The sequence below is a fragment of the Urocitellus parryii genome, chromosome 10 (assembly GCF_045843805.1).
Source record: "Urocitellus parryii isolate mUroPar1 chromosome 10, mUroPar1.hap1, whole genome shotgun sequence".
NCBI classification, from domain to species: Eukaryota; Metazoa; Chordata; class Mammalia; order Rodentia; family Sciuridae; genus Urocitellus; species Urocitellus parryii.
In genome coordinates, this window is record NC_135540.1 from 54347029 (window position 1) to 54635386 (window position 288358).

At 38.7% G+C, this 288358-nt stretch overlaps 1 protein-coding gene and 1 non-coding gene across 2 annotated transcripts; both read right to left on the minus strand.

Annotated features, from left to right (window-relative positions):
* Positions 1-59038: 59038 nt before the first annotated feature.
* On the minus strand, positions 59039-169196 carry Papss1 (3'-phosphoadenosine 5'-phosphosulfate synthase 1). Its single transcript, XM_026403185.2, has 12 exons — positions 169039-169196; positions 137123-137237; positions 133666-133901; positions 129212-129350; positions 125344-125462; positions 105811-105924; positions 103295-103406; positions 100898-101103; positions 99567-99702; positions 87096-87364; positions 72463-72692; positions 59039-59706 (listed from the first exon to the last, which is right to left on the minus strand). Exons 1-12 carry the CDS (start codon positions 169096-169098, stop codon positions 59568-59570), a joined length of 1875 nt encoding a protein of 624 aa, XP_026258970.1. The 5' UTR covers positions 169099-169196; the 3' UTR covers positions 59039-59567.
* A 112360-nt stretch (positions 169197-281556) lies between these two features.
* Positions 281557-281660, minus strand: LOC113192930 (small nucleolar RNA U13). The gene has a single exon (XR_003302083.1). It is a non-coding gene; the product is annotated as a small nucleolar RNA U13 (small nucleolar RNA).
* Between the last annotated feature and the right edge of the window lie 6698 nt (positions 281661-288358).

A 288358-nucleotide genomic window follows, 5' to 3' on the forward strand; every position in this document is an offset into this window, starting at 1 on the left:
ATAGGATAGAGGAAAACAAGCTGACTTTTTAAATTGCATGTTAACAAATGTAAATACCTATATGTTAAGATGTTTTTACCATCACCATTAGATATCTCCATCTATCATTTCTTCCAAGGGTCCAGTATTTCTATTTTCATAGTATTCTAGGCTAAACTAACCACCAAAACATACATCCTCTATTTTGAAATAGGGGATTCAGGTAAAATAAATCACATTTTACCCTCCATCTGGGGCTAAGATACAGCCCCTAATCATTAGTGAATTACCTACATATACAAACACAAAAAGAACCTTTTTAGATCTTCACGGATATTTTTTTTCTCTTAGAGATTTACCTTTTCACCTCTCAAAGCAACGCTTCCCTGTGCTGACTGCAAGAGAAGATGCAGCAGAAGAAGTTTGAAAGGAGGATCTAGTTGGCTTTTTGTTTAGGAGAACCAAAAGGAAAGAAAAAGGATTTGAGGTTAGAGGGTTAAACAGGTAGGTTTCTAGGATGTGCAGAAGGAAGAGGAAGTTATGGAAATAGTGAATGGACCCCCAAGGGCACAGACACAGAAAGCAGGGCTCACCAGAAACGCAGAGTCAGCCTCTAGGCTCAGTGTGAATGGGTACTGAATGTGACCTTGGTTCTGCCACAACATTCTCATTCATTCCTGTCTCATAGTTAGAGCCCTTCTGTTGGTGATGGCTATAATATTAGTATTTTATTCCTTCTGCTTAGTTTACATGGTCAGCCTTTCCAGATTTTATCTAAGTGACTCAGTTTCTCAAAGAACCAGATTTTAGTTTTGATGATCTCTGTTGGTATTTATTTGTTTAATTCCTTGCTTTATTCCAATCTTTATTATGCCCTTTCTTTACTGTATTTGTGTTTCTTCTGTGTTTTTTCCCTAGCTTTCTGAGTTGACTGTTTAATATTTTTATGTTAATTTTTTAAAGAAATGTATGTTAGGTTACAAATCTCCCTCTGAACACACCTATAATAAGTGATAATAAAAATCAACTGTATTTTGCTAATTTATAAATATTTCAAAATTCTAATTTTTATGACCTGCTTAACATTTATTTGGTATTGTTTTGTAAATTCCACATATGCAAGAAATGCTTAAGTATATTTATTATTGATTATAATAATAATATAATAATAAAGTGTATATAATGATACAATCTAAGTTTATTTGGACAGAGTCTATAAGAAATCAATTAGTTGGGAAAATTATATATGTGCTCCATGTTGTCCTTGGGGAAAACTGTGTTCTCTTAATTTTTGAGCTCAGTGGTATCTGAATGTTACCTAAACCAAAATTGCTATCGACATCATTAAAATATTCTATGTGTTTTTTTGCCTTATTGATCCATAATTTTTGCCTCATTGATCCGTAATTTGTTCATATCCTCTGTCCTATATAAAACCAATTTTATTATTTTCTGGTTTCTTTCTCCTATATTTCTTTTCCAAAAGATACATGTTTATAATTTCCCCTTTTCTTACACAAATATATAGATATAGCTACAGATACAAATAAAGATATAGATAGATATGGAATATGTGTGTGTGTGATTTTTTTCATTTAACAATATATCTTTAAAGTTATATGTCAGTTGATACATGTCACACTTAACCATGGTTTCTTGTTTCCTTAAAGTGGTAATGGAGTCTATTCCTTAATATTTTATTAATGATTTTTAAACCAATATACATATTGATATGTTATCACTATCTTTATAAGGTTTAGATATTAATATTTTACTCACTTTATTTAAAGAATTTGGATAGTTTTCCTGATTTTATATATTTCCCATACTGTATAACAATTTGTGTAGCACATTGTATGTACCTATCCCTTATAAAAACATCCAGCTCTAGTGTTTTCTTGAGTGTTGCTTCATCGATAACTCTATTCCTCCTAAGTATATTGATTTACTAAATCTTTCTGTTTCTACTGGAATCATTTTTGATAAATTTAAATTCAATATTTTTTGCATAGAGATGCACAAATTGATCTTTTAGGATATGTAAATTTCCTTGTATTAATAATCAATTTTCACTTGTCATTTCTTTTTTTATTGGTGGTTCAAAACATTACATAGCTCTTGACATATCATATTTCATAATTTAGATTCAAGTGGGTTGTGAACTCCCATTTTTACCCCGTATACAGATTGCAGAATCACATCGGTTACACATCCAACTTTTTACATAATGCCATATTAGTAACTGTTGTATTCTGCTACCTTTCCTATCCTCTACTATCCTCCCTCCTCTCCCCTCCCATCTTCTCTCTCTATCCCATCTGCTGTAATTTAATTCTCTCCCTTTTATTCCCCTTTCCCCTCACAACCTCTTATATGTAATTTTGTATAACAATGAGGGTCTCCTTCCAATTCCATGCAATTTCCCTTTTCTCTCCCACCTCATGTCTCTGTTTAATGTTAATCTTTTCCTCCTGCTCTTCCTCCCTGCTCTGTTCTTAGTTGCTCTCATTATATCAAAGAAGACATTTGGCATTTGTTTTTTAGGGATTGGCTAGCTTCGATTAGCATAATCTGCTCTAATGCCATCCATTTCCCTGCAAATTCCATGATTTTGTCATTTTTTAGTGCTGCATAATATTCCATTGTGTATAAATGCCACATTTTTTTATCCATTCATATATTGAAGGGCATGTGGGTTGGTTCCACAGTCTAGCTATTGTGAATTGTGCTGCTATGAACATCGGTGTGGCAGTATCCCTGTAGTACACTCTTTTAAGGTCTTCAGGGAATAGTCCAAGAAGGGGAATAGCTGGGTCAAATGGTGGTTCCATTCCCAGCTTTCCCAGGAATCTCCATACTGCTTTCCAAATTGGCCTCACCAATTTGCAGTCCCACCAGCAATGTACAAGAGTACCCCTTTCCCCACATCCTCGCCAGCACTTGTTGTTGTTTGACTTCATAATGGCTGCTAATCTTACTGGAGTGAGATGGTATCTTAGGGTGGTTTTGATTTGCATTTCTCTGACTGCTAGAGATGGTGAGCATTTTTTCATGTACTTGTTGATTGATTGTATGTCCTCCTCTGAGAAGTGTCTGTTCAGGTCTTTGGCCCATTTGTTGATTGGGTTATTTGTTATCTTATTGTTTAATTTTTTGAGTTCTTTGTATACTCTGGATATTAGGGCTCTATCTGAAGTGTGAGGAGTAAAGATTTGTTCCCAGGATGTAGGCTCCCTATTTACCTCTCTTATTGTTTCTCTTGCTGAGAAAAAACTTTTTAGTTTGAGTAAGTCCCATTTGTTGATTCTAGTTATTAACTCTTGTGCTATGGGCATCCTATTAAGGAATTTGGAGCCCGACCCCACAATATGTAGATTGGAGCCAACTTTTTCTTCTATCAGGCGCAGAGTCCCTGATTTGATATCAAGCTCTTCGATCCATTTTGAGTTAACTTTTGTGCATGGCGAGAGAAAGAGATTCAGTTTCATTTTGTTGCATATGGATTTCCAGTTTTCCCAGCACCATTTGTTGAAGATGCTATCCTTCCTCCATTGCATGCTTTTAGCCCCTTTATCAAATATAAGAAAGTTGTAGTTTTGTGGATTGGTCTCTGTGTCCTCTATTCTGTACCATTGGTCCACCCGCCTGTTTTGGTACCAGTACCATGCTGTTTTTGTTACTATTGCTCTGTAATATAGTTTGAATCTGGTATCGCTTTCTTATGTTGCATATCTCTACTATTAATCTAGATATCAGGTTTTGTATTTTAATACTTTCTTTGTATTTTAATAATTTTTTTCAATGAATTGACATTTTTATTAATTTAACCAGCTGTTTCTATATTCTATTTCAATAAATTTTTCTTAGAATTTATTATACCCTTCTTTCTGTTTTTTTAAACTTTGTTGTTCTATTATTGTTTCAGGTATTTTTAGGTATAATTTTATTTGTTTATTTTTATTATTTTATTTGTATTGTTGTGTGAGAATATTATTATTTTTCTCTGATCACTACTTTAAATACATCTCACAGATGTGGTTATAAAGTATTTATTACTATCATTTTCCAGAAATTCTATAAATTCTATTTGTATTTACCCTTTCACCCAGATTTGTCTAATAAAAGGTATTTAATAGCCACACAAGAGTCTTCTGGAGTCATTCTTTAAATTCACTTTAAATGTCTAGTTTTACTACATTGTTATTGAATATTATTTATAATATTTCTAGTTTAGGGCTGGGGATGTGGCTCAAGCGGTAGAGCGCTCGCCTAGCATGTGTGTGGCCCGGGTTTGATCCTCAGCACCACATACAAACAGAGATGTTGTGTCCGCCGAGAACTACAAAATAAATATTTAAAAAAAAAAATTCTCTCTCTCTCTCTCTCACTCTCTCTCTCTCACTCTTTCAAAAAAATATTTCTAGTTTATAGAACTTATTGATGTTTTCCCTACCTAAACTATGAATTATTTTTTGAATGTTACATGTAAGCTTGGGGGAAAAAAGTCTTCCTCCTTTTATCTCTTGTGGCTTCTACTTTATAACATCCATGGTTATGCTATTTAATGCATAAGCACTCATAACTATTTTGCCTTAGTTGTAAACAGTGGCTTTTAGTATTATAAAGCATCCTTTGTCTTGATTAATGCCTTTTGGCACCAAATTTGCTTTTTTGATACTGGGTTCATATCCATCTGGTATAAATTTGCTCATCATTTTATTTTTAGCTTTTGTAATTCCCATTGCTTTAGTTATATCCCATAATTAGCACAGAGTCAGAGCACCATGAGCCAATATGAAAGTCTTTTTTTCTTCTTTTCATAGATAAGTCAAGCCTATTAACATTTATTGAAAGAATTGGACTAACCCTTGTCATTGTTTTTTTATATTTACTGCATAATTCATATAATATTTACTGTTTCTTACAATATACAATATGTCTTTGCTGCCTTCTTTTTAATATCTTTTGGTATATAGTAAAATTTATTTTTTGTTTCCTAGTGGTTTCATTTGTACTCATGCTCTAAGGTCCTCTTTTCTAATTTTTGAACTATCCAATTTATCAGTTTTTTAAATGAATGTCACTTGACTTCTCCCTATTACCTGCAGAACAGTCAATAACCTCACTCGCTTTGCCCTTTCTCTCCCCACTCTTCTTCTTTTCACGTGTATTCTTTCTGCTTTGGAAGATCATATAATTTTTACATAATATCCTTCCACACATGTCATCAGCCTCATTCAGTAATTAAATACTCAACATCAATCCTCTGGCTAAAATTATTTGTCATTTCTTATTTAAATGAAGCTCATTTAAACGAAGCTAGATTGCTTAAATATAATTTCTCAAAAAAATAAAGCTAGAGTCTTCAGGAATAGCTTATGAATATAGTATTTCCTGAATTCTTGGGTCAATTAAAGGTTTGGTGTTATTTTTGTTTATTTGCACTGGCACTTGTCATGGGTTGAATTGTGCCCCAGGAAGACATGTTCAAGTCATAACCCATGTACCTGTGAATATGGCACAATTTGGAAACAGAGTCTTTGCAGACGTAATAGATCAAGGATGTCCAGATGAAATCATTCTGAATTTAGTCTAATTATTAGTGTCTTTACCAGAGAAAGAAGAGGGAGATTTGGACACACAAACACAAAGAAAAGATGGCTATGTTGTGGTAGAGCAAAATGGGAACTTTAGCAGTATAAGAGCTGTCAGGCTGTGGTTTTGCACACTGACACAGAGCAGCTGTGCTGACTGATATTTATCCATAGAGGCTTGCAGTGGTTAACAGGTACCTTAAAAGATAACTACAGTAGCAGGAGCAGGAAAGAAAGCAACAGGGACAGAACAATCCCCCTTTAGGCTTAGTGCAGTAAGATTCCCTAAGCTATATGAGCTAAGAGCCCCAAGGTTGTTGACAAGTTTGTACCCATATAAGGAATGTAGAATGCCCAATTCAATGGGGTACATTCTCTTGCTTTGCTGTGCCCCAAACTTGCTTTGTATAAAAGTAAAAACTCTGTTGTGCTCGAGGCTTAGACTTTGGGAGTCTGACTTTTGGGAGTGGCCATGGCACCACTAATGAAGTGTTGCTTCCTTATCTCCTGTCCTGACCCTCATTTCCCACTACAATTGAAGACAAAGGCAGAGATGAAATGATAAAGCTACAAGCCAAGAATTTCCAGGAGTCCCCAGAATATAGGAAGAAGAAAAGAAGCATTCTCAAGATGTAGGCTCTCTGTTCACCTCACAGATTGTTTGTTTTGCTGAGAAGAAACTTTTTAGTTTGATTCCATCCCACTTATTGATTCTTGGTTTTAATTCTTGTGCTATAGGAGCCTTATTAAGGAAGTTGTGACCTAATCCCACATGATGAAGATTAGGGCCTAGACTTCAGATAGAGCACTAATCTCTAGGGTATATAAAGAACTCAAAAAGCTAAGCACCAAAAAAACCAAATAATCCAATTAATAAATGGGCCAAGGACCTGAACAGACACTTCTCAGAAGAGGATATACAATCAATCAACAAATGTATGAAAAAATGTTCAACATCTCTAGCAGTTAGAGAAATGCAAATCAAAAATACTCTAAGATTTCATCTGACTCCAATCAGAATGACAGCTATTATGAAGACAAACAACAATAAGTGTTAGCAAGGATGTGGGGGAAAAGGTACACTTATACACTGCTGGTGGGATTGCAAATTGGTGCAGCCAATATGTAAAGCAGTATGGAGATTCCTTGGAAATCTGGGAATGCAACCACCATTTGAACCAGCTATCCCTCTTCTCGGACTATACCCAAAGGACTTAAAAACAGCATACTACAGGGACACAGCCACATCAATGTTTACAGCAGCACAATTCACAATAGCTAAACTGTGGAGCCAACCTAGATGCCCTTCAATAGATGAATGGATAAAAAAAAATGTGGCATATATGCACAATAGAATTTTACTCAGCAATAAAAGAGAATAAAATCATGGCATTTGCAGGTAAATGGATGACATTGGAGAAGATAAGGCTAAGTGAAGTTAGCCAATTCCAAAAAAACAAATGCCAAATGATTTCTCTGATATAAGGAGGCTGATTCATAGTGGTGTAGAGAAGGGGAGCATGGGAGGAACAGACGAACTCTAGATAGGGCAGAGGGGTGGGAGGGTAAGGGAGGGGGCAGGGTATTAGCAAGGATGGTGGAATGCAATGGACATCATTATACAAAGTACATGTATGAAGACTTGAATTGGATGTCAACATACTTTATATACAACCAGAGATGTGAAAAATTATGCTGTATATGTGTAATAAAATTGTAATGCATTCTGTTGTCATTTATTTAAAAAAAAATCATTTAAAAAAAGAAAAGAAAAGAAGGATTCTCCCCTAGAGAATCAGAGGAAGACAGCGGACACCCCGCCGAGGCAGTCAGCGGCCAGCATCCGGGAAAGCTGAAGGATACACCGCCACTCTCCTTCAGAGTGCGACATCAAAACAGGTCGGTGTCATTCAGCTCACCCCACAGACAGCGGGAATTCGCATAAAATCTCTCCTAGGCTTGCCGGGAGAGGGAGTATCAAGCTGAGCCTCCATACAGGCCAGGGGGAAACCAGAGACACCTGACCTCCAACCCCTCCTCCCAGTAGCAGCCAAAAGGAAACCTGGCTAGCCAGCGCTGGGGGAGGGGCAAGCAGAAAAAATCAAAGTGATAGAGTGCCAGGGATCCCAGCAGCCTGCAGCAGGGCCCGGAGAGCCAGGCCAACTGATTCGCGTGGCCTGCCCTGCGGCTACAGAAGGCGTGGCGCCTCAGTGAAGCCATTAATTGGCAAGCAGGGAGGTTAGGGAAGGCCATTAGGTGGAATCCCACCAGCCAAGCCCACACGGACCCTTGGGCCGAGCTCGGGTTCTCAGAAGGGGAAGGAAGCGGTACAGTCCCATCCCCCACAGCGGACACCCCGCCGAGGCAGTCAGCGGCCAGCATCCGGGAAAGCTGAAGGATACACCGCCACTCTCCTTCAGAGTGCGACATCAAAACAGGTCGGTGTCATTCAGCTCACCCCACAGACAGCGGGAATTCGCATAAAATCTCTCCTAGGCTTGCCAGGAGAGGGAGTATCAAGCTGAACCTCCATACAGGCCAGGGGGAAACCAGAGACACCTGACCTCCAACCCCTCCTCCCAGTGGCAGCCAAAAGGAAACCTGGCTAGCCAGCGCTGGGGGAGGGGCAAGCAGAAAAAATCAAAGTGATAGAGTGCCAGGGATCCCAGCAGCCTGCAGCAGGGCCCGGAGAGCCAGGCCAACTGATTCGCGTGGCCTGCCCTGCGGCTACAGAAGGCGTGGCGCCTCAGTGAAGCCATTAATTGGCAAGCAGGGAGGTTAGGGAAGGCCATTAGGTGGAATCCCACCAGCCAAGCCCACACGGACCCTTGGGCCGAGCTCGGGTTCTCAGAAGGGGAAGGAAGCGGTACAGTCCCATCCCCCACAGCGGACACCCCGCCAAGGCAGTCAGCGGCCAGCATCCGGGAAAGCTGAAGGATACACCGCCACTCTCCTTCAGAGTGCGACATCAAAACAGGTCGGTGTCATTCAGCTCACCCCACAGACAGCGGGAATTCGCATAAAATCTCTCCTAGGCTTGCCGGGAGAGGGAGTATCAAGCTGAACCTCCATACAGTCTAGGGGGAATCCAGAGACACCTGACCTCCAACCCCTCCTCCCAGTAGCAGCCAAAAGGAAACCTGGCTAGCCAGCGCTGGGGGAGGGGCAAGCAGAAAAAATCAAAGTGATAGAGTGCCAGGGATCCCAGCAGCCTGCAGCAGGGCCCGGAGAGCCAGGCCAACTGATTCGCGTGGCCTGCCCTGTGGCTACAGAAGGCGTGGCGCCTCAGTGAAGCCATTAATTGGCAAGCAGGGAGGTTAGGGAAGGCCATTAGGTGGAATCCCACCAGCCAAGCCCACACGGACCCTTGGGCCGAGCACAGGTTCTCAGAAGGGGAAGGAAGCGGTACAGTCCCATCCCCCACAGCGGACACCCCGCCGAGGCAGTCAGCGGCCAGCATCCGGGAAAGCTGAAGGATACACCGCCACTCTCCTTCAGAGTGCGACATCAAAACAGGTCGGTGTCATTCAGCTCACCCCACAGACAGCGGGAATTCGCATAAAATCTCTCCTAGGCTTTCCGGGAGAGGGAGTATCAAGCTGAGCCTCCATACAGGCCAGGGGGAATCCAGAGACACCTGACCTCCAACCCCTCCTCCCAGTAGCAGCCAAAAGGAAACCTGGCTAGCCAGCGCTGGGGGAGGGGCAAGCAGAAAAAATCAAAGTGATAGAGTGCCAGGGATCCCAGCAGCCTGCAGCAGGGCCCGGAGAGCCAGGCCAACTGATTCGCGTGGCCTGCCCTGCGGCTACAGAAGGCGTGGCGCCTCAGTGAAGCCATTAATTGGCAAGCAGGGAGGTTAGGGAAGGCCATTAGGTGGAATCCCACCAGCCAAGCCCACACGGACCCTTGGGCCGAGCACAGGTTCTCAGAAGGGGAAGGAAGCGGTACAGTCCCATCCCCCACAGCGGACACCCCGCCGAGGCAGTCAGCGGCCAGCATCCGGGAAAGCTGAAGGATACACCGCCACTCTCCTTCAGAGTGCGACATCAAAACAGGTCGGTGTCATTCAGCTCACCCCACAGACAGCGGGAATTCGCATAAAATCTCTCCTAGGCTTTCCGGGAGAGGGAGTATCAAGCGGAGCCTCCATACAGGCCAGGGGGAATCCAGAGACACCTGACCTCCAACCCCTCCTCCCAGTAGCAGCCAAAAGGAAACCTGGCTAGCCAGCGCTGGGGGAGGGGCAAGCAGAAAAAATCAAAGTGATAGAGTGCCAGGGATCCCAGCAGCCTGCAGCAGGGCCCGGAGAGCCAGGCCAACTGATTCGCGTGGCCTGCCCTGCGGCTACAGAAGGCGTGGCGCCTCAGTGAAGCCATTAATTGGCAAGCAGGGAGGTTAGGGAAGGCCATTAGGTGGAATCCCACCAGCCAAGCCCACACGGACCCTTGGGCCGAGCTCGGGTTCTCAGAAGGGGAAGGAAGCGGTACAGTCCCATCCCCCACAGCGGACACCCCGCCGAGGCAGTCAGCGGCCAGCATCCGGGAAAGCTGAAGGATACACCGCCACTCTCCTTCAGAGTGCGACATCAAAACAGGTCGGTGTCATTCAGCTCACCCCACAGACAGCGGGAATTCGCATAAAATCTCTCCTAGGCTTGCCGGGAGAGGGAGTATCAAGCTGAACCTCCATACAGTCTAGGGGGAATCCAGAGACACCTGACCTCCAACCCCTCCTCCCAGTAGCAGCCAAAAGGAAACCTGGCTAGCCAGCGCTGGGGGAGGGGCAAGCAGAAAAAATCAAAGTGATAGAGTGCCAGGGATCCCAGCAGCCTGCAGCAGGGCCCGGAGAGCCAGGCCAACTGATTCGCGTGGCCTGCCCTGTGGCTACAGAAGGCGTGGCGCCTCAGTGAAGCCATTAATTGGCAAGCAGGGAGGTTAGGGAAGGCCATTAGGTGGAATCCCACCAGCCAAGCCCACACGGACCCTTGGGCCGAGCACAGGTTCTCAGAAGGGGAAGGAAGCGGTACAGTCCCATCCCCCACAGCGGACACCCCGCCGAGGCAGTCAGCGGCCAGCATCCGGGAAAGCTGAAGGATACACCGCCACTCTCCTTCAGAGTGCGACATCAAAACAGGTCGGTGTCATTCAGCTCACCCCACAGACAGCGGGAATTCGCATAAAATCTCTCCTAGGATTTCCGGGAGAGGGAGTATCAAGCTGAGCCTCCATACAGGCCAGGGGGAATCCAGAGACACCTGACCTCCAACCCCTCCTCCCAGTAGCAGCCAAAAGGAAACCTGGCTAGCCAGCGCTGGGGGAGGGGCAAGCAGAAAAAATCAAAGTGATAGAGTGCCAGGGATCCCAGCAGCCTGCAGCAGGGCCCGGAGAGCCAGGCCAACTGATTCGCGTGGCCTGCCCTGCGGCTACAGAAGGCGTGGCGCCTCAGTGAAGCCATTAATTGGCAAGCAGGGAGGGTAGGGAAGGCCATTAGGTGGAATCCCACCAGCCAAGCCCACACGGACCCTTGGGCCGAGCACGGGTTCTCAGAAGGGGAAGGAAGCGGTACAGTCCCATCCCCCACAGCGGACACTCCACCGAGGCAGTCAGCGGCCAGCATCCGGGAAAGCTGAAGGATACACCGCCACTCTCCTTCAGAGTGCAACATCAAAACAGCGGACACTCCATCCAGGCAGTCAGTGGACACCATCCGGGAAAGCTGAAGAATACACCACCACTCTCCAACAGCTTGCAACATCAAAACAGCCAGCAGCACGACCCCGGAGATCCAGGCCAACTGATTCGCGCGGCCTGCCCTGCAGCTACAGAAGGCGTGGCGCCTCAGAGAAGCCATTAATTAGCAAGCAGGGAGGTTAGGGACTGCCATTAGGTGGAATCCCGCCAGCCAAGCCCACCGCCCACGCCCGGAACAGGCCCAGCGATCTGCCAGCATTGTAGTCACGATACCCCAATTGGAATAGGGACAGAGCAGAGCCGCCTTCCACTCCCGGAACAGGCCCAGAGAGCCGCCAGCGTGGTAGACACGTCACCCCAATTGGAGTAGGGGCACAGCCGCTGCCCGCACCTGCAAGGGAGACTTTTCAAGTATACAAGAGCAACATAAATAAATAGGGGGTAAATTTCAAAACACAACAGTTGCACCAAGCAGAAAGAAACGCGAGCAGTATGAAAAGACAAGGAAAGAAAGGTCCACAAGCAATGCAGGTCAACTCAACTTTAGAAGAGGTAATAGCTGCAACAGATGGAATATCAGATAAAGAGTTCAGGATATATATGCTTCAGATGATCTGGAGTCTCAAGGAAGACATGAGACAGCAAAATCAGACAATGAAAGATCACATTGACAAACAAATCCAGGAAGTAAAAGATCAATTTCACAGGGAGATAGAGGTAATAAAAAACAAACAAATTGAAATTCTAGAAATGCAGGAAACAATAAACCAACTTAAAAACTCAATTGAGAATACTACCAGCAGAGTAGATCACTTAGAAGAGAGAACATCAGACAATGAAGACAAAGTATTTCAACTGGAAAAGAACATAGACAGCTCAGCAAGTCTGCTAAGAAACCATGAGCAGAACATCCAAGAATTATGGGACAATATCAAAAGACCAAATTTAAGAGTCATTGGGATACAGGAAGGCACAGAGCTCCATTCCAAAGGAATAAACAGTCTATTCAGTGAAATAATACGAGAAAACTTCCCAGAATTGAAGATTGAGACAGAATCCCAAATCCTAGAAGCCTACAGGACGCCGAATGTGCAAAATCATAAGAGATCCACACCTAGACACATTATAATGAAGATGTCCAACATACAGAATAAGGAGAGAATTTTAAAAGCTGCAAGAGAAAGAAAGCAGATTACATTTAGGGGTAAACCAATCAGGATAACAGCTGATCTCTCAACACAGACTCTGAAAGCTAGAAGATCCTGGAATAACATATTTCAAACACTGAAAGACAATGGGCTCCAACCAAGAATCGTGTATCCAGCGAAATTAAGCTTCAGGTTAGAAGATGAAATTAAAACCTTCCACAATAAACAAAAGTTAAAAGAATTCGCAGCTAGAAAACCATCTCTTCAAAAAATCCTTGGCAAAACATTACAGGAAGAGGAAATGGAAAACAACATTGAAAACCAACAATGGGAGGTAGGACAGTAAAGGGGGGAAAGTAGTCAAAGAGGATAACAAATCAGGTTTAGTAACATCAATAAACAAATATGGATAGAAGAACAAACCATATCTCAATAATAACCCTAAATGTTAATGGCTTAAACTCACCAATTAAGAGACATAGGCTAGTAGAATGGATCAAAAAACAAGACCCAACAATATGCTGTCTACAGGAGACGCATTTGATAGGAAAAGATATACATAGACTGAAGGTGAAAGGTTGGGAAAAATCATATCACTCATATGGACCGCGGAAACAAGCAGGAGTGTCCATACTCATATCTAATAAAATAGATTTCAAGCCAAAGCTAATCAAAAGGGATATAGAAGGACACTTCATACTGCTCAAGGGAACCATACACCAACAAGACATAACAATCATAAATATATATGCCCCAAATAATGGTGCAGCTGTATTCATCAAGCAAACTCTTCTCAAGTTCAAGAGTCTAATAGACCAACATACAATAATCATGGGAGACTTCAACACACCTCTCTCACCACTGGACAGATCTTCCAAACAAAAGTTAAATAAGGAAACTATAGAACTCAATAACACAATTAACAACCTAGACTTAATTGACATATACAGACTATACCACCCAACATCAAGTAGCTATACTTTTTTCTCAGCAGCACATGGAACCTTCTCAAAAATAGACCATATACTATGTCACAGGGCAACTCTTAGACAATACAAAGGGGTAGAGATAATACCATGCATCTTATCTGATCATAATGGAATGAAACTGAAAATCAATGATAAAAGAAGAAAGGAAAAAGCAAGCATCACCTGGAGAATGAACAATAGGTTGCTGAGTGATCAATGGGTTTTAGAAGACATCAAGGAGGAAATTAAAAAATTCCTAGAGTTAAATGAAAACACAGACACAACATATCGGAATCTATGGGACACATTGAAAGCAGTTCTAAGAGGAAAATTCATTGCTTGGAGTTCATTCCTCAAAAAAAGAAAAAACCAACAAATAAATGATCTCATACTTCATCTCAAAATCCTAGAAAAAGAAGAGCAAAACAACAGCAAAAGAAGTAGAAGGCAAGAAATAATTAAAATCAGAGCTGAAATTAATGAAATTGAAACAAAAGAAACAATTGAAAAAATTGACAAAACTAAAAGCTGGTTCTTTGAAAAAATAAATAAAATTGACAGACCCTTAGCCATGCTAACGAAGAGAAGAAGAGAGAGAACCCAAATTACTAGCATACGGGATGAAAAAGACAATATCACAACAGACACTTCAGAAATACAGAAGATAATCAGAAATTACTTTGAATCCTTATACTCCAATAAAATAGAAGATAGTGAAGGCATAGATAAATTCCTTGAGTCCTATGATCTGCCCAGATTGAGCCAGGAGGATATAGACAACCTAAACAGACCAATAACAATAGAGGAAATAGAAGAAACCATCAAAAGACTACCAACTAAGAAAAGCCCAGGACCGGATGGGTATACAGCAGAGTTTTACAAAACCTTTAAAGAGGAACTAACACCAATACTTTTCAAGCTATTTCAGGAAATAGAAAAAGAGGGAGAACTTCCAAATTCATTCTACGAGGCCAACATCACCCTGATTCCGAAACCAGACAAAGACACATCAAAGAAGGAAAACTACAGACCAATATCTCTAATGAACCTTGACGCAAAAATCCTCAATAAGATTCTGGCGAATCGGATTCAAATACATATCAAAAAAATTATACATCATGATCAAGTAGGATTCATCCCTGGGATGCAAGGCTGGTTTAATATACGGAAATCAATAAATGTTATTCACCACATCAATAGACTTAAAAATAAGAACCATATGATCATCTCAATAGATGCAGAAAAAGCATTTGACAAAGTTCAGCATCCCTTTATGTTCAAAACGCTAGAAAAATTAGGGATAACAGGATCATACCTCAACATTGTAAAAGCAATATATGATAAGCCACAGGCCAGCATCATTCTGAATGGAGAAAAATTGAAGGCATTCCCTCTAAGATCTGGTACAAGACAGGGATGCCCTCTCTCACCACTTCTGTTCAACATAGTCCTCGAAACACTGGCCAGAGCAATTAGACAGTCAAAAGAAATTAAAGGCATAAAAATAGGAAAAGAAGAACTTAAATTATCACTATTTGCAGATGATATGATTCTATACCTAGCAGACCCAAAAGGGTCTACAAAGAAGCTATTAGAGCTAATAAATGAATTCAGCAAAGTGGCAGGATATAAGATCAACACGCATAAATCAAAGGCGTTCCTGTATATGAGCGACAAATCCTCTGAAACGGAAATGAGGACAACTACTCCATTCACAATATCCCCCCAAAAAATAAAATACTTGGGAATCAACCTAACAAAAGAGGTGAAAGATTTATACAATGAAAATTACAGAACCCTAAAGAAAGACATAGAAGAAGACCTTAGAAGATGGAAAAACATACCCTGCTCATGGATAGGCAGAACTAACATCATCAAAATGGCGATATTACCAAAAGTTCTCTATAAGTTCAATGCAATGCCAATCAAAATCCCAACAGCATATCTTGTAGAAATAGATAAAAGAATCATGAAATTCATATGGAATAATAAAAGACCCAGAATAGCAAAAACAATACTAAGCAGGAAGTGTGAATCAGGCGGTATAGCTATACCAGACTTCAAACTATACTACAGAGCAATAGTAACAAAAACAGCATGGTACTGGTACCAAAACAGGCGGGTGGACCAATGGTACAGAATAGAGGACACAGCAACCAATCCACAAAACTACAACTATCTTATTTTTGATAAAGGGGCTAAAAGCATGCAATGGAGGAAGGATAGCATCTTCAACAAATGGTGCTGGGAAAATTGGAAATCCATTTGCACCAAAATGAATCTGAATCCCTATCTCTCGCCTTGCACAAAAGTTAACTCAAAATGGATCAAGGAGCTTGATATTAAATCTGAGACACGGCATCTGATAGAAGAAAAAGTTGGTTATGATCTACACGCTGTGGGATCGGGCTCCAAATTCCTCAATAGGACACCCATAGCGCTAGAGTTAACAATTAGAATCAACAAATGGGACTTACTCAAACTAAAAAGTTTTTTCTCAGCAAAAGAAACAATAAGAGAGATAAATAGGGAGCCTACATCCTGGGAACAAATCTTTACTCCACACACTTCAGATAGAGCCCTAATAACCAGAATATACAAAGAACTCAAAAAATTAGACAATAAGATAACAAATAACCCAATCAATAAATGGGCCAAGGACCTGAACAGACACTTCTCAGAGGAGGACATACAATCAATCAACAAGTACATGAAAAAATGCTCACCATCGCTAGCAGTCAGAGAAATGCAAATCAAAACTACCCTAAGATACCATCTCACTCCAGTAAGACTGGCAGCCTTTAGGAAGTCAAACAACAATAAGTGCTGGAGAGGATGCGGGGAAAAGGGCACTCTTGTTCATTGCTGGTGGGACTGCAAATTGGTGCAGCCAATTTGGAAAGCAGTATGGAGATTTCTCGGAAAGCTGGGAATGGAACCACCATTTGACCCAGCTATTCCCCTTCTCGGTCTATTCCCTAAAGCCCTAACAAGAGCATGCTACAGGGACACTGCTACATCGATGTTCATAGCAGCTCAATTCACGATAGCAAGACTGTGGAACCAGCCTAGATGCCCTTCAATAGATGAATGGATAAAAAAAATGTGGCATTTATACACTATGGAGTATTACTCTGCATTAAAAAATGACAAAATTATAGAATTTGGAGGGAAATGGATGGCATTAGAGCAGATTATGCTAAGTGAAGCTAGTCAATCTTTAAAAAACAAATACCAAATGACTCCTTTGATATAAGTGGTGTAAACAAGGACAGGGTAGGGACGAAGAGCTTGAGAAGAATATTTACAGTAAACAGGGATGAGAGGTGGGAGGGAAAGGGAGTGAGAAGGGAAATTGCATGGAAATGGAAGGCGATCCTCAGGGTTATACAAAATGTCATATAAGAGGTAAGGAGGGGTAAGTCAAGAGAATACAAATGGAAGACATGATTTACAGTAGAAGGGGTAGAGAGAGAAAAGGGGAGGGGAGGGGAGGGGAGGGGAGGGGGGATAGTAGACAATAGGACAGACAGCAGAATACATCAGACACTAAAAAGGCAATATGTCAATCAATGGAAGGGTAACTGATGTGATACAGCAATTTGTATACGGGGTAAAAGCGGGAGTTCATAATCCACTTGAATCAAATCGTGTAATATGATGTATTAAGAACTATGTAATGTTATGAACGACCAATAAAAAAAAAAAAAAAAAAAAAAAAAAAAAATAAAAAAAATAAAAAAAATAAAAAAAAAAAAAAAAAAGAAATATGAGAGATGTAAAAAAAAAAAAAAAAAAAGAATCAGAGGAAGCCTGACCCTTCCACCACCTTAACTGCATATCTGGCCTCTATATTCTGCGAGAAAACAAACCTCCATATTTTAAACTACCAAGTTTATAATAATGTATTAAGGCATCTTTAGGAAATGAGTCTAACACTTAAAATATAATTTGGATGATAATAAAATATTGTCTCTCATTATCTTGAGATTGTTAAAAATATTGCTCAATTATTACTGATGTTAATTTTTTATAAGTATTTGGACCTAAGGAATTTCATTCAACTTTAGAGTCTAGTAATATTTCAAGTCAAATTTCACAGGTTCACCATGGGTCCTTTCAATATTTCAATTTTAGTTTTCTCTCATTTCCAAAGTTTTCTTGGTCTATGGTTTTAAATATTATTTCTGATTCATTGTTGTTTCTTATCCGTTGATCAGTGACTCCAATTATACTTCATTTGGATTTTCATTATCTTTTTAAATCCAATCATCCTTTTGTTTCCTTCCTTATGTTATTTTTATTAGCTCTTTTTTATTTTTAAAAATGCATCTGTATCTATTCCATTGATCATCTTGTTATTTAATCTTCATTTCTAAGAATTTTTCTCTCCAATTTCTTTCCCAGTTTCAATCAACCCTCAATATTTTCCTTACATTTTTTCACCATTTATGTTCTTCTTTGAATTTTTTTATTTGGGCTCATTGTATTTTTTTTCCAATAGCTCCAAAAGTTTGTTTGATGATATTACATTCAGTGTAGAATACTATTCTGCTTATTGATTGATACTATGGTGAAACTTTTCATCAGCGAAAGTATTTTATATTTGTTTTCTATTTCCTTCTCACCGCACCTTCACAGTGAGTTAATCTGATTTTCCTGTGTGAGACCTTAGAATTTCTAGTTCAGGGCTGGAGATGTGGCTCAGCGGTAGCGCGCTCGCCTGGCATGCGTGCGGCCCGGGTTCGATCCTCAGCACCACATACCAACAAAGATGTTGTGTCTGCCGAGAACTAAAAAATAAATATTAAAAATTCTCTCTCTCTCTCTCTCCTCACTCTCTCTAAAAAAAAAAAAAAGAATTTCTAGTTCAAGATTACCTTCTTCTGTCAATATAATAAAGTTCAGTTTCTTTAATTGATGATATTTTTACTTGTTGGGAGGAAGAAAGAACTTGAAGTGTCTTCTTTTTACTTTCATTTCTATATGATTATTAGTTCCTCCTTGTCTTTCCCGCCTTTCCTTTCCTGTTACATCTTCAGGGGAAAATCCTGTTTCTCTATTTGCCTCCTTTCCCCACAGAAGCAATGTCTCATCAAGGATGCTACTACCCCCAGCTTCATTCACATTCAAGTTCCCACTTTGTAGCTGGTGCTATGAAGCAAATCCCACACCTCAGTTAAAAGGGTAGCCCTCTGTATAAGGATTTTATCCAGGATAGTTGTTTTTTTTTCATCTATCCTTCATCTATGTCTTTCCACTTTGGGTACCCATAAACTAGTAGTAGAAATGGGAACCAAAATAGTAAATTTTGGAGTAATGTTCTGTCTCCTGGTAATGAATGGCTCATGTATAGTTCTTTTTTTTTTTTTTTCAATCTGGTACTAGGGATTGAACCCAGAGGGGCTTTACCACTGAGCCACATCCCCAGCCCCTTCCATTTTTTTTTAACTTTGAGACAGGGTCTCCCTAAGTTGCTGAGGTTGGATTGAACTAGTGATCCTCCTGTCTCAGGCTCCCATGTCACTGCAATTACAGGCATGTGCTGCTGTGTCAAGCTTTTGTGTTCCTTTTTGATTTTGTGACTTCAAAGAAGATTTATAGAGAGATCTAGATTTAGGTGGTCATCATTATCCTAGAATCAAACAAAACTCCCCATTAACTCTTTAAATATTTTCCCCCAATTCCTCTCTTATTTTGGAATTCGTATTATGTAGGTATTGAACTCTCACATTCTGCCTTTCATGTCTCTTGTTTCTTTATACTTTATCTCTCACATTTTTTATTTTTATTGTCTCTCCCTTTAATTCTATTATATAATATTGTCAAATAAATCTGGTAATTCATTCTTTCTCTTTTCAACTGTGGCTTGTCTAACATATAACTGTCTCAGCCCACTTTCTGCGGTTATAACCCAATACCACAGACTGGGTAACTTATAAAGGAAAGTTTATTCAAGCTCATGGGTCTGGTCTAAGGTCAAGGGACCATATAGCACCCATATCTTGTTGATAGAGTACCAAGGCGGTGCAGAGTATCACATGGTGAGAGACAGGGAGAGTGTGTGTGTGTGTGTGTGTGTGTGTGTGTGTGTGTGTTTATGTGCTGTGTGCACCCTGCCTGTCTGTTTGTCTCCCTCTTCTTATAAAGCTACCACCAGCATTCAACTCCTGGGGCTCTACCATAATAACCTTATATAATTCTAATCACCTTCCCAGAGGCCCCTCCTCTACACGTCATAGTCGCATTAAATTTTTTCTCTCTTCATACCTGGCAATAGGGATCATAGGCCAACATTAGCTTCAGAGGAAACAAGTCACCTTCATATCATAGCCCTCCTCTTTGGAGAATTTTTTCCCAAGTTATTCTTTCACAATTCCTGGTTTTGTAAGATAATACTACTATGCACTTCACAGGATCCTTGGAAATGTTAAGAGTTTTTAAAGGCTCATGCTTCAAAAAGTTCCTGGTATATAGAAAGTCATTGTCTTAGTCCATTTGTAACAAACAACCGTAGACCAGGTGGCTTATAAACAACAGAAATTTATTTCTCATGGTTCTGGAGGTGGGAAATCCAGCAGGTTTGGTGCCTAATAAGGGTTTGTTTCCTGGTCTGCAGTGTTGCTTTCTCAACGTGTCCCTGTATGGTGGAAGAGGCAACTCAGCTCTCTAGGGCTTCTTTCTATTCATGGAGCTCCGCCCTCAGGACTCCTCAATCCCATTGGCCTCACCTCCTTCCCGTGGGTGACTAGGTTTCACCATATGGATTGGGGTGAGGCACAAAAGTTGGCTATTACTCTTATATATTTGGAAAACTTTACCTCCCATTCCCACAGGGACTTTGACCTAGCTTTTTCTTTCTCTCCAGATGTCAAAGTCAGAGGCCCCCACCATTTAGACCTATATCTACCTTCCATAATTCTATCATCAAATTTCAATCCAGCTCCCACACACCCCTCTAACTTAATGTATTCCTTTTGGACTCTGGCTTGTCTGTATCCAAAAATTCCATTCTTATATTTTATGATAATAGTGGCGATAAATTCTAAAACACTTATAGCACTCTTCCTAGACTCCACTCAAAAAAGCCAAGATAGCTCTTCTTGTCATCTATATCTGATAAGAAATTACCTGCAGCAGTACTCAGGAATTAGCTTCAAAGCTTCCCAGTAGAAGTTAATATCTATGGAACCCCTGAGAATGTGTTTGGCCCCTGTCTTTCCTTTTCTTTCTGGATGATGCCTTTGCAGTGTCCCTGAGAAATCTGAGTTCCAGAGAAGAAAGTGAAAATCTTGAAAGCTAGCTGCATGGGAGGAATGGAGGGACACTCCCACACCCATATGTATGTACAACCAGCTAACGTGCCTTGGGTATAATTGTTTTATGCCATATTTTTCCAACTATGTAAAAATCACTGTTAAGAAGTTCCCACTCAAATTCTGTTTAGAGAATATATTTTGTTATTTCTAAAACCTGAAAACAAATCATCTGAGCCAAAGAATAGGTAAAAACAGACTGGCAGCAAATAGGAGAGAGGGGAAAAAGAGACGGCATAGGAAAAGGAAGAAAAGACACCAATTCAAACATATGATAAAGTCAGCCAAGTTTCCTGATAAAAGAGGAATAATGTGGAGGAGAAGGGGAGATGGGAGAACTGAGAATGGGGCAAAGGATAAGGGTGAAGATGTAGCTGAAGACCAGGGTGCTGAAGGAGACCCTTGGGCTGTAGTAGTCATGATGTTATCAAGCGAGATGCAGAATAATATGAAAACCACCCCCAAAGTGCTTAGAGTTTTATTTTATTCCTTTTTCTTGTAGAAACTAGTGAAAGAATGGAATGTTGCACCAAACCACATGCAAAATTGAAAAGGATACCATGCAGACAGGGAAATTTCTTCATCTGGGTTATGGGAGAATTCAAGTCTCTTGAAAGGTTGTAGAAGGGATTGCATCTCACCATAATAAAAATTTAAACATATGTAGTGGGAGGAAATAAATCTTTTATGCAAGGAAAGGCGGAAAATCTAGAGAAACAACATTACAAAAGTTAGTATTGTTTTTTAACCAGTCTCTTTTCATAGATCCCCAAGTGGCTTCAGCAAGGACATTGGTTCTGAAATATTTTTTATTGGGATTGAAAGTAGTGGTCCCATCTCAATTCCCAGGGCTTCCATCAGTAGGAATAGAATTAATCCTCGCTAATCAGCCCAGCATTGTATTGCCTTAAGCCGTACAGGTGGCCAAATCTAGATGAAATACAGAAATCACACATCCCTTCTATTCCTGTGTGTTCTTGCCTATTAATTGATAATTCTCCTGGCTATAAACTGTTCCTTCCTAGCAACAACATACCATGATTTCATTGGCCATTCTTATTCATTAATACCAGCTGCCTAGCAGTGCCTGAAGGTATCAGAAGAAATGTGTGTAGATTTTTTTGCCATATGGTTTGTTAAAAACTGATGAAGGCCTTTCATGTAGTCTGGGGCTGGCCAGGCACACAGCAAAGTCCAGCCATGTGAAACGAGGATCAAGGCTGCCACAGAAGAAGCGTTCTTTGCTCTTTGTCATCTTTGACTTATGACTGTCTTTGTACCTGGGTACTAAGAGTATCTAAAAATATCTTAGGTCATGTCACCATGGTGAATTTACAAACTGTGTTCCAAAGATCATTTTTTATTGAAAGCACTGAAACTACAGGCAAGAGACTATGATAGCTTTTTTGATTAAAAAAAAAATTCTATTATAAAACTGTTTCATGCCAACAGGTTTTTTGTTTTTTGCATTATTTGAGATTAATGTTCATGTTCAAAAACACATTTTTTTGTTTTGTTTTGTTACTTGGGATTGAACCGCGGGGCACTTAACCACTGAGCCACTTCCCCAGCCCTTTTTTGTATTTTATTTAGAGACAGGGTCTCACCGAGTTGCTCAGGGCCTTACTAAGTTGTTTGAGGCTGGCTTTGAAAGGGTGATCCTTCGCCTCAGCCTCCTGAGCCACCTGGGTTATAGGCATGTGCCACCATGCTCGGCTCATTTTTTGTTTTTTAATTATAGATGGACACAATGCCTTTATCTTGATTATTTATTTTTATGTGGTGCTGAGGATCAAATCCAGTGCCTCAAACATGCTCCGCAAGCACTCTACCACTGAGCTACAATCCCAGCCTGCATTTTTTTGTTTTTATAATTGACAAATTATAAGTATATACATTTTTATGGGGTCCAGTGTAATAATTAATACATGTATACAACATTTAATGATCAAATCAGAATAATTAGCATTGCCATCTCCTTAAGTGTTTAGCATTACTTTGTGGTTGGAACCTTTGAACTCCTCTCTTCTAGTTCTTTAGAAAACACACAGTAAATTGTTGGAAACTATATTTATCTTGCTGTGCTGTAGACCACTAGAACTTACTCCTCCTAACTGTATTTTGGTACCCATTATCCCTTCCTCCCACTTGCCCATGTACTTTCCAGGCACAAGTGACCACGATTCCACTCTATTTCTGTGAGATCAACTTCTTTAGATTCCACATATGAGATCCTACAGTATTTGTCTCTCTGCACCTGACTTATCAACAATAAAGTTTTATCTAACACTCTCATCTTATGTAGAATCTATTCAATGTCTCAGTAAATATTTAGTGCCTATCCTGTCCAGGCACTATATTATATGCTGAGGACATGATGATGAACATGGTGGTTCCCACTATACAGAACAAGTGTGAGTCAGTGCCTAACCTAATCTGTGGAACCAAAGAAGATGGTATCCTGGAGACTGTGATAGTAAACTAAGCCTTAATAGGAACAGAAGAGTCCGAGTTACCTAGAACTGTGGGGAGCAGAGATTCACTTGAAGAAGGAACAAGTAGTCCATGAGCAAGAGACCTGAGTAACAAAGTGGAGGTGACTTCAAGTCCCTTGCAGACATTTAGGATGGCTGGAGAAGAATGCATGTGTGAGGTGAGTCTGGCAAGTAGACGGCGTTCTGATCATGGTGATGACATTTGATTTTATGCTAATGGGAAGGGAAGTAATGGGTGCAGGGCAAAGACTTGATCAGGGACCTATTTCCAAATGATGACCTCTGACAGCAGATGGAGGATATGCTGAAGGGGAAGATGAGTGGACAACTTGCTGAGAGTCTGAACCAGATGCAAGCTGAGAGGATGAAGAGACATTGCAATCCCCTGATAAGCGGGAGCCACAGATTACATTTCGGTTCCTAGACACTGGCATCTCCATTCTGCCAAACATCTACAACCCCCAAACCACACCCATTACTCACCCCATTCTCTCTGTGGTAAAGAGGCCCTCCCAGGTATCAGGAGTCATGGCTGTTGGAAATACAGAGGGCCAGATCCTCAACCACAGCAGCCAGAGCAAACAGAACTGAATAGACCCATTCAAGGCCTAAAGGAACAGGATGTGTAACTTATTGTGGGATCAGAAAGGGGGTGTCAGCAAGGGAGGGGAGAGGAGTCCACAGAACAAAGAATCAGCAGGGCAGGGCACCAGTCACCCCTTAATCTGGCCCGGAACAGTGATGAGAAGAGCACTTCTTTGATCATGGTGCACCAGTGAGCCCTACACAGCCAGATTTCTTTCTGCAAGATGGATCATAAAGCCTTGTTGAATTTGATGACCTACAAACTATTCTTGGCCATGAAGATCTAAGAAACAAAGAAAACTAAATCAAAGCATTACGAAAGGTCCTCTGGGAGGCCATTGGACAGTGGGGCAGCTGGCTGTGGGAGTAATCAGAAAATGAGATTGAAGATCTGAACTTGCTTGCCTAGCATGTATGAGGCACTGGGTTCGATTCTCAGCACCACATATAAATCAATGAATAAAGGTCCATTGATGTCCCTGTGACTCAGAGACCTAGACCCTGACCATCGTGTTATGTCCTATGAACATCATTGATTAACACTAAATGGCAAGACAAAATTACTAACAGCAGCCCTGGAATGTAGTCAGCTTTCAAGGATGGAAGCAATGTCCACCTGAGCATAATTCTCTTGGACAAGACAGGTGAAAGCTGGCTGCCAGCAGGATGTCCATACAGATGCTTGAAAATTGAAGGAAGTTGTTGTTAAACTAAAGAAATAAAACACATACCAAATGAGCAAACTTTTCTCTAGAGAGACATGAAAAAATCCAGAAATATACCAAGCTCTTCACTGATTAGAGAAACTGATAATTTTTTGTGAGCATGGAGTTGTTATTTTTATGAAAAGATCAGTCCCATACTGAATGTAGCTGGATGAAAACATAGTAATTAAAAAAAAAAAACTGTTTAAGGGCTGGGGTTGTGGCTCAGCGGTATAGCACTTGCCTAGCATGTGTGAGGCACTGGGTTCGATTCTCAGCATCACATATAAATCAATGAATAAAATAAAGGTCCATTAATGTCTTTAAAAATATTTAACAAAAACCAGAACAATGTTTTAGTCAGCTTTTTCATTGCTGAGACCCAAAGACCTGACAAGAACAATTTTAAGGAGGAAAGTTTATTCTGGGGCTCATGGTTTCAGAGTCTTAGTCTATAGATGCTGACTCTAATCCTCAGGGCCTGAGGCAAGGCAGAACACCATGGTGGAAGGGTGTGATAGAGGAGAGCAACTGGGGACATAGTCCCAGGAAGCAGAGATAGGCTGTGCTCAAAAAGGGCAAAATATAAACCCCAAAGGTATACCCACAAGGACTCACCTCCTCCGGCCACACCTTACCTGCCTAGAGTTGCCACCAAATTAATCCCTATCAGGGAATTAATGCCCTGATTAGGTTAAACCTCTTATAAGCAAATCCTTTCATCTCTAAACTTTCTTGCATTGTCTTGCATATGAGCTTTTGGGAGATACCTCTAAACCAAAACAAAACCTAACCACTGAAAAGATATTACCTGGGCAAATGGACAACTCTGATATGCATGCAGAGTGGAGAGGACTTGTAGCCACAATCTGGCTTTCCTAATCATTTAAGAAGCAAGAAAAAGACCTCATTCAATGATATTTGATCCTTTCGGGAAGATCAGTGCTACATAAGAGAATTAAGTTTGTCATCACACTGAAGTCCTCAGTTCCGTTTAGATATCATCAAAAGCACCATCAAAAGCACAAAATTCTTTGTTCTTATGACATCTTGGCCTCAAGATGGGCAACTGAGTTTACTCCCTTGATCAGAAGTGGAGGCATTTGCCTTTATGTTTTCCACTGGTAACACTTAAGCTGATATATTATTCTGCAGAAAAGTAACTGTAAAAGAAAAAAAAAAAAACTAAAAACAGCCACAATTTTTTGATCCCTTTCCCATCCAGAGGTAGGGAATAGACCACCTTCTCTTAAATCTGGGCATTATTCTGGCCAACGAGTTACAGAAGTGATGCTGAGCCAGTTTCCTTGATTAAAGAACATGGCAGCTCCTAGTTCCTGCCTCTTCACTTGCTCTGGGGAAAGCCAGACACCATGTAAGAATCTCAGCTTCCTGAGATTTTTCATGCTATGAGAAAACCCAGGATGGTCATAGGAGAGAGTGAGTGCAGGAAATACCTGGCAAGCCCCCAGGTATTGTAACCACACCAGCCAGGACACCTGACACGGAGTGGGAAGTCATCTTAGATGTCCATTCATTTGAGGTATCAGTTGGTAGCAGCCCCATTTGACATCTCACTGCAACCACAAGAGGGTCCCCAGATGAGAATTGCCCAGCTTAGTAGTCAATCTGCTGAGTCCTGAGAAATAATAACCAATTGCTGTTTAAAGCCACTATGTTTGGGATGATTTGTTACAATAATAGAGAGCAGGACTAGTAACATTTTGCCAAAATCTCAGTGATATTTTCAAGAGTTAAACTCTCTGGACCTGAGCTGTGAAATAAAGTGCTCCCCAGTCATGCAACTATTTAAATTTAAATTAATTAAATGTAAAATAGCTGGGCATGTTGGCACATACCTGCGATTCCACCTACTTGGGAGGCTGATGCAGAAGAACCACAAGATCAAGGCCAGCATCAGTAATTTTTGTGAGAACTTGTCCTCAAAATAAAAAGGTCTGGGGATACAGCTCAGTAGTAGAGCACCCCTGGGTCAATCCCCAGTACCACCAAAACAAAAAGTGAAATTATATTGAAAATTCAATTTCTCCATCACACTGGCCACATTTCCAATGCTCAAGAGCCACTGTGGCTAGTGGTCACCATACACAGCTACACAGCAGAGCAGATTATTGGACATTTCAATTATTACAGAAAATTCCATCAGATGGCACTATTACAGACCAACCCAGAGCTCTGCCCAGGCTTCTCTGCTGATGGATGAGGCTAAGCGAGAACATTCTGACAGTGTATTCTGTCTGCTTAAGCAGAAAATGAATTCAAAGCACAGCTCTCAGATCTAACTGAAGTCAGGAAAGAGCTGATAAGCAAGGCTCAAATTTGAAAAAAAAAAAAAAAAAAAGCTGGTAAAACTTGTCCAGGCAGAATTTACCTAGGCATGAGTCACATAAAGAAAGACTTTTTTGTTCATTATGTTCTTCTCCCTGCAGTAACTGGTCTCATTTTGTCACTGAATACGGGAGAGATTTTGAGAGGAAAGGTGGTCTGGAGCTTACCCTTGCAGAGCTGAGGCAAGCCTGCTCCTGTAATTGAACAGGACCATTCTGCAGAATCCAGGAAGGCTTTTTCCTGACAAAGAATCATTAAGATAAATCAACTGGAAAAGAACAAGGATCCGGTGCCTTGGCATGGATCCATAAAAAATGTTGCTTTTCATTATGAGATTCCCTTTGTTCCTTGTGGAAAATTCTGAACGTACATGGGTATACATGTATATGTCTATATGAGAGAGGTCTATATGAGAGACGTACAGAAGAACACAGAGGGCTAGTCATACAAATCAGCTAATCACATACACATACATAGCTATGCCTTTAGAAACATAAGAGGTCCTCTTTTCAAATGCCTTTGGGGCAGCTTGATGTTTTTTTTTTTTTAAAGTAAAGATCAAGCTGCCTAATTTCAGAAGTGATGACTTTCTAATGACGTTTAAGAGGAGAATAAAGTTTAAATCAAGCGTCCGGTAAAGATTCATGACATTGCCGGGCACGATGGCACACATCTGTAATCCCAGCGGCTCAGGAGGATCACGAGTTCAAAGCCAGCCTCACCAAAAGTGAGGCACTAAGCAACTCAGTGAGACCTTGTCTCTAAATAAAATAGAAAATAGGGCTGGGGATGTGGCTCAGTGGTCGAGTACCCCTGAGTTCAATCTCTGGTACTTCCCCCCAAAAGAAGATCCATGATATACAAGAATATAAGATACAGAGTATTTCCTTTTCTCTTGTTTGGACCCCAAAATAACTTCTGCCTGTGCCTTCCTCTCATTCTTTTTGTCCTCAGGAATGCTGTTTATTCCCATATGACAATAAGCCTCGACACCAAAAACCTCAGCATGCTTATTTTTTCATTTCTGGATAAGGCAAGGGGCAATAATTACAGTGACACTTATACATATCCCCAGACCAAAACAGAAATGTGTGTATATATATACAGGATCACTCAAAGACCTGTTTAGCAATATGAATATGAGAAATAAAATCATAGAATCATTTTCAACAAAAATATCTAAAAATTCTAGAATCATCCATATGTTCTGATAAGAAGACACTTTTGATTTCTTACAATAAGATTATTTTTTTTAATGGAACAGGGAATGGTGGAAAAGGACAAGGAAGAGGCCTGAACTTCTATCTCAAGAGCATCAGAGACAGGGAATTATTGCAATTTGTCACAACAACCAGTTAAACATTCATATTTCAATGTCATGGGAATCTAAGCTCTGGGGATCTTTTTATCCTGTTTCCATGCAGAAGACTAGCTCCTGCAATGACTGAGGCATGCCAGATAACAGCGAGCATGCTACAGTTACTTTAGGAAATGAGCTGAATGAAATGATCTTAGGTATAGGCTCCAGAGGCTTTTTATGGTTCTAGTTGAACACACAAATACCATACCTTCCCGTACACTTAAATCTTTCCTTTCCCCCACCCCTGCTCTTGCCTCCATTGAAATTAAAAGAGGTTTATATGATAGCCAAAAGAATTGCCCTGAAACTTTAAAAAAATAATTTTTTAATACCTTTGAGCTTAAACCAGGCATGGAAAATTTCAACCCAAAAGATTAAATTTGGAGAAAGTTACTAGCAGATGAGGACTAGAGTTATAATGGAAACCACATTGTAGACACTATTACATGTAAGTCATTACTAAAAATGTTGCTTTATATATACAGCAAACTTTATATACTATACGCCACAAACTTATTGAAATCAGATATTATCTTGGAGGCATTATCTTGAAAACCAGATATTATTTCCAAGAGGCATTATCTTGGAAATGTCCACTGTTGTTTGCAAAGCATTTTAACCTTGAGAAAAGAAAGATACTGTCCTTCCCCATAGAAGGCATTCAGTACAAATTTGTTGCATTGAGTTAAGTCTGGATTTTTTTCATTTTAGATTTGGGAATAGACTTACCAGTGCTAGAATTGAGGTTGTATTTTCCAATTACAAAGAAAAGCTCTGATTTCCTTAAATAGTGCCAGCAAGATGCTAGATATGAAAGGGATCATATTTAATTTAAAACCACTTTTTTAATTCAATAAGTCTTTTGTGAACAAATACATATCGTGGATAATAAATTACTCTGCCAAAACAAAGTAACCACCTACATTCAGATAATTTAGCCCTCTATATTGTGTGTTTTGAAACTTAAACTCCCCCTCCACCACCTCCACCATCATTTTCAAAAAGGGAAGGCACTGAGGGTATGGAGGAGAGAGTGGACATCAAAGGCTTCTCATTCAGTTGACATTACCCAATCCCAGTCACCAAGAAGAACCCTTGCATCTAATGTAGAGAACCTGTCAGTATAAACCAAACACAGGAAGGAGTCATGATGCTTCCTAGCACTATGCATGACAAATGCAGGGATTTTGTTGCCTCCTCTTCAACTATAGAAGTAACAAGCACATAATTGGTACATTAATACATTAATTGGTACTTAATAAGTATTTGTTGAGTTCTTCCATGAATAACTAAATAATACCAACATTACCATTTCACAAGGTTCCACATTCCATACACACACACACACACACACACACACACACACATTGGTACCAGGGATTGAACCCAGGGGTGCCTAACCACTGAGCCACATCCCCAGCCTGTTTTATTTTTTATTTTGAGACAAGGTCTTACTGAGTTACTTAGGACCTTGATAAGTTGCTGAGACTGGCTTTGAATTCTCAATTCTCCTGCCTCAGCCTCACCAGCCACTGGGATTACATGTGTTCACCACTATGCACAGCCAGGATCCACATTCCAGAAGAAACCTCCTCTAATATCTTCAGGACCTACAGCAAGGGCACTGGCACTGCCCTCTAGCCAATGGGAACACCCCCATAACATGATTTTTGACTCTTTGCAACAAGGGATCATGTCCATCATGGAGGACAGGGGCTTTCTTAAAGAGTGTATTTGAAGACACTTCCAGGATTTGGACTTGTGCTACTGGGTTTTGAAGAGAGTTTAAGGAAGTGGGACTTGGTTCAAGAATTGGGTGCTGTCAGACAGTAGGCATAATTTTAGGCTTGAGCTTCTTAATGATTCTAGTCTAGAAAGTGAGGAAAGGGAAACTAAGTTGTGATAAAGAACTAGCAGTATCTGGTAGCAACTAGAGGAGAGGTGTTTGTTCACAGGTACATTTGGAAAGATTCTTGAACTCTGCACGTGATTCCAGAGTGTTCTGCTTCTGTCCTTCCCCTCATGGTCACAGGGCAGCCCTGCCTACGGGAGGTGTCCTGGGAATCTGCCTGAACTCCACATAAGGAGAACTCAGCTTCAAGCCACCCAAGACTCAGCAGTGAGGAAGTCAGACCCCAGTTGTCTGGGGCTGCTTTTCTATTTCTCAGCTATATATCATTTATCTATGTGCTTAAAAATGAAAAATCCATGTAACTGTTAAGTCAAGTATGTTGTGCCCTCCTATCTTGATAATTACACTTATAACAAGACCAAGAAGTCTGCATGAAGCTATGTTTTTAATATTACGGAAAGTTGGCAAAATATTTTAAAGGACTGAATTTAATTACTATTCTTCATGTCTGAATGTTTGGTTGATGAGTCAGTAATGTTTGTATGACTAATAAGAGAAAGATCTATGTGATTTCACAGATTATTATATATTCATTTCATAAATATGTTTGCCTACCTTTCAGCAAAAATCACTATGTGGTTTTCAGTGAAGATTTTTATATCATTGGAGTCCCACTGACAATAAGGATCTAATAAATTAAAATAAAGGTAATTATATTCAAAGTATATAGAATTGTATATAGTCTCATAAAATAGGAAATTAAAAATTTAAATTAAGATTATATATTTTCGAAACATTTTTTTCTAATGCAACCTTTTGAAATCAAAAGGCAAAAATTATGTAAAGAAGTTAAAATCTAATTTGGTCTTTTAAAAATATTGGTCTTTTTAAATATATTTATTAAAATGAAACTACTTGAGATTTTAATATTTAATATCCATCTAGTTGCCAATAAAAATACTTACCATCACCTTTCAGCAATATTACATCTAGACTTCCATTTACAAAATGTATTAGGAACTGTAATATTGAAAAATATTCCTTAATGATATGCACAAACTGTTGGAAATGCATTACTATTTTCACAGATTGAATGAGAATAGAAGACAACAGTCTGTCGACAGTAATGGGAAATGATATTTCTTTACACAAGAAGCGACTGCACTTAAGCCCTCTGAAAGGAAAGATTTGATGAGTTAATTTACTTGTCTTTTCTCTTATCTAAGTGCTTAGACCATTCAGATCTCCCTGCATGCTGACCTAGTTTTCATCCCTGATGTTGGCAGCAGTACAGCCCACATGGCACACAGACATTGTCTCCCTTGGTTGGGGGACAGAGGATAAGCAATGTGAGAAGCATGTCTCTGAGGGTTGAACAGCGTTAGTCTGAGAGCACATGCTTGCAGCCATGCATCGGGCTGTCATTTCACCAAGCTCCAGAACTCGGAGGACAGAGATGCCCATGTGCTTTTTAATAAGTCGACTTTGTGTGTATCTGTGATAAACGGGGTCCTCTAAAACATGGGGCTCAGGGCAGGGTCCCCACTTGTGCACACCTTCATGATGGATCTTTCTTTTTCTCTTTTTGGCAATCAGCCGAATTTGACCAGAGCAGAGTATCCACCAGCACCTAGGCAAAGCCATCAGAGCTTGCAAAAATCCTGTAATAATGGGAGGAGTTTTCTAAAGGAAAGAAAACATATCGGATTTGGAGGTGGAAGTCAAAGAGATGTGGAGGCATAAAGGGGAGAGAGAGACCACATGAGTTACTCTTCTTTTGAATGACCAAGTCGATAAGGACTTGTGTGAGTGGGGGCTTATAGCCAACAAGTTATAGGCAAGGGTCCCTCCTCCCGGAACTGCTCGTTTTGAGGCACAGCTGAACCTTTGGTCCAATAACGATGTATTTGCCTTATGGATTATTAGATATTTGGTATGGGGAAGTCAAAAGGCAATGTGGGAAAGAAGGGTTATGGCCCCATTCTCAAGATGCTCTGAGAACCACCGTTAGAGAGGAAGGGGTGTTGCCCCCACCCTATTTATTACCAGGCAGAGTTTCCCCTGGAGATCCATAGTAACAGAGAGACCATAGCAATAGAATGAATACCCTGAGGTCCACCCCATCCTCCACCACTGCCATCTTTTAGCTGGGAAACACCAGAGCAGGCAGACACAAAGCAAAATGACACTTTTTAACCTAAGTTGTGCTCAATATTCTACTACAACTTTCACAATTCAGAACCCCAAACTCACCGCATTCCTGCAGAATACTTAAAATTTTATATTCCTATGGACCATGTTTTGAAGAGGCTTTCCCTGGTGAGGTAGCTCCATCTACTGTAGATAGAATGGATACGAGGCTCATCCAACACCAATGGCCTGGTGACTTCTACTCCCCTAGATTTCTATGATCCTCATTTTTTAAAACAATTTTTTTTTGGTTGTAGATGGACACAATATCTTTATTTTGTTTATTTATTTTTTATCTGGTGCCGAGGATTAAAAATCCAGTGCCTCCCACATGCGCTAGGCAAGCGCCCTGTCACTGAGCCACAGCCACAAAACCACCATGATCCTCTTTTATTAGTTTTAAAAATATTATGATCAGCTGCTGAAGTTACAAAGATGAAATGACAGTTTTCAGCCTCATAGGGCTCAGCAGTCTCTCAAAAAAATGCTACTACCTCTACATTAAATTATTTACTCCTAGAAACCACAGTTACTTAAACCTCTGACCTTACAGGAAAAAAAAATTACTGACTATTGTAATACAAGAGAACTTGTATTAAGTGGAAGGAAAAATGATTTTAAATTATCTTGGTGTTTATTTAACAGCTTGTGAATTTGGAAATTTATTCTTGCTTCAAGGTATTTCACATTGTCAAACTACTGAGCGAGTGTTGATACTGGGTGGGGTTTCAAGCCAATGACATGCAGATGTTAACCTTCAATAACTCCAATGTTTGAGCCCTTAGTTTATCATGAGTCCATGTTTTAGGCAGGGTTCTCTAGATAAATAGAACCACTAGGATGTGAGTATAAAAAGGCATTTATTATAACTCATGTTATTAAGGAGGTGCAAGTCCAAATCTTCAATTGGGCTGGCAGGCTAAAAACTCAGGCAGGCCAGTGTCCAGTGTCACGGACAGCAGAGTGGAAACCCAGGAGAACTGATGGTGTGGATGAAGTTCTAAGAAAACCTTCTGGAGAATTCCCTCTTCTTGGGGAAGCCAATCTTTTTTATTCTATTGAGCCTTGGACTGGCTGAGGCCCACTCACACAATGAAGGACAATCTCCTTAAAGTTCACTGATTTAAATGCTAACTTCATTCAAAAACATGATCCAAGTTGACATATAAAATCAGCCATCACAGTCTATTATGGGTTTTTATAGGTTTACTAAATGTAGTTGTGTCAGTCACCATCACCCTTTAAAGGAGGCACACAAACTATTGTAACAGATGAAGAAAATTATTCTTAAAAGGTTCAGAAACTTGCTGAAAGTTACACCATTAGTGTGTGGGGAAGATAAGTCTTGAAACCATGTCTGTTTGGCTACAGGCAGTGCTTTTTACCCCCCAATAAACGATGCTGGGAAATGCCACTTGCTGATTTTCCTATCCTGACATCAGTCAAATAGAGTTTTTCCCAGAAAACCTATGAAAAACACTGTATAGCATCAGTTCCTGGTTCAATTCTTCCTCCTTATAATTGTGCCCAATTGTCTCCAGATACCCACAGTATCAAAATCTCAAGATGCATGATATGGTCTGGGATATGATTTAAGCATGTCCACAAGTGTGTTGGAAGCTTGGTTTTCAATGTGGCAATGTTGGGAGGTAATGGAACATTAAGAGGTAGGGCTTAGTAACAAAGTCATTGGAGCCACTGCGGTTGGAATGGATTAATGCAGATTTTGTGGGACCCGAGTAATTTTCTGAAAGGAAAACTCTGACCTAATTAATGAATTAATCCAGTAATGGATTCATAATTTGATGGCATTATGGGGATATGAGGGATACTATAATAGGTGCAGCCTCACTAGAATAAGTGGGTGACCTTTGTGATGTTGCCTACACTCCTTCCTTGTTATAAAAGGAAAAGACAACTGGCCCTTCTTCTCTCCCTGGCTTCCTGTCTTGCCATGGTATCTCTGTATAGCACATGCTTTCACCATGAAGCTGTCTACTATGATATGATAAATCTAGAGGGACCCTCACCAGAACTGGACCTATGTTGTTTGGACTTCCAGCCTAACAAACTGAGCAAAATAAACCTCTTTTCTTTTAAAACATCCAGTCTCAGGTATTTTGTTACAGCAATAGAAGAAGAGCAAAAACATTTCACTTTTCCTATTTGTGAAAAGGCTAAAGACTCTGAAGATTAGGGAGAACAGAAATAAAGAAGGTACTAACTTCATTATAAAATGGCATCTGCATTTCTGCAAATATAAAATGACTATTTCTATAGACCACCCAATGATTGTAAACACTCCCACACCAGAACTTAATAAATTCATGACTTTGCAATTAAAATAGGGCCTAGCACAGTCATATCTCAGCACATCTCCCTGGCTGATGTTTTATGGTGTAACATCTTCTGTTTTCCATACCCAACCTTCCATAGAATATATGTGTCTTTCAACACAATTTATTTGGGCTGATGTCTACATAAAAAGCATTTATATTTATATCCCTAAATCTCATGAAAAAGTATTAATCAAAAATCATGTGTAGGCAAATTCTGTGATTCCAAATACTGCTGTTAAAATATGAAAGCCTGTGCTAACTTTTTATTTTTTAAGTTGAAGAGTGCTAACAGAACGTGCAATGCACAGACCAAGCAAACCAACCGTCATTAACCACTATGCTTGTAGTTTGATAATCAGGAAGCAATCTTACAAGCTTTCTACAATCTATTAATACACAATTACTGATTTAGTTTAATTAAGGAAATTAAACTGGTGATGAGAGAGTAATATATAATATTTATTATACAATCATCTGCCACATAACATTGCAATCAATGACAGACTGCATGTAAGATGGTGGTCCTATGAGATTTAATTGCTTAGTGACATCAGAGCCATCTTAGTTTAAGTATACTTTATCATGTTTGCATGACAATGAAGTAGCTTAACAAAGTATATCTCATAGACCTTGTCACCCTCATTCTTCAAAGCATGACTGTACCTCCTATTCAAAGTAATGCTAAATGAGCTCCAAGTTCACATTTGTTGCATGGAACATGTAAGTTTCAGAAATGAATTACTGATGTTAAGAAGATTGTTTCAATTTCATTTCAATAACTCTGGTAGCAAGCAGGAAGGATTTAGTGGAAATCATCCTGTCTGAAGAAAATGAAAAATATCCATTTCCTTTCTTATAGCCCGGAAATCTGCAAGTTTTAATGATTTCCTCATCTTGGGACTGATCCCACTGAATTATGAGGACCAAAGAAGCCAAGTTGGGAGATTGCTTAGATGTCCTCAGTGCTGATGAGATGGTCCTTGGGTGGCAACAAGACCTTTGTGATGTGGCCTAAACTCCTATCTTTGGATGCTATAGCAAGGGTTGGCACAGAAGCTGGCCTCCAGCACTCAGGAGACCAGAGTAACAGTGTCCAAATATTTGCCAAGTGCTCACTCTATACTGAGACTGTATTAATTGTTCAAACACAAGTAATAAATAGAAAGTCCTGCTTCCTCTTCCCTTAGAGTCAGACATGGACACACAAACATGAACAAGTACTCCAGCATTTACAACAGGAGGAGGCACCTAAGGTAGAAGCAGCAAGACCCTCTTGATTTCACCAGAAGAGGCATTTTCACCAAGTCATCAAGGAAATATACTAAAAGTTACTGGGATTTGTTGTTTGGAAGATAAGAGAGGCATTTTTTCAAATTCTTTGTATTTTATAAATGTAAATGTCTTATGTTTCTCTGTTTTAAAATCAAATATTTAAAATCTAATGGATTTATTTAATTTTAATTTTTTGTTTTTGGCAGTACCAGGGATTAAACCCAGGACATGGTAGGCAAGCATTTTACTACCGAGCCACTACCCCAGCCCAAGGTCTAATGGATTTATGGATTTTTATCAATAATCTTATCTTACATTAATCTCTGTGGAGGAAGCATCATAATTGATGGTAGAAGTTGGTAATCACAGAAAAGTTGTTTCTACTTGTCTATTATGATTTGGATCTGGGATGCCTTCCAAGGCTCATGGGTGGAAGGTTTGGCCCTCAAGGCAACAATGTTCAAAAGTGGAGCTTTCAGGAAGCAACGGGATCATAAAAACTCTGACCTAATTAGTGAATTAATCCAGTAATGGATTCATAATTATGGGGATATGAGGGATACTATGGTAGGTGCAGCCTAACTGGAAGAAGTGGGTGACCAGAGACTGGCCCAGAATGGGTATATCTGGTCCCCAGCACCTTCCTTGCACTCTCTCTGCTTCCTGGCCACCATGAGGTAAGCAGGTATGCTCCATCATGGCCTCCCACATGATACTCTGCCTCACTTTAGCCCCAGAAAAAAATGGAACCAAATGGCCATGGACTGAAATATCTGCAACACTGACCCAAAATAAATCTTTCCTTCTTTATTTTTTGTTAGAAGTGGTTACCGGGGATTGAACTAAATGGCACTCAACCACTGAGCCACATCCCAACCCTATTTTGTATTTTGTTTAGAGTCAGACTCTCACTGAGTTGCTTAGTTCCCTTGCTTTTGCTGAGGCTGGCTTTGAACTCGTGATCCTCCTGCCTCAGCCTCCCAAGCCACTTGGATTACAGTTGTGTGCCACCACAATTGGCAATCTTTCCTTCTTTAAGGTGATTGTCTCAGGTTTTTTTGTCACAGCATTGGGAAGCTAACACCTTCTCCTTTGGTACCATTAAGGTATCTAAATATAGAAACACACTTTGCACTATAAAAAGGGACTGTCAACCTTTATTCTCTGAAAGAAACTAGCTATGTGTGGTGGTGTATGCCCATAATCCCAGCAACTCAGGAGGCAAGTTCAAGGCTAGTCTAAACAGCTTAGTGAGGCCCCGTGGAACTTAATAAGATCCTGTCTCAAAATAAAAAGGGCTGGGGATGTAGCTCAGTGGTAAATTGCTCTAGGTTTAAATCCCCAGAACCATAAAATAAAAAAGAAAAAAAAAACTTCTCTTTTTTTTCCCTTGGTAAAAAAATAAGTTTTCATAGATATATCATATTTCATTGATATAGAGTGTGCACACACATTATATTTTCAAAATAAAGAGCAAGTATGCAGAACATAGATTATCTTTCATATATTGTATATTATTATTATTTTCCTTATTAATCTCTCCACCATAAAAAGTGAAGCACACACAAAACATATTTGCTTTCTTCTTACACAAACATCAAAATAAGTGAGGTTTAAACTAAAGTAGATACTCAAATAAATTTGTGTTTATTTCTTCTCTTTATAAAGTCCCAAATATAAAAATCCCTTCAGATACTGTAATAAGATGCGGAGGGGGAGGCATCTTATAATTTTCACCCACATTTGGAGACATAATTGCATTAAAAATGAGCAATTTGCCAGCTACATGCAACATGAATGAATGTCAAAAGCATAAAATCAAACATTAGAAGCCAGACAGGCATATTCCATATGACTGCATTTATACAAAGTTTCAAAGGCAAACAAAACCAAACTCTAGCATTTAGGGATGTATGCTTCAATGGTAAAACTATAAATAAAAGCAAATTGTGGTTTTCTTTGCAAGGAAAGAAGGAAATACTGATCAGCAGAATGTACTTCTGGAGCAGGGCAATGTAAGTAGACTGATGTTTGCTTTATAATAAACAAATGAGAAATAAGTTGTGTTTGTGGGGGTGTGAACTTTTCTATTTATGTACCTCATTGCATAATTTAAAAGTAGGTAAAAAATAATTTGTGGGTCCAATTATACACAAGAGTCTTTTTTCTTTAAAAGGAAGCAGGGGTGGGCTGGGGTTGTGGCTCAGTGGTAGAGCACTTGCCTTGTATGCATGAGGTTCTAGGTTCAATCCTCAGCACCACAAATAAATAAATAAATAAATAAATAAATAAATAAATAAATAAATGTATTGTGCCCATCTACAACTAAAACTTTAAAAGAAGAAAGAAAGAAATCAGGGGCTAAGACTCTCTGGTACACAAATTCTATCTTTACAAATCTATCTTATAGGTTACCTTTTTTAAATCCCTAATGATAACCACTGACAAATTATTAATGCTTTGGAAATGGATATTACCAAAAAATCTCACAATAAGAAAATAGCTTCAATAAATTACATTTATAAATTATGTATATAATTATACCTATTTGTTTTTGGTTTTTGTTTTTGGTACCAGGGATTGAACCCAGTGGTCTTAACCAATGAGCTGAATATTCAACCCTTTTATTTATTTATTTATTTATTTATTTATTTATTTAGAAACAGGGTCTCACTTGCTTAGGGCTCCACAAATTGCTGAGCCTGGCTTTGAACTCGAAATCCTCCTGCCTTGGCCTCCAGGGCCTCTGGAATTATAGGCATGTGCCACTGCACTCAACCAATCTTTTAAATTCTATCTATGAAAATAAGATTTGAAAGATGTACAAGAAAATATTAAAAGTAAGTTTGGGTAGTGGGATTACAGTTGAAAATTTATTTTCTCCATGTCTTATCTGATTTCTTCACTTTTCTTTATTTAATGCTATTTGAGAATACAACTTGGAGTTTTGCTATACTTCCTCAAAGCCTCCAATGAAACTTATAAAGATTACTCGCCTCTTGATCAACTGAAGAAATAGGGGCACTGAGAGATTAAGTGACCTCTCCTCAGTCATGCAATCAGGAAGGGGAGGAGCCAAAATCTGAACAATCCTTGCTGATTCTAAATCAGATTCTGAAATATATGTATACACACACACATACAACATATACATATAAAATATATGTACGCATATATAACTATAACATATATACGTACATATATATTACAAAAAAACTTAAATGCAAATAAAAATTACAGCAACTGATCTCTAAAAAATGTAGTAGCAATGTCTGATGGTGAAAGCCTGCATTCCCAGGCTGATACCATGTTAACCAGTGATTCTCAACATTTTGGGAGGATAATACAGATGCTTGTGAGAATCTGTTGCAAACCAGAAAAAAAAAAAAAGGCACATACACACAAATGCAAATATGCACACACAAACACACATGTGCTTTCAGAGGGTCCATTAAATCTATGAAGCTTATCCACATATCTCAGGTTTTTAAGCCCCTGCTGCATGAATATGAATGCCAGAGAGCAGCAGGCTAGTACTGAGTACCTGAATGACTGGAAAAACATTGCTTAATTATTCAGAGAGTAACTAGAACAAATGTTTTTTTCCTCATCAAAAGTCAATAAACCTCTACCATAAAGATGGTAGAAATGAGTCCATTTGTTGATAATTGTGAAGTTTTCAAGGATGGCAGATCTAATGCTTTTCTTTCCACCTAAAAAAAAATGAAAGTCTTACAAACAACCCTTCAAAATCAGTATAGAAATCCATGCCACCCTGCTATTTTTGTGTAATGAAGAAGATGAAGGCTTGCTTTCTGATGACTTCTTCCAGGTTCGTCCAGACCTGACATGCCATAGAAACCTGGAGAGACAGCTCTAGGCACGAGACTCAACCTCCCTCACCCAGATCTTCCCCAGCAAATAGATCTGAGATACTTGAAGGAGAGAACAAAAGAGGCCACCAGCGCCCAACTCGCTCCTCACTGTGCTTGCCAGGAAGCTCCTAACCCACCACCACGCTGGGCCACATCATCATTCATACGTGCTAAGCTACATGCTGTCCCCCCAGCTCCTTATCCCAAAACAGAAACATTGGATTACAGCTATCGACATATTTATGTGGCTCACACCCACCATCCTGTCTTCCCTCACAGGACTGAAAAGCTGGCTTAAACTTGGTGATGTTTCAGGTTATACATATAAATATCTGGAATCCCACGTATTACAGAACAAGCTGACTCCCTTGTGCTGTCGCAGAGTTGAAGGACCAGTCTGCTGGTGTTTGTCTCTCTGCAACCCATGATGTAGATCACTATCACCCACCCTGGTGCCACATCAGAGGGGACACAGGCTCTAACTAGGAGATATAAGAAGATCCCCATAAAACTCTAATAATATTCCTTCCTACGTGCCAGAAACTAGGAGTTAACTGCTTTCAACTATTTTATCTCACCAAGTCCCAAATCCCTCTGAGATCCTCATTTTATAGGTGAAAAGAGAAGTGACCTCCCCAAGAACACATTTGGCCTTGACTCTTGTTGGGGAAATAGAGCATTTGGCTGAGAGTCATATTGAAGTCAGCTTCTACCATAGTCAACCACATGACGGTAATCCAGGGCACTGTCAGTATATGAGCTTAAAATCAAGATCTCCCAGCCACATTTTGTCAGTGGATCCCCTCTAGCCCCACCCTCCATCTGTCTTGGGGATCTAAGCACTGTGACAATTACTTACATGATAGTTATACTTAAGATTTTTGTGCTTCTATTTTAGAAAAAATATGGGAAAGTCACTAACAGATTCATACTTACTACCTAGGTTTATCTCAAGGCCAAAGTAAGTGATGTGGACAAGGTTGTTTCATGGTATTTCCATTTTGGTGCCTTGTTGGACCCAATCACAGGGAAACAGCACATGAGGAAAGGAACAGTGACCTAGGTTGCTTGATAAGTAACAACAGAAGGTCAAGCTCATGAAATCTAAATACTAGTAGAAGGTATCTTTGACATGGATGGGGGTGTAATGAGGCTCAGTGGTAGAACACTTGTCTAGCATGAGCAAGGCTCTGGGTTCCATTCCCAGCCCTGCTAAATAAATAAATAAGTAGATAGATAAATAAAAATAAAGAGGCATCTTTCAGTCTCATTTTCTCATTGTCCTCATTTCTGTACTTACTTATTTTAATCCTTTCTCATGAATTCTCAGAATGTTTCTCAAATGTTTTTGAAGAGCATCAAGAATACTTTTTTAAAGTTGTGACACAGGTTACTAAAGGCTCATTAATCCCTATAACTCTTCCTGAGAATTTACAGATAGTACATTTGCAAGCCTTCCTTGAAGTTAGATTGGACTGACTCTGATCAGTGAAATATAGCTGGTAAGGGATATCAGTCACTTTCGGGCCTGGCCCCCAAACCCCTGCGTGGAACATCCCCCACTCAATTATCTTCCACAGTGATCAAGGGAGCCGTGTATTAACAGGAGCAGTGTCAAAAGATGGAGTTATCTACATTTACCTGTAAATTGTGATAAGTACAAAGAACAAACTGGTTTGGAACAAAACCATTGAGATTTTGAGATCATCACAGTTAGCGCTGTTTATCCTGGTTATGCAGGAAGAAAGTTTATGTTGTTTTATTTTTGAAGGGTGGGAAGCAAGAGACAGGCAACAAAAAAATTCTGTTTTTCAAACTCTAGCAAAAAAGTATGCAAACTTACAGGCTCTTTCACCTCAGGGCATGTTTCAGGTTTGGCAGAATTCCCAATAGTACCTTCCATGACTCATGCCTGGATCCATACATTTGGCTTTTTCTTTTGAAAAGATGCCAACACACTTTTAATATGTTGGGGTTTGTTGAATAATTTTTTCATGACCTAATCCCCAGAACCTGTGAATGTGACCTTTTTTTATAAAAAAGGTTTTGCAGATGTAATTAAAGATCTTGAGATGAGATCATGTTGGATTACCCAAGTGGGCCCTTAAATACAATGAAAAGTATCTTTATAATAGAAAAGAAGATGGTGCAGGCCGTGCAAAGGAGGTAGATGTCAGAGTTAAGCAGTGAGAGCCCGGGAACACCTGGAGCCACCAGCTGTTGAGGGGGCAGGGAAGGAACTCCCCCAGAGCCCTCCAAGGGAGTACAGCTCTGCCAGTGCCTTGGTTTCTGACTTCTGGCCTCCAGAGCTGAGAGAGAATGAATTTCTGAGATGGACATTATTACCCTATATACATGTATGATTACACCACTGGTGAATGAGAAGTTGTGCTCCATTTGCGCACAATGTGTCAAAATGCATTCTACTGTCATGAGTAACTAATTAGAACAATTTTTTAAAAAATTAAAAAAAATTTTAAAAGCCACCAACTTGTGGTAATTTGTTACAATAGCCCCCCGCCAAAAAAAAAAAAAAAAAAAAAAAAAACACCTAATGCAGCGTCCATCTTCTCTAAAGATTAACCAAAGAGTACATAGTGCAGTGTCCCCAGTTTCTTGAAGGAGCAATCTCATGGCCCTTCTGTCCCATAATTTTTACTCTTAATCACTATTGGGAATAAACCAGGGATGACCAAAAATAGTAACTTTGGAGAAATTGTAAAGAAATCTTTAAAAACTTTGTTTCCATTCAGCTTTGGACCCTCTCACATCCCTGATGATAGAGCACCCCAAAGCCTGTGAACTTCTCCATTTCCATTTGTGAGGGTGGAGCCCAACAAGGCCCTACTCTCAGTGATCTTCAACTATTGAGATCATACATTGCATGTATTAGTGATATTTTGAACACACAGCCCCATCCACGTGTAAGTCTGTATCTGTCTTTTTATTGTGTTAAACCAGATGTGACTTAAATTTTACCATTTTGACCATTGTTAAGTTATTTTTATTACAATATAGTGTCTAGGCACATTCACAATGTCGTTTGATTATCATCACTATCCATTGCCAGAACTTTTTCATTATCTCAAACAGAAACTGAAATGTGTGTGTATGTGTGCATGTGCGTGCGTGTGTTGCTGGGTTGAACCCAGGGCCTTGTGCTCTACCACTGAGCTACATCCCCAACCCAAAACACACCTCCTTCTCCCCTCCCTTCAGTTCCTGAAACCATTCTACTTTCTGCCTCTATGCCTTTGCTTACTGTAGGTACCTCATATACACAGAATCACAATATTTCTCCTTCTGTGACTGACTTACTTCACTTAGCACAAGGTTTTCCAAGTTCATCTTTGTTGTAGTATGTGTCATTCCAAGTCTGGATAATATTTCATTGTGTGTGCATACCACACTCCTATTATCCATTCATCTGCGGATGGGCGTTTCCATGTTTCTGCCTATAGGGAATAATGCTGTTATGAACATTGTTATAAATCCAAGTGTCAGTCTGGGTCCCTACTTTCAATTATTTCAGGACATACCTAAAAGTTGAATGCTGGAGCATATAGTAATTCTATGTTTGACTTTTTGAGGAAATACCATACTTTTTTCTATAGCTGCTGATCAATTTTACATTCCTATTAGCAACCCACCATGGTTCCACTTTCTACATCTTCACCAACACTGGTTCTTTTCTTTTTTTTTATAAGAGCCATTCTAACCTGTGAAATTTTTATTTTTATACATGTGTCCTTTGTTCTAATGAAACTTAAAAATAAAAAGTTTGAAGGATATGATAAAGATCACATAATCTATACTTTTAATAAATTCTAATTTTGTTATTTCTCAGAACACTATTTATACCAAAATTTTAATATCTATATTAATGATTTTAGTAAGCACAAAGGGATTAAACATATTTTGTTTTATTTTAAATCTTATTTCACTTCTTTGTGATGTCACTGAGTTTTAATGGCTATCATCGGAAAAAAAAATTCTTATACATATATTTAGATTTCATGCAGGAAAACTATATGATTGATTGCAAATCCTGGAGATTTAGTTCAATTTCAGCCACCAATTTTCAAATTTTTCTGTTAAAATACATTTTGACAACATTTTTGTCTGATATCAGTCTGTTTCCTTATAAAAAATCAGAAATTATCATGTTTTTGTTACAATAAAATAGTTGGGGTCTTTTTTGTTTGTTTGGGTTTTTGTTTGTTTGTTTATTTGGTAATGAGAATTGAACCCAGAGATGTTCTACCATTTAGCCACATCCCCAGCCCTTTTTATTTTTTATTTTGAGACAGGATCTCACTCAGTTGCTTAGGGCCTTGCTAAGTTGCTGATGCTGGCCTCAAACTTGTGATCCTCCTGTCTCAGCCTCCTGAGTCACTGGAGTCACAGGGGGTCACTAATGCTCCCACCTCCCAGTCCTTATTTTGAGACATGGTCTTGCTAATTTGCCCAGGTTGGCCTCAAACTCTTAATCCTTCTGCCTCAGACACCTGAGTATCGGGATTAAATAGTGTACCACTCTGGCTTGAAATAGTTTTAAAACCCCTAAAACTATTTATTTGAGTGACATTTTAAGATGTTGTAGTTTCCAACTTTTTAACAGTTTAGATATGAGAAAAATCTGTATGGGACACATTTGCATTGTTGGAAATAAAATTACATTAACAATGGAAACATTTCCAAACATCCGATTTCAAAATGTTTTGTTCAGAGCAGGAGTTTCTTTTGAAAAGCAATTACTTTCTCATTCATTGTTAAAACATCATTGTGTATACTTGGGGGATGGATTAAGTGTGTTTATGTGTTCAAAAATGTCTGGTGTGTAGCATGCTATTGACAGCCACTTGTCATCACAGGAAAGAACAGCAAATTTGAAGCATTTGTCTTTTTGTTTAAAAAAATGCAAAATACATCTCTAAGTTAAACAATTCTTTAGTACTTTAGGACTTTGCCGTGAGAAATGCAGTGAAACTTATAATAAAAACGATTTACAGTCGCTTCCCATTTTATTGCAAAATCTATGTTGCTTCTGTGAAGCCAAGTGCCTGAGTCCACTCTGCACCATGGAAAGGATGACACATCAGGATAGGATCACAGTAAATGAATGAGTACAGGGGTCACTGTTAAGCCACTGCTTCCTGGAGTTCCCATTTGTAATTAAAAAAAAAAATAGATGACCCCAGAATATCCCCCTCCTTCTCTATTTGCAGTGCATCTTTCACATGACTGCAGTTCCTTCCATCAAAAGATGGAGATTGCTGTCCCTCCCCTTGAATCTCTGGTGGCCTTGTGCCTTGTTTTGGCCAATGGTGTGTGTCCGTGTCTCTACAGAGCACATTACAAGCCTGGGCCACTGGATTCTTTGCATGATTCTGCTCTTGTTTTTGATCAAGCACGGGGTCCTGAAAAATTCAGATTCCCTAGGCTCCTCCAAGGTTTGGAATCACTGGGTCAAGATCTACACTTCTATCAAGCATCAGCAGCAATTTTGATTCAGGAAGTCTTCAGATGACACCTCAGAAAACAGTGAGTATGGATAGTGGAGAGGCCTCAATTTCAAGCATAAAAATAACCAGAAAATACATAGGAACTAGGGTTCTCTCCAAGCAGCTTAAAATGTACAATCTTTGCAAGATCCTGAGAATGACTTTAGCCCTCCCTTTGCCTTTTACTAGCTTTGTGACCTTGAATAATTACACTAACCTCTCTGAGCTTCAGGATTTATTGTTGTTGTGTTTGTTCTTAAGAATTTAACCTTTTTTGTTGTTGTTGTTTTGTTTTGTTTTTATGTGATCCTGAAGATCAAACCCAGTACCTCACATGTGCATGGCAAGCACTCTACCACTGAGCTACAACCCTAGCCCTGTGCTTCTGTTTTCCTATCTATAAAACAGGAATTTTGTCTATCTTATAAATGTGTGGCCAGAAGGAAATGAGATAAAACTTCATGAAGTAGTTAAGGCAGAACTTGGTATACAATAGATGTCCAACTATTTATTATTTATTTCATATGGTGCTGTTTTCTTTAAATACCTACTCCTCTCAAAGAGCCAATTTGCATTTCTGGACATGTCCAAATTCCTTGGTAGAAATCTGCCTCATATTCAAATTTTGGAATCAGCCACATCTTGATTCTTGTCCCCAATTCCACCAATTATTAATGTGTGACCGTGAACAAGTCACTTACCCAAATACCAGTTTTTGCATCTGTGAAACTGGAAAAGATATTAGCTTGTATCGTAAGGTTGTGAATATTAGTAGAGTCAATATGCTCAAAGCCCTTCCTGCTTCAACCTGCGGCACATAGTTAACTATGAACATTATTTCCTCAGGGCTCTTCCTCTTAAGTCCTGAAATCCAAATCAATGAAAGCCATCTATAGTTTTATCAGAAACAACCTAGAAACACAATGGCAAGGTCTCGTCACATATTGCTAGTACCTGTGTGACACTGTTGGTAGAACCTTCGAAGGGAGGGCTCCAGAGAAGAGGAAAAGAGGGGCCCCTAGAGACTCACCTGAGGCACAGACCCTAAAAGTAGACACACGTGGTGTTTGGAATTTTGGAAAAAGGAATGGATTTGGTTTTGTTGGATTTGCCTTGACAGAATCTCACCTGTGAGTGACCATTGAAGTCACAACCCATGTGGCCACGAAAGAACAGGCAGAGCTGTGAGGCCCAGGTTATTATTTAGAATAATGGCAAAGGTGTCCTCCCTTCTCCATTACCGGGTCCACCACCTAATCAGACTCCCCAGGCCCCAGCCTTGGAACACACAGGCCTTTTAACTGGACTCCCAGCATCTTGCTGTTCAGTTCATTGGCTGCACTCAGCACACAGCCTTGTGTACTGATACCACCACTTGCCTCCATCACATGTGAGTAAGCCCTATACAGGCTGCTCCTATGAGTCGGATGTAAATGCTTCATTCATCACCCCATTCCATATCCAGGAAATTCCTCCCCCTGTCATCAGTGATCTCACAACTGTTCGAGGTGTCGTGAGCATTCAGGGAGCCCAAGTCAGAAGGCTTAGACTCAGCAAAATTCTTCAGACCCTCATACCTTATGCCTGATTTTATTGCTTTCTAGCCAGCATGGAGCCTTTAGATTGGTCCAATTTGCATTAATAACAAATCTGCTGCAGCTGAACATTTTTCCATTATTTTTTTTTCACTTGGTATTATTTCATTTTTATTTCTTATGTCATGATTTTCCCTGACATTTTAAAAATCTATTCATTTTTAATTAGGTTCTCAGAACTGAGAGCTCAGGTTCTCCTAAAGAGTCACTTACTTGCTTGGATAGAGTCAAGATCCTTACTTCTAATGTCCCATGGTCACATTCTGTGGCTCACTCCACATTGGAGGGTAGGAATCTTCTACCAGTGACTCCTGGCAACCAAAGAGGTAGTGAGCTGCTCCTAGTGGTAAGGGGATGTCAGTCAGCAATCCATTACCATAAGAAATATCTGTAATAGCTATTCTGGGTCTCTTATTTTTCCAGATGAATTTCATGATTGCTTTTTCTATTTCTATGAGGAATGTCAATAGGATTTTGATCGGAATTGCATTAAATCTGTATAGAGCTTTTGGAAGTATGGTCATTTTGATAATATTAGTTCTGCCTATTCAAGGGAAAGGTAGATTTTTCCATCTTCTAAGGTCTTCTTTCACTTCTTTCTTTAGGGTTCTGTAATGTTCATTATATAGATCTTTCACCTCTTTCATTAAGTTAATTCCCAAACTATACTCCAGAGCAATAGTAACAAAAACAACATGGTATTGGCATCAAAACACACTGGTAGACCAATGGTACAGAATAGAGGACACAGAGACTAACCCACAAAATTACAATTATCTTATGTTAGACAAAGATGCCAAAAATATGCATTGGAGAAAAGATAGCATCTTCAACAAATGTGCTGGGAAAACTGAAAATCCATATGCAACAAAATGAAATTAAACCCCTCTCTCACAATGCACAAAACTCAACTCAAAATGCATCAAAGACTTAGGAATAAAACCAGAGATCCTACATCTAATAGAAGAAAAAGTAGGCCCTAATCTCCATCATGTGGAATTAGGCCCTTAATAAGACTCCTTTGGTGCAAGAATTAAAAACAAGAATCACTAAATGGGATGACCTGAAACTAAAAAGTTTCTTCTCAGCAAAAGGAACAATCTGTGTGGTGAATAGAGAGCCTACATCTTGGGAGCAAATCTTTACCCCTTACATATCAGATAGAGCACTAATCTCAAAGGTATATAAAGAACTCAAAAATTTAAACACCAAAAAACAAATAACCCAGTCAATAAATGGGCCAAAGACCTGAAGAGACATTTCTCAGAAGATGATGTACAATCAATCAACAAATATATGAAAAAGTTCATCATTGCTAGCAATTAGATTTCATCTCGCTCCAGTCAGAATGGCAGCTATTATGAAGACAAACAACAATAAGTGTTAGCAAGGCTGTGGGGAAAAAGGTACACTCATACACTGCTGGTGGGACTGCAAATTGATGCAGTCAATATGAAAAGCAGTTTGGAGATTTCTTGGAAAACTGGGAATGGAACCACCATTTTAGCCAGCTATTCCTCTCTTTGGTCTATACCCAAAGGACTTAAAAATAACATATTATAGGGACACACCTACATCAATGTTTATAGCAGCACAATCCACAATAGCTAAACTGTGGAACCAACATAGATGCCCTTCAATAGATAAATGGATGAAAAAAAATGTGGCATATATACACAATGGAACAACAACAATAAAAGAGAATAAAATAATGGTATTTGCAGGTAAATGGATGGAGTTAGAGAAGATAATGCTAAGTGAAGTTAGTCCCAAAAAACCAAATGCTGAATGTTTTCTTTGATATAAGGAGGCTGATTCATAGTGGGATAGGGAGTGGGAGCATGGGAGGAATAGATGAACTGTAGATAGGGCAGAGGGGTTGAAGGGGAAGGGAGAGGGCATGGGGTTATAAATGATGGTGGAATATGATGGTCATTTTTATCTAAAGTACATGTATGAAGACAGGAATTGGTGTGCATATTCTTTGTATACAACCAAAGATATGAAAAAAATGTGCTCTATATGTGTAAGAAGAATTGTAATGCATTCTGCTGTCATATATAAATAAAAAATAAATTAAAAAGAAGAAACCCATATTTCAGAAAGAATGATATTAGTTGCAAAGGGTTCATGCATAATCTATATTAGCCTTCATATTTCTATATGAAGAGAAAGGTTTTTCAATTAAAATTTGTTTGTGAAATTTTTTAAAAAAGAAATACCTGTAATAATAAACTCAGAGAGAGAAAAGTGCGGGGTTTTTTTTTTTTGTGTGTGTGTGTTTTGGTTTATGTGTGTGTGTGTGTTTAGGAGGTTCTAGGCCATGGTTTCCATTGGTCACATCACTTTTGGGTCTTGGCAAGACAGGTACATCATAGCAGGAGTGAGTAGTGGATCAAAGCTGCCACACTTATGGTAGGGAAGCAAAAAAGAGAAAGAGGAGGGGCTGAGGTCTCAATATCACCTTCAAGGGCTTACCCCAAATGACCAGAAGACCTCCCACTAGGCCTTACTTCCCAGAAGTGCCACACTGGGAATTAATACATGGCTCTTTGGGAGGCATTTGAGATCCAAACTATAGCAGATGCCCAGCCCCCATGAAGTGTGGTGGGGTTAACTTGCTTCCCTCTGAGCATAAAGCAAATTTGAGGGGGAAAAAATGTAAATACTGAAATGCTTGCCTCAAGGCCTCTGCTGCTGAGCATTTTTCTGAGTCTGAAGTGTTCCCTCTTCTCATATTTCATAACTCTTTCATTGTGGTTGGAGAGCCACAAAGAAAGATGGGAATGCTGAGAGAATGGAGCGCTGCTTTGGCCATGGAGAACATGCCTGTGCTGTGATGGGTACTCTGGGCTGAGGGGACATCAGAAACAGAATGACGCCTTGTGAGACTACACGGGCTTCTTCTCTAGTGCTGGAGGGTCTCCTGAGACAGCATCCACTTTAGGGGAATCTGAAGATATTGGTAGGTACCTCATAATGTCTGGTAACTTTTTCTTTTTAAAATTCCACTTAATTGATTATAAGGCTTTCAACTAAGAAGGCTTAAGGAGTTTCTGGAAGAAGTCTTGAAACAAACTGAGAATTTCTAACAATGTAACGAAGACTCCAGAATACCATGTTCTTCTTAGCTGGGTGTGGTGGTGCACGCCTGTAATTCCAGTGGGTCAGGAGGCTGAGGCAGGAGGATTGCAAGTTCAAAGTCAGCCTCAGCAACTGTGAGGCACTAAGCAACTCAGTGAGACCCTTTCTCTAAATAAAATACAAAATAGGGCTGGGGATGTGGCTCAGTGGTTGAGTGCCCCTGAGTTCAATCCCTGGTACCAAAAAAAATGATTATATATGTGTTTAAACACACACACACACACACACACACACACACATACACACACACAAGCACACACACGTATTCTTATTGCTATTGTTAGTGGTAGTCTTATTCTGTTCGTTTAAAACTTTACATGAAGCCTTAGGATTTCAGGAATATCTGAGAATTATTTGTGGGAACACATTTTTGAGCCCTGTTAGCAAAGGAGAAACGATACATCAGAGCCCTAGTCCAAGAACCGCCATCTTTGTTCCACTCCTGGCTTTAGCTGAAAATAAAGTGTTTACTCTTAACTTAAATTTTATTTCTCAAAATGTCCAAAGAATTATCTGGGGATATAGCTAAATTGGAAGAGTGCTTGCCTCACATGCACAAGGCCCTGGGTTCAATCCCAAGCCCCACAAAAAGAAAAGATAAAATAAAAGGAGATCACATATCTTATTTAAAAAAAATGTCCAAAGGACCAGGGCTTTATTTGGTGAGTCTAAGCAATAATGTCTCCATGAACCTTACTTCTGAAGCTAATAGTCAAGTCCAAAGCTTATTAAAGTTTTTAATTACCATATCCAAATCAAAACCATATAACTTTTTAAAAACCCATCTTGGTTTTCATGCCACCAGATCTCACGCTTTAGGATGCATAATGACACAAAACAGCATCTAAAGTGTATATTACTGTCTTCTACCCAGAAATACCCATCCAAGTGACTTTAATAAAAATGAGTCAAGGCCACAATTCAAAAAACATTTTTGTGATCTTTCTCAGATACAACTGAACAGAAATTGCAATATGACATCGGGCATGTCTTGTTACAGAGCTGGCTGAGGAAGCACTGTGCAATCTGCCTACCAGGCAGAAAAAAAGAAGGGAACATATATGGTGAGCTGTGATTTCTCAATGAGGAAAGCAAAGCCTCCACCCCAACAGAGTTCCACATGGGTCTTCTTGGCCTGAACTGGTCCCATGGCCTCAGATAGCCACATGGAGCTAGGAGCAAGGCTGTCACCGTGCAAGTGCTTCCTGACCCATCCTCCAGGGCTTGGCACAACAGCCTCAATAAAATCAGGATGTAAACAGGTCCTGAATATATAGAAGGTGGAAAAGAGAAATACGCAAGTCTTAGTGTATACCTCAAAAGAGGCAGAAGAGCCATATTTGAATATCTACTATGTGGAAAGTTCTGGAACAGGTGTTACACACTATTTTTAAAGTCTCATCTACCATAATACAAACTCACTTGTAAATAGAGCTCTTTGCTGTTGCCATATCACCTCTGCTCTCTCTCTCAGCTATATCATGGTAGAAGTCATAACCTCAGATCATTTTCGAAGGGAGAACCTTTTGAAACTGAGTTTTCAAGTTTGTCTTTAAGCTATAATATACTTTCATTTTCTTTATTGAGGCTCTTTGTTCTCTTTTGGCTGTCTCTGGCAGTAAAAGAAAAACATCATGCAAACTTTGAGTACAATGCACTCAATCCATTAGAAATATAAATAAAAATTGTTCCCTTTCCCCATTGTTCCAAAGTAAAAAATATAAAATTCGGGGTGTCTGTTATCGACTAAAAGGCTCAGGGGTCACTCCAGTTGAACTGGGCTAACTGGGCTGCACAAAATAACCACACAAGAGACACAAATACCTTTTTCTTTGGGATCACTGTGATGGCTCCTCTGACCTTAAGGGTCTGCAAGAAGAGAGAGCGAGAGCACGCGCTGACCCTTTTATTGAGGGGAAGCTATTCAAATAAGGCAAGGGGTCCGGTTTCAGGGGGCTGAGTCTATCTTCATGATGTCCACTGTCAGGAGGTTGACTGACACCTGGGTAGGCCACAACCAAGGGCACAGTAAGAGAAGGGGACACACACAAGACACTTCCATGGAAGATTCTGTCCTAAACAGGGCAAGGGGTTAGATTACAAAGGAACAGATGAGCATAGCTCTACCCATGGGGCTGTAGCAAGACACACCCATGCACAAGACACCGACCCTCGAACCCAAGAAGAGTGGGGAAAGCTTTGCCACATTTCTGTGACTGAGCACCTCAGCACTCAGCCGGGGAGTGTGACTCAGTCATGTGCAAGATTGGTCTCTCACAATAAAAAAGTTAAGACCCCCAGTATAGCTATTATGTGGTATATGTGATTTCCCTGAGAGGTTGGGACATTACATTTTTTTCTTTTGTTCTTTTTTTTTTTTTTAAAGGGAAACTATATGCAAGGAGAAATGTTAATACCATGTACAGGGCACAAATTAAAACACGGAAGCCAGGAAATGCAAAGGTGAATGTTCTCACAGGAACCTCAGCTCATGCACCCTGCTCATGTGCAGGATGACTTAGCAACACTACTCAACTGGTGTTTCTGTGGATAAATCTGACATTTTGGTTATGAACTTTTGTGAACCAAGAGTTGCCTGGACAGTCATAAGTTTAGAATGCTGAAATCATTGCTTTTGTGTGTGTGGAGAGGGTTGTACCAGGAGTTAAATTCAGGAGCACTCGACACTGAGCCACATCCCCAGTCCTATTTTGTATTTTATTTAGAGACAGGGTCTCACTGAGTTGCTTAGTATCTCACTTTCGTGGAGGCTGACTTTGAACCTCAGCCTTGGGAGCCCCTGGGATTACAGGCATGTGTCACTGCTCTCAGTTAGAATCATTGCTTATTAAAATTTATATCTACCTTTATTCTCTCCAACCATATTTATATTAAGGCAATATACATATTATTTCCCATTACTAGAATTGTTGCTGGATCAACATGCTGCTGAAAAATCTGGTCTATTTAGTACACAGTTCAGTTCACATGACCCTAAATTGAGTCAACACTTGATGTCTGACACCTAATTAAATTATTTGGCCATTTGACTGTCATTAACATCTAATCTTGGTCATAGACTAGGAAGCAACCCAACACACACCACACTGATTTGCTTGACCTTGAGGTTAGATGAAGCCTACTGACCAGTCTGGATCTCTTTTCCTGTCATCTCCCACTACTCTCCAATGCTCTTACCAAGTCAGAGAAAGGAATAGAAAGATAAGATATATGGAATGAAAATTGTGTGTATCACTCTCTCACCCAAGTCTTGTTGTGGTGTAGGTGGCTCAGAAAACAAACCAAGTTCCAATTTTGTCCAAGTTGAAGAGTCTTTATTTAGCCGGCCAGCCAGCTACTGCTCCATGCAGGACCCACAACTGTCTCCGCAAGGAACAGCCCCAAGCCTGAGCATTTTAGGATATTTAAATGAAAAAACTACATCTGGGTTGATATAACTGGAAGCAAGCAGGTCAGAAGCTGGATTGTGCTGTTAGCAAGACAAAGCAATGGGCATATTAGTATTTCCCACAGGACTTTCCAGGTTGGCATAGCAGCAAGCAAGCAGAAGGGAAGTGGGTCAAAATGATCCCAATTCTGTACAAGTTAGAGAAAGGTTACTAACGTCTAGATAATCAATCTCTGACAAGGTGCGTCACTCAAGAAAAATGGAAACCAAAGAGAACAATTTTATATTGTATAAGAATTAATATTTTGTGTTGGTGGATAACTATTAATGGGTACAGAAGTGGGGCTTTCCCATTGGAGAAGCATTTTTTTACATGACATGGAGTCTCAGGGTAAAATGGAGTCTGTTTGGTCATTGCCCATATAGCGTGGCCCATAACAGTCTGTCCCCTCTTTTTAGGTAGGAATTCTGAAATGGGGACTCTAGGTTGCAGAAGTAATCCCCAGTCTGGAGAAGGGATTAGCAAACTTTCTCTACAAAGGGCCAGATATTCAATATTTCCAGCTTTTCAGGATATAAGGTCTGTCTCTGTCTCAATTCTGCTGTTCGAGAACAAAAGCAGCAATGGACATTATGTTAACAAAGGGCTATGACTGTTGCAATAAAACTTCATTTACAAAAAAATGGCACTGGACTGATCACTTTGCCATTGCCTGGTCTACAGAAATCTTCTAACTAGTCTATTTTCTCCTTAATATATTAGGAATATATTCAATTTTACCACTCTGTAACTCAACACTTTTTAAAATACAATAACCTAATTCCATTTTATTTCTCACCATAACTATTCTAATTAACTCAATCACTCATTTTTTTCTAAATGTAAAGTTTCTAACTACTATTTCAGATTCCTTTATTTACCTTCACCACACCCAGCTGTGTGAGTCATATTTCTAACGCTGGGACAAAATATGTGAGAAAAACAACTTAGGAGGAAAGATTGATTTGAGGTCATGGTTCCAGAGGTTTCGGTTCATAGTCTGTTGGCTCCAAGGCAGAAACATGGCAGTAGAGTGTGGCCACCACAAAGCAGAGACAGAGGAAGAGCCAAGGGTCAGGGACAAGATTTACCCTTCCAGGACATGCCCCCAGTGACCTACTCCTTACAATGGGATCCACCTCTTATAGTTTTCTCCACTTTCAAATAATAACATCAAATTAGTCCATCAATGGAATTATCTGATGAGGTCAGAGCCCTCAGAATCCCATCTCTTTTCAAGAGCCCTACCTTCAAACACTGCTGCTTGGGGGACCAACCCTTCCATGCATGAGACTTCAGAGGAATTACAGATCTAAGGTATAGCAGCAGCCTTCAAAAAGTGGTGAATTAAAACATACCATGACATATTAGTTGTAATACCTTTATTAATTATTATGGGGAATAAGCACAGGCAACATCCAAATAGGTCACTTTGGCATAAGGATTATTTTGAGGTAAGCCAAACAAGAATCAACAGATGCCGAAAACTTCCCTCATCTGACCAAAAGCAAACTTGTGAGGAATAACTGCAGAGCATCCCCTCTGCTTGATGGCTATGAAGAGGACAAAAGTCAGCACAGAGACAGACATGGAAAGAAACTATACTCCACGAGTTTCCATTACTCCAGTAACCCAGTAATCTCACATCCCAGCAGTCTATTATTGTTCTTTTCTCAAGAGTAAGCCCCAATTCTAATCTCCCTGTCTTAGTCAGAATTCTCTAGAGGAACAGAATCAACAGGAAGTATGATTATAAAAAGGGGATTTATTAGGTTGGCTTATGCAGCCAGAAGCTAGATAACCCACAATGGCCGTCTGCAGGCTGGAGACTTGGAAGAACCAGTAGCTGTGCTGTCCAAGAGGCAGAAGCCCAGAAAAAGAGGGATCAACGGTGCTACCCTGGCCTAGTCTAAGACCAAAGGCTTCTGGAAACTCCCTAGAGAATCACTGGCAAAGTCCGCTTAGGAAGAGTGAAGAAGTGAGAGTCTGATATTCTCAGATGATGGAAAGAGCAACCAAGAACCCGTTCATGAAGAATCAGGCTTGCATCTGCTGCTGTTTCCTTGTTCTTCCAACTTTTATTCCATCCAAGCCATCATCCTATTGGATGGTGCTGTCCATGCTTAGGGGGTGGGGGTCTCCACTTCAGCTGGCTATCCCACAAGCAGTCATTCCTAGACACATCCCTCATTGACACACCCATAAGCCAGTTAATCCTACGCATCTTTTAATCCAATCAAGTTGACAATTCAAATTGGCCACTAAACTCTCCTTTCAGTTATTCATCAGTGCTAGCCCTAATTCTAGGGTATCTTTCTTGGGAATCTAAAGCAGGAAATGAGGATAAGGAGGCTTTACTCTTAAAACATCCCCACTGAACCATAGTCTTCAAGTACATATCTTTAGGGGTGTTATGGTTTGGATGTGAGGTGTCCTCCGAAAGATCACATGTGAGACAATGCAAGAAAGTTTAGAACAGAAATGATTGGGTTATGAGCATCTTAAATCCAATCAGTGAATTAATCCCCTGGTGGGGATTAACTGAGTGGTAACTGAAGGCAGGTAGGGTGTGGCTGGAGAAGGTGGGCATTGGGGGATGTGGCTTTGGGGTATATATTTTGTATCTGGTGAGTGGAGACCTCTCTCTCTGCTTTCTGGTCATCATGTGAGCTGCTTCCCTCTGCCTCCATGGTGTCCCACCTCACTTCGAGCTTGGAGAAATGGAGGCTGCTGTCTAATGGACTGAGACCTCTAAAATCATGAGCCCCTAAATAAACTCTTCCTCCTCCACGATTGTTCTGGTCAGATCCTTTAGTCACAGCAGAGAAAAAGCTGACTACAACAAGTGGGGGTAGAACTAGATTTTACCTCAGTTCAGAAAAATACTAGCTGGAAATTAGATGGGCAATATGGTTTTTGCACAACTCAGACATAATTATATTCAGCACCAGACTATGTGGAATAAGAAATGAAATCCAGCAGAGATATAACCAAAGAGACTTGTAGGCCCCATAAGAAATATATACCACACATAAAAGAGGCCCAATGGGCAAATACCTCCTTACTTTATGAGCCAACCCACTCCTGGATACATATGTGTTAATAAAGATATACCATATGTTGGAAGCATGACTTCCGAATTTTTCCTGATAAAATATTTGAATGTTGACTTCCAAGAGATAGATATAATTGTTCCCCCCTTGGATGGAAATGAAACTCAAATACGTGGTCTTGATTATCATATGGAATAGAGAATTGACAGATTAAAGACATTATATTTCTGCCAAGATGATTGTACTTTCTTCATTTTAAAAAAGTAATTATTTTTCCATTCACTTCTCCAGCTGATGGATAGATAAAAATGGCACTTGGATTTCCAAGACCTCTTGGCAGGAGATGTTTGGTGTAAGAATTCAATGTTTTAGATTGGTTTGTGCTCATTTTTATGAACTAGGAGGAGGAAAAATAAAATTTCCACATATATCAGATTTGTAGACTAAAGAAACACAACCTATGAACACATGGAAAAAACTGGTTATTTTATTTCTTCTTTATGCCTCTGGAACACACAAGTGGGTGGCCAATCCCAAGGGAATGAGGTCTTGGAATCATGATTTCATTGCGTCCTCCTCTGGTTAGCTGGAGTCTGGGGGTACATTGGGGGACTAGACTCAGAAAGGACAATAACCTGATTAAAACACAAGATCACTTTCTATGTCGTATTCCAACCTAGGATTATTTTTATTTCTCTTCTTCATATTAATCTTACAATTACTTTTGTGTGGCTACTGAAAGGAGGCTGTGAAGACTGTCAGAATCAAAATGAAGTCACTTACATCAAACTTTAAGAAAACAAGAGTCAGGTGGGCATGAAGCCTTTGAAGATCCTGACACATATTTGTTTGATACAAGAACCATGACAAAAGACTTCTAAAATCATATTCTTGGACAAAGTCTGCCACAACTTTGCACACACACACAAAAATTACTTCTACAAAGATGCTTACCTAGCAACTGCCCCTTTGACCTTGAACTGACACCCCCTTATTATCAATCATCACAGCCCAAGGACATTGTTTCAAAACAACTTATGTAACCTTATGCTACCTTTAAAAACTCTTTCTTCTTTTGTCTCCTTGACTATACCCATTGTTTACCATGGTACTTGTGTAACAGACTACAATCATTCCTGAAGAATTGTTTTGGAGAGCCAGTCTCTGCCACTCATTTTAGGTAGACATGCTGTTTTCTGACAAGCATTTGTTAAAATGCCTTTTCCCATTGTGTTTAGCTTTTGTAATTTTTAAAAAATATTTGTTTTAGCTATAGGTGTACGCAATAACCTTTATTTTATTTTTATGTGGTGCTGAGGATTAAACCCAGAGACTCACACGTGCCAGGCGAGCGCTTTATCACTGAGCCACAATCCCAGTACCTGTAATGTTTCTGATAAAGAACTTGAAATTTAGTAGTTCTCTTGCCTTCCCGTACCTAGTCTTCAGTTCCTACCAATCCTTTCATGTGAATGGGTCTGTGTAATCTGTCCTGCTCAATGAACTAGCATGTAGAGTGTGCCACTTCTGCCAAAGCACAGAGACTGCGAGTAGTTTATGTAGTTTATTTTTTAAAGCTTTCATACACACACACACATATATTTTTTTTTTTTTTTTTGTACTGGGGATTGAACTTAGGGCACTTGACCACTGAGGCACATCCCCAGCCCTATTTTGTATTTTATTTAGAGACAGGTTCTCACTGAGTGACTTAACTCCTTACTTTTGCCGAGTCTGGCTTTGAACTCACCATTCTCCTGCTTCAGCTTCCCAAGCCACTGGAATGACAGGCATGCACCACCAAGCCCAGCTCTTATATATAGTTTTAATATATATTTTAGTTGTAGATGACCTTTATCTGTTTATTTTTATGTGGTTCTGAGATCAAACCCAGGGCCTCATATGTGCTAGGCAAGCACTCTACCACTGAGCTATAACCTCAGCCCCTAATTTTCTCTTGGATGTAATTCTATTGCATGGGCTGACCTCAAACTCCTAGGCTCAAGAGACCCTCCTGCCTCAGCTTCCTAAGCAGCTGGAACTACAAACTCATACCCCCACACTCAGCTGTAAAACTTCTCATCATCAAAATGGCAGAAAGTGGTAGTACCTTAACCTGAATGATCAAGGTGAGCAGAATTTCTCTACTAACCCGCATGGATCACATGGCATTTAGAAGAAACAAGCCTTCTTTTAAGCCCTTGTGATTTAGAGAGTTTCTATAACATAAACCAGTTTTCTTAACTAAAGCAATAATACCCAAGTGCATTCTAAATCCTCAGTGGACTGTTTGATAGTTGTACAAGAATGTTAAAGACATATTTGGGGAAGCTGGTTGAGGTTCTGTACAGATGAAGAATGATTTAACATGTGTAAATGTCATGTAACATATATAATATTTTCACATAACACAGTGTTAGGAGCTAAGTACTAGATCATAGAAATGAAAGGTGCCTACATCTTCCCTCCTCCATTAGCAACTTTTTCAGTAGGAAAGGGTATATATAAACAAAACAATATAATATAAAAAGTATCCAATAAGAAGCAAAAAAATTAATTTTATTGAATAGAGGGTTTACAATGATCATAAGAATACTTTAGATTATAACAGCTGAAACATCAATAGCTGATTGGAAGTAAGAGAGGAGGCAGTTTAAATTTTCAACATAAAAAAAAAAATTCTAATTGCTACGCTTCTTGTAAAATTCCCAAAACAAGTTCAAGCCATGTGTACTGTTTAGTGATTTTGTTTAAAAGGGATGAAAAGTGAGAATCAATGTGTATACTGGTTACAACTAATATAACAGCTTGAAAAAATCATGAGACAGAGCATAAATATAATATAAAAAGACAAGATTTTAAAATTGTATTATAGGAATCTTAACTATTACAAGTGGAAAAGATACATTAAAACCACCAGTGTGTTACACTAGTTCAAAACAGAACTCGTAAGGCAGACCAAAACTGACTCAAGTTAAGGAAATTGGTCTGTTTTTAGGAAGCACATCCAGACAGATACAACCACAAAGAAATGCCAACAGTGACGACTATGTGGTCCCCTCTGTGAGTTGGTGAAGCATCAACGGTGGAGCAACTGGGTTAACACTTAGGCTTTCTCCAGGGATTTGTAGTATTCCATCAGCACGGTCCAGGCCTTGGGTGCCATGAAGCCTTCAGGAGGCTTCTGGCCTTCTCGGGCAAGTTTGCGCATTCGAGTTCCTGAAATAAATTCAAAGTCTTCATGGCTGAAAGACAGAGTCAAGTGAAAATTATTTCACATTTTTTTAGAGAGCAATTGTAAAAAAAATTTAAAGCATTTATTCTTTCTGTTTATATTAGACTACTAGACAAGGTTAATATGAATCTGATTTCAAATTTGTCATTAAGCAAAATATACTGCACTACTGAATATTATTCAGTTTTAGAACTAGGAAAATTTTAATTGTGATCATTATAGATTCTTATGAAACTGTAAGAATATATCAAAATTCTGTGTTGAGAGACCCAATGTAACTTCTCCCAATAGTAACATCTTGTGATATTACAGCATCAATATCACAACCAGTAGGGAAGCATGGAAGCGAGCTACCTACCACTCTTACTCAGATTTCCTCAGCCTCCCTTGCACTCATTTCCCAGTGTGTGCATTCGGTTCTGTGTAATTTTATCACATGTGCACATTCATGTATCCACCACAGTGAAGTTGCAGAACAGTTCCAAATCACAAGGATCCCATTTTTGATTCAATATAGATTCAATCAATTTTATTGAATGAATACAGAACACTTCACCTCCCTTAATGAGTCATGCTCTTCCTACTGGCAATTAAGAGATCATGATGAAGGGCACATAGAATCCTCTAGTGTGACACTAATCCAGAACCACAGCATTCAGAAACCTATCTCTAATAGCCCTTTAAGGTCTGTCTGCTCTCTGACCTTGTTCACCTTCTCTATAGTCAGGGGAATCTGAAAGTCCCCTTCCTAGACTGGTTCTTTAGTGTATCTATGAGTGCTCAGACTGGCCATTCTCTGGGAATGCACTCCAAGCCAAGAAAGAGGTACCAGGGTTTCCTCTGTGATCCATACTGCGTGTCTGGCTTCTGGTCTGTTCTGCTTTTCTGACTTTTGTTTTCTGTGTACCCAATGACCCACCCCATTTGCTCAGAGGGTTTGGAAGCCTTGGGTGTGATTTTATTACCACCAGTTTATAAGCACCTCTCCCACCTAGCTGGTCCATCTTTATAACTGACCACTACTGTCAGTTCCTAAGATCAATCTGAATCTTGCCTCCAGATGTTCTACCTTAGATTTGTTGCTAGCCTGTTCAATTGCATTGAAGTAGTGAGATATAATGAACACTCCACTCCTCTTTGAATTATATTTAAGAGTTTTATTCTGGAATACTATACAGAGGATATGAATATAAAACAGTGCAACTCATTAAATAAATCACAGGAAATCAATGTCAATGCTTTATAAATCCCATCTCTACCTACTAAGCAGAAAGGCACTACTTCAATTGAGACACAAAACATCTCCCAGTCATCCCATCTGCTCTTCCTATTTCCCTGAACTACCAGAAAGACAGGAAGATAGGTAAGCATGTACATTCAACTTAATATTTTAACAGATTCCCCCACCCAACCCCTGCCACCTCCTTCCTGGATGCCATGGAGTTGAGCAGTACTGCTCTTTCACACGCTTCTACCATGTTCCGTCTCACCTCAGGCCTACAGCTATGGAGCCAGATGACCATGGACTGAACTTCTGAAACCATAGCCCAAATAAACTTCCCTCCTCTATGTTGTTCTTGTCAGGTATTTTGGTCACAAAGAGATAAAGCTGTCTAACAAAGTATCTAAAAATGCTTACTCCAACCTGATGTAAAATTGGTTAGTTAAGCTGAGAACCATCCAACAAAATATTGGTTGAGTGCTTCAGATTCCTCAGGAGATCCACTTATCAGCTCCCTAAACAAACTTCATGGAGGAGAACTACGATTCTGGAGCTTTCTGGACATGCAAACTTGAAACTTCAGTTTCAAAAATGAAAAACTCATGTCATGTGAATCAAGTGCTTGTTCTTGATGGTAGTAATCAAGAAGTAAGAGAGCAGCTTGCTGGATGACTCCGCCTGAACTTTGATTAAAGGAAAAAAGCCAGACCAATTAAAGTCCTTTCTTTCCCCATAATGCCAAACTGTCTGAAATCCAGAACTTTTCTTGCATTCCTTCTGAAATTGCATTTTTTAAACCAAGGTCCCCGGGTACCTCTTTTCCTGAAGCTATTTCACACTCCATCTGCCCTACATGCCACAAGCATTTCTTCATCACATGAAATGGGAGTTCCTGCTTCCACATGGTGGTGGTTCCACTCCACCCTGGCTACGGAAAACACATTTCCCTCTGCCTCAAACTTGTATGTCTATCTCTGTTACATAAGGACTTTATTTTTACTAGAGCCAGGTTCAAGGTCTTAACATGAGTCACTATAAAATTAAATCCTATCTTCACAAGGAGTCCAGACATCATTCTGCAGAAATCTTGCATCAAATAAAAACTGAGGCATTTGGGGAATCATCTAAATATATCTATAAATTTTACCTATAAGTAATCGTGAATCTGCAGAAACACAAAAGACTACCAAATAAAGGACCTGGGCTTTCCCTACAGAGCAATTCTAATTAGGGCCATTTCATTCTACGGAGTTAACCAATTTCCCATGGCACCTGGAAAAAGAAACCCAAATATGTTTGTTTTTTTCCCTTTCCAAAACCACTCAGTTACAGATTCCTATAATCTACAGCAGACAGAGGCTGGGTCTTAACAAAACAAAGGGGAAGGGGCAGAACAGCAGGAAGGAAAATAACACACCAGCAAGCAACCTACACGGGACCCTTAATAACACATACCAGCCACATGTGGCCAGCATCTTGATGAACTCCAAAGTACAATGACTCTTGGCCACTTGCTGACGATTTAAAATCTTTACAACCATCTGCTGTCCCTCAGTCCACATATGTGGCCACCAGAGCCACTGGCACAAGTTATTCACACGGACTGAAGATGGGGTCAGCAGATGGCCCTTCATCTTTTGAAGGTTCACATTCAATTAACCCAGCTTTCTAAGGTTGCTAACTAGACAATAAGTGACTCAGAGAAGGAAAAGGATATTTTTTCTTTGCTAGAACTCAAACTACTGGTGGTAACTTACAAGTGAACCTAATTATTTTGGATCTAATTAACTTTTCATCTAACTTGAAAGCAGTTCATTTATAATACATCAAAACACTAAAAATTCTTGAGACTGAGATTAAAAATGATTGCTTCAAAACCAGATAAATGGCTATTTATAGCTTTGTTTCAGAGACTACAAAGCCCTGGCTGACGTCATACATGACAATTTTAACAATTACTGTTTTTTAATCAAAGACCAACAGAAATGTTTGGAAAACTTAATTATCTATAATCTAATTGAGCAAATTCCTTAATTTTTTATGCTTTTCCTCCAAGCACCTCAGTCATAAAGGCTATAAAATAGCTTCCATCAGATATTCAATCAATAATGAATTCCTAGGGCCATCCTAAAATATATTGTAGAATCAACTCAATTTTCTTGACCATAAAGTGTCATGAAATCTATAACCTACCATAGAATAGATCAGATTTTTAACTGAGTGGCAATAGACAAGTTTTGAAAGCACCCAGAAAAACATTTTGATGTAGAAAATTTGAGGTTTCTGTGCTTCCAACTGGGGCAGGGTGCACTGTTACTTACCTACTTCTAGAGGCTCCTCTATTGACCAAAAGTTAATCCCCAAAGCTCTCAGATGTCCAATTATCCATATAAAAGTAGTTGATTCTGGAATGTCCCCATTGAGGCTTGGTCCTTAGCTGGGCACCAGTGGAAACTTTTAGGAGATAGAGCTAAGTGGGAAGCCTTAGTCATGGGGGTGTGTCCTGGAAATGTCTGTGAGATACTGATCTCTTTCTCTCACTTTATTGTTTCCTGGCCACCACAGATGAGCAGCTTGCTCCACCATACACACCTCAGCATGAAGTACTGTTTCACCACGGTCCCAAAGTAAAGGGACTAAGCAGTCATGGCTCTAAAACTGAGCCAAAATAAGCTCTTCTACTTTTTAAGGTTGATTATCTCAGGTATTTTGTTATAATAATGAAAAGCTATCTAACAAGACACATTTTCAGTTTTAGAAAATGATAGTCCACTGAAACCTCTAGCAGCATGGAAACATGTTCATGAACAGGAAATAAATTAAAAAGCAGGAAACAAAATTCTATTATAGTAAAAACTTGACTATATTCAACTGTTAAATGAATGTATAGAAAAAAAAGCAAAGCACACAAACATTTCGGCAATAGTACAGGTGTTATTTTTCCTCTTTTTAAAGGCTTTAATAATTTTTCAGAAACACACATTTTTAATTGATGGCCTCTTATATTCACCCTCTATTTTCCCAAGAATACATCAAAACCAGGGTACTCCACTCATCCATAAAGATGGATCTTTCTAAGAACAGAGGTTTTTAAGAGTTAGCTCACATGACTGAGGCTGATTTTCTTTCCACTGGGCTGCAGTATCAAGATCACTCTGCACTACAGGGAGAAGTGAACCACTCTGTCCATAACACTAGGGAAAACATCTCTCCAGCACTGCCTCGTTTACCTTCTGCTTTTTCTCTAGCAGTGATGGGTGTGTCAGTTCATCCCTCAAGTGGTCATATCTGAAGACCTGCACAGGACTCTGAGATAGAGAAGAAGCTTGTGTCTGGTTCAGGCTACTTTGGTTTCCTGGCATTAAGAAAACATGCCTTCCGTGGAATCCGTCTTAGCTCTACCAGAGTATCGCTCTATCTCACCCTGCTGGTTACTGCTCAGTCCCAAGCTCCCCCTGCCCCCTATCTTGGACATCAGGACAGAATGAAAGCAACATATGGATATTGCCAGGTTTTAAAGTAATGATACCACAAAAGAGCTACCTAATGAAATCTTATCTAATGCTCCTAATCGTATCAAAGGGGGGGAAATAATTTATTTTCTATTTCTAGGACAGAAAAGCATATCACTGCTCTAGAATGTTTTCAAAAGAAGGGTCTGCGAAAGGACAAAGAACAACGCACATTTACATATCATCTCTGTCTTTGCTAACTGAAGGAAGTTTACCATTAAAAACCAAGGAGAAAAGTTATCATCTATTCGGTAGATAAAAGACTCTTAAAAAGGGAACATAATACACAAAATCTTTTGTTTATGAACTGTCTCATAAATGTAAAATCAGAATCAGATCTGCAATTCCAGAGAAGGAGACTAAACTAAACTGTTTTGCTGCTACTATTTGTTTTGAAATTGGGGGGATGGACAGAATGTCAGATTTATATATTTATTAAGGGAAAAATCAGCCATCATTTAATATAGCAATTATACAACAAATCCTACTGATTGTGCTTCCTAAAAATGTTTTGAGTCAATCCACTTCTTCGATCCCAGTTGTAACCCACCAAAATCATGCTACCCCTCAGTCATCAAGGATACAAAAACAATAATAAATGCTGGTGAGGATATGGAGAAAAAGGAACTTTGACACTGTTGAGTTATAAATGAGTACAACCTCTACAGAAGTCAGTATGCAGATTCCTCAAAAGACCAGGCATAGAACCATCACATGACCCAAATATATCACTCCTCTGTACTTTTCCTGAAGAATTAAAGTCATCATACTATAGCAATACATGCATACCCATGCACAATTCACAGTAGACAAACTACGAAATCATCCCAGGTGTCCATTATGGATAAATAAAGAAAATGTGGAATATATACACAGTGGAGTTTTATACAGCCATAAAGAAAAATGAAATTATGTCACTTGCAGGAAAATAGAACTAGAGACCATTATGTCAACGGAAATAAAAAACTCAGAAGATCAAGGGTCATTTGTCTTTTCTCATTTATGGAAGCTAGAGAGGAAACAGGAAAAGAATGTATGTGTGTGGTGGGGCGGGTCTCACAAAAATCAAAGGGAGATCAGTGGAGGAAAGGGGAAAGTGGTAAAAGGTGGGGTGGGGTGGGAAGAGGGGAAGTGCTGGGAAATTATGTTGGCCAAATTATATTCTTATATTGTGTGCATGTACGAATACCTATCAACAAACCCATCATTATGTACAACTATAATGCATCAATAAAAACTGTGGAAAGAAAAAAACAAAAACCCTGCCTGTACCAATACACGTCTTCACATTGGCCTCCCCCATCTTCCCCTTTTCTAAGCTGCTAGACCATCTTTATATTTTTATGTTCCCTGCAGATAGTTTCAAGCTTATCTTTGGTTTTATAAACATTGTAAGTACCATAATCCACTTCTGCTAATGCTAGTACATGAAGTCTTTACAGGTTTGCCTCTGCTGACTGTGGTTTCTTTTCTTGCTTGAGGCATTCATTGCTTTGTACATTTTGTCATTTTTGACTAAAGTTGTTCATTATGTTTCAAGAATGATTTAATGGAATAAGTCAAGGCCTAGGACTCAAGGTGAGTGCTCCAGCAAGAGCCTATTAAAGTCTGCTTCTGCTGAATGCTTTGAAACATGCCTAGTCAACCCCCTAAAAGTAATTTCATGGCTTCAGGTTCTTGTCTGTTTTGATATCAACCAGGTAACATAAGCTGGCGCTTTTTAGTAGAGCTTTGACTTTTGAGTCCAGAGCCTAATACTCTGCTCATAGTCTACTAGGGAAGGAGAATGGGTTGGGTTCTCATCAGGTCCTGCCCTAGAAAGGGTGGAAGTAAGTCCCAGGTGAATAGACGTGTCTCCTGTTGACTGAACAATTTGATGAAGACCACAGTTGCATTACTGCTCCACCTATATTATAAGGCCCTAAAAATAGGTCTACTAGAGCAAAAGCAGCTTCATTGCTCATTCTAGCATTCACTTAATGGTTCTTATTACCTTGTCAGCTCACAATACTTTTTTTTGTGAAACTGTTATTTTATATAGCCTTTTTAGTTAATTGCTTAGGAAAGTTAACCTATAAATTTAACTTACCTCTTACCAGAAACCTGAACTTCCTCATATCCAACCCACACTGCAACAACATCATCTTTTAAAAAATTTCACATCTATTCCAGTTCCAGTTCAAAGAACTGCCTTACCTGGTCTCTGGCTATCTCGTCATCCCTTGATTATGTTCTACTCCATCCTTGGCCTTTTTTCCAAGCTCTCTAAGGTAATCCCCCAGGATCATGGCACGTGTTGATCATCTGGTCCAGAATGTAATTATTCCATTCTTTACCACAGGAATTCCTAGTCTCTTAGCCCAAAAGTCACTTGCTCCAGGAATCTACACCTACTGCCCCAGACTTGGTCAGGCAAGTGCCAGCAGTTTCCCCACAGTATTCTGCAAAGCTCTTACCACCCTGAACTATGTTGTCAGTGGTTTACTGTCTGTTTCCTTCCCTAGAATTTATATCCCATGAAGGCAATGACAAAATCTGTTATTGCAGGGTGTAGAGGTACACATCTGTAATCCCACTGACTCAGAAGACTGAGGCAAGAGGATTACAAGTTTGAGACCAGTCTAGGCAATGCAGCAAGACCCTGTTTCAAAAAAAAACCCAAAACAAAACAAAAAAAAAAAGGGCTGAGCTATCACTGAAGCTCCATGGCAGAATGCTTTGACTTTTGAGTTCAGAGCCTAATACTCTTGACTTGACTATGTTCAACTGTGTTAAATGAATGTATGGGGGGGGGGAAGCACAGTATACAAACATTTTGGCAATAGCACAGGTATTATTTTTCTCTTTTTAAAGGCTTTAATAATTTTTCATTCTATTTCATTCTATTTCCAGTACCAAAATAAATAAGTGAATAAACAAATATCTGCCTATTTCCAACTATACTACCCACCCCAAGAATGGCATATATATCATAAAGGCTCAGTAAGTAGTTACTAAAGGAATAGTGCATAGCAAAGTCAACGTTTTATACCATTTCAATATAATCTATTGATTCCAAGTAAGACAGGGTAAAAATAAATCATTTGATTTTCAAAAATATACATAGTAATGCTATCCCTAGTTATGATATAAATGTATGCTAAAACATAGAAGATCACAGATTTTAAATCAGGTCTTATCTTTTAATGGTAATTCCCATAATAAAATATGTTCAAAACCTACAAATACAGGATAAAACCTGTAAACTCCTGCAGTAACAATCTTCCACAAAAGAAACAGTACAACTAACAAAACCAAAGTCCTTTATGCATCAACAGAAAACACAGTCCTCTATGCTCTAAAAGACCTGTGTATTACAAAAACTGTGGCAGGAAAGGGAAAGAAAAGGATTCACACAAGAAGTATTTCAATGACTGACACCAGACTTGGAGGTAAAGAGTGAGCTGAAAGGAAAAGTGACTTTACAGTTCTATGTAACAGGAAGAACAATAACTAAAAGAAATTCAGGATTCAGAAATATTATGAGAATAAAGGTAGTATTGGTTCTGAGCATTTTATATAACACCTAGAACTCTATGTTGAAATATCCACTCTTATGATAGGAAAAATTCAAAGATGGCCCAAATGACCTTTGCCCCCAGTGTTTACCATGATCCCTTGCTGCATGGCCAAAATAATATTATTTGGTAGGTCTAACCTTATCACTTAAGACCTTTAAATGGAAAAAAGATAAAGAAAAAGAATTCAGTTAGTAGCAAAACAGAAGCTAGAGAAATCTGAAGCATGAGACAGATTCCACGAATGAGGGAGATTCTACTACTGAGATGGAGGGGTCCACAAGGAAGGACCGAACTTGACCTCTAGACACAGGGAGCAATCCTCAGGCAGCAATCCTCAGGCAACAGCTAGTAAGAGGATAGGGATATCAATCCTAGAGCTATAAAGAATTGAATTCTGCTAAGGACCAACATGGAAATGGATCCTTTTCAGAGCTATCATATAAGAGGCCAGTGCAGCCAGAGAACTCAGGCAAGCTTACCCAGTCATCTGCGCTAAAGAAATGCAAGAGAATAAACTGGTAGTGTCTTAAGCCACTAAGTTAGTGATAATGTGTTACTTTAGCAATAGAAAACTAGTACTATAAGCAACTGGGAAACAGTGACTTATATGTTTAGAGTCATGGCATAGAAAGTCTCCTAGAAAAGTAATAAAAGAAAGGAAGATCTAAAAATGCCCTGAAGGACACACATAAGTAGAGTGTTTTTTAAAATGTCACTAACAGGACATGCATTCAAAATATGAAAGAAATACTCTTTTGAAAACATAAACATACCAGACAATGAACATTCACATCCACTTATCCCTCCCTTTCCACAAGACACTTTCATTCATGGGCACTTAATCATATAAATAAATGTGCACTTATCTATTCAAATAAAAATGTTTACTTTCTCAAAAGAGAAAAAAATACAAATAAGAAAAGTGAATGATTTCTATGTTTGTAATGTCTGCAACAGACTTTAATACTGCAGTCCTAAAACTAAATTTCCTTGAGTGACTATTTTAGCTAATATGAACCTCCTTAACTTTCTAAATATAAACACATGATTTTTATCACAATTCCTATCAATAATATCTTGCCTGAAATCCTCATGATTTTTTTTTCTCCTAAGCCTTGTTTTACACTGGTATTTAATCAAATCAAAAGCTGCAAAATCATTAATTACATAAAAGCTGGCATTGACTAATGACCATTAATCAAACTTAAGGCAACCTCATATGTGCATAATTAATAACTGTGTTTTCTCACTACATCAAAGACTATTGCCTTTCCACAAAATTTTAATCACTTTCCAACATATTCTCATCAACTTAATTATATTTGAACACAAATATAAAAAGTTAGAAAATGAAGGGAGTTTTAAAGCTTCCCAAGTTACAACTTATTAAGATTTAGTAACCAAAAAAAAAAAAATTCCAAGGAAATGAGCCATTCATGCAACTAATATAGAATTCATCTTTGGAAAATCTTATGAGAACTGATGTAATTATTTAGCTTTTTGAATGATTAAAAGAAAGACTTAAAACAATACTACACAGATTTAACCAAACATCAAAGTTATCAAGGGCTTACCAGCACATCAGTCAACCACATACAGATGGATTCTAGGGTCCTGCGTGTGATTAAATTAGCTGACCATGCAAAGGGACCACAGAAATGAAACATATCGGCACAAGAAGTGTGAAAGAAAAGCTCAACTCTTTTTGAGGTTAATTTTGTTTTCTTAGCACAACAAAATAGAAATGCACCTAAGTTTGACATATTTAGCCACTGGCAGTATGATTCTCTTCATTGCTCTCCCTTGCCACTATGTGAGTGAATTAATTCAGTTAATCACAACTCTGAGAACAAGCTGACATTCATAACCGCTTGTACACAGCCTAAACAAATAATCTGTGTGTTGGGTGAGATACCCAAAACACTCTATCCCAGCAGTCCACTTCTGACACTGTGTGTATCATAGACTATAGGAAGGTGCTACTACCCTTCCTCTGGGGGTTAGGTGGGAGCCTTTTAAAAGAATTACCAATGGGTAGACCTCCCCATGGACTAAGTAAATTAGAATGTTTGATTGTGGCCTACATAAAGTTAACCACGAAAGGACAGGACAGGACCTGAAACCTTTTAATCCTCCTTTATAATTTATATTTTAAGGTTTCAATAATCTTATGTGGCAATGCAGTTCAAAGTTTACTATAATTGCTTTCATTTTTCTTGTAATTCTTCCTTTTAAAGCTTCAAAAGAGGCATCCCCTTGGTAGAAAAAGTCAATTTATAACCTTCAGCATACACTTTTAAGGCTAGTATTTTTAGTGAAACTATAGTATGTGTATATAAATATACATGCATACATATATACATTTTTGGGGTGGCAGTACTGGAGCATGAGCTCAGGACCTCATACAGGCTAGGAAGGCACTCTTCTGTAGCAAGCCAGCCATGCTGTGTGTGAGCCACCATGTACCGTAGCCTAGGGAATAGAAACATCTGGTGTCTGGGAACTACCAGTAGACATTTCCTCTGTGTGCGATTGCCCAGAGACATTGTGAATTCCTGTTCCAATCTGTCATGTCCCACACAGCACCTGAGATGGGTGTGACCTGACAAGATGCTAATTAACCTGATAATTGCAAGACATCAGGAAGCAACACTGCCTTAGAAAGCTTATCGCCACCTTTGATATCCTCCCTTAAATGAACTACTGGAGCCATTTTTCTTTTGTCTAGTTCCAGCTCTCATGTGGACTGGATTTATCAGGGCCTCTGCTTTTGAAAATATATTTCAGACTCTGTCATTTGTTCTTCACTAATTATCCTAGACCTTACACCCTCCTCGGCAGGAAGAAAATTCCCCAACAAGAAGCTGGCCGTTACCCATACTCTTCCACTGAGTTATGTTCCCAAGTCCTTTTAAAAATTTTATTTTGAGACAGTCTTTGCAAGTTGCCCAGGTTGGTCTTCAACTTGCAATTCTCCTGCCTCAGCCTCCTCAGTAGCTGGAATTACAGGCTTGCATCATTGTGGCCCGCTACACATATATTTTTAAAGGTTTTTCTAAAAAACCAAAAACCCACATGATGTCAAACTATTTATTCCTAGATGTTTGGAATCTGATTTTGTACAAGGATAAAAATGTTCTGGTTAGCTGCAAATTCTGGTGGTTCAGAACTAAGCTGGAATCTGGGTTACAGTGTTCAGGGAACACATCTAAGAAATGGTTAGGAGTTCTTTAACACTTGCCTGCATCAGTTATGAAAACCTTTTTGGTTCATTCACTCTCAGAAGACTTTCTTTTATTTTTAGCTATAGTTATCACTCAGAAAGCCATCTAAAATGTGGACTGTCTTCAGAATTATTTGTCATTAAATGAGAAATGAACAAATTCTCCAATCTCCAATGGCAACAATAATATTTCTTTATTTGGGTAACTTATTTTACCTCAAAGAAATTAACCAAAAAGAAACGTATATCTATTTTAGAAACCATTCCTTAGGGTTTAAATCTAGAATTCAAGGCAGGAGCTTTTTAGCCTATAGGTTGAGGAGGGCAATGAAAACTGTTGTTTTAATTTTAAAAAGGTTTCTTTTTCTTTCCTGTCACACTGTGACAAAATGGGCCACATCAAGTGAGGACATGTCAGGGTCAGCATCATTCCTGAATATGGGGCCAGTGTAAAGTGCCACAGAAAAAAGACAAGACAGAGTCAATTTTCAGTAGTGCCTGTCAAGAAAGTTGACACTGATCAAAAGTAAACAAATAAATGTATTCTACTTGCTGAATCTGTTTTACTTGCTGAGTGTTAATCATAATTTGTACTATAAAAGCAAGTGTACTGTACATGAGTCTCAAAACAAGTCTTATGTATAAGCACCTACTGAAATATCAAAATAACTAGTTACTCCAAATCATAGAAAAAGCTACAGATTTTGATATAGGGGGAAATTGCCTTGTCCACCGCCATCATTCCAGAGATTAGAAAATAAGGACAAAAAAAAAAAAAAAAAAAAACCCTTAAAACTTAGGACTAATTAGATCGCATAGCAAAGACAGGGCTAGAATGTGTAACTTCTGATTCTACAGCTTCACAGTGCCACTTTAAATGCACAGCTTGCACCACCTATAGAAATTACCTATAGTCAGAAATTACCATAACTTTGTCAGTCAAAGGGAGATACATATGTGCTCAATACCAGCAATAATTTGTACCAACACTTGGTAGCAGACATGGTAGACACAGAACTCTCAATTTTGCCTTTCAACTCAAAATTCCTGAAACCATGAACAATAAAGCAGATTCAATTTTTATTTCTACTTCTAACTTTTAAATGAGAGATGAGTTGCCTTATTCTGAGTGGGTGCAACAAAGCCAGTCATCTGAACAGTTGTAAAGATGAAGTAACACTCGAAAGCTCTGGAAGCAGCTTGGACTGCAAAGGGCTACACAGACTTGTGCAGAGAATGCAAAACTTACTGTTCAGAATCATAGTAGTCCATGCGCTTCTTCTTCTTGTTGTAAGCTGCAACTCGGAAGGGAACTATTTCCAAGGTGATTAGGCCAGGGGCCATTGTCAGCACTTTGGCACCATGGGTTGGCTCATAAAGATCCTTCCCTGTTTCCGGATGAGGCATGCCAGCGGGATCTCGTCCAACAATGTAAAAATTGGCTCCTGCCACCATCCTTGCTCGGCAATGCCACTGCACCTAGAATTAAAGTTTGCATATTAGATATCTATACTTTTATGACCAAGTACTGAAAAGTAGTAAATGGATAATAAATACAGGTACTTGCATTTTTTTAAGCAAAGTTTTAGAAGTGCAGTATATAAGGGCAATCCCTTAACTGAATTCCCATAATTGAATTAGTCATACTGAAGGGTTTCAGCTTTTTTGGGGTAAGCTCCTATTTTCTGTAGTGCTGTGGATGGAACCCAGGGCCTTATAGATGCTAAGCAAAGCAAGTTCTCTACCACTGAGCTGCACCCTCAGCCCTTTGACTTTTTGTGACATCTCTACTGGTACATACTTCTGCTACTTTGTCTAGACTCTGTCACATACTACATAATAGAGACATTATTTTCACATCATTTAGATTTCCTACTACGAAAGATGCTGTTTTGTTCTTATTCTACTCACTTTATTTTCCATTCCATTTACTCCAGTGACATCAATATTTTTGGTAAAATCACTTGTAAAATGGAAATTATAATGGTATTTATCTCATAAAATTTCAGAGGAAAAAAATGAAACTTGAGGGCTTGGAGTCGTACATGGTACACAATAAGAATACAATAAATGCTAGCCATTATCAGCTTTATTATTCCCCTCCTTATACAACTGCTTGCTCTTCCTAGTCAATAATTACCTTGACTTTCTGTCCCTTATTTTTCAGTACTTGTGTTTCTATGTACGGTGCTGCATCCTTCTTTGTGAATACACAGTTATACCACTCCCATCCTCCCTGGCAGTGTGACCATATGGCTGAATTCTGGCCAAAGAACAGAGCCAAAGTCATATGTAGTACCTCTAAATGTGGCCCATAAAGGCCCCGCAGCACTACGGTGGTTCTCTTTCCCCATTTGACAGCTGAACAGAGAGAACCCCAAGCTCCTGTAACTGAATCTTATTTTACTTGAGCACTGGTATGACTTGCATTGAGCTGTGCTAGTTCTGTATGAACAAGATGGTAAACATGATGCTAACAGACTTGGTTTCCACACACAGGTGCATGCTACACCTTCTTCCACCCACGTCATTCCCCTTTGCTCCCACACAGAAGACACACCAATGGCCTCTACTAATTCAGATTCAGAAATTTTACCTAGGGATCAAGCAGACTTTTAGGATCAATTAATTACTCTGCAACTCAATGGAAAATATTTTCTACCTCATGAATATTAGAAGCTGCTTCTACTGAGTTAAATGAACTTGATTTGTTCATTAAATATCTCTCAAACACCAAAATATTGGTAAAATGAGAATGTCTTAATTTTAATGTTAGGAAGTTCAAATCATTTAATCCAAACCCTTTTGTAGTTTTAAAACAAGAGAGGAAACTGGAGAGCTCCCATCCCCCACAAATTAAGCACCTTACTATGGGGTTAGTTATGCTCTATACTGTGGGCAGCAGCTAGTTCTAATTGAATTTTATAAAAATTATCAGAAAAATCAACTCACCTCTTAGACTTTTATAGGTTATATGAATAAATTAAATGTAAGTAGAACAAACAGGGTATCAACATTCTCCTATAGGCGACTAACTTCAATTTACATTTTAGTGAATGGTTTTCCAAGGAGAACTACTTTAAAAATTGTAACCAACATAAATAAATAGAAGGCCTATTGTTGAGTCAACTTATAACCTGAGAAATTAATAACCTTTAACCAAGAGGGTGCAAAGCAAGCGAGCTACAGAGATTTCCAGTTAGGAATGCAGACTTCGGAGTCAGGCTATCCTAGGTGACATGCTGCCTAGAAGAGGGGGCTGAAAACCAGGAAGATGCCTGTTTATCTCCCTGGCAGACTTAGGTCAGGAGGTATTATCTTGTGATGCCCAGAAGTCAGCATGGTGTCTGAAGGAATATAAGGTAATTTCTAAAGGTTTTCTAGAAAGCCCTGTAAGAGTCTGTAAATGGTCAATCAACAACAAACGATTTATTTTCTGCTTCACTTGTATCTATGAGCCAACTAACAAATACTATTATTTTCTGATTACAAAAGTAATTTAAATCATATGTGGCAAACCCTGCTGTTTGTCTCTGCAAGTATCACTCATCATCTCCCTAATCTTCCTATTCCTCAATGGCAGAAGCTTCCTCACTCTGGGAAGGATGAAAATGCCAGGTCTTTGCTCTCACAGCCTTCCTAGCCACTCACCAAGAGCATCTGAGCACATAAAGGAACCCACAAGGGTTCTGCTGAAGGTTTCTGTAAACTTTTTTCTTCCCTAAATCTCATTTATCTGAAAATAGCTTTACTTCACATTTACTTTTTAATGATATTTTTGCTTGAATATAGATTAAAAGGTTTTTTTTACTTCACCCTTTTTTCTTCTTTAAATTTTTCTTTAACCAATTTTGTCCTATTGGAACACACAGAAAAACAAATTGAACTACTATGTATAACCAGAAACTCTAATAAAATAAATATTTTAAAAACAACAACAACAAAAAATTTTGAAACCAGGCACACCTGTGACCCCAGTGATTAAGAAGGTTGAGGCAGGAAGATCACAAGTTGGAGGCCAGCCTCAGCAACTTACCAAGACCCTTTCTCAAAATTTAAAAATTCTAAAAAGACTGGGGTTATAGCTCAGTGGGATAGCACCCCTGGACTCAATCCTAAAAAAAAAAAAAAAAAAAAAAACCACTTAAATTGAGCAATAAATATATTATGGTAACTTTGAATATTTGTGCTGTGTTTGCAGAATTGGAAACTTGAGACTTAATGGGTTAAGATATTACTCCACTTCTTCTGTTTCTTACTGAGAAGTCGGCCGTCATCCTATTGCTCCTATGGATGAAATGTTCCCTCTCCCACCCCTATCTCCTTTTCTCTTTACAAATAATTTTCAGCTGAATAATTATATATGCATATTTTATTGTTTTTCCCTTTGGATTCATCCTGAGATTCACTATGTTTCTTAAATGTGTAGGGTTTTTTTTAACCAATTTCAACCATTATTTTTTCAAAACTTTTTCTGTTCCATAATCTCCTTCTTTCCCTCACTCCCCGCCTTTCAGAATTTCAACCAGACATACATTATACATCTAATGATATTCCCAAATCACTCAGGCTCTGCTCATCTTTTCCCCCCAATTTTTTTCCTTTTGTTAAAATAAGTTTCTGATTTTTGCTCATTGACTTCTTCTGCCAATTCTAGTCTACATTTAAGGGCATCCAGTAAATGCTTTCACTTCAGATACTATTCTCCTGGTAATTCCAACATTACTGCCATCTCATTGTATGTTTTTAGTGACAGCTTTTATTCTAGATCAGAAGTCACAACTGCTTCCTTCCAGTAATTTATTGTTGTATGATGGGCTAGTAAATGATTTAAGGAATCTGAATTGCATTGTTTTCCTCTGGAGTATTCAGAGTCAATTCTAGCAAGCAGGTAACTGAGTGACATCTCTCCTTATCTTTTTGTGGCTTGGCTTTAGACCTTGTTGGGTGGGTCTGGTCTAGTTTTTTCTATCATTTATGAAACAATTCTCTCTCGACTTCAAATTTATCCCTTGGTACCCACTCAGAGATGACAGATTGAATATTTTAAGCATTTCTTCTTTACAGTGAGCATGATGCTAATTTTTATCAGTTGAAGACATTGCAGGAGGAAGGCTGCTTCTCCTCCTGGTCCTGGTAAACTACATTTTACTTTTCTGGCTTCTACTGCATGGTCTGTCAGTCGTGACTGTGTAGGGAACATCTGATGGCACTCTGCGCCAGCAGCTTGCTGCACAATCCTTCTCACAGACCTCAAAGCCCTAGTCTGAACTCAGTGACCAGATTGCTGCAGTCCTCCTCCCATGGACACAGGGCCACTCCAAGCCTTGCCTCAGCAGGGGATCCCTGCCTCCCACTGCACGCTGCCAGCCTGTGCTCACATGTGCCCCAGATGGTTGTTTCTATGTCCAAACCAATATATATTTCACCCACTGTGCATCCAGCACAAGTGTGCTCCTGACACCAACTCACTCCAAGTTCCCGCTCAGCAGCCTGAGCTACGTCTGAGCTCTAGAGTGCTATTTTCTGCTCTCTGGAATCTATGAGCCAATTCTGGTCCAACAATCCAGTGAAATTCTCCACCATACAGTAGGCTGAATCCATACCTTCTTCAAGGAGGTCTAAAGCCCAGTCTTAGGAAAGGTTCTAACTGGACTGGACTGCATCTTCCAATTCTGTGACCTGTAGTGTCTCCACATCTCCCTCAAACTTACTGCAGACACTCTACCAGGCCTTGCAGAGTTGCACAAGCACAGTCCAATGGATGATGGAAAACACTCTCAAAGTCCTGTGCTCTTCTCTGTGTTGCCCTCTCCTCTCGGTAAGCACTCAGCAAGTGAGCTGTTCCACAGCCATGATTCCAGTCTCTGCTTCCCAAGCTCGGCAAGACCACTGTGCTTTACTGGGTTCCAACTGCCTGGAGGAGGTCAGGAGACTGTCTCCAGGCAGAGAACCAGAGGTCACGTAGCAGTGGGGTTTTTTTGGTTGTTGTTGTTTGTGTGTTTTTTTTTAATCTCTCAGGACCATATTCCTATTCTCCTGTTTTCCAATGTTTTGATTGAAAGTTTCACTATTTTACAGCAAAAAATAATACAAAACAGAGAAAAGGTAAAAACATGAATATTTCAACAATGAGAAAATCACAAAGTGCAATATGTTCTCCTAATGAAACACCATGACACATATGTGAAAATGAATGAACTACAGCTATACACACAACCACATGGAAGAATCCTGGTAACATAAAGGTACCTGAAAGTACCATAAGCAATAAAAGCAAGTCCAAAACAACAACATAGCATTATACCTTTCTTTAAAAGTTGTAAAAAAAGTAAAGCTAATAAATAGATCATTTAAGCACATGTACATGTGATAAACTGTGTGTGTATGGGCACACGCAAGGGTGTGTGTATGCACAGACAAGGAAAAATATACAAAATTAAAGACCCTGATTACCCACTGGGGGAAAGGAACGGCAGGAGAGACATGGGACTATTAGAAGCACCTGGTAGATATGTTATATTTCTCAGAGGCAATTCATAGTTCTTCAGTAAATGGTTTTAAAAAATATCAAATAATTGGGCATGGTGGTGCACACCTGAAATTCCATCAACTCCAGAGGTTGAGGCAGAAGGATCACAAATTCAAGTCCACCCTCAAGCAACTTAGCAAGGCCAAAAGAAATTTAGTAAGACCCTGTCTCAAAATAAAAAGGGCTGAGGATAGAGCTTTATGGTAAAGTGCCCCTGGGTTCAACCCCCAATACCAAAACAAAAAATAAAAATGAATATATGATTGAAATCTTAAAAGAGCAATCAATTCATGAACAAATGATTATGATAAAGTACCATGTACCACAGATTATGACCAATCTAATTTGATGTACCTGAGGCCCATGTAAGATCTTTTTAGAAAGCAGTATTAATTTGAATCCTTGCCATGTATTACTTTTTTTTTTCTTTTTTTTTTTTTAAGAGAGAGTGGGAGAGGGGGAGGGAGGGAGGGAGGGAGGGAGGGAGGGAGGGAGAGAGAGAGAGAGAGAGAGAGAGAGAGAGAGAGAGAATTTTTAATATTTATTTTTTAGTTCTTGGTGGACACAACATCTTTGTTGGTATGTGGTGCTGAGGATCGAACCCGGGCCGCACGGATGCCAGGCGAGCGCGCTACCACTTGAGCCACATCCCCAGCCCCTGTATTACTTTTTCAATGTAACAGGAACATGGTAGAAAACTTATTGAGGTTCACATTTCACAACAAAGATTTTGGATGCAAGACTGTGAATCTATTTAATACTACTCAAGAAACTTGTGAATAAAATGAATGAGTTGAAGACAGAATTATCCAAAACCCCAAAGAAGTTTAAAACTATAACTACTATTTGGGAGTGGTATGGCTTATATAGTTAGGCTCAGATCTCAAGAAGTAAAAAGTCCCTGTAGATTGTTGGAGCTTCTGGAAATGTTCACAGGTAAGAACAGGTTTATAGCCTAACAGATACCCTACTTATTGCTCCAGATACTGGTGTAAAACAAGGCATTCACATGGCAATATGTCCCCATTGTCCCTGTTTAAGGGCATCTGCTCATTTACACAGAGTCAGTTTCTACCAAGGAGTCATTTAACAGTGCATGAATAACTTTTGTGATAAAACAAAGTACCACCTCCAACAAATGAGTTTTTTGCCCAAATGTAATTGATAATCCTCATTAAAACTTCATGAGCCTTGGATATAGCTGTTCATTATACATAGCCACATTCCAAATTGTACCTTCCTCTTAGCACTTCCATGTAACAGGTCTTAGAAAGCATCATTTGTTCTTTATAAACACAGATTTAGTATTTAATGAGGTGAGACACAGAATTTCCTATATTGCCACTGAACTCCTCACATGGTTAAAAATGTACACTGATAACACCATTTTAGCATTAAAAAGTTAATTCTACCCCCAATCTTCCTCTCACCCCATTCCTAAAATGGAATTTAGGAATCAAGACATTAAATCTTTATAGACTGGAAAATCAGGAACATCCTGTTGATAATCAAACAGTCTTAACAGCTGCTCATTGTTCTGAAAAGCATCTGTGCTAAGGAAACAAATCTGGTATCAATGCCTTCTAAATGACCTACAGAAAACGATTAAAGGAAGAATCATTGTTTTTATTTTATTATTATTAGTTGGCAAATAAGTGTTACTGGCAGACTTCTTCCTGATGTCACTAGAAAAGCTACAAAAACAAGGGTGTGTGTATGTGTGTATTATTATAAGAAAATGCTTCACTTAAAGGTTTGCAAATGCACCAAATAAGTCAAACACACAAGTGATGGATTAAAGAAAAAGAAATGGAAAATGGATAGCTTTCATAAGCCACTTAAGCTAACAGTTTAAATACTGCCAGGTCATAAGCCTTAAAACATGTAATGGTTTAAAATATGAAGATGTTTACTAGAATTTCCAAAGTTTATAACTTAAAAGTTCAGATGTTAAAACTGCCTTTTGCCCAGGCACCAGATCTGGAGCTTCCTGATGAGAACCACATCTCTTAGTTCATAATTTACATTTTGAGCAGAGGTCTACTGACAAATACAACTTTAGTGTGACTGCGTACTCTTCCTAACAAATAAGGTACTTCTAGGCATTTGGTGGCAATGAAATGAAAGCAAAGGCGGCACCAGCCTGTCAACCAGGTCCACTGCCATCCCAGCTCTGCATCTCTTTGGTCTTAAGGCTGACAAAGACCCTCCTCTTGACTCAACTTTAGTCAGGCTGATGTGGGTACACTAGTCTTGTCCTTCAGTGTCCATCTTTTTGGGGGACTGCATTACCCAGCTATAGCAAAATTCTTGCTAAGCCTGTTCATTGAGAATCCCCCACCTCCATATTGGATGGTCCTCCATGTCTGCTCAAATTCCTCATCCTCCATGCACCCCAGGTGACACGTGTTAGCCTACTTTCACCAAGAATCCTAACTACAACTGTCAATATCTAATGTTTTTTTCCTCATTTTCTGTCCCCCGAGCCTTCCCTGCTCTTTTGCTATAAATCCCCATTTGTCTGCACTGTATTCAGAATTGAGTTTCACTCTATCTATAATGAAGTCTCTCTTCCCCTGTTGCAATAATTCCTGAATAAAATTCGATTTTACTTCTATCCAGCTTGGGGTTTCTTTGATAGAGATTAAGTTACTTTCTCTGAGTTTCAGTAACCTCACCTGTAAAATGGGAAAAAAAATGTGTATTTCACAAGCATAAGTTCAGTATGTGACACATATGCAGGCATTCAAAAATGGCTACTTTCATTTTATATAGTAATAACTTTTTTATTATTAAACACCACACGGCATTTCAATTCAGGCTGTAGATGCAAGCTCTGACACGAAGCCTATGAGAGGTAGGCCATCTCAAGCTTTCTGCTACATTCAAAACTCCAGGTCTTCCAAAAGACTTCCAAAAGACTGTTTATTGAGAATCCCCCACCTCCATATTGCTATATATACGAAGCAGCCTTGAGATAGAGACAGCTCCCTCATGTGGGAACAGAATAGGTTACTGGGAATGTGCAGCACAGTGATTTTTCAGGCACAGTAATTTCAGTGTTTTTTTTTTTTTCCCCTAAAGGCAACCAATAATATTAATTCCATATATGGACATGAGTCAGGCAATGTGGTGATTTACATTTAACCTTTTTACTCCCAGCACCAACAACAAAAAACATGGGCAGGTGTTACTACCAACATGAGGCAAGTATCAAAAGAATACAAGAATAAGAACGCAGACTATACAAAGAATATCAAACCACCACTGTAGGCTGGGATAAATGTTTGACAGTCCCTCTGTCACTGGAGAAAGTCTACCACTGATGAATACTAGCCAGATATATCCTCATTCATTCTTTTGGAACTCCTATATCAATTTACTTTCAGTCTGTTTTCAAAAAATAAAGTATCTACATATTTTTAAAAATATTTTAACATTAAATAATAGTAAAACCTCTGTGAAACTGCACAGCATGGTTCTGGAGTCAGATTACATAGGTTCAAATTCCTATGACTACTACTTCTACTACTATCTGAACTTGAGCAAGTTCCTTATCTGTAAATCACAAACAATTGTAATACCTACTCTCATATTATTGTTATAAAGGATTTTGTTAATATATGTAAAGCACTAAGAATATTGCCTGACAAATACAATAAAGTCAGTAAAACTGCTATTATATTTTATTTCTTTATCATTATCTATTAACTGCAACTCATTTACTACACATCTCCATTTCCTCTTCAGTGAAACTGGTCCAATGAGAAGAATTTTGTGGCTGGTAAAGAAACAGTGAAAGTGTTAGCGTGCTTGGCTAAACAGGACTAAAAGATCTAAATGGCTAACATAAAAGAGGATCAAGTTTGGTGGGGTCACACTGCTGATGGGAGTATAAAACAGTACAGTCACACTGGAAAACAGATTGGAGCATCATCTAATGCTGAACATAAAAAGCACACTCCATGACCCAGCAATCCCACTCCAAGCTACAGCCAGCAGACACGTTCACAAGAAGACATCGCTGGAATCTTCATGCCAGCACCACTGTTCATAGCAAAAACCCAGAAATGGCCCACATGCCCCTGAAAGGAACTGGGTGAAATCCTACAACAGAACACGACCCAGCACTGAGAATGAACAACGTGTGCTTTTCTAACTTGCTTCAATACCAAACTAACTACAACAAGAAGGGTGATTTTTTTCACAAGCATAATGGGAACGTTAGAAAAGCCAGACACAAAGGAGTGTATGGTTTCAGTCACAGAAGTATCATGACAGGATGAACTGAATATAGTTGCACAGGGCTCAAGTTCCCCCAGGTCAGGAAGAGTAGTCCCCAGCTCCTTGGAATGCTGCCAATAGACACCCAGCAGGAACTGCCCTCTTTAGAGAGGACCCTGATGACATGAGCAGCAGTGTCAACATGTGCCCCTCCTTAAGCAGCCAAAGCCTGGTTGGCATGGACTGCAGGGTCTGTGTCTCATGCAACTCAGGATATCTCTGAAGGGCCTTTCCAGAACTTCCCTAGGGGCAAACTGTAGGCCTCCACGGACTGAGCTCGACTTTTCCCTCTGCTCAATCCTGCTCCTTTTCTTTCTTTGTCTTCCTTACACAAGTGTTGATTTTAAGAGTTTTCCCTAATAAATCTTCTGAATCCTATTTTTACCCTCTGAGTCTGCTTCCCAGAGTACACAATCCTCAACAGAAGCAAAATGTGTGTATAACATCAGGTGCAAGGACAGAGACTACTGTGGAGAAGGCACGTACAAATTAAAGGGGGCAGAAAAAAAAAAAAAAAGCTTTTGGCACTGATTGAAGTCTTTTTCTTAAAATCTGGGTGCTGTTGATATGCTTGTGTTCAAATAATAAAATTTATTTCATTGCATGCAATGTGTGCTTTTCTAACTTCCTTCAATACAAAACATGTACGTTTTCATGACTTCCTTCAATATGAAGTTACAGTAAGACAAATTAGAAAATGACTAAGAATAAGACAGAAACTTAGTTTTACTTGTACATCCTTTAAATGACCACTCAAGGTGTACACACCTGGTTCAGAGAAGTCTGAAAAGGACTAGGCTGAAATTACAGCCCAACTGGTAGCAAACCAGGCCAGACCCATGCCTCTACTCCTTGGCAACATTTTTGTGTTATTTTTATTAGACCATGCTTTTGAGGGTGGTGACCAGAAGCCAATGCAGGTGCTGCTACAGCCAGGCATTGATGGAGTTTAGGTCATACTTCCACAAAACATATCACCTAAGCATCTAAGAAAACAGCAGAAGCAGGAAGGCCGCTCTCACCTCTCTCCCTCCTCATCCCTGAATAAAGCCTTAAAACCCAGCTGACTTTACCCTGAAGTAGGTCATAAGACCCTCACATTCCCAGATGTCCTCTCTGTACCCAGAGGAAAGGAAGGTTCCTGAAGACACAGAGATATAGAGAAGAATCTGAGCCAACAGGCCTAGCCAAGTTCCCAGAGGGGTCATCATTCCTTTTTCCAAGATATTCCTACACTACTGACTGTCCACTCTTCATCAAGGACCCTGGAATTAAACCAGAGACCCTTCATCTATTAGAAGAAAAAGTAGGCCCAAATCTCCATCATGTCGGATTAAGCCCCAAATTCCTTCGTAAGACTCCTGCGCAAGAATTAAAATCAAGAATCAATAAATGGGACGAATTCAAACTCAAAAGCTTCTCAGCAAAAGAAAGAACCAGTGAGGTAAATAAAGAGCTCACAGAATTGGAGCAAACTTTTACCACTTGGCACATGAGATAGAGCACTAATCTCTAGGATATATAAAGAACTCAAACTCTTAACACCAAAATCATCATCATCATCATCATCAAATCAATAAATGGGCCAATGAACTGAGCAGACACTTCTCAGAAGATGATATGCAATCAATCAACAGATATATGAAAAAGTGTTCAATATCTGTAGCAATTAGAGAAATGCAAATCAAAACCACTCTAAGATTTCATCTCACTCCAGTCAGAAGGGCAGCTATTAAGAATACAAACAACTATAAATGTTGGCAAGGATGTGGGGGAAAGGGTACACTCTTATATTGCTGGTGGGACTGCAAATTGATGCAACCAATCTGGCAAGCAGTATGCAGATTCCTTAGAAAACATGGAACCACCATTTGATCTAGCCATCCCACTCCTTGGTCTATACCCAAAGGACTTAAAAACAGCATACTACAGTGACAAAGCCACATCAATGTCTATAGCAGCTCAATTCACAATAACTAAACTGTGGACCAACCTAGATGTCCCTCAATAGCTGAATGGATAAAGAAACTATGGTATATATACACAATGGAATAATACTCAGCATTAAAGTGAATAAAATTATGGCACATGGAGGTAAGTGGATGGAGTTGGAGAATATCATACTAAGCAAAGTAAGCCAACCCCCCAAAACCAAAGGCCGTATATTCACTCTGATAAGTGGATGCTGATCCATAATGGGCGGGGGCAGGGAGCATGGGAAAAATGGAGGAACTGTGATTGGGCAAAGCGGAGGAATGGAAGACTTATGGGTAGGGGTAGGAAAGACAGTGGAATGAGAGGGCCATCATTACCCTAAGTACATGTATGAAAACATGGATGGCATGACTCTACTTTGTGTTCAACCAGAGACATGAAAATTGTGCTCTATTTGTGTAATGTGAATTGAACTGCATTCTGCTGTCATATATAACTAATTAGAATAAATAAAATTTTAAAAAAACCTTAACAAAGAATTCACAGGATTCTCTCTTTCTTTGGGTCTTTGTTTCCAAAAGCCCCCGTGTCATGTAAAACTTGTACTAAGTAAAGGTGTCCTTTCCTCTGGTTAATCTATCTTTGTTATAGGTGCCTCAGCCTTGAACCAGAATGGGTGAGGAAAGACATCTCTTACCACTCAGGATCAATGATTCAACTTTGCCCTGCAAGAGGATGATGCTAGGGTAAGCCATGACCTTTAGGTTCCTTCTCAAATACCTGGCTCTGAAGTCAGAAGATATAAACATCTTTCCAATTTAAACAAAGGAGTATATCTGGCCCTATATGGTACTCTCTCAAAGAGGACCTTCTGTTTACTATGATTGTCTGTTTTATTATTTTTCTATTCCTCCATTCTTACTTTTTAAAAAGTAAATTTTAGTTCATTTAATTGAGATAATTTCATATCTCTTCCACTTTTAAATAGGCAATATAAGAAACAGAAAGAGGACAAAACAGGCCCTAAACAGGGGAAGGTAAATTCCTTCATTTTCTCAGATGGCTTTTAATGGGATTATTGATCTTAAGCCCATTCCCAATCCTAAATCCATTTGGGTCATTCCCACAGTAAAAAATAATTCTCCTTTAATTTGGGAGAATATCAGTTAAAATATCTTCCTTCAAAATGATATCAAGGGGCTGGGGCTATAGCTCAGTGGTGGAGCACTTGCTTAGCATATGGGAGGCAATGGATTCGATTCTTAGCACCACAAAAAAATATAAAATAAACAAATAAAGGCATTCTGTCCATGTACAACTACGAAAATTATATATATATATGTTTTTAAATGATACCAAAGATGTCATCAGCACTAAGAGAGGTTGGGAGAACTACCAGAACATGAGATAGAGCACTAATCTCTAGGATATATAAAGAACTCAAACTCAAATTTTGTAAAATTTCCAAAACAAAAGGCTCCTCTTTGAAAAGCAAGAACTAAAGGTCAGGGTAGTATCTAGTGAACATGAAGGGACATCACTGGCCAGTTCTTAAAGAGAGCGGAATGTGGAGCATTACTTGACAAGGGAGTTTCAATGCAATGTTTAGGCTGGCCCTGAAAGAAGAGTCAAATACAACTTCATCTTTTATCCTGTTGTTATTGCTTCTTTTGTCTGTTTTTCTCAGATAAAGAGGTAACAGAGTATACAACCCCATAACTAAACTCCAATAAAAATGTTTAGGCTTGATCCCAAAGAACAGTTAAATGTCTTGGATTCCCTTTGAAATTGTTTCTGGAGGAGGACATCACAGAGTTTATATGACTGAATTACTTAGATCTTTTTAGAAAGGGTTTGCCTCTCAGATAAACTGAAGTGAATTCATCACCCTTCAAGGCAGGGATGAAAAAGAATGCAATAATAATGTGCATTCCATTCTTTATCTTGAAAAATCAACAGGAAGATGACTGAGAATTTCCCACCCACTCTTTTTGAGGTCACTCACTGATTTATTCAGTCATTTAGCAAATATTTTTGAAAGCCTACTTTGCCTTCAAGCTAAAACTTAATCAAGTCCTCTTCTTTACATATGGATATAAAAAAAAAAATCTCAAACATTCCTTTTGACCAAGAAGTAGAATTCCAGAACCCCCTCCCCCCCAATTTCAAGAAGCAATTTTACCTCTCACTCAATTATGCTCCAATCATTCACAAAGAACAGATGGAAAACATTCTGAACCTTTTTCTAAGATACTGAATGCATTTTTTATTAGGGGATGAACATGCTGTAGTTTGGCATGGAATGTCCCCACTAAGGCCCATGTGTTGGAGGTTTGGTTTCCAACTTGTTACATGTGGAAGCTGGTGGAACCTCTTAGAAGTAGGGCTTAATGGGACATCTTCCAGTCACTGGGGTCACATCTTTGAAGGGAATTGTAGGACCTGAGCCCCTTCTCCTTTCTTTCACTCCCTGGCCATGACATGAATGGTTCTGTTCTACCATGCACTTCTGCCATGATATGTAGCCTATACCAGAGGTCCAAAAGCAGCTGAAAATGGATTAAAACCTCTAAAACATTAAGCCAAAAGTCAACCTTTCCTCTTTATAAGTTAATAATCTCAGATATTTGTTATAATGAGAGAAAGCTGACTGAAGATACCATGGTTTTTCTCCCCACTGAAATTCCTTTCACTCTTGCAAATTTAAATAAAACAAAAATAAGATAAAATCTGTCACTTGGAGACAGTGACGAAGGATTTTGTTAAAGGAACAATATCAACATTGCTAGAGCTGTGTCTGTAACATGGCCAGGAGTTACAAGAGGGCCAGTGTCACATCTTCCCAGCCTCACCCAGGCTTCTAACTGCAGGGAATGATCTCACCCTCAGAGCTGGTACCAAGAATCACAAGAAGAGTAAGAGAAATCTCTCCAACCTTCCCTTTCCCAAGGAGGCTGCTTCTTGGGGGCTACAGGTGGGGAACATCCCTGCCAACAGGAGAGTATTTGGGAACACTGAATGTTTGGAATAGACCCTCCCGTAACAGAGAATCAACAGGTGAGCTGGTGACACTACTGTGTCAGTAAGAGTGGCTTCACACTGCTGCAGTGAAAATCTCAAAATCGGCCTACCTCAGTGGGCCCAGCATACATCATGGGCGATGGGAAGATGGCCACCACTGTGCTTTCAGGATTCAGTACTCCTTCCTCCAGCACAGCAGCATGTTGCTTCATACGCCACATCAAAGGAACATCGTCATCCTTTGTCCAGCCACCAAGGGGGTGAAGGAGGAGGACAGGGCGCCGGTAGCCCCTCTCTAGAAGTTGCTTATGAGTGTCCTGCATTAACAGAGCATGTCCATTGTGCACTGGGTTGCGTAATTGAAATGCAAAGACAGCATCTGAAAAGAGAATTTCCAGAGTGAAGAATTTCTAATATGACCTTCCACAGAATGAGAAATTTTTAAAGTTTGATGGTTAGGATTAAGAAAACACATGCAGGGGCTGGGGCTAGGGCTCAGCAGTAGAGCACAAGCCTAGCTCGTGTGAGGTGCTGGGTTCGATCCTCAGCACCACATAAAAAATAAGTGAATAAAATAAAGGTACTGTATCTAACTAAACTAAATATACATATATATATATATATATATTTTTAAATACACATGCATGCTCAGAATCAGAAATTGGTGAAAAATATGTTCTGCTTTGACCATTTGTTCTAAAGCAACAAGATGCACACTTCTAGCTACAATAATAAATAAATCTTACAGGCCTGAGGATATGTAATATACTAGTCATGGATTTATAATAATTACCCTTTCCATTCACTGGAAACTAGAGTAACTGTCAGACTTTCTTTCTGGTCTTAACATCTTACTTAATTACAACAGATATAATTTCTTGGTCTGTGCTTCAATTAACTACCAGATCAACTCCTCATAGAACTGAAGACACTGCCTTATTAAATAAAGACAGAAAGGTAGATACATTTGTAGTTTCAAAATCTTACTATTCAAATATGCTCATTTATGTTTACCACTTTGCTTAACTAGAACCCTACTTTGAACTGTGATCCAGTGTCAGGATTCTGGATTATAGTGCAGCAGCAATAGTTCCCCTTTTTACAAGAGTCACTGCTGTTACTCAGACAATGGAACCAACTATAAGATTAACAGAACTGATTACTGTTTCCTGCTTACAACTCTGGTTTCATTCCTACACAGTGTTTGCTACCTACCATAAGACTGCTCTTAAAAGTTACGGTTCTTTGGGGAATGGAGTAATTTCACAGAACAGAGACAATCCAGTGTAGGATCTCTGTATTTACTGCCCTTACCCCTGGCACAGCATCCTATGATGCTGACCCAAGCCTGACTTAGAGAAATAGCCTCCTTCCACTAATACTCTTTAAACCAAACAACAGACATCTTCCTCAACTTATTTTCAGTTCTGACGCTCTCCTATCACCATGACAAAGGCACAGGAGGAAGACTGTGACAATGCACTTGACTAGGACTTTGTTTGTTCATTGTTTTGCCCCCATTTGTAATAGCCAAGATTTACAGTATTATTATTATTATTATTATTATTATTGGAAGTTCTCCAGTTGCTTTTTATATATGAAGAAGGCTGATTTTCACCAGCTATTTCCTAATAGCTAATATGACATTAGGGACATATCACAGCAAAGTCCATGATACAAACACTTGAGCATTCAAAATTATTTGCTTTAGGATAGAGGAGGGATATGCAGATCTGAAAATTTTTCTATCCTTCTAAATTTACTTCAAATTTTATTTTACATGGACATGAAAGACCCAAAACCATTCAGCAAAACTCCAGGGCTCGCCTAGATTGAGAATCAGTTTATTTCCAAACTCTATCATACCAGTCTTTAAAAAAAGAATGAATAAAGAGTGCATACACTAGTACTAATACTCCTTAACTCAGAGAATGACTATCTGACCTTATTCTGCCACTCTGGTTCCAGCCTAAATAAATCTCATCACTGAATTTAGTTTTATGGCCTTTCTTCCCTCACTTTACCCTGCCTCCTCTGCATGAAGTCTTGAACCCTGAAGTCACACTTACTAAGCATTAATGAGTCCTCCTCATGGGCTAATCTGAGTCACTGAACAGAGTGGGGGGCACAAGTCTACAGCAGCAAGATCAAGGAAGCTGACTGGTACCTGGAGCTAACAGGTCCAAACCTGAGAGGACAACTGGTTTAACTGGAAAACCACATACAAAGAGGTATGACAAATAAGCCACTAAATTGAGGACAATAAGAACAAGAGTTCTTGCAGTGGAAGAAAGGTATTAAAAATACAGAAAGGAAAAAGGCCACAATGTTCTGCCTCACCTCAAACCCTGAGGAATGGAGCCAGCTTTCTATGTACTGAGACCTCTGAAACCCTGAGCCCCCCAATAAACTCTTTCTCTCTAAAATTGTTCTCATCAGGTCTTTCAGTCACAGCAGTGAAAAAGCTGACTAAAGCTACCCGTAAACTACAAAAACATCAAGGTCATGAAAGTCAAGATAAAGACTAAGTGACTGTTCTAGATATAAGGAGATTAAAGGCACATGATCTAGGTTCTGAACAGGAAGGAATGGTGGTAAAAAGAATACCTTGCTGTACTTCACTGGCTTTTCAATAAAGACTCTGTTACAACATGGCATGATACGAATGGAATACATGGATTAGACAGTTTTGCATCAATGCTACTTTGCTGAATATGATAAGCATTATGCAGTTAGGCAGAAGACTGTCATTATTTTTAGGAAACACAGATGAAAATACTGAGGGGTAACAAGGCATCAAGTCTGCAGCTTACTCCCAAGAGAGTGAGAATAAGAATGGAAATGAAGTATGTTAATAATTGTGGAATCCAGGTGAAAATTACACAGGAGTTCCTGGTACTATTCTTGTAATTTCAAGTAACATTAAATTAAAAGTGAAAACTAAGAAGACATATCAAACAATTACAATCTATAGATCTTATTTAGGTCCTGGATTAAACAAACTCTAAAGAAAAAACAAAAAGAGGAAAGGGAGAGAAAGAAGTGGCTATGGAATTACTAGAAATTTGAACACTGACAGGATTTTGAAAATATTAAGAAACTATTATTATTTAGGTGCAATAGTGGCATTGTGGTTGTGCTTTTTAAAGCCTTTGCTTTTAATAGGTACTGAAGTAATCAGATGAGATGGCATGCAGTTTGAGATTTGTTTCAGAATAATATAAGGAGTGAACGGGGTAGAGAGTAAATAAGATTAGCCTAGAGTTGGTAATTACTGAAGTTGGATTATGTTTGAAGTTCCCCATAATAGCAAGTTTTAGGAGAAGAGGCACTACAGGGTATCAGAAGAGGCACTGCTTTGCAATGGGGTATTTATAGACTTGAATTACAGGTCAACCAGTTTCTAGTCATGTCTGTGCCTTTAAGGACTGACTTTCACCTTCTATAACTTTGAATGGGGAGATTCTAAGTGTTATTATTATCAAGAAAATAATATAAAGGGCCTAGCCTGGTGAGATACACATTGTAGTAACTCATAAATCCAAGTTCACTAAGACAATTCATTCTTTAAAAAAGAAAACAACCCCACAGACAGGACACGGAAACTCCAACTCCACTGGTCCACTCCACTACTACCACTGCAGCCAGCTTCCAGAATGAGAGAGCATCTCTGCACTGTGACACACAGGCCTTGTCCTCCCTAACCTGGAACAGGCTCCTGCCTTTGAATATTCATCTCAGGTAGAAGACGATTATGTTCTTAGACTTCAATCAGATCAAGTCTGATTTTGTAAAACTGTCAATTAGCAAGAGCATTTATATGACAGTATGTATGAAAGCAAGCATGAAAAATAAATTCCGCCTCAGATGTAGAAGTTCCAAAGATTCTCATAGTTTAACTACCTGCGCTTTCTTTTCAAAAAGACTTAATGCAGCTTCATATTAGAAATTTAACAGATGAAGTTAAGATATGTGACTTATTAAAACTTCACATCAGTAGCATATAAAAGACTTTGTTGCCAAAATTTCTTCCAGGTAGAATTATTTCCTATCAGTTCCATTCAAAAATCCAATGGTCACTTGATCTGCCCAGTCTTTTATAAGCTTCTGGTCTTCTCAATCCCTTGGAACCATTTATCAATGAATTACACAAATTTTCTTTAACTGCCGGTTGTTCCAGGCTGAATTTTCACCTTTACCAGCTTGTTTATCTACTAGAGATGAAAAAAATGTAATAGAAGTCCCCGATACATTGGAAACTTAACATGTTTAAGACACTGTCACAACAGCACAAGCCAATATGCTTGTCCTCTATCAATTTTCAATAAAGGATAGAAAAAGAATAATAGGTTACTATGGACCTGAACCAATAGGTACTTACAGGAACTTGCATTAACATCTTAGACCTTATTCCCATTTTCTATAGAACAATGACTGTCACCCCATAATCAGTGTAAAACATTTGCCTTTTCACTTACAATTCTTAGTGAGTTACTTTAAAACTGCTTTACCTAAAACAAGGAGATATAAAAGGGCTTAGGGAGCCAGGGAATGATGGCGAGTGAGGACGTCAGGGACAGGACCAGAACAAAGGAGCATGGAGAAGGTCTTCTAATGAGGTCAACTTCCTACGTGACAAAGTACTCATGGACATAAGCAGGAGACCCAATCAGACAAACACTCTGTACTCATGCTCCTAAGGAGGGAATCCAATAAAGAAACTAAAACAGTCACGTGGACAGAATGAGCACTATCATTAATAGGAACGTGTGGACGGGGAGGAGACCATAAAGAGAACAGGCCAAAACTTCACCAGATTCTCAGCTCTAGTGCCCCTTCTCTTTGGAGAAGTCTATCTCTGTAACTTTTGCAATAACCTGCTCTTGCTTGCTATCTCTGTGTCCTGTTCTTTGATTCTTTGCTGAATAGAAAGAATAAACCTAGCCCCCCTACAAGGTAACAAAACCATGACTTCTACTGAGTTTGAAAATGGGAGATGACCTATAAGATGAGTTAAAGTTAATTTTAACATTGTAATTGTCATTTCTTCCTAGCCCTCTGTCCCCATTCCTGAGGAAGGATCAGGAATTCTATAACCCTGATTCCTGGAAAAGCACACTGCAGAGCTGCTGACAGCACACATAAAAGTATGCTTTTTCTGTAGGAACCAGAGTGGGTATTTTAGGCTTTGCAGGCTGGAGGTGTCTGCAACTGCTCAACCCTACCATCAGAGTGCAAAAGCAGCCACCAAGTGAAGCTGTTTTCCAATAAATGTTATTTATAAAAACTGATAGCAGGCCAGATTTAGCCTTCAGGCTTTGGTTTGTTAATCTCTGAAAGACAAATAAAATGTGGTAGGAAGGAGCACAAAGAAAATTCTAACTAAGCTAACTAGTATGAGGAAAAGCACGGAGGCAGAGAAGCAGATTTTGTGTCTGAAAAGCACAAAATCATCCATTTTGTCAAAGATGGAAGACACATGGAGCCCGACATAAATCCTGGCAAAAGACTATGATGTGAGGATTCTGAACGCCCAGTTGGGAAGCATACTGGGTACCAGGCTGTGAAAGAAAGTAAAATAAGCAGTTAACATGCACAGAAAATTAGCCTAATAGGACTGTGCAGGATTGACATGGGGGAGAACAGAGAGTAACCAAGTGGAGTGGAGAGACAAAAAACAAAGCAAAACAATTAGCAGGCTGCTGTACACATTTTCATATAAAATTTCTGCCAATTCTTCCATTTTCTCAACCCACTTAATCAAATATTTGTCCCCCAGGACACTGGTCAGACTTACTTGACAGACTTCAATCTCCACACTGGTGGAATGAGGTCACACTATGACAATGGCAAAGACAGTGGTTGCCTACCCTCTACACCCTCCCCCATCCCTAAGGGCACTGAGCAGAGCTGTGTGTAAACAACCTGCAAATTCTTGTTTTCTAATGCAAGCTCCCCCCAGCTCAGACCATCTCTCAGTCTGCCTCCCTGGTGTATGGGCACCTTAAATTCACTCCTGCTGGCCTCCATCTACACCCCTAGTCCTTCCTGGATGCCCTCTGAGCACAGAACCATTCATTCTACTTTGGACTCCTGAATTCATTCCTATCCTGCATTCTCCACATACAACAGATCCCTTGCACTCCCTGCGTCTCACTCGCAGCTCTACTTTCTTCATACACACATTCTCAGCCATTCACCATCTCTTCCCAAGGTACCCCACTGAGTGCTTCCTCCCCTAGAACAGCCTCCACAGCAGGCAGGCACAGGGAGGAAATCAGCCTCAACAAGACAAAAATTCTGGTTACACAAGCTGCTCTGAGGTAACAGCAGAACTAGTCTTGTTCTCCAGGAGCTTACAGTTCAGTCAGAGGAAGAAAAAGGAAATGTTCATGAGTAAGGGAATAACTACATGTTGGAAGGAATACAGTTCCTTCAATTCCAGCAAGCCATGAATGGGTCTGCTTTCTCAGAAATTAAGGCTGCTAGTCATGTGGAGACAATGCTGAGGAAAAGAACAGGCTTCATCTCTTCACCTCTATATGAACTGCTGGACTGGATTCCCTCATTCAACCAGGTCCTTCCGGCTCTGTCACAGTGAGCAGGAAACCCCTGCCAAATCCAAAAGGCACCTTCCTGCTTTCAGAGGTCCTGGCCTTTCTGTTGCCTGCAACAAAAAGATCTACCTGCCGTCTCCCTAGCCCTGAGACCTGCTAACCACAGCACCAACCTCTCCCTATTCTTATCTGCCTCTTTGCTGCCCTTCTGCCCCTTTGTTTAAAGTTAAACCATGAATCAACTGAAGAAAATTTAAGGGGAAAATCACTCACGATTGGATTATCTCAATACAACTGTCTTTTTTGCAGTTTCCTAATTTTTCTTTTTGTGCACACATTTTATGTAATCATAATCAAATATATGTGATGTTTTACATTCTGCTTGGCCGTTTCGGCCTGACCACGTGTTTCTCACATCTTGCAGTCCTCTTGGAGCAGCGGGGTTCACTGCCGGGCCCTATGGAATTCTTCTTTTACGTACTCATTCACAAACTGACCCTTTCGCCTAGATTTGATTATTGCACATAAACAGATGACTTCTTTTAGCCACATCTCTAAGCCCTAACCTTCCAACTCACCAGTTATAGATTTATCACAAAACACATTTTACTATGTAATATTGCTCATTACCTTCCCACCTCCCCTCAGTTCCTCTACCTTGACTACTACTGTCACATCTCAAGCCAAACTCGGACCCAGTCCCCACACCTCCCGTCCTCTATCACCGAGCATCCACATGAAGGGACCGCCTAGTGCAGTGACACAGGCTCACTTCCTTTGCTCTGATGCTACCTTATCCAGGCCAGGAGGCAACACACCAAGGAAACAAGTGAAGTCTGACCCCTTGTGACAGTGGGAGGAAAGGGCAGCTATCAGCATTCCCTGATGGTGTGAGTCAGGGGGAGCATGGGAGCCCTGGAGAGGTGTGGGATATGCCATGGGAAATGCCTCCTCTAAGCAGCACAGGGAGCAAGGACTGTCATGGCCCAGTGCAAAGAGCAGGCCGACCTTGCTCTTTCCCTGCCGAGAGCCGGAGGGCAAATGTGCTTCACTGAATTAACAAAGGAGGCAATAGGTGGAAAAATGCTCCCAAATCCTAACCAGCCCTCCTCAGATTTCTCAGAACTGTGCTTCACCCCCCAGCCCAGTAGGAACCCCAGGATGCACAGGAATCACTAGACCCAGAATTACAACATCTGCCTGAATCTTTCCATTGTTCTGTGAAAGTGTCCTACATAGCAATAATTAATAATGCTCCCCTTCCTTTCTGACTCAAGATTTATTAACTGCCACTTTATCCGCCCCCAAACTCTAATAGGCATTTCCAATTGTCCCTAAATCAACATAGTACCTAAAAAGTTCTGAATTATTTTCTAGAGTTGCTAGTGAGCCTGTGTGAACATGCCTGTGTGTGTGCGTGTTTTTACACAGGTGTCAATAAATGGGTGGGTGTGGGTGCTTTGTGGAAATTTTGGTTTTGTTTTGTTTTTAAGGGAGCTGGAAGTACGGAGTTGGATCTCCCCTCACCCCTTAGGATTGTCATAAATGATAGATCTTTCTTTCACTTACACTGTTTATGAGGGGGAAGAAAAAAAGGAATCAATAAGTGGTGAAGATAGGCCACCTGAGTAAATATGAGCACATGAATTAGACTTTTCACAAGCTGATATTCTCATTCCCCATAATATGGCAGCAATGGCTATTCTCTGAAGACTGGAAATGCTTTGAAACGAAAGTAGAAAATTATGCTGAACATAAAGCTTTTGCCCACTGCTCTCTGTGCCAATTACTGCCCATGCTCCTCTTTATCCACTGCCGTCTGCGCCAGGCAGGGCGGGGGTTAGGGGGTTCCTTCTAGAGATTACCCTGGGGTGGGGTGCTGTGATCCTGCCTCCACAATGGGAGGCATTAGCAGGCAGCAAAGGATGAAGGGAGAAACCGCTGGGGCAGCTCTGGCCCCTGGAACATCTTGACTCTGTAATCCTGGCTGTGCCACATGTCCCTGCACTGGCTTCTGCCCCAAGTGCCTCCTCACAGCTCCAGCTCCCATCTGGCTCCAGAAACACTCCTTCCTTCCCTCCCCTTCAGGCCTGGTAATGCTACCAATGCCACCTCGGCATTCCCTGTGGGTCCCCTCAGCTCCAACCATGGACGTGCCTTCTGCTTGCTGCTGAGACCCAACACAGAGTCCCTGCCCTTCCACTCTAGGATGCAGCATCTCTAGCTCACTGCCGTTCATGATCCAGGAAGCCCACCATTTCAAAGACAAATCTCCTGTTTTCCCCTCGGCTTTCTCACGCATCGCCTCCACCTTTACCTAAAATAGCCTAACAACTCTATCCAGCATTTAAAATATAGCTCATAATCCAACAATTCCACAAAGCTTTCTCAGATGTGTTCACACTACTCTGCAGCATATTAGCTTGAAAGAAATTAAGCAAGCTTTTCCCTTTGTCATTAGCAGGACACCCATGGTCCCTGTGTAAAAAATACTATCAGGCTCTTCTGTGGCTTAAGTGACACCACTTCTCCCTCTCCAGGATATTGATCACTCATCAGCAATTCAAAGGACCTGCTATCTGGAAATGTACTGCTTGCAATCACTGGTGTGGGTATTAAAAACCCCTTGATCTTTCAGCTTCAGAATGGTCTAGAAACAGTCACACAGACTAAATTAATGTTGCATACAGGACAAGAGTCTGCATGGAGTGATCAAAATACTTTTTCTAAGATGAGGGGAGGAGGAGGAGGAAGAGGTAAGAAAAAGAAAACTCTGGTCAAAAAAAAGTAAATAGCCTCTCCCTTGAACACATCAGTGACTGACTTGTTATTGACTTCCTAAAAGAGCGAACAAGTACTACAAAGTAAACTCCTTGGTCTGTTGCTTATTTGCCTTAGTCTAAAATGGAAAAGTAAATAAAATCACACCACGAATCTTTGTTGTTTGATGTAAGGCTAATAACTGGCTCTTAGCTACTTTAAACAAAGATGCAGTCACTCATTATGCAACAAATTCCCTAAATGACTAAAAATGTTTGGCTCACAAAGAAGAGTGCAAAACAGATGTAATATTAAAGTGTCTAATTATGAACAATAATTCCATGATAAGACCTCTATACTATGCCAAAATTAATTTACTAATATCAATTCCAGATATGAATTCAAACTTTGGCAAAAAATAAAATAAGGTGGTCTCAGCAAGTCCTCCATTAAATGTATTTCTGTTGGCCAAAAAAAAAAAGAGAGAGAGAGAGAAGTCTACATGTAATAAACTCTCCAATGCTTCTGGTTACAAATAACACAAGACTAAAATAGAAGTGTCTGAGGTAATTCAAATATGTATGTTCTTTTTGAGTAAGAAATTTGGGGGCTGGGGGTATAGCTCAGTGGTAGAATGCATGCCTAGCATGTGTGAGGCACTGGGTTTGATCCTCAGCAACACATAAAAATAAACAAACAGAATAAAGGTATTGTGCTCATCTACATTTAAAAAAATAAGAAATAACAAAAGAGAAAGAGAAAGAAAGAAATCTGGAGGTAGGTGACTCCACAGTCAGATCAGAAACTCAAATGATAGAAGAATACAGATTAACATATTTGGGATTCTCTTGAATACAAAATGGCTGCAGGAGCTCCAAATACTGTATCCTCATGTGACAGCATACCAATCAGAAAGAAATCCAATTTCTCATCAGAAAGGAAATCTTTCCTGAAAGCCAAATCTTTCCTAATAGCTCAGTAGCCAAAACTGATATACACAGATCCTTAACATACACTGACAAGAGACCACTAAAGTGCCATTACTGAATTAACTCAATCATTAATCATTCATCAATTGGGCCCAAAATGTGTAACCAGTAAAGAGAAATGAACTGTACACAGGTAACCATCAAGTGTAGCACTCAGAAGTACGTAAGTAGTTTAAGCCAAATATCTGCTTTAAATTCAGAGGGTAGGAGTAACATTTAGAAGGCAGGGAAGCTCCTGCCCTCAAATCCTAAGAGGCCACATAGGAAATGTGAATGAAGGAGGCAGGCTGTGTGGAAAGCACGGAGTTCCAGAGAGTGTGCAACCCCCCCTGAGGCCTCCAGTTCTTAAGCCACTTCAAGTTCCTATCACTTCAAATTTCAGCAAACTATAGCAGGGCTCAGGAATGAACACAGATTCTTTAATCTTCATTCAAAGACAGACTAATTTGGGCTCAGTGAGTTGCTTACTACCTTGCTTTTTGCTGAAGCTGGCTTTGAACTCAGGATCCTCCTGCCTCAGCCTCCAGAGCTGCTGGGATTACAGGCATGCACCACAGTGCCTGGCCATTTCACTTTTTAAAAATAAAATCCTAGGGGGCTGGGGCTGGGACTTAGCAGTAGTGCACTTGCCTGGGTTCCAGTCTCAGCACCACATATAAATACATAAATAAAATAAAGGTCTATCAACAACTAAAAAATTTTTTTAAATAAAAATTTTATCCTACTCTTTGGATTCTATCGGTGTTCTCAAAGGAAAGTAGTTTCCGCCCAGCTGCAGAACTCCTAGGTGGTGAAGAAGGCAAAGGTCTGTGTTTTAGACTCTGATCTGACACTAGAGTTCACAGGAGCTGACCATAAATGACAGAATAAGAGCTACCTTTGCCACATACTCTACAGTCCCTTGGGAACAGGAGCTGTGGTTGTTGGTATGGCTGGGTGGCCAGATATTTCCCTGTCAGCCGCATTCACCTGACCTCTACACAGGAAATAGCAGAGAGCAGCACCAGTGCTTAAGGCCTTCCCCTCTCTGTGGAGGATGAGCATGAATGACAGCATGAGAGCAAGAGGCTTCAAATTCTTCAGATCTTAAAAAAGAGGCTCCCAACGACTACAAGAGATGCTGCTCCCTGGCATAGCACCTTGAACTTGCCAGTGTGGTCAGAGAGGGAGTGCGAAAGCAGGTCATTTCCTTCTGTCTGTGGACAAGACCTAACAGTAGTAAATCTCACATAGAAATCTTGTCCTGGAGAACTTCACAGTGTACAAGACAGTATGGTAATGAATGGCACATTTCATCTAAACCTAGAAGTGATGTGAACTCATTATTGACCTACTCTAAAAATTCTCTGTTACTGTTCAATATCTCGCTCTTTTATACCACAAACCCCTCACATTTATTTATTTGTGGCTCTTTAGCATTTGGCACAATAAATACGATTTCAATAAAAAAGAACACAATAAAAGTTCCATTGTTCTTTATGTGCTGCTGTGATACATTCCACTTTTAAGAAATTCCTAAGTAAGTGCATTTTTCAAATAAATTCTGTTCTGAAGTTCTATTCAGCTTAAACACAAGTTTTATAATAAAGAAACAAACAAAAGGTCAATTTGTTATTAAGATCTGTTTTAGTCAGTTTTTTTGTCGCTGCAACCAAAACACAAGAATAACTTTAGAGGATGAAAAGTTTACTTGGGGCTCACAGTTTCAGAGGTCTCAGTCCACAAATGGTTCACTCCATTGCTGTGTGCCTGGAATGAGGCAGAACATCACCGCAGAAGGACGTGGTGAAAGAAAGCAGCTCAGGACAGGACAATCAGAAGGAGAGCGCGCTCCCCTCACCAGGGACAAAATACAAACCCTAAAGGCAATCTCTCAATGACCCCCTCCTCTAGCCACACCCTATCGGCCTAATGCTACCACACAGTCAGTCACTATCAGTGGATTAATGCACTGATTAGGTTAAGGCTCTCATAACCTAATCATTTCGCCTCTAAACCTTCTTGCATTGTCGAACACATTAGCTTTTGAAGAACACCTCATATCTAAACCATAATAGCATCCATCTTCCAGAGTATACACAAAATGTTAGATCAAATTATATCATTATAACAACACAACACAGGCTGGTTCTGTCTGCCTTTCCTTATATAGTGCAAGGCTACAGATACCTTTAACTTATCATTCTTTTATACATTCAGTTAGCATGAGAAAAAAAATCTTCTAGAAATCTGTCTCCAAGCAGTGCTATATCATGTAATTAGGTCCACGTTTTACCAGCATTCATATCCTTAAACTTCTGCTTGAGCTCAGTAGGAGTAAGACGATACTGATCAAGACCATCATTCCAATAAATTCGGTCCAAAACTTGAAGATCTCCTCCAATCAGCCAATCTCCCTGCTCCATAACCATCTAATGGGATGAAAAAAAAAAGAGCTTATTCAAGCAGAAATAAAAAATTAAGAACATTCCTTTTATGCAAACTAAATACATTCACTGTGAGCTATTCTCCATTGTAAAAGCAACAGCAAATTTGTTGAGCTGATCAACTGAATTGGTGCTATTAGGAGTGCTACAGAATTAGAAAATATATTATTGTGTAATTTCTCAAAAAACTTGTGAAACAACTATTAAATTTACACATGAAAGGCAAGAAACCATAAGAATAATTAACGATTTTTTAAGTAATGAAAGTATTATTTTTGTTGTTGTATGTTAATTAACAAAATTTGTAACCCTGGGTCACCCCACTCTCTGTGTGCTATAATCCTAAACTTCTAAAACATTAACATCATTGACAAATTCAAATTTATACTAATTTGTCAAGATCATTGACAAACTATCTACATTACCTCAAATTTCTTCCAACTTCACTCATCTTTCCCTGCATCTGAAAGGAAGAGACACTACCCCCCAGGACCTGCCTGCTTTCATAATGCAGCTCAAGCCCACCCTTTATCCCCTGTCACCTTGGTTCACATGCCAACAATGCACATAGTTTCTTTTTAAGCTCCAATCTACCTTAAAATACCTAATAAATGACAGAAACTTGACCTCATTGCTAACATTCCATACACAATACATTAAGTAAAAAGGGCACTTTGGAGAAACTAAGTACATTTCATTGCTTTTATACCAGAAAAGATGAAGCTCCCCTGCTGTGGGCTCCTGTAGGCTGCTGTCAGTAATGATTAATACCTGCTCCCACAAAACTCCAAGGTCATAAACATGGTGCCCAGCATGTCCTCAGCACTATATTCCAAGGACCATCACCTAGCTTTGTGCCTGTATATATATACTTGCTGTTTTTAAATACTTGTTATAGGCTCAGGGTGTAGTTAAGTGGCAGAGCAAGTTCTTAGCATGTATGAGGCCTTGGGTTCAATCTCCATCACCAAAAAGTAAAAATAATTATAAGGATTTATTGCATAAATATTTATCTGGACCAAATGACAAGCCCACACTCTCACTACATTAATCGAAGAACCAATCACAATTCTGCAAAATATTAACAATTCCAATGGAGCAGTTAACACACAGGAAGTGCCCACATTCTGGCACAAATGTTATTGGCAAAGAAGGAAACTCAGCAAGGGGTATTAAGGACCTTAATATATGGGTGACTCTTGCATGTTGTGCCCCACTGTCGGGCACAGCGCTCCTCTTTCCTGTGCTCAAAGAACTCTGGATTGCGAAGAATTGCCACACGGCGGCCCTCATACATGAGAGCAAATGCTGTACATCCGTCCAGCCTCTCCTTCTCTTCTTGAGTAGCTGTCAGAACTATAGGCACTGACAAGTTTATGACACCCCCTGCAGGACACAAGAGAACACAAAGCACACAGTGTGGGTTACTCAACAAGCCTAGCTTACAGCCACCTCCCACTTCAGTGGACACTCAAATGAAAAACAGCTATGGGTCTAAATGGCAGTGTTCACTTGGTACCTGGCAAAGAAAATCAGGAGAAGGAACAAACTACAAGGGCAGGGACAACAAGCAAGAATTGCAGTTTAAAAAAAAATTAAAAGAATCAACACTGTGTAGAATAACATTTCCACAACCATTCTTCAACCTGAGAAAAAATTTTTATAAGAATTAAAAAGTAAAAGAAACCATTTAACAAGGCAGCATCAGCTAGTTATGATTAACAGTGCCAAAAATATATCAAGCAGACCTACCATAAAAATGAAACTAAAAACTATGTTTCAGGAACCTTGCAAGAAAAATTTAAATCTTTATTGAAGGCAAAACATAAATAAGTATATTTTAAGTGTCAAGTTAATTAAGCATACTTAAATATTCTTGATTATCACTGCAATAGGAAGACAAAACTGTCCCACAAGCTCTGTGTGAATACACACACACACACACACACACACACATATATATATATATAATATACATATAAAATCAGAATCAAACTAATGTCTACTATCATAGCACAAGGTAGCAATCACTGGCTCCATTTAGATCAAAATGTGCTCTGAGCCAGATCAGAGGAACTGTCTCAGGTTCCAACCTTTCAAGCTGCAAAAGTTTTTCTTCTCAAGACATGGTGTATGGCTTGGAAGAATAAAATGTAAATTCATATTTGGCTGACTTATTGAAGAAACCATACTTTTTGGGAATCAAGGCATGTGTTATTTGGACAAAGATATACCTACCACTACTAGGTACAGTTTAAAATGCAAAGTCACAGCCGTTCATGGTAGTGCACACCTGTAATCCCAGTAGCTTGGGAGACTGAGGCAGGAGGATCTCGAGGTCAAAGCCAGCCTCAGCAACTTAGTGAGGCCCTAAGCAACTGTCTCAAAATAAAATATATTTTTAAAAAGGATTGGGGATTGACTCAGTGGTTTAGTGACCCTGGGTTCAATCCCCAGTACCAATTAATTAATTAATTAATTAATTAATTTAGTGAAGCTAATAGGTAGATCTGCACTAAGCCTAAGACTGAGTCACTATAGATAGTCCAAAAAGACAATCAATAATTTTAAAGAGGAAAATCAAAGTGCAATATTTAATCCTTATGTTCTTGTAATAAAGTTTCTTGAGGAGAATGATAATAATTATAATTTCTAACATCAATTTCACTCCCCTGGTAAAAGAAGTCATGCATATAAGAACTTGGTAGCAATTTTGGGTTCTGTGACATTCAAAAATATTTTGTATAATGAATGCTCAATTACAATGACCAACAGTACATAATATAAAGATAGCTGGATTATGATGATAATACACTGAACATTAATTCCCTTGGCCATTTTTTTTAAGTGTTTTAAGAGAATAGGAAGAACTGTGTGTTTAGCCATCTATTTCAGGATTCCTTAACTTGGACTCCATGATTCCTCTTTTGAAGGTTCTAGCATGGCTACAGTATAGGAAAATTTGGTGTGCAACTGCAAGGTTCCAGAAGGTGCTTTCTACAGCGATCAAGGGGATATGACACAGGAAAACTGTATTTGTTTTTACAACTCATGCTCTGCCTTAATTTCCAGGTCCTCCATCTCCCTCTACAATAAATCACAATCAGAGAAACAAAAACGGAAACAGGTTCTCACATGCGTTAAGGACCAATGTAACAGTCTTCAAAAGTTACCTCAATTAACCCATTTTGCCCCATCAACCCAGATGTGGAACATCTATAAAAATTACAGGATAAACATCATTATATGATACATATTAATAAAAATAACATAATTATAACAAAGTAATAATCATAATATTAGTACTAGTTAGTATAATTTTATATATATATATATACACACACACATACACACACACACACACATATATATATACGCTCATATATGCTCTAGATTATGATTGTCAACCTATTTTAATGTACCCGTGTCAATTCTGTTGAACAATACACAGAATTGAAAACTTGGGACTTAATGGTGTTAATTAGTTACCATTATTTTTTATAAACAGTGACAGATACTTGAAGATATATAATTTCTCTTCCATGCACAATGCAATTTTGAATGTAAAATATCTTACCATCCAGAAGACAATCAAAATGAAGGCACTGTAAGTACTCCCTCTCTCTCATGAAGCCATTCAGTGGTGTTGCCCAACCTTCAGCCAGAACCTGTACCCACTGCATATCCACCTAATAAATCAGTGACAAAGTAAAAATTTCCATTTCACATAACATAAGCAATAGAGGCCTTAACTATTTATTTATTGATTGATTGATTGATTGATTGATTGTGCCAGAGATTGAACCCAGGGGCAACTAACCACTGAGCCACATTCCCAGTCCTTATTATTTCCTGAGACAGGATCTTGCTAAATTGCTTAGGGCCTTGCTAAGTTGCTAAGGCTGGCTTTGAACTCTCAATCCTTCTGCCTTCAGCCTCCTGACTTGCTGGGATTACAGACATGAACCATTGTGCACAGCAGGAATTTAAATTTTGAAAGTAATGAAACAAACATTTTAAGGATGGTTACAGATTTTACAAATCTAACAAAAAACAAGGGCACCAGAAAAATATGCATTTCTCCTAATAAATTTAAATAACATAACCATGTATGGTGACAGACCCCATTATTGAAGCAGGAGGATCAAAACTTCAAGGCTAGCCTGAGCAACTTGGCTAGACCCTGTCTCAAAATAAAACCCCAAAAAGGTTGAGGATATAAAATGGTAGAGGCCCCCTGGGTTCAATCCCCAGCACTAAAAGAAAAATTTTTTTTAAATATATAAATAACATTAGACTTCAAAGTATTTGTAATAAAGACAGCTTCACCTAAACCAGTGCCTCTCAAACTTCAGCAGATACCTCTGGAAGGTTTGTTAAAAGAAAGCTGTTTCACGCTCAAGTTTCTGATTCAGTCAGTTTACTGGTGGGCCCAAGATTTTGTATTATATCATGTTCCTTGGAAATACAACAATGAAAGTCTGGCAAATACACTTTAATGACCTAACCAAACGAAATTTTAAATAAAAATATTTACCAAAAAAAAAAGTCCCTCACCCATGACAGAGTACCATTCATTCTACAAGGACTATTATTTCTTGAATTTTCAGATTGCCAGCATTTCCCATTAGAACACTGAAGAATGGATGGACTGTGTATGTCATTGCTAGACACATTCCTTTTTTAACTGAATATAATAGTGGATCTCAAATGAGAAAAGATGAAACAATTGGCCAAGTGGACTGCAAATGAAATGTATTCTCCTATTTATTCCCAAAACAAGTTGGCCAATGAGTCCTACTGCAAAATCAAATAATGGTAAGGAATTCCCCTGCTTCAATTCACGAAGAAAATGTATTTATAAGTAAAATTTTTTTCACTTTGAAATTTTCCTCTGATTAATTTTTCCTGTAACTTTGAAAGTGACTATTATTTGTCTCTATTTGAATCCAATTCTAGATGTTGTCTGTTAGAGGATAAATGTCTATGCCCTCACCCCAACCCAAATTCCTATTGACGCCTTAGCCCCCGGTGCGACTATATTTGGAAAGGGGGCCTGTGAGGAGGTTCAAAGAATGGCAGTGTGTCCTCCAGGTGCTCTGCTGACTGAATGCATTTGAGAACCACGGTTCTGGAGGAAATTTACATTTAGAAAAAGCACTGTCTTCCTGGGTTTTAGAGTCTGACAGACCTGGATTTATATTCATTCATTCCCATTCTCTTTGTATGTGTGTGTTCATTCTGTGCAAATTCCTCACTGACAAATTCTGGCTCCATTTCCACAGTGAGCTACGGTAGGCCTCCCTCCCTGCCGCTCCCCAGCCTGTCCCTGGATTCTGGTCAGAGACCCAGTCACACAAAGGGTTTCAAGATCATCAGCTCCTATCAGGAATCTGAGTACTATGTGAAGAGTCTCTCTCCAAACTCAGTTTTATTCTTTCTCCTTACTTTCAGATTTGGCACTTTGCTGGGTGGTTTGGATCTGTACTATCTTAGAAGAAAGGCTAGGAAATCCAGCTTTTATTCCATATTCTTATTCCCTAATTTATGTTTTTAAAATACACATAAATGGTATAACTTAAGATTCTCTAAGATTTGTAAATAAGAGTTTCCATTTCATCATGCCTAGTTTAATTAAGTAAGATTTTTCTAGGAAAGACCCTAATGATATCATTAGAGCTAAGATAAACAAATAGAATCATTCTTAATATATGAGAGGGTCAAGTATTGGGCAGGAGATTAGGAAACATGTTTAGAGGAAAAATGTTCATTTTAGTTATTATGGATTAGTATTTCTTAATGTTTTAGAACCCATTCTTTCTCTTAAGCCTAAAAATCTCATACCATCTTTTGTTGTTTGATATTTCAAAATAAATACATATTATGACTAAAGCAAATCAAAGCAATGACAATGCAGGAATACTTTTTCACAAACTAAATATATTCCCCATCCTGGAAAATTATGATATACACCATAACAGCCTCACTCCCAGCCTCCTACCACCCCTGGCCTCAAACACTGCTCAAACATTCACCATCCTAACAAGCACAGAAGGCTGCACCAATCAGTTTGAAAAGCAACACAGAACTTACTTTATTTATTTTCAATGCTGGTAATGTTTCTGCATCTGTTTTTGCCAGATGAAGTTTATTTTCTGGTACATACAGTTCTTTCACTTCATAAGAGGCATCCACAGGTACAATATCCTGTAAAGCAAGAAAACTGTTTGATTCAACAATTTGGATTTCTCAAAAGAGAAAAAGAAAATAAATCATGGATAGATAAGTAAAAAGGCAATGTGACAACATACCATGGAATTAATAAAAATATAAAGAGTAATAAAACAAAACAAAAAACAAATTCAGAGTTCCCCCAAAGAGCATCCTAATGAAGAAAATCAACAATTCCAACTGTTAAAATAAACAACAGTATAAAAAGGGACTTTGAACCAACCCAGATGCCCTTCAGTAGATGGACAGGGAAACTTTGGTATATATACACAATGGAATATTACTCAGCATTAAAAGAGAATAAAATAAGGCATTTGCAGGCAAATGGATGAAACTGAAGAATATATGCTAATCCAATCCCCAAAAACCTAAGGCCAAATGTTTTCTTTGATATGAGGATGCTAACTCACAATGGAGGGGCAGGGGGATGGAGAATCTTTAGATAGGGCAAGGGGTAGGAATGACAGTGGAATGTGTTAGACATCATTACTCAAAGACACAAATGGTATGAAAATACTTTGTGTACAACCAGTGACTTGAAAAATTGTACTCTATATGTATAATATGAAATGAGTTGCATTCTGCCATCATGTATAACAAATTAGAATAAATAAATAATAAAGAAAAAATAAGATTAAAAAAAGTGGGAAGGGGGGCTTTGAATGCTGTGGTCTCTCCATTTAATTTGCCTAATGTTAGTTGAGCTACTCTCAAATAGCATCCCATATGAAAACATGTCCCACAACTTAGTAGGGAAAAAATAAATTCCTAGAATATACTGTATATCAAAAGCAGGCAACTTCAAGTGATCTCAAATACAATGTTAGAAAAGGAATTTAAAAACAAACAAAAGAATCCCTTGAAATGTAACCATTTTGTTCATTTGCAGATACACCTTCATCACTACTATCACTAAAGCCACCTTTCATTCATGCAACACAATTTTCCAGAATATGTCCGTTTTATTCCCACTATCATGTTGTGAGAAACAATACTCTTTTATCCCACAAGAAATTTCCCCTCATACTAGGAATTGAACTCTGGATTGCACAAATGCTAGGCAAGAGCTCTGCCACCAGAGCTACATTCCCAGCCCAGACTGGAACTTTCATCAAAGCTCCAAGAACTCATTTACAGGAAACAGGGACAATGGTTTTTTCCCATTTACCTTATAAGTATACAAATATTTGTGATTACCACAACATAAACCATTTACTCACTGCTCTCACAATACCTGCCTTAGGAGTATCCTAAATGTATTTGATCACTTTAACTTGCCTTTAAAGCTAAATCGGTCAGGTTACCTCTATAAGAACACAAAATGAGGGCTTTTCATAATTATGTTCAAGCAATATTTTGTTATTCAAACTAAGGCAATTCTCAAGGGAATGAGAAAATAAGGCATAGATGGGAAAAAATATTTCTCAAAAGGCATATCTGATAAAATACTATTGTAAAAATGAACAAATATATTATCCTATATTATATCCTATATTATACAAAATATACAAAAAACTCTTAAAGCTCACCAACAAGAAGATATCCCATGCTCATGGGTTGGAAGAATACCATTGTAATGGACATGCTACCCAAAGGGATGTACAGATTTAATGCAATCCTCATCAAAGTACCAACGATATTCATCATAGAAATAGAAAAATCAATACTAAAATTCATATGAAATCACAAAAGACTCACAACAACAAGAGCAATCTTGAGGAAAATAAGGTGGGGGAGGCTTAAGGTATCTGCTAACAGACTACAAAACACATCACCAATGGTACCAGCATAAAAACAGACATGCAGGCCAATGCAACAAAACAGAGATCCCATTAATAAGTCTGCACATTAAAAAATTAACTCATTTTGACAAAGGTTCCAAGAATACACATTGGGAAAAGGACATCATCTTCAACAAATGGTGTTGAGAAAACTGGATATTCATCTGTGGAAGAATGAAAACTAGAACCCTACCTCTCATTATGTACAAAAAACAAGTTGAAGATTTAAATGTCAAGACCCCAAACCATGAAACTACTGGAAGAAAACATAGGAGAAATGTTTCATGGCATTGGTTTGGGCAGTAACTTTTTTGGATATGACCTGCAAAACACAGGAACAAAACCAAAAAATGAACAAAGGGGATTATATCAAACCAAAAGGCTTCCACACAGCAAAGAAAATAATCAATACAATGAAGACAACCTACAGAATGGGAGAAAATATTTACAAAGTAGGTATGCAACAATGGGTTAATATCCAGAATATATAAATAATTCAAGTATTTTAATAGCAAAAAAATCCTTATGGTCAATAGACCTAAAGAGATACTTTTCCAAACAAGACATACAATGTGAGTGTGGTGGTGCTTGCCCATACTCCCAGCTACTCAGGAGACTGAGACAGGAGAATCACAAGTTCAAGGTCAGCCTGGACAAAACAGTGAGACTCTGTCTCAAAATTTAAAAAAAATAAAAAAAATAGACATACAATGGCTAACAGGTATATATATTAAAAAATGCTGAACATCATTAATAATCTGTCAAATCAAAATCATGAGATATCACCTCACTCTAGTAAGAATGACTATTAGTCAAAAAACAAAAGATAACAAGTGCTAGTAAAGATAGGAAGCAAAGGGACTTCTACACTATTGGTGGGGCTGTAAATTAGCATAACAATTATGGAAAACAGTATGGAGGTTGCTCAAGAAACTAGAAACAAAACTACCATATGTTCCAGCAATTCTACTACAAGGTACACAGATAAAGGAAATGAAATTGGTATGCTGAAGAGACACCTGCAGTCCCACATTCATTGCAGCATCATTCACAATAGCCAAGATATGGAATCAACCTAAACGTCCACCAACAGATAAAGAAAAGGTGGTTTGTTTACACAACACAATACTATTCAGCCATAAAGAATGAAATCCTGCCATTTGTAGCAATATGGATAAGCCTGGAGGGCATTATATTAAATGAAACAAGCCATACACAAAAAGATAAATATCATATGAGCTCCCTCATTTATGAATCTAAAACAGTGGATCTCATAGAAGTAGGAAAAAAAAATGATGGTTACCAGAGGCTGGAAAAAGGTGGAGGGAATGGGTGTGTGAATAAAAGTACAAAGTTACAGACAGAGGAACAGGTTCTAGGGTTCTACTGCACGTTGTGGTAACAATAATATATCATATATTTCAAAACAGCTAGAAGCAAGAATTTTGAATGTTCTCAAAACAAAAAAATAATAAATGTTTGAAGTAATAGATATACTAATGACTCAAGCTTGACCATTACATACTGTATACATGTATGGAAACACTACAGAATGCAGCATAGATATGTACAATCATTACATATAAATTAAAAATGGAAAATTAAAATTTTCCAAAAAAAAAATCTTCAAGAAAATGAACAATCCACCAGGCATGGTGGAGCATGTCTGTAATCCCAATGGCTCAGGAGGCTGAGACAGGAGGATTTAAAGTTCAAAGCCAGCCTCAGCAACTTAGTGAGATCCTAAGCAACTCAGGCAGATCCTGCCTCTAAATAAAATTTTAAAAAGAGGTGCAGATTTTAAGTGGTTAAGCACCCCTGTGTATAATTTCCAGTACAGGGTGGGGGGGGAGGAAAGAAAGAAAAGAAACAATACAATTAAAAGATGATCAAAGACCCAAATTGACACCTCACCGAATTAGATACACTGTTGGCAAATAGGCATACAAAAAGATATTCAACAACATACAGCTTAGAGAATTGCAATTAAAACAGTGAGATACCACAAAACACCAAGAGAATGGCCAAAAGCCAAAAGAATGACACCACCAAATGTTGCTGAGGATGCAGAACAACAGGAACTTGCATTCCCAGTTGGTAGGAATGCAAATGGTACAATCCCTTTGATGTTACATAACTAAACACATCAAGCCATAATGCAAATTGTTAAATAAGGGAAGTCAATCTGAAAAGACATATGCTGTGTGACTCCAATATATGACATCAATTTTGTTAAGAACTTAAAACATCTATTAAAAAATAAAGTCTACTTTTAAAAAATACAAAAAATAAAAAAATTAATTTAAAAATGAAATATTAATAGAAGTATCGAATTTTTTAGAACACTCCCTGCTGAGGGCCATTGCCAAGTAGGAATGACGCATCGAAATTTCCTTGCCAGCGTACCCCATGTTAAATGGACTTGCCTTGGAAATCCGCTGTGACATTGCATGTGTGTTTGAGAAAGGTGACCCTGCTCAAGGACCAGGGTGGATCCAGGTTTGGGGAGTATCCTGCAGGTTTTAGGAAGTATCTCGCTCCTTGGGTTTAAGGCATTCCCGGTTTAAGACAATCTGGGTTTAGGGAAGTTCCGGGTTTAAGGTTATTGCTGCTGAGAATAGGGTGTTCCTGCTGCCTGAGTTCCCGTTGAGTTCTCGTGGAATTCAGAAAGTTTTGGGGATGTGAATTGTGCGGGAGAACTCGGATTTCCCCAGAACGTGTGTGTAGAGGCCGGTGTGAGTTCGGGAATAAAGAATTGCTGTTCGAATCTACAAAGCTGTGAGTGGCTCGTGATCTTGTGCCCAGCCAGACTGCGGCACTCCCTACTATTTTCCCTGAGGAAAAGTGTTTGGAACAAACTTCAACTTGTACAGTCATATGTCACATAGTAATGCTCGGTAGATGACACCGTATTTATGTAAACACACTCTAAAATGCTTATATGATGATGAGGACAATCTCCTCAGAACACTTTTCTCAAAATATGCCCCATGTTAGGTCAGTTTTTGTTGCTGTGACCAATGTACTTGCAAGAACAACTTACAGGAGGGAAAGTTAATTTGGGCAGGAGGTTTCGAAGGTTCAGTTCATGGTGAGCCCATGCCACTGCTCTGGGCCTAAGCCGAGACCAAATATCATGGTGGGAGATCATGGTAAAGGGCAAGGCAGAGGAAGGCTGCTCAACAGCTCTGATGGTAGCCAGAAAGGGGGGCGGGGCAGAGGGATAAGACATAATTCCCAAGAACACAAACCCCAATGACCTGCTTCCTCTATCCACACTCCATCAGCTTATAATTGCCACCCAGAACCGCCTTAGTCTTTTCAAATTATCCATCAAGTGGACTAATCCACGATTAGGTTATAGATCCGGTGATCTAATCATTTCACCTCTGAAAATTACTACATTTTCCCTTGAGTTTTTGGGGAGACACCTCATATTCAAACCACAATAGTCCCCATTCTGAGGGACAAAAGCCTAAGAGACACATGACTATATTTTGTCTTATTTAAAATCTTCAGTCAAAAAAACAATGCACAGATGACTGCACAGAAACCTATCTGCCACCACTCAAGTGGCTGCTGTGGGTTCTGAGAATCTAGAATTAGTCTCCTGCTTTTCTCAGACATTCTATCCTTCAAAGATGAAAACCAGAGACACAGTTTGGCACTGCAAAAATCTGTGCCAAGATCAGGCTGCTGCTACTAGTAAAATCAAGGTGTCTAACTTATAATAAATCTAAGAATAAATATGAGGAGCTGGGGTTGTGGCTCAGTGGCAGAGGGCTTGCCTAGCATGTGTGAGGTACTGGGTTTAATTCTCAGCATTACATATAAATAAAATAAACATCCAGACAACTAAAAACTACTTCTTTAAAAAAAAAAGAAGAAATATGAGCAAACATTAAGGAAAAGAAGTAATAAATTTAGAGAAATAAACACTGCAAGTTCCATCAGTGACACAGCTCCTGGAGTGCAGATAGGAATGGTACTTTCTAGAGACCCCTGTGTCCTTGAGTGTCCCATTGCTCACCCAGGAAAGCAAAAACGTGTAAGGTACAAACGCTGTACAACCCAGATTCTTCATGTAGCTTCCAGATCTAAAGTGGAGTTTCCAGCAGGTACCCTTTATTGAAAGCTACTCATCAATGTTTCCTAAGGATAAATAGTATACGAGATCATTAAAAAACAATGGCGAAGGAAGAAAGACAGCTCCACCTGCTGCCTCTATTTTCCTCATAGTTATAAATACTATGCAACCATGTGCTAACAAGGCAAATTAATCCCCAATTAAAGAACCCATGCTAAAGTAGGTATGTCTTAATTTTTGCCAATGGGGTCAAAGAAGTGATAAAGTTGACTGAACTATGTACCTGAAAAGGAAAACCTAATTGTGGATGTGTAACCGACGTGATTCTGCAATCTGCATTTGGGGTAAAATTGGGAGTTCATAACCCACTTCAATCTAATGTATGAAATATGATATGTCAAGAGCTTTGTAATGTTGTGAACAAACAATAAAAATTAAAAAAAAAAAAACAACAAAAAAAAAGGAAAACCACACACGGGGGAAAAAAAGATCCTTCTTTAAGTCTAGCAAGATAAATAGCTTAAGGCTGTTCATTCTGTGCCTTCCAACTCCAGAAATTGTTTTTAGTACATTTATTGAAAATTATAAAAAATTAGGATTGAGGAATGAGGGGAAAAACCACCCTATATCCCTCTACAAGTTCATCAATGTGATTGTTCTACCTTTCCACCCAACTGTTCTCTACCTACAGAGGGACATCACAGAGCAAATGGTAGCAATCTATGCAAACACTATTACACTTCATCAACTAAAAATAAAAATTCAGAATCAACTTTTCCTGGAAGGACAATATGACATTCATTAAGTGAATTACATACATACATCAGACATGTTCAATTAGCTTCTTGAATATGTAAACTCCCAAAGAGGAGGCTTGAGGCATAGATTCTTGGAAGCTGCAAAATGAAGAATTAAAATCCTCTACACCAGGAAATAAATGCTAAAACTCACTGAAACACGAAAAGCAAGCATTCATTAGGATTTTGGTAAGAAAGAGTATGATATGGTTTCACAAGAGATCTGAAATTAAATATTTATATTAATCACAAAACTTTTGGGACACAATATCTCAAAACCAAAAAAGATACATGAAAAGAACAGGGGTCTATCAGTTATTTCTAATGTTCCACCTCTAACAGTGTGAAGTAAGGAAAGAAAACACAGGCTTTTAGTATCTAGGATCTGTGTTTTAAAATTTTAACTGTGAGACCTTGAGCAGGTAACTTAACATGTTACCACCAATCTCCTTTTTTTTTTTTTTTTTTGGTACCGGAGATTGAACTCAGAGGCACTTTACCACTGAGTCACATCCCCAGCCCTATTTTGTATTTTATTTAAAGACACGGTTTCACTGAGTTGCTCAGCACCTCACTTTTGCTGAGACTGGCTTTGAATTTAGGATCCTCCTGCCTCAGCCTCCAGAGCTGCTGGGATTACTGGTGTGCACTACCACGCCCAGCCAATCTCCTCCTCTTATGCTAAAATTTAAAAAAAAAAAAAAAAAAAAAAAAAAAAAAAAAAGACACACATATAGGTTCCAGTGTAGTTCTGACAATTAAACTGTGGGGGTTAACATTAACCAGATACTTACTACAACACCACACATTGTTCTAAGGGCTTCACATGAATTGGTTCACTTAATCTTTGCAAAATCTTCTACCATGAAGGTAGAAGAAACTATTCCCATCCTCCCTCTACAAATGAAGAAACTGAGGCCCAGGGGAGGTTATTAACTTGCCCCTAATCCCTGATACAGTGTCATCCAATGCACTTAACCCACACTAAAAGCTCAATAAATAATAATTATAGTGTGCTTGCTACATGTCAGAACTGTTCTAAACTCTGTACATACAGTATATTAACTCATAGAATCCTCAGTGTAACTCTGAGGCAGATTTTATTATTATTTCCTATTTCACAGATGAGAGCACTAAAACCAGAGAAATAAGGTTATTTTTTTCCAAAGTCATATACTTAGTTAGTGTTACAACTGGGATTCCAACTGAAATCCCAATACTGTTCAACTCCAAAAATACTGTGCACTGTTCTTCCCATAAACATTGAATTATGAAATATTATGTCACAGAAATTGTTCATAATTTACTTTCACAAATAAATTTTATTAGGCATTTATAATGTCCACACTTTCTAGCCAGTATGTGATCTTTCTGTGCTGATAGAGTTCTAGGCAAAAAAGTAAAGCTACTTAACTTTTCCATTAGGCCTGAATAGTTCTATTAAAATTTTCAACCAACTTTTTCAAACCCTGCTGCTGTGAATTAACTGAAAACCAACTTCCATTTCTGCCACTTCAGACCTCTCAGCACTTTGAAAGCCAGAATATGCTATCTGGGAATAAATAACACAGGGACTCCAGGCAAGAGAAGAATTTCATTCTCAACTCCAGTGAGGAGTATGACTTTCCATAAAACTTTCTTTCTGAAGCATCTCTGAAATGTGTATTACTGTAAGGTCAAGATATGTTTCTGTATGTTGTGGGGAGGTCAGATACTCACCTTTCCCCCACACTTACTGCTGATAAGAGTCAACAATCAGAAGAGAAAGCCTCCAGCACACTAATCTTATGATCTTTGTTGGATGCTACAGGGCATTTTTAGCTGGTTCCCTAAGCCAGCATCCCTAGGTACAGCTCACAGATACTGAGGAATATCAGCACTGGGAATGTCTGCTGCAAAGGTCCCGGCACACAACTGGGGCTATGCTTTACCTCCACAGCAGCTGTCTCCTGCAGAGCCACCACAACATGAGAATGTGCATGCAGGTTCCTGACTCTAGTCCCCCTAGAAAGAGAGTCAAAGGAAGAAATACAAAGTAACAAAAGTTTCTGTAGGAAATTTCTACATTTCCTTCCAACCATATAACTAAGATAAGGCATATATGTACAATAATTTGTGAGCAAATTATTGTCTACAAGACAACTAGCCTGAACATGAAACAGGTTAATACTTACACTATGAGCCAAACAAATAATTTTTCAGCCAAACAAAACATTAAAAGTTTGTGCAGAGATTTTGTGTTTTAGTAAGGACACATTTTCAGTCAAGAGTTTTTAATCACCTTTTCAGATGAGGGAAAATTCAATTTTTTTTTCTTTTTTTGGTTACCAGGGACTGAACCCAAGGGCACTTAACCATTGAGGTACATCCCCAGCCCTTTTTATTTTTTATTTAGAAACAGGAGTGTGGATCCTAGAGAATCCTCTATTCTTAATAATTTATTCAGTGAGAGGTAATATAATACATCTAAGAGAAGAGATTCTTGTCAGTTAATCCCCATCCTTCATATGTAGATCTCTGTGACATTCCATTATTTATTTGATCTTTTGTTGCCTAGATTTTTTCATCAATAACTAGGAATAGTTGTATTTTGTTATAAAGCTGTTTTGAATATTAAGCAAGATAATGAAAGAGCAAGCAAAACTATATTTTAAAATATCAACGATAATTAGTAGTGTTCATATCTATAAGTAAAATTCTTTTTCTAGTAAAGCTAAACATGGTTAACTCTGACTTCTGCTCTTTAGGGTCAATTTCTGGATGCTTAGTGAACAGATCAAAGAAAAACCAAATTATGTATTTGTATTCTTTGTGGCAATCTTGTGATTTGAATACAATTTTCTACATATCAAAAAAAAAAAAAAAAAAAAAAAAGAAACAGGGTCTCACCAAGTTTCTGAAGTGAGGCTGGTTTTGAATTTGCAATCCTCCTGCCTCAGCCTCCCGAGCCACTGTGATTATAGGCATGTGCCACCATACCAGCAGAAAATCTTTTTGTATTTAATTTTAGAGTCAATTTTTTCATTATGAGCTTTTCATAAAATTCTTCCCCTTTCAAATTCACTACTGCAATATTTTCAAGTGACTTTTAAAAGCCTCACAATTTGGATATCAAATTCTTCTGATGGCTAAACATTGCCAAATAGAAATCCAAGGGGTTGCTACTGTTTTTCAAAAGATAAAGTGCGTATTTTTGGAATTAATGCAGACATACAGCATGAATCAAAACAAACATGAAACATCTGCTCAGTGGAACTGACTCCTATGTAGACTCTAAGTGTAGAGACAAAAGGAGGGAGTCTCCATCAGGAATACAAAAAGAATCTTAAAAATACAGACGTAGGCAATTTCAAGCACATCCTAGTGACAAATCTCATTTTCAAAAACCACCACTAAACATCCAAAAGGAACAAAACCACCTCAAAGTGAGACAAGATATCTGGACAACAGAATGTGATGTCCCTGCCACATGAGCTATTCATTTTATTTGGGATTCATTAGGATTTCCAGTCACAGTTGCCTATTAGAAACAATGTGTTCTTCTTCAATTTGTACATATAAAAATCTTTATTTCAGCAAATTTCCTTTGAAACAAAAAACAGATCACAAACCAGGCCAGAAAAAGTCCTCACACACCTAGACACCTCCCCTCCCTTCGGCAGAGCTCCAGTCTCCCCACACTTCAGGGTAGAAGGGGCTCAAGGATGCTCCTAGGAGTCCTGTGCAAGGGCCCAGTGAACAATTCACACATGACTATTAATGACGGGTGAGGTCTACAACCTATAAGTCTAGAAACACTTACATGTTATGAATTTTAAATATTAATTTAATTTTAAAATGCAAATTGGATATCCAAACACTTTTATTTTCTTGACTGAATAAATACAACCTAAGTCAATCTAAAATCTAACATATATTATATCCATACCCTTGTCCAGATAGATTATTTGGTTTTACCTGGACACTGGCAGGCAGGACAAACAACACTCATGACACCAAAACAGTAGCTCCTGCCTGCCTTCTCATTTTAACCTTCTGAAAGTATACTATATGTGTGAATATGTTCATAAACAGTGATTCTATTTGTAAGTTTTTCCTTTAAGAATTTTCTGTACTTTTTCCTCTAGAGCCAAATCTGTTTTACAGACTTGAACACTAAGGCTCATTCATTTTTTTATATAACTATTAAACTTCTATTATCTAAACTACATGCATCCAGAGCATGAACACCAAACAACATTCTGGCAACACTTGAAAACTGAGCTGCAAAATTTGGTTTTTATGTGTGGTATAAAATCCATTTAGAGCACTAAATCGCCATTTTGTAAAAAGACAAACCTTTAAATAATTTATAGCACTAGTAAATCTCAAGTTCTTGGTAGATTTTAAAACAGTATTTAAAATATCACTTTAGATTAAAACCAGCAGCAAGAAGCTGACTTCCTTACGCCATAACAAGCCAAGTTAAAGTGCAATACTAGCAGGCCATCTAGTGACCACTGGAGGGTTAGGGAGAAAAATTAAATTAAAAATCCTTATTATTTGTTAGTATCTTCTATATTGTTGAATACTCACCAAATGAAGCATGTTAAGAAAATGAAGATGCTTTGACCAAATGCCAAGTAATGTAGTCTTTATAGCAATGACCATATTACCTATACCAATTACATTATGTATCCTAACTAAAAGAGAGGTAAGAAAATCAATGATCTGTACCTTTACACTCAATTATCCACAGTATTTAAGGTACTCATCATCCTAAAATACCCAATGTACAGCATACTAAAAATACGTTTTGCTTGAACACTGAAATAAATGCTTTATCTTGCTAAAAGACATTAAATAAAAAAGTCCAGATAGAATTCATTTCAGAAGAGTCTCTCCAAAGTAATGCTGAGTATCAAATAAAGAGAACTCCATTTATAATCATTATTCTTACGGAGGCTCCACTTCTCAAACACCACCATTCTCTGGAAAGTCAGACCACATTATCCTCTTCCATAATAAAAAGTCAAGGTACAACAGGAAATGCACAGATAATTTTGTCTTTGTCCCCAGTACCTGGCACACAACTTCTAAAATCCTTGGACTCTCCTCAGTGTCTTACTGAGATGCCTCTTGGTTGATCTTTCCTACACAGCTCCAGGATGGGCACTGGTCTCCACAAAGACCAAGCTCTGATCCGAGGGTTAAAACTTTCAGTCTTACCCACCCCACCTTTGAGGAGGAGAAAAGGGTCAGAGATTGAGTTCAATGACCAAAGACTTAATCTTTCATGCCTATACAAAGCCTTCATTAAAACAAACAAAAAGCCTGAGTTTATCATAAATCAGCAATAGTAAATAAAGAACTTTCCTGAGTTCCATGAGTCAGTCTAACAAATTATCAAATCTGATAGGAGGGGGGATATCACGAATTTGTAATCAGCTGGGCATAAAAGTGGGGCCTCGCACCTCATTCATGGCTGTTTTCTGAAACAGAGGTAGTCCTATGGGACTCAGCACTTAACCTGTGAACTGAACTAACTGCAGATAGGTAAGAAATGAATGGAATTGCTTGGCACCCAGATGACCTCAGAGATCAATGGTCTGGTTGGTGTAAGAAAAAAAAAAAAAAAAGACTTCAAAAGTCTAACAAAACTGAACCTGAAAAGAAGATAAATTTTACTTAGCTCATTTTAGAAATAAAGTGTTCATTTTAAGAGGCATAAGTCACCCATTCACAACTTAGATTCAGGTTTTACAACCAAGTAAATCATAACCTTCTGGTAAAATGTGCCTCAGCCTTCCAAGGTGGGAAAGTTGTCTGAATCAAAATTTGTCAAATTCTAACAAAAAATAAATAAAGCCCAGAGGTCATGAAGGAGGGAATCCCTTGCACATATGTCTGAACAAGAACTATTACAGGTAACTACTACCAGACCACAGTGCATAAAGACTGCAGCAAACTTAAGCACAAAGTACTTCTGTGAGGATAACTGCCCAGCAACTGCCTGCCCAACCTTGGGGCTGCTGCCACTCATGGCATTCATCTTTGTAGCCAATGATAATTGTTCCAAAAGAGTGTATCTAACCCTCTGCACTTCAGTTTTAGAAGGCCCTGTCTGTCCACTTTGCCTCCTTAAATACTCAGTTTACTTTGGCAGCACTATCCTACTAAAATGTTCATTTGGCATAAATTCGTTATCTTCAGCGGATCTCTGCTTTTGTTATTTCAGACTGACAAAGGTAAATTAAGTAACTTACAAGCACTTTCTTATTTCACACTATACAGAACAAACATTTCACTAACCGACTAACAGGTAACAGACATGGTAGTTTATTATTTTTTTTACATGGTTACATTCTTTCCAACCCAAGCAATATTATCTTTGATTTACTCTAAAATAATTCAAAATTATTCTAAAAATACTAATCTTTCTAAGGTCAATAAAATGCCCTCCTCTCCATTTCTTAGACCCAACTACACTTAGGAAACAACTGTCAAGGAATGTGAAAGATTAGAGAAAAGATTCACATTCAAAAATAAACTAGAAAGGGAATAATCTAGCTATTAATAAAAAACCATGTAGTAGAAAGACAAAGAGTATGGACAGCAGACTCAATCACTCCTGACCCAGCTCTCTGGGACAAACAACCTTGTATTATCACCTCTTCTCAGAGTTTAACAAATTCAATCCAACAGTGCTACTGAGATACTGAGAGTGCCCAACCGCACCTGTGGCAGTCTGTCTCAGCATACACAGTACTCTCACACATAGTGCTGGCTAATGCAGGACCTCTACTCTTCATACTGTCATACTATAAACTCACGCTGTCATCACACTACACACTATGAACTATGGAGATGAGGTCATCAGCCTTTGCTTTAAGGCACCAGTACACCTGACATATTCATTCCCCTCACCTCCTAATCTATGTTTAGACTCTACTATGTTCTCCCTCAGAACCCACCTGTAGAAAACCTCACTAATGCCTGTGATAAAAATGAAGTTCAAATGAATTTGCTAACCCTGGATGGACAGAGTTTGCTATGAAAAGCGGACACTCACTACACCAAGTTATTTGCAGTGCGGGTGCAGTGGGCAAATGTACTCCCAAAATCCCACCAGCTAACTGAACTTTGAGCTGAGTGTCAGGTATTCATTTGTTTCTCCATGTGCTCTATGCCCACTACAGGCTCAACTTTATGAGTGAAACAAAGAAGATGTAGTTTTTTTTGTTTTGTTTTGTTTTGTTTTGTTTTTTTTGTGTGTGTGTGTGTGTGTGTGTTTCTTTCAATTGTATTTTGAAATTCTATATCATGTTACAAAAAAAGGAAAATTCTCTACGGTCATTCTAGTCCATACATTATAAACAAAACAGTGGTGGTGAGAATCCAAATTTAAGGTACACAAGACAGGAAATTTTATTGCTTAATTCACTGTCACATCTCCAGTGTTTAAAACAGTGTCAACTACATAAGCCACTAAGTATTTCTTAAATTAATAAGATCAACCAAGAACAACAGAGAAATACTCACATGCTTTCAATGGGAAGTGAGTCACTTACTTAGAAAAGCATGTAACTGAAATCTTTTGACCCAAAGAAGAGTGATACCAAAAGACAGCAATCATACTATGGAAGCATTTGCATTTCTTCGTTTGTTACTACTCAACTTTTAAGATAAAAACAAATAATTTTTCAACTATTTGAAACCTTCTCTGTCCTAAACGAATATAACCAGAATCCCTTTCTATATACATATTTAATTACATTGTATTAAAATGTAATGAGAAGAGTCCTAAAAGTAAAAGTATATGAAAGTGACTCTGCAGTCATCAGGTAGAATCCATGAGCAAGTCTTAACTTCTCTGAAATATAAGTTTACGTAGAAAGTACTCAGCACAAAGATCACTTTGGAAACTACCATAGTAGTTCAGGTGAAAGGTGGTTGGAAGCTAAACTAGGAAAAGAAACCTCTTCCCCAGATTCTGATAAGCAGAAAAAGAAAAAAAAGAAAAAAAAACCACAATGCCCTGCATATATGTACCTTATATATGTACCTTATATATGTACTCAGCAAATATTAATTGATCTATCACTCTTTTTCAAACCTTAAATAAAATTACCCAATCATCATACTAACTAGCAGGCATCATACAGACTAATATCTGTATAAAACGAAAGGCAATTCATATATTCATTAATTAGGCACAAACAAATTAGGAGGAAGGCATTAATTAGGACTACAGAGATTAAGACAAGCAACAGAAAGAGAGAAACAGACACAAAGACACAGAGATACAAAAAATACTACAGTGAAAGACATAGGGTCAGCAAATAAGAAAATACGCAGCTTGGAAGCAAACTATGAAGAACCTGGAACACAAGTCACCCTGATTCTAAAAACAATGGGAAAAATCAGGTAATGTTTTAGAGTGAAAAGGGGAAATAGACTACACGACAGAAAGATGATTCTGCAAATACCAAAAGGCATACAGAACTGGAGGTGTGGTAACATCATACCATGGCACTTACCCTCAATATTTAACTGTTAGAGAAAACAAAAAGAAAAAAAGATGTAAAATCCTGTGCATTACACATACCACAGGAGTCTGCATCATCACTTTACAGAACTATGGTTAAGAATCAATTTAATTCTGAATATGATATCCTGAATTCTGGATAGGAAAGTAAATCAGTGGAAAAATCAGCACAGCTTGTAAAGAATGTATGGGAATTCTCTGTTATTTTTAGACTTACAGAGGAAATGCAACGTTTTCTCAAAGTAAAATGTTTTTTTTTTTTTTTAAGAGAGTGAGAGAGTCAGAGAGGAGGGAGAGGGAGAGGGAGAGGGAGAGGGAGGGAGGGAGGGGGAGAGGGAGAGGGAGGGAGGGAGGGGGAGAGAGAGAGAGAGAGAGAGAGAGAGAGAGAGAGAGAGAGAGAGAGAGAGAGAATATTTTAATATTTATTTTTTAGTTCTCGGCAAACACAACATCTTTATTGGTATGTGGTGCTGAGGATCGAACCCGGGCCTCACGCATGCCAGGCGAGTGTGCTACCGCTTGAGCCACATCCCCAGCCCCAAAGTAAAATGTTTTTAAAATAAAAACAAAACATCTTCCTCCACACAATGAAAAAAAAAAAAGCCTGTATGTAGGTAAAGCATTAAACACAAAGGATGCTACTCTAAGAAGGGCCTTAAAAGTGATTATGAATTGAATAAAAACAGAAAAGAAGAAGAGAGATACCTTCAGTACCTGTCAAAATACTTAAATGTCAGAGTTATCTGAAATCATCTCTAACCATAAAACACCTCAGAGATTCATGAGCCCCATAAAATTATATAAAAAGTTATCTATGCACATTTTTCTGGGATTTTGTAAAACACTTAGGATTCCTTAATTAGATATAAAAATAAACAAACCTAATGAAATTTAAAACTTTATGTGATACTTTATAACTTTGATATAACAACACTCAAGTTAAAAAACTTAAGTTCAATGTACAAAAAAGCAAATAAAACTACAATCAAAAGAAAAAGAAAAAATATGGGAATCACAATGAAAGTTTCAATGAAAAAGACAGAAAATTATAATCCATGTCTAAGCAAGGATTTTATTCCAGTATAAATGAAAACTGTCATTAATACTGCCATAGTGTAGATCACAAATGTCCCTTGAAGGCCCAAGTGTTGGAAGCTTGATCCTCAGCCCTGTGGCTATTGGGAGGTGGGGAACCTTTAAGATGTGAGGCCTAGTGGACAGAAGTCTGGTCATGACCTTGAAAACACTGGGACTCCAGCCCTCCTCTTTCTCTCTGCTTCCTGGCCAACATGAGCTGAGCAGCTTCCTCTGCCACTCATTCCCACCATGATACATTGCCTCATCACAGACTCAAAGCAATAGGGCTAACCAACCATGGACTGAAACCTCTGAAATCACCAGCCAAAATAAACTTCTCTTTTTAAGTTGACTTTCAGGGGGTTTCTTACAGTAATGCAAAGCTAACACAAGTACCAACAGTAACAATAGTGTAAAAATTCACTGAAAATGAGACGTGGAGGTGCCGCAGGAGAACATTACCAACAAGTGAAAGGGCCAGCTAATCTAAAAAAACAAACTTTCTTGAGCCCATCACAGAACTAAGGTCGTAAAACGATGAGCTGAACTGCTACTCTTGAGTGACAGGAGCCACCCAGAAAAGACAAGAAGTGTGAACTGTTTCCCAAAACATGGGAGGAATAAAGGCTGGTAAGAAGAAAACAGCTAAAATATGTTCAAAGTTTTTAAAGGCTGAGAATGGAGTAGTGTGGCAGGTGAGTATAACTGGGATCCCCGGGAACAAAGGTTTCTGTATTCAGTCATAAAAAGACCAAAAACAGGTGCTCAGAAGAAAGCTCAGAAGTCAAGTCTGGAGACTGAGAGTCTTCCTCAGTGGTACAGTCACAGAACTCTGCCCATTTCCCAAACCCTTCCCTCATATACACAAAAACCTTAAGTCAACGGACAAGGGCAGAAGCTCTCCTAGGGTCCACTCCTAGAGTCCATCTAGGGGAATGGTAGAATCAAATAGGTTCTGCTGAAGGGAAGGAGGTGGAGAAACCCTCTTGGGCCCAGGATCCTGCACTGATACAAACCAGGTAAATAGACACAAAACATGCTAGTGATGTGACAAATAGGAAACTTATCCACAGGACATCCCAGGTTCAAAGAAGTTAGCTGCCATGTCAGGATGAGGTAGACACTGAGGAAAACCTGCCTCAAGACTCAAAGGCATTAAGAGGATACTTAGGTCCTACCTAAGACTGAAGCTGAACCATGAGACCTAGAACCATCACTGTGGTTTTCCTACCATGAGCCTAGCACTAAAAAAATAAGCAACAGCAGTTTACTGTTGAAAGAGGAACAGAGTAGGGAAAGAGACCTTCTGTGGAATGGGCACGCAGATGATGCAGAAATCTGGACCAGGTACACTGAGAAAAACCCAAGAACAGTCCAGGCCCCACACCAGTACAAGGTAAAGCAACTCAACCCTGGAAAAATTTGAAACCTGTGGTACAATAAGAGAAACTATAAAATAAGGAGAAAGGCAACTGAATACCGACTGAGTTAATTCAATTCACTATATTAAAAGCACAGCAGAAAAAGAGATGTCCCCATGGAGTAAACATTGTTTATCTCAACCTCTTCTATTCATGTAGATATAATATCCAATTTTCAATAAAGTAAATCACAAGATACCACAAAAAGGCCAAAAAAACAAAAACAATGTCAAGTGATAACACAATCAACAAAGCCATGTCCAGAAACAACCCAGATGTTCAAACCATCATATAGGACTTTGAAATATAATATTATAATTCATGATTGTGTGATCTAGTAGAAAAGTGGACAACATGCATGAAAAGACGGAGAATTTCAACAGAATTTCCCTGTATACTACATGGAAAGGAGAGCCAAATGATGACAAAATTGCTTGTTAATGATTACCAGAGTTTTAAAATTTCTTCCATAAGCATATCACTATTAATAGATACAGGGAAGAATCAGGAACTTAAAAGTAAGTGAATTAAAATTATCAAACTAAATTATTAATAGGAATGAATTTATTAAAAGAGCATCTTAAAACTGTGGAACAATCTTTACCAACCCAAGAAGGTCAGAGAACCCTAAGCTGGAAGAAAAAGACCCAAACATACTAGAAGACCTAGATATATCATACCAAAACTGCTAAGAAACAAGAATTAAGAGAAAATCCTGGTTTGGGGGGGGGGGACGGACAATTATAGCGAACAAAGACATCAAACTCTCCTCAGAAATAATGCAAACAAGGTCTATGGAGCAACATCTTTAAATGCTGAACAGAAAGAAAAAAACAAAACTGTCGCCTCAAAATTTCATACCTAACAGAAGAAGTACCTTTTTAAAATGAGCAGAAGAGAAAGATCTGAAAGCCTTTCCATAGTAATTCCTCTGTGGCTCCAAGATACCACAGACATACTGAAATCATGGTTTCTAACATGATTAATAGGAGTTACATCATCTTTTTTTGTTTCTGTCCCCTACAATGTAAATCCCTCAGGAATGGAAACACAGCTGATTAACCTCTGCACTGTTAGGCTTTTGCTTTTAATCAATGTATGATTGAGCAAAAGGAGAAGGAAAAGAAAAAAAACTTCTAGAAACACAGAACAGAGTCAAGAAACCATGCACCTGTTAGTGGGTTTGAGCACCCTGGATAATATCAGGACTCTTTAAGCTTCAATATGCCCAGTTACAAGAGAAGGGTCCTTATGTTCTGGAACCTTACCCTCCACAGAATCTCTTGATAAAATTCAACCCTAAGGATACCCATCAAATTGTCACAGGGAAAATGCAGGCATTCCCTAAATGTCTAGGGAAAGTTAACAATACTGTGTACCTCAACTTGAACACAATAATACCAAGTTGCGGGGCTGAATAATCATGGCTGGATTTCTGCTATTAGGAATTGATGTGGTAAAATTACTGATAAAAGATTGTTATTCCTAAGTTTTCAGAAGTTTACTTAACCAGAATATTTCATATATTGTACAAATGAAGCATGCCCCACAATACCCAACACAGTGACACAGAGAAACCTGTTGGCCCTTAAAGAATTTAAAATACAAATATTGTTCAATATTAACATTATCATGTTCTTGAAGGGGAAAGGTTACAAGATGGATATAATTCTTCTCTGGTTTTTCTTTTTTCACTGTCTCTTACCCGTTCTTGTAGAAGTTCCACAACTTGCTGGACACAGTCATTTACATCACAGGAGTCTGTTTTCAGCACCAATTCAGGGGCTTCTGGTTTTTCATATTCAGAATCGATTCCAGTGAAACCTTTAAAAGGTATCAGATAATAGAGGAGGTAGAAATTAAAATAGCTGGTTTCTTCAGTACAAGTTTCTACTTGAAATTAATATTTATGCTGTTCCTTCTCAGTTCAGGATTATGGAACTGACACTTCTTTCTTGAGAGAAGAGTTCTAATTAAATTTCCATTTCTTCTATAAACACATAGAATCAATTATCATTATCCAGTCTAATTATGTTCAACAAAGTTGTCACAAATACTAAATAAGTAAATATTGAACCACTGCTCCTTAGTAAACTACAAGACTGGATTCCTGACAGCCTCTGGCCACAATTTTGCCAACTGGTCAATTCTTTCACTTTGTTTGGGTGTTATTCTTTTAAAAGATACTATATTTAACATATCAATTCCTTTACATTGAACTCACAGCTGAGTGCACTAGAACTCCTGCCTGAACAAGAATGGCAGTTACCTAACACATACTGGATAAAACACAAGTTATTCAGAATGTGTATTTTCCACCATGAGCAACATCACAGTCTTCTTGTCCTTAGAGGTGCTAGACAGCATTTTTGGCACTAGGGGACATTTTAAAGAGCAAAATCATTTTCAAAAAAGCATTAAAATTAAAAAAAAAAAAACACATGGTATTAAATCAGGTGAAAAAAGACATGTATTTAAGGTTTGATTGAAACAAGAAGGCCAAGTGTCACTTTTGTTGACTTCAGCTGGAAACATGTCAATCAAGTGATTCCCACTGTTCATCACTGTCCTCCTGTCCACAAGTGACCCCAAAAGTTACAGGAGTATTGAGTCTCAACTCAATACTCAACTTTTACAATTAACTTTTATCAAGTAGGCAATCTTTTAAATTGTTTTATATTTTTAGTAGGCAAATACACAAATAAAGAACCCACAAATAATGAGAATCAACTATAGTTCTGTCACCTTTTTTTTCTTTTTTTCCCCTCTTAAGTAAATGCCTACACTATGAAGAAATGAAGAAATGATACCACTGGGTAACCCAGAGCTTCCCTCTCCACAGGAATACAGGCCATCGTACCTGAGCTCTAGGCATACAACCAAACTGAACAAAGTCTTTTCCCTCTCAATGCAAAAACTGACACTAAGTCAATCTGTCCATTACAGTCACATGGATTATCCCTGGTAGAATCAAAGCTCTGCAGGATTCTTCTGCCATTAGATAGCAAGTATTGAGGCAACATGAATTAACATTAGCTTAAGTAAAACATAAATAAAAATGATGAGTCCATGATATCACCAAATAGATTCTACAATCAAATAGTATCAATTGAGATATTAACCACTAACTCGATTTTCCCTGTTGTGTGTTTCTACATAACTGCAGAGAAAAGAACAAATATACAACAGTTCCCCAGAGTAAGTCAGCTGAGCTCAAGCTAGGCTCCTGACACCCTGATGTTACACCAACATAAGTTGTTCAAGTCCTGCCTAACATGGAAAGTTTAGGCCAATCTTAGGTTAGAATGGTAAATATAAATTTAAAATCATTCCTATTAAAAAGTATAGTTAGCCAAAGAGTTCTAAAATATGTACTATAACCCTATAACACACTTATTTCTTTTTTTCCTATTTCATATTTCTAAGCATCATTTGAAGTCCTGAATCCAAGTAAAAATATCTGCCAATCATATTTAGTGATAGGTCACAATAAAATAACTGGAGGAAAAATAATTCCAGTTAGAACATTGGTTGTAAAGTTCTGACTGAAACTGTGGCAATTCACTGGAGTCCTACCCCATGATTTCTCCAGCTTTAGCCCTTGGTTATAAGACTTGCCAAAGTAAAGCCAATGTGCAACAAAGCTAGCAAAGCTTTGTTAAAGACTTGGCTTGATGCTGCAGAGATTCAGGAGTTTTCCACCCAGCTAGCTAAGTGATTGCAACAAATGCATGCTGTGAGGAAAACATTTATATTTAAGTCAATAATAAGTAACTATTTGAGTAGGAATCGTGACATAATCCACATGTGGAATGGATGACAGGAATATATTCACTGCCTAATAAATGTCTTTAAAGGTCCAGTAAAGACTGAGGTCCACTGAATGTATGAGATCTTGTCTGTTCTTGAATGTTTACCATCACAGCTCTGAAACTGCAGGTAGAAAATTGTTAAGCACCATTTTGACAAGCAAATGTGTTTTTTTTTTTTAATAGTGCTATAATCAGGAAACCTAGCAACAGGACAAACCTAAATAAATCAGCATATATGAGTACACACACATACACACAAAAAGTTAACCTAAGGATCATTTTCTGAGGAATGCAGCCAATACTTGGGAAAGTTAAAAACAAAAGGAAAAAAAAAAAAAACAGACTGACATGAACACCCCAGTTATAGATATAAACTCAAGTGACTCCAGGACATTTTGAATTTGGTCTTAATCATCTTTTCATTCCTAAGCACCAAACATATACCCCACAAATAGAAAGCATTGAAATATGTATTGAACACCCCATTCTCCCGCCTGCTTTTCATTTAATCAACAAGTGAATGTGTGTGACAGGTATTATACACTGGGCCACACACTGTACAAAATTTTAAAATACAAAAATGCTCAAGATGTTGTCCCTGCTCAAAACTGGTTTAGTTTACTCCAGCCAGCCAGACACACCTACCTCCCTCACAAATCCACCCTTGCAAAAACAACAAAACCAACTACAATTAAGAGAAGTAAAAGGTTTAGACTGCAGAATCCTGTACATACCATTTGGCTTTTCTGTGACCAATCTCTATACAAAGAGCTGAAGTGAAACTGGCCATCACTGGAGTGATATTGGAGCTACGGGCTAAACTGGTTTCCCTCCCAATGTCACTAGTCCAGTCAAGCAGCCTGTTCTGAGTCAAGAAGCTTAGTGGATGAAGGGATTATACGCAGCGGGCCTTGTCAAGAAGCTGGGCCTCCATGGTAGAACTGACAGGAAGCATGTCAGACTTGTTCACAGAATGAGATGTCACCAACGCAGGCAGAATTTGTCTCATCTAGTAAAGCATTCCCAGAATAACAATTATTTTCTCTCTGGTTTAATTTTCACTTTTAAGGTTCAGAAACTGAATACCAAAATCTAAAATCACAGAGCTCCTGATAAATCCTATGATGGTCCCAGGCTACCACACCCCCTGTTGGGAAGACAAACAAAAGTTACCTTCCTGAATCACTCATCCCTAAACAATGCTCAATGAGTAATCTTTTTTTTTTTTTTTTTTTTAAATGCTGGCATGTCCTATTTCCCTAATGTCAAGAATGTCTGTAAGATAAATAATGACTGGTATCAAAGTTTTTCTTTCAATGTCTAATGTTCACCATAGTTGAAACTCTGGGAGCAGATCGTGAAACCTAAAAAAGTAAAGCGTGTATATGTTGATAGAGTCAGTGATATATATTAGTCCTACTTAGATTGAATAGTGGACCATTCCAAGCACTATGATAAATAAAAATAGACTATTTTTCTTGCCATCAAGATATTTATAATAGGGGCTGAGGTTGTGGCTTAGTGGTAGAGCACTTGCCTAGCACATATGAGGCACTGGGTTCGCAACAATAAGTGCACAGTGCTCTACTGCTGCTAGGCCTAGGAGAGAGAACCATGAAATGAGACCCACCTTTGTGCTCAAGGAGCCCCAAGTCATTTGAATACTCACTTGAATATTCCCAATCTCTGAGAAAAGAGTATCAGATAGGTGGAAACATAAAATATCTAAGCAAGAGAAACTGGGAAGAAAATATTACTTGCCTTTAATTTCTCCCGCTCGTGCTTTCTTGTAGAGTCCTTTGACATCCCTCTGTTCGCAGACATGCAGAGGAGCATCAACAAAGACTTCAAAAAAGGGTAAACTTGCACCCTCGTGGATTTGCCTTGCATTGTTTCGATCCTTTAAAAAAACATGACAAGCACAGAAACAACAAAAAGTGATCACACACATCAAGGGTACCATATAACAACAAGTAAAAGTGCTTTCCAACTGAGTTAGTGGAAAATATATCAGGAAAAAATTAATTTGTATTTTAAAAATATAAACTGAAATGAACAAATCCAAGACATTATTAGGTTAATATTCATTAGCCTAATGAATGCAAACCCAACATCTTGGAAAGTTCCAGAAGAGAAACAATGGATGTGCCATGAATACTCTGACCTAAATTCAACTGGAAACCTGAATCAAAGTCCAGCTGGAATGCAGGTGTCATCTGGCCTCTCCCTGTTATCACCTTTAACCTCAGCCCAGGTTGGCATGAAAGTGACTTCACAAAAGAGGTCCATCCAGAACCCCAATGCTGGCTTACTCCTTCACCAAATGCAGCCCTTGCAGCCGCCTCTCTCTAGCATTGCCAAAACATATCTGCCTGTACAGCTCCTAACCAGCAATTCTCTAGAAACCACCTTTATCGTTCTATCTAAGCTCTCCACCCCACTGGAACACTTTTTTCTTTGAAAGTCAACATCATCCTCTTCCCTCTCTTAACTAAAAGTCAGCTCTCCCTTGAGGATGCTTCATTTGGCTGTTGTTCTCAAGTGCAAGCTCCACATGTGTACTCTGTATTAACCACACTGCAGTGCCCATATTTCCAAAGCTAGTTCCTCAACTTCTGTCGTTCTTTTCCTACATTTTAGCATATGCTACCTTTCTTTAGAGCCCTCTGAAAAACCATGCCTATTTGCTCCATTCTGACCGGATGACAGTACTTTCTTTTTCAAAAAGAAAATCCCCAGGCACAAAAGCTCTTGGTCAAGTCTGTCATACAAATGTATCTACATCCTAAAAACCTTATCTATCCTCCCCACCACTCCACCCTTCACATAGTCTAAATCCCCTCCCCTTTCATGTCATCCTACAGGAAACTGTTTAACACATTCTCCCTACTCCATCCGAAATCATCAGCCTTACCCTTCTCTACTGCTTTCCCCCCAAGCATTACACAAGTCACTCTCATCCATTTAAAACAAAATAACAAGTCATACAAAAAGTTTCCCTTCATCTCAGCTGCTTTTCAGTGCTTAAAATGCCAGAAATCTGACTTCATATCGAACTGCCACCCCAACAGAATCCTAACTGTGACTCCCCAATCATTCTCCTGCACATTCCGTTTGGCTCCCAGCCCTCACTTTGCCCTTCCCTTACTTCTCATTTTGAAACTTGTGAAGGGGGGCCTTGAACCTGTGATCCTCTTCCCTTACTAGATCAGGCATGCACTGCTTCCCTTAAACAAAGGGTTGCCCACACTCCACCATAGCATGCTGCTCACCTTCAGCAGGCCTTGAACACTCTACTCAGCTTCCTCCATAGTATAAATAAGAACACATACACCAAAAAATAACATATACACCAACACTGAAGCCCAAGCCCTGACTTCTCTCCTGAAATTAAACATACATCAACTTCTTCCTAAATACCTGGATATCCCACAGACGCCTCAAACTGATATGACCAACAATGAATCCAGTCTCTTTTCTCCCAAACCTGCATTCCTCCTTCCACTGCTCAAGGTATGACAACACTATGAGCTCTTAACCCTGAATTGGTCTGATTCTTTACCTCTCCCACAACATTCACTGGGTCAAAAATCCTTCAGATATTACCTCTATGTGCCACACCAACCCCATCTGCCCTATTTCCCCACTCCCCATTCAACCTCATTTATCTCACTGGAACAACTTGAACATCCTTTTCATCAGTATTCTTAATGCCCAAAGCCACACTCTGCACTATTTCCAGGGTACCAGCTAATATAAAATCTTATCCTACTAGACTCTTCAGAGACTTCCCACCACCATCAAGCTAAGAGGTTTGGATTTTACAGCGCTACAGCTGGTCCCACCATTCTCAGGCCTTTACTCATTGAGCTATTAATAATTAATACTAGAACTATTAGGTTTCTTTTTAGAACCAAGATGCCCCAAACACATTTATTGAATGCATAAATTTGATCATGACTGGACAGGAAAATATACATACCTATATTACACGGTCCAACCCAAATATTATGAATTTTGACATACCCTAAACATACTCCAACCTCATTCTTAGAGCTTTTATAAATGAGGACAACAAAGATTTTGATCCACACTATGAACACAAGGCAGGGAGATCAGCAAAGACTTTTAGATACCCCAGCATCAGCTGGTAGCTCTCCAAAGCAAGTCTCACTGACTTTACCAATATTCCAAGAGTTGCAAAGATACACAGAAGGTTCAAGAACTTCACTGTGATTATGTTTTCTTTAAAATTATTCATACCCAAGGATTCAGAAATGCTAAATAACACTCATTCTGTTTACATATTTCTTCTGATACACTTTAAACTGACAGATTGACACTGATTCCAAGGTTTCAGGAAAATAAAAAGTATAGCTAGTCCTCAGGGAACACTTTAGGACTACTGCCGTTCTTCAATTAACTGAACCTGTGAGGTTAACAATCTGACACTTCTTACAGGTCAAATTTTGTTTAAAAAAAGTCTACATGATCATTAAAATGTGTTTATGGGCTGGGGATGTGGCTCAAGCGGTAGCGCGCTTGCCTGGCATGCATGCGGCCTGGGTTAGATTCTCAGCACCACATACAAACAAAGATGTTGTGTCCGCTGAAAAACTTAAAAATAAATATTACAAAATTCTCTCTCTCTCTCTCTTAAAAAAATGTGTTTCTAATACAGTACTAGAATGTGCCATTACTATTTATTAGATTGTTGAATATTTGTCACATGACAGACACTTTGCTGAGGACTTTTGTGCATGATTTATCTAATCCTCAGAAAGCCGTTAATTAGGCATTAATGGAGCTTAAGAAAGTTAAGTGAACTGGCCAAGGCCATAACAGTAACAATCAGCAGAGGTGAGATTCCAGACCACCTGTGTCCAACTCCAATGACAGACTCTGCTTTGAATCGCTATACAAATTTGCTTAGTATTTGACATCTGGGCTTCCTAAAGGCAATAGGTTGTCATTCAACGAATACTAAGAATCTGGCTTTGGTACCAAGTTAAAGAAGACCAAACATAAAGAAGACCTTAACACTCAAGGAATCCATGGGATTTGGAGGCAACATAGCATGGTGGATACAACAAGGGTCCTGGAGACACACCGTCCAAGTGTATATCTCCTTGCTTTACCAGTATAGCATGTGACTTTGGCCAATGTACACCTTAGTTTCCTCACACATACCTTCCTCACTGAAGATGAGAACTACATGAGTTAATTCACATAAAAGCACTTTACAACAGTTAGCAGCACATTTAAGTAAGTGTTCAATAGTTGGATGCAGTGACACACACCTGTAATACCAGAGACTCGGGAGGTTGATGCAGGAAAATCACAAGCTCAAAGCCAGCCTCAGCAACTTAGAGAGGCCCTAAGCAACTTAGGGAGACCCTGTCTCAAAGTAAAAAATGGCTGGGGAGATGGATCAGTGGTTAAGCGCCCCTGGGTTCAATCCCTGTACCAAAGGGAAAAAAAGTAAATGTTCAATAAATGTTAGCTACTATTATTATCGCTACTGGTACTATAAGCAGCACCAGTGAACTAGGACATTGTAAAGTAATGTGTTAAAGTACAATAACAAGGGCATAAAAGAGAGCCCAACAAAGCCTGAGGGAGGAAGAAAAGTGCTTATGAGGAGGAGATGCCTAACCTGAGTCTCAAACTTTGAAGAGAACTCAGCTGAGGCTAAGAAGAGATGGGCAAGAGGAAGGAGAGAAATGTCTTCTGAGTCAGGGAGAAACAAAAATCCTGAGATAAAGAACAATATGATTTTTTTCAGAGAAATACAAAAAGTGACTTGGTGTTGCTAAGGTCTCTATAAAGTCAGAGTGTAACGGGAACTGAGAAAAAAGAATCAAGATCAATGACATCATAGAGGACATGTGTTAAGAAACCTGAATTTTTCCTGGTGTCTGACACCAGCCAAGTGTTCACAATAGGTTTACTGAACTGAAACGTCAAGCTTGAAATAATTTGGCCATGGACTTAAGTTCAATAACTTTATTATACTCTAGATTATAAAAACCTGTTTTTATAACAGCAGCTTTTCCCAAAACTGGATTTACTCAGAAAAGTTACAGCACAGAACTGTGTAGGTTATTTTAATTTGGAGTTAACCTCAAAGAACAAGTCACTGTTTCAGTTATGTGCTCTGATACCACATTTTCAATAGATGTAATCAGAATAGCACTGGCACAAAATCCACGTACCTGAGTATAGGGTGATATAAAACTGGTGATACACACTAAGCCAGCATCTGCAAACAGCTTAGCAACTTCTGCAATGCGCCGAACATTCTCTTCTCTGTCTTCAGGACTAAAGCCAAGATTTTTATTAAGACCTTGACGAATATTGTCACCATCCAAAGTGTAGCATGGGATGCCATGGCAAACCAAGTACTCCTCCAAAGCCATGCTCACAGTGGTCTTCCCTGCCCCAGACAAGCCTAAAAGTAAACAGTCCAGAGAGATTCCACATGTAAAGTTAGAACAGTAACTACCAAAGAATTTTAATAACAGGCTTAAATGTATTCATGATTCACATAGGTCTCTCAGGAACATTCTTATCCAATATTTTCATTTGAGATTATTTACCTAGTAAATAAACACTTGTTTTTGATTACATCTCTATGTCCAAAGGTATTCTAGAAGTCGTCAATAAGTTCTAAAATGATTGGGTATGTTTTTCATACTTTGCCCTCTTATTAATACTAAAATACCACCAATTTAAAAAGTTTAATTCTCAAATTATTTATAAAGGAATAAAAAGAAAGGACAAAAGTAAGTGAAATATTAAAAGTTAGCTATATATTGCAGGATCATCACCTAATACAAACTACCATGATAAAAAGTGTATGTACAGGACCAGGGTTGTACCTTGGTGGTGGAGCGCTTGCCTAGCATGTTTCAGGCACTGGGTTTGATCCCCGGCACCACATAAAAATTACAAAAATAAAATAAAGCTACTGTTTCCATATGCAACTAAAAAAAAATTTTAAGTGTATGTACAATATTCTTTTGTATTATACAATTTATACAAATAATTGTAAGTATTTGTACAACTTATAATATTCTTAAAAGAATATCCTCATTTCAACTCGTTTTCCTCTATAAACAACAAAAGAAAAAGCACATTTATGCACTAATACTTTAACATTTTAATAAGTATACAATTATACAATTCACAGTCAAGAGAGTTATAAGGTAAGAGATAAAATATAAGGTAAGAGATAAAATACTGAAGTTTAATGTGTCAGTGCTCTTGAGAGAAATCATGGTAGCACAGAAGGTTAACTGAAAAAAAGAAGATCAGAAAGGATGACAATGTTGATAGGATCAAGAGAGCACTGGCTGCTTTATTCATCAAATATTCAACAAGTACAGCAGATTATATTTCCCAAGGATGATGTTGCCATGGTCACATCAAGGGCACAATCTAATGCCCCACTCTTGCATCTGGGCTAGCTTGAAGATTCACCATTAATGGAAAGAATGTACTGAAATGACATTGTGGGTCAGAAAAAAACTATACAGCTTCTCTGGGGTCACTGAATTTGGGAGAATTCCAGAGGTAGATGTTTCAATTGACAGTATCAACTGCTAAGCTCCCAACAGATACACAGCATCAGCCAACTAAATCCCCTGGATATCCAGTCCAGTCTTCAGCGACAGCCCAATCTAGCATGACCACAACCAGACAAGGCCCGATTAAAGGGGCTGCTGTGCCCTCCTGAACTCCCTGCCTTCAGAGTGGTAAGCAGATTAAAATGGTTGCTGTTCTACATCTCTAGGCGTGGGATAATTTGTTACACAACAGTAACTGGAACAAAGAGATAGTGAGGCCCTAAGCAATTGCATTCGATGAGACTCTGTCTCTAAATAAAATACAAAAAAAGGACTGGGGATGTGCATCAGTGGTTAAATGCCCCTCTCAATCCCTGGTACTAAAAATAGTTCTTCTGGGGCTGGGGCTGGGGCTCAGTGGTGGAGCACTTGCCTAGCATGCGTGAGGCACTGGGTTCAATCCTTAGCACCACACAAAAATAAGCAAATAACATAAAGGCATTCTGTCCATCTATAACTACAAAAAATTTAATCTATTAATTTTTCTAAAAAAAGTTCTTCCAATATCAAATGGAAACAGTAAAGTTCCTAAACACAAAGAAAAATCTGAACAGCCTCATACATCCTCACAAACACATTAAATGCCAGAAGACAGGAGAGTACTGTTTTTATAATTTCAAGAGAAAGTATGGTTCAAATATACACTTTACCCAGTCAGGCTGTCATAAAATAGGAGCAGACACTTGCAAACATAAAATCTCAGGATTCAGATCTCAACAGAAGACATCTTTCAAAAACTACTTAATAACGAAATACAAATTATCATGACTTGATTCAAATAAAGGACACACAAGCAACCATGACATAATAAAAGAAATGATGGTGAGTTCCTGAGTATTAAATACAACAAAAATGTAAAGAAGTATAAAAATTGAAGATGTTAAAACAAAATTATAGGCAGGGTAGTGCATGCCTATAATTCCAGAGGCTCTGGAGGCTGAGAAAGGAGGATCCAGAGTTCAAAGCCAGCCTCAAGAATAGCAAGGCACTAAGCAACTCAATGAGATCCTATCTCTAAATAAAAATACAAAAAAAAAGGCCCTGAGTTTAATCTCCAGTACCCAAAATAAAAAGTACCCCCCCTCCAAAATGTAAGTGTTACAAACCTAGGCAATTTAAAAGCAACAATTTTACAGCAATCTAGATCAATTTAAGAATGAGGGGACAGGTAAAATTCAAGAGTTTTCTTTCACAGAAAAACAAACATCTGTCTACAACATGTAATATTTTTAAAATGTTGCTTTTAACAATCAGCACAACTTTTTATTTATTTAATTATTTTTATCACAAATTTTTAAAGACTGGTAAAGATAGTGTTGACAAAGATACTGGAAAATGGACCCTCTCCCATATTCTTGGTGGTAGTCAATTGATACAAAGTTTTAGTGGACAATTGGCAACATTTTTAATACAATTCCTACATGTGAAAGGATTCATTTTTGTAACTGTAATAATATTATAATAATACTATATTATATATTATTATAATTATTATTATTAATTACACAGAAACATGACATATTCATATATGCAATTAACATTTTTTTGAGGAGCATCATTTTTAAAACTATTCCTAAAATCAATTTACCCTCTAGCCACCCTACTATGGCTAAGCCCAAAGAGATAATCAACACAAGAAACCATGAGATTGCCACACAAGCTGCAAGATAGAAACTGATTATTTGAAATTCTTTATTAGTCATTCTTTCTCCCCATACAATTAACACTGTTAGCTCCTTGAAGCAGAACCAGACTTTATTTGTACTCAGCTTAGAGATTTTGGTGTGGTTTCTATTAAGAGATGGTTTTAAGATGCATTCTGCTATTTCCCCCTTATTTAACAGCAATACTACAAAAGAACAAAAGGAATTAACAAAAGAAAACATTTATTATTATTATTATTATTATTATTATTATTATTATTATGCAACTATGTCCACTACACATTGTTCCTGCTCCAAAGACAAGAACTATGTCTACTTCTAATCCAAAACTATTGATAAGCACTGCTTTTAAAGTAAACTGGTTTCTCTCTTGACCATACCTGTTAGCCAAACTGTGCAACCACGAAAGCCACCTCTGGTCCCCACCACCTGACCTCTCTTGTTTCTGCTGACATGGTGAGCTTGATAGGTGACATTAGTTGCTCTCTGCATTCCCTGGGGGAAAAAAAAAATTTAAAAATGGTTCACTTGCATCCATAACAGATAAACACACACTCCTTGCAACCATACAGTTATGCCAAAAATAGGAAGAAATAAACTGCCAGCCTTGTTTTCTTTATAGGATGGGCATGATGTGCAATATTTCCCATACACCAATTAATTTAATCCTTATAGCCATCCAATGACACAGGTACTCATATAAAGATGTTAAACCTGAGGAAACTAAATATCTCCCAAGTAACGGAAGAGTGGTGGACTCCAGAACCTAGTCTTCCCACACATTCATTTATTCATTTATTCACTCATTCAACCAGTATTTGCTGAGGTCCAATTAGTGTGCCAAGGAAAAAAAGATCCCTCTCCTAATGGAGCTTACACTCAACAAGAGGAGAATGCAAACCAGAAAAACTTATTTAGGAGAGTATTATACAAAAATAATAAAACCAGATAAGAAAGATCAGAGAGAAAGGGAAGGAGTGTCTATTTCAAAAGGATGATCAAGAAAGTCCTCTGAGAAGGTGGCAATCAGCAGTCCCCTTAATGCAGCATGAAAGAGTTTCCTACAGATACCATGAAGCAGTTGCCTTTGGGGAGGGAAAAAAGTGAAATGCACTGATTATAGCCTGAAGTTTTCCCAACTTTTCTTTTCCTTCAGGAACAAAAAGGGCATAAAATTACTGAGGCCTTAAAAGATCTAAAAAGACTTTTCTTAAAGAAGATATAAAAATGGCCAATAAGCACATTAGATGACAATATAATTAGCCACCATGAAAATGCAAATCAAAGCCACAATGATAACACTATTCCATAAGGATACCTACGATAAAAACAACAGACAATAACAAGCACTTTGAGGAACTGGAGACACTGGAATCCTCATATATTTGCTGATGGAAATGTCAAACCATACAGTGACTTCTCAGAACAGTAGTCCCTCAAAATATTAAACACAGAAATACTACATGACTAAGCAATTCCACCCGAGATATGTACTCAGAAGAAATAAAATCATATTGCCACATACAACTTGTACAGGTGTGCCAAAACAGTATCATGTATAAATGTCAAAAAGTGGAACACAACTGTTCCATTAATAAATTGCTGGATAAACAAGATGTAAACAAAGTTATGCAGTATAACCATACAGCAGTATCTCTTGGCTATAAAATGAAACACCAGTACAAGATAAAACATGGCTGTCCTCAAAAACAGTAAGCCAGGTGAAAGAAACCAGTCACAAAGACCACATATTATAGAATTCCATTTATATGAACTATCCAGCATTGGCAAATCTATAGACATAAAAAGATCAGTGGTGGCCTCAGGCCAAAGAGGTTGGAAAAAAGAGGGAATAAATGCTTCTGGTTGTAGGATTCTTACTGGGGGTGATAAAAATGTTCTAAAATTGACTGTGGTGATAAATGCACAAATCTGTTCAGATACTAAAAACCAGTGAATTTTACATTTTAATGGGCAAGTTGAATGGTATGCAAATTACACCTCAAGAAAAATTTTTTACTAACAGAAAAAAATAATTATCGTTAAGACTACGAAGATAGGCAGATATAATCATGGAGACCGGGGAGAATAGGGCTCAGTCCATCTCCAGTGACAAAAGATCACACTATTCAGTGTGATGAAAAAAATCACATGTAAGCTGCATCCTTCATGACCAGTTACTACCTTATTAAAACTAAAAAAGGGCTGAGGTTCTGGCTCAGTGGTAGAGCACTTGCCTAGCATGTGTGAAGCACTGGGTTAGATCCTCAGCACCACATAAAAATAAATAAAATAAAGGTCCATCCACAACTAGAAAAAATATTAAAAAAAAAAAAACTAAAGAACAGGTTATGACCAACTTAAGGGACTTTCCAGGCTTGGAACACACACACAGCACTGAGGCTCTGTCCTTTGGGTGACCCCAATTTACTGTAATATCATTTACACTGCAGTTTTGACATCCCTCAGGGTGGTTCTGCTTAGATGCCAATAGGAAATTTTCTAATGCGGCAAAGTCAGTGCAGGTACACTAAGCCATGGAGGGAAAACCTAGTAACCACCCCAAATGCTTAACACATGAGGAGAGAGGTTTCCAGACCAAATGCAGAAACTCACCTTGGAAAACCCCAGGCCACCTTCTCTCTTGGGACTGTCTACTCCAAGCTCTCTGGAGTATTACTTTCATTCACTTCACTAAGTGAAGGAAATGAAATCAATGAAATGCCTATCCTGTCTCTCTCCCACCCAGGAACCCATCACTCGGTTACAGCCTTGATTTTCTCTTCCTATGGAGCAACAACATAATTTATGTTCTCTCCAACAAGTTATATCCTTTTCAACTGGGTATCAATATCCTTCTGGAAAAAAATGTATTAGATACTGCTTATAGCTCTTATCCTTAAAGAGAATTTTATCCAACACTCATTTAAAATATTTATTGAATTCATGCTATTTTCTTGACATTCTTCTAGACAGTAGTGAACAATACTGTTACAATCAATGCCCTCAAAATCTCCTGTCAATCAACTGCCACCTGCACCACTACGACCATTGCTGCCGCCTCTGATTCCACTGCTGCCAGCCTGAGGTTGCCTGGAGGTCGTCTTTCTGGGTGCTGCTGCCACAGAAGACACCACTGCCCTGGGTGCAACTGAAGCCGACACTGCTGCTCACCCCCTGAGATCGCTGGGTGACACTGTCCCCACAGCTGCAGCTGCCACAGCAGCTACCACTGCTACTGACCCTGCTGCCTGCTACCAACAACCATTGCCACTACCACTGCTACCACAGCATAGAGAACTGCTTTGGGGAAGACTCCAGGTATGGCTGCACCCATTTTGGGACAGCCAGGGCCTGGGGCCCCAGAGCAAGCAGGTTTACCACCACAAGAGCCTCTGTCTGGGGACTCCAGCCAGGACCTGCACGTCCAGTGTGGGGGTGCCTGCAGGTTTGGAGGAGCCTGGAGTCTTCCTGCTGAGAGGGCTGGTGGCCCTTGTCTTGCTACTGCATCTTGGGGTTGTTCCTTTGCACAAGTGTACCCCTAGTGGTCTTTCTGCAAGTAGGAGCAGCACTGAGATCTTGGGACTGCAGCGTAGCCAAGCCTGAGGTAACTGAAGCCCAGATCAGTGGGATAGAGACTGGGTTTGCAAGGGCTGATCTGGGTTTGGTGATCCCAAAAGACATCAGAGACAGGGCTGAGAAACTGTTGAACACTAATGAAGAGAGTTGATTTTATATTTTATTTTATATTTTATTTTATGTTTTATTTTATTTATTTATTGTATTGTATTGTATTTATTTTTTGATTCGATAATTTCTCTACCATATTTGGAATAGGATGTTTTTTATGCATCAGTGTGTGGAGGACAATGATATATGAATGGTGTTTTGCATTTTTGTTGTATTCTTATGTCTTTAATTTTTTCTCTTTGTTCTTAGTCTTCCTCTCTTGTCTATTTTCTTGGATTTTTTTTCCCAATGTTTCTCCAACCAACAGCCAATCTCTATAGGCTCTTCTTTCACTCCTCCTGTAAATTTTCACTTCCAGCTTTTCTCTTCCTCCCTCATGAATATCACATACTACCCTACCTCTGTTCTTTCATCCACCATTTGAAATTGTAAATCATTTTAACAAATTTTCTGTTTGTACTAAAGATACTGAACTCATCACTTTGATTTAATACGAGAAAGCAGTTAGTGGGAGCTAGTAGGATTAAGGCTATATATCGTGTACGCGGGGTGCTGCTGATAATGGTCTCACCATTAAAACACTAGAAACCTTCAGGGTCACTATAGATCTACAGGGTAGAATTTATGCTACCTTAGACCTATACTTCTACATGGGAAAACAAACCAACAACATGAAAAAACAGGGAATAAAGCGCCCCAAACAAGCCAAGATGTTTCAACAACAGAAGCCACTGATAACACAGAAGAAATGTCCAAGAAGGAGTTCAGTTTGTACATAAATTAATATGTGAAGTAAAGGGTAGTATAAGAAGTGAAATCAAAGAAAAAATATAGGAACTGAAAGAACACTTCAATAGAGTTAGAGATCATGAAATAAAACAAACAGAAATCCTCAAAAGGAAGGAATCAGTAAACCAAATTATAAATTCAATACAAAACATCACCAATAGAATAGACCACTTGGAAGACAGAACTTCAGATAATGAAGACAAAATATATAATCTTAAAATAGAGTTGACCATGTAGAGAAGATGATAAGAAACCATGAACAGAACATCCAAGAATTATGGGATAACATGAAAAGACCAAATTTAAGAGTTATTGGAATAGATGAAGGAGCAGAGATATAAACCAAAGGAATGCACAATCTTTTCAATGATATAATAGCAAAAATTCTCAAATCTAAAGAATGGAATGGAAAAAATCAAATAGAAGAGGCTTACAGGACTCCAAATTTACAAAATTACAGCAGACCCACACTAAGACACATTATAATGAGAATGACTAACAGAGAATAAAGATAAAATCTTAGAGGCTGTGAGACAAAAAAAAAAAATCAAATTACATAAGGGGAAAACCAATTCGGATCTACACTAATTTCTTATTCCAGACCCTCAAAGCTAGGAGGTCCTGGAATAAATATTTCAAGCTCTGTAAGAAAATGGATGGCAATCAAGAATTTTATATCCAGCAAAATTAAGTTTCAGATTTGAAGATGAATTTAAAACCTTCCATGATAAACAAAAATTAAAAGAATTCAAAGAATTCACAAGTAGAAAGCCTACACTACAGAGCATTGTCAACAAAATGTTCCACGAGGATGAAGTGGGAAAAAAAAAAAGTGAAAACCAGCAAAGGGAGGATTGACACTAAAGGAACATTCAACCAAATGAGAAGCTAAGACAAATCAAAAACCAGAAATAAATCAAAAGACAGGGAACACAAATAATATCTCAATAATAACCTTGAATGTTAATGGCCTAAACTCATCAATCAAAAGACATAGATTGGCAGATTAGATTAAAAGCAAGACCCAACAATATGCTATCTTCAAGAGACTCACCTCATGGACAAAGACATCCACAGGATGAAGGTGAAAGGATGGGAAAACACTTCTTACTCACATGGATTACGTAAACAAGAAGGGGTTTCCATTCTCATCTCAGATAAAGTAGACTTCAAACCAAAGTTAATCAGAAGAGACAAAGAAGAACATTTTATACTTCTCAAGGGAAATATATATATAAGGAGGACACAACAATTGTAAACATTTATGCCCCAAACAATGGAGCATCTACCCATATACAAACAAACCCTTCTCAATTTCAAGAGTTAAATAGACCACAGTACAATAATACTGAGTGACACACATCTCTCACTACTGGACAGATCTTCCAAACAAAAGCTAAATAAGGAAACAATAGAAATAAATAATACAATCAATAATTTACATTTAACAGAAATATATAAGATATTTCATCCATCAACAAGCAAATATACTTTCTTCTCAGCAGGACATGACTCCTTCTCTAAAACAGACCATATCTTATGTCACAAAGCAATTCTTAGTAAATCAAAAAAAAAAAAAGAGAGAGAGAGAGATAATACCCTGCATTCTATCAGACCCCAATGGAATGAAATTAGAAATCAATGATAAAATAAAAAATATAAGCTACTGTAACAAATGGAGACTAAATATAATACATTATTGAATGATAATTGGATAGGAAAAGAAATCATGGATGAAATAAAAATATTCTTCGAGGTAAATGAGAACACTGATACAACATATCAAAATCTCTGGGACACTATGAAGGCAATACTAAGTGGAAAGTTTATTGCACTGAGGGCATTCATAAAAAGAATTAAAAAGTCAGCAAATAAATGACCTAACACTACATCTCAAAGCTCTAGACAAAGAAGAACAAATCAATAACAAAAGCAGTAGAAGACATAAAATAATTAAAATCAGAGCTGAAATCAATGAAATTGAAACAAAAGAAACAACTGAAAAACTGATAAGTTGGTTTTTTGAAAAAATAATTAAAATAGATAAATCCCACATGGTAACAAAGAGAAAAAGAGAGAAAACTCAAATTGCTAAAATACAAGATGAAGAAGGAAATATCAAAACAGACATGTCTGAAATACAGAAGATAATTAGAAACTATTTTGAAAATTCATACTCCAATAAAATAGAAAATATCAAAGATATCAACAAATTTCTAGAAATGCATGATCTACCCAAGCTGAATAAGGAGGTCATATACAATTTAAACAGATCAATTTCAAGTAATGAAATAGCCATCAAAAGCCTACCAACCAAGAAAAGCCCAGGACCAGATGGATTCTCAACCAAGCTGTACAAGACTTTCAAAGAAGAATTAACACCAATACTCATCCCTCAAAGTATCCTTCCAAACTCATTCTATGAGGCTAATATCACCCTGTTATCAAAACCAGACAAAGACACATCAAGGAAAGAAAAGTTCAGACCAATATCCCTGATGAACATAGATACAAAAGTTCTCAATAAAATTCTGGCAAATTGCATACAAAAACATTAAAAAGATAGTGCACCACAATCAAGTGGGGTTCATCCCATGGATGCAGGGTTGGTTCAACATATGGAAATCAATAAACTCAATTCATCATATTAATAGATTTAAAAACAGGAATCATATGATCATCTCAATAGATGCAGAAAAAGCATTGACAAAATACAGCACAACTTCATGTTCAAAACACTAGAAAAACTAGGGATAGTAGGAACACACCTCAACATTGTAAAAGCTGTCTATGCTAAGTCCAAGGCCAGCATCATTCTAAATGGAGAAAAATTGAAAGCATTCCCTCTAAAAACTGGAACAAGACAAGGATGTCCCCTTTCACCACTTCTATTCAACATCATCCTTGAAACTCTAGCCAGAGCAATTAGATGAAAGAAATTAAAGGAATACAAATAGGTAAAGAAGAATTCAAACTATCACTATTAGCTGATGACATAATTCTGTATCTAGAAGATCCAAAAAATTCCATCAGAAAACTTCTAAAACTAATAAGGGAATTCAGCAAAGCAGCAGGATATAAAATCAATATCCATAAATCAAACACATTCCTATATATCAGCGATAAATCCACTGAAAGAGAAATTAAGAAAACTATCCTATTCACAATAGCCTCAAAAAAAAATTAAATACCTGGGAATCAATCTAACAAAAGAGGTGAAAGACCTCTTACAATGAAAACTATAGAACACTAAAGAAAGAAATTAAAGAAAACCTCAGATGATGAAAAAAATCTCCCATGCTCCTGAATAGGCAGAATTAATATTGTCAGAATGGCCACATTACCAAAAGCATTATACAGATTTAATGAAATTCCTATTAAAGTCCCAATGACATTATTCATAGAAATAGAAAGAGCAATCATTAAATACATTTGGAAAAACAGGAGACCCAGAATAGCTAAAGCAATCCTTAGCAAAAAAAAAAAAAAAAAAAAGTGAAGCAGGAGGCATCACAATACCAAACCTTAAACTTACTACAGAGTTATAGTAACAAAAACATCATGGTATTAGCACCAACATAGATTTGTTGACGAAGGTACAGAACAGAGGACACAGAGACAAACCGACCTAAGTACAGTTATGTCATATTTGATGACTGCCATTCTAACAGGAGTAAGATGAAACCTTACTTAGGCCAAAAACATTCATTGGAGAAAAGATGGCCTCTTCAACAAATGGTGGTGGCAAAACTGGAAATCTATATGTAGCAAAATGAAATTAAACCTCTCTCTCTCTTACCCTGCATAAAAATCAACTCAAAATGGATCAAAGACTTAGGCACTAGAACAGAGCCCTGGGCCTAATAGGGGATAAAAAAAAAAAAAAATAGGCCCAAATCTTCACGACGTCGGCCTAGAATCTGACTTCCCTAAAGACTCCTAAAGCACAAGAATTAAAACCAAGAATCAATAAATGGGATGGAATCAAACTAAAAAGTTTCTTTTCAGCAAAAGAAACAATCTGTGAGGTCAACAGAGAGCCTACATCATGGGAGCAAATTTTTACCCCTCATACATCAGATAGAGCACTAATCGCTAAGGTATATTAAGAACTCAAAGTAGTTTCTGATTGTGTTTTGTATTTCAGTGGTATCCATGGTGAAATTTTCTTTTTCATCTTGAATTTTAGTAATTTGACATTTTTGTTTTTCTTCATTGGCTGAGAATTTGTCAATTTTATTTATTTTTTTCAAAGAACTAGCTTTTTGTTTTGTCTATTTTTTGAATTTTTTTTTGTTTCAAGTTCATTGATTTCAGCTCTGATTATAATTATTTCCTGTCTTCTACTGCTTATGATGTTGATTTGTTCTTTTTCTAGGGCTTTGAGATGGTTAGGGCTATAGCTCAGTAGTAGAACACTTACCTAGCACATGTAAGGCACTGGGTTTGATCCTAAGCATATGAAAACATAAATAAAGGTATTATGTCCATCTACAACTAAAAAATACATTTTTAAAAGTTAGGATATTTAATTCGTTACTTTCTATTCTTTTAAAGAATGTACTCAATGCAATGAACTTGTCTTAGAAGTGCCTTCATAGCATCCCAGAGATTTTAATATGTTGTATCCCTATTCTCACTTAAGTTGTTTTTGTGTTTTGTTTTGTTTTGATTTGGTTTTGGTTTTATATTTCATGCCTGATTTCTTCAGCTATCCATTGGTCATTCAATAATGTATTACTTAGACTCCAGGAGTTGGAACAGCTTCTATTTTTTTGTTTTATCCTTGATTTCTAATTTCATTCCATTACGATTTGAGAAATGCAAGGGATGATCTCTATTATTTTTTATTTGCTATGAGTTGCTCTGTGGCCTAAGATAAAGTCTATTTTAGAGAAAGATCCATGTGCTGCTAAGAAGAAAGTGTATTCAGTCCTTGATGGAGGAAATAGTCTATGTTTCTTAAGTCTAAAGTATTGATTGTAGTTTTTAGTCCCATAGTCTGTTGAGTTTTTATTTGAAAGATTTATCCAGTAGTGAAAGAGGTGTGTTAAAGTCACTCAGTATTATTATGTTGTGATCTATTTGATTCTTGAAATTGAGAAGGGTTTGTTTGATATACATGGATAAATGCTCCATTATTTGGAGCATAAATATTTATGATTGTTATGTTCTATTGATATATAATTCCTTTAATCAGCATGAAATGTCCTTCTTTGTCCCTTCTGATTAACTTTAGCTAAAGTCCACTTTATCTGATATAAGGATAGAAACCTCTGCTTGTTTACAAGATCCATGTGAGTGATGTATTTTTTTTTCCCATCCTTTTACCCTTAGTCTGTGAATGTCTTTGCCTATGAGGTGAGTCTCTTGGAGATAACATATTGTTGTATCTTCTATTTGAACCCAATCTGCCAGTCTTTTATTTTTTTTTAAGAAGTAAAATCAAGAATCAATAATTGGTCTATTGTATATCCTCTTGTAAGAAGTGTGTTACATCACATTTTTATTCATATATATTATGAATAAAAATGTGATGTAACAGACACTACTTTGTGTGTGTGTGTGTGTGTGTGTGTGTACATTTATTTATTTTTTAGGCCCCAACTTTCTTTTTTTAATGATTTTATTTATTTATTTTGCATTACAATTCTTAATACACCATTATACATTAATTTATCATATCTCTGATTATATATAAGGTATACTGACACCAAATTCACATCTTCATACATGTATTTTATATAATGAGTCTCCTTTCACCAACCATACTATTCCCCTTCTCCCTCCTTTTCCCTCCCACCCCTATTCCCTATCTAGAGTTAGTCTTCCTCCCTTGCTCTCCCTCCCAACCCCATTGAGTCATCCCCCTTATATTAGAGAAGACATTCAGCATTTTTTTGGGGGGGGGGGGGGATTGGCTAACTTCATTAGAATAATCTGCTCTAATGACACCCATTTTCCTGCAAAGGCCATGATCTTATTATTTTTTATTACTGAAGTAATTCCATTGTGTATAAATGCCACATTTTTTTAATCCATTCATCCACTGAAGGACATGTAGGTTGGCTCCACAGTTTAGCTATTGTGAATTGTGCTGCTATAAACATTGATGTGGCAGTCCCTGTAATATGCTGTTTTTAGGTACTTTGGGTATAGTCCAAGAAGAGGAATAGCTGGGTCAAATGGTCATCCCATTCCCAGTTTTCCAAGAAATCTCCATACTGCTTTCCAAATTGGCTGCACCAATTTGCAGTCCCATCAGCAGTGTATGAGTGTACCTTCCCCCCCCCCCCCCCCCCCCCCCCCCCGCATCCTCACCAGCACTTGTTGTTCTTTGTCTTCATAATGGCTGCCACTCTTACTGGAGTGAGATGGTATCTTAGAGTAGTTTTAATTTGCATTTCTCTGATTGCTAGAGATGATGAGCATTTTTTCGTATATTTGTTGATTGATTGTATGTCCTCTTCTGAGAAGTGTCTGTTGAGGTCCTTAGTCCATTTATTGATTGGATTATTTGTGTTTTTTTTTTGGGGGGGGGTGAGTATCTTCAGCTCCTTATATAGCCTAGAGATTAGAGCTCTATCTGATGTGTGAGGGGTAAAAATTTGTTCCCAGGATGTAGGCTCCTTATTCACCTCACATATAATTTCTTTTGCTGAGAAAAAACTTTTTTCATGTAATGTTTTGCCAATGATGTTTTGAAGCACCAGATTTCTAGCTGCAAATTCTTTTAACTTTTGTTTATCATGGAAGGTTTTTATTTCATCTTCAAACCTGAAGCTTAATTTTGCTGGATACAAGATTCTTGGTTGCAACGCTTTATCTTTCAGTGTTTGAAATATGTTGTTCCAGGATCTTCTAGCTTTCAGAGTCTGTGTTGAAAGATCAGCCATTAACCTAATTGGTTTACCCCTAAATGTAATCTGCTTCCTCTCTCTTGTGGCTTTTAAAATTGTCTCCTTGTCCTGTATATTGGGCATCTTCATTATAATGTGTCTTGGTATGGATCTCTTGTGATTTTGCACATTTGGCATCCTGTAGGCTTCTAGAATTTGAATTTCTGTTTCATTCTTCATATCTGGAACGTTTTCTAATATTATTTCATTGAACAGAGTGCTCATTCCTTTAGTTTGGACCTCTATACCTTCCTGTATCCCAATAACTCTTAAATTTGGTCTCTTTATGCTATCCCTTATTTCTTGGATATTCTGCTCTTGGTTTCTTATCAGTCGCACTGTGCTGTATATGTTCTTTTCAAGATGATATACTTTGTCTTTGTTGTCTGATGTTCTATCTTCTAAGTATTCTACTCTGCTGGTGATACTCTCATTTGAGTTTTTAACTATTTATTTCCTTCGTTTACAGGATTTCTGTTTTGTTTTTTTGTATAACCTCTATCTCCCTGTAGAGTTGATCTTTTGCTTCTTGGATTTGTTTATGTAATTCGTTGTCAAGGTGATCTTTCATTGTCTGCATTTGCTGTCTAAAGTCTTCCTTGAGACTCCAGATCATCTGACCATGTATATACTGAAATCTTTATCTGACATTCCTTCTACTGCAGATGTTACCTCTTCTAATGTTGAATTGTCCTGCATCGTTTGTGGTCCTTTCTTTCCTTGTCTTTTCATACTGCTCACGTTTCTTTCCAGCTCTGTGTGACTGTTGTGTTAATGCTTTCCCCCCGATGTATATATTACCCTTGTATAGTTTCAAAATCTCTCTGATCAGCCGCAGAACCTCAATGGTAGCCACGCCCACGGAAGATGGCAAGTAAGGTTTTCCAAGATGGATTCCATCTGTTTCCCACGTAGGGTGTTTGATGTGGTGGGGGTGCTGGTGTTAACTTGTGCTGTGTTCAGAGCTCGGTCTGGTGACTCACAAGCAAAACCTCTGACGCCCACGACGCGCCGGACCACCTTCAGTCTATGTCTTTTGATTGATGAGCTTAAGACATTTCTTTTCAAAGTTATTGAGATATCACTTGTATTCCCAGTCATTCTGGTTTATTTCTGATTTTTAATTTGAATTAGTTTCTCCTTTGATTGACTATTCCTTTAGTGTAGTTCCTTCCTTTGCTGTTCTTCACATTTATTTTTCATTTCTTCTTCATGGAATATTTTGCTGAGAATGTTCTATAGTGCAGGTTTTCTAGCTGTGAATTCTTCTAACTTTTGTTAAAAGAAGGTTTTTATTTCATCTTCAAATCTGAAGCATAATTTTGCTGGGTATAGTATTCTTGGTTGGAATCCATTTTCTTGCAGAGCTTGGTGTATGTTATAACATGACCTCCTAGCCTAAGAGTCTGGCTTGAGAAATCGCCATTCTTTTTCATTTCTCTTTATTTCCCACTCTTCTGTATGTTTTCAAATAACCCATCTTCGAGTTCTGCTTTTTTTTACATTTTTCAACTCCATAATTTGATATTTTTAAAAAACCTCAATCACTTCCTGAAATTGACCATTTCTATTATTTAGTGTTTTTCTTGTTTTATTTAACTGTTTATCTGTATTCTCTTGAATTGTTTTCTTAAAACATTATTTTTAATTCTTCTTTGGGTAGTTGATATATCTCCATTTTTTTGTATCAGCTACTAAGACAGTACTGTGTTCTTTGGGTGGTGTTATGTCTCAGTTTTATAAATTTCTCCTTGCCTCACATTGATGTCTGCACATGAAGAGTAAGGATTCGTTTCATTCTTTGCATGCTAACTTTTCTGGGAAAACCCTTCACTCATTAGTCTGTTCAGTGATTCTGGGCAAGTAATTTGGTGTTGACCATGGGTAGGTTTGCTGTGTGGGGAGAGTTTGGAACTTGGATCCACAGGTTTAGGCCTGGAGCCTGAATACCTAGTCTGAGCCTAGGTCTAAGGAATTGACCTGGCACCAGGACACTCGCTGAGCTTCAGCCAGCAAGGGCTGACCAGGTGCTAAAATGGACCTGGTGCTTAGAAAGACAGGGATTGGCTTGAAGCCTCCTTCCACAGCAGATGACTGGCATCAGGATCTGTTGCAGTAAGTAGGATCCTGGGTCTGTTGGAGTTTGAGGCTGCAAAGAACACACCCAGAGAGTGGGGCCAACCTGAAGCCTGGGCTTGTCTGAAACCTTGGTAGGTTCTGGAGCTTCATGAACCTACAGTGTATACTTCTAGGTACCAGCCTAATGGCTAGAACTACAGTAGCCAGCTTGGTACTAGGGAATGGTCCAAACGCTGAACTGCTGTTGCCAATCTGGTATCTGAGTCAATGTTGGATGGCCTAAAGCTGCTATAGTCAGTCTGGCAATATGGTGTGTCTGGACCTGGGGCTGCAGGATGCTGCCTGGCACAAGGGAAGACTTGGAGGTTATCTGAAAGTACTAACCTAGAGTCTGAAGCAATACAAATCTTCCCAGTGCTGGGTTTCACTGGAATGGGTACATTGCAAGAGTCTGAGGCAAAGTGTGATGCTCAATTTCCTCTCCTTGTCCCAAGTAGAAGGTAACTCTCTCCAAGCTGTGCTGCCCAGGGCCTGGGGAAAGGGTAATCTGGATAATGTAAAAACTGTCCCTCCTACCCTTTACATGCATCTTTTCTTACTTCTGTGCCACAACAAGGTGCTATAATATCACACCTGGTTTCCTTAGCTCATGTGAAGGAATTTTTGTGTGAGGATAGTTATTCCATTCCATTTCTGTGAGGGGATAAGCTCTGGAAACTCCAAAAATCAGATATTTTTCTTAAAAGAATTAATTTCCATCTATCTTAAACTTCCACACATATTATTTACTCAAACTAGTCTACCTGTGAAGGTGCCTCAGGTTAAGGATTTGTTTTCTGTTATGGTTTTGATATGCGGTGTCCCTCAAAAGATCATGTGTGAAATAATAAAGTATAGAGGTGAAATGATTAGATTATGAGAACCTTAACCTAATCAGGGCATTACTTCACTTGAATGGGTTAATTAGGCGGTGAGTGTAGGCGAGTGGGGCGTGGCTGAAGAAGGTGGGTCACTGGCACTGGAGGTGTGCCTTGGGGTTTATATTTTGTCCCTGGCCAGCAAAGTCTCTCTGCTTTCTGATGGCCATGTTCTGAGCTGCTTTCCTACTCCACACTCTTCCACCATGATGTCCTACCTCATCTTAAGCAATGGAATTGGTTGGCTATCTATGGACTGAGACCACGGACATTAGGAGCCCAAATAAACTTTTCCTCCTCTAAAATTGTTCTTGTCAGGCCTTTTGGTCACAGTGATGAAAAAGTTAACTAAAACATTTTCCCACTTTCCCCTTCACAATCTTGTACAGGAGAGAAACATCTCCTGGTCATCTGAATAACAAGGTTTCTTATCATGGAGTGGAAAATTTTCTAGGATCAAAGGGATAATTTGACAATTTTTTAATAGGCTCATCACAAAATCTATACCTTTATTTCCTCCCTAATCATCTCATTAAACAGATACATTTCAAAAAAATTACACTTTGTTTATTACCTACTGATGAAAAAATTTTCATATGGGAAAATGGACCCATTTAAATAAACTAAGGAAACAAAACTTACCAGCTCTGCATTTCCAAGAATTTAAACAAAAACGTGGGTTTCAGACACAGACATCTGCATCTCTTGGCAAGCAACAGCACCTCTCTAGCTTTAGTGCCCAGCCAAGCTGGCTGAGGAGAAGGGAGCTGTGACTCTGCTGGAAGAGTGATGAGGACAGTGCCACACAAGTTGTGCTGTGGACACCTGCAGAACCAGTTTGGTTGCTCCTTTTGTGCTGGTATGTTTCCAAGTTACTTTGCTCTTGGGCAAGAAAAAACCTGTATCTAATGAATTTTAATTTGTTTTCGTTTTATAAAATATTTGGCGCCTTTCTTATTAAATTGAGCTAGAATGTATAAAAATTACCTGACAAGCTATAAATAATTGAGGCTATGGATGAGAGAAAATACAAGATAAATGGAAACTCTGGTTTAATTACTATAAAGAATGCACCCTATGTGATGGACATCATTATCCAAAGTGCATGTATGAAGACATGAATTGGTATGGACATACTTTATATGAAGACAGAGATATGAAAAATGGTGTTCTATATGTGTAATAAGAATTGTGATGCATTCTGCTATCATGTATTTAAAAAATAAAATCAATTTTTTTAAAAAAAAGAATGCACCCTAAGAGTTTCATGCCCATTACATTCAAAAATATAATGTTGGCAACAAAGTCTGGGCATAAGACGGGTTTTGTTTATATATATTCAGTATTTTACACATTTAAAATGAACCTGCAACTGAGTATAGTGCACATGCCTGTAATCCCAGCAAAACAGGAGGCTGAAACAGTAGGATCACAAGTTCAAGGTCATCCTCAGCAATTTAAACTAAATAAAAAGGGCTGGGGATGTGGCTCAGGGGTAAAGTGTCCCTGAGTTCAATCCCCAGTACCAAAAATTTTAAAATGAACCTGAATTTGGAGGACTCTAAGATGACCAAATAGAGGTGATCAGCACTCACTTCATCCACAAAGAAAAACCAAAACAATTAACAAATAAATAGCTGCATTTCAAGATGAAGTAGCTGAGAGAGAGCACTGGACCTCAACAAGGGAGAGATGGGAACCCTGTGAGACACAAAGACCTAGATGGTAATATACAAACAGAACAAAGCATGAGGCATTAGCTCCTTAGAGGGTGATCGAAGCACAGCAGGGGAAAAGGTGAATGGAAGAGTCCCAGCAGACCCCAGAAGTTCCGCAGTCACCAGAAGCTTGGAGTCCAGCTAGGAAGCTGCATGAAGTCCATATGGTAACTTTGCTTTGGAAAAGAATTCTCTCTCCCTTCCAACCCCCAGAGCTACTATAGCCCAGTGCCATCTTGAAAATAGTCTCAAGAGTTAAGAATCCACCTTCCCTAGGGGACAGAAGCCTCTATCCCTTGAATAAACCCATTCCACCATATCTGCACAAAAGGCTACAACCTCATGAACCCAACTAGACTCAGTTGTGCATTTGTGCCCCAGCACTCAAGCCCACACAATGTCCTGCACTACAGGGGACAGGTGGTCTGCCACAGCAATGACTACTACACCCAACACCTGAAAAAACCAAAGACCTGGGGCCTATGCCCCCAATACTTCCAGTCTCCCACAGCTGCCAACAACTGCAGGATTTGAGGAAACACATCCTATGGCCCATATCCCTGGCCCCCCAATTCTCATTGCTGGAGGTTTCCAGGACCAGCAGCATCCAAACCTGCAAGGCCTGAAGACATGACCACTATGGTCCATATGCCCAGCAATGCTACTATCAGTATCAGGCACAAATGCAATCAGCATTCAGCACATAACTACCTTAGTCTTGAAGTCATATACTGGACCACCTCCCATACATTGCAAAGTCACCATGCTACCTCCACAAACACCTGAAGTCTAAACAAATGAGATACTTTCACTGCTAAGGTAGATTAGAATTGAAGAATTCAAATGTAGATCATATCTCTGGGCCCACTCAGAACCAAAGCCAAAGCACTCGATCTCACTGACACCCTATGTACAACTTATCCACAAGAAAATTTTTCCATGTAAAAGAAAATCCATAAGATCAGAAGATTACTGTACCAGAAGCACAGGCATCAATGTATTGCCACAAAAATCATGAAAAATCAAGGAAGCATGAAATACACCCAAAGAACACAATGATCCCAGAAGATTTTAAAGTAAAGAAAATCTACAAAATGCCTAAAAAAGGAATTCAAACTAATGATCCTAGTTAAACTCAGTGAAATACAAGAGAATACAAATAGAAAATCAAACAAAGGAAACAATATATGATCTGAATGAGAAATTCAACAGATATGGAAAAAAAAAAGAAACAATCTTGGGTCTGAATAATTCAAAGAAATAAAAAATACAATTGAGAGCTTCAACAATAGACTAGACTAAGCATAAAAAATAAATTTGAACTTGAAGATGGGTATTTTGAAGCAAATAAGTAAGACTAAATAAAAGAAAAAAATAAAAAGAGTGAAGAAAGCCTATAAGACTTACAGAATACCATAAAGCAAACAAATATTGGCATTATGGATATTCAAAAATGAAAAGAAGGAAAAAGGCATAGAAAACCTATTGAATAAAGTGACAGCTGAAAATATCCCCAAAATTGGGAAAGAAATGGACATTCAGGTCCAGGAGGCTCAATGAACCCCTAACAGATTTGGCCAAAATGAACCTCCATGACACATTATATCAAATTGTCAAATAATTTGACAAAAAGAGAATCCTAAAAATATCAAGGGAAGGGCTGGGATTGTGGCTCAGTGGTAGAACACCTGCCTTACATGTGTGAGTCACTGGGTTTGATTCTCAGAACCCTACATAAAAAAAATGAATAAAATAAAGGTCCATAAACAACTAAAAATTAAAAATATAAGACAAAATATCAAGGGAGAAGCAAAGTCACATTTAGGGCACCCCCATTACACTAACAGCAGATTTCTCAGCAGAATCCTTACAAGCTAGGAAGAAATGGATAACACATTCAAAGCTCTGAAATGAAGGAAAAAAAAAAAAAACTACCAACCAAGAATATTATACTCAACAAAGTTATCCTTTGAAACTAAGGTAAAACAAAGACTTCCCCAAACAAGCAAACATTGAGGGAATTCATCACCACTAAAGCAGTCCTGTGAGAAATGGTTCAAGTCCCACATCAGGAAGCAGCAAATACCATCATGAAAACGTGAAAGAATCAAATTCACTGGTAAAGTAGACACAGAGAGGAAAGAGAAAAAAAATCAAACTTTATAACTGCAGAAAACCACCAAATCACAAAAAATAAATAAGAGAAAGAAACAAAGAATATACCCAATTATAGAAAAAATTAACAAAATGACAGGAAGAAATCCTTACTTATCAACATAAACCTGAATGTAAACAGATTCAATCTCCTAACACAATGATACAGAGTGGCTAAATGAATACAAAAGGAAGACCCAAAAATATGCTATCTACAGAAAACTCAATTCATGAGACAAGACATTAAGTAAAAAAAGATTAACATTAAACAGTGACATGAGATGGGAGGGAAAGGGAGAGAAAAGGGAAATTGCATGGAAATGAAGGGAGACCCTCATTGCTATACAAAATTACATATAAGAGGTTGTGAGGGGAATGGGAAAATAAACAAGGAGAGAAATGAATTACAGTAGATGGGGTAGAGAGAGAAGAGGGGAGGGGAGGGAAGGGGGGATAGTAGGGGATAGGAAAAGTAGTAGAATACAACAATTACTAATAGGGAATTATGTAAAATTGTGGATGTGTAACCGACGTGATTCTGCAATCTGCATTTGGGGTAAAAATTGGGAGTTCATAACCCACTTCAGTCTAATGTATGAAATATGATATGTCAAGAGTTTTGTAATGTTGTGAACAACCAATAAAATTTTTTTAAAAAAAGAAAAAAAGAAAAAAAAAACATTAAGTAAAAACAAAGGACTGGAAAAAAGATATTCCAAATAGAAATCAAATGCTAACAGAAGTAGCTGTATTAATAACAGATAAAATAGACTTTGTAAAATGGCAAAAAAAACAAATAAAGCACTTATACTATATTATGATAAAGTGATCAATCCAATGAGAAAATATAGCAATAAAGCAAACAGTATTAGATCTTAATAGAGACAGACTCCAATACAATAATAATTAATAGCTGGAGACGTCAATATTCCACTTTCATCAGTGGTATGATCATCTAATCAAAAAAAAAATCGGCAAAGAAACACAGGAGCATATTGTAGATCAAAAGAACCTAATAGGGGCTGGGGTTGTGGCTCAGTGGTAAAGCACTTGCTTCACATATGTGAAGCACCAAGTTCAATTCTCAGCACCACATATAAATAAATTAATAAAATAAAGGTCCATCCACCGTTCAAAAAAAAATCTCAAAACAAAAAAAAAACCTAATGGACATTTATAGAACATACCATCCAAAGGCTACTGAATTCACATGCACATCATCATCACATGAATATTCTCCAGTATAGACTGTGTTAGGATTCAAAACAAGTATCAACAAATTAAAAAAAAAACACACACACACAGAAAAATAATCAAAATTACACATCTTCTTGACTGCAATGGAATAAAACCAGAAATCAACAGAGAAACTTCAAAAGTTGTACAAATACATGGAAAAAAATAACATGTTCTTACATAACCAATGGAGCAATGAAGAAAACTAAAGGGAAATTTAAAAATTTTCCTGAAACAAAAGAAAATGGAAATACAACATTTCAGATGGGATACAGCAAAAAGCAGAACTAAGGGGGAAGCTTATAGTACTAAGTGGCTACACCAAAAAAAACAGATTCCAAACAAAGAACGCAGTAGAAAGCAAGAACAAATCAAGCACAAAATTAGTAGATGGAAAAAAAAAAAAAAAAGATCAGGATAAAAATAAACAAAATAGACTAAAAAAGAAAAAAAGTAAATGAAAAGTAGATTTTTTAAAAAAACTAAACAATATCAACAGATATTAACCAAGCTAACCAAAAAGAAAAAAATGAAGAAAATAATAAAAATAAAGAAGAAAACAATAAAAATAAAGACATGAAAAGGAAACACTACAACTAAACCACAGAAGCATAAAGTATAAACAACTACATGCAAACAAATAGGAAAATCTAGAAGACATGAGTAATTTCTGGACACATATAACCTACCAAAATTAAAACACAAAGACACAGAAAAACTAAACAGACCAACAAGTAGTTATGAAATTGAATCAATAATAAAAAGTACCCCAAAGAAAACCCCCAGGATCTGATGGCTTCACTCCTAAATTCTATAAAACACTTGAAAAAGAGCTAATACCAATTCCTCACAACCTAATCCAAAAAACAACCTAATCCAAAAACTGAAAAGGAGGGAATTGCACAAATTCATTCTATGAGGCTAGTGGATACCAAAACCACACAAAGGCACAACAAGAAAATTACATACCAATATTCCTAATAAAGATGTAAAAATTCAACAAATAGTAGCAAATCAAATCCAACAGTCCATCAAAAAGATTATATACCATGATCAAATAGGATCTATCCCAGGAATGTAGAATGGTTCAAAATATGGATATCAACAAACATAATCCATCTCATCAACAGACTGAAGGGCAAACACCATATAATCATCTCAAAGATGCAGAAAAAGCATTCAATAAAATTCAAGATCTTTTCATGATAAAAATCCTCAAAAAATTAGGATTAGAAAGAACATACCTCAACATAATAAAAGTTACATATGACAAACCCACAGCCAACATCATGCTAAATGGGGAAAAGCCTGAAAGTGTTTCTTTCCTCTAAGATCTAAAACATGATGTCCATTTTTACCATTCAACATAATAGTACTAGAAATTTTAGCCAGAGCAATTAGGCAAGAAAAAGAAAGAAAGAGCATCCAAACTAGAAAGGAAGAAGTCAAATTACTCCTATTTGCAGGTGACATGATCCTATATGAAGAAAACCCTGAAGCCTCCACCAAAAAAACTGCTGGAACTGTTATTTGAATTCAACAAAGTTGCAGGATACATAGGCAACATATGAAAACAAAGTTATAATAAAAAGGTGCATTTTTATATGCCAATAATTGGCAGAAAAAAACATTTTTAATCCCATTCATAATATCCGCCAAAATATAAAACTCATTTAAAAGAGGCCTACAATGAAAACTATAAGGATTATGATTTAAAAAATCATAGAAGAAAATTCCAAAAATGCAAAGACACTCCTTATTCATGGATTAGAAGAATTAATAGTGTTAAAGTGTTTAATCTCCATACATGATGAAACACTATTCAGCCATAAAAAGGATGCAAGTCTATCATTTACAGCTACATGGATGAAACTGGAGGACATTATATTAAATGAAATAAGCCAGGCACAGAAAGACAAATACTACATGTTCTCACTCATTTGTGGAAGCTAAAAACAAGCTAATCACATAGAAATGGAATAGAGGTCACTAGAGGACAGGAAGGAGAAAAGAAAAAGACAGGGTAGAATATGAGCATCAAACTAGAGTTTAGGGATAGAAGCAAGTAGTATTAACGGTCTATAGCACAGGAGGATAATTACAGTCTACAACAATGAATTACACACTTCAAAATAACTAGAGGGGAAGAGTTTGAAGGTTCCCAACACAAAGAAATGATAATATTTGTATACATATATTATCACACTGAACCCCATAAATAAGAATATGTATGTCAATTAAAAATAAAACTCTTTTAAAAATAAAAGTTTGACACATTCTCCTATCTCCCAGTTTTTGAGGATTAGGACAAAGTATACTTTTTTAAACTACTAAAATTACATGGCAGTAGGTAGGCTTATGCCTGAATTTTAGGAATCTAAAGAACAGTTTTTCATGCAATCTTCTTTTAGTTCCCCCTTTTTTTTTCCATCTGCACCCACTCCAGCTAAACCCTTCCTATAATTCTACTGAAGAAATATGATGTTACTAATTTATTAAGGGTCAAGACTGAGTCATTTCCTTCCAACTCTAAATTTCTGATCCCACCTCAATAGCCTGGTTTCCATCTACATGAGAGAAATCAGGCTTATTGTTTCTTACCTAACAGTCTTGCGTGTTTCATAGAAACATATTTATGGCTTGGTCCAAGTATGCATCCCTTCACATTACTGCCCACATCAATTGTTTGTTATTCATGGACCATTTAATATATTTTCAAGTATCTTTTTGTGCATATACATTTTTACTTCTCTAAAAGGGTAGGTCAAGGACTATCAGTCACAATTGTTGGTATTTTACACAATGCCCAACTTCCTTTCTTGACCCTAGTCAATATTCAGCAAAAGTCAGATATGAGGCATCTGTTAAAAGTATGGTTTGTTCTGTATGACCTGCAAATGAAATGATAACTGACATTAGGAAACCTTCAGTCTAGCAGAATTGGGACAACTCATTTGATACTGTACATTTGAGAATCAATTCCATCACTAGGCTAATGTCACATGACCAGAAGGTCATCATTTTCTAAACATCCTATAAACTTTTGTCCTCACCACCCACAGAAGCCCTTGGTCCTTTTCTGACTCCCCTTCATTTCCATCCACATGAGCTGCTTTGTTAATTTATCCACTTCTTTCTAGGGCAAATTAACGCTCCTGTGATGCCACCTAGAGAACTTCCATTTTGTGAGTTTATTATGATTCTATAAAAAACTGTGCATTTTTTAGTGAAATTTGTAAAGGCACAAAGCATACACCAAATAGAGATCTTTATTCTGGACTTTCAGACACCTTTCACCCATCCCACCACTCACCTTAAACTGACTGCTAAACAGCATATTCCTCCAGGGAGAAATCCCTGAAATGGTAATATGCACATTTACATCCTAAAACACAATGTAGGAAAAAATAAAGCAATGGTAACTTGGATAAAGTGGAGATTAGAGAGTACCATATGAAACCATTAGTTCAGAGGTCCTGAACAATGAATTTAATCTTTTGGATACTAATAAATCAAATACAAATAGCAAAAGTGAAGAACATACATTCCTGGAGGTTCAGAAAACAACTTGAAAAGGCTATTACAAAAACCTTACTACTACAAAATATGTCATTCAGCAACAATGGCATGACCTGGTTGCTTGTTAATAAGTGAATCTCAGAACCTCTCCCAGACCTGCTCAATCAGAATTAAGTTACCAGCAAGCTTATCTAATCACCATCAATAGCCATGAATGCATGCTCTGCATACACATTATGGCTCTCCAACTATTCTATTTTAAAAATTAAAAGACTTTAATTTATTCAGTGGATTTTTATAATATCAAAACTGTCAACCCTAGATGACCTCAGCTGGGAAATCCTGTCCCTAAATATTTCTGTAAGACATGTAAGTCTGGAACTATCTATTCATTCATTATTTGTTAATTGGTTCCACCTAGCACTGAGAATAAACCAAACAAAAACATTTCAGGGAAGACGACTGATTAGAAACATGTAAATAAAGAAATCATCATATGTAGCAAACTGTGTCTCCCACCATGACATGGTGAGCCATTCCTCATAAAAATGAGTTGGGCAACCAAAAACACTGTCGCCCACTTCAGAAAGTGAAACTAACTACTAAAACCATATGGGAGTACACACAAAAAATTATACATGGCTGTTTATAGAAGCATAATAATTACATGGCTGTTATTATTCATAACAGTCAAAGAGTAGTAAAAACCCAGATGTCCACTGACTGATGAATGGATAAACAAAATGTAGTAAATTCATAACAGAATATTATTTGCTCATATAAAAGAATGTAGTATTGATACAAGCTGTAACACACATGAACCTTTAAAACATGAGCCCAAGTGAAAGAAACCAGGCACAAAATATGTGTATTCTATAATTCCATTTATGGCCAAGTCCATAATCAATAGCAAAATCCACAGAGACAAAGTACATTATTGGTTGTCACAGACTAGGAGTGTAGGGGAAAGATGGAGAATGACTATCAATAGTATAAGGTTTCTTTCAGGGGAAAGAAGATGTTCTAAAATCAGATACTGGTATTGTCTGTACAACCCTGGATACACTAAAAACCACTGAACTATACACTTAAACATATGACCCAAAGACAAAGGAAAAGGATGTGATGTGGTTTGTATATGAGGTGTGGCCCAAAAGCTGTGTCAATGCATGAATATTCAGAAGTAAAAAGATTAGATTATGAGTCATGGCCTAGTCAGTTCACCCTAATTTGAATGAGTGATAAAAGTGGGCAGTTGGGGTACAGCTGGAAGATATGGGTAGCTGGAGGTGCATTGTGAAAGGGCTCATCTTCCCTATGGCCCTTCTGCTCCTTGGCCACCATAAGTGGAACAGCTCTTGTCCACCAGCCCTCCACCATGATGCTCTGTCTCACTTCAGGCCAAGGGTAATGGAGTCAGCTGATAATGGACTGCACCTTTGAAACCATAAGTCCGAGTAAACGTTTACTCCTCTAAGTTGTTCTTGTTGGGTGTTTTGGTCACAGCAATGAAAAGCTAACTAATACAGGATGCAAGCATAAAAAAAAAAAAAAGAGAGAAGAATTTAAAGAGCCTGAGCAAGAGCTATGTTCATCTAAAGTTCTAGTCACTAGAATTTCCACTATTATTCCACAGCTAACACTTCCTTGTGAAAGAACTGAGTCCTTAGAAAGGGGTAAGTCACAGAAATAACTTCTACTAACAAGGATTCTCTCCTTAACCAAACTCTGCCGGTCCTTCAACACATCTTCAGAACCCAATTTCAGCAAGAATCCCCCACCTTCTATCTGACCAAATTCCTAATCTCACACCAACCCAGCAGGACTGATCACACTGCCTGCCTCTAGAAAGCATCCTGTTTAACCAGAATCCTCCCCAACTCCTGATGTTTCCTCGTACTTATTTTCTACCCACTACCCTAACTTGCTTTGTAACTATAAATTTCTACTTTTCCAGGCCTGTATTACAAATAGCCAGTTGTTTATTTCATAGTCCTTTATTTATTTTCTTTTATAGTTACTGTCCTCATTATTTTGAAGACACAAATACTTTCCCCATTTCTAACTCCTTTATACATATTTATAATTTAAGAAATATGTTTCCATTTTTCCTTGTTGTACTTAGATTTGAGCCCAATCTCTCTGCCCTACTGCAAAAACTCCATTGCAGCAGTCCCTATACCTAGAGAACCCCCGGTCATTTTAACAAGTAGAGTAAATTGGTTTGTTCTTTACAACTTACGTGAATACTAAAAAAAGTCATTCTTTTCATTTGAATTAATTACAGTAAGCCTTTTTTATGCATCAGTTCTATAACTACAGATTCAACCAAACAAGGATCAAAAATATTTAGGAAAAAAAATGTGTCTGTATTGAACATGTATATTTGTTTTACTCCTCCATATTCCCCAAGCGATACAGTATAACAACTATTAACACAACATCTACATTGTAATAATACATAATCCAGAAATGACTTAAAACTATATGGGATGATGTGTTTTAGGTTATTTGCAAATACTATATCATGTTATAGAAAGGTCTTGAGCATCCTGAACCAAAACATCATGTACACTGTGAGACTATTCTACTTAGTAATATGACTTCAAAACAATTCAGAAGCCAAGAGCCACAGCACACATCTATAATCCCAGCTACTCTTGAGGCAGAGGCAGGAGGATCAAGAGTTCAAAGCCAGCCTCAGCAACTTAGTGAAATCCTGTCCCAAAATAAAAAATAAAAAGGCTGGAGATATAGGTCAGTGGTAAGAGCATCCCAGGGTTCAATTTCCAGTGCAAAAAAAAAAAAAAAAAAACATTCAGGATAGGAGCTTTCCTGTCTTGTTATACTGGCATACTTAAAGAAAACTGATTCATCTCAGGTCAAGAGATGGTAACGTTAAAAATACATCAACTATAAAAATACAGTTGATATAAGATTTTCTCTTCAATATGACTTTTACATTTCAAATTTAAGTAATTTTTATTCCTTTTTCAATTCAAAGAAAAGAGTAAAATAGGGTTCTCAATTTCAGCATGAATGACTTTTTGGACCAAATACAGCTGGTGTTGTAGGATCTGTCTTATGCACTGCAGGATATTTAGCAGCACCCATGTCCTCAAAGAGATACCAGAAAAACCATCTAGCTACACAGACAAACCAAATCATAACTGTCTCCAGAATTGCCAATCACCACTAATGGTAGCAAAAAAAATCTCACTTGGTTGAGATCTACTGAGGAGAGAACCACTCCCCAAAATTAAATGCAACAAACCAGACATGCTGGCACACACCTGTAATTCCAGCAATTCAGGAGACTGAGACAGGAGTTCGCCAACTTCAAGGCCAGTCTGTGCAACTTAGCAAGATGCTGTCTCAAAAAAAAAAAAAAAAAAAAATACAAAGGACAGGGGATGTAACTCAGTAGTAAAGTGCTACTGGATTTGACCCTTAGTACAAAGAAAAAATAAATAAATAAATGCAACAGAGCCAGGCTGGGAAGCTTACTGGCACTTCAAATCCAAAGAAGCAACTACAGTAAAGGAAGGAAAAGGGAGGATAACACTGCTAGGTAAAATGCCAAAAACCAAGCATAACAAATTGCCCAAAACCAAGATTCCAAAGTAACACTGTCTTTGGAAATTCCTTGCCCTGGGAAGAGAATCAAAATACATAAATATACAGGTAAGTAAAAAGAGCTGTCTGAAATGATATTAAAAAAAAAAGTTTATACCACACTGTCCAACTCCTGTGACTATTAACCACATAAGCAGCACTTGAAATATGGTTAGTGCAACTAAGAAACCCATTGTTTTCTGTATTGTTTCATTTTTTAACTAAATTTAAGTTGCCACTTGTGTCTATTAGCTATCTTACTGGACAAAGATCTATACCTTGCTATCATCTTGCTACTAATTGTGTTAGTGAACTTGCTTTTACTGTAACAAAATGCCCAAGATAATCAACTTTAAAGGAGGAAAAGCATATTCTGACTTATGGTTTCAGAGTCCAGACCATGGTTAATTGATTCCTTTGCCTTTAGGCCTTATAATGAAGTACACATCATGGCAAGGGATTTGTGGTAGAAAAAGCTGATCACATCAAGGCAGATGGGAAGCAGAGAGACACAGGAAGGGACCAGTTCCATCCCCTTGAAGACTGTTACAGTTTAGATATGAGATATCTCCCGAAAGCTCACATGTGAGACAATGCACGGATCAGAATTCAAACAATTAGATTGTGAGCGCTTTAACCTAATCAGTGTATTAATCCACTAATATGTATTAACTAGGTAGTAACTATAGGTAGGTAGGGTGTGGCTGGAGGATGTGGGTCACCAGGGGCATACCTTTGGGGTTTATAGTTTTCCAATGGTAAGCAGAGCTCTCTGCTTCCTGTTACCATGTCTTGGGGTGTCTTCCCCCACCATGTCCTTCCACCATGATGTTCTGCTTCACCTTGGGTCAAGAGATATGAAGACAGCCATCTATGGATTGAGACCTCTGAAACCATGAGCCAAATTAAAATTTACTTCCTCTACGTTATTCTTGTCAGGTCTTTTAGTCACAGTGACAAAAAAGCTGACTAAAACAAAGGGCACGCCCTCCAAAATCTGATCTCCTCCCACTAGACAAACAAGTCCCAAAGGTTCTATGGCCTCCCAATAGTAACACAGGCTGGTGACCAACCATTGAACACACTTGCCTCTGGGGGACATGTATTCAGACCATAGCATTAATCAATTTTAAAAGTGTATTCTTGGTAGAATCTCAGCTTTTTCTTTCCTTCAGGCAATTTTTGTAAAATCACCTCCCAGGCTTTCAGGGTAAGACTGGTACCAGGCTTTTAGGGTAAGATTGGCCAAGTTTTTTATGTTCCACCTCCACATTCTTGTTTCATTCTTGTACCATCTCAGTCTTCTCCAAACTCTAGAGAGGGCTGTTGGCCTTCTATGAAGGGCATCTAACAGTATAAGGGGAAGAAATGTTTGGGAAAGATATAATTGGTACAAGGAAGAATTATCTTTACTTATTTGTTTCATTAACACTCTCTCCAGCAGAATACAATACCCATGAGAGCAGGACCTTTTCTAAGTCTTTCTACCATTGCACCCCCCAGTATGTGGAACAAAGATCCACACAAAGCAGGGGTTAAATATTTAATGATTTAATAAATAACAACAATATGTGACACATGTGCCAGAAACCACAGGGTTTTAAATATATTAACTTATTAAACCTCCCTGTAGCCCTATGAGATATGCATGATTAGCCACACTATAAAATATAATCCCTGACATCACCAATGAGGATACTGAAGCACAGCAGGCTTAAGGGAACATGTCCAATATCACCCAGGTGCTAAGTGACAAAACTATAAGTGTAATCCTACCACATGTGCAGTTTTGTTCCCTTACTTAAGTCTAAGAATTTTTAATATCAGAAGCACCTTAGTTACTCTATATCCTGCCCCTATTCCTTTCCTGTTAGATCAAGAGATGCTCAGTATAGATGTAAAATACCTGTAGTGAAATATGATTACACATTCATGGTAACAACAGAGAGAGTGCACAGCAATTCAGATCATGAGCAAGTGAATGTCATGGGTCACATATTTCATACAGTTAGGTAATAATCGCCCGAGGCTCTCAAGATTTCAGCTGATAATAAAGGGTCATAGATATCCCAGGCAGAAGGAAGGGTAATATAAAACCATCCGAGTGTAAAGTATGGAAGGAAAGTTGGGCTGCACTATTAAAACAGGGGCGGGACAGGCGTTAATGGAAAAACAAACCAGAGTAAGATTACACATGCTTCTGAAAGTCACACTGGATTTCAGACTCTTCTGAGGGGAGTAGGACACAACTCCACCACAAGGCTAGTTCAAGTAGGGAACTCCGCTCAATGTGACCATACATAAAATGGGTGAATGACACCTGAGTCTCCAATTTTCTCTCAGAAAATTGACACCAAATACCCCAAATTTCTCTCAGCCCAACTAACACATCACTATAGGCAGATGAAAACTGGTCCCACTGGAAGCCAGTCAGAGAATGATATTCATTACATCTGATATTTTGTCAGACTGCCATGAAAGGACATTCCAAGAGCAAGGAGACTTTTGATTTTGCTTTGCTATTCTCGTAAACATATGGAGACATCACTCTGTAAAACAAAACATTTCTCAGTGCCACAACACTGTATTTTCCTATCTCCTGCCTATTTTCTCCATGAATTCACTTCCTTTACCTGATCTTAACAGGAGAAATTACCCAAAGCTTAATGTTTGGTCTCACAACAACTCTGTTCTCTATCCAAATCTAACCACCAGAGCTTTATTTAACTAACTAAATCTCTACAACTGTGATGTCTACACATCCCTCCTGAGGAGTTCAAGTATCACCAGTATGAATTGAAACATGTGTTAGTGTAAAATATCTCCCAATATGCAAGTACAAAGGTAAAACTAGTAATTTTATATTTACTACAAATAGTATTGAGCTTATATAGAAAAACATTTACATTGAAATGATAGAATTTTGGAAATTTGTCTAAATAATACTGAAATTTATTTCACCTGTTTCTTTTCAATGTGGATTCTATTTTAGTTATTTACAGGACTCATATTTCTATTGGACTGACATGCTCTATAGACTATCTGTCTCTCAATGCAGCATGCTTAAAACTCGATCCACAAATTGAGCTCTATTACATCTCTAAGCCTCAGTTTCTTCTCTATAGACTATCTGTCTCTCAATGCAGCATGCTTAAAACTCGATCCACAAATTGAGCTCTATTACATCTCTAAGCCTCAGTTTCTTCATCAATTAGATACTAATTGCAATAATCAGTCAAGGTTCATATGGGAATAAACAGTTGAGCCCAGATTCAAGTTCAGTCAGCTAGCTCTAGGGCCCCTGCTTTTAAATCCCTGTCTCATGATACCTCCTCCCCTCAGAAAATGTTGTGAAAATTCAATGTGTTAATTTACACAAAACATTTCAACATTTCTCTCCACTTCCTAGGACCCAAACTGTGGGACCATCTTTTAACATTTCCTCCCTTTTCATCCACTGAATTTAGTCAGGTTTTCCCTACTCTTCCTCACAAGCTGTTCATACACCTGCTCTTCTCTTCACAATGTCAGCCTTCCTTCACCTGTTCACACTGGATCAATCTAGAACGATAAAAAGACCACCTTAAATAGTGTTCAGGTGCCTGACATGCCTCAAATCTATTAATTCATTTAACCCTCCCCATAACATTTCTGGTCTTTCATGTCCAAGTTCTAACAGTGTACACATGTCTTCAGCAGACCCATCATCCTGGATCACCAATTTTATCCTATAATGAGACTGTTAAAGGTATGTGGCTTCTTCACACTTGTATCTATCAGTAGATATATGTGAGAGGTGCACGTTCTATTGGGAAGAAAAAAAAAAGACTTAACAAGGGTCAGAAAATTAAAAATCTAGCCCCATCAAAAATCTGCCACAGAGGCTGAGGATGTAACTGAGTGGTAGAGCACTTGCCTAGCATTTAGGATACACTGAGTCCAATATTCAGCACCACAAAAAAAAAAAAAAAAGGAAAAAAGAAAAAAAATTTCCCACAGAATCAAGTACTAGCTCTGTGGCCCAAATTTATAGCTGAATAACCCAGCCTCACCCTACCTATTTAATCTTATCTTCACTTCCTAACAAAAACTCCCCACAAGTCTTCTCTGTCAAGTAATTCTTACTCTAAGCATTTATTAGCACAGCTCCCCTGTGCCTCAGAAATCTGAGCTCTCCCAAAAACACCCAGGCCTAACTAATCTCTTCCCTAAATTGCAATAAATCCTCCATGTCTTGCCATTCACTCTTTCATAAATATATATCCATCACCTTGGAAAAGCCACTAAGTCCACCTTTTTCATCTCCACGTCTAGCACACGTCTGTACACAGGATACACATTAATTTAGCAAATGGGATAATAAATGAGTTGCAAGCAGTGTAAGTGAAATTATCTGCAAATACCCCAATCTAACCAACCTTATTTCCCTAACCATGAAATATCTCAAAGTCCCAGAACCAAAAACCTGTCTGAATATCAAGGCCATAGTTTCCTGTCCTTTCAAATCCATTATCTTTTCTACTCATACAAACAATCCTGTGAAGGACGGACACCCTATTACACCCTTAACTTAGCTGTGGTTCAAAGTAGAGTAATTTTCCTCAAGATTACACAGCTAGTAAATGGCAAAGTTGGGACTGGAGGCCAGTTCAGGAGTCTAGTGTTCTTTCCAAGAAAGCCTGCAAGGGTTCACCTTGAACATAGCAACAGATATGGTAAATTAATGACTTTGAAAGAACATTCGCCTGAAATAGCTTTTTTTTTTTCCTTTGACTCACCAAGGGCAAGTGATGATTTGCAAGACTGGCATTTAAACCTCATGATTCTGTTAATCTATGAAATACAAATTTCCATCGAACTTAAAACCAGTGTTCTTTCCAGACTCCAAAAGTTGGACCATCCCCATCCCCCGCACTTACAGTATTAGCTCTTTCTTACAAAGAATAATTACGGAAGGAAACAAACTTCTGAGGACACAGCATCTGACCAGTAAAGTCAACTGGCAGTCGTTGCTAAACGTTATAAAACCATTAGTCTTCCCACACCTAACTGTCACCAGGAATTCAGCCCTTAAACTATGTTTTTTTGTCAGAATTTCTATTTAAAGCAGAGACACAAAGAAGCTCAGTTCAGGGCAGTCTCGATTCATGAATGGCCACATTGTTGGGTACTCTCCTTTCACAGTGAAACTCAGAACTGAAACGACATGGAGTTGGACCCAAACCTGAGCCAAAACCCGCAGGAACGCGCTCAAGGCGCCTGCCTCAGCCTCCTCTGCAGACCTCAAGCCTCTCAGGGGAAGAAGGCGGCTCCCTCGCCGGGGTCCCAGGTTTTAGCAGTCGCCAGCTCCGTTGCAAAGAACGGTCCCGACGCCGTCTCTCTCGGAGCCTGGGCGCTGGAGAAGGGGGCGTTCTTCCCACAGATGTAGATCCGACCGGCCGCAGCACCCCGCCCGAGACCTCCACCTGCGCCGCGACACTGCGTCTCGGAGCCACCAAACACTCCAGCCTCAAGACGCAGCGACCCGGCTACCTACTCCACCCCATCCCCCCGCCCCGCCACGCCGCGCTCCCGGGAGGATGCAGAGGAGACCGGAGGGAGGCGGCGGCTCCGAAGGAACAGCCAAAGGTCTCTAGATGGGCATCTGCTCCTGGCCCTCTTGCCCTCCGCGCCCACTCACCCAGTTCTGCGCGTTATTGCTCAGCTTGACTTTCTTGCACAGACTCCCGGGGATCTCCATGGGTGCGGAGCGCGCGCGGATGCCGGGTTCTCGGCGCCCAGAGGGTAGCAGGAGGGCAGGCCGGCGGAGGCGGGGCCACAAGGCGGGGTCTCCTCGCGTCGGCGCGGGCGCGAGCCGACGTGCGCACGCGCTGCTGCTCCGGCCCCCGGGACTGCGCGGCGCAGGGCCGCGCCTGGGAAGAGAGCGCTGGGCAGAGGTATTGGGGGAGGGGCGAAGGTCGGGCGTGAATCCGAGGCGGGAGCTGGGGGCGGAGCTCCACGCACGCACCCACGCGAACTCGCACCAGGCTTCTCCTTGATTCGAGACAAGGGCGGGGCCTGGGAAGTAGTCTTAGAACCTCTGGGCCCCACCCGGCTGGCCACGCTGTGGAGAGCATGCGCACAGAGTAGGATTGCTTCTTCTCTGCCGGCCGCCAGGCGCCTGGAGAAGAGCAAGGATGCCCTTCTTGTCTAGCACCAGGCTTTCTCAATTGAGGCTGGTTTGAAGAAGAAGGTTTCCTGGGCTCCCATCTCTGCCTGAGTCCTCCTGGCTACGTTTTTAAGATATTTTCCAGCCTTGCAAAGGGAGGATTTAATTTAATTTAAATTTAATTTTCATCACGTGTTGTGCGTTGCTTTAAAATTCTAATCAATGGCAACAAATCCCACTGTTACATATAATTATAATGCATCAATAAAAAGGAGGAAAGAGCTATTCAATTCGCAATTTTTGAAAAAGCCAATGCCCCTTTTTTGTTGTTCTTTTTAAATATACATGACAGTCGAGTGTATTTTGACATAGTATACATACATGGAGTATAACTTATTTTAATTAGGATCTCATTCTTGCGTTGTACATGATGTGGAGTTTTGCTGGCCGTGTATTCATGTATGAACATAAGAAAGTTATGTCAGATTCCAATGCCCCATTCTTTGATATCAATAATTAATTTCTAACAGGACAATGATGCAGGCCTATAAGAACGACTCAGGAGGCTGAGGAAGAAGGATTGCAAGTTCAAAGCTAGTCTCAGTAACTTAGCAAGTCCATAAGCAAGTTAGTGAGACTCTGTCTCAAAATAAAAAATCAAAAAGGGCTTAGGGGCACCGAGGGCTGGGGCTGTAGTTCAGTGGCAGAGTGCCTGCCTAGCACGCTTAAGGCGCTGGGTTTGATCCTTAGCACCTCATTGGGGAAAAAAAAAAAAAAAAACACATAAAGGCATGCTGTCCATCTACAACTACAAAAAAAAAAAAAAAAAAAAAAAAAAAAAAAAAAACTTTTTTAAGGGAAGGCTGGGGATATGACTCAGTGATTAACACCCCTGGGTTCAATCCTCAATAATAATAATAGGGCTGGGGATGTGGCTCAAGCGGTAGCGCGCTCACGTGGCATGCGTTTGGCCCAATTAGATCCTCAGCACCACATACAAAGATGTTGGGTCCCCCGAGAACTAAGAAATAAATTTAAAAAAAAAAATCTCTCTCTCTCTCTCTCTCTCTCTCTCTCTCTCTCTCTCTCTCTCTCTCTCAAAAATAATAATAATTAATAATAATAAATTTCTCAACAGGATTAGTGATTATTTGTAAAATGCCACCCTCTCCAATTGTAGACCTCAAGTCATATCAGAAATTTTTGGTGCAAACCCTCTTGCCACTACCTGGTCAAAAAGGAGCATCTATATTACTAATTACTTAGGTAATACTTAGAGGACTGAAATTCATGGCCCCTGATATCCCAGAGTGGAATGCCCACCTCTGAAGGGCATCTTCAAATTAATCTAATTATTCCCAGGCTAGTTAATAGGATAGTCTGGGAAGTGGTTTCCTCCACCACTTACCTCCTCTCCCACCCAATCCCTGTAATTTTGTGCTCACTTTTCCACAGTTTGCCTGGAGTACCAAGGGAGCTATTTCCAGTTCTCACCCTGTGTACCCAATATACCCACACAAACATCAATCACCAAGACTGGTGTCTGCTACAAATCAGAAATTAGCCTGTTATTTATTTACTTCACTGCTACTGTCTCAAATCAGGCTTCTCCATATCCAAACTGAATCATCACTAATCCCCTTCACTGGACCTGCCCCATCTGTGCAACTGCTCTTCATTCCCATGCCACCCACTTTGTTCTTCATACTTCTCTAGGGGTGGTACTTCTGAAATAGAAATCTGATCTTGTTACTCCACCTCTTAAAATGTCAATGGTTCTCTTTAGCTTTTTCTAGAGGATTCTTTATATGAGGTCCGTATGTCAAACTGAATTTCAATATAATTCTGAATTCTCCCAATAATAGGAACTGGCTAAAAAGAGGATCCCAAGTTTTAGAAGAAAAAAGCATGCCACATTTGGAATAAGTTAGTTCCCCAAGTTAGTTTTGGTTCCTATTAGAGAGAAATGGTACTTAGATATCACAAGCTAGGCTTTACAAGTGCTCAGGACTTGTGAGTTGATCCTTATTTCTACATTTGGTTGAACACTATTATTAAGGTATAATGTGTAAGTTTACGTTGATAGTGTCAAATCAAATCTGTGATTTCAGACATGGGTCATGCAAACAAGTCTGAAATATCATGTCAAACCAGAAAAAGGAAAACTAGCAAAAACCAATAGGAGTATGTCAAAAGGACTCAGAAGCCAACTTAAAGAAGTTTCCCATATCAAAGATAGCATTAGACCATTAATGTGATAACTACAAGATATTGAAACAGATGTGTTTAAATTGAGGGTTCATAAAAATGGTAATTTAAGAACTTCTTATACCCCTAGAAAGCACTAGCAAACCAGAATTTTGAAAACTGATAAATAAAGGAAAATAATTAAACATTTAACCTCCTTCCCTTGCAATAACTGTATGTCAGGTATCAATCAATCCAAACTCAAAAACTGCAAAAGTGAAAAAAAAAACTTTATTTGTGATCTTGGGTGTTGCAGTTTAAGGAGACACAAGTTCATATAGCTCTGAATCGGTGTTCCAAATAAAATATAAATGTAGGGATACAGAGAGAGAACACTGAGTCTCTAAAGGAAAAATATTCCTGATAAACAATAGAACAATCAACTCATAAATAACTCATGGCCCAGATGAAGGAGCCTAAAGGACAGAACAGGGATAAGGATTTACTGAATGTCTTGTAAATTCCTTTGTAACTTTCCAGTTCCTTATAAGTTTTCTGGAATGTTAGCAGAATAAGAACAAGACCTCAACAGAAAAAGATCACTAAAAGATCATAAGGGCGAACACTGATTGGACCACCCAATAGTAGATTTAAGCTAAAACCTACACACCAGACAAGACCCCCTAATGGGGAAACACAATCTTTCTTAAGATTTCCCAGCCACAGGAGAAGCCCAGGCCCTTTGGATCATACATATTCCACCAAATTGTGTGTCCTAATAAAAAAAACTTAACCTTAAGCCCTGGTAGCACATCTACTCTTGAGATTGCCTGAATTCTTCTCTGAGAGAATATACCTTCTTTCTATAATATACTTCCTTCTTTGCTATTAAGACCTAACTTGTACTTAAAATTTTTCTGCGAAGGATCTAAGAACTTGGAAGGTCAAAGTAAAGGTCTCCTTCAGATCTTCTTGGACACCCCCCAATATTGACAGGAAGAGACAGGAAAAGTGAGAGCTTATGGGCTATTGAATTTTGAGAAGGAACAGGGGCTAGATGATGAATAAAAATATAGAGAAAAGAAGGTATAAACTGAATGGAGACATACATAACAAGAGTTCAGGAACCTCTTGATATGCATCTCGAGCCACTGGGCACACTATAATTGTCAAGTAATTCTGGTCATTCCAGATACCTTTAGTCAAAGAGGGGACCAAAATTTATATTCCAGGCAATAGCTGAAGATATGCATAAGTCCTGCTTCCTAATAACCTCCCAAATCTATCTTAAAAAATTCTTTCAATACTACTTTCATCATAATTTTATTTTTATTTCTACACAGGTAACCAAAAAATTCAAAGAAATGGAAAAAAAAAGTTGATTAAAACACCTGTGGTCCAGCAGACCTACCTTGATGCTTATAACCCATGGGAATGAAGTCAGTATGTTGAACTCACACCTGCTCTCCCAAGCTTTCTGCAGCATTATTTAAATGGTGTGCAATTAGCCTGAGTGTCCATCAGAAGAACACTGGATAAGAAAATACAGTTGTATGTAGAGTAGAAAACTTTTCAGTCTCATTAAAAGGGAAATCCTGTCATTTATGACAATGTAGATGAACCTAGAGGCCATCATTTGAAGTGAAATAAGCCAAGCAGAGAAAGGGAAAAAAAAAAAGTTATTTTTAAGGAACTTTCTCTGTGCAGTAGCATTGTTAGCAATCACTGGTTTTCCATTGGGTCACAAACTTTTGGAAATAGCCCAAAAAGAAGAATTCATAATGAAATTTGGGAATAAGCTAACCCTCCCTTGGATCCCCTTGATGCCAGGATGTCAGGGTGTTGTCCTTTACAAGCAATCCTGTTGGTTGGTAGAGGCACCACCTAATCCATTCTTCATTCTATGCTGCCTTGGTGATCTTTAGACACTGAACTCCTCAGTTCATCATTCTAAAGAGCACAGAATAAGAACAAGAAGGCAATAGAAAAAGATCATTACCTGGTAAGGATAAGGGCTCACATTGATTGGACCACCCAACCACCAGGGACATTAATATAAGCTGAAACCTACACACCAGGCACCTGCGTGTGGCACCCAGGCACCTTCGTGTGGCACCCAGGCCCATCTCTGATCTGGCTTCTGTTGCTGTTTCCCATCCCACCAACCTCCTCTTGCTGTTATCTCCCACCACATTTAGGAAACACCCGCTACAGCCTGCTACATGTGCACAGGACAGATCCTCTCTTCCTCCAGCATGAACCTGGGGGAGGGCCACCTCTGTCACACCTGGACCCAGGACCATTTCCTTGTCAAAAGGCCCAGACCTCCCCTTCTAGGTCCCTATACTTTATTTTATACGCTTTCCCCACTACAGTCACCCCCTGTTTCCCATTCTACCTCTGAACACTTTTGGAATCAATGCATGTTGAAAGTTTATTTTAAAACGTTTTAAAATTCATCTTTATTATTAAAATGTTATGTAAAAAGAAGTTCAGGTCTGGGATTGTGGCTCAGTGGCAGAGCACTTGCCTCATACATATGAGGCCCTGGGTTCCTTAGCACCACATAAAAATAAATAAATAAATAAAGTATTGTGTCCATCCACAACTAAAAAAAATTTTAAAAAAGTTCCAAGGAATTATTATTATTATTATTATTATTATTATTATTATTATTATTATTATTTTGGTAGAAGTGCAGTATCCCTAAGTTTTCCCCACCACTCGGAACTCTTATTTGAGTATTTGGACCAATGCCAAGGTTTTTCACTTTGATAGAAACACAAATACTCTGCTGGCATTCCCTGCACTCCCCCCTCGTGCCCTCCCCACTTCTTGCCCTCCCCACTTTAGGTTGTATTTTCCCTGACCTACATTAGTTTCCTCACTTGCCTTTACTCAGGTGTACTCTCTACATTCCCTAGAGCTCTCTCTGTGGTAGTGCACTCACTAGAGCATGCTCCCTGCACCCCACAGCCATTCCCATCTCTTACACTCATTGCCTTATCTCTTTAGCTCAGAAGTGATATTCATCTCCACCTGGGTTCCCCCTCCTGGACTTTGGCCTAGAAACTTTCTGGAGGAAGTAATCTGGGACAATTATAGGGTTTACTTTATCTGTTTTCCCATCTCTCAGATGATCTCTGTTATGTACTATGTCCAAGTATCCAAGGACTGGAAACCAATCTTGGCCTACCAGTGTAAGTTTTGGGGGAGTTTTTGTTTGTTTGTTTTGAAAGTTTCTTTTTATGTGATTATTTTTATAGTAATAACTTCCTTGTTTTATATTTTTAGTTCCACCATTTATATATACCCTAGACAGTATAATTAAGTCTTGCCAATTTAAGAATTACACTATATCATCTTTTAAGTATCTTTTTAAAAAGTTTTTAGTTGTTGATGGACCTTTATTTATTTATTAATTTATGTGGTGCTGAAAATCGAACCCAGTGCCTCACCGTACCAGGCAAGCACTCCACCACTGAGCCACAACCCCAGGCCCTATCTTTACGTATCTTTTAATATGTAAAATCATTTCTTCATCCATCTCCCTTCCTTATAACCTCACTAAGAAGTAGGGGGAGGGATACTGACCTAAGTAAATGTGGAAATGAGTGGAGTCCTTTTTTTTTTCCAAAAAAGCAAAAAGAAGGGGTTGGGGTTCTGGCTCAGTGATAGAGCACTTGCCTAGCACGTGTAAGGTGCTGGGTTTGATCCTCAGCATCACATAAAAATAAATAAATAAAATAAAGGTATTGTGTCCAACTACAATTAAAAGAAAAATTTTAGAAAAAAGGAAAAAGAACTTTACATAAGCAACTGTACTCCAGTTGATAAAGTAGTTCCCTATTGGAGTACACGTTAACAATTTTCATGCTGCTATACATGTATAATGGAATTAAACAATTAAGCAAATGGATAGCAGATGGCAGAAGTCAAGATTTTTACTGTTTGGAATGAGCAAGGTGGGGAGGAGACTAAAATGACTTCTGCAATAGCGGATTCAAGTTGAAGACATTAGTAAGAACTCATGGTTAGCTTAATATATACATAGATGATTATGTATAAAAATATTTATGTATGTGTTTAATGTACAGCTGCTTACATATAAATATTTTATATGTGTGTATATAAACAATTAGCATATCCACATATATTTCTTTGCTCTGCCAGCTGAGAGGGCTTAAAAGAAATGACACCCCAGTATCAATAAGTACACCTGACACTCAGATCTTGATGTTTCTAATAATGCTGTTTTAGTCAGTTTTTTTCACTACTGTGACTAAAGGATCTGACCAGAACAACTATAAGAAAGAAAAGTTTATTTGAGGGCTCACAGTTTCAGAAGTCTTAGTCCATAAAAGGCCAGCTCCATTCCTTGTGGCTCAAGGTGAGGCTGAACATCATGGCAGGAGAGGGTGGTGGAGGAAAGCAGCTCACATCATGGTGACCAGGAACTCCACTCTCCAGATATAAATATATACATCAAAGCCACACCCTAATTCCCACCTTCTCCAGCCATACCCTACCACTTCAGTTACCACTCAGTTAATCCCTATTATGGGATTAATTCACTGAGTGGGTTAAGATTCTTAAAACCCAATCATTTTTCCTCTTGCATTGTCTTACAAGTGAGCTTTTGGGGGATACCTCATGTCCAAACCATAACAAGTACAATACTTAGAATTGCCCAAATCACTTCTAATACCATTGCAATAAAGAATTGGGGCTCCCTGGAGAAATGGCTGATTGTAAAAGTAGGGCAGAAATTATCCAAGATGAGCCAGGAACATATTGAAATATAAGAAAGTAAGGAAGAGCAAAAACAAACAAAAAGCCACCATATTCATGTGGGTCTCTTGTAGAAGCACAAGAGCCAACTAAAAGAATTCCAGGAGGCCAAAGTTGGAATAATTTGAGCAAGAAAATAAAGTAGTATCATATTATCATAGTATAAAATAAATACCTGCAAGTCTATACTGATATAAATAAATGACTGAATAAATCAATGAGGAAGAAGAGACAAGTGTCCCATGCAGAATTCTAAAACAATTTAGATACTTTAAAGGAGAAGGGGCAAAAATTCCTGTTCCTTAAATATGGGCTGTGCTTCCACATAGTACATTATAGAAGCAGAAAAAGAGTAACTTTTTGTGAAGAAAATTGACAAACATTACATCAGCCAAATGATTAATGGTGACTAACAGTGGAGAGCATGCAGCCTTGATATGATATGATGAAAATGATGCTTCACCTATGTGATCTTCCTCCCCCAAACCCATCACCTCAGTTAAATCATGAGAAATTCCAGCAATGGGAAACCCTACAAAATCCCTTATTAATACTCCAAACTGTCAAGGTCACCAAAAATGAGGAAAAGCCAAGAAATTTACATTGCCAAGAAGAGCCTATTGAGCCCGTATAGTGGCACACACCTGTGATTCCAGCAGCTCAGGAGGCTGAGGCAGGAGGATCACAAGTTCAAAGCCAGTCTCAGCAAGTGAGGGAGGTACTAAGGAACTCAGTGAGACTCTGTCTGTAAATAGAATAAAAAATGGGCTGGGATGTGGCTCAGTAGTTATGTGCCCCTGAGTTCAATCCCTGGTACCAAAAAAAAAAAAAAAAAAAAAGAAAGAAAGAAAGAAAAGAAAAGCCTAATGAGACACATCAGCTAAATGTATTGTAATACCCTAAATGGGGCCTTGGAACAAAAAAAGACATTAGGTCAAAGCTAAGGAAAAATCAACTATGGACTTTTCTGCCCACGTCCTGCATGAGGAGGAAGTGGGTAACCATCAGAGGTGTGGGCCAGCTGGAAATAAAAGCTATGAAAGTAATACTAAGAAATAAAGACAGGAAATTAATTGAAGCTGGGGCGGGATCGGTAATAGACCTCATGGGTCTGATCCTAACAGAGAAAAGCCCACAAGTGCTTTATTTATAGCAGTACATACCAAAGGGAATCAGTAAGGAGCTTCTTCAGGAAAACGGGATAGAAGTGGGGGAAACAGGTTGTCTGGTGCTTGGCAGTTACGCCCACTTCTGGGCAGCTGTGTTTGAACCTGGGGCTGTGAGCTAAGGCAGGGCGCCAGCATGATCTGGGCTTTCTGGATCCAGAGAATTTCACCCAGGAGTTTCCAAAAAAGTAGCTTCCCCACCTTAATGGCTCAAACGATGTCCATAATTCATACATGGCTTCCAACAGGACTTCAGTTAATAACAATGTATCCCTATTGGTTCATTAAATGTATTTATACTAAGGTAAGACGCTAATAATTGGGTATATTATTCAAGTTTCCATCACTGTGACAAAATGTCTGAGAAAATCAACTTCAATGGGAAGAGGGTTATTTTGGCTCTCAGTTCCAGAGGTTTCAGTCTGTGGTGGTATGGGCCTGTGGAAGGGCAGAACATCACTGTGGGAGTACGTGGCAGGGGAAGATGTGTACTTCAAGGCAGCCGCAGAGCAACAGAGAAAGACAGGAAGGGGCTGGAGTCCCAATTTCTCACTCAAGGGCACCCACCCAGTCACCCACCTTTCTTCCACTGAGCCCTACCTCTCAAAGGCTCCACCATGTTCCCGTCATGCCACAGCCTGAGAACTAATCCACAATTCATGAGCTTTTGGGGAATATTTCTGATCCAAACTATAGCATAGGGAAAAGGGTCTGGGATACGTGGGAATTATCTGTATTATGTGCTTAATTTTCCTGTGAATCTAAAACTGTCCTAAAAACAACCTAAGGGCTATTATTATAAATTTCCTTCTTTAAAAAGAAGGACATACTCTTGACACCCCAGAGCCTGTATGTTTCTCTCTTGTGCTACATTCCCTAGTGTTTAACATCCATTGAGCCTTTCCAAATAGCAGCAGGCAAGTTCTGTTGACCACTCGCATCTCAGCTAAGTTTCTTCCCCCTGATGCAAAATGCAGCCCTACCAAGTGATTGATTTGGTGGTGTTACATCAATTTCTATTTCTTCTCCTCATGTCTGTTGACTTAAAATGGATTAAAATGAAGTATCTGGATGCTGTACCCTGCTCCTCCCTCCTAACAATACCCTAGAGAGTGGTTGCATTTTTACTCCACCATAGTCACAGATTGTCATAGCATGTCACTGAACCTTTCTCCTAGTTTTCCATTATTCTCTAGAACATCTGTTTTAGCAAGTAGATAAAAATGGTGTCCATATCCTCCCTCCTGCAACCTGTTACCTTTCTTCTAGAATTAATGTTCTCCTCTTCATTTCTACCAGTCTTTGGGAGGGTAACATGCTCAGAACTAAAATTTGGGGCATGTATTTCAGAGATCCCTTGAAGAAAAATTTTCAACTAAATCCATTTTCTTTTGCAGCGATTGAACAGAGAGTTTCCTCTAATAGTTGAAAAAAACCTCAGCCACTGGCTTGCCAGCTTTCCTTGTCCTACTGGTAGTTGGGTCCCCCAGTAAGGGTTCCCACTCATTTGCATACTTGTGAAGGGACATGTCACAGTAGCACTTCTTGCCTGACTGAACAACTGACTGTTTTCTTATTCTAAGTACGAAAGTAGAGGCCTCTCTCCTTGACCTCATGTTTAGTTGGAGTCTTTCTTAGACATGCAGCGATACCTCAGTTTTTATTTATTTGTTTCTTTCTTTCTTTGTTTCTTGGTACTAAGGATTGAATCCAAGGACTCTTTGCCACTAAGCTACATCCCAAGCCCTTTTTACTTTTTTTTTTTTTTTATTTTGAGACAGTCTCACAAAGTTTCCCAGGCTGACTTTAAATTAGCAATTCTCCTGCCTCAGTCAGCAAAGTCACTGGGATTACAGCCATGCACCACCACACCCAACTAAATGGGGTTTCACTCTAAAGATGGAGAAAGAAAGGAAAAGAGAAAGTGTTTCCAGAAGCCACACAACCAGAATTACAAAGACATAGTCCCCGAGGATGTCATATAACTAATATAATTGTTATGGCAAGGTTGCAATAAATCACTGAGTTGATCTTAAAGCAGGGGATGGAAACTTTATTCACCAACTGGCAGGCCAAAGAGAAGGTTACAAGTCTACACTCTTCGACCCCCTCCAGGGTTTGAGTACACATTTTATAGTCTAAAACCATATTAATCATAAGTGGCTGTTGCTATGATTTAAAACTATAAACAGTGTCATGAAATCTAAAATCATAGGCAGAAGGGGAAGTGGGTCAAACTGGCCCTAGTTGAGTACAAGTTAAAAAATGGTTACTAATGTCTAGACAATCATTCTCTGACAGGGTACATTGTTCAAGAAAAAAATGGGAACCAAAAAGAGAACAATCATACATTATATTAGAATTGCCATTTTGTGTTGCCAAACATGCTATGCTAAGCAACTCTTGATGGGTACAGAGGCAGGGTGCTCCCATGGGAAAAGCATTTATTTTATGACATGGAGTCTAAGGGCAAGATGGAGTCTATTTGGTCATTTCCCATATAGCCTAACCCATAACATAGTTGTTCTCTGTTTCTGCTTCTCCTGCTCCACCCCTACCAATTAACTCACTGCTTTTCTCAAATTCAAACAACCCAAAAGATATGATTTGGTCTGCCAATCACGATCTAATTGATACTACCCATGTTGATAACAGCTCTTATACTAGCTCTCCAGGAGTTGCTGGCTGCCTTTGGGTCAGGTGCTCAGTTGGGTGTAGACACCTGGGACCAAGAGATGGGTTCATCTAATTTAAAGTGCAATGACCACCTCATTAAGAAACACCTAGATAGAACTGTGAGCCAGGAAGAAACTCAGAATCACACATAGTAGTCCTCTCCTATTCCATGGAGGTATGTCCCACCCCACCCCCCAGTGAATGACCGAAACTGGAGAGAATATTGTACCCTGTATATAATATGCTTTATTCCCTCTGTAGATCTTATCAACCTCAGTATACAATTTTTTTCTTTCCTTTAAGGACTTTCACCTTTTCACTTTAGGGAAACACTTCACAGCTTCTCTTTGGTATACCCAAATTGCTAGAAAAACTACTCTTGTACTTTGGAGTCGTTATTAAGTAAAATAAGGTCACTTGAACACAAGCATGACGATTGATCTGATAACCAAGGCTGGCTACGACATGACTAACAGGCAGATAGCATGCTGACCTGGACAAAAGGATGATTCACATCCCTGACAGGATGGAGTGGGATGGTGCAGGATGGCATGAGATTTCATCATCCTACTCAATATGGCACTCAATTTAAAACTTGTAAATTGTTTATTTCTGGAATTTTCTGCTTTATATTTCTAGATGTTGATTGGCCATGGGTAACTGTAGAAAGCAAAATCTCAGATAAGAGGGGATGACTATACTCCCCTCTTACATATGTGAAAGTTGTCAGAAGCAAATGGAGCCACTTGTGTCAAAACCTGGGAAGGATGGAAGGAAGGAAGGAAGGAAGGGAACAGGGAAGGAATGAGGTTAAGAAGGGAGAGTCTTAATGAACACATATCTGTGATAAGAAATATTACAAAAACATCTTTCTGTAACTAGAACTTTCCAAGGACTTTCCAGACTATAGCCTGCTATGTGAGTCACAATAACAGATATTGTGATGCACAAGGACTACAATCTAACACAGCCTTTACTAATGAACTGATGTCAGCTCCTACAGTAAGCACCTGTAACTAATGTTCTCTTTGCCTCCAAACACCATACCTGTATTCACTCTACCTTTAAAATTTTATCCTCCTTTGCCTCCCAGGACATGCCCATAGTTCACTATGGCATATATAATCCCATACAATAACAATGTTCTGCTATTTCTGATTAAATTAATTATCATCAGAGAATCTGTTGTTTTGATTTTCACATAATAGACCAGGGTTTCCCAAAGTTTTGTCAGTAGAAATACCACAGAACAGGTATAGTTTGTGCTGTCTTCCGAATTTATTATACTGATGCTGTTTCAGAAAAAGCATTTAAGTTTCAGATTACACAAAACATACATCTTGAGAAACACTTGGGTATACAATTGAGGATCCAGGAAGTCACATTGAACCACACCTCCTGGTACTCTTGTGTAGTCCTTGCCCACACTGAATCCAGACTGACATGAGACGTTCCTAGTCAACAGAATAGGGCAGGAGTGAATGTGTGTCAGTTCCAAGATTAATCTTGAAAACTTAAAACGTATGACTACCAAATTAAAAGAATATATTTTAAAAATAGATTATAATAAAAATAAAAACTTAGCTGTTTAGCAAACATTATATATGTTTATGTATATGTATATGTATATGTATGTATGTGTATATATACTTATATATACAAAATACACACCTTGCCAGGTGGTATATATATATATATTTTTTTCACATAAAGTATATATTTTTACATAAAATATATATTATATATATATATATATATATCTTACCAGATGCAATGGCTCACTGAGTAACTCATTAGACTAAGGCAAAAGCATTACCAGTTGGAGACCAGATTGGGCAACTTAGTGAGATCCTGTCTCAGTATGAAAAATAAAAAGAGCTGGGAATGTAGTTCAGTAGCAAAGTGCCCCTGGGTTCAATCCCTAGTATCAAAAAAACCAAAAACTAAATTGCCAGATAGATATATGACCTCAGTTGATCATTCTGTTCAGACTCATTTGCTTGAGCCATCCTAGCTGAGGTCACAGACATACAAATGAAAAAAAATCTTGGATAATTCAGTCTCAGTAGTCACCAAGTGAAACAGAGACATCATCTCTGTATACCCTGGCCACATTTTTTTTTTAACCAAAAAAATTTACAGGAGATAACAAAATGGGCAGTTTATTTTAGTCTATTTTCGGTTTCTGTTACAAAAATGCCAGAGTATGGGTAATTGATAAAGAAAATAGGCTTATTTAGCTCACAGTTCTGAGATCCAAGAACATGGATCTCCAATGCTGGCATTGGCTTCTAGTGAGGACCTCAGGAAGGACAGCATCACATGGGAACACATGCAGGAGAGAAGTCGCTCAGTGAGAGAGGAAGTGAGAAAGGACACAGGAGAGCTAGTGGAGAAAGGTGAACTCACTGAATAACAACCTGCTCTCCAGGCAACAATTCCAGTTCCACAAGACTTAACCCACTTCTGTAATAACAGTAGTAATCCATCCCAGGTGACTCCCCAGCCAAATTACCTCCCCGCTAGGCCTCACTTCTCAAAGATTCCACCATCTCTGAACATTTCCACAGCGGAGCCAATTTTCCTGCACATAAACCTTTGGAAAGCAAACCATATTCAAGCCATAGCACTTTCTTAAACTACTAAGTGTTGAGGTAATTTATTATGCAGCAATAAATAAAAAAATCTATTATTTTGGAAAAATTACTGCATAAACAATGTCTTGTGCCTAAATTATGTTGTATACACATGCTTATGTTTCAGAAGTGACACATTTTAGAGGAAATACATTGAATATCATCTATAAATACTTACATAATTTCAGCTTACTATAATCATTTGCCTTTGCTTTTGCAAATAACCTTTTTATGAGTAAAAATTAAAATTCAAATAAGAAAAGTTATTAAATATTTATTCACAGAGAAACCAATTTAATTGTGCATATTCCTTAAAATAAACAAAACTAAAATGCTTTTGTACAATAAGGAACTAAGAAAAAATGAACTTGAGACATCCATTTGTTTGTAAGAGGCAAATCTAATTTAAAAGCACATCTGCTTGTTTATGCTACAACAAATCTCCATGGCAATTAGAAATTAGAAATTCCTAACATAAAAAAACGAGTCCATAATTTTAGTCATAGAACAATATCCTGTTATTTACAAGCTTGAAGATAAATAATCATTTGCCCCTCAGAATACAAAATGTACCAGTTAAACATGGTTCTCCTTCTCTCCTCCCCTCCTTTCCTCTTCTGCTTATCCTTTCTTCCTTGGATGTCTGGAATATTGAGTAAGTCACAGTCTCCCGTGTTTTACAGTGTAGAGTTCTGGAAAACCCACACATTCATTTCACAGAAGCCACTCAGAAGCCCAGATGCTGCCTTCCAATGCTGCAGTAGCTCAAATCCTCTCCATTTTGAATTCATTCCTTTCTATACTGGGCTGCCTCACCACAAAGATGCCCGAGATCCTAAATCTTAGCTCTCCATTCCCTGCAATCTTGCTGCAGTCATCTTGATTAACTTTCTTGGACAGGACTTCCTGATATTCACACAGAATTATTATTATTTTAGTAAGTTAAAATAACTAAAGCAGATTTGTAGAATGAGAATTTAAATATGTAAAGTGAAATTTTACTTTGGAATTAAAAGAAAACTTGTAAAGATAATATGAAAATATGTATTTAAAAAGTGATGTCAGCTGGGCACGGTGGTACACACCTGTAATCTCAGGACCTGGAGAGGCTGAGGGCAGGAGGATCCCAAGTTCAAAACCAGCCTCAGCAATTTAGTGAGGCCCTAAGCAACTCAGTAAGACCTGTTTCTACATAAAATATAAAAAGGGTTGCAACTCGGGGCTTAAGTGCCCCTTGGTTTAATCCCCAGTACCAAATCAAAACAAAACAGAAAACCATATGTCCAATAAACCAAACCATGAAATTAATGTTGCTCAAAGAAAAAGTAGAAGAAAATATGGCAGTGGGTTCTTTGTTTGTGCATTGTTTTCTGTTTCTTACATTCAAGAGTTTGGAGTCAGCATGGGTTGACTATCTTATGAGTTTCTTTTTAATACGTGTGGCTTTACTTTCCTCAGGCTTGACATTCTGATCTCTCACATCTGACTATTGCAGAACAAATACTTGGGAGTGAATATATATTTAATGGAAGAATTATAAATCAAGCAGACTTGTATCTTTCCTGTAAGAATATAGGAGCACCATCAAACAATAAATAACAATACTTTGTTTCATCTTTTAGCTCCAGGTGTCTAGTCTTAACTATCCTTTGTATTCTAATCATAAATCAGATTTTACTGTGCTAATACTAAGAACAGCTCTTACATTAAAGAAAAGAGCACTATCACTAAATTTAAACTTACTTGGGAGGAAATATGTCACTAAAGGTAAAATATTGTATCTATCAAGAATACTCTATCTATCAAGAACCTGGTTCTCTGTTTGTGTTTCTGCACAAATTACAAACTGACTGAGACATAAGAAAGAATACTCTGAAAACACTATAGATATAAGTCCTAGGATTCATTGGATTAAAGAGTAGAAAGTTTGTCTCCAATGCTCTACAATGCCTTCCTTTTTTCTATTCTTTTTCCTCAAACAACATTAACTTTGTGATTTGGGGCATAATATGTATATATTATCTGCCATCCACTGGAGAACCAGAAAAGATGGTGTTTCCCAATTCAAAAGCTAATCTCTCCCAGAAACACCCTCACACACAACACCCAGAAATAATTTACCAGCCTTGTGGTAAGTCCTAGTCACGTTAACACATAAAATTAACCATCGCAAAGAATAAAACTGGATGAAGCCGAAAATACAGAAAAACTTATGTAAATGTTTATCTCTCACCAAATCCTAAAAAGGCAATTTTATTTTTAAAAAAGAACCCAAGATGAATAAAACCATTGACACATTTAACTCATTTTTCCTTAGGGGAGGGCATAGTGTGTGCACTCATGAAGACGTTAGACTAAATTTTTTTCATTTGAACAGCCAGGTAGAAGTACTATAAAGGTTTGCTGAAGCAGAATCCTTAGGGGGAAATCTGCACTGATCAATCCACCATCTAGCCAATCAAATTAGTCATGACTCTTGATTGCAAATGACTGGAACAACTTGGATGGATTTAAGATGAAAGTGACTCTATCAGTATAAGCACTGAAGAAGCCTTAAGGACAAAAGCTCAGGAGACACGAGGACTGTTTCTAAGTGTCTCTCAGCCCCGCCTTCCCTCTGCTTAACTTTGCTCTCAGGAAAGTTCTCACGAATTAATATATGGTAAAATCAGCAGCAGTTCCAGGCTGAGATCCTCGCCTAATAACCACAGCAGAAAGAGAAAAGCCATAAACATCCAAGTCCACATTGCCAGGAAGTGTCCAGGGACCACCCACCTTGCCTGTCCTAGAGGACGGAGCTTCCTATCCTAGAACCAATCCCAGGACTGCAGTGGTACCTGGAATGTTTCCATTGGCCAGACTGAGACAGGGGTCTTCTGGATCTTGGATAGGGGTAGCAGAGGAGGGTTTGTCATATCCACACAAGCCAGAAGAAAAGAGAGGGAAGGAATGACTCACTGAGGAAAGTTGAGGATACTTTTCAGGCATAAGGATCACTACTTGACAAGTACCACCTTCAGATTAGCTTCCTGAATTTCTTATAAAGGTATATACCAGGGTGGGATGTTGGGGGGAGGTCAAAATTATTAGTATTTTGTTTTTAATAGTTATTTAATTTGTGGCCAAGGGACAGTTTTATCCAATGAAGATCAAAATAAATTCAAGAAAAGTTTTAAGTATTGTGTAAATGACAACTGGCTTTGAGAGAAATGTGCTATCAGAGCAGTTGGTCAAAGAACCATATAACTGGTGTGTTAAAGTAGATTCCTTTTATGTGCATTTTTCTGACTGATCATCACTTTTTGAACATTATTTGCCTATCAAGGCAGTTTCACAACTCACCACCATGTGAAAATAAACTCAACTTTCTAACACTCACTTGCAGTCATGTAACCTAAGCTTACGTAGTATCCGTTTCTCTCTCTCTCTCTCTCTCTCTCTCTCACACACACACACACACACACACACACACACACACACACACACATACACACAAAGGTAGAAGAGATGTCACCTTTCATTGTAAGAATGATGGAAATCCTGGAATGATTGGCACACTCTCACTATGGAGTCTGGGCCTCGATTCTGACTAGCCTCCAAACTTGTCTTTCTAGCTCTCTAAAAATTCTCTGAACTATCTAATATTCCTTAATAGATTTTTTTCTGCTTAAACTAGCAAGAATGTTTTGTTCTCGTTTTTTATTTGTAAACTAAGACCCTGATTAACCTCTGACTTTCTTTCCTTATTTTTTATTTTCTTTATCTAGGGTCTTACAATATCACTCAGGCAAGACTCTGGGGCTTAAATGATCCTCCCACTTCAGTCTCCCAAAAAACTGGAACTACACATGTGTGCCATAGTGCCCGTTTTTTCCTTTTTGTTCTTTCTTTTTTTGCAGTCCTGGGAATTAAACCCAGGTCCTCTCTCACTGAACCACATCTCCATGCTTTTCCTTATTTATTTTTTAAAGTTTGAGACAGGGCTTTGCTAAATTTCTGTGTCTGGCCTCAAACTTTCCATCCTCTTGTCTCAGCCTCCCAAATCACTGGAATTATATGTGTGCACCACCACACTCAGCCTTTTCTTAATTTTTAAAACCCACCTCAAATGAAATTGTCTCTTGATAATCTTGATTTTAAAGAATCGATATTCCAGATACACTTTGAAAATAACTTGTGTATGAAAGAGGGATGTTTGAAATAATCTTTTTAGATTACACAAATGTTATGAGACTAATCCTAAATGTGAACACTAGATGGCAACATTTCTAAATTGTGCTATTTTCCTAAGACCTGATTTCTGACCTTCTGAGCCTGAGTTTTGTCTATTTAGTTGGTTTTATTTGGGGTGTTTTTTTTTTGGGGGGGGGTGTTTTTTGTTTTGTTTTGTTTTTTATTTAATCTACTCTGGTGTGATACAAGTATTAGGTGTAGGACAGGCCGAGTAAGTTGTCTGCAGGGCATGCCAAACAAAGTTAGCTGCAGGATGACCTGGCCACTCCACAAACTCTCTGTCTGGTTCTTTATCACCTGTCTACTTCAGGCTCAAAGGTCCAAGCCCCCGTTCAAGGCTGAGCGCTTCGCCCCCCTGCTCAAGGCTGAACACAACCTCCCTTGTGCCAATAAGGCAGCTTGCAGACTCAGAGACCCCATTAGATTTGGGCTATAAAAACTCCCTCCTGCCGGACCCCTCTCTTTTGCTCTCTCTCTTGCTCTCTCTGTCTCTCTTGCACGGGCTTGCTCTCTCTCTCTTTCTCTCTCTCCTTCTCTTTCTCTCTTTTCTCCTCTGTTGCACTGCTGCAATAAAAATCTCTTGGTCGCTCCGAGTGTTGTGGTCACTCTCCTTTCAACAAGCATATGATTCTCTAGTTTCTTAAAGTTTTATTTTAATTTTAAAAATTAAATAAGCTTTTGAATTACCCCATAAAGGGACTACATGACGTTTTATTCTTATTTATTTATTTATTTATTTATTACTTTCCTACACCAGTTTTATTTAAAACACAAATAGGTATTTCTCTTTCTGTAATGGCAAGTGGTTCAAATAATGATGAACCATGATATCTTATTCTTAAATCCTTTTATGTCTCATATGATCACTAGTTTTGTCATTTAAAGTTTTTTGATTCTTGTCTTCCTTAAAGTAACAACTCTAAACTGTATATATGTACTATGTCATATTCTGTTTGTCACATTTTAAACAGAATCAGATCTTTGAAGAAAGTAAGATATTTTTATTTAATTTCACAGAGATCCCAAAATGATATTTTATATGATGTACATAAGAAAAGCACACATGCTTTTTCCCCTTCATATATTTTATTTATGGAAATCTGAATACAGAGACTAGAAAATAATAGATGAGAATTTCCTGAAAATGAGGAGTTAAAAGAATCTAAAAGTAATTGTTTTATAAATCTTCTGTCTAGTTTTCCTTAAAAAATTAAAATATTAGCTAGGATTTTATACCCAATAAAGATATATAATTCATTAAATAAAAATAATTTAGGTCAGGCACAGAGGCATATGCCTGTAATCCCAGCTACTCGGAAGGCTGAGGCAGGAATATCACAAGTTCCAGGCCAGACTAAGCAATTCTGTCTCTAAATAAAAAATTAAAAGTGCTGGGGCTCTGGGGGCTGGGGTTATGGCTCAGCCATAGAGCACTTGCCTAGCATGTGAGAAACTGATGTGACTCCATTTTTGAAAATCCAGCTTCTTACCTCAAGGCCTGTCCTAAGGAAGGGGTGTGATCCTTGTCTTGGGAAAAACCCCAGAGCACTCCTAAGCACATACCCACCCTGCTGAGTTGTTTATCTACAAATAACAGGAGAAATCTGCAGTGCCAGGTGTCCCTGACTCAGGCTAGGTGAGGTCCCATAGCAACCTCCTAGCAACCTCCAATCAGCATGAGACGGGGAAAATACCTGGGATGCCAGATGACCCCCCAGTAGTTTATAGTGATTGATAACATGTTGGGAAACCATGTAGTTCAGCACGTACTCCCCTCGTGGCTTAAACCAATCAGTTCAAACGAATCCCCCTCTTGTACTAACCAATTACCCTTACCCAACTTGTTCCCACCAGTGAATGTGCTAATCAATGTTAAGAGTTGTTGTTTGATTTTCCCACTGTATGGAATGATTTGCTGTGTGATGTATCCCCCCAAAACCTATAAAATCTCACTGAACAAAGGACCAGGACTCACTCCTGGTACCGCTGCGTCAGAAACAGTTGTGAGTGACTGGGAATACTCCTGGGTTCAATCCCAGGATGGATATATATAACAAAAAAGGATTTTCTAGAAATGAATGAAAGTGCTTAAATTTAAAAAAATTAATTAATTAATTAAAAAAAAAAAAACAATTAGCAGCCAGAGTAGCTGTACATGCCTGTAATCTGCTCAGTGGCAGAGCACTTGATTAGCACATGTGAAGCACTGGGTTTGATCCTTACTACCACATAAAAATAAATAAATAAAATAAAGGAATGCTGTCTATCTACAACCATAAGGGGGAAAAAAAAGAAAATTTTAAGTAAAATTTTAAAAACATCCAACCTAATAATGTTTAGAAGTCAGGGGCATAAAACATAAGGACATACAAAGATTAAAAGTTAGTGAAAAGATAAACTCAGCAAACATTAACCCAAAGAATCCTTGGTGCATATCAGTATTAAAATCATTTTTGTGGCCAAAACCCAAAAATGGATCACTTGAAACATTATTACAGGAGAATTAGTTCATCAAGAAACTATTAACAATTTTTATTTTTTATGCAACTGATGAAAGAATCTTAAAAATGTAAACCAATAAATGGTAGAATTACAGGAAGAAATTAGCAAATCTAATATATAAACAGAATTTCAACATTCATTCATTTATTTCACACATTTTATTCAACAAATTATTTTGAGTGCCTACTTGCTAAGCATTCTTCATTCATTCCAAGACTATGAGTAAAATATAAAAATCCTCAATTTTTTGAAACTTACATTATAATGGAAGGAAAAAGAAAAATATGCAAATACACAGAAACAATAATCCAGGTGAAAATACACCCAGGAAAGCTGAATTCTGAGACTACAGAGTGGAGGCTTTCTCCCATCTACCACCCAAGTCCAAATGTAAGGCAGACGGGGTCCCTGTTGCAAGGTTGAGGGACAAAATAGGGCATAGGATAAAGGGGCAGCCAGGCAACAAAATAGCACAAAACCCAGAGAGAAGGTAGAGTTTCAATCCTGCTTGCTCCGTCATCCCCCTACTAGATATTCCCACATGGAACCAACAACATTTGGTGTTACCTAGCCAGGAATTTCCTGGAATCATTCATGCTTTCCCAAGTCCTAAGAGCCCTGAAGGCCCTGAATCTTTCCCATTAGTATTTACACAGGAGTGAAAAATCACCACCAGATGGCGCCAAGCTGCAGTTGGGATCAGGACCTATCTGCACAGTGATGCAACTTCCCCAAGACAGCACTCTGCTACTTAATTTTTGACGTCATTCTGAGATTCAAGAAAAATTAATCAAAGACAAAAAATTGGGAAGGAATACAGACTTAATTATTTTACAAATAATATAGTGGTCTATATTATTAAAATTCTAAGAGCAACTTAATTAGAAAAGTAAATTCACCATAGTCAATACACAAAATTCAGTTGCATTTCTATAAAAATCTAACAGTAATTCAGCAAATAATTCTATAGCATAACAGGCACACAGAGAATGCGATTTAAAAGGGATCTCACTTAAATATCAAAAATAAAATATCTAAAAATAAATTTAGTAAACATTGTAAGGCTTAAGCAGGAAAAAAAACTATTTTAAGATATTCAGAAAACCTAAGTTAATACATAAATATGCTGGGTTCATGGAAAGGAAGACCAAATTAAAAAATGAAAATCAATTATCCCCAGATGATTAACAGAGCTAATGTAATTCCAGTCAAAATGGTTGCAGAAGTCTTTGCGTAACATAATGAGCTGATTCTAAAGTTTATATGGAAAAGCAGGAATATCCTCAGTAAAGCGGGAACTTGACCAACCAGGCATTGAAACTAAGGATGAGGCCATAAAACGTAAGGTACAGGGAAAGGCTAAATGACTAATTGAACAGAAGACAAATCCCAGGAAAATAAAAACAAAGAACATATAGAAACTTGATATGTGACAAGGGTGGCAATGCTGATCAATGAAGAAAGCTCATGCTAGGATTAGACATGGCTTCCTCCTTACAAGAAATACAATAGGTAGACGGAAGGCAGCTCAGAACTCAGAGGCTTTGCTTATGGGTCACCAGACCAAGCTCTGAACACAACACAAGGTAACCCCAGCACCCCCCACCTCACCAAACGCAGGGAACAGACGGAATCCATCTTGGAACACCTTACTCGACATCTATCAGTGAGCATGGCTACCAGCACAGTCCTGCAGCTGATCAGAGAGATTTTGGAACTATACAAGAGGAATATATATATATATATATATATAATTAACACAACAATCACACAGAGCTGGCAAGAAATGTGAGCAGTATGAAAAGACAAGGAAAGAAAGGACCACAAATGATGCAGGACAATCCAACATTAGAAGAGGTAACATCTGCAGTGGAAGGAATGTCAGATAAAGGTTTCAGGATATACATGGTCAGATGTTCTGGAGTCTCAAGGAAGACTTTAGACAGCAAATGCAGATAATGAAAGATGACTTTGACAATGAATTACATAAACAAATCCAAGAGGCAAAAGATCAACTCTACAGGGAGATAGTGGTTATAAAAAAAAAATTAAAAAACCCAGAAATCCTAGAAATGAAGGAAATAATAAACTCAAATGAGAGTATCACCAGCAGAATAGAACACTTAGAAGATAGAACATCAGACAATAAAGACAAAGTATATCATCTCAAAAAGAATGTAGACAGCATAGTGAGACTGATAAGAAACCACGAGCAGAACATCTAAGAAATATGGGATAGCATAAAGAGACCAAATTTAAGAGTTATTGGGATACAGGAAGGTATAGAGGTCCAAACCAAAGGAATGAGCACTCTGTTCAATGAAATAATATTAGAAAACTTCTCAGACATGAAGAATGAAGCAGGAATCCAAATCCTAGAAGCCTACAGGATGCCAAATGTGAAAAATCACAAGAGATCCACACCAAGACACATTATAATGAAGATACCCAACATACAGAACAAGGAGAGAATTTTAAAAGCCACAAGAGAAAGGAAGCAGATTACATTTAGGGGTAAACCAATTAGGTTAACAGCTGATCTTCCAACACAGACTCTGAAAGCTAGAAGATCCTGGAACAATATATTTCAAATGCTAAAAACATAATGGGTTCCAACCAAGAATCTTGTATCCAGCAAAATTAAGCTTCAGGTTTGAAATGAAATAAAAACCTTCCACAATAAACAAAAGTCAAAAGAATTTGCAGCTAGAAAACCGAAGCTTCAATACACCCTTGGCAAAACATTACATGAAGAGGAAATGAAAAACAACAATGAAAACCAACAGTGGGAGGTAGTACAGTAAAGGAAAAACTAATCAAAGAGGAAAAACAAATCAAATTAAATAACAGAAATAAACAAATATGGCCAGAAATACAAACCATATCTCAATAGTAACCCTAAATGTTAATGGCTTAAATTCACCAATCAAAAGACATAGGCTAGTAGGCTGGATTAAAAAAACAGATCCAACAATATGCTAGCTACAGTAGACTCATCTGATAGGAACAGACATACACAGACTGAAGGTGAAAGGTTGGGAAAAATCATACCACACACATGGACCTCGGAAGCAAGCAGGGGTATCCATGCTCATATCAAATAAAATAGACTTCAAGCCAAAGTTAATCAAAAGAGATAAAGAAGGACACTACATACTGCTCAAGGGAACCATACACCAACAAGACATAACAATCATTAATACATATGCCCCAAACAATGGTGCAACTATGTTCATCAAACAAACCCTTCTCAAGTTCAAGAGTCAAACAGACCACAACACAATAATCATGGGTGATTTTAACACACCTCTCTCACCTCTGGACAGATCTTCCAAATAAAAGTTGAATAAAGAAATTATAGAATTCAATAACACAATTAATAAATTAGACTCAGACACAACGTATGAAAATCTCTGGGACACTATGAAAGCAGTACTAAGAGGAAAATTTATTGCATGGAGTTCATTCCTTAAAAGAAGAAAAAGCCAACAAATAAATGACCTCAAACTATATCTCAAAGCCCTAGAAAAAGAAGAACAAATCAGCAGCAAATGCAGTAGAAGGCAAGAAATAATTAAAGTCAGAGCTGAAATCAATGAAATAAAAAAAGAAACAATTGAAAAAATTGACAAATTAAAAGTTGGTTCTTTGAAAAAAATAAATAAGATTGACAGACCCTTAGCCATGCTAACAAAGAGAAGAAGAGAGAGAACCCAAATTACTAGCATATGGGATTAAAAAGGCAATATCATAACAGACATTACAGAAATACAGAAGATAATTAGCAATTATTTTTGAAACCTTATACTCTAATAAAATAGAAGATAGTGAAGGCATCGATAAATTCCTTAAGTCATATGATCTGCCCAGATTGAGTCAGGAAGATATACACAACTTCAACAGACCAATATCAAGTGAGAAAATAGAAGAAGCCATCAAAAGATTACCAACCACGAAAAGCCCAGGACCAGATGGATATACAGCCAAGTTTTTAAAAGATCTTTAAAGAAGAACTAATATCAATACTCTACAATCTATTTCAGGAAATAGAAAAAGAGGGAGTACTTCCAGATTCATTCTACGAGGCCAATATCACCCTGATTCCAAAACCAGACAAAGACACCTCAAAGAAAGAAAACTTCAGACCAATATCTCTAATGAATATAGATGCAAAAATCCTCAATAAAATTCTGGCAAATCGGATACAGAAACATATCAAAAAGATTGTGCATCATGATCTAGAGGGATTCATCTCCGGGATGCAAGGTTGGTTCAACATCCGGAAATCAATAGACTTAAAGATAAGAACCACATGATCATCTCTATAGATGCAGAAAAAGCATTTGACAAAATACTTTATGTTCAAAACACTAGAAAAAAATAGGGATAACAGGAGTTTAATCTCAACATTGTAAAAACTATCTATGCTAAGCCTCAGGCCAGCATCATTCTAAACTGAGAAAAACTGAAAACATTCCCTCTAAAATCTGTAACAAGTTAGGGATGCCCTCTCTCACCACTTCTATTCAACATAGTTCTTGAAACACTGGCCAGAGCAATTAGACAGATGACAGAAATTAAAGGAATAACTATATGAAAAGAAGAACTTAAACTAGCACTATTTGCTGATGATATGATTCTATACCTAGAAGACCAAAAAAAACCTCTACTTCTAGAACTAGTAAATGAATTCAGCAAAGTGGCAGAATATAAAATCAACACCATAAGTCAAAGGCATTTATGTATATCAGTGACAAATCTTCTGAAAAGGAAATGAGGAAAACTACCCCATTCACAATATCCTCAAAAAATAAAATAAAATATTTGGGAATCAACCTAACAAAAGAAGTGAAAGATCTTTATAATGAAATCTATAGAACCCTAAAGAGATAAATAGAAGAAGACCTTAGAAGATGGAAAGGTCTACCTTGCTCATGGATATGCAGAATTAATATTATCAAAATGGCCATACTACCAAAAGCACTATACAGGTTCAATGGAATTCTGATCAAAATCCCAATGGCATTCCTCATAGAAGTAGGAAAAGCAATCATGAAATTCATCTGAAAAAATAAGAGACCCAGAATAGCTAAAGCAATTCTAAGCAGGAAGAGTGAAACAGGTGTTATCACTATACCAGACCTTAAATGATAGTACAGAGCAATAGTAACAAAAACAATGATATTGGCACCAAAACAGACTGGTAGACCAATGGTACAGAATAGAGGACACAGAGACTAACCCACAAATATACAACTATCTTATATTAGATAAAGGTGCAAAAGCATGCACTGGAGAAAAAATAGCATTTTCAACAAATGGTGCTGGGAAAACTGGAAATCCATATGCAACAAAATGAAATTGAATCCCTATCTCTCACCATGCACAAAAGTTAACTCAAAATGGATCAAGGATCTAGGGATTAAACCAGAGACTCTGCGTCTAACAGAAGAAAAACTAGGCCCTAATCTCCATTACATGGGGCTAGGCCCCAACTTCCTTAATAAGACACCTATAGCACAAGAATTAAAACCAAGAATCAACACATTGGATGGATTCAAACTAAAATGTTTTTTCTCACAAGAGAAATAATATGTGAGGTGAACAGGGAGCCTACATCCTGGGAACAAATTTTTACCCCTCCCTCACACATCAGATAGAGCTGAAATCTCTAGGGTATATAAAGAGCTGAATAAGATAAGCACGAAAAAACCAAATAATCCAATCAATAAATGGGCCAAGTACCTGAACAGAAACTTCTCAGAAGATGATATACAATCAATCAACAAATATACAAAAATTACTCAACATCTCTAGCAATCAGATAAATGCAAATTAAAACTACTCTAAGATACCATCTCATTCCAGTAAGAGTGCAGGGAAAAAGGTACACTCATACATTGCTGGTGGGACTGAAAATTGGTGCAGCCAGTTTGGAAAGCAGTATGGAGATTCCTTGGAAAATTGGATATGAAACCACCATATGATCCAACTATTCCTCTTCTCAGACTATACCCAAAGGACCTAAAAACAGCATATTACAGGGACACAGCCACATCAATGTTTATAGCAGCACAATTCACAATAGCTAAACTGTAGATCCAACCTAGATGTCCTTCAGTGGATGAATGGATAAAAAAAATGTGGCATTTATACACAATGGAATATTACTCAGCACTAAAAAATAATGATATCATGGCATTTGCAGGGAAATGGATGGCATTAGAGAAGATTATGCTAAGTGAAGTTAGCCAATTCCAAAAAAACAAATGCCGAATGTCTTCTCTGACATAAGAGGGGTGACTCAAAATGGGGTTGGGAGGGAGAGCAAGGGAGGAAGATTACCTATAGATAGGGAATAGGGGTAGGAGGGAAAGGGAGGGAGAAGGGGAATAGTATGGATGGTGAAAGGAGACCCTCATCATTATACAAAATACATGTATGAAGATGTGAATTTGGTGTCAACATACCTTACATATAATCAGAGATATGATAAATTAATTTATAATGGTGTATTAAGAATTGTAATGCAACAATAAATAAATAAAAAGAAAAAATAAATAAAATAAATTGGGAAGAAGAAAAATGTATTCCTTCTAGTAGAATCTCATGTAGAAGGAACCACCATTTGGTAGCCATCATAATAATAACCAATTCAGACAAAATTGTCAATGGATCCCAAAACTACTGTGTTGAGATATGGTAAAGAACAGTGTAGTTATATAATCTCAAACTATTTCCTGCAAATTATTTATACACAAGGGAAAATAATACTCTTAGAGTAGGCAACCCTGGAAATCCAACCCAGCCATCAAGATGACATCAGTCAAAATGGGAAAGACTGACATGATTCTTATGGTGTTGCACTGAAAAGAACACACCCTCGTTTATGCGGTATTCCAGCTAAAAATGAGTAACCTAAATCTTACCTCAAGGAAATATCCCATGAAGAAAACCTGAGGGACATTTTACAAAATTTTGGGCTGAACTGTTAAAAATATCAGGAAGCCCATGGATAGACTGAGGAACTCTCTCAGATTAAAAGAAAAAACAGGGATATGACATGCAGTATGTAATATGTCACTTGGATTGGCACCTGTACAGGGTGGAGGAGGGACATGAAAGAGCCAAATGGGGTGGCTATACAAGACATTCGATTAGGACAATCAGTGAAATTTCAAAAATTTGCAATTAAATACTGTAATTAGACATAGTAATATCTCACTGTTACATTTTCTGATTCTGAACTGAATGTCCTTGTTCTCAGAAAATATATGGTCTGGTATTTTGAGGCAGAAGACATAGCTTTCTTACTCTCAAATGGCTTAGAAATAATAACACACATAAAGAGAGAATGAGATAGCAAATGTGGAGAATCATAATAATGTTCGAGTCTGGTGAAGGGTATATGGAAATTGTTGGTCATTTCTCCCTCCCTCCTGTGGTGCTGGGGATGGAACCCTGGGCCTCACACATGCCAGGCAAGCTATGTACCACTGAGCCACATTTCCAGCACTATATGCTTGAAACTTTTCTGGGCTTGAATTCATTTTCAAATTAAAAGTTAAAAAGTAGCAAGGGAAAATAAAAATGAATTCTTTAATAACATTTTTTTTTAAGTAGCAAAGGAATGATGAATACAAAACTGAAAACTGGTTAGCGGAGGGAATTGGGGAGCAAGATGGAGGGAGAAGAAAGGAACACGTGGTAAGTTCTAGTTCCTGAATCAGATGATGGAATTGTGGATATTCACTGTATTATTTAACTTTAATAATTAAACATATCTGTTTTAGATGCATCAAATATTCTATTTTAAATGATAAAGAGAAAAAAGATAATGGGGTATGAATCCTGTGCCTGATGAGCTGTAGATGTGCAGGCAGCATCTGGCCTTGAGTGTGTTTCTTTATCTCTCTGGAGTGCAGGTTCCTTAAGTGGAAAAGAGGGAATGAAAAGATCCATTGTGAGGTTTTGTCACGAAATACTTGGCAGCAAGTGCCCGTGAAATGGTAGTTGGTGTTGCTATTGCTATTTTCTCTGATAGGACAGAGATAAGGGTTGTACATTTTGATAAAGTGATAAAGGTTTAGAATAGTCTGTAGAGTCAATTCGTAGGGAATTTATCTAGGAAGTAAAATTGAGCTGGTGTTAGAAATTAACAAATAATTATAGAGTCAGTGAGCTTTATGGATTTTTTTTCCCAACTGTACTCCCAGAATCTGAAAGTAAGACTTGAAATTTTAAAAACCCAGATATTTGTATTAAAAAATCTAGAGGAAAGTCAGTGAGGCAGAAAGGGCTGCAAGATGTGGCAGATACAACCAGCCAGTGATCCTGTGTATCCATTAACTTTCTCTTATCCAAAATTTTGGGAAATAGAACCTATAAAGTAAGCTTTATAGTTTCTACTGCAGTAGATTAATTGGAGACTGTATAAAAGGATGCCTAACAGAAATATAATTATGCTACTCCAGTATAGAATAAATGAACCCACTTCTAATTTTCCACCAAATTAAAAATGATTCTTAAATGATATATGTATACCTAGCTTGCACAATTTCCCCTGTAGCTTACCTTCTTTTATATACTCAAAGCCTAAACAATTAGAAAACAAAACATTCAAATGTGTACTGAGCAGCCACTTTATTCAAGGATAACTTTACTGTAAGGGATGTAATAAAAGAACTTGTATGAGGCAGTAATAAAAAAAAAACTGTTATGAGGCAGGTATTGACATTTCTTCCCCGAAAACAGAGAACTGTTATAAGCCAATCCATGATTGATTGAAATTTTAAATTTTCAGTATCAAATGCTTTATAAAAATGGACACAAACTCACAGATCATTTAAACTCATTAAACTCAGAAAGTATGAAGATTAGCTCACATTTGATGGTGCGTATACATCACTAACACTCAATTCAGTGATGAAAGTAAGTATGAATTATTTGTATCTCCAACCCCAAGCATTTTCCTATGTATATAGTATGTAGAACAATCTGTCACTCAAACACTAAAAACATTGCAGAGAACCACTATACTAGCTGTTGATATATGGAAAATGCTTTTTGATTCCTTGCTTTTGAGTTTTTAATTTCTTAAGTATTAATAATTTATATTATACATCAACTATCTGTCATCCCTGTATTTTTTATCAACACAATACATATTAACAAGGCAGTGTCCGCCATCCTTTCTCCTTTCCTTGCCTCCTATACTACATGTAGACAACTCCAGAGATGAAAGCAGGTATGAAAAGTGCAGGATTTTCACAGAAATTCACTGAGTTTCATGTACAAGAATTAGTAAACTAACCAATTGTCTTGCTTTTCCTCTGACAGCTTTGCAGCAGCCCCTACCTTCTCCTGATATAGGACTGTGTGGAGAAGTTGTAACAACTAAAGTAAATTTCCTGGGTAAAGTAATCATAGTGCAATTGGAGGCTATGGGGAGGAATGATGCTCTCAGAGACATAGGAACGCTGTATATAAATCAATATAACAAACTGCAAGGAGGCACTAGTGAAAGGAAAGCATCTTCAGGGGAATGATAAAAAGTCATCTGTGTCAGGAACAGTGTTGCCCACAAGTAATCCCAGCAATCAAAGAGGCTAAGGGAGGAGAATCACAAGTTCAAGGCCAGCCTGGACAATTTAGTAAGATCCTCTCTCAAAATAAGAATAAAAAGGACTAGGGATGTGGTTTAGTGGTAGAGTACACCTGGGTTCATTCCTCAGTAATAAGAAAAAAAAGAAAGAAAGAAAAGAAAAAGGACCACCATTTTATTGTATTTGTTCTATAAACAATATAAAACCAAAAAAGAAAAAAATTATTTCTACTTACCCCACCCAAACAAATGCTTTTACTTTTTTATGTACTTTCTCATTTCTCCTGCCTATTGAGCGTTTTATATACAAAGCTTCTTATTTTTTACCCTTATTATTATATTGTGAGCATCTTCATGTTGCAAAATCTCCTTCATGCTTAACATTTGGTATTTGAACAATAATCTATTTATTATTATCTGAATAATAACTAATCTATTATAGCATAATTATTTATGGTTCAATCATTAGTCATTTATATTTCTCTCTTTTTTAGTTATCTGAGGAAAAATAGGTCTATGTTTATGCACTGATAATATTTAATAAATTCAAAATGCATGTACTCTCTAACTTAGCAATTCAATCCCTAGGAATCTATACTTGAGAGGCAATGATGTAAGTATATAAGTTATATGTATAATGTTCTGTCATCTAATAATAAAAATTAGAGATGATCTAAATTATCAACAATAGGGGAATAGCCAAATGAATTTTGGTATACCATATAACACTATTTGGCTATTTAAAATAATGAGTTAGGTCTGTTTGGGTTGACTTGGAGGATATCCATGGGAAATTGATAAATTCTGGAGTTGGGGTGGAAAAATAAATTTTAGGTAGACAGAGTTCAATTTTGCAGAAAAAAATAGGAGACGTGTTTATAATAAATACATATGATAATATATAATATTTCTGAGTCTAATGAATATTCCATATATTGATGTCTGTGAATTCATAAAAATATATCTAGAAGGCTTCTAATAAACTCAATAGTGGTTATCCTCAAGTTGAGCAGGGAGAGTTTCACTTTTCATGCAACAGCTTTACTTGAATGATCACAAGCATATTTTACTTTTATCATTTTTGAAAAGCATAGATAAATATAGGTCATCTAAATAAAACTCATCAGGAAGTTGTAACTTGTATTTGTAGATAATTCACCCTAGCAGCTTTTTAAATTGCTCCAGGAGGAATAGGAGACTCACCAAGCCAAACAGAACTCTCTTTTTTTTTTTTTCAGTATCAAAAACAAAAAAAGAAAGAAAGAAAAGAAAAAGGAGCACCATTTTATTATATTTGTTCTATAAACAATATAAAACCAAAAAAAGAAAAAAATTATTTTGATTTTTAAAATCTTTATTTTTAAAATCTTTTTTATTTTTTATTATTTGTTCTTTTTAGATTCACATGACAGTAGAGTGCATTTTGACATATTATATATACATGGAGTACAACTTATTCTAATTAGGATCCCATTCTTGTGGTTGTACATAGTGTGGCATTTCACAGGTGGTGTATTCATATAGGAACAGAGGAAAGTTATGTTTGATTAATTCTACTGTCTTTCCTATTCTCATCCCCTTTCCCTTCCCTTCATTCCCCTTTGTCTAATCCACTGAACTTCTATTCTTCCCTCTCCTTCTTCTTGTGTATTAACATCTGCATATCAGAGAGAACATTTGGCCTTTGGTTTTTCAGGATTGGCATATTTTACTTAACATGAGAATCTACAGATCCATCCATTTACTGGCAAAAGTCATAAAGTATTCCATTCCAAGTTTTCTGAGGAACTCCAAACTGCTTTCCTGATTGGAGGAAAGATAGCCTCTTCAACAAATGGTGCTGGGAAAACTGGAAATCCATATGGAGCAGAATAAAATCGAACCCCTATTTTCACGCTGCACAAAACTCAAAGTGGGTTAAGGATCTAGGCATTAGACCAGAGACCCTGTGCCTATTGGAAAAAAAAATGTAGGCCTAATCTCCATCTTGTCAATTTAGGAAACAACTTCCTCAACAAGACTCCTAAAGTGCAAGAAGTAAAATCAAGAATCAACAAATGTGATGGTATCAAATTTAAATGTGTATTTACAGCAAAGGAAACAATCAAGAATGTGAAGAGAGAGCCTTTAGAATGGAGAAAATCTTTTCCACCTGCACCTCAGACAGAACATTAATTTCCAGGATATATAGAGAACTCAAAAGCAAACAAAGAAACATCAAAAAGGAGGGGAAAACCCACAAATAACTCAATAAATGGGCAAAGGAACTGAATAGACATTTCACAGAAGAAGAATACGAACAAATATATGAAAAAATATTCATCATCTCTAGCAATTAGAGAAATGCAAATTTAAACTACACTGAGATTCCATCCCACTCTAGTCAGAATGTCAATTATCAAGAATACAAGTAATGATAAATGCTGGTGAGGATGTGGGGAAAAGGCACACTCATACATTGCTGGTGGGACTGCAATATGGTGCAACCACTCAGGCCTCCATTCTTAAGGGAAACAGATGAGCCCTATCTTTTCTAGAGTCAAATTCATCCAGGATTGTCAGTAAGCTCATTAAGCAAATCAAAGTCAGCTTTGTGTAATCACAAAATGATATCACTCCAAGTAAATAGGAACGAACCAGATCAGTCAAAAACATGGGCCTTCTCAGTTTTGCCCTTCTCAGAATCCTTAAGGGTTTCACAGACAGACTGGAGTTTCTTTGAAAATTCAAAATCATCTGTAGAGTTGTCAAGGTTAGATTTTATTTCTTGTTCTTGTTTCTAGATGAAAAATCATTTATAGAAGTTAGAGTGCAAATTGTATGATCAAATTTCTGATTGTGAATATTTTTAGCATATGGTTTTGTTTTAGAAAATATGGAATAGCTTACATGAAGGCACATAACAATATTTCTGTGAACAGAAATTACTGTGGACACTTGGAGCTGAATAAATCTTTGCTGTAATGTATGAACCTAAACTCTACCCACTAGGTGCCAGTAGCAGCTCTCCAATCAATTGTGACAACCCTAAACCATCTTCTGACATTGCCAAATGTCCCCTGGAGGACAAAATTGGTCCTAGTTGGAAACAGATATTCATGGAATGCTATTCAGCCACTAATACTAATGGATTGGTTTTATATGTTATTGATGGAAACAGTCTCCAAGGTAAAATATTAAGTGAAAAACAAAAGGTACAGAACAACAAGGAGAGTATGCCAAAAACATAGTGATGAAAGGTGCAACTTTTGGAGCCCAACTGCCTGGGATGGAAGCCTAGCTCTTCTCCACCAGCTGTGTGAAGTTGGGTAGGTTGCCTAAACTCTCTGCTCCCAAAGGTTGGTTTTTTTTTTGGTGGGGGGTGCTCTGGGGGTTGAACTCAGGGGGCACTCAACCACTGAGTCACATCCCCAGCCCTAGTTTGTATTTTATTTGGAGATAGGGTCTCACTGAGTTGCTAAGCACCTCACCATTGCTGAGGCTGGCTTTGAACTTGTGATCTTTCTGCCTCAGCCTCCCAAGCCACTGGAAATACAGGCATGCACCACCGTGCCCAACCCCAGAGTTTCTTATTTTTAATATATTTTTTTAGTTGTAGACGGATGACACAATACCTTTATTTTATTTATTTATTTTTATGTAGTACATAGGATCGAACCCAGTGCCTCATGCATGCTAGGCAAGTGCTCTACCACTGAGCCACCACCCCAGCCCCAGAGTTTTTTTTTTTTTGAACAGTACTTTCATAAGCATATTTCATATGGCTGGTGTGAGGACTAAATAAGCTGATCTATATAAAATGCTTAGAACAGTGTCTAGCATAAATGTTACAATTTCTTTCTTTTTTTTTTTTAGCATTATTTTAGTTGTCCATGTTTATTTATATGTGATGTGGAGAATCAAAACCAGTGCCTCACAATGCTACAATCCCAGCCCAATGTTATAATTTCTGATCATCATCACCATCTTTGTGAAAATATAATAATTTTAGAATATCTCTGGAAAGACAGGTAAGAAAACGCATGACTAGGGAAAGGAGCAGCTAAGAGGATAGGGAAAATTCACTTTACTTTGGATGCTCTTTGCTCCATTTTGAACTTTTCTAGTATTACCCATTCAAACATCTTTAAAAGATAATTTAGTGAAAAAGGGTTTTACGATTATTTGTTGAATGCCCATCTTATATATTTTATAAAGATACACTGAAACTTCTGATTAGCTAATTTTCCTCTTCTGCTAACATAATCCAATTTGCTTGTTGGAAGATAACTCAGTAACATACATATTGTGCCATCCCCCCATGCCTAGGAGATGAGATAGGAGAAAAAGCAGAGAAGTTTCATTTCTAGTCACAATAATAATAGTTTTAAAATATGACTTTGTTGGTTAAAAGTTTTGTTTCATATTGAGTTCAGTGTACACAGAAATAGAGCAAAGTGGCAAATGGCTCAAAATAACGTGTAGCCTTATAATGTGATTTTTCTACCTGTATTTGAAAATGAGCATGTCCCACCAGCAAAATATCTACACTAAAATCATTCTAACAGAAGAGAGGCATTAAATCTGAATTTAATAAGTAAAGGCTACAATTTAGCAGGACACAGTCCTAACAGTGACAGAAATGTATTAATTTGAAAATGTTTGCAACAAAAATAAAGAATAAAAGATAATGGAGGGATCCAAGATGGTGGGCTAGAGGGAGGCTGCATTCTTTGTTGCCCTAGGACCTTGGATTCAAGTAATGGGAATACTGTTTTTCTGTGAGTGATTAGAGCCCCCCCACCAAGCTGCAGCCCACCATGTGCAGGATCTCCAGCCACCACTCCCATGTGGACCCCCATCTACCAATGTAGGGCTCCCCCAGTAGCCTCCATCTTGGGGCAATGCAACCACTGCCACAGTCCCCTATGTGCGGTAGCCTGCACCTGGGGATACTGCATGGGTCTGGAGACAGTCACCAGCCACAATACTGCACACCTCAGATCTGCATCTCTGAAAACCCTGCTCAATGCCACCACCCAGCCCCACCCTATCCAGCACCCCATCACTGAAAGCAGCCATCTCCATCTTGGGACACCTTTGTTGCCATCTTTAGTTGGAGCAACTCCCAGCTTAGAACACCAGCTGGCACTTAGAAACAATAGCAAGGTACCAAAAGTCTCCAACTCCCCCCTCCCACCACCAGCTGCTAACCTGGCACAGTGCCTGCAGCTATGCAGCAGGTCCATAGCTGGCAAAACTGTGTTGCAAAGCCAGGTCCTGAACTGCACAATATAAAACAGCTCTCCATGACAGCTGCGAAACCCCCAGAGCACAGTCCACAAGACCTCTGGAGAGAGAAGTCTCTGATTGGAAAGTAGAAAGGGAGGGGGTGAGTGAGTGAGATACAGTTTAGAGACTAAATTAGAGACAAGGAATACCGAGGTCTACAGGTGATATAAGGAGATAAGATCAGGTACCCACAACACATAAGTGGACCCCAAAGGAGATGCTTGGGGTACAGTCTTTCATCAGGGACTGGCAAGTACTATACCCCACCTCCAGATGCCCTGCACCCAAGATCAACCCTTCCACCCTAATAACCTTAACAATCCTGAGGGTGGAGATACCAGCAAACAACAGACAAGCCCACTTATGGATGAGAAGGGAAGCTGGAAAGGTGCTGATCTCCAAGAAAAACAATACCTTCCTTTGAGTTTTTTTTCTCTCTCCCTCTTCTCCTGCCCTCACATCCCCAATGTTTGTGAAACCAACTACTTTTCATGAATGAGGCTACTGAGGACTGGGATGTCTGATTACTATATTACAGTGGTGTTGTATATTCTTTTAACTCTGATTTGAACATTTTTTGCCTTTCTTAATATTTGTTTCTTTTTTTAACTCTATTGTCTTCCCACTTGTCTCCCCAAAATCACTTTCTCTCTCTTCTGCTATTAAGCAACTTATTTAGATTCCTCTTTCATGCTTTCTAAGATCTAATAACTCTATATCCTCACCACCTACCCTCTCAGCATCTCATCCTACACCTCACCACCAGTTCTTTGTCCACCATCAGAAACTATAAACACCTTTGCAAACCTACTGTTTATATTGTAGATAATAATTGAACTTACCATTTCTGTATATTGTGACAAAACCATAAACATCAATACTAGTTGTTTGGTTTAAGGGTGTACATTGTTTTTATTGGGATCTGTTCACATTGTTCTCCCCCCTAAAGGAGAGGTATTAGAAATCTTCAGGGACACTATTAGCCTATAAGGTAAAATCTGTAACACTTCAGATTCACAGTGCTAGAAAGGAAGACACTCAAACACCATGAAAAAACAAGGGAAGAAAGTGCCCCTAACAAACCAAAACATTACATTATTAGAATCCATGGCCAGCACAACAGAAGAAATTACAGAGAAGGAATTCAGGGGGTACATAACTAAAATGTTCTGTGAATTAAAAGATGATATAAGAGAGAAAATACAGGCAACAAAAATCATTTTGATAAAGATCTACATAAGTAAATCCAAGAAGCAAAAAATTAAAAAATAAGGAGATAGTGGTTCTGGAAAAAAAAACACAGAAATCTTTGAAATGAAAGAAACAATAAACCAAATTAAAAGCTAAATAGAAAGCATCAACAACAGATTAGACCACTTGGAAGACAGGACCTCAGACAGTGAAAACAAAATATATAATGTTGAAAAGAATGTTGACCATACAGTGAAGATGGTAAGAAACCATGAGCAGAACACTCAAGAAATATGGGATAACATAAAAAGACCAAATTTAAGAATTATTGGGATAGAGGAAGCACAGAGTTCCAAACCAAAGGAATGAACAATCTATTCAATGAAATAATATCAGAAAATTTTCCAAACATGAAGAATTAATTAGAAAATCAAATACAAGAGGCTTAGAGGATGCCAATTGTACAAAATCACAACAGATATACACCAAGGCACATTATAATGAAAATACATAGCATACAGAATAAGGAGAGAATATAAAAAGCCAAAAGAGAAAGGAATCAGATGACATATGTGGGGAGCCAATTAGGATATCTGCAGATTTTTCAATACAGACCTTGAAAGCTAGAAGATCCTGGAACAACATATACCAAGCTCTGAAAGAAAATGGATGCCAATCAAGAATCTTATATCCAGCAAAATTAAGCTTTAGATTTGATGTTGAAATAAAAACATTTCATGATAAACAAAAGTTGAAAGAATTGACAACTAGAAAGCCTGCACTATAGAGCATCTTTGGCAAAATAGTCCATGAGTAGGAAACAAAAACAACAATGAAAATCAGTTAAAGAGATGTATTACACTAAAGGAAATACTAATCAAAGGAAAAACCAAGTCAAGTTAAATACCAAAAATAAACAAAAATGACCAGGAATACAAATCACATCTCAATAATAACCCTGAATGTTAATGGCCTAAACTCACCAATCAAAAGACATAGATTGGCAGATTGTATTTTTAAAAAACACCTAATGATATGCTGCGTTCAAGAGACTCATCTCATAGAAAAAGAAATACACAGACTGAAGGTGAAAGGTTGGGAAAAAACATATCACTCACATGGAATGTGGAAACAAGCAGGGTTTCCATCCTCATATCAAATAAAGTAGACTTTAAGCCAAAGTTAATCAAAAGGGATAAAGAAGGACATTTCATACTACTAAAGTGAACCATACATTAACAAGACATAACAATTATAAATATATATGCACCCCAAAATGGAGCATCTATGTTCATCAAACAAATTCTTCTCAATTTCAAGAGTCAAATAGACCACAACACAATAATTTGGGGTGACTTTAGCACACTTCTTTCACCATTGGATAGATCTTCCAAACAAAAACCAAACAAAGAAACTATAGAAATCAATAATATAATAAAAAGCTTAAACTCAATAGACATATATAGAATACTTCATCCATCAATGAGTGAATACAGTCTTCTCAGCAGCATGTGGATCCTTCTCTAAAATAGACCTTATATTATGCCACAAAGCAACTCTTAGAAAATACAAAAAAAAATTAGAGATTCTACCTTGCATTTTATCAGATCACAATGAAATGAAATTAGAAATCAGTAATAAAATAAAAAAATAGAAGCTACTCCAACACCTGGAGACTAAATAATATTCTAGTAAATGGACAATGAGCTGCAAAAGACATAAAAGAGGATAATAAAAAAATTCTTAGAGGTAAATGAGAACACTGATATTGAAATCTCTGGGACACTTTGAAGACAGTACTAAGAGGAAAGTTTATTTCATGGAGGTCATTTCTTAAAAGAAGAAAAAGTCAACAAATAAATGACCTGACATTACATCTCAAAGCCCTAGAAAAAGAACAAATCAACACTAAAAGCAGTAGAAGACAAATAAATAATTAAAATCAGAGCTGAAGTCAATGAAATTGAAACAAAAGAAACAACTGAAAAAATTGACCAAACAAAAATTTGGTTCCTTGAAAAAATAAATAAAATTGATAAACCCTTAGTCGTGCTAATGAAGAGAAGGAGAGAGAAAACTCAAATTACTAACATACATGATGAAAAAGGAAATATCACAATGGACATTATAGAAATACAGAAGTTAATTAGAAATTATTTTGAAAACTTGTACTCCAATAAAATAGAAAATATCAAAGACATTGACAAATTCTGGAGTCATATAATTTGCCCAAACTGAATCAGAATGATATACACAAGTTAAACAGATCAATTTCAAGCAATGAAATAGAAGATGCCATCAGAAGTCTACCAACCAAGAAAAGCCTAGGAACAGATGGATACAAGACCTTCAAAGAAGAACTCCTACCAATACTCCTCAAATTATTTCATGAAATAGAAAAAGAGAGAACACTTTCAAACTCATTCTATGAGGCCAATATCACACTGATTCCAAAACCAGACAAAGATATATCAAAAAAAGAGAAAACTTCAGACCAATATCTCTAATGAACATAGATGCAAAAATTCTCAATAAAATTCTGGCAAATCAAATACAAAAACACATAAAAAAGATAGTGCACCATGATCAAGTGGGATTCATCCTAGGGATGGAAGTTTGGTTCAACATAAGGAAATCAATAAATGTAATTCATCACATCAATAGATTAAAATAAGAATCATATGATGATCTCAATAGATGCAGAAAAAGCATTTAACAAAATATAGCACCACTTCATGTTCAAAACACTAGAAAAATTAGGGATAGCAGGAACATATCTCAACATCATAAAGGTTTTCTATGCTAAGCCCCAGGCCAACATCATCCTAAATGGACAAAAATTGAGAGCATTCCCTCTAAAAACTGGAACAGGACAGGGATGCCCTCTTTCACCACTTCTATTTAACATAGTTCTTGAAATACTGGCCAGAGCAATTAGATAGATGAAAGAAATTAAAGGGATATGAATAAGAAAAGAAGAACTCAAACTAGCACTATTTGCTAATGATATGATTATATACCTAGAAGACCCAAAAAGTTCCACCAGAAAACTTCTAGAACTAGTAAATGAACTCAGCAAAGTAGCAGGATATAAAATCAACACCCATAAATCAAAGGCATTTTTGTATATGAGTGACAAATATTCTGAAAAGGAAATGAGGAAAACTACCCCATTGAAAATAGTCCCAAAAAAAAAAAAAAAAAACCCTTGGGAATCAATGAAAGAGGTAAAAGACCTCTACAGTGAAAACTATAGAATGCTAAAGAAAGTAATTAAAGAAGACCTTAGAAGATGGAAAGATATCCCCTGTTCTTGGATAGGCAGAATTAATATAGTCAAAATGACCATACTACCAAAAAGACTATACAAATTTAATACAATTCCAATCAAAGTCCCAATTACATTTCTCATAGAAATAGAAAAAGCAGTCATGAAATTCATCTGGAAAAATAAGAGACCCATAATAGCTAAAGCAATCCTTAGCAAGAAGAATGAATCAAGTGGCATCACTATACCAGATATTAAATTATACTACAAAGCTATAGTAACAAAAACAGCATGGTATTTGCACCAAAATAGACTTGTAGAAAAATGGTACTTCAGAATAGAGGACACAGACAAACCCACATGAATACAGTTATCTCATATTAGACAAAGGTGCCAAAAACATCTATTGGAGAAAGGAGAGCCTCTTCAACAAACAGTGCTGAGAAAACTGGGAATCCATATGCAGCAAAATTAAATTAAGCCCCTATCTCTCACCATGCACAAAACTCAACTCAAAGTGGATCAAGGACCTAGGAATTAAACCAGAGTCTCTACACCTAATAGAAGAAAAAATAGGTCCAAATCTTCATCATGTCAGATTAGGCCCCAACTTCCTTAATAAAACTCCAATAGTGCAAGAAATAAAATTAAGAATCAATAAATGGGATGGATTCAAACTAAAAAGCTTCTTCTCAGCAAAAGAAACAATCAGTGAGGTGAATAGAGAGCCTACATCTTGGGAACAATTTTTTACCACACACACATCAGATAGAGTTCTAATCTCTAGGATATATAAAACACTCAAAAACCTTAACACCAAAAAAATAAATAACCTTATCAATGGGCAAAGGAACTGAATAAACACTTCTCAGAAGATGATACACAATCAATCAACAAATATATGAAAAAAAATGTTAAACATCTCTAGTTATTAGAGAAATGCAAATCAAAACTACTCTAATATTTTATCTCACTCCAGTCAGAATGTCAGCTATTAAGAATACAAACAACAATAAGTGTTGGTGAGGATGTGGAGAGAAAGGTACACTCATACATTGCTGGTGGGACTGCAAATTGGTGCAACCAATCTGGAAAGCAGTATGAAGATTCTTTAGAGAACTTGGAATGGAACCACCATTTGACCCAGCTATCCCACTCCTTGGTCTATACAAAAAGGACTTCAACACAGCATACTACCAGGATGCAGCTACAGCAATGTTTATAGCAGCACAATTCACAATAGCTTAATTGTGGAACCAACCTACATGCCCTTTAGTAGATGAATGGATAAAGAAAATGTGTTATATATATACACAATGGAATATTACTCAGCATTAAAAGAGAATAAAATCATGGCATTTGCAAGTAAATGGATGCCGTGGAGAATATTATGCAATATTGGCCAATCCCCCCCAAAAAACAAGTGCTGAATGTTTTCTCTGATCTGAGGATGCTAATCCATAATTGGGATGGCAGGGAGAGAAGTAAGACCACAGGGAAAAAAACACTGCTCCTAAAATTGGAGAAATAGAGAGGTAGATACAGAGCACAACTTACTGGGGAATAGAAACCCACAAGTAGAAATTTGCAAGATCCAGTGCAGGGATAACATAATCATGTATGTAGACAATCCAAAAGAATAACCAGTGGAAAACCCTGGAACTAACAAGCAAGTAAAGCAAAGTTTCAGAAGGTTAAAATACAAATGTCAATCAATTTTCTATATGCTAACAATGAACAAGTGGAATTTGAAGGAAGAAACACATTACCAATTTTTAAGGAGTTAAATATTTCATTTCATTTTCTTTTAGTTTTAATTGACAATTATATATATTTGTGGGTTGGATGTGTTGCTTTGATATACTTATAAATTATAGAATGACTAAATTAATTAACATATATCATCACCTATACTTACATATTTTATATGTGATAAGAACTTTTAAAATCTCCTCTTTTAGGGATTATAAAATATATAATACATTATTAATATATTATTATTAACTATAGTTATCATGCTGTGTATAAGATCTCAAAAACTTATTCAGTAAAATATAGGAGGCAATAATATTAATGATTACTTGTTTAAAACATTAATTAAATATTGATTTCAATAAAAATTACTAAATTATAGCATAATTATGAAAATAATTCTAATTCTAATATAGAGGATAACTAAGAAAAAAGCACACAATGTATCTTCAATTGTTTCTGTAAATATTCTTCTGTAGTCTATTATTCACATATATATTATGAATAATACCAAATAATTATAGTATAGGTAACCTGAATGTCTAAATTATATTAACCAGGCTTCCACTGACCATTGTTTACACTTTATAAATAAATGAACAATCCCCCAAAATAAAGTATTTAGGTATAAATCTTACAAAATGTATGTAAGTTTATATGGGGAAAACTACAAAACTTTGACAAAAGATATTACAAAAGAATTAAGTGTAGAATTAGTTCATGTTCATGGATAGGGAGAGTCAGTATTACCCAGATGTCAGCTCTTTTTAACTGGATCTATAGATTCAATGCAATTCCAAATCAACTTCCAACATGTTATCAACAAACAAATTCTAAACTTTATAGGAAAGTGCAAAATACCAAGTAGGTATTAATAAACAAAGTCAGTGGGCTGATACTACCCAACTTTAGGACTGATTGCACAGCTATAGCAACAAAACACTATGGTATTGGTTAAGAAAGAAAGAGCGGAAGGGAACAAACTAGAGGATTCAGAAATAGTACCACAAAATAGAATCAATTAATCTTTGACAAAGAGGCAAAGGCAATACTGTGGAGAAAAGATCATTTTGTTGAGAAGTGCAACAACTGGGAACATGTGTACACACACACATACACACATACACACACACACACATGAATTTAAATATAGACCTTAAGCCTTTTTAAAAAAATGACTCAAAATGGCTCATAAATATAAATGTAAAACTACAAAACATCTAGAAGATAATGCAGCAGTGAAACTAAGTGACGACCAGCCTTACCAGAGCTGGAAGTGGAACACCACTGTGCCCCATCTTGCCTTCCCCGGGGCTGGGAGACCAACACTGTGCTGTACAGAGACCAACAACGCACTGTGGTTCCCTATCCACCAATGTGGAGCTCCACCCAAACCACCTCCATCTTGAGACACTATAGCCACTGCCATAGCCTTTCCCAAGTTGAAATATCCACCATGGGACAATGAGCAGGGCCAGGGGGCAGCTGCTCATTGCAGCACTGCACTTCAGAGGGCTCCATTTCCAAACAGGCTGTCCAATGCCATTGTACAGCCCATCCTTCCAGCCCTATCTCTGAAAATGGTTGCCTCCACCACCATCTTTGGTTACCTCTGATGCCAACTCCGCCATCTTTAGTTGAGGAAGCTTCCATCTTGGGACACTGACTAGGGTCTGGAAGTCTAGAATCAAGGAACCTAGAAAAAATGCTTCCAATTTTTCTCCATTTAGAATGATGTTGGCCTTGGGTTTAGCGTAGATAGCTTTTACAATGTTGAGGTATGGTCCTACTATCCCTAGGTTTTCTAGTGTTTTGAAGATGAAAGGGTACTGTATTTTGTCAAATGCTTTCTCTGCATCAATTGATATAATCATACAATTCTAATCTTTAAGTCTATTTATGTCATGAATTACATTTATTGACTTGCATATGTTGAATCAATCTTGCATCCCTGGAATGAACACCACTTGATCAAGGTGCACTATTTTTTAAATGTTTTTGTATGCAATTTTTCAAGTTTTTATTGAGAATTTTTGTATCTATGTTCATGGCGGGGGGTAGGGGAGAACTGGGGACAAAAAATAGCCTTCCAGGGCATGGCCACAGTGACCTACTCTCCCCAACAAGGCCCCATCTCCTACAGTTCCCACCAACCTCCCATAATGCCATCAGATTAGGAATCCATTGATGGATTAATCAATGTACGAGGTCAGAGCCTTTGTGACTCAATCATCTTCCCAAAGGCCCATCTCTAAACACTGCTGCATTGGGGACCAAGCCTTCAATACACATACTTTCCGGGGAACATTCCAAATCCAAACTATAATATACACCTTTTAGAATGGTCCCAATTCAAAATACTGATCATACCAAATGGTGGCAATGATATGGAACAACAGAAACTCATTTTTTTGCTTGTGGGAATGCAAAACAGATAACAGGCACTTTTAAAGACAGGCAGTTTCTTTTGTGGGGGGGCGGTATCAGGGATTGAGCTCAGGGGCATTCAACCACTGAGCCACATCCCCAGCCCTATTTTGTATTTTATTTAGAGACAGGGTCTCACCGAGTTGCTTAATGCCTCATTTTTTGCTGAGGCTGGTTTTGAACTTGCACTCCTCCTGCCTCAGCCTCCGAGGCCACTAGGATTACAGGCATGTGCCACTGCACCCAGCAAAACAGGAAGTTTCTTATCTAAAAAAAAAAGAAAAAGAAGAAGAAGGAGGAGGAGGAAGAGGAGGAGGAGGAGGAGGAGGAGGAGGAGGAGGAGGAGGAGGAGGAGGAGGAGGAGGAGGAGGAGGAGGAGGAGGCTGGGGTTGTGGCTCAATGGTAGAGCGCTTGCCTGGCATTCATGAGGCCCTGGGTTCAATCCTCAACACCACATAAAAATAAATAAACAAGATAAAGGTATTGTGTACAACTAAAAAAAAATAGTAAAAAATATATAGTAGATGTTTCATTTAAAAAAAAAAAAAGAAAGAAAGAAAACTAACTATTCCCCTACCATATTATCTAGCAATTTATGTTCCTTTTTATTGAAAATTTATGTTTACCCAAAATGAACTGAAAACATGTTTACACAAAAACCTGCAAATACATATTTATATCAATTTTAGTCATAATTTACAAAACTTGGAAACAACCAAAATGTGGAATCAACTGAAAGCTAAATGGATAAATAAGCTATGGTACATACAGACAATCAAATATTATTCAACACACACAAAAAAATAGACTATCAAACCTCAGAAAAATATGTAGGAAGCTGGACACAACTTTCAGGAGGCTAAAGTAGGTGGATCACAGAGTTGAGACCAGCCTAGGCAACATAGCCAGATCCTATTTCAAAATTTTTAAAATTTTAAAAGAGGTTGGGGATGTAGCTCAGAGGTAAAGTAGCCCTTGGTTCAATCCCCAGTATCAAATATATAGCCTTCTGGAAGAAGGAATTACTATGGAGATAATAAAAGGATCAATGATTGGCATGGGATGGAAGGAGGAAGGGGTGAATAGACAGAGCACAGAGCAATTTTAGGGTAATGAAACTCTGAATGATATGACAGTTGTGGATTTATGTCATTATAATTTGTAAAAAAAAATTTATAGACTATACACCAAGAGTGAATCCTGATGTAAATTGTGAATTTGGGGTAATAATGGTGTGATAATGTAGGTTAATCAATTACCCCCCCCCCCTCCAAAAAAAAAAAAGAGCTACTTGGAGGAGGAGGATTTACAAGTGGGGAAAATTGGGAGGGGAGCATGTAAAGCTATATGAAAACTGTGTGCTGTCTGCTCAATTTTGCTGTGAACCTAAAATGTCTCTAAAATTTAAATTTGTTAAATTAAAAAAAAAAAGAAAGACGTTAAAGGCGCATTATTTTAGAAACACATAGAATTGCTTTTGTTTTTAAGGGTTTTGTTTTGTTTTGTTTTGTTGCTACATCCCCAATCCATTTTTCATTTTTTTATTTTAAGACAGAGTCTTGGTAAGTTGCTGAAGCTAGTCCTGAACTTATGATCTTTCTACCACCAGCCCCTGAGTCACTGGAATTATAGGCATGGGCTACCACACCTGGTACAACTCTGGTTTTGAACAAATGTTCACTTGTGCTTTTAAAAATAAAACCAATTTTTTCCTGAATCAAGAGCAAGGAATTCTCTGAGGCAACTTATCCTAAATATTTATATAATGGAAAGAAGGAAAGACGAGTACAGAAAGAGTAGGAGGCAAAGGGAGCGAGAAGAAGAGGAAAAGGCAGAAACCAGATGGATTAAGAAAAGGGAAATATGAATATTCATAAAGCATTTATAAAAAAATATATATGTATATAACTTTTTTTTTTTTTGAGTAGTAAATCCAGGGCCTCACACATGCTAGGCCAACACTCTACCACTGAGCTGCATCATCAACCTTTTTAGATTTTTTTTTAACCTATCGAGATTTTATTAATAGGACCATTGTGGCCAGTCGCAGAAGAGAAGGGTGGAGAGAAAGAGAGAGAGACAGAGACAGAAATAGAGAGCAAGAACAGGGTGTTGATATTTATGGGCTCAACGTGGGATGAGGAGGAGCAGGGGTGACTGGGCTGTCACTTCTTTATTGGCCGAGAGTTCGTGCCACTTCAGGGATTGGAGGCGCGCCATTCAAAGTTCGCACCATTCACAGAGATTGGAGGTGATGGTTCGCAAAGCTCGCACCACTCAGTGCGTCATGGACCTGAGCTCCTGGGAGAGAAGCGCTCCGGGCACCATCTTTACCAACATTCCTCCCTTTTTTGTTTTGGTTTGGGGGCTCTTTGATCCATATGGCTACTTCCTGCTGAGTAAGGGTGTCATTTAGAGGGAGGGAGGGAGGTCAGTTGGTTGGAGAAGGAGGGCCAGGAGGCCACATATCCAGGCGCTGAAGGCATGGATTTCCTCTGGGTAGAAGTCCGAGAAGGTGCCCTGTAACCACAAATTGTTGAATATAATGAGCCATTCATTGGGGTAGCTGGGGGTGGGGAGGATAAGCCAACTATCTTCCTGTAGGGCTTGTAAGAATTGCATGCATCTTTGCTGGAGGAGATTCAGAGGTACAGCGTAAACCACAAACCTGCAGCTATGAAAAGAAACAAAAGAGACAGCAGTAATCTCTGGCATGTCGTCCAGTCTGTAGGGCTGGTAGAAAAAGCCCTATGCCCAGGAGAAAGCAGATTAGAACATATAAAGCTGAAAATCAAGGGCTTATTTCTTTGGCATGGTGGGATAGAGATGGCCCTTTGGTGGGGTTGTCATTTGATATCTTCATCTTTCAGCACTTGGTGGAGGTTTCGTGGGTTGTGTGGATATGAGTTTCGTCCAGCTCGGTGGCAAGTAGCTGGTAATCCCTGAGGAGGAACAATCCGCAGGCCGGTAGTGGATGTCAGGCAGGCATCAGAAGTGTGGATTGCGACAGAAACAGTTAGGCTCTGAGTTTGGGAACGGGGTTCCGCCTTGAGCGACAGGGATCCCTGTCGCAGGTTTCGGCACCAATATAGGAATGGTGGAAAAGCTGAAAAGCTCCGAAACTCAACAAGCCAAAAGAACTGTTTACCTGTCCGACATTTTATTAGAGGGACCATTGAGGCTGGTAGCAGAAGAAAAGGGGGGGAGGGAGGGAGGGAAGGGGAGAGAGAGAGAGAGAGAGAGATTTTTGGTTTTAATTCTGAGAATGGGTCTTGATAAATTGCTCAGACTGGCCTCAAACTTATAATCCTCCTACCTCAGACTCCAAAGTTACTGTGATTATAAGTGTGTGTCACCATGACCGGAGACAGATACATTTTTATATAAAGTGTGTTAAACCTGCCTATAAAATTAGCTCTATTGTGCTAAGATTTTCTTAATTGGTCATTCTGTCTTTCCACTCATAACCTAGCTCTATAAAGGCTAGTTCCACCCTTCTATAATTTGCTTCTTATGCATCTTAATTTAGGTTGGACAGTGTGGGGGTAAGGAGGAGAATAGTCTCCACTCCCACATCCTTAGACAGAGAAGAGCTTCAAATTCAGCTCAGGGGCCTTCTTATATTGAACTATAGGACCTCAGAGAAGGTTGATTAGACCTGGGATAAACAGCATCATTACAAGGTCACTGCCTCAGTAACCTTTCTAGAATGTCAGGGCACTGACCCTCCAGGTAGTTAATCCTTGCGCTTTGCTTTGAATTCAATACTGGTCCCACAGAGATGCAGACAATAAAAAATGTGACTAGTTGACATCCTGAAAACCAAATTTGTTCTTTCCAATTGAGAGTCCACCATGAGCTTCTTGTGCTCCCGCACACCGTGCTATGTGTGCCAAAATTTGCAAAGCCTTGACCAATTTCCCTCTGTTCCACCCCTAGCCACCCCATGAGCCACTTCTTAAGATTGGTTTTGCAGCTGGTAATCCTGAAAATTAGGTAATGCATTGTAGGCCCCTATGCTGTAACTGTCTCCCTCCAGAAAAAGGGTCTTTACAGCTAAGAAGCACTGGATTCCCTAAGCTTAGCTTTCCTCTTCTATGGCACACCCCACTGCTGTACAGGCTCCCTCTGGAGCTCTGTATCCTCATGAGATCTGGGACTTAAGACACTGGCACAATTGAGCTGATACTCATGTGACTGCAGTTGATAATGCAGTCTTATCTCTCACATGCAGTCTCATGTTCTCTGCCATCATCCATGGACCTGGGGCAGGCTATTCGCCAGTACTATAGTTTCCTTTACCCAGGGCTTTCTTTTCTGTAGTTTCAATAACCCATGGTCAACTATGGTTCGAAACATCAAATAGAAAATTCCAGAAATGAACAATTCATAAGTTTTAAATAACTTTTATTTATTTTTATTTTTTTCTTAACACAGAGGCTATTTATTAACTTTTAGGAACCACAGTGTGATGAAGAATACAGTAAAGAATGAGTGTGACAAAGATGTAAACCTAAAAGAAAAATATGAAGGACAGAAAAGTGATTTTTGATTGAATATACAGTAACATTTGGGACTTCATCACTGAGATGGCGTATGATATGTGAAATACAGACAGCATCCTAGGCATAGTATAATTAAACAATTAGAGAAAAGTATTCATGTTTAAACAGTTACAAATTTTTTAATGTTCCAAGAGAAATTATTTTGGTAAGATTTTTCAAGATAAAATAAATAAGGACAAGGTAAAAGTGAAATGTGTTTTGATGTAAAATCAATATAAAATTTTTCCTACTTTTTCTTGAGTGTTTTAGGAACTAAAAGACACTGAGTAATTAACCAATGAACTCTAGGCAGATAGGTCAGGGTATCTGGGAACGAGTCACCTCATGAACTTTGCTTAATGATGGCAATAGATGATAAGTAACACTAAAAATATAAATTATGCCTAAGTAATAAACACGGCATTGATACTAAGAGAGGAAAACACATCTGGATAATGGCTAGCCATGAAACCACTCACCCTGTCCCGACTGCTATTGATTTCTTTTAAACACATAGTGATCGTGGCTATTAAATAACTTTTATTATAGCACATTTTATAAGTGTTTTACTTTATTATTAGTTTTTGTTGCCAATATCTGACGGGCTACCTAACTTACAAATTAAACTTTATCACAGGTATACGAATATAGAAAAAACAGAAATATAAGGTGTGGTACTATCCCTGTTTAGCAAACCAGTGGGGTCTTGGAATTTTACCGCAGGGATTAGGTGGTACTACTGCATAGCTGTTTTAGTGGAAGCTCCTCTTCCTCTAGATCTTTCATAGTTATTCACCTCAGGGGGAAAAATGGGTGGAAAGTAGCTAAAATGACCCCCAAGCATCTAAATAGTGCTCAAAGTGGTATCAATTATTAGTCACCTGGTACTGTCATCTGGTTAAACATCCACGTTGTTGAACCTCAATCCAAATGTTTCAAACTTTCTCAAATTAGGCTTCTAATTAGTTAAGTCCTAGTTTCATAGGCCTTATAAAATCTCATGCCATATGCACCAAGCATATTTCCAGAGTTCTCACTACAAAATGACAATAACTCGTGCTCACACAAGCACTAAGGACAATGGGCTGTGTGTCACAGCATTTCCTCCTCTCCCATGCTGGCCTTGGTCATTCCATCTGTTCGGGACTTGATGGTCCCCCACTACTAGCCTCCTTTGCCTGAAGTCTCCAAGGGCTGCTTCTACCATGGAGGAGGGACTTCCACCTAGGAAGTCACCTTGGATATCCATTCAACCCAGGCTCTGAATCCTGCAGTCAGAGGGATATCATGACATGCAAGTTCCAGCTGAGGGTGCCCTGGTAGCTGTTTTAGGAATAGATTCCTCATGGCAGGAATGTGGCATCAGCTACTTCATGTTCTTCTCCTCATCCCTTTCCATCTATAGAACAATAAAGACAGCACTTGAGTGCCATTGATCTCTTGGTAGCACTTAGTGTCTTGTATTAAATCTCATTTTTATTCCATAGCTTTGTGTATAAGAAGTCCTGGCTTATAGAACCAAATAAATTGTAACTTCAAAGTATAATCATTATTATTGTTACTTTCATCTCACTAAGAGAAAAGGCATGGTGTGGTGCATGTAGTCCCCCCCACACCCACACACACATAGAGTAACTGAAGGACCACCCATCCTTGGAATATGAAATATGAGCTTTCAGATAAGCCTTTTACTATAGATAGCACATTAATTCTCAGACTGAAAGATTCCTTTATTTATCTCAAAATTGCCATGCGAAATGCTAGTTGTGCAATAATAACCATCTTCTCCGAAGGGAACATTCTACCAATGCTAAGACATGAGATTTATCTTCACTATACACACATCCTTTGCCAAACCCATTTGAAAGCCATTCATTTGGAAGGTTTATTTGATCAATCTAGTTTGCAGCCAAGACTCCTTCCTGTTCTTTGGTCAAAATTTGGAACAAAACACAAGGGAACTGGATCCTAGGTATAAAAAGATAAACATGAACTAAACCTTAATAAAACAACCGATAACAACCACGTGATCAAATGAAAGGAACACTATAAGCCATATTTATATAAAAGGCACAAAAAATATTTTTTATGATCAAAATAAACCATACAAACTGTTTAATTCTCTCCCTTCTCTACAATTGAAGAATTTATCTAGTGTGTTGTACAGTTTAGTGGTTAAACAGGTTCTGGAGCTAGACAATCCCTGCATTTGAATACCATTTCCCACCACTTCCAGCTCTGCACTCTGGTGAAGTTCCTTAACTTCTCAGGGTCTCCTACACACCTGTAGAAGAGGAAACATAATACTATTAATTTTATAAGAGTTGTTGTGAGTATAAATTGGATAATACAAATAAAACATTAGAACAATGTCTGGTACTTAGAACAGATTTACTAAAAATTAGTGATAGTAGTAGTATGTTACTTTTGGTATGATAATAATTATTTAATTGATAGTTCTTAATATTACCACATGTCATATTATTGTAATTTCTCATCTAGTTTTCCAATTTTCCATCTAAGTCTTCCAACTTAAAACCTAAGATTGCCATTCAGGAGAGATTAGGTTTCTCATATCTCTCACTACATATTCTGTGGCAGAAGGAAGGGAGGAAAGGAGAGAGATGGATGAATGGAAGAGGAGAGGAAGAAAGGGCAAGAGGAAAGGAAAAGGTAGAGGAGAAGGAGTAGGAGGAAGGGGTCTAGGACAAAATTAACCCTCCAAAGGCATGCCCCAGTGACCTACTTCCTCCAACTCAGCCCTGCCTCCTGAAGTTTCCAGCCCCTCCAAGACACTGTTCGAATGTTTTATTTATATTATCCGATATTGGGGTATATTCAAGGTCCAAACTATACAACATTCCTTCTCTGGCCCCAGAGGCTCATTCCATCTCACAATGCAACTCCAAGAGTCCTGCTGGTCTTAACAGTTACCCAGCATTGCTCAAAGGTCCAAGTTCAAAGTCTCTTCTAAGACTAAAGGCTAACTCTTAGCTGTAAGTGCTTATAAAAACAAACAAACAAACAAACAAAAACAAGTTATATACTTCAATATACAATGGGACAGGGTAAACAAGTAATAGAAAATGTATCTTCAGGAATAGAAAGTCAATAGTAACCTGCCATGGTTTGCCCTGTAAGAGTAGAATTTTTTTTAATTGCCCAAGTAAATTGATTATCCTTTTTCTAAATCGAGTTATCTTACACATTTGACATATACATACACTCCCAATAGTTTAAATACATCAGACATGTTTTATGTTTAACTTTCTGAAAAATTTCAAGCATTTAGTTCACACACAAACACTGAAAAGTACAAGCGAAAACAAAATGAAACATAAATTTGTGGACAACAAGCTAAATCAAGATGTAGCTTCTAGACTTGTTATCTCAAAGAATCTCCATGTGTGTAGGTATTGACCAAACAATAAGGTAGTTTAATTTGTTAATTCAAAATTTTTATGATCTTAACAAGAAATAACAAACCTATTTTCTATTTAGGGTATAAAAATAAAAGTTTATAATCATTTGCTGAATAGTAAAATTATAATCATACATGTTAATAAAAAGAATTAATAAAACACAAAAATTCAAAACTGGTAATTATCTTGCGAATTTAAGTAAATCCTATTGAATGAATTCAAATTGTCTAAAAGATCCAGTTTGGCTGGTTATATTTTTTCTTAATAGTCACTTTTTATTAATCTCACTTTGTACCTGATAAACTTAGTACAAGGGTAGTTGTTTATAATTAAAAGTGATTTATCAGGATTTGTCAGCAATACCCATTCATACAAAACAAATATTCCATCTTAAATTTGGGGCTCTACTGCTGGAACCCTTTCATTCACTAAATAAATGCTTTCTTTTCTGTGTTCTTGTGTGGGATAGGTCTTTCCAAAACCACTCTAACTATTCATCTATTTGTTTTACAAGTGGAATCATAATTTTTGTGACTGTTTTTTTTTTTACTATGGAGAGAACAGTAGTGTTTTACTACAAAAGGACAACAAAATGCCCTATAATCCTGGTACTTCTTACCCTCATAAAAACAGACTAGGATCATGGAAGAAAAACAATTACAAGGCAGTGCTTATAATCTTAAGCAAAACTATGCCCCAAACTGGCTACAAAAATAAGACCCTTTGAAAACATTACACTGAGAACTATGATTTTAAGCCCCTTCATTTAACTTTACTTTGCCTTTGAAAGGCAAAAACTCCTTGTACCTTAAATAACTTTTAAATTGTAACTCTATTCCCTCCTTGAGTTTTTCAAGTCCCAAAGCCACTATTTGTTTGATCACAAATAGCATTTGCAGGATGGGCTCCTCACAAATTATGCACTGGACTTGCCAGCTACCATTTCTCAAGCTAATTGCTGCACTAGTGACCAAAGGGTAAGATCATAAGAAACCCAGTGGGAGGAACAAAGGCTGAGAAGGCAAACCTCTATCACCTCCCAATTTGTCTTTCTCCAGTCAAATTTTTACACATAAACTGAGTGGAGAAAGGAGGAGAAATGGGGGAGGGGGAGTTCTTTTATTCTTGGCTTTAAAAAGTTGGGCAAATAGCTATATTGCATTGTGTAGCAAGCCCAGGTTATTAGTGCAATGATTGCAAAATGAGAAAATGTAATTAGGTAAACATCAAGATAAATTTCAAAAAAGTTTAGACTGCATAAATGGCTCTCAGTCCTGGCCTATGTTAGAATCACCTGGAAAGTTTTTAAGTAAACATAAAATGCCTGCTCCCTGCCCAACACCCTTCCCTTTGAAATTTGGACTTAATTATCCTAACTTAGGGCATAAGCATTTTTTAAAAATCAACAAGATAATTTTAATACACAGGCAGGGCTGAGAACCACAGGTCTATAACTTGCTAAATAAATACTTGGGCAGATTTGTAACCAAAGAAACTGGTTGCTGTAGCACCAAACATTTACCAAGGACCCATGCATACAATGCCAGGCACTAAGCTCTGAGCATACAAAAATATACGAAAACCGAAGACCTCCTAACATACCTACAATTTAAATTCCTAAAACAAACAAACAAACAAACTTCTCTCCGTTTTACAATAGTAGGAATATACTTCAACATATATTTCTGATGAATTAAACTCATTAAAAACAGCAAACTTGACTTGCAAATAAACTATAATTTGAAACCTGAGGACATCAACGGCAATAATAACTAAGATATTTACTGTTTAGAAATGAAGATTATTGGCTCTAGGATGAAGGTCAACACTAGAATGGCGAGTTCAAAGTAGACAAACACCTCTTGAGATTAATACACAATTGGTATTTAGAGAAAAATCCTGAGAGTAACAGTGTCCATCACTTAACAGTAAATATGCCAGGAGACTTGCCAGCACACAGAGGAGATGGAAATCACAAATGCAGGGGGGAAAGCAGGAAAATGCAGAAAAACCAGTTCAGGTCAGTGCTGTAGGACAGAGAGAAGAGGCAGCTTACAGGTAGCTGAGAAAGAAAATGATGTGATGAGTTTGAACAAGTAAAATTTTAAAAGTTGAAAAAGGTTGGGCCTCCTCAGCCAGAAAGTCAATGTGGGTTTTCTTGATATGTCAATTCTAAGAAGTATGACAATCCAGCTCCTTGATCCATTTTGAGTTAACTTTTGTGCTTGGCGAGAGAAAGGGATTCAGTTTCATTTTGTTGCATATGGATTTCCAGTTTTCCCAGCACCATTTGTTGAAGATGCTATCCTTCCTCCATTGCCTGATAGAAGAAAAAGTTGGCTCCGATCTACATATTGTGGGGTCGGGCTCCAAATTCCTTAATAGGACACCCATAGCACAAGAGTTAATAACAAGAATCAACAAATGGGACTTACTTAAACTAAAAAGTTTTTTCTCAGCAAGAAAAACAATAAGAGAGGTAAATAGGGAGCCTACATCCTGGGAACAAATTTTTACTCCTAACACTTCAGATAGAGCCCTAATATCCAGAGTATACAAAGAACTCAAAAAATTAAACAATAAGATAACAAATTACCCAATCAACAAATGGGCCAAGGACCTGAGCAGACACTTCTCAGAGGAGGACATATAATCAATCAACAAGTACATGAAAAAATGCTCACCATCTCTAGCAGTCAGAGAAAAGCAAATCAAGATACCATCTCACTCCAGTAAGATTGGCAGCCATTATGAAGTCAAACAACAACAAGTGCTGACGAGGATGTGGGGAAAAGGGTACAATTGTACATTGCTGGTGGAACTGCAAATTGGTGCGGTCAATTTGGAAAGCAGTATGGAGATTCCTGGGAAAGCTGGGAATGGAACCACCATTTGACCCAGCTATTGCCCTTCTTGGACTATTCCCTGAAGACCTTAAAAGAGTGTACTATAGGAATACTGCTACAACGATGTTCATAGCAGCACAATTCACAATAGCTAGACTGTGGAACCAACCTAGATGCCCTTCAATAGACGAATGGATAAAAAAAAAATGTGGCATTTATACACAATGGAGTATTACTCTGCACTAAAAAATGACAAAATCATGGAATTTGCAGGGAAATGGATGGCACTAGAGCAGATTATGCTAAGTGAGGCTAGCCAATCCCTAAAAAACAAATGCCAAATGTCATCTTTGATATAAGGAGAGCAAATAAGAACAGAATAGGGAGGAAGAGCATGAGAAGAAGATCACCATTAAACAGGGTCGAGAGGGGGGAGGGAAAAGAGAGAGAGAAGGCAAATTGCATGGTAAAGGAAAGAGACCCTCATTGTTATACAAAATTATATATAAGAGGAAGTGAGGGGAAAGGGGAAAAATCAAGAGAGAGAAATGAATTACAGTAGATGGGGTAGAGAGAGAAGATGGGAGGAGAAGGGAGGGGAGGGGAGGGGGGATAGTAGAGGATAGGAAGGGCAGCAGAATACAACAGACACCAGTATGGCAATATGTAAAAAAGTGGATGTGGAACCGATGTGAATCTGCAATATGTATACAGGGTAAAAATGGGAGTTCATAATCTGCTTGAATCAAATGTATAAAATATGATATGTCAAGAGCTTTGTAATGTTTTGAACAACTAATAATAAAAAAAGAATTAAAAAAAGAAGTATAACAATCCATACTCAACTGTGAAAACAAAAATATACTCTGAAGTTAAGTGAAATTATCTGTAGATTATTATTACATTTAAAAATTAAGAGGCAGGATGGATCCAGAGAGTTGAACCAAAAGGGGTACTTTCACAAAAACTCAGCAATGGACTATGCCTTAAAAATAATAAAAAATACTTTGGAGCCCGATGCGGTTCACTGGATGTCTTGACTACATCTCTTGTGGCTTGGAAACTTACACATCTTTTTCTTTTTCCCAACATTCTTCTCCCTGACTTTCTTCTCTTCTCCAGTCTTCTTTTCCCTGATCTTCTCCTTCCTGATCTCATTTTCTCTAAATTACTTCTTTAAACCCCCCCTGTTCCTGCTGATGGGCAGAATCACAGCCTTTGGGACAGGAGTCCCCTGTGTTTCTCTTTTTGTAGCAAAGCATAAACCTTTTTTCTTTTTCTCCAAACCATGTCCTTGTTATTTGATGGGCATGGGGGACAAGGACTGAGCTTTTGGCAACACCACTGTACCCTGTCTGAAATTGTTCTTACCACTTGTGTAACTGAGCCAGCTCCCCATTACAAAATTCAAGTCCTATTTTTCTTTACTTTCTTTTTAAATTTTTTAAATTTCTACTTCTTTTTCCTTTAAATGTTCTACTTTTGATTTCTATGACTTGAACCACCCGGATCATTGAACACAAACAACCACAACTTTTTGGATTTCTTGTCCAATGTCATTTCTTCTCCTCAAATGAGAGCATATGCCCTAGTTAGAAGCTTGATACCAACTTATTCTTTGCCTACAGAACACTTGCCAGAGTATATAAACAAATGCTCAAGAGCACAGATCTTGGTGCCAAACTGCCTGGATTCAAACTCTACTGTCATATGCACCAGGTGACCTTGGCCAAGTTTTCTCTATATCTTAGTTTCCTTGTCTACTAAGAGAATAATGGTGGTACCGACATCATAGTCTTTGAAATAGTGTAACTGCCAACCTGTAAATACTATGTGTTGGCACGTTAAGAGATTACTTGATTAAAATCTGTAGTCTCAACTAAGTTGTAAATTCTATGAGAGCAAAAATTGAATCATGTCTACTCTGCTTATCATTTTACATCCACTGCTTTGTTCTGTCTCTCATGTCACATTGTTTGCTGAATGAGTGAAGGAATAAAGACCTTACCATTTTGGCCAGATCTAAAGGTGTGTCTCCTACTGAAAATTGCATATCCTACTCAAAGTCAGCTTTGCATTAATAGCTTTAGTCTGTTTTGTTTTTATTTATTTTTTTTTATTTTTTATTTAAAGAGAGAGAGAAATTTTTTAATATTTATTTTTTAGTTTTCGGAAGACACAACATCTTTCTTTGTATGTGGTGCTGAGGATCCAACTTGGGCCGCACGCATGCCAGGTGGGCGCGCTACTGCTTGAGCCACATCCCCAGCCCCTATTTTGTTTTAATATTTCAAATTGCATTCTATTATCATCTCTCACTATCTCAATTTTCCCTTCAACAGTATGAAAGTAAAGGTAAAGTTTGGGCCTCTCCCAAACTTTATTTGCCAAAATGAGAAGTTTATGGGGGTACAAAATCAGCACTGCTTAAATGGTGAGAAGTAATCATTGTTAAAAGATAGTAGGGTATGTGAGGAAAGGATAACAGAAAATAGACTTTGTCTTAAAATCGTGGAGTAGTTTCCCTCATACAATATTTAGTTGCTAGCTTGTAAATAAGTACTCATTATTAAAAAAAAAAAACAAAACTGGGCTCCAAAACAAACTTTGAAACTACATAACAAATTCATGTGCATCAAAATTAGTTCATCTTTCCTTGTTTATTTCCTTCGGGCTGAACTATTATAAGTTGGTTTGACCCTTAAAAGCCAAGAGAATTAAATATGCTGCCAGGCATGGTAGTGTATGCCAGTAATCCAACCACTAGGGAGGCTGAGGCAGAAGGATCACAAGTTCAAGATCAGCCTCAGCTGGGGATATGACTCAATGGTAGAGTATCCCTGGGTTCAATCCCTAGTCTCTCTCATACACACACACACACACACACACACACACACACACACACACACACACTCTCACTCACACACACAAACACACAAATTAAATATGACAGAACCACAGGATAATTAAGGTCAAGGATCACAAAAATGGCTGTTCAAACAGATCATCTCTCACTATCTCAATTTTCCCTTTGACAGTATGAAAGTAAAGGTAAAAATGCTAATTAGATAGAGATAATTAGACTATATTTACCCCGAAACAAAAGTCCTTCTCAAAACCTAAATAAATAAATGAATAAATAAAGTATGGTCGTAGTTTACTCCAAATTGTATGTTTTTAAAAATCAAATGTTTGTTTAAGTCCAAACATGTGAATACACACACACACATCATATTTCAAATATTTGAGAATATTTAATATTTAAGAATTTTATAAGTGTTAATTGTGTCATCATTGTGAGATTTATATGGAGAGTATTTACTATTTGTCTGGTGTTAGGGCAAAAGTTTAAAATTTTGTATCAAAGAGACCCAACACTTCAGGGGACTCAAAATAGCAAAGTCTATTTTTCTCTCATTTAATCGTTCCGAAGGATGGATAAGTGGCCCATTTCACTCCATGTGGTTGTTTCAGGACCAAAGTTCTCTCCATCTTTCTAACTTACTCCACTTACTTTTAAGACACCATACCTGCCTGCTGTACCTCTTACCTTTCTTGCTGCCCTTCTAAGTTATTTTTTAAATATCTTTATTTTTACGTGGTGCTGAGAATTGAACCCAGTGCTTCACACATGCCAAGCGAGCACACTACCACTTGAGCCACATCCCCAGCCCCCTAAGTTATTTTTTTGTTCTTTTCCTCTGGTGCGTTTTAATTATACATGATAATAAGATTCATTATACACATGCACATAATTTGACCAACCTCATTCCCAGGTACATTCTTTTTCCTCCCCTCCTACTTCCCTCTGATCTACTTGCTCCACTCTACTGATCTCCCCTCCATCATCACCATCATCATCATCATCATCATCACCACCACCACCATCAGCAGCAGCAGTAGTACATTATGATTTTATATATATAGAAATCAGGAATATATATAATATATGTATATATATATAAAGGATTATATATATAATATATATATAAAGCAGGATTCATTGTGGTATACTTATACATGGACATATAATTGTTGGTAGATTTTGTTCCCTCTAGTGTTTTCCCTTCACCCCCTTCCTCCCTCTCCTGGATCCCCTTTTTCTACTATACTGGTCTCCCTTGTCTCTGGTTATTTTGGTTTTGTTTTTTGGTTGTTTTGGGGGGGATTGGAAGTTTTGTCTTTTGGGGAGATAGGGCTGTTTCTCCCTCATCTGTCTTACTTTTAAATGATCTTTGGACCATTTCTTTTTTCTATATCATTCACGCCCTAGGTGATCTGATATTATTGAATAATATCTGATATTAAATAAGATCTATGTTGATGACTTCCAAATTAATATTTTTCAGTCTGGATCCCTCCTCTGACCTGCAGGTTCAGATTCCTACTGGTCACTTGACACCTCAACGTGGAGTCCAACAAGGCTCAAAACCTTGACACCTTCAAAATGAAGTCACAGTAACCCCACCCCTGCCAGTACTCCTACTATCTAACTTAACGGCAGCCCTAGTTTTCAAGTCCCTCAAGTCGAGACTCTTGGTGTCCGTCTTAACTCTTCTTTCTCTCACACTGCCTATTTGGTTCCTCAGCAAATCTTCCTGGCTCCATCTTCAGCCCAGCACACGTCTAGAAGACAACAGCTTCTCCTCCCGCTGCCGACCCACCCATGCCCCACACTATTTCCTCCCATTTCATTTTCTATAACAGCCCGATTCCAAGTATTTATGTCAAATGTCCCTTCCCTGCTTTACTTTTCTCCTTGCCACTTATTTCTAATAAAGTATAGTTATACATTACACTTATTTACTTTTTTTTTAAGTGTCTGAGTTCAAGAAGGGCAGGGATTTTGTTCTTCTTCACTGGTATATCTTCAGCATTTAGAAGGTTGGGATAGACACTTAGTGAATACTAGCTGAAAGAATGAATGACTCTTGTTCTTCTCCATTAACCGGGGGTTTCTCTCACCTGCATGGTGGAAGCTTACTCCCAGGATGGTCTGTGTTTACCACTCAGAGATGGGGGAGAATAAGGGAGAGGTAAACAAACAGTGTTTGGGGTCTTAACCTGGAAATGGCATATGTCACTTCCATTTATATTCCATTAGAGAGACACTGGATACATAGCCATATGTTGATGCAAGGGGATCCGGAAATCACAGCCCTGGTTTGTGAGCCACAGACCCACACAGATTTCTATAATTTAGAGGAAGTAAATGGAACACAAACTGGTAAGAAGCTGGCAGCTTCCACCTTAAGTTGGCATTTACCACAGTTCCTTTTATCCAGAATGACAATGGAACTGAAACACTTTAGAGTCCTAAAAATGAATTATAGGCTAATAGTAGGCCAAGCTTTTCAATAGTGTACAAATCCCAGAGTAGTTTACAAACTATTGATCACCAATTTGTTCATTAAAGATTCGCTGTGGAAAATCCCACTGAAAAGCTATTGCAAGGTCCAGATAGTCTTACTAATTGCTTCAGGGAGGAAAAATGCTTGAACATAAGAATGTATTAACAGACTTTTATTATATTATTGTTTAATGCAACCAGCAAAAGTTGTGCAGAAAGAATATTTAGAAGGTGGAAAGAAGTGTGGGTCAAAATTCCTGAATTAGTGCACAGAAAGAAACTTGTGGCTGGGTTTTTCTTACCTCTCAATTACTAGAACTCCTGACTTACTTAAAAACAGCATACTACAGGGACACAGCCACATCAATGTTTATAGCAGCACAATTCACAATAGCTAAACTGTGGAATCAACCTAGATGCCCTTCAATAGATGAATGGATAAAAAAAAATGTGGCATATATATACACAATGGAATATTACTCAGCAATAAAAGAGAATAAAATCATGGCATTTACAGGTAAATGGATGGAGTTACAGAAGATAATGCTAAGTGAAGTTAGCCAATCCTAAAAAACCAAATGCCAAATGTTTTCTCTGATATAAGGAGGCTGACTCATAGTGGGGTAGAAAGGGGAAGCATGAGAAATAGACGAGCTCTAGATAGGGCAGAGGGGTTTGAGGGGAAGGGCGGGGGTATGGGGTTAGAAATGATGGTGGATTATGATGGACATTATTATCCAAAGTACATGTATGAAGACATGAATTGTTATGAATATATCTTGTATACAACCAGAAATATGAAAAATTGTGCTCTATGTGTAATAAAAATTGTAATGCATTCTGCTATCATATAAAAATTTAAAAAACTAATAAAAAAAGAACTCCTGACTTAACAAAACTTTCATTCTTCTAACAATTTCAATAACCTATGAAACGATCTCAGTAGAACTGGAAGATGGAGAAACATGGGGTATGGAGAATCTATGAATAAGTCCAAGCACAGATCCTTGCAGGAAACATAATCCCAGGTATTAAAATTAATCAGACTAGAAATAAATAGTGCTATGTTTTACCTAAAGTTTAAAGAATTTTTTAAAATCCTTTAAGTCTTATACAAGTAATTAACTGAAGTTAATACCTACAGTTAGTAAATAGAGTTTGTGTTCTCATGCATCAGGATATAAACACTACAGAAAAGCATTTGTTAATGAGATCTCTTTCAGCAAATAAAATATAGTAAATACTTCAAACTGGCCATGGTTTATGTCAAAAAGGCTGGTATTGACTCACTGCAAGACTTTATGATGTTTTAGGCAATGAATTTGTTCCTCAGCAAGGAATCAAAATAGTTTCAAATGTCCATCCTTTTCTTCAGTTTTCACCATGGCACATAAAGAGTATCCAAATAAAAGCGATAGGTATAAGAAAGGTGTAGTCTCTCAATTGTATAATTAAAACTAATATCTCAATTGTTTAACTCCAAAAAAGCTCAACTTCTAGATATTCTCTTTAAGCTCCTCCTAACAGAATTTTGTTTTTTGTCTAACATCTTTTTTTTTTTTTTTCTTGAGACAGGATCCCAGGCTGGCCTTGAACTTGCAATCCTCCTCTCTTGAGTTGCTGGGATTTCAGAATAATTTATTAATATATGTAAAACTAATGCATAGGATATGTATGTTAGTCACTTTTTTTTCACTGTGACAAATACCTGACATAATCAACTTTAAAGGAGGAAAAGTTTGTTTAGACTTTTATTTCCAAGGTTTTTGTCCAAGGGCAGTTTGTGCCATTGCTTTTGGACCAATGACAAAGCAAATACATCATAGCAGGGAGCACATGGTGGAGAAAGCTGCTCACCTCGTGGTGACTAGGAAGCAGAGAGATACAGAAAGGGGTCTTAATATCCCCTTCAAGGTCACACCCACAGTGACCTAACTTCCTTCCACTAGTCCACACCTCTTAAAAATTCCACCTCTTCCCAGTGGTGCCACATGTTGACCAAGCTTTAAACATGTGGGCCTTTGGGGTCACATCTGATCCAAACTCCAGTGTATGTACAGTTTTGCTGTTTTTTTTTTTTTTATTTGTTTTGGCATTAGGGATTGAACCCAGGGGTGCTTAATCCCCAGCCCTTTTTATTTTGAGACAGGGTCTCCATAAGTTGCCTAAGAGTCTCATTAAATTGCTGAAGGTGGCCTTGAACTTTCACTCCTCCTGCCTTAGCCTCCCAAGTAGGTGGGATTACGGACAGGCACCACCACACCTGGCTCTAAAGTTAATTTTTAGTCATTATTTTACCATTTAGTTTCCTTTGTTTAAAAAATATTAGACTCTCAGTTTATTGAAAAGTTATCCACCTTATTATTCTCAAAGTTTACCTATTTGTTAGGGATTTAACAATCTCTGTTGGGAGATTATGAAATATCTCAATATAATTCAAGACACAATAAAATAGAGAAATTAAAGAGCATTTTTCATTTTAATTGTATCCTAATGTAATTTATCTGAAATAAAGTGCCAACACAAATCATAAAACCAGAAAAACTTTCTATACAATAATAAATAAATAAATAAAATGGTGCTTGGCATGAGCAAGTAATTCTTTCCCTCTTTATTAGCACTATTTTCAAAATATTAATTAATAAATTCTTGACCCAACCTTTTTAGAGATGGTTCCTTAAAAGATTACTATGTTACCTATAAGGATCTTTAAGTATCTTGAACCTGAAACAACAGCAAAGAACAAGTTAATTTTGAAAAAAAAAATATATGGCAAAAAGATTGAAATCATAGTAATCAGAATCTAACTTTCTCACCTTTATGCCATTGTTACAGCTGAAAGTCCCATTTTTCCTTCCACTCTAGTAGAGAGCTGTTTGGATTTTTAAAGTGGGCTTCAAGAGGCAGTTGGGAATGATGAAACTATTTCTGTTACACTGAGTCCATAGTGGTCTCATTTATTTCAAATTTAATGGCTAGACTGTCTAGTCCAGATGGCTATAATCAGTCTCCAAGGACCACAACTAGCAAGGGGTATGAGAATGGCCTGTCTGCACTGTCAGAAGGCTGACTTCATAACCTTGTGGCAAATGGGGTCTGAGAACTATTTGTTTAAACCTTTCCGCTCTCTGGATCCAGGTTACCTTCGCCAATAGCTTCATAATCATTTTTCCTTGTGGTCATACTGTTAGCTATCAAGCTGGTCATCACTGTTTTCCCATTTTTCTTAAGATTAAGCAAACAAGACAGAAGAAGGAAAAAATGTTAATGAAGCAAGGCACATTCTAAGTTAAGTATTGATGAAGATTGACTGCCTTAGGACTCCAGGCTGCCAGGCATCTATTGAGCAATGTGAAGGGTCTGTACTATGTGTTCCTAGCACATTTTAACTCTCATTCTTAATCTTCTGAAATGATTGATCCAGTGCCTTTCCAATGCACTCAGATTCATTCTGTAGTAGGCATGCTTGTGATCTATAATATCTGCTGAAATTGAAAAATTTGTTACTCTTCTGACTTAATACACCTGTAATCAACAGATCATAAAATCCATCTGGTGGTCTATAAGTAATGCATTAATGCAATGTCCCTCTTTAAAAAATATTGGATGAGTGAACTCATAAAACCATAACTTGAAATGATGGCCTCATCCTTTGTTAGTCCATAAGGTCTTCCATGATTCATAGGGATTGTAGGTTTTCAGGAACAATTATACATATGCTTCACATATACCAAGTATTAAAGAAAAAAGAAATTACTTCCCAGGTGAAATGAACAAAATTATGAATTATATACTTAGAAAAAATTCTTATAAAGTTTGTTTCTTGCAATTATTGCTAGGATATTAATCAAAACTAAATACCCATTCCAGAATTTGCAAATGTGGGCAGAACCACAAGCATTGGTACTTTTTGGTTACTCTTTCCTAAGAAACATACAGGGGGAAAAAATGTAAGCTTAGGAAAAGAGTCTTGTGGGTGAGCTATTTAAACTCTCCTCATATTTCTTGAGCTGAGCAGCAGAAGAGAACAGATTATAAAGAGAGGTTCTGTTAGGACAGGGTACAGGTCAACAATTGCCTTCCCATTCTCCTTTCAGCCAGGACCATATCTGTGTCTACTGGCTCTGCCTTCCCAACATTTACACAAAAGCTCATGATATCTGACATTTTGGGGAGATTCAATCAATGTTGGTATTTTCCTGCATGATTTTGTCTTTTTCATAACATTGATAAAGTGCTACCACCAGCAATGATAACCCACACAGTGTGCTATGAAATGTGATCCTGTTTCATGTGCATTGTGCTCAAGGTCACACTCCAATCTCTGCTCACATTGAGGAACTATTGCTCATAGAACCACTGTGCCTGCTCCATTATCTTAGTGTAGTCACCTGCAAACACACATTCTCAATAAAATCCCAATGTTTAACTTGACCCACAGGGCCCTAGTGACATGGCCCTGCCAACCTCTCCAGCTCAAACCCAGCTCCACCTCATACACCATATGACACCCACCCTTTCTTTCAGTTTCTCAAAAAAAAAAAAAAAAAAAAAAAAGCTTCCTCCACGTAAAGTTGGCTACTCCTACAGCCACCCCCCCAACACTTATCTCCCACATAGACACAGGAAATACATACTACACATACTCTTTTACTAATGCCAACTCAGATTTTTGCTCTTGATTTAATGTCATTTCTTTAAAAAAATGGTTTTCCCCAACCACCAAATTTAAATTAGATTCTCCTCTAACAATGCCTGAAAGAATCATATACTTCTGTTTTATAGCACAGACCACCATATTTGAAAATATTTATTTTCTTTTGCAACTTAGTTTTTTGAAGTGTTTTCCCTCACTAGCCTAATGGCAAGCTTCTTCTAGATAGTGTGGAACTCTAACTCACCTCTGTTGTCCCTGCAACTAGCCTGTATCAAACACTTAGTAAAGAAATATGTACTGAAAGAATGAATTATATGAATACATTTCATTGCAGGGGAAAATGTTTTAGAACAATGGAATCAATGGTTATAGGTTTACAGTCCTATGAAATTGGGGACTTAATGGGTTAAGTGATCTTCCTGCCTCAGCCTCCAGAGGTGCTCTTCCACTGGCCACATCCCCCACCCTTTTTAATATTTTATTTAGAGACAGGGTCTCACTGAGTTGCTTAGGGTCTCACTTAGTTGCTGAGACTGGCTTTGAACTCACAATCCTGCCTCAGCCTCCAGAACTACTGGGATTACAGACTTGCACCACCACACCTGGCTAAGATGTGCTTTTTAACTGTCACAGGGTCACCTCAGGCCTAGAGATCACCAACCAGTCATGGACCATTCTGCCATCCTTTAGAAGAGAAATTAGTGCATTCCTTGCCTGGTCTTTAAAATCTTAAATACAGTATGTAATATGTAATTAACTATGAATATAATCATAGTAATTATAATATTAATTAGTATAATAATATATAAGCTCTAGATTTTTATTTCTAACTTATTTTAATGAAACTGCATCAATTTCATTGACATATTCACAGAATTGAAAATTGGGGACTTAATGGGATAAGTGAATGTCACTATTTCATTATAATCTAGCTTTTGCCTCAAGACATCCTGGTACAGCTATGGGACAAATCATGGCTGAAGTGTGTCCAAACAAGTGATACTGGCATCAGTGTTAACAAATACAGCTCCATCATGTGCTCTTCTGATGTTTCTGTCCACATTGTGACATGAGAATGCCTCTCAATTAATCACCAACACAATCTCTTGAGAGAAGCTCAATGTCCCTCTCAAGGACATTCGTCTGTGGTGAAGAGCATAGTTCTGGAGCCACTTGTATTAATAACCCCAGCTCTGGGCAAGCACTGAGTCCTGTGTGCTTTTTCCGCAGCTGACTTCCAATCCACAGCTGTCATCATATCAGAGACATCCCTTAGCTTCCCCCAAGGCCAAGAGCACAACTAGTAGCACTACATATGAATCATTGTTAGAAATTCTCCATCTAAGCCAGCTGACTTTACAGTTCTTGGGCCATTTCTTTTAAGTGTAGTTCCCTTGCAGTTCCTAATTGGTCTTGGCCATGCATAATTTATGGCTTCTATTTTAAAAGTGCTATGCAAAATCAATAAGAATATGAACACACCCACTGTTATAAACGTCCTCGAAACAATTGTGATCCCATGTCATGCTCTTCTTTGCACAGAGGTAACTAGAACAATTGATGTCCTTTTGAAGTCAATTGTTTCACTCAGGTTGAGCTACAGCTGAATAAAATATTAGCTAGCATTAAGGAAGAACTCACCACCCTGGAACTTGTATTAGGATGAATCATTTAAAGGAGAGTTGGAACTCAGCAGTGCTATAGTGTGGTTAGTTTTCAATATATTAAAGAATGTCTACTATATGTTATACTTTTCCAGCCAGCACAATCATGATTAGATTCCTACACTGCAAATCACGTTTCAGTATTTATTGAAGTCTTTGATTATATTCAATGTATTTGGTAGCTTCACACTACAATAGTTGCTTTATTAATATTTGGCCAATAACTGCATTAAGTCATCTGGTAAGTATTATGGTTTGGATATGTGGAGTCCTCCAAAAGCTCATGTGTGAGACAATGCAAGAATGTTCAAAGGTGAAATGATTAGATTATGAAAGTTGTAACCTATTCAACCTAATTAATCCACTGATAGATTAACTGAGTGCTAACTGTAGACAGGTAAGTTATGACTGGAGGAGGTAAATCACTGGAGGTGTGGCTTTGAGGTTTATATTTTTTCTCTGGTGAGTGGGGCTCTCTCTGCTTCTTTTTGCCATGTCCTGAGTTGCTTTCTATGGCCATGCCCTTCTGCCATGATGTTTTGCCTCACTTTGGGCCCAGAGCAATGGAGTTGGCCATCTATGTTCTGAGACCTCTGAAACTATGAGCCTCAAATCAACTTTTCCTCCTCTATGTTGTTCTTATCCTGTCTTTCGGTCACAACAATGATAAAGCTAAATAAAAACTCTAAGCATTTGTTAAATGCCTACCATATGCCAGTTACCATGCCAGGGGATGATGATACAACAATGAACAAGTTTCTCTTCCTGCTATCAAATCTGTTTGCAGTGGGGCATGGTGGTGCACACCTGTAATCCAGTGACCTGGGAGCCTGAGACAGGAGGATAACAAGTTCAAAGCCAGCCTTAGTAACTTAGCAAGGGTCTAAGCAAATTTAGTGAGACCCTGTCTCAAATTTACAAATAAAAAGGGCTGGGGATGTAGTTCAGGGTTAAAGCACTCCAGAACCAAGAAAAAAAAATAGACTTACTTTTTGCTACCACTCCTACATTCAGTTCCCACCCACCTTCTGATATCAGTCATTTCCCCCACAAACATATTATTATCCCTGACATCTCGTTTGTTGTATATGAAAAAAAACATTATCCAGAGTAGCATGGGAGCAAGCTGTTCAGTTTAATAAGCAACTAATTAGCCAGGGCTTCTTCCCTGCTAGTGCAAAGCCCAGTCATCTGTTTGGTTACCATTAGATTTTGATTTAATATTCTTCTGACATAAACATTTTTCTGTTAATTTATTAGAATAAGACTTGCCTCAGAGTTCCAGAAATCTGGTGCCTCATACAAAAATAGAATATAACTCAAAGGTCATTCCACTCCTTGTGTCCCAAAACGCACCATGTGAGTGAGCTCCCCGTGTGAGCAGGGCACCAGATAGATCTGGGTTCTCTACTGACAAAGGTCCATAATCACTCCATCCTGGGGGGTCTAGGAGCAGCTTATTTAGATGGTCACTCAGCAGGTACCCTAAGATATCCAGGCATCCAATACTGGCACTGCTTCTACACAGAGACTTGGGAAGAAATCATATTTGTCTATTGAAATGGTGGGAAAAGCCCCAATTAATGAAAAGCAATCAACACAGTGTCATAGGTCTGAATATAGATCATTAACCAGGACATCTTGTTACTTGGTGTGAAGTGATTACAATCCATGAATCCTATTACTTTTAAGTTTTATTACTTTTAATAACTGCAGAGATCAGAAATATTTTTTAAAGCTCCTTTGGAGCTGGGCTTGGTGGTACACAATATAATCTCAGCTTGAAAAGTTGAAGCAGGAAGACTGCTAGTTCAAGACCAACGTGGGGAATTTAGTGGGACCCTGCTTCAAAAATTAAAATTAAGCCAGGCATGGTGGCGTATGCCTGTAATCGTAGTGATTCAAAAGGCTGAGGCAGGAGGATTGCAAGTTCAAGGCCAGCCTCAGCAACTTAGCAAGGGACTAAGCAACCTAGCAAGACCCTGTCTCAAAATACAAAACAAAAAGGACTGGGGCTTAATGGTAAAGTGCCTCTGTGTTCAATTCCCAGTACCTGCCCTCTCAAATTTTAAATTTAAAAAATGACTGCAGGTAAAGCTAAGTGGTTAGAATATTTGCCTAACATGTGCAAAATACTGAAAAAAAAATCCTTTGGTAAGAATACCATTTGTTCATTTAATTAAAAACTGACTTACAGAGTATAGGCAGCAGCAAATTAGACAACGAAGGTGTGTATGGATCAGTTCTTGCTTGGGAAGAACTCCTCATCTAAGGGGAAAGGCAACATCAAGTGTGTGGGAGGGTAACCCCAAATACATTCAGTACTTCGGAAGAACTTAGGCAAGCTGCTATCTGGGAAGAGGGAACAGGTACCTCTTATGCTTTGTACAAAGGAGGCTTTGTAGCTCTGTTGTTAAGAGTGTGTGGAAATTGAACACACAGATGAAAACATTCTTGTCATACCCATGGAAAACAGAGCCAAGAGCTTAGGGGAAAAATACTCAGGTCTTGATGATCATTCCAGGAGCCAACCCACCAAGCCAAACCAGCTCAACAGCCTACCTACCTTACAGGCTCTATTTTTTCATCTTAGCCTCTATCAATGGAACCGCCAACTACAAACTTAAGACTAACTTCATACTTTACCTAGTCACTGCTTGCTAGCCAATCAGAGCTTGCCAACTCCCTTAAACAGCTTATGGTGCATTTTTCTGTCTGGAGACTCTACTAATAAACCCCCCACTTTGCCTGTGTTCTCCAGAGGCAGCAGAAGCCGCCTGACCTGTGCATATGCATCCTGGATTTCCATCCTATGTTTTCTTTTCAAATAAAAGTTCCTTTGTCAGACAACCTGCTCTTCTTCTTCCTCTTCCTCCTCCTCCTTTCTCCTCCTCTTCCAATTACTTTCTCTCTTCCTTTCGCTCTCTCGTTTCTTCTTCTGTGCTGGGAATTGAGTTCTAGGTTTTGGGGCATGCTAGCCACAGGCTCTACCACTGAGCTACATCCCCAGCTCTCTCCTCTATATTTTTGTTTGACTTTGGCAAGTGTAAACTCTGGAGACAGATTCTCCCACCCACAGCCCATGTTCAATACAAGCACTTGGTAAATGCTTAGTAATTTTTAGCTACTCTCCCCAAACAAGGATGCCAGATTTGTTCTATCCATTTCTACTTGAAACAATACTGTTGCTCCACTTTTTTCTTATTATTGAATATTCATTTCTTTCCCAAAAATCTCTATTGAAAATCTGAATACAAAAAAAAAAGAGAAAGAAAATCTGAATGAATATAAGTTGTTATTGCACATTAGCTGCTGAAAGCTATTTCCAAGACCAATGAGGACAATGCAAGAACAACAACAAAAACTAGGCTTGAAAGGACCTAGTTCCCAAGGGCAAGGCAATTGGAGGTGGCCCCAAGTGCGACACTAAGGAACACTTGAGTCTCCTGGAGTCTAGGTAACCATTTTTTTTCAGAACACACAAGTATACTGTTGGCCCCAGGAGAGATGGAGGCACTCCAACTCACAGATTTTTACAGTTTTAGGAATTGCAACCCAGAGGCTTGTGCATGCTAAGCAGGAGTTCTATCACTGAAGTACAAGGCCGCTGCCCCCAGTACATTATTATTATTATTTTGAGGCAGGGTCTCACTAGGTATCCCAGGCTTTCCTTGAATTTATAACCACCACCCCCCCCCCCGCCTCAATCTCCTGAGTAGCTAGATTACAGGCATTTGCCAGTACATCAGCCCAATGGACAAATTTTAAGGCAGGATCTCAAGCAGTTCCAAAGACCTACTTAATCCCAAAGAAATACCTGAGCTAAATTTTGGGGATGGAGATTGGGCAATTTGTCTGTACCACTTCATTTTTCATAGAAAGGACAATTTCTAAATGTCAGCCCTAGGAGGAGAGGAAGGACTTGGAACACCTCTTGCCTCTTTTGGCTCCTATGGGTCTCCTCTCTAAGGAAGGAGGAATGATAAGTCTGCTTGATGTGGGGGAAAAGGAAGAGAGGTTGTCATTAGTGCCCTTTTTCTTGATTTTATTTGTTTATTTATTTGTTTGTTTATTTATTTATTTATTTATTTTTGGTACTAGGGATTGAACCCAGAGGTGCTTTATCACTGAGCACCATCCTCAGCACTTTTTATTTTAAGACATTGTCTCACTAAGTTGCTTAGGGCCTCACTAGACTGCTGAGGGGGGCCTTGACCTGGTGATCCCCCTGCCTTAGCCTCCCTAGTTGCTGGAATTATAGGCATGTGCTACCACGTCTGGAACTTTCTCTCCATTTCAGAGAGCCTGTCTTTAGGATGTTATAAGTTAAAATAGGTCCCTCAAAACAAACAGAAAAAAAGGGAACGTGTTGAAGTCCTAACCCCCAATCCTGCAATGGGACATTATTGGAAATAGAGTCTTCGCAGAGGTGATCAAGTTAAAATGAGGTTATGTGGTTCCTAATTCTGGATGACTGTGGTATCTCTATGACGTGAGGGAATTTGGACACAGATGTGAATAGAGGGCAGATGAAGTGAAAAGGCAGGTGGAACACCATGTGATGGTGAAGGCAGAGATTAAAATGCTGCCATCATCGGCCAAAGAATGTCCCAGAAGGATGCCACCAGAAGAAACAGGGAAGGCTCATTTTCCTATAGGCTTCACAGGGAGCACGACCCTGCTAACACCTGACTTTCAGAGGTGCTATTCTGACCTCCAGAACTGTGAGATTACGAATTTCTGTTATCCTAAGCCCAAGCAAACTAATAATATAAGACAAACACTCTCTCTGCTCACCCTGTGAACTGCCCATCTCCTGGATGCATGTCTTCAGCATCCAGTGACTGAAAGGGTCGAATTGAATGGGTATGAAGGCAGGGAGGTGGGGGGTCTCCTCCTCTAAACAGCTTTTATTGAAAGCAAAGACAAAAGTTTTATCCATATCTTATTTCTCAATTGTTTCCAAATTTGGAGTGGAGAAAGGCCTAATTTTCTAACATAAACCCCAAAGCTAGGCTGAGGATCATACTTTATACATATTAACTCATTTAATCTTCATAAGAGCCTGATAAGACTAAGACCTATAGGGGCTGGGGCTGGGGCTCAGTGGTAACGCACTTGTCTGGCATGTGTGAGGCACTGGGTTCGATTCTCAGCACCGTGTATAAATAAATAAAATAAAGATCTATCAACAACTAGAAAAATTTAGAAAAAAAGACTAAGACCTATAGCTCTTCTGCTTTTCTCCACCATTGTGGTGTGTTCTCTTGACTCCATTACTTTCCATGTCATCTTAATTTTTTGGTACTGGGGATTAAACCCAGAGGTGCTTTATCACTGAGCTACCACCTCTTCCATTTTTTATGTTTTATTTGGAGACAGGGCTTCACTAAGTTGCTGAGACCTGCCTCGAATTTGCAATCCTCTTGCCTCAGCCTCCTCAGCTGGGATTGCAGGCATGAACCACTCTGCCTGGCCTTGCCATATCTTCTTACAACCCTTTCAGCCTCAAGAAGTTCTTGATCAAAGGCAAAACAAAATCTTCCCATTCTCCAATGGATTTAGGCAAAGACTGGTAATAAAATCAGACACGACTCTAAGAGGAGATATTGGAGAAGAGCCATGCTGGGTCTCTGAGAAACTGCACATGAGATTGCACCCTTTTTTAAGCTGTGTCAAGGTCACTATCATCTTACCATGTTAGGCTGAAAATGTCATCCCTGTCTGGAAAGTTGGACATGTTTTATTGGGAATCTGGTTTTCCTCTTAGTTTCTATGCTCTGCACTAATAGGTTGGTTCAGTAATAAATAGGTGATAACTTTGGGGGGTAAAAAAAAGAATGTGTCCTACTACTATCTGATTTTGTAGATGAGAAAGCTTAGGCATATGGAAGTCAAGTAACTTACCCAGGGACAATGAATGCTGAGAACTGGGTTGTAGGCAGCTTGGGGCCAGTCTATGTCCTTGCCCACTGTGGGATGCTGCCTATCCACAAGCTACATTTGAAGAAACAAGCTGTTAAATGGCTCCAATAAAAGGGATAAAATATATGAAGAGAACCCTGGGTAAAAAAAAAAAAAAAAATGGGCTCGCTAAGCACAGTGGCGCACACCTGTAACCCCAGTCTCTCAGGAGGCTGAGGTAGGAGGATTGCAAGTTCAAAGCCAGCCTCAGCAAAAGTGAGGCACTAAATAAAATTAAAAAAAGGGCTGGGGATGTGGCTCAGTGGTCGAGTGGCCCTGAATCCAATCCCTAGTACCCCACCTCCCTGCACAAAAAAAAAAAAAAAAACACGGTCTCTAATTTAATCTCGCCTGATCTCAGAGCCTCTACCACACCAGGGAGCCTTGTGACTCTCTCAGGATGTAGAATGCAGTACTTGATCACAAAACACTTTTCAGAGAGCATTTCTCAGGACTAATGTTCTGAGGAACACCAGTTTGGAAAACACTGAGAATACCTTGAATGGGAATACTCTGGTTTGGATATATTTCTATAATTTTTAATAATTTCTATAAGCTAATCTTAGCAATTCCTTAGTTTAAATTTGACAGAGTTTTATACGTTTGGCATGGATAAGGCTGGGTCTTGAGATTTGGGGGTGAAACCAGTACATATCCAAGACACGGTAGGACAAGACAGTGGAATTTCTGTAACAGAGGAAAAAAAGGAAGGCCAGCAGACAATTGAGGCTCATCTTCAAAAGGAGGAAGGGTTGATTTCAGGAAGGAGCTGGGATTTTAGCAGGCCTTAAAGGATGGTGGGAACTTCTGGCAATCATTTTGGATTAATTATTTTAGGACAAAATCACTACTAGGCTCCATGGTGGGGTCAGAAACCGTGGAGACTCTAAAGGCAGTTTTCATCCTAGAGGATTATCCCATTCTTTTTTTTTTTTTTTTTTGTACTGAGGATTAAGTCCGGGTGCTTATTTTTATTTAGAGACATGGTCTCACTGAGTTGCTAAGTGCCCTGCCAAGTTGCTGAGGCTGGCTTTGAACTCACAATCCTCCTGCCTCAGCCTCCCTCCCACACTGCTGGGATTACTGGCATGGGCCACCATTTTTCTTGTCGGATTATTCCCATTCCTAAACAGAGATAGCACATTGGAATCCCATAGAAAGGATGTTGACAGCAGACTCTTTTTCAACTGGGTGCAAGTGCAGGTTTAGTTTAATACACAAGCTCTTGAATCCCACTGTCACTCCCATTTTGCTTTCCTGTCTGGTCCCCAGAGGTATCTGAATTTCCCTCTTCTAGGCTGGTATAACCTCATGCCAGAGCTAAAAGATGAGGTGCCTGCATTCCCCTATTGACATTTCCATATGACTGAGCGTGTCATAGAAGACATCAGAGAGTTACATCCTCCAGGGGAATGCTTAGGAAATATCCTTCTGAAAGTAGTGGATTGATTCTTCTCAAAGAATGAGAAGAATTCTTCAAAATTACCACCACCTGCCTTCAAAATGAATTACCACTTTCAAGCAGTGGCATATATGTTTGCACTAACACTATCTATTCAGCATTTGAGTTCAGTAATTCAGTAGTGGATTATATTACATTAAACTAAGCATATCTGTCATTCTCTTAAATGTGCTGGGAAAAAAAGGAGATGCATGGGAAGCCAAGTAATTTAAGACATAATCTTTAAAAATCATGACATATTTTGACATATATACTTGCAGGCCAGCAAAGTCATTTTCCTTAAGGAATTTTTATTTGCTCTAAAATTGTTCATAGTTTCAATTGTTCTGTGCTGGTACGGTTGCTTCACTAATGTTCAGAGAGTAAATATTGTATGTTTACAACTAATATTAAACATATTATGTTATAGGCACTTGAATGCAATAAAATTTATCCCTACTTTCCATAATCTCAGTGGACATATGAGCATAAAATCAAGCCTATGATTCTTTATAAGGATGGTCACACAGGGTCTGGGCAAAGGAGTCAACAGAAAAGCATCTTTGAGTGCATCTCACCTTTGCATCGCAGGAGAGACAGAGATCCTGGTTCACTTCTTGGCTCCCATTTGGTGCTCACAGCTTTCAGTTACCATGAAAACCAAATTAGATTTTTCTTTTCCCTTTGCACAGGCATGTTTCTAGTGAGGACGTTGAAAATGAAAGCAGAGCTGCAGATACACCCAACTTCTGGCTTCCTGGCTCTGTTCTGCGAGTTCCTTCCCTCTGAAGGGCTTGAGTGGCAGGAGAACTGGGCAGAGAACTGGGCCACTGCTGGGTGCTCATGCACAGAACTGGAGGTGCTTCTCTCCCTCTGCACCTCTCATGCCATCTATGTCTTCCTCTCACAGGCAAGACACTGCTCCTTTGCTGAAAGAAAACAGCATGTAAATATTGATAAGGGAATGGAAAACTATGAGGTGGAAAGGAGAGGATGGAGGACTTTCCTCTTCATTATGAACCTAAATCATTCATTACTCAAATATTATACCTATTTATTTATTTATTTATTTATTTATTTATTTATTTATTGGCTCTGGGGATTGAGTCTTGAGGTGCTTTATGACTGAGCTACATTTCTAGCCCTTTTTATTTATTTATTTTTATTTGGAAGCAGGGTCTCTCTAAATTGTGGAGGCTGGCCTTGAACTTGCAATCCTCCTGCAAGAAAGATTCCAGCCTCTCCTCGTTGCTGGGATTACAGGCATGTGCCCCCATGCCCAGTTTATTTCATTAATTTTTAAGAAAGTTTAACTCCTCCTCTGAATGTTTGGGCTACCCTTGCTCTGTTTTGCAGGCAAAGCGTCTTGAAGGAGTTGTCTACTCTTCTCGATCTCCTCTGTTCCTCCTGTTTAATTTTAAAGGAAAAAAAAATAGTGCATAAATGACTTTTATCCAATATGCACACATAGTTTTAAAGTAGTCAGCTAATGCTACAATGCTTTACTGTAGTCAGCTAATGCTACAATGCTTTACTGAAAACTAACATCTGCTTACCAAACTTTTATCCTGTTTTTCTGGTAATTATTGACATCTCTCAAAACTACAGGCATGTACTGCTGCTTCTTGATATATTTAAATATTTTAAACGTACCTCCTGTTACAGAAGTTGAAATGTGTCCACATGCGTGCGCGCGCGCACACACACACACACACACACACACAGACCTTCACTTCTTTCTTTCTCACCCTCTCAGTGTAGCATTGTTATAATTTTAGGCTGTGAGCAGGCACAGTCATTGATGTGGTTGTGACCAGTCAATATATCCTACTGTCTCAAGTTGTACATTATGAACATTTTCGTTTATCCTGGAGTTGCAACAGTCTTTGCTAAGCTTCCCAGGTGTCCACCATTTATTTATTTATTTATTCTAAATGTAATAGATCTGCTGAATCCCTGCCAATACTTTTTGCCAGGCACTTGAACACACCCATTCTGCATTTCACCTACCACTTGTATCTTCTGGTCCAGGTGGGGTAAGTAGTTTACCTTCTAGAAAGGCCTGGTACATAGTTCTCTTTGCTCTTTCCTCTGGGAATCCCTTGTATTAATAAGGCTGGGATAATTGCCATTAAAAACAGATCCCAAAATATATATAAACATATATTAGTAAAGTTTATTTCTTGTTCATTACTGTGGACTGCATTGAATCTCTTAGGAGACAATTAAGGTTCAATGAGGTCACAAGGGAAGGGATTGGTGGCTTGATAAGAAAAAGAAGCTTTCCCTCTGCACCCTATGTAAGAACACTATCTGCAGGCCTGGAAGTGGGCCCTTATTAGGAACCAAAATCTGCACCACTTTGATCTTGAACTTCTCTGCCTTCAGAACTGTGAAAAATGGATGTCTATTGTTTAGGCCCTTAAGCCTAGGGTACTGCGATACAGTAGTCCAAACTAAGACATTCACATAACTGTTCAGTGCAAAGGGTGGACAGGGTGGCAGGGAGCCCCCCTATGTACAGTCATTTAGGGACTAGGTTGATGGGATGTTTTGACATTTTTTCAAATACATATGGAAGACCAGTCTGAAAATATTGAATGGAAAATTCCAGAAACAAACATTCCATAGTTTAAAATTGTGCTTTGTTATGAGTAACATGATGAAATCCATTACAGTCTCATTTTATCCAACCCTGGATGGGGATAATCCCTTTGCCCATCATTTCCAGTATGTGCTACCTGCCTGTTAGTTATTTAGTAGCCATCTTCGGTTTATCCTTAAGTCATTTCGGTAAACTCACCTTTGTAACTCTTGCCACAGAAATTACTCCTACCCAGGTCTTCAAAGACCTCCATGTTGCTCTTCTAGCCTTATCTTTCCCAGATGTACAGCCTGAGGTGACTCTGTTGAGATGTCACCCCCTTTCTTTCATAGAGTACTTTCTTTTAGATATCTCTTGGTTTTCCTCCTACATTACTGGCTCCAATTATCTGTCTTCCTTTTTGGCTTCTCCACCTTTTCCTGACCTCAAAGTGTTGGAATTTCCCCAAACTTAATAACAGAATCTTTCTTTACTAGTCATGGTTTTTCCCTGCATAATTTTATCCATTCTCCCAGCCATCTATTCACTCCCAGTTTAATATTTCCACACCCCACCCCTTATCTGAATGTTAGACTGATTTGTCCACCTCCCGTTTGACAGCTCTTCTTAGTCATTGAATAGTTATTTTTATTCATCCAGCCCAATATTTACTGGGTACCTATTCTGTATTAGGGACTATTCTAGGCTCTTGGTCTACATCAGCAACAAATCTGTCTCTTTCATGATGTTTTCCAGTGACAGGAGACAAAGATTAACAATAACCCTTAAAAAGAGTTGTAACAAAACATAATGAAATAGAAACGCTACAAAAAAGAAGGAAAAGTAGAGTGTCGGGGATGGACAGTCATTGAAATTTTAAGTAGGATACTTGATACAGGCCTCATTAAGATGAGGAAACTTGAGGCTGGGGATGTAGCTCAGCGGTAGAACACATGCCTAGCATGCACCAGACCCTGGTTTCAATTCCTACTTCCAGGGGAAGAATAATATGATGTGAAATTTGGCCAAAGGCTTTGAGGAATACGAGGTGAGGTCAGGAAGATGTCTAAAATATCCATAGGAAAATCATTCCAGGAAAAAAAAATAAGAGACGCTATAAAGGTCTTGAGGTAGAAGTGTGCCTGGCAAGTTCAAGGAACAAGAAGGAGGCCAGTAGAACAGAATAAGCAAGGAGGGGTGCAGAACATATGGTAAATGGGGAGTAAACTGGAAGTGGGGGAAGATGGAAGGATTTTAAATGATTGAAATGACTTTGTCTTTCACAGAGTTGGATGTAGAGTTGGATATAGGTGGTTTTGAAATAAACTTTTAAAGGTTCTTCTTATTGCAATGTACTGAATAGATCCTGTAATTTTTTGGAATATGGGTAAAGCAAGTAGGAGGCCTAGTAGGATCCTAGTGCAGAAATTTCAGAACTAACTTGTACAAAATTGAATTTGAAATGTTTTCCCTAAATCCATTCTTCCCCAAAGCCATCCCTAAAATGGGTTCTACCCAGAAGCCAAGGCCAGACACTGTGAGCTCTGCTCAGCTCCTCCTTTTTTGTCACCTCTTTCTCCCTAAGTCCATCAGTAGAGTCCTGTTCCTGCTCCATGAGCTCTCCCTGTCTCCACAATCACCATCCCTCCTTGGCAACCACTGTTTCCAGCCCAACCTGTCATGGCTGCCTCCAGTGAGCGTATCCTCCCCCTTCCACTCTTAGCCCAACCCATTCTCTCCACAGTGATCTTTTGAAAACGTCAATCAAATCACATCATTCCTTTGCTTAAAACCCTACAATGGGAAAGGAAGAGGAACTGCTTGATGAGCAGGGGTTTATTTGGAGTGATGGAAATGTTTTAGAATTAGATAAAGGTGGTGGCTGCCTGACATTGACAATGTACTAAGTGCCACTAAATTGTTTGCTTAATGGTTAATTCAGCAAACAATATAGTGGTTAATTCTATATTATGTGAATTTCATAAAACAAGATGTGAAATAAATTTTTTGAAATCCTTTAATGACTTATCATTGCATTGAAAATAAGTATACTTCTTAATAATTAATAAGGTTTAGATTTGGTTGCGAATTTCTAAATAATAGGGACTTACCATGCAAGTTCCTCTTTCACATAAAAGAGTCTGAGAATAATAGCACTTATCAATAATCAGTAAGATGCAAATGGAGTTCACTGAATTAAACCTATTTGACTAAGGGGCTGAGATCACCAGTGAGGACTATTCTGTATGTTGTAATCCTAGATAGGTCAAAGTATAGGATAGTGCAATGTCAGAGAGAGAGAGAGAGAGAGAGAGAGAGAGAGAGAGAGAGAGAGAGAAGAGAGGAGAAGGGAGAAGGGAGAAGGGAGAAGGGAGAAGGGAGAAGGGGAGAGAGAGAGAAGCCAAGGGATAAAGTGATAAAGTAGTGGTATAAATTTGTGCCAGGTACTGGGGTCTCTGCTGGAGCTACCAGCTGAAGGGACATATATATGACAGCAGGAAAGAGTCCCTCATCCACTCAGCAACCCCCCCCCCTGACTTCATATCTCCAAAGTCATCATCTCTCCAAAAGCAAAGTGTTTTCCAGTTCATCATTCACATTTCTTCTATTTTATAAAAAGTAAAAAATGCTGGCATGATCTTTTAAAACAATTCTTTGGGGTTAGAAAGCACCAAAACAATACAGAAATCAGAAGGAGCAGAGCAATAACATTTTCTGTTTGGGGGGGAGGGAGAAAAACACAACTATAAAAGCATTCCTTTGCTTTCTTTCTCTCTGCCACCCAAGTTCTATTTGTACTTGCCAAGGCCAAACTAAACTTCTTTGCCTTGTTAGGAACTGCAAAGATTTTTCCATTCTCCTTTTTTTCCCAGACCACAGCAGTCCTCCCTCAGTATAGCTGGTTGATTTCAAGTTTTCACTTAATCCCACTGGATTTTTCTCTCCAATTTTCCCCTAGAGATTGTCATTCAAGTATATATTTCTGTGCCAAAACAATGAGGGAAATGTTTGAGTTGAATATTTTGATTACTATTTGGTGAAGCTTGGATGCTACTGGATTTAAAAAGAAAAATCCTTTCTTTCAGACATGTTTTTATTTGTCTGGGACTATGCATCCAGCTTTCTACTGGAATAGTGGAAAGACTTCATGGGAGGTAGTCTCCAGAATAAAGGATTTGCCTTAGAAGTGGTGGTCACTTAATTGACTGCTTCATTTATTTCCTTAGTGTTTCTGCAATACCAAGTTCATGGGCAGGAAGAATATGGCAGCAATTAGAAGTAAGTTCTCTGGAACAAGCTGCTTAGTCCAAGCCTGAAACTTCTTAGTTGTGTACTCGTGGGTGTCCCTCAGTTTCTCCATTGTATCAAGATATAGGATTGAAATAGGCCCAGTGCATCCCAAGTTCAATGTAAGTGCTAACTACATCTACATGCTAGGTGGACACGGTTTGAATGTCAGGCAACTCTGGCACTATCCTGCCCTTAGGAAGCTTGCTATCTCTACATCTTGACAAACAACTTAACATCACCCTTAGCTTAATTATTTGTAATTAGTGTCTCCCTCACAGGACTGTTGTAAGAATCACATAAGATATGTATAAGGAAAATGCTTAATATAGGGTATGATGAATATGAAACACTCAATAGAAAAACCAACAGAAGAGTTAAATTGAGTTTTGATTAATAAGAGGGAATAAGGCAGATAAAGAAGGGAGACAGTTTTCAGAAAAGGAGGGACAGAGAGCTTCACCACTTTGTTTACAAAGTAGAGTGAGCGCTGGGAGAGTGGCAAAAGACAAAAGGAGGAATGATAGGCAGAAATCAAGCCATAATAGACCTTTAAAGCTATACTCAGACTTGTACTTTATCCTGAAAAATGGAAGGGAAGGAAAGCTACATAATGGGTTTAAGCAGGAGAGGGAATATGTTTAAACCAAACCAGAATGGCTCTCCCCCTCTTTCTCTCCCTGCACCCACCACTCCCCGTACGGGGGGTGGGGTGGGGTGGGGGGATTGAACTCAAGCGCTTAATCACTGAGCCTCATCCCCAGTCCTTTTTATTTTCTAATTCTGAGACAGCATCTCAGTAAGTTCCTTGCTAAGTTGCATGAGGCTGGCTTTGAATTTTCGATCTTCCTGCATCAGCCTCCTGAGTTTCTGGAATGACAGGTGTGTGCCATCGTGCCCTGCCCAAAATAGCATTTTAGAAAGAACCCAATGGTTGTAGAATGTAGAATGGCATGGAGGGAGCCAAGACCAGAGGTGGGAGACCCCATGGGGGAACCACTACTGATCCTCATGGGAAACAGGAGGTGACGGCCTAGGACTGGATAGTGACATGAGAATCACGGGTGAGCTCGTCATACCTTCAGTTTGAAATATCTTCTTGCTGGGCGCTGTGGCAGCAGCTTGGGAGGCTGAGACAGGAGGATCTCAAGTTCAAAACCAGCCTCAGTAAAAATATGAGGCACTAAACAACTCAATGAAACCCTGTCTCTAAATAAAATACAAAAAAATAGGACTGGGGATGTGGCTCAGTGGTCGAGTGCCCCTGAGTTCAACTTTGTTGCCCTCTTACCCCCACCCCACCCCACCCCCACCAAAAAAAGGAAAATAAGTATCTTCTTTTTTCCTACCCAGACTGCATTGTGACCATCCCTTTGCTTCACTTCCTCTCACCTACTGCACTGAGGACTTACCCCCAAATGTGCCAATTCATGGTGCTATGGCAACAGGTACTGAAGGAGGGCTCACCTGTGTTTGCTGGTTTGAGAGCTTACTGTCCTCCAAGAAGGCAACAATTCTTAATCGAATATTGCTTGAGGTTTGTGCTGTGGGTTCTACGTGCTGCCATCAAGAGCTGCAAATGTGCTCTGTGAAGAGCAATGCCACAGAGCAAAGGACCGACAGTCTTCCATCTAGAAGGCTAAGGTTTACCTGACTGGAGAAGTCCAGCTACTTCTTCATGACATAAAACAATGAGTTATGAATTTCTTCCCCACCTGACCATCTACTGTGGTCCAACGACTTTCAAATAATTTCTTGGAATTGAATTGGGTGTTAGAGAGTAGAAGGGTGGGAATTATTTCTCTCCTGGAAGCCCAACCCACTCTAATGACCTAATTAATTCACCATCAGAGTATGCACAATGTGACTTGGTAAGATCCACATAGTGGCTGTGGGTTGTGAAAAGATAAATGAGCAGTAAATATATTCCTTATAAAATAAAAGATTAAATGCCACAGTCACAAGCCTTGACTGTTTTTCTTCTAAACAGTGTGGGATTTGTAGAGGTAGGATTATTATGGCTTGTTTCTGTTTTTATTTTTTGCCCAATAAAGGCCCTGGGCAAATAACTTTGAGCAGAATTATAAATAAAAGAGGTGAATTTAGCCTTTTCTACTTGAATATTCACTACTTTTGTAATTCGAAGCCTTCAGTGCCTCAGCCTGATATTCTCTCTCCTCTCTTCTCTCTCTTCTCTCTCTCTCTCTCTCTCTCTCTCTCTCTCTCTCTCTCTCTCTCTCTCTCTTTGAACCCAAGTATCCTTAACCACTGTGATACATCCCTAATCTTTTTATAAATTATTCTGAGACAGGGCCTCACTAAGTTTCTTCAAGTCTAAGTTGCTGTGAGGCTAGCCTTGAACTTGAAATCCTCCTGCCTCAGCATCCCAAACAGCTGGGATTACAAGTGTGCATTGCCACACCTGGCCTGATACTCTCTTAAAAGCAGGAAAATGGATAAAGTAATCCACATTAAGATTTGGTATGTAGGCGCCTTTGTTGTTGCTGTTGTTTTGTTTTATTAGCAGAGTCTCCTTTCATTGTCCACATCAAACTTGTGGATTCTCTTGCCTCAGCCTCCCAAGTAGCTAGGATTATGGGCCTGCACCACCAGCCAGCAGTATGTGTTTCTTAGTCCCACAAAAGCAAAGTGATCACATTCTCAGAGGGCAAGAGGAATTTTCTGGAAAACATGGAGTCAAGAGTCCCAAAGATAACAGAAGAAAGGGCAGGTCAGAGCCTGTTCAGCTGAGATCAGTGTCCAATCTGAGAGCTATGAACAAGTCTTCCCCTCCTTCCTCCTAGCCACCCTCCATGAAACTTTAACAGCTAACTTTACAAACTTTGCAGCTCTCTTAACTTTATACCTTTAAATGCCTCTTCCATAGCAAGTCCCCCAAAAGTCCCCTGGCCAGAATGAAATCATACAATCCCTTGGAACTGTGCCCATTCCAAATTAATAAACTTATACATCTCTCTCCCTGATAACAACATCCTCAGGCCCAAATCCCCTTTGCCTAGTTTTAACCTTTGCTTTCAGGGTCTCTTTAGACGAATCTGAATGCCATTCCCCCATTCCCCGTATTAATTTTATTAGTCTACTTTATGTTAGATTTTTTTTCTAGACCATTTGTTCTCAACCTTGATTGTACATTGGAATCATTCAGAGAGTATTTATTTATTTGTCTTTAAGTTCACTCCAGTTGTGCCATCGGGAGTAATTCATTTATAGCCTTGAGATAGAGAGGGAGTGAGGGGAGGGAATGCCATTTCTTAATCCACTGCTGTCAGCCCCAAACTGGATTCCTTTATTCCATGAGATTCCACCGGGTTCTTTCCTGGCCTCCAGCTTCTCCACAGAGAGCTCAACTCTACAGAAATTTTCTTTCTTCCCTTCTTTCCCTTCTTTCTTTTTTTTTTTTTTTTCTACCAGGGAATAAACTCAGGGTGCTTAAGCATTGAGTCACATCCCCAGCCCTTTTTATTTTTTTATTTTGAGACTGGGTCTTGCTAAATTGCTTGGGGCCTTGCTAAATTGCTGAGGCTGGCCTTGAACTTGCATTCCTCCTGCTTCAGCCTTCCAAACCACTAGGATTACGGGCATGCACCACTGCGCCCAACTTCATATCTTTTTCTCTTAAACCCCTATCAAGATCCTGCCTCACTACTCTGAGCTGATAACTTTCTTATTTAACAAAGGAAATGGCAGTCACAATCATGATCTCCCTTAGTGTTCTTCCTCTCCACTTTAACACCACAGACTTTTTCTTCCCCTTCACATTTAATTACTCTCTTTCTCTCCCACCCTCCATTCCTCCTTCTTCTACAGAAATGTCTCCTATGAGAATTTCCTGTACTCCCAGCCTCCACCTCCATTTCTCCACCTCTACCTCCATAGCTTCTATTTGACTTCTACTGTTATCTTTCTATTGGAATGCTCTCCAACTTTTCCACGTCATGGCACCCATGTCAGCCCCTTCCAGCCATGCCAGGAACTGAAGAGGCTTATCTTCTGCTCACCTGTTTATGGCTCACCAACCTGCCTTGCCAGATGGGAAGTTCCCTTTACAAAGGTCAGTCCACTAGACTTCTCCGGCAAAGGACTCCAGTGGCCTTACTGACAAGTACAATGTCTGCTTCTCTGCCCTCACGTGTATGTGTGGTGTGTGTGTGTGTGTGTGTGTGTGTGTGTGTGTGTGTGTGTGTTTTAATGTTTTTAGTTGTGTATGGACACAAAAGCTTTATTTTATTTTTTTTTTATGTGGTGCTGAGGATTGATCCTGTGCCTCATGCTTTCGAGGTAAGGGCTCCACCACTGAGCTACAAACCCAGCCCCCTCATCTGTTCTTTATTGGGTCAAGATAATGTGGAGTTGATGGCCAAGAAATAGGTGGAGATAAAATCAGCCCACTGGGCTGGGGCTGGGGCTCAGTGGTAGAGCGCTTGTCTAGCATGTGTGAGGCACTGGTCCGATTCTTAGCACTGTATAAAAATAAATAAAGGTCCGTTGAGAACTAAAAAAATATTAAAAAAAAAAAAAGAAGACTACTTCCTGTTCATTGTCTCCTTGATTATGCCCAATTGTTTTGGAAAACCTTGCCATCCACAGGTAATGCCTAGGAATCTATGGTCAGGTTCTGTTGCCAGAGAAGGGGTCATTACCATGGGCAAAGGGGCCCAGAGTCTTAATTGGCTAAGTAATTGGTAAATTGTGACACTCAAGAGTTACTCTGTGTTGAGGAAGGAGGATCTCAAGTTTGAGGCCAGCCTGGGTAACTTAGTGAGGCCCTTTCTCAAAATCAAAAATAAAAATGGCTGGGGATAGTTCAATGGTAGAGCAACTCTGGCTTCAATCCCCAGTTCTACTAGAAAAAAAAAATTACTTGTATACTACTGCACCCCTAGACTGATTTCACAAATTAATTCTAATTAATTAAGGTCCTGAGTGCAGATTAATTTTCTGTCTATTTCTGAGGAGAGGCCACTCACAGAGTTTGTGCATTACAAATCTTAAAACAATTTTCTGTTGTGTGTGTGTTTGTATGTGTATTGGGGAGTTTCAACTTCAATTGTCCAGGGAAAACCTGCTTAACTGCTCATCTTACCTTTATACTGGTGTCCTTTCCGCCTAATTGGCACTCACTATAAAGGAAAGATTTGCCCTAACAAAAGAGCATATATTTTTCTCACCAAAATAAGAAGGGATAAAATGTTAACCACTTGGCACTCAACAGTCTATGTAAGGTGTACAGCAAGAAGGGTTAGGAGAGAGCTTGGCCAAGCTAAATGCTGAGGCTTAGTCTCTTGCATTTGCCCAACTGTCCCCATTTCCAGCTGAGTTTGGAATGCTGGAGTTTGTGGTGCATGCCTGAAATCTCCAAGACTTGGGAGGCACAGGGAGGAGAATTTCAAGTTTGAGGTCAACCTGGGCAACTTAGCAAGACTCTGCCTCAAAAGAAAAAAGAAAAAGCACTGGGGATGTAAAACAGTAGCTCAGTGGTAAAGCGCACGCACACACACACACACACACACATATATATATATATGGGGGGGGGGAATGCCTTATACCTTAGCATAACCTCACCTGCATAGATCCCACAATTTTACATGGAGTTGTGCTGACTATTCAAAACTTATCCTCCAGATCTGGTCTTCACTTTCCTCAGCCTGTTCCCTACCCCTGGACACTGGTCCTTTAAAGCAGGCATCTCTGGTATTTCTTCATCCTTCAGCTTCTGGGTGGGGTCAGCCAGAGGAGGCAACACAGGAAATCCAAGGGCAGGAAGAAAGAAAGATCAGGGTACTTGTGATTCTTCCTCTCTTTCTCTCTTCCTGTGGTTTTTGTGGTTAACTTCCTCCTCTGGAGGCCCCAGCTTCTGTGAAGCAGACTCTTTCCCACAATTCCAGTCCTCATCCGTTCTGGATCTTTCTGTCTTCTAGCCCCTTCGGACCTACAGGAGTGTAATGACTCCCCAGAGTCTCTGTTCTCCAACATTTCTTACTACATCTTCAAGCCGGCCTCTCTGATGACGTGATATCCTACATAAACAATCCCTTCACTAAACCCATTTTGTTGCTGAAAGCTCGGGCCTTGGCTCCAATGCCAATCCAATCATGAGGACATGGTTTTAAGAAAAATGAAAAAGGTTTATGGCTTTGCGAGCAAATGAGAAACACAGGGGACTCCTGTCCCCAAAGCTGGAATTCTGCCCATCAGCCAGAACAGGTGGGTTTTAAAGAGGTGATTCAGAGAAAATGAGATTAGAGAGGAGAGATGAGGAAGGAGAAGCTCAGTGAAAAGGTTAGGGGAAAGAAGATCAGGGAGGACAAGGTCAGTGAGAAGAAGGTTGGGAAAAAGAAAAAAAAAAATGTAAGTTTCAAAGCCACAAGGGATATAGTCAAAGCATCAAGTGAACCCCTGTTTCAATTTTAGTCAAACTCTTTTGAGGATGAATCCTTTTTCTCTGCCAAGATCCTGACTTCTGTGAGCTCATGTATTTCAGGAAATAAAACTACTCTTATTATTCTAGGTTTTCTCTTAACCTTTTCTGTTTATATAGTAATCTACCCCCATGCTATCTAGCATGTAGAAGGGGCAGAGGGAAACCAGCAGCTAAATAGCCTGGTGGCACTGCCAGGGACAGTTAAAACCAGTTCCAAGCAGATTGGCATGTCACCCATGAGTTGGATTAAAAACCTTTGAAGACGAAGGTGAAACAAGTCCATGAAGTTTTAATTTGTTTCCAGGTGAAATATGATCACACTATGATCAATGTAATCTTCTTATGTTTCTCTTCTTTTCCCAACTGTATTGGAAACACTGAATTTAGGGAATATATGCTACTCCATGTGTTCCTTATAAAACTCAGGATACAGTGAGTACTCGGTGTTTACATGATGGATGGAGTCAAAATGGGTGAGAAGCCTAGCTAATCAAATGCATATATTGAGTACCAACAGATTGCTAATGAAGATATATAGTATAAAAATAAGGTAAATTCTTTCCCTCCAATTACTTAGCAAAAGATAAGTAAATATAATAAATTAAACGAGATCAAGGGAAGAGAGGGCTTAAAAAAAAAAAGCAGCAGTGGAGAAAGGAGCCAGAGGAGGAGAGAATAAAGAATAGCAGGTGGGGTATTTGCAAGGGGGGGGGAGGGTGACATAACATTGGGAAATTAGATACAAAATATAGGATTTTAAGAGCACAAAAAGAAAATAGATGCTTTTTAAAAGAATCATAGACAATTACTTTTTTTCTGAATCTATAAGCACTTGATATTAAATACTGAATGCAGACTAAGGATTCATAGAAGCTAAATTTAAGAGGATGTTGTAAAGCTACAATAAATGAGTTAATGGCATATGAAAGGGCTCTGGATTCTTTTCAGTAACACCATTAGTATAAAAGTAAGGTGTTGTTTCATGTTGAATTTATAGATTGTATATATGATATATGTTTTAATGGCCACTCTCAGAAAACACAGACCAGGAGAGTTGAAGAGGCTGAGGAGAAATCAAGTCTATTATTACTCATCTTTTATATCTCTTTATCCTGGACCATATTTAACTACAGTACTAGGAAGTTGTAAAGATAACTGATGTAGAATTTATTGCATGTTTGAGGTCACTGACTAGATACTTTCGTGTAGAAAGCACAGCACTGTAAAATTATTACTGACCTTTCTAAAGAACAGGTTTAGATAAACACACTCTGTATGTTTCTCATTAGACATTTTCATTTCAGCTAACAGCTTAAGTCAGATCTGCATAAAGCAAACATATCCTCCAGCAATATCATCCTCCTTTACATTTTAAATTACAACCAAAAAAAAAGAAAAAGAAAAAGTCTGCTTAATTTGCATTTCAAGTTCTCTTAAGAAGGGCGAGTGGAGTAAAGTGATATAATCATAAGCAATGCTTTAAGAAACTTTGTGGAGGAGGATGTATGTGCTCTTCTAACTAGAATAGGGTTGGGGAAACAATTGGAGAGGCAGCCATGTCCTGGGAGCATGTCCTGGTTTCCTACTGGGAGTCACTTGTCTGGCCGGGCACCTGTCTGTGAAGGCTGTTTTTAGTTTGGTTAGCTTGAAATTCAACCTTGCTAGAATACCAAGGTATTGGGGTTTCAGAGAGGGTCACAGAGTCACAGAACACTCTTAAAAATCAGAATATAATTTTTAATCTAGTAGTGATTTCTCTTCCTCTACACTAGAGTTTAAACCTGTGACTATCAAACAGAGATAGAGATCAGGAGTAGGACGGTGGGGGTGGCCCTCACTCTTTAGGAGGAGACTCAGTGAGTCTGGGGGTGGAGGGCGTATTTAAATCTGTTCCCTCTGTCCTCTCAACTCTCTCCTCCAGCCTACTGCACTTATAATTTTTTTTCACAGGAGTGAGTGTAGGGGGACTACAAAGGATTGAACCCAAGGGCACTTTACCACTGAGCCACATCCCAAGTCCTTTTAATTTTTTTTATTTTGAGACACAATCTTGCTAAGTTGTTTAGGACCTCACTAAATTGCTGAGGCTGGCTTTGAATTTATGACCCTCCTGCCTCAGGCTCCTGAGTTGCTGGGACTACAGGCATTCACCACTGCACCCAACTCCCACTTATAATTCTTGTAGTCACTTCCAAGACAGCATGATCCCTCATGAAAATCATAGTTAATATTTCTTGAGAACATGTATGATTTTCCCCTAACTGTACAGCAAAAAAGGTGGATGATTATTCTGAGGCTAAAACTTTGGAAATGTTTAGCCTAAGAGGGGTGTTGGGCTATATAAAACATGTCCTTGGAGAATTTAGCAATAGCAAAGAAAAGGAGGCTGCATGTTGACAATGATTTGATTCCTGGGGGAGATTAGCCTGGAGCAGCATTGCCTGGACTTTCTAGTTTCCTGTAAGACTCAGCATGGCAGGCTGCAGTGAAGCACACCTGTAATCCTAGCAGCTCCAGGTGAGTGGAGGCTGAAGCAGGAGGATTGCAAGTTTAAGGCCAGCATGGGCAGCATAGTGAGACCCTGTCTCAAAATAAAAAATAAAAAGGACTGGAAATGTAGTTCTGTGGCAGAGGGTCCTTGGGTTCAATCCCCAGTACCTGAAAAAATAAAATAATAAAACTTCCCATCTGTTCCACTTCCTTATTCTTAGTTGATGGAGTCACCTTATGGTTGGTAGGATGAGACCCCAAAGGTGTCCACACCCTAATCCCTGAAACTGGGAACACATTACATTGCAAAAGAGATTTTAAAGATATAATTAAGAGCTCTTAAAATAGATCAGCCTTGATTATTGTTATGGTTTGGATGTGTCCCCCAAAAGCTCATGTGTGAGTCAACGCAAGAAGGTTCAGGGGCAAAATGATTGGGTTGTGAGAGTTTTAACCCAATCTGTCAATTAATCCTCTGATTAATTGAGTGGTAACTGAAGTAGTGGGGTATGGCTGGAGGAGGTGGGAAATGGAGGCATGGTTTTGGGGTATACATTTGTATCTGGTGAGTGGAGACTCTCTCTCTCTCTCTCTCTCTCTCTCTCTCTCTCTCTCTCCCCCTCCCCCCTCTCTCCCTCCCCCTCCCTCTCTCTCTCTCTCTCTCTCTCTCTCTCTCTCTCTCTCTCTCTCTGCCTCCCTCCCTCCCTTGGTTTTCTGATCATCATATGAGCTAGTTCCTTCTGCCACACTCTTCCACCATGAGGTCTTGCCTCACTCTAACCCAGAGAAATGGAGCCAGCCTTCTATGGACTAAGACCTCTGAACTGTGAGTCCTCAAATAAACTTTTTTTTCCCCTAAAATTGTACTGGTCAGATCTTTTAGTTGCAGCGAGAAAAAAAAAAAATGACTAAAACAATTATTCAGGTGGACCCAATTAATTAGATGAGCCCTTAAAAAACATTCTCCAGCTGAGGCAGGGATGTGGCTGAAGTCAAAAAGATTCCATGTGTGAGGAGAAAGATTCAACACACGGCTACTGGATCTCGACCAGATGCTTGTAGGAGCTAAGTGGCCACAGGTGAGCCAGTAAAGCACTGGAAACCTTGGTCCTGCAGCTAGAAGAAACTAGGTTCCGCTAGCAACTTGAGTTTAGAAGGTTGGTAGAGCTCTTTGTGACCAACCCCTTGCTTTCCCCTTGTGGAACCTGAAGCTGAGAACCGTGTAGGACCTCTGACCTACATGATGAGGTCCTATGATGAGATTAATACAATTGTGCAGGTCCATGCTGATAAGTTCGTGTTCATTTGTTACACGATCCCTAACTAAAAGGAAAATGAAAGTAGTCAAGTTTTCACCATCAGTCTACAGACATAACTATGCTCCACTCGTGCTTTTGTTTCCCCTTGTCTTGGAGTTTTTCTTAGGCCATTGCTACCCATCTGTGTTTTGGACATTTTCTTCCAGACGTTTCAGGAAACTTAATTATTGACCTCCTCCATTGTCTTATCTCCTCTTCTCCCCTCAGCATCCAATCATGGGCAAGACACTTTTTGGCTGGACATGGTAACCACACCTGTAAAACAGGAGGATAAAATAATAAAACTTCCCATCTGTTTGAGGCCAGCCTCAGCAACTTTTAGAGGCACTGTCTCAAATAAAAATAAATAGTGTGGAAAATAAAATATAAAAATATATAAAAATAAAAATAAAAATATAAAAATTAAAATTAAAATAAATAGTGTGGAAAGTGGAAAGTTAAAGCACCCCTGGGTTAAATCCCCAGTAAATAAGTAAATGAAATAAAAATTTCACTTGTACTAAACACATACAGACTTTTTCTTGTCATGATTCTCTAAATAATACAGTATAACAACTATTTACTTTGTATTAGGTATTATAAGCAATTTGGGGGTAATGTAAACTATACAAATATGTGTAGATTATATACAAATACTGTGTCTTTTTGTGTAAGGGACCCGAGCATCCACAGATTTTGAAATCTGTGGGGGTTTTGCAACTAGTCTCTATCAAATACCAAGAAGAAACTATATATAGCTTGTTTCATGAAAATGGTGTATATATTTTTTCTGCTATATTTTTCACTTAACAAGGGTATTTTTCTAAATTAGAGTCTATTGAACTACTTTATTCTCTTTTTAAAAAATTGGCTATATATTATCCCATAATATGGAGTTTCTTGACTACTGTTTTTTGTTTGTTTGTTTGTTTGTTTTAAACTGGGGGTTGAACTCAGGGCTCTCTACCACTAAGCCACATCCTCAGGCCAGTTTTTTTAGTTTTTATTTTGAGTCAGGGTCTTGATAAGTTGCTGAAGTTGACTTTGAATTAGTGGTCCAACTGCCTCCATCTCTCAAGTTGCTGGAATTCTACTGGTTTGTTCTTTTAAAGATTTGTTCATTTATTTACTCACTCAATGATTATATGTCAGGCACTATGCTGGACCCCAGGAAAATCATCAATAATACTACAATAAACATCCTCATGCAAATTTAAAAAAAAAAATCTTTCCCTATTGCTGAGACTTGTTTACAAGGTGCAAGTGGTGATTCTTAGATAAACAGCCATGTGCATGAATAGGAAACACAATAAAACTTGCTGATTAAATAAATGACTTTAGTTATGTTCAGAACAGTAGTAATTAAAAGAGGAGATAAGTACTACAAATATGTATATTTCCCCAATCAGTTTGTTTTATCAAACCAAAGGAATTTCTATAAAATTTGATTTACATTATGTACTGGCTTAGGAAAAAAATGTCAAGAACATAGTTATCAGTCCTTTCTCTTTCTTAGAGCATTCAGCATCATTATTTTTGAAAGGTGACAAATCATAGATTTAATAAATTTTGATACATAATCAGAAGAAAAGATACAGTTAAAAATATAAAAAAAATCACTACTTTCTGTGAGATGGATGTCACTATTTTTTCAAAACAGAAATCATGATGACTAATTTTCCTTCTCAGTGAGTAACATGGAAAAACTTCATGCAACTTATTTACAGTTACACTATTATATTTATTTGGGGTATTTAATTTTATAATAAAATGATCTGATTATTTCACAATGTTTAAACTGAGGCACAATAGTAACCACAAGTTAAAAACAATCCATTAAATAGTCTTTCACAAAGACAAAGGCCCATGAAAGACCTGCAGGGTTTACATGCAACAATGTGGATAGAACTGCAGGCTTTGGAGCTTTTTTTTACTTTATCTACATACATAAACCCAAAGGCCACATCATCATTTTTCTGATATTTAAAGAAAATTTTATTGGTCCATACTTCCATAAGGTCCAAATATTTGTGTCATAAAATAGGGTGTAGGTGGAATGGATATTCACCAAAACTTGCCTATGTTTGGGTCCACATTTGAACCTAGAACCTCTGTGTAACCTATGCATGGAACCCTCAAGCTTTTGAATTAGTGGTGATTGCTGGCCAAAACTGTTTGAATTTACTTTGCATCCTAGCAAACCGATCCATTTGCTATTGCATTCTGGGCACAATGCCTGGGCTTTGTAAAACTGAAGATGAACTTCTCATTGAAAAGAAAGAAAAAAAAAAAGAAAAAGAAATTTTGATTGTTGGTATTGTCTTTTGGGTTCCTTTCTTTAAAGGAATGCGTTTTCCACACAATAATGTTGAACCTTTGGTTAATTTCAGGAGCAGTTGTTATTTGAAGGAAATTTCTGAGTTGTGACAATATCTTATAGTTGTCAGTTTGGGAAATACCCTTATATGTTCTTTTTTTGTTACAATCATGGTTAATAACCATGGACCAATGATTGTTTACAAAAATTATATCCACTCTAGAAACCCAGAGAGAGATGCCTCTCGGTTTTTTTTTTTTTTTTTTTTTTTTTTTTTTTGGTTAAATGGATCACCCAGCAATCTGTATACGGGGTAAAAGCGGGAGTTCATAACCCACTTGAATCAAACCGTGTAATATGATGTATTAAGAACTATGTAATGTTATGAACGACCAATAAAAAAAAATTCAACTATTCACCCAATTCTATCTTAAAAAAAAAAATGGATCACCCCTAAGCCTGTGCGAATTCTAAAAGGGAAGTACCCTTTCTGGAAATAGAAATTAACAAAAAACATTTCTGTCAAATAAATTCAATAGAGATTTGGCCAATTCCCTCAGATTCCTAGTTAGACCCTCTGAAGCTGCCATCGTTTAGTTTGAAAACTGCTCACCAATGCTCAAGACCCTGAATTCAATCTCCAGGACTGCAAGGCAAAAAAAAAAAAAAAAAAAAAAAAAAAAAAAAAAATCTTGACAGTTTTGAAAACTGCTCAGCAGGTGTATGAATGGTATCCAAGAAAATGTAGATCCTTGACCATTTTTAAGATGGCAACACCCCTTCTAAAAACAGAACTGCTGAGGTCATCAGCGAAACCACACACAGCCACCTTGTGCCCCCAAATCTGGAGAAAAGCGCAGTGCTCAAATGAGTAAAGATCTACTCTTCCAATGTTTATTTTGGTTATTTTTTTTAATCCTTACCTAGAAGCAAATCAACTAACAGGACAAATGGAAAAATGGCTAGTATCATTAGCCTCAAGCCCCTTCCCGTTCACTTAGAGGTGCTACTAAGTGGGATGACTAACATCTCTAGGCAATCCTGTGATGTGTGGAAACCTACCCCATTGACTTAGGCCAGGGCGACACCCTTTGAATCAACCCGGGTTTCCCCAAACCTAGTCACACCATAGTTAGGAAACAGTTTCTGGATCAAGCGGAGGTGCGGGGGTGGTAGATCCCTTTCCAGCCCCACCCTGAAAGTTGCTAGGAGTGACACCTAAGGAACTTTCCCAGTTAGATCCAAGTCACCGCTCCGGGAGGTCTGCGCCGGGCGCTCAACCTCTGCGAACCCAGCCAATCTGCCCGCTGTGCCAAGCCCCTCCTTCCCTGCATCTTTAAGGGCCGGGAGAGGGGAGGGTCCACTGGGATTTTTCTTCTTAAGAAGTCGCACCGGTTTTTCGAGCTCCGCTCTGCGCCAGGAGAGCCACCGCAGCGGGAGCGGGCGCTGCCGCCACCGAGCCGGAGGGTGAGTCAGTGTTTGGAAATGGAGTGGGCGGGCGAGGGTGTGCGAGAATGAATGATGTCAGGAGCGCGCAGGGCGCGGGCCGCGCGCGGCGGGCGGGGAGAGCGGGCCGCGGGGCCGCGGTAAACACCGAGCGCTGCGCCGCGCCGCGCCGCGCCACGGGCTGAACCCGGCGGGGAGACCCCGCCCTCGGAGCGCGCGGAGCCGCCCTCGGCCGCCCGGAGCCCGGCCAGTGGTGCAGCGCCGCCGAGTGCGGCCTCGCGGGTGGCGACCGCGGGAGGAACCGGGAGAGCTCTTTCCCCTGGCGGAGCCGCGGTGCGTGAGGACTAGACCCCGAGCAAACTTTCTGGAGGCTTAGGCCTCGGGGTGGCGGTGCTCGGGACTGGCCGCAGCGGCTGCAGCAGCGGGCTGGGTCCCCTGACAGATCCTCCTCCCGGGAGCAAGTGCCTACAGCCTGGAGTGTCGCGAGCTCCACGGCGAGCGGGTAAGGAGCGCCCGGAGGGGCCGCGGGGAGGATGGGCTGCGGGGCTGCGGGGCTGCGGGGCTGCGCGTCCTGCTAAGCGCGTGGGGAAGGGCGGGGGGGTGGATCTCCAGCCTTAGATGGGGCTCTAATATTCGGCCCCCACCTGCCCCGCCCCAGGGCATCCTTCCTCGGGTTTTCATCGGCCTGAGGAAGGCTGTGTGACTCAGTCTCCTTGCTCTGATATTTCAGCTCATTCATTTGCAGCCCATTTCGGGTAACCAGCTGCTGGCGTTGGAAACACACAGGTTAAACCATAGCTTGTCCAGGGCCACTCCAGAGGTCAGGGCTGAAGTTCGGGTGGTGGAGGAGGGACTTTTTTTTTTTTTTTTTTCCATCTCGAGAGACATTTACTGATGATGTGTGAACGAACACAGCTCTGGGCTGCGAACGCAGAAACCTTTCAACGTTTGGCCATCAGATCTGCACCCCTTGAAGTGAGACTTGGTCTCTTAGGATAGATAGGTGGGACTGGATCCCTAGTCACCATCTGTGGGTACAGATAGCCGGTGAATAGAAACCAACTCAGATTTTGTAATCCTTTATTTTTATTTGGTGCCATTCCTCTCATTTAAGTCTTGCCTCCTCAAAAATGACCTTTAAACCATTTTGACTAAATTTTGAAGAGAATCAGCTGTTTAGTATCATTAGGGCTTGGACGTGGATTTTGAATTGTCCTTAACTTTTCAATTCCGTGGCTTCACTCCTGGTCTCGTCTGTTACCAGTGGGTTCTCAGGTATATGAAGCTCTCTAAACGAGTAAAACGGGATTATAACTACTTCGGATGATTGTGAGGATTCAATCAGGATTAATAATGAGAACAACAATGATGATCAAAGCACATGAGACTTAATCATAATGGCTGGTACAAAGCAGATTCCAACAAACTGTAACTGTTTATATATAAATAAGACCACATTCCAGCTGGTTTAGGTAATGATCAATTAATTTCCACAGATTTTTACACATATATGTAAACCTGGGGGGCTGAGGTTTAGCATGTGAAATCCATTGGCAAGTTCCTTGACGTGGAAAGAGGAAAGTGATATTTTCAGGAAGTCAAACGTTTCAGTGTGGATACCTGAGAAGGTTTTGATTCCCACCTGTGTCATAGGAACTGCCACTCACTGTTTAAACCACATACGTCATGGCAGTGACTGAAAGTGACAAGCCTACAGGAAGAAGGGGTGTGTGGAAAGCTCTACTTTACCCCTTCCCACCCCACACACCTTTTTTTTTTTTTTTTTAAAGAAGCAGAGTAAAATTTCCTTTTTACAAACCTTTCCTGGGTCTGCTGCTGATAGTCTTCTGGGTGAGGTCGTTTCTTTTACTGGTTAATATTTAATTTGGTTTCTTTAGTTTCATTTTTAAGTAAAGCTGGTTGAGTTATGACCTGGAGGGAGCCATTTGGAGACCCTTAGGTTGCTGCTCCTGGGAGGTGCTCTGTTTCACTTTTCCCAGATCCTGGGAAAAGCCCCAGGAAATATTTAGAAGAATCTGAAGCTTTTGCTCAGATCTTAGTGAAAGCATTTATTCTTATTCTATGACAACAACTTTGATGGTATAGAGAGATCATGGACTTGGGAATCGACCAGACCCAAGACTATTTAGGTAGTCATTTATTAACTGCTATTTTAAGGAAGTTACTCAAATTCTCTTGGGTGTTTATGGAACTTTAAATGAAATATAAGGAAAAAATAGAAATAATCTTATGTATATTAAAATAGTGAAGTACAAATGAGAACTTTTTTAAAGTGATACTTTGAGGTAAGATATTTATTATTATTATTACTTATGGGAATTGAACCCAGGGACACTCTACCAATGAGCTACACCTCCCAGTCCCTTTTATTTTGAGACAGGAATTCAGTAAATTGCTGAGGCAGGCCTCAAACTTTTGATCCTCCTCCCAGGTTGCTGAGATTACAGGCATGCACCACCACAACCAGCAAGATATTTCTTTTTTTCTAAATAAAATAAAATAAAAATTACTAAGAATTTTGGAGTTTCAGACTAAATTTCAGACTTTAAGGCTTACTGATCTTTTTTTTATTCACCTATGGTAGAATTGAAGCCTGAATTACTACTATGAGATATTTATTCAAGTCATTTATTTGCTGAACACTTAGTAAGCAACTACTATATGCCAGCCATTTTGCCAGATGCTACTGATGCTAAGAGGAAGGAATCCCTGTTACTGTCCTTTAAACCTGTGGTCCAGTAGAGAGAAACCCCAGACTTTAATTATGAAGAGGGAAAAGGAGTCAAAGAGGAGAGGATTAGGGAATTAGAAGGAAATAAGTGATTAGACTGTAGTAGGCTGCCTCTCACTGATAAGGAGAAATCCAGTGGCTTTCTGAAGGTTCTGGAATTGAGGCTCATAAATCCTTATGAGGCTGAATAATGCAGGTCTGTCTAGCTTTACCATTTAAAAAAACATTAAAGACAAATTACCTCTTAAGTTTAAACCATTTTAAATGGTCCAGAGCAAGTTGTTTAAATGAAATCTGAAGGCTCAGTTTAGCTCTATCAAGACTTGTTTACCGTGAATAAAACACTATGGTAGATCTTTAAGAGGATTACCACTGTGTGCAAATATCCCCATTTATTAGTTTTCCTCATATTATAAGCAATGTGTTACTATGGAAATTTTAACCACCCAGAAAACCACTTTACGTTATTTATTCTCACTGTTTTCCACTCACGCACACACAACATAAAGAGGTAACATATACTGAGTTTACTTTGGGCCAAACGTGTCCCCTGTATTCATGTAACTATAGCATCTCATAATCCCCACTCCAACATTTAGAGATAGGTACTCTTATTACCCCCTTTTTATGAGGGAGAAACTGATTTATGGAAATTCAGTAACTTTTGTGAAGTCTCACAATTAGGAAGTTGTGTTCTGCAAAACTGGGTTTGTTCTTTATGTTTTACTTTCTGCCCCCCCCCCCATATGGACACCACTTAGTCTCTAAAATACTCTTCTATAGCATCGTTTTTATCGTTTTTTCTTTTCTACTACATGGCTGCATGCATCTCAACTAATCCCCTATCGTTGGACACTTAGTTTGTTTCCAGTTGTCATTATTTTAAGCAGCTCTGCTTTAAATATCTTCCTAGCTTTATCTGGAGATCCATGAGTATTTCATTTTTAAAAAAGAATTTTTTCTTCTATAATTTACTTCACTTTTTAAAAAGTGAAATACATTTAATTTGGTTACCTTTTCTTTTTTCACCTCACAGTACTGGGGATTGAACTCAGGAGTGCTCTACCTCTAAGTTATATCCCAGATCTTTATTTTATTTTAAGACAGGGTCTCATTAAGCTTCCTGGGTGGGACATCAACTTGCAATCCTCCTATCTCAGCCTCCCAAGTAGATGGGATTACAGATGTGGGCCAATGAACCAGGTAATTTAGCTGCCTTTTAAAGAACCATGTTCAGAAATACAGAATCTTCTCTCCCCCTGCTTTTATGTATTTTATTATTATTATTATTTTAAAATATGTTCCTGGGGATCAAATCCAGGATCTTGCATATGCTAAACACACACTTTATCTCTGAAGTATATTCCCAGTCCAGGTACCAAGGATTGAATGACAGGGCACTTAACCATAAGCCACACTCCCAGACCTTTTTATGTCTTCTTATTATTTTTTAGTATTTTAGCTATCAATGGATCTTTATTTCATTTATTGATATGTGGTGCTGAGAATCGAACCCAGTGCCTCACACATGCTAGGCAAGCGCTCTGTCACTGAGCCACAACCCCAGCCCTTTATGTTTTGAGACAGGGTCTCCCTAAATTGCTGAGGCTGGCTTTGAACTTGCAATCTCCTGCCTCAGCCTCCTGAGCTATTGGGATTATCCCCGTGTGCCAACATACCCAACCTCCTTTCTTTTTAACTTAAAAGAATTTTAACTTCTGTTTTTCTTTAGTGAGTCTCATAAGATTTCAGCAAGAGGATCAACCTCTGTGGAGCTGCACAGCGGGGTAGTAGCTTGTTATTCAAGGGATTATCTGATGAAAAGGGAACATAGGAGCTCTCTTAAAGTACTGTTTGTGCTTTTGTTATTGGCCTGTGGAGCTAAACTTATTTTTTGAGGTATTATAACACAGTGGAGCAGGGCTAATTTTGCCAGGCAGCTCTTACAAAGAAATTTTACTTCCTTATTACCAGTGAAGTAAAGTATTTCCAGACATTTCATTTAGTAGATTTATCACTAGGTTTAGAATAAGTTGCATCAATATCAAATAAATAGGTCACCTTGAGTCAAAATTTTAATTTTGCCTTGGGTTTATAGTCCCATTTCTAATGCTAGTTAATTTTTTCTTATAATTTTCATAAAGCATGCTTTCATATAAGCAGTGTCACAATTCATCCAGACACTCAGATCAGTTCAATGACTTTGTGATCCAAAGTAACATTTAAAGAAACAGCTAATAAAATTAAGTGTCAAGGGGATCATAGGTTACTTGCTAATTGGTTTGCCCTATTGCCCAACCTTTATATCATTTGGTGTTTTGCTTATAACAACTTGAAATGCAGTCTTATAATTTTCTGTTTTCATTTAAATTGATATAAAGTATGACTTAAAAATTTCAAACCAAACTCAAGTGTTCTTTTGTTTCTTTTTCAAGAAGCATTAATTAGCTGAGCATGATGGCAAACACTTTTAATCCCAGTAATTTGGGAGGCTGAGGCAGGAGGATTCCAAGTGCAAAGCTAGCTTCATCACCTTAGCAAGACCCTGTCTCAAAATTAAAAAAAAAAAAAATTACGGTGTATGTGGGGGTACTAGGGGTATAGCTTGTAGATGAGGGATAAAGCACTGCTGGGTTCCACACTCAGTAACTGCCCCCTCCCCCAAAGCATGGACTCACTAACTGGATTCTTGTATGTATACAATGTTTTTTTAAAAAAGTGAGTCACAGACTAAAATCATTTAAAAGGGAAATGAAAGGCAGGCTCCTTCAGGGCAAGTGGAGAGACTTTTCAGGGTCCTTCAGGTAAGTGCCATTTCCCAGCTGGTGGGCTGTGTTGAAGTTCATGTCTCTGGGTTCCTTTCACCTGTGGATAAAGCACCTGATGTCAGGGCTAGCCTCAGGCAGTAGTGGAAAGGAGTTTAAATACCTGCCCTGAGGGTGTCCAGCTCCAAGGTTACCTGGCCGTACTTGCCTAGGCCCAGAAGGTATTCAGTGAGTATTTGAACAAAGGTGGTTGCTATCCAATTGAATCCCTGGAACCAGAGACATCATGCCCATGGAAAATTGGGATGAGTGCCTACCACAAGAATTTAATCACCTCTTTTCATTAAGATGATTGGAAATTCAAGATATGTAGGAATTAAACTTAAAAAAAGTTTTTCCACCCGTTAGAAGGGACTAATGGGAGGGAGAGCCCTGGAGGTGGGAAGGCAGCTACAGACAGAAAGAAGGGAATATACCAGAGGGTGGTGGTGCCTCCCCCCAATGGAACTGTGGTCCTGGCTGTCTTGTGATCCTGGAGGGCCCAGTTGGGTGGTGGAAGGTGGGTGAGTATACTGCAATGTCACTTCTTCACGCCACCCCACCGAGGTGGCATAAGGATTCTTTTCGTCCCCTGGGGATATTTTTAGTTTAGGTAGTCTGATCGAACATCTTGAGATAATATGAAAGAGTGCGGTTTTATTTAGGGGGAGGGAAAAGGGTCAAAAACCAAGTAAGTGGTTTTAGATCACAGGCCACTTAACCCACTGAGGTTCTTCCGAGAAAGACCTTTATGTTGTAGCCCATCCCCACAGACAAGTGCAGACCTTCAGGAAGACTGTCAGCATTGGCTGATGCAGAGTTCAGCCTTGGAAATGCAGGTCAAACAGCGGAGTTGGCTTCTTGAGTTCCACCATACACAGAATATAAAGGTAGTGGGTAAAATAGTGGTGGTTATATAATGGTAGATCCCATGAGATAGGCACTCCTGTGGATTAGGTGAAACACTGTCTTTGTTTCCAGATAGACCTGCAAAATAGAAATTGTCTCTGCTGTGGAAGTTTAGAAACAATGTAGAAAGGGTGTGCACCCAAGGCTGTAGAGATGGTGGGAAGTAAACAGGGATTCAAAAGTGAGCCCAGCTCTTTGGGATGCCTATGCCCTTCCCAGCATCCTTCCTGGCTGTCTGACATCTCTTTGGAGATATCAGGTTTGGAGGCCTCTATTTTGATAAAGAATTTGATGTCGGTAATTTTTAGTTCTTTGGCCTTTAAGTCATGAAGGAATACATAAGGAGAACTGACAGGTTTTGTGTGGCAGTCTAGGTTTATGATCATCACTAGGTTTATCACTAGGTTCATTTACCTCTTAGGGTGACCATACGAATTGATGTGACTTGGTGGGTATAAAACTTTGAGAGTAATACCTGGCTCAAAGTAAATGTTCAGTGGCTCAGGGTTTTTTGTTTGTTTGTTTTTGTTTGTTTGTTTGTTTTTGCAGTATTGGGGATTGAACCAAGGGGTGCTCGATCACTGAGCAAAATTGTTTATTTTGAGACAGGGGCTTGCTGAGTTGCCCAGTTGGCCTCCAAATTGTGATCCTCCTGCCTCAGCTTCCCAAGTGGCTGGGATTACAGGTTATGCACCACCATACCTGGGCAAAATCAGATGTTTCTCATTAAGGTAACTTGTTTTTTCTGTAATAAATATCCATGTGTTATATCTTGCCTGCGCCGACAGGGTCTGGATCCTATCCCCCCACCAACCCCTTCCCCTTTCCTTTGGGGTTAAAATAAAATGATTAAAGTGAGTTGTACACTGCCATTATATTTTGAGAATGTTCATAAGAAGTATGTAGCATCAGCTGCGAATGCTGAGAAGCTTTGGAAGTGCAGTTATAATATGCCTGCCCTCCTCTCAGCAGATGCCAGGAGGGCTAGTCTAGCACAACTGGTACTGTCCCTTACAGAGTGTTGTACCATGGACACCACTGTCCCAGAAAATGCCGGGGCCATTAAGCATCACAAACCCTACTGTCCTCGCCAGTGCTGTGCGTCTTTCTTTAGGAGGCCCTGAGACGGTTATTTAACACAGCTGCTACTGTCTTCTGGGATTCGCCTCTGCTCAGTGAGTTGTTCGACCAAGTCATTACTACCCCAGTAGTTGCTACCAAACTTCAATAGCAGTAGAGGGCTTTTGTTTTTGTTAAATTAGTATTTTAGAGCACTTCTGGAAGAACATCATTGCACATATTAACCTGTATATAAAATAGGTCCTCTCTGATGGATTAGTTAGGGCTGAGAAGTATGCTCCCTTGGAATAGTTTGTCCCTGCAAGTTATAAGCAGCCAGCAGGGACATTTAAAATTTTTACTCAACAAATACTTTAAGTGCTCATAAGGTGCTAGGGTTTGTCCCGAGTACTTAGAACTCGTCCTCATTTACTCTTAAAACATGAGGGCAGATATGTTCATCCCTGTTTGAAGGATCCCCATTTGAGACAAGAGAGTGGCTAAATCACTTGCTAAAAATCACACAGTACACAATAGAATTAGGTCTTGAGAGCAGGCAGTTGGGGCCGTGGAGTGTAGCTTAGTAGCTGAGTGCTTACTTAGCAACCCCAAGGCCCTGGGTTCAAGCCCCAGCATCACAAAAGAGAGAGAGTGTAATGGGTCCTTTGTAAGGATTACTACATGTGGGAAGAGCCTCCATCAACTTCAACACCCTCTTGCTTGGCAGCACAATTAGCATTCATGTCTGTTATCCAAAGTCATGGCTGCTTGGTAATAGATACAAATTACCAAGCAAGAAAGCAGGCAGTTGGCCAGTGATGTCTAACCTCTGCCTGATGTAGATCTAACAAGTGTCTCAGTTTGGGCCCCACTTGTGCATGCAGTTTGTTTTTGTTTTCGGTACTAGGGATTGAACTCAACACTGAGCCCAATTTTGTATTTTATTTAGAGACAGAGTCTCACTGAGTTGCTTAGCGCCTCACTTTTTGCTGAGGCTGGCTTTAAACTCATAATCCTCCTGCCTCAGCCTCCCAAGCCGCTGGAATTACAGGCACGTGCCACTGTGCCTGGCGCCCATGCAGTTTTATCAAAGGAAAAAATCACACTTGTCCAAACTTGCTGTCAATTCCTTACCATTTACCACATGGGGAGGACTACATCTTGATCATATATTGGAATGTTGTGTTCAAGTGGGTTGTACGCTGCCATTGGATACGAGAATTCAGTAAAAGACTTGGGGGCTTCGTTTCCAGAGTGGTATTGCCAAACATTTCTCTCTCAAAGCTTCTGAGCATTTGGTCAGCCCTGGTGCGAATCCAGGAAGGGAGCAGTGCCCTCTCCCATGTCCAGGATGGGCACGCTCAGCTGAGCAAGAAAAGCAGAAGTCTCAGACCTGCTATTTGACAGAATTTATGTTTTGCTTTTTAGCTTTAGAATTTTTAATTTTTAAAGTAGTTTAAAATCCTTATCAGAAGAAAGGAACTTGTCCACATGAGGTTTCTTTCACTGTTTTCTAACTACTGGTGGGGTGCGGGGTGGGTAGTGGGCAGAACAGTGGCTCACCAGCAACGCTCACATGCTAATCTCAGAACCTGGGACTCTGTCATGTTACATCACAACGAGAAATTGAGATTATCCTAGGTCATTGTTGAGATGGGCAAAAGTACAACATATGTAGTCAAGGGGAAGATAAAGAATGCCCACACACTTCTGCCCTTTTCAATGCTTTATTCACTCAAATCACTCAATACAATTTCACTCTATAGGTTCTTAATCAAGGAATGATAATCCTTAATGCTGGGCACTGCAACAGACATGATCAATTCAAAGCAAACAATTCTAAATTAATTCTAAGCATTGCAAACACGCTTAATCATGACAGACTTATTACAGATATTCCCTCTGCATGCTAAGCTGAAGTGCTAGTTTTAAACTCTTAGGTCTTAAGTCCAGCAGATGTACACTCAGCCTGCAGCGACCAGGTCAGGAACTGATAGAGGCTTCTCCTGGGGTGGAGTTGATGGCCGGATGAGGAGACGGTTGTAAGGAGAAGTCCTTTTCTCACCAGAGTCAAGAGGATGCTGTAAAGTTTGAGAGCCGTGAGGACAACACAGAGGTTCAGGCAGATGAGAAGGGTTGGGATGTCAGTCCAGGTCCTCATCAGGCTCTCAGGCTTTTGTGCCTCAATGTCGGCTGGCTGAATGTCTGTTCATTTGCTCTATCGTTTATGCTAAATTTTGGGGCTTCTGTCCGCCCTTTCAGTCCCTATCAGCTGTTACCAGGTTTCTGAGGGATGTCTGTCGTCCTGAAGTCAGGATATCTGGTCTGGTGGTTTCTGCCTGATCTCTCCCCTCTGCATTTATCAGGGTGAAGGCAAATGACAGAGACTTCCCTCGAGTTTTATCAGGGTTGTGGAGAGTGACTTATTCTATCAGGCTATGCCTGATGACCATGTTGGAAGGCTCCATAGGCGTGCCTGGTGGGGACTGTGGTTTTATTTTAAAATGGAGTTACTTAGGCTAAGGCCCTTCTTAGGGCCATCCTTACAGTCATCTGGGTGGGCCCAGTGTAATCACAACGTAAGTGAAAAAAGGGAAGCAGGTTAGGACACGAGAACTGGCATCCTTAGAAAAACTCCAGTGTCCATTGTTGGCTTTGAAAGAGGAAGGCGAGCCAAGGGCAGTGGCACATGCCTGTACTCCCAGCAACTTGGGAGGATGGGACAGGAGGATTGACAGTTTGAGGCCAGCCTCAGCAACTTAGTGAGGCCCTGTCTCAAGGGGAAAAAAAAAAAAAAAGCTAACGTATTGCTCAGTGATAGAGAACCCCTGGGTTCAATACCCAGTTTAAAAAAAAAAGAGAGAGAGAGAGAGACAAATGAACTTTACTTTTTAAGAAACATAGGTGGAAAATTAGTTGCGTGATTTTGGAAACTCAAAAACTGTAGAGAGATTATTTTCATATTTACAGTTCTTTTAAATGTATTCTTTGTAGATTTTGAGTTACTTTGTTAGACTAGGGGATACACATGTGTGTATGTGTGCATGCGTGCCTGTGTATAGAAGATGGATTGATTATTTCCTCTTATCAAAAGGTTTGGAAAAAACCTGATATAAGTGAAGTCTTGCTGTGTGTTCTAAAATGCTTTTGGAAAAGGTCCTCAGTTCTCTGATATACAAATGTCCTGTGCTCTTGTTAAAGGTACAATGCTCTGTAGGACTGACTCATTTACATGCATTTTATCTTAATTAAGCAACTCCTAGTTAATAATTTGCACTTTCCTTCTAGTTCCTGTATTACCATAGCAAAATATCCAAGATTGTCCATTTATAAAGAGAAAAGGTTTGTTTTGGTTCACAGTTCCAGAGGTTTCATTTCTAATTGGTTGGCCCTATTGCTTTGTGCCTATGACCCACATCATGGTACAAGCATTTGGTGGAATAATAGTACTCACCTCATGGCCAGGATGCAATGGAGAGGAGGGGGTCCAGGGTCTCATAGTCCCCCTTAAGGGAAAGACTCCAATGACCTAAGGACTTCCCACTAAATCCTATGAGCAAAGCTCCTACCACCTCCTAGTGGCACCACTCTGGGACCAAGTCTTTAATACTGAGTGTTTGGGGGAAATGTAACATCTAAACCATAGCATCTTTGTAGCAGAATAAGGATGCCTTCACTATGTAAGTGGCCAAGTAATTAACCTTCACTGAGACCAGAAGGGTATCTGTTCTGTCTCCCATCATTGAGAAATTAATCGATGATGTTCTCTGTTGGATCTTTTGTTAATGTGAACCAGAGCTCCAGAGCTTATTTCTCCTGGGTGAACTAATGAAATACTTTCTGGACTTGCAAACACCAGACTCTGGATCATTGTGCTAACCTGCGCTCAGGAGGTAACCCTCCCCTGAGAACCCAGTGCTGTCCAGTGAAAATAAGATATGAACCACCCATGGTGGTTACATATGTAACTTGAGTTTTCCAACAGCTACATTGCAAAAAGTAAAAAGAAACAGGTGAAATTGATTTAATACATTTAATTTAATACATCAAATTATTATATTTAATGCTATCAATATAAAAATTCTTGAAATTTTTACATTTTTTTCTGCATTTGAAATCTCGTATGTTCTCTACATTTAATAGCACATCTCTTCAGATTGTCTGCATCTCAAGTGCTCAATAGCAACTTTTGACTAGCAGCTATTGTATTGGGCAGTATAGTTCAGACCAATTTATCCCACATGTATCTGAAGAAAATCTGTTAATGGTTGCTATCTTAATCCATTTTGTGTTTCTATAACAAAATACCGGAGGCTGAGTACATTAGGAAGAAAAGAGGCCTATTTAACACACAGCTCTGGAGATTCAAAAGCATAGTGCTAGCATTGGTACCTTATGAGGGCTTCATGCTATATGACAGCATGATGGGTGGTTATCACAGGGCAGGAGCACCTGTGAGAGTGACAAACAGTGCATGCACAAGAGACCAAATGTAGGGTGGCCTCACTTGGCAATCTGCTTTTGCTGTAAGTACTTCAGTCCCAAGAGACCTAACCCACTCCCAAAGATGGCATTGGTTCCTTCTGAAGGCGATGCCCCCTAATTTACCTTCTAGAAGGCCTCGCATCTTAAAGATTCTACCACATTTCAACCCACACCAGGGACAGGCTTCTAGCACATAAAGGTTTGGGGGACCCACTCAAACCATATCCAAACCATAGCAGTTGCTCTTGAATGACTTTGGTGTATTGTAGTTCAAAACCCACGTTCTACCATGGAGCGGCTCAGAGCTGGAGGTAGTGGTGCCCACTTGTCATCCCAGCTGTGGGGAAGACTGAGGCAGGAGAAGTTCAAGTTCAAAGCCAGCCTGGGCAATTTAGCAAGATCCCTGTTTCAAAATAAAAAATAAAAAGTGTGTGGGGAGCCAGGGACAGTGGTGCATGCCTGTAATCCCAGCCGCTTTGGAGGCTGAGGCCATAAAGGGCTGGAGATGTGGCTCAGTGGTTGAGTCCCCCTGAGTTCAAGCCCAGGTACCAAAGGGAAAAAAACCGTGCTGAGGATGTTGCTCAGTGGTCTTACCTAGCATATGTGAGACCCTAGGCTTAATCCCCAGAACTGCAGGGAAAAAATGAAGAAAGGAAGGAAGGAAGGAAGGAAGGGAGGGAGGGAGGGAGGGAGGGAGGGAGGGAGGGAAAAAAAGAAAAACTGGTTCTGGTACCTTTTGCCAGTATGACTGAACTGACCAAAGAGTGCGCTGAGATGTTTCTCTAAGGTTATCAGTTGCTTGAACTTGTGAATTTCAAGGCCAGACATGCCTTGGCCTGTAAACAAAAACCTGGATTATTAGATTTGTGGGTCTAGGAAAGATGACGGCTCCTATGCCTTCGTGTCTGCACCAGTCTCAGCCCTAGGGCTTCACGACATCTACTCCTCTGGCACTTGGTCGTCCACCTGTTATCTACTGCCACCTTCACCCTGCCATTGCCCTGTTTATATGCGACATGACGTTTACTCATTAGTGCTCTTGTTCTGATGTTTATTGTGACAGTTTAGGAATCAAGGCCACTGTAAAACCTGGATCAGAGAAATCATTACTTGATATCAAATATCAGTCTGCCTGGAACAGAAACCATTGGAATGTAAGAAGACACCAGCACAATAGATTCAGAGCAGGGATGGGGCAGGGGGGAAGATGAGGGAGACCATGCAGTTCTGTGTGAGGTTGGGGGTACAAAGAAAGGATTTCATAGCTGACAGTTCTCCAGCCATCAGGTAAGCTGCTGTTCTTCCCAGGTTCTCTGGACAGGTTGCCTTGGATTCCATAAATGTATTGACTTTAGCAGATACTTGTACACAGGTGGCTGAGGTACATCCTTCCTCAGTTCCTAGAGAAATTGATTGGTGCATTCCATACAATGTCGGTTGAGCACATGCTATATACTAGAAATTTTTGATCTGGGGATTCAGCAGTGAAGGACACTCAAGTTTTCTTTAATGGAGATTGTTTGAATGTGTGTGTGAAGAGAGGCAAAGATGCTAAAGAAAGGAAGAATGCCAGGCTGATACGCAAGGAAAACTCATCAATATGTAAATTTAGATTGGGGCTAGTTCCTTGGAGGAAGTAGAGAGAGACTGGGGCTGGCCAACTGTGGCGCAGTTGGGGAGAGAGAAGATTTGCACTGAGATTTTGAAGGATGAGAACACACCATGTGCACCAGAGAAAGAGCTTATTTACACAAGGAGTGGGAAGTCTGGTCTAGCTTCAGCAGATGAGCAGTAGGATAGGTGAGAGATAGATGTGGCTTGGCTAGCAGGTCCAGGGTGGGTAGGGCTTGCATACTTTTTAAGGGATCTAAATCTCATTGCAAATGCCATGAGAAGGCATTATGAAGTGTTATAAGAAGGGCATGATCTAGTTTACATTGTGATAGCAGTCCTCTGGCTGCTGGGCAGAGAGTGGGCTAGAAGTGGGTAGGAGTAAAGACATGAGATCCTTTAAGAAGTCGTAGCAACATTCTGTGATGCAGCTCCAAGTAGGTGGATGACATTAGAGATGGAAGATGGTGGCTAGGTTTGGGAGTTTCAGGGATTTAGGATAGTGTGTATGACATGAGAGAGTAGGAGAAATCAGGCATATTTTCTAGTTTGGGTGAGGGAGAGAGTTGTAAAGAATGGAGTTATGGTTTGGCTGTTGGTTAGTTTGAGTTGCTCTTTAGTCATCCCCATGAAGACATGTCACCTAGCCAGTTGTGATTGTGACTTGCATGTGTGGCTGAGAGCAGGGACAGAACTGTCAACATAGAAATGGTACATCATGAAGTCATGGGACATCTGGAACACCGAGGGAGATTTTGTAGGCAGTGAAGCTTTGAGGAATAGCAAAGTGAATTAAGGGGATGGAGTTGTCAGTGAGTTAGGGGACAGAAGAGCCATGTTCTAGATGCCAAACGAAGAGTCTGGAGTCATCACATCAGTTCTGTTAAGTTCTTAAGGAGTTGAGTATTATTCACACAGTTGATGACAGAAAAACAGCCACAGGGATAGGAAAGATCTTTTAGAACTTGAACATCCTGAGGAGTCAAAAATGCCATTTCGATGGACAGTCTTTCATTTCAAAATATTTATATTCCTTCCAATCCCTTCCCCACCCCCGCCAAAAAAAAAAAAAAAGATGCTGTTCATTTGTAGCCCTGTGAATATCAAGCTGAGACTCAGGCTTGGGAATTTTTTTGAGGTGATTTAACCATTTAACCAACTCAGTGACTTGAGCACCTCTCTGGGTTCCTCTATCACTGTCTTTCTTTCTCTCTTTTTTCTCCTAATACCACTTCTACAAGGAAGCTTGTTAGACAGGTTTTTCCTAACTGATTTCCTAATCCTGTGAAATTTGAATGCCCTTTGAAGAATCACAAACCAAATTTTCACCTTTCAATCACAGTGTTTTCACCCAAAACTCATGTTGAAATTTAATCCCCAGTGCCAGGTTCTTAGAGGTGGGACCAAATGGGATCTTTGAGATGTGATTGGATCATGAGTGTCTGTCCCTTGTGACTCAATTAAATCCTTTTATGGACTGATGGGTTCATTGATGATACAGAGGGTAGCTTTGTTGCAAAAACCTCTCTGGCATGCTTACACCCTTCTTGCCAGTCTGCAGGGAGTCCCCACCAGCAAGAAGCCTTTCACCAGATGTGACCACCTGATCTTGAACTTACCAGCTTTCAAAATCATATGTCAAATAAACTTCTATTCCTTATAAATAACCCAATCTTAAGTATTCTGTATAGCAACAGAAAGCAAAACTAAGATACCCCTATTGAGAATCCATGGTCTATCAAAATGCCCTATTGAGGGCTCATGTGGGGACAGTGAGAAGTGGACTTTCGTAGAGTTTAGCCTAGTGTCCTTGGATCTTTAAATGGATTGTACATTTCCCGACACAGACCAGAACTAGTAGGTACAACATTAATAGAGTCAACTTACTATGGCATTTTTTTTAATTTTCATGAAGCTGGGGAGGGTGGAATGAAAAGGTTGGAAGTTAAGAGCTTGAAAATTCTTAGATGGCCTAGTGAGTCTAACTTCTTTATATGTAGGTGCGAAACCAAGATTATTAGGAAAGGTGGGATTAACTAGTTTTTTTAATCCAGCGTCGTGCTATCTCCAGGGCCATCTTGGTAAGGACCATAGGCAGGAAGATGTGGAATACCAAGAAGAGGAATTCAGGTCTTATTCTGCAGCCCAAGGATTTGGATGTGTGGAAAGTTGTGATTAGTTAGCTTGACAGACTCTTCAGTACTCTAATGGCACAGAGTGGTGGAGATGGTGACAAAAGTGCTACTCACAGGAATGAAGAGGAAGAATCTGATGATCAGTTCTGCATCTCAAAGTTAGCATAGCATTTGTCTCCAAAGATGATGTTAATATGAAGAGAGAAGAAACTTGAACTTAAAATATGGGCAACTAGTAACTTTTTAAGGGAAGCAAATTAAGGTTGGATGGTCATTGGGACTCTTCTGTCATTGAATTGAAATTATACATGTCTAAAAGATATACATTCATGGAGGATAATTCATGTAGTATATATTAGTGGAATGCAGGGAATGTACTTGAAATAAAGTGAAGGAAGCTATATATAGCCCAGGGACCTTTCTCTATCTGTTTCTGTGTGTTAATGCATGTGAGAGAGAAATGTGGATCAACCTAGTTCTAATTGTCCGGGTGGATAGTCATGGAAACTAAGATATATCCACCCATCTTAATGACCTCTTGTCATTTCCAATTGTATCTCCATGATTTTTGAGGGTAGGCTGATTCTACCAAGCAGATCTCAAACTTTTTTAGTTATTACTTTATTATTCCTTCATGGACCACTAGTCATATGTAGATCTTCTTTTTTTCCCACTTTAAGACTCTTTATCCTGTAATGTAATCCAGCCCCACTTTCCTCTCTTTTTAAAAATCTTCCTTTTGGTTGTTTTGGTTTCCTTCTTGAAATGTAAATTGCCTTTAATAGGAGAGTAAAGAGCAGGAAAATTATGAAATTTACACACAGTAGGATGGGGTTGAGAAGTGTTGTTCTGAGTGGTTTCATGGGAAAGAGAAACTGAAGGTAATGGGTAGTACTGGTCCCCGAGTTTCTTTTCTGTTCTCCTTGCCCTGTTTGTACAGGCACTTGAGCTTCGGCCCTGCTTTGCTGTCGTCATTGAAGAAGGCTGAATTTTTTATTTTACATGATGTACTTGAACCTTGCTTTTACTAGAATGCTACTTGTCAAACCATTTTAGGATTGGATACATATTTATTTTTTTTGGGTGATTAATTAGCTGTGTTTGAATTCTAAGAATCCTTTGATCCTTTCAACATGAAACTTGAAGGACATTTTGACAAAATGCTTCTTTAAAAATTATTTGTTCTCAAAAACATTTTTATTCATTCAAATAAGAATTGATTATTTTCTAAAGAGAGTCTGAATGGATTCCTTATCCATATCTAGGAGTTAACAAATACAGCTAGCTGCCTGATGAGCTGGCCTTATTGTTACTTTATAAACCATAGTGTTACTAATAGTTTCCTGACACTGTGTTTGGAAGCAGAAGTAGCAGAGGCAGTGCAATGTCAGCTGTGAATTGCCATGGATGTGCTTGTCAACAAGGAGAAGCAGAGTTAGCTGAGGCTGTCATGGCAACGGGAGATTGGGGTTGGAGTACTAAGGTCAGTCCTCAAGCCATCCTTCATCCTGAGGGTACACTCCCTGGGAAGGCTCAGAGACCTCACATCCTGTGGGTTAGTGCTAAAGAGGAAATTCATCCTGCGTTGCTTGGAATACTGTTTTGTGAAGGGCATTCAGGGAGACCAACCAGGTTCCCTATGTAATTCTAAATTGTAGATATAATTGACAGAAACTCTCAGGAAGTCCTTTGAGATGTTTGTATTTAAAATCACAGTAAAATAATTACGAGGAATTTTGAAAATAGCAGAAAAAAATATCTTTGGGTTTGTGGCTGTTATTTCTGTGGTCCCATTTTTATCTTATTGGCAAGTATGTATCGTGTGAACTATGAAGACACTGTCAGTTTTCAAGAGGTGCTTAAAATACCTCTTAAAAATCATCTTGGATTTGGCCAGGTGGAATGGCCAAAGTGGTTATGTTATTTAAAAAGATTTTTTTCTATGAATGTCTGCTCTTAGCAGGATGCAATTTTATATACTGAAATGATCCAAAGAAATGACACTCCCGTCCATCTCTTCAAATAGCTCCTTTTTAAATGGAACCTAGCTACAGTCAAACAAAGATTAAGTAATTATATTTCTTTCAGTTGCTAATTTGTGTAGCTATTGGTTTTGGTTTCTGATGGAGATTGGACCATCTGTTCTTTCCTCCCCATAGCTGGGGGACAAAGCGAATAAGCAGTTGTGACAGCAATTTTGAGTCTCCTAGAAAAGAGGAAGGGAAGTCTTTCTCCCTGTCCCCTCAAGTCAGGAACAAGCCAGAACTCTTACATGCACTAGCAGCTTTGCTGAGCCAGGAAGGGGAACCCCTCTGGAGAAGTGAGGCAAGAGGCTCCCAGCCAGTGAGCGCCTATTGTGACTCTCTAGGGAATCTGTCCCTGGGGCCACAGGACAAGGCCAGTGATGTTTGTGACAATCTGCAAGGTGCGTAGGAGGTCTAGGTTAGAAGAAACTCCCTTTTCTGAGCTTTTGAGAACAGTCTGGCATTGGTAGTGAAAATAGGAAATGCTCCAAAGAGAGAGTGACTCTCCTGTATTCCAGGAGCCTCTGATCTTGCAGGGAGGAAGGGGAGTGTATATGGTCATTATTTCATTCAGTGTTGTTGCACCCTGTTCTCCTGCATTGCCAACGTAGTCCACAGCCTCCAAGTGAGCATGGTTACAGTGAACCTAATGGGAACCAGCAAGCCAAAATACAAGAAAGCCCTCCTGCAGGAGAGGGTTTACAAGAAAGGAGCCCTGTTTGGTAGCATGATTCCTTGAGGCAAGCAGCTAAGAAACTCTTAAATTAAGGGGTCCTTTAATGTGAATCAAGAATATTCTTGTTTTTTTTTTCCCCATGAGACAAGTAATTACTGAAGTCATAACAAAGTTTAGAGGGAAACATATTTCACACAACAGCATTAAACACCCCATCATCAAACTTATGAACCAAAAAGGATTCCAAGAATGATTTTAAGGGATGTCCTAAAAATGTCATTTTGGAAGCAAAACAAGTCTTCTTGGGTTTGGTTTCAGGAAGGTATAATTTTGCAAGTGCACACTTCGTATTTGTGCTACCCCTCCCCCCATATGTGCTTGTGCTACACGCCGAAAAGAGTTTTCATTTTAGCAGGGCTGCTTAAGAGAGGCCCTGCCATTTTCTTTACTAAGTAGCATCTTAACGAATTTGTGTCCTAGTTGGAATCCTATAGTATGTAGCCTTTTCAGTGTGTGTGTGTGTGTGTGTGTGTGTGTGTGTGTGACCCTGGGGATTGAACCCAGGACCTTGTTCATGCTAGGCAAGTACTCTACCATTGAGCTAAAACCACAACCGATTTTTTCATTTTCTTTTTTTCTTTCCCTTTTTTGTTTTGTTTTGTGGTGATGGACATTGAACCCAGGGTTTTGCCCTTGCTAGGCAAGTGCTCTACCACTGAGTGTCATCACTAGCCCTATTTTTTTTTTTTTAATTTGGATACTTGGTTCAGCCAGCTTGCTCAGGCTGGCCTTGAACCTATGATCCTCTTGCCTCAGCCCCCCAGGTAGCCAGGATTACAGCTATAGTGGCATGCCGACACCATACCCAGTATAAATTTGTATGTTGAATATGAAAACCTGTAGAAGTCGGTGCTGGAGTTGCAACCTGACCACCATTGTTTTGTCATCATGGAACCATATTCAGAATGCTCTGTATGTTTACAAGGCCTTAGTAAGCATTTTAGAATTATAAAGCAGATTTAAGTCAGTGATTATGTTTGAACAGATTATCATTGTTTTTAAGGCATGTAACTGGGGGCTGCTTTTTCATAATGTTGCAGTATTGCTTTAGAGCTTAAATCAGTATTTGGAGTGCTTTAATTTTGAAAAAAAAAATGTTGCTGTCTTTATTACCGAGAGTTTATAGCTAATTCTGATAAGTACTATTTTTGCAAATTAATAGGCTTTTTTTTTAGAGCAGTTTTAGGTTTACAGAAAAACTGAGCAGAAACCAGTTTCCATATTCTGTGTCCCCTGCATGCCAGTGTCCTCACATTAGTGGGTTACACTTGTTACAGTTAATGAAACAATATGATACATTGTTATTAACGAAAGTCCATGGTTTACAATAGAGTTCACTCTTACATATGGGTTTTGAAAAGTCTGATGATATGTGTCTATCACTGTAGTATCATGCTGTCCTAAAAAATCTCTGTCCTTCATTTTTTCATCCCAACCTCCCTTATCCTTTGGCAACCACAGATCTTTTTTTATTATCTCCATAGTTTTGCTTTGTCCAGAATGTCCTAGTTGGAATCCTATAGTATGTAGCCTTTTCAGATTGGCTTCTTTCATTTATCAATTTGCATTTAAAGTTTCCTCAGGTTTTTGTGGCTTGATAGCTTTTCTTTCTGTACTTAATGATATTCTAGCTTGGCATGAATGGCACATGCCTGTAATCCCAGTGACCCAGGAGGCTGAGTCAGGAAGATCACAAGTTCAAGGCCAGCCTCAGCAACTTAGTGAGACCCTTCTCTAAATAAAAAAAATAAAGGGTAGGGGTTGTGGTTCAGAGATAGAGCACTCGCCTAGCATGGGAGGGGCACTGGGTTTGATCCTCAGCACCACATAAAAATAAAATAAAGGTATTGTGTTCACCTATAATTAAAAAATAAATATTAAAAAAAAATGAAAAATAAAGCCGGGCATGGTTGGCGCACACCTGTAATCCCAGCAGCTCAGGAGGCTGAGACAGGAGGATCGCGAGTTCAAAACCAGCCTCAGCAAAAAGTAAGCCACTAAGCAACTTAGTGAGACACTGTCTCTAACTAAAAATACAAAATAGGGCCAGGGATGTGGCTCAGTGGTTGAGTGTCCCTGAGTTCAATCCCTGATACCAAAATAAATAAAAATAAATAAATAAATAAACAAACAAATAAATAAATAAAGGGCTGGGGATGTGGTTCAGTGGTTTAGTGCCCCTGGGCTCAATCCCTAGTATAATCACAATCATCATCATCATCATCATCTGTTGTATGATGCATCATAGTTTATTCATTTTACTTATTTAAGGACATTTTGGTTGCCTCCAGTTTTCAGCAGTTAGGAATGAAATTGTTGTCAACATTTTTTTTTCTTTTTACAGATTGTTGATTTTTCAAGACATTTGGTAAATACAGAGGAGTAACTGTTGCCTTGTCACTTGATAAAACTATGTAGTTGTGCAACAAGTGGCAAGCTGTGTTTCAAATTTGTATTGTTTTGTATTTTCATTGCAATGAATTATAGTTCCATTTGTTCCGCATGCTTAACAGCATTTGGTAGTGTTAGTGTTTTGGATTTTAGCTATTGTATATAGTGGTATCTCATTGTTTTAAATCGCAGCATCCTAGTGACAGATAGTATTCAACTCTTTTCCTTATGATAATTTGCTATCTATATATCTTCCTCAATAGGGTGTCTATTTAGATCTTTTGCCCACTTTTTATTTAACTTTTTTTTTCAAAATGTTTTGTAGTTTTAGATGGACAGCATGCCTTTATTTTATTTGTTTATTCTTATGTGATCTAGGGTTTGAACCCAGTGCCTCACACATGCTAGGCAAGCGCTCTGCCATGGAGCTACAGCCTCAGCCTCTCTTGCCCACTTTTTAATTGGGTTCTTGGTTTCTTAAGCTTTGTGAGTTCTATGTGTATTGTGGATATAAGTCCTTGATCAGATATCTGTTTTGCAAACATTTTCTCCATGTCTGTGACTTGTCTTCATTCTCCTAACTGCATTTTGTAGAGCAGTATCTGATTTTTTTTGAGTAGTATTTAATTTTAATGAAGCCCAACTTATCAGTTTTTTTCTCTCCTGGCTTATGCTTGATGGAGATTTATCTATTGCTGAACCCAAGATCAAGTAGATTTTCTCATGTTATATGCTGAATCAGTGTCTCTATTTGTTTTATTTATTTATTTATTTAGTTAGTTAGTTGTAGATAGGCACAATATCTTTATTTTTAGGTGTTGAGGATCAAACCCAGTGCCTCACACGTGTGAGGCAAGCGCTCTACTGCTGAGCCACAAGCCCAGCCCCTCTATTTGTTTTGTGTATGTAGTTGTCCAGTTGTTCCAACACAATTTGTTGAAACTATCCTGAGAAGCAATACTTTGTTGTTGTTGTTCTCCTAGGGCTTGAACCCAGGGATACTTTACCAGTGATCTGTATTCCTCAGCCCTTTTTATTTTATTTTTGATTTTAAGGCAGGGTCTCACCAAGTTGCCCAGGCTGGCTTTACACTTGTCTTCAGCTGTCTCAGCCTCCAGAGTTGCTGAGATTACAGGTGTGCGCCACCAGAAGAAGCAAATATTTTAAAAATAAGACGGATTTTCTGAGGGAACAATGCTTCATTCCTGCATGAGTTTCCCTGCATGCCTTCTGTAAACGGTTCACAAAGTCTCCTGAATTAGAGAGCCCCCTCTTCATGTGGGTACAAGATTTTGCCTTTTGCCCAAAGTTATGCAGTGTTGTGACAGCCCTGTACAGAACATCCTGCCGTGATGGAATGTCCCCCAAATTGTGCACTGTCCATTACCGCGACTACAAGCCACACTGGACTACTGACCACTTGAAATGTGGCTGGAGTAACTAAGGAACTGAATTTCGAATTTTAATGAATTTAACTTAAGTAGCTCCATGTAGCTTATGGTGGTTGTATTAAATAGTACCATTACAGAAAGTTGGAACAAATTTGAAAGACTATTAAGCCAACAAGTTCATTTGTTTTCTTTAGCAAATGCTTGATGAGCACCTATTATGTACCTTACAAATTTCTAGGTACTAGGGATACAGGGTCGAAGAATACACTTGAGGTAGAATTCACTGAGGATCACAGAATTCAAGTGATTTTTAAAGATTTCGGTAATATCAGAATCCAGATTAAAATCAGGTCTTCTGATTGTAATAAATACACTTTGCCCATGCTCTTTTGCCCAGGAAGCCCTTTTGCCTCTTGTTTTTGTCATATTTCTCACTGCTGTCAATTAGAAGGTGGCTGACCAGGTAATACATCATTACAGTTTAACCAAAGGGCCATGGAAAACAAGTAAAGGGCTGGGGGTGTAGCTCAGTGGTAGAGCCTATGCCTAGCATGCACAAGGCCCTCAGTTCAGTCCCCAGCTACAAAACACACGCGTGCATGTGCACACACACACACATACACACACAGAAAAAAGTAAAAAATAATAATGTGTATTCCCACTTGAAAAAGCCCACATGCATACATGTTTGCTTGTTCAGAACTTTCATGGGAAACTGAGATTATTTTCTATTTGTTAACCTTTTTGCAGAGATGAATAATTCTTCACTTTTCTCAACAGCAAGGTTTAGACACTTGAACCCAGGGATACTGAAGGAGGTGGTTGGGGGACCTCAGGGCTTTTTCCATGTGTTCAGCCCTTATTCTTTTCCTTCTTCTTCTTTTTCTTTTTATTTATCTATTTATTTTAGTTGTAGATAAAGACAGTACCTCTATTTATTTATTTTTATGTGGTGCTGAGGATCAAACCCAGGGCTTCACACATGCTAGGCAAGCGCTCTGTCACTGTACCACAACCCCAGCCCCTTGAAGGTGCCATATTCTGAGATCAAGGTGACTAAAGCCTGTTCCCAGTTCACTTTCTCTTCTGCCACCTGAGTTGTAGGCTCTGGCCCAGCGTGACTTAGAAGCTCAAGGTAAAAGCACGTGGAAGATGGATTTGCTTTGTCAGCAGCACCATACCATTTTGTGACAACCTGTTGGAACCTGAGTGGTGCCTCAGTTCCACCAGCAGAGCCTCCCTCCCTCTATTTGGTTGGGGTACTTCTGTCCACTGCCCCACCCCCAAGATGTGGTCATCTCTCTAGGCTACTGGGCACTTTGCTTCATCTTCCTCTCTCTTGCTCAAAATACAGTTGCAAAAACTTCTAATGTGTCCCCCATTTCACTTCCTTGTTTCTCCTTCCCCTTTATCCAGCTATTCCTAGTACTTTAAGAGTTTCTTTCATCTCAATCCCACATAGCTCTTTGGATCCCGAGGGCTTAATTTCTTGGTTCCCATTTTGTTTTCTTAATATGTCCTTCCTCTGAGACTTCAAAAATGATGTGAAAGATTGTGCTTTGTGAGATAAGGGTTTCTATAAATATGCTGATATGCAGTTTGCTTTAGGATTGCTTGGAAGGAATGTTGGAAACTTGCGGGGTGCAGAGGTCTGAGGTGGGTGTGGTGCGCACGGGGAAACCCAGTGCCTCTTTATAACAGTTTTGACAAGGACAGATTGTTCATGTTTGAAAGACAGCTTCTCACAAGACAAGCAAACTGCTGATAACCGGTGAGGTAGCCAGAGCAAACACCCTCTTAGAAATCTTACCAGCAAGGACAACAAAAGATAAGGAAAGAGGGAAAAAAAAAAAAAAACTAGAGGAAATGAATTACTAAGTAAGTAATTCCAGTTCATTCTACCAAGAGACTCCCATGACTGGGGATCGAAGGAACACTGCCTTCCTGGATGTTCAGCACACGTTTAGATCTCCCAAGTTTCTCAGGTACACCCATTCTGTCATTCTTTTAACCTTCTTAGGTATGCACACTACAGGATCCTTGTGGTTTTATCATACTTCCATTACTCTGAGGACTCATTCTGCACTCCAATTTCTGTTTTTTCTACCTGGGCAAAGGAGAACCTTTTGGGCAGCTTATGTGATGTTACCCCCTTCTCTCAACCCAGGCCAAATTTAAAAAAAAAAAATTAGTTATAGGTGGATACAATACTTTTATTTTACTTAGTTTTATTTTTTTAATGTGGTGCTGAGGATCGAACTCAGTGGCTCATACCTGCTACGCAAGCGTTCTACCACTGAGCTATATCCTCAGGCCCCCAATTTCTTTCTGTCCTAAGTCCCTTAAGTGTCTCATTTTATTTTTACTTGGAGTTTCTCTTATGTTTTCAAAAGCATGATTTTATCTAAGAGTAGCAATCATAGTAAATATGTACATTTTGCTTTAATTTTATCAACTATATAATTATGCTATTTTTAATCAAAGAGGCTGACCTCTTTACTACTTGGCGGTACATCACCACAAATAGCATCTTGCTAAAAGGAAAACTTATAAAATTCCAGGATTGAATATTTTTATTTGCTCACCCCCCCCACACACACACATATAATGACCACAAGTAAAAATGATATTTGCTTTTTTTATCTTTAGTAAATAGGATACCAAACAGTCCTTGAGATTGTTATAATAAATTTTTTTAGAGACTTAATATGGTAGCTGATATTTGGAAATTTGGGGAATTTTAATGTCTTTTTTTCTCTTTTACTTTTTTAAACTTTAAAAAAAATTTTTTTAGTTGTAGATGAACACACAGTATCTTTATTTATTTTTATGTGGTGCTAACAATCAAACCTCATGCCTCACACATGCAAGGCAAATGCTTTACCACTGAGCTACAGCCCCAGATCTTCTCTTTTACTTTTAAATTATGATAGCAAGCCATGTTTATTTTAGAAAAGTAAATACCTAGATAAGAAAAACATAAATCATCTAGAAATCTATTGCCTGGTAACATTTTGCATTATTTTTTTCAGTAACATTTATGCTTACATATGCAACTTTCAAATAACAGGATAAATAGGGTCAGATATGTATCACTG

What these genes read in the sequence shown, in the direction of transcription:
- Papss1 (XM_026403185.2), bottom strand. Translation starts at nt 169,098, where the DNA reads ATGGAGATCCCCGGGAGTCTGTGCAAGAAAGTCAAGCTGAGCAATAAC. An exon ending in ACGAGCGGGAGAAATTAAAG is followed by an intron (nt 125,463 to 129,211) that starts GCAAGTAATATT and finishes TACCTTTTAAAG; the next exon opens with GTTTCACTGGAATCGATTCT. An exon ending in TGGAACTTCTACAAGAACGG is followed by an intron (nt 105,925 to 125,343) that starts GTAAGAGACAGT and finishes CTTGCTTTACAG; the next exon opens with GATATTGTACCTGTGGATGC.